Below are 247,191 nucleotides of genomic sequence, written 5' to 3'. Positions count from 1 at the left end.
AACAGAAACAGACTCACAGACATAGTAAACAATCTTATGATTACGGTGGGAGGGGATAAATCTGGGAGTTTGAGATTTGCAAATGTTACTTACTATATATAAAAATAGATTTTAAAAAAGTTTCTTCTGTGTAGCCCAGGGAACTATATTCAATATCTTGTAATAACCTTTAATAAAAAAATATGAAAATGAATATATATATGTTTATGCATGACTGGGACATTGTGCTGTACACCAGCAATTGACACATTGTAACTGACTGTAGTTCAGTTAAAAAAAAAAAAAAAGGAAGTCAGGAAAGGGACCAGAGGAGCAGAAGCCTAAGGAACAGAGGGAGGAGCTGAGCATAACCTGGGACCAGGGTGGGGCGCAGTGAGAGGGAAAGAGAGGGGCCAGGTCCAAAGGGCTCCCACTGTCCAGCTAGGGTGGGCAGGGGGCAAAGGTGATCATGGAAAACTTGTGACCGGTGGAGAGACAGGACCAGATCTGTCCTTTGGAAAGATGTCTCCAGGTGCTGCGGGGAGGGTACGTTGGGGAGGGGGGGGCTGTGGGGACAGGGATGCTAATCTTGTCCTTGGCTCTCATGCCCTCTTGTTACTGCCTTTCCAGTGGCTTGTATTTGTACCCCTTCTCTTGCCCAGCTCAGCTGCTGCCACTCCCTCCTTTGCCTCCACAGCTCACCTCCGTGGCTTCTCTCTGTGAGCTTTGCCAGCTAATATAGATTCTCTTAATGCTTCCCTCCAGTTTCCTTCCAGGAAGCAGTGCAGCCCTGACGGCTCAGCTGTCACTACACATGTCCTGAGCACCCAGTCTGCAGGGACCGGGGCTTCTGAAGTTGCCAAGCTCCCATCCCCGGCTCAGTTTCGCCATCTATACAGTGGGGGTGAAGACAGGCGACTGGGTGTGAGGGGGTGTAGAGGAAACTCTTCCCACGTGTCTCCTCTACTCTCCATACTTCTGACACTTCTGGTCACCACACCAAGCAATTCTGTGACAGCCGCTGGGTGTGCTACAATTTAACCAAATTCTGACATGGTCTCCCTGGTGGTAGCATCAGATCCCACAGGTTAAGGGCTCAGTCCCACGAGACTGCCTCCTTTTCACACACCAATCTCAGGTCCAGGTTGTTACCTGTGCTTCTGACCGACCTCTTATACGACCACTAACGGGTTTGATTAATTTGCTAGAGAGGCTCTTAGGCCTCAGGAAAACCATTTATTCACGAGGTTACCACAAGGGATACAGCTCAGATTCAGGAACAGCCAGGCTTGTGTGGGAAAGGCTGGCACTCCCGTGTTCTTTCTGGGAAAGAGCTTTCCAGCACCTTCACTTGTTCAGCAACCTGGAAGCTTTCTGAACCCCGTCCTCTTTGGGTATTATGGAGGCTTCATTAATAGACGTGATTGATTGGATCATTGGCCATTGGTGATTGATTCAACCTCCAGCCCCTCTTACCAACCCAGAGGTAAGGTGGTGGGGCTGAAAATTCCAACCCTCTAATTACGTGGCTCATTCCCCTGGCAACCAGCCCCTATCCTCTGGGGCGTTCCAAAAGCCACCTATTAACAAACTTAGACGTGGAGTTTGATAGAAATAACAAGACACTGGTTTTACCCTTATGGCTCTGGAGCTATTTCAGAACTAAGGACACGAGAATAAATGTTAGAACAAAAGATGCTCCCGTTGCTCTTCTCTCGGGAAATTCCAAGGATTTTAGGAGTTGTGAGCCAGGAATAGAGGATGGAAATCAAACATCTGTTTCTTATTATAAATCACAATATCACAGCGGGTAAATCTGGAACAACTGAAGGCAACCACCTGCCTGTTGGGTTAACCAGTCAAAATGTGCCAGATGAAGCCCCTCCTGCCTCTTTCTGTTCTTTAACTGAGACAGAACACGGAGTTTCACTAAGGCTGGGCCAGCTTGGGTAGGAGGGAGCCACTTTTGGATCCCCCTTCACCTGCTTTTCATTCACGCATCATTGTCAGCACGTGCCCTGATGGACTGGCACCGAAGTCAAGAGTTGTGGGCCCTCGGAACCCACCTGCCTAGGTGTGAATCCTGGTGCCACTACTTCCTGTCTGTGTGACCTCAGGCAAGTTAACGAGCTTCTCTGTGCCTCACTCTCCTTATCTCTAAAATGGAGTTAAAACAGTACCTCCTCCAGAGTGAGGGATTACACAAATTACTATGTGTGAGCTACTTGAAACTGTGCCCGGCTCATAGTAAGTGCTCAATATTAGTTGCTGTGATGTGTGTGTGTGTGTGTGTGTGTGTGTGTGTGTGTGTGTGTGTGTTCTAAGGATGCAACAGAATGCAAGGTGGGCACAGACTCTGCTGGAGCCAGAAGGTCGTGCATGCTATGCCAGTGCAAAATGCTAAGAAGAAAAATAGAGCAACGTAAGGGGACAGACAGGAATGTAGGTGCTGCTGGTTTGCAAGCGGGATTCAGGAAGGCTTCTCTGAGGAGCTGGCATTTGAGCAGAGGCTTTGAAGGGAGGGGGGACAGACTTGGGACCCCGGGGACAGGACGTGAGGTTGGGAGGGTGGCTTCAGAAGCCAGGGGAGGGATGTTGGGTTTTATTTCCTGCATGAGGGGATGGTCCGAGCCAGGGAGTGTGAGAAGTTCCACAGCATTGTCCGGTTGCTGTTGTTGTTGTTGGGAACCTGAGCTTCGGTTATATTATCTCCATAACTGCCCTGGTAGATAGTCAAGGTACCCATTATCCGTGCTGTGCAGTGGAGGGGCGGGGCTGGCTGGGTTTGATATTTGTCTAAGGATGGACAGTTTACTGTGAGAGGCTCCTGATAACCAGTTCCTTAGAATTTCACACAAGGTCAGTGAAGCCCGGATTTAAAGGGGAAGTGCTCCCCTCCACCCCACCACCCATACCCCTTCCCTCAGCCCACCCCAGACTCCTCTGCCCCACCTGGAGCTTCATTCATATTCAGAAACCAGCCACCAGGGCAGCACCTGGAAAGCTGGGAGTTTGGGCTGAGAGGCTGCCTGGGGACAAACCCAAAGGTTAGGAATCCTGGGATTGCACTCTGACTCCATCCAGAACCTGCTGTGTGAACTTGGAGCAGCCGCTGTCCCTCTCTGGAGCTCAGACTCCCTCTGTGAGATGATGAGGCTGACCCCCTCAACTGTGGTCTATCCTTGGTCCTTTGTCCTTCTTCCCACAGGGTGACAGTACCACCCCTGCTCCAGGTGTCTGCATTTTCACGAGAGACTCTGGACCCATACTGTCAAATACAGAAGCCACTGGGCACTTGAACTATGGCTGGTCCAGACGGAGATGAGTGAAGTGTAACAGGATTCGAACTCCTGAATTCTGAAGACTGAGTACAAAATGAATATAAATTCTGGGTCTTTTGTGATTCTGTATAAATTTTAGGATTATTTGTTCTAGTTCTGTGAAAAATGTCATTGGTAATTTGATAGGGATCACATTAAATCTGTAGATTGCCTTGGGCAGTATGGCCATTTGAACATTATTGATTCTTCCAATCCAAGAGCATATGCAATAGCCAAGACATGGAAGCAAACTAAATGTCCATTGACAGATGACTGGATAAAGAAGCTGTGATATATTTATACAATGGAATACTATTCAGCCATAAAAAAGAATAAAATAATGCCATTTGCAGCAACATGGATGGACCTAGAGATAATCATTCTAACTGAAGTAAGCCAGAAAGAGAAAGAAAAATACCATATGATATCACTCATGTGTGGAATCTAAAAAAAAGAGGACACTAATGAACTCTTCTATAAAACAGAAACAGACTTGCAGACATAGTAAACAAACTTATGGTTACAGGGAAGGGAGGACAGATGGGAAGGGATAAATCTGGGAGTTTGAGATTTGCAAATGTTAACCACTATGTATAAAAACAGATTTTAAAAAACCCCAAATTTCTTCTGCATAGCACAGGGAACTATATTCAATATCTTGTAGTAACCTTTAATGAAAAAGAATATGAAAATGAATATACATATGTATATGCATGACTGGGACATTGTGCTGTACACCAGAAATTGACACATTTTAACTGACTATACTTCAATTAAAAATAATAAAAAATAAAGACAATTAAAAATACATAAAATATCTCAGTAAAAATATTTCTATTGATTACATGTTGAAATGATAATAGTTTGGAGATATTAGGTTAAATAAAATATCAACATTAATTTCACCAGTTTCTTTTCACTCTTCTTAATGAGGCCACTAGAAAATTTAGAATTCTGTATATGGCTTTTATTATATTTCTATAGGACAGCGCTGCTCTGGAAAGCAAAATGCCTTCCAGATCTGATTGAGTTAATTCACATTGAAAATGACAGCTCCCTCTCCCCTGAGAGTCCCTACCTCTCCCATGGGACTCTTAACAGTACTTATCACCTTCTCAAATATTGTGTAATTTACATATTTGTTATATTTATTGCCTGCTGTCTTCTCCTCCTGCTAGAATGCAAACTCCAATAGGGCTTTTTTACAAAAACATGTCTATTTCACTCAGTGATGTAGTCCCAAGTGCTTAGAACAGTGCCAGGCATATAGTAGGTGCTCAGTGGATGGTGAATGAATGAACGAATGTAAGCAAAGGGAGGGTAGGGAGTTTCCCGGTTGCCCAGTCTTCCAGTTTTTTCTAGAGAAGCTCCAAATACAGATTTTCACATGTGATCTCCAACTTCTAAAATGTAACTAATTTTAATTAGTTTAAAGTTTTGTGTGGGCCAAAAGGAACACTTCTCTGCAGTTCTGGCTACCTGTCTAAACCCACTCTAGTCTAGATGATCTGGAGGCCAGGTAGGGAGGGGCCTGATAGCGGGGAGTACTGAGCAGGGGCCCTCAAATCTGCCTGCCCTAGAAAACTTGGCCCCACCTAGGCCAACACGCATTTCAAGGTCTAGTATGGGTGGTAATTAAGGGACGCCCCCATCTCCTGCAGCCCTTCACCTGTTGTGTGCCCAAAACCTGCAGCTTCGGGGACCACAGCCTGAGTGCGGGGACCAAGGGCGGACCTCCCCTGTGGCCAACACAACCCCTTCCCCTCTGTCAGGCCAACTTCTTTGTTCCTTGGTTTCCTCACAACAGTATGTATATGTGTGTGTGTGTGTGTGTGTGTGTGTTTGTGTGTGTGTGTGTGTGTGTGTCTGTGTGTGTGTGTGTGTGTGTGTGTGTGTGTTTAAAGAATGGATTGTTTAATGTGACTAATTTTTTTCTTTTAGTGGAGGTACTGGGGATTGAATCCAGGACCTCATGCACGCTAAGCATGTGCTCTACCACTGAGCTATACCCTCCCCTACAACAGATACATTTTTGCTGTAATAGTTGAAACTCAGGGCAGTGGGCTGGTGCAGGAAGGGCTGATGCTGTATTGGAGAGGGCTCCAGGCTTGTGGCAGAGTCCTGCCTTGTCCTGTGGTCTTTCTGTATGACCTTGAGTGAGTTCCTTCCCCCTCCTAGTCCTCAGTTTCCCCTTCTGTACACTGAGGGCTTTCAACCAGCTCTGCATTTCCGAACCCATCATCTGGGGACCTGGGTCCCCCTGCAGACTCCTTCCATTTGAATCTTTGGGGCCAGGTTTTCCCTAGTGAGGCCTCCATCTAAAATTGTACACCCCTCCTTCCTACCTTGCTTCCCTGCCTTATTTTTTCTCTGTGGCACCTATCACGGCACAGTGCACTCTGTATTTTATACTGACTTTGCTTATTTTCTGTCTCTCCTTCCCTGCTGGTATGGAAGTCCCAGGAGGGCAGGGATTTTTTTTTTAATATCTGCTTTATTGGGGAATAATTTACAGAAAACATAGTTCACCAATTTCAAGTGCATACTTCAATGAATTTTGACAACTGTATACTGCCTCGTGACTTCAACAGTCAAGATATAGAGAAGGGGAAGGGTATAGCTCAGTGGCAGAGTGCGTGTTTAGCATGCACGAGGTCCTGGGTTCAATCCCCAGTACCTCCATTAAACAAACAAACAAACAAACAAACCTAATTACCTCCTCCCCAAAACAAAGAAAAAGATATAGAATGGTTTCCTCACCCCGAAAATTTCCCTCCTGCCCCTCCTGAGTCAATCCCCTCCCTCCAGCCCTCACTCCTGGCCACCACTGATCTGCTTGTGCCATTCTAGTTTGGTTTCTTCTGGAATATCACAGAAATGAAATTATTATAGTACCTGGTCTGGTGTGATCTGGGTATTTTCACAAAGCTAATACTCCTGAGGTGTCTGTATCAGTAGTTTATTCTTTTTTATTGCTGAGTAGTGTTCTGTTGCATGGGTACATTGTAATCTCTTTATCCATTCTTCTGTTGATGGACATTTTTTAACACTTTTATTGTGGTATGATTCCTGTACAGTAAACTACGCATATTTCAGATGTATAATTTGATGAATTTTGGTCGATGTATACACTCAAGAAACCACCACAACAATCAAGATGGCTAACATTTCCATCACTCCCCAAGAGGTACAAATTTCAAATTCCTAATTTATCCCTTCCCAACCCCTTTACCCTGCTGGTAACCATAAGTTTGTTCTCTATGTCTGTGAGTCTGTCTCTATTTCATAGGTAAGTTCATTTGTATCCTTTTTTTAGTTTCCACATATAAGTGATATCATATGGTATTTTTCTTTCTCTTTCTGACTTACTTCAGTTAAAATGATGATCACCAACTCTATGTTGATGAACATTTTGATTATGTCCTGTTTTGGGCTATTATGAATGAAGCTGTAATGAACATTCATGTATAAGACTGTGTGCACATGTGTTTTCACTTCTCTTGGGCAGCTACCTGGGAGTGGGATAGCTATGTGGTAAATGCATGTCTAGATTGATAAGGAACTGAGGCCCAGAGACTCTAAGTGGTTCGGGTTGAAGGAACTGTGTCCTGGCCTCTGCATTTTCAATAAACTCCCCAGGTACGGTCAGGTGCTATGTGCTGGAGGATCTGGACCTCGAGATTCTTCGGCTCTGATGAGCTGCTTTCCTTCTGCCTTCCGTCTGTGGAGTCTGGGGTTTTAAGCCCAAACCTCAGCCTCTGAGGGGACCCAGTGTTGAGATTCTAATGGGTTGATCCTGCCTCGGAGAAACCCAGGCCTTGTTTAGGAGTGAGTCAGCCCACAGCCACCTTTATTAGCTTAGCATCAGGGAGGCTAGTAATTATTAGTATAAATATATACTCTGGCAACCTTGCTGATCTGCAACCTGATCTGACTTTTTATGAGCCTAAGGTGTTCTTCCTGCCCTTCTGGTTATAATCCAAGATGAAGCGTTCACTTGTGAATTTTTTCACAGCACCTTCACTGAGTCTTTTCTTTGTGACACAATGTCTAGGGACTGAAAAAACATTTGTGAAAAAGATAAAATTTCTGCTTTCAGGCTGAGGAAAGATAACATAGGTATAAGTAAATTAATCAGATAATCTCAGCTCAGGTAGCATTAAGTTCTGTGAAGATAATACAACAGGGTAACGGATGAGGGAAGCTTTAGACAGGGCAGCAGGGAAATCTTCTTTGAGGTGGAATAGCCAAAGCAAGAAGTCATCTATATGACTGTCCAGAGCTGTCTCGTAACCATATGCCTTTGGAGCACTTGAAATGTGGTTAGTTTTTACTGAGATGTGCTGTAAGTGTAAAATACACACTGGATTTTAAAAAATTACTATAACCCCCCTAAAATGTCTAATAATTTTTTCGTGTTGGCTACAGGTTGAGATGATAATATTTAGGACATATCCGATTAAATAAAAAATATTAATTTCACCCCTTTATTTCTCCTTTAAAAAAATGTACCAACTAGGTAAATTTAAAATTACTCTGCAACTTGCATTGTGTTTCTTTTGGACAGCAGTGGTTTAGAGGAAAAACATCCTAGGTAGAGAGAAATGCAAATTCAAAGGTCCTGAGGCAGGGACTGGAGAGTGGGCCAGGGTGGGGGCAAGAGTGGCAGAAATAGTAATGGACCAAATCCAGTAGGATCTTGGCGTCAGCTCTCTGAGGAAGTGGGTTTTAATTTAAGTGTAATGGGGAAGCGGTTTTAAGCAGGGAAGTGGCGTGGTCAGCATGATGTTTTAACAGACTCCTGAGGCTGCTAAGTGGAAAACTGACTGTGGACGGACCGTTGCAGAAAGAAGAATTGCAACACTGTCCGAGCCAACATGTCCTAAATATTATCATCTCAACCTGTAGCTTTCCCCTGGGACTTGGTTGCCCCTTCTGTAAAGTGGGGCTTTTGGGGCCTTTCTCCCACTTCAGCCCCAGTATTCCAGAGCCCTGGAGGGGCCGGCAGTCCTGCAGGAGCGGCTGTCGAAGCCAGAGGGCGCCTCCTCGATGATTCGGTGCTCGGCTGGCCAGGCGCCGGCGCGGCGCCCGCTCGATTGGTCGGGTCGGGGCGGGCCTCAGCGCCGGCGGCCAGCGCCATTGAGGAGCGGCGGAGAGGAAGCGCCGCGCAGTGCCGGGCTGGGGCGGGCGGTCCGGGACAGCGACAGGTACAGGCCGAGGCCGGGCGGTGCCGGGCGGCGGGCAGGGCCGGGGGCCGCAGGGCGGGCGTGGGCCCGCGGTCGGCCGCTCCGGCTCCGCTTCTGAACTGAGGGCCCGGGCCCGCCTGCGGGGAGCGCGGCGCTGGGAGCCCGGGGACGCCGGCGTCCGGCCCTTCCCTGGTCCAAGCTCCTCAGGGAAGTCCTACTGCGTCCGAGCCCCCGGCGCCGAGCCCCCGCGGGCATCCCAGCCACAGGCTTGGGCGTCCCGAGCCTCCCGGGGCTCTGGCGTCCGTGTTCTGGGGAGTCCGAGTCCCTGCCGGACCCGGCACCCTTTTCCAGGTTACGGGCAGCCAGGTGCCGTGGAATTGAGGGGGTGTCAGCCCGCGTCTCCCCACCGGAGCCCCGGTCTTACGGCGGGAGCCCGGTGTATGAGCCCCCCGACCTTATGCCCAAGAATGGGGCTTCGGTCAGCGCTCCAGTGTCTTCACCACTCTCTTCTCCAGCTTCTGGGGTCATGTTGTGGGTTGGGGATAGCAGGCCTCAAACTTCTCTTTACCCCTCGCCAGCCGGGGTCAAGCCCTGGCTAAGCCTTTCCTTCCGTGTCTGGGATCTCCCGCTCCGGGGGTCTCCGTCCCCTGAAGCGGGGCGTAGGGTTCTGAGAGCAGAGGGGCGGCGGGCGGGCTGTGGGAGCCTGGGCACTGGGAGTCTCGGCTCCTGGGAGTCTCGTCCCTGCGGGGCTCCGGGCCTGGCCCTTGCCCTTCTCCGGCCTCGGATCTCAGAGTTCTCTGGTTCCCGCAGCCCTCAGCCCCGCAGCCTCCGCGCCCGCGCCCTGTTGCCAGCCCTTCCTACTCAGGGTTCCAGCTGCCGGTCGAGGGTGGGGCCTGGCTCAAGGTCATGCCAGGCTGTCTGCCCCTCTGTGGGCTGAGCACTGATCCCCAGTGTCACCTGTCCCACCGATTAGGGGAGGCCAGGTAGGGGTGAGTGCCAGACAGCTGCCTAGAAGCCCGATGGACCGGAGTGTAAACACTTTGGGATTCTGGCCAGTCTGGCGGCCCTTCCTGACACCGGATTCCTTGAGGGAATCCTTGAAGTGGCCTCAAGCCTGGTCTAGATGCTTAGCAGAGCTAATGGATGCTGTCTGTCTTGGGCCTCAGTGTACCGCCCAGGGCATTTTACACAAGGCTTCTCACCTCATCTTTTAATCTGTGCTTTCAGGAGAAGTAGGGTAGGGTGTGATCTTGTGTACAGACTGACAGTTGTTTCCCTCTCCTGGACGAGCACTTGTAGTTGGCACTTCCGAGAGAGTTTGTTGGCATTTAGGGCCAGAATCAATGGCAGTAACTTAAAAAATTAAGAGTACTCCGATTTTGGTTCTTTGCCTCAGTGTGTTTGGAGTCTATATAATAAGACAAGATTAGCTGGGTTCACGTTTTGTTTTCACGGATTTCCTCGTTTAAAGTTATAATAAAGAAATGTTTCTTTACTCAGGCTGTTAAACCTTTATTATTTTGAGGAATTTGTTATTTCACCTCTTCTTTAAATAAATGTGCCCAATAATCTTTAGCAGATTACACAAAAGGTAGCTTAAAAAAAGATCTTTGGAAAGAAATTTGTATTTGCCAAATGCTACTTATTTACTTACATGTTTTTACTGTCATTGTTGACAAATAAAAATTAATTTTGTTTGGAAATGCAAGACACTGTTGACAAATAAAAGCCAATTTCTCCTGGATGTTAACTTCTGTAGAGTCTTGTGTTTTGGGTTTTTGTTGGGTGGAGGCCTTTCAGTTGGGATACGAGTATCTACTGGCACTAAAATGAATCACTGGAGGTGGGGCAGAGTGCTTGGAAAAGATCCTGAAAGGGCTGGTTCCAAGTGGGATGCCTGCCATAGCAAACCCGAAGTGTCAGGCTTGGTGGGCTGGTGTCCGACATGCCTGGCTCAGAGCAAGATTTGGAGCCCCCAGTTCTAAGTAGGGTCTACTGGCTGAGCAATCTTAGAACCCATTTAAACTTTTGCGTTTCAAGTTCCCTCATGTTAACTTTTTGTAATAAAAATAATCTCTGCATTTTTTATAATACTAATAAACACCAGTTAAAACGGGTAATAGTAATTCAGTAGTCAGTGTAATTACTGTGGCTGGAACCAGATGATTTCTGGTGTTTGTAATCACTGACTAAGGTAGTTTATTGTATCAGCATCATCTGGTGTCCAGGTACCAGTTCTGGGACATTTAAAAACAGTGATAAACCACTGCTGTCTCCCTTCCATTTATATTATTTTATGAATGATCCTGATGAACAAATTTGCAAAATTGACTTCAGGAAGGCTTAAAGGATTGGTGCAGAATATGAAATTGATACATATTCTGGTATGATACAGTTTCTTAGGCTGTTTTTGCCTTAATCTAGGACAGCATTTCTCAGCCTTGGCACTGTTGGCATATTGGGCTGGATAACTCTGCTGTGGGGGACTGTCTTGTGCAGGGTAGGAACTTTAGCAGCTTCTGTAGTCTACTCACAAGATACCAGTAGCACCCCCCTCCCAGTCATGATAATCAAAATGTCTCTGGACATTGCCAAATCACATCTGGATGAGAACATCTGATCAGGACAGTCTAGTCCCCAGATGAATCACCAAAAGCAAGCAGTTTAATGATCAGTTACATCGAAAAGATACATAACTTTGAATTGTATGCAACTTTTGGTAAATTTATAAGTGGCTCTTACTTGCAGCTTCTTTAAAATACAGGTGTATTTGTTGGGCCCTCCCTTTACTAGCCGGGGCGTCTTACCCCATCTTTTCTTAAATCTGTGCTTCACATCCATCCACCTGGAGGGGAGGTAGAGTGGGAAATCAGCTTGGAAAAATCTGGTTTTCCTGTTCATTTTCTTTTTTTTCTCTTTCATAGATTTTTCTGTGACCATGAGAGAGAGGAACAAAGAATGATCCATGATTTTTAAACACCTTGTCTTGAGGATATAGTCATGTTGGAAGGGCTTGTAGCCTGGGTTCTCAATACCTATCTGGGGAAATACGTCAACAACCTGAACACCGACCAGCTTTCTGTTGCACTTCTGAAAGGTGAGTACGTGTCTCTCTTTTTGGTGAAGCAGGATTTGCAGATGGCATTTCTGTTTTTTATATTCTTTTTGTCGTATTGAGAATCATAAACCCTAACGGCCAGATGGCTTTGTACTAAATATGTGTAAAATGTTCTCCCATATGACACCATTTATTATTACAGGGTGACTGAAGTAAGCAGCTGTATTGTTGTAGATTTTAGGGAACTGTTAAATATTAAAAGGAAAAAAAGACCATACTATTGGTGACTGTGCTTTGCTCCAGTTTTTTTTTTTTTTTTTTTTTTTTTGGTTTTATGAAGCTTTATGGAAGCAGCCAGGGTCTAGTGACAATGGCACTGGCTTTGGCTTCAAATCCTTCTGTGTTACTTGTAAGCTGTATGAACAAGTCATTGGAATTCTGAACCTCAGTTTCTTTAGAAAACTGAGAGGTATATTACCCTCTACAGGATTGCTGTAAGGTTAGGTGGAGTGTCTGTTAAAACTCCTATCCTGCTGGCGTACAGGAGACACCCAGTAGGAGTTTTTAAATATGTTATTGTGAGGTCTTCCAACAGAATTTCTGAGGTCTTGTCTTGCTGAGTAGAAAAGAACCTAAAGCTCAAGACAGTTTAGCTTTTCTAGGCCTGTACTTGGTAAATGCGGCCCAGTGGTTTGATGGGCTGATTGGAAAACCGCTTTCTTCTCCTTGTTTTCACTTAAGGTCTCTTTGCCCAGCTCAAAATAGAATCCTTTCACAAATCTAGAGAAAGATGATGAAGTCAATTTGCAAACATGTAAAATCATAGAAAGTGGAAAGGAGACCTCAAAATAGCGGGAACCTCATGGGCTTCCCAGGAGTGTGGATTTCGGCAGGTGGACCAGGGCAAGCTAGCGGGGCTGGCAGTGCGGCAGATGTTTGTGCAGTCTGAGCGCAGGGTGCCGGTGACTTACTTGCTCCAGCAGTGGCATTCTCCAGGTTGTTCTGACCCTTCGAAACCAGTGAAATGATTGTGGCAGCGACAGGCCGTGGGGAGCTCTGGCTATCATACCTCCCGGCTTCCTTCGTTGTGCTGGGAACAGAAGTGGGTTCTTTCGTGTTCTTCTCCTGCTTTTCCTCCTGCCCTTTCCTGGAAGGGAGCTGCTTATCAGAGAGAAAGTGGCCGGCTCTCAGGGAAGGGGTGTGTTAAAAGTACAATAGTAGTTTCAAGCTCATCTCTTTGGTCACTTACTGAAGTCCTCAGACACACTGTGAAGCTAACCAGGTTATACAGGGCAGGTAACAGGGCCTAGAAAGAGAGCTGCACACCGCAGCGTTGCTAATAACAGAGCTGGCTTTCTCGAGAGTGCTACAGTAAGAGGAAGGATATTTGCTAAAGAAATGAATAAATAGAAATTTGTAGTGTCTGATAAGTTATGGAGTCTATACTAACAATAGATTTCTAATCTCAGCAATTTTAGACAATATACCTTTGTAATGACAACTGTGTTTGTCTCTGAAGCTTTCTACCGCTTTTTTGTGATTATTTCTTTTTAAAATGTATTCTCTATGGCTTTTAATGAACCTGTGGAATTTGAGGAATGTTTCTCTGCAGAATAGAAAAATACTTTCTCTAAGCCTTATTTTTCTTATTGTAAAAATGGAGAAAATAATAGTATTTCCTCTTATTTTTGTGAGGATCAAATGAAGAAATGCATATGAAGTGCTTGGCACGTAGTAAGTTCTCATTAAATGCTATTATTATTAGTATTAGTATTTATTAGTGTTAGTTTTATTATTAGTGTTACCATCACCATCGTCATCCCAGATCCACCTCTGTAGTCCCTGCCCTCAGAGAGCCATTAGCCTGTCCGGGAGACAGAAATAAGTGTACAGTCATACAAGGCAGTGTGTATATTGCATTGTTAAACTGGAGGTGCACGCATAATGCAGTGGGAGGGGAACCATTCATCTGTCTCTAGGACTCTGGCAAAACTGTTCTGGAGGTGGTTTTTAAGTGCGTCTTAGCCGGGTTTTGGTCGGTGTCCCCGGGGTGAGTGACCACATTCCAGGCCAAACTAAGTGTGTGAGCAGAGGCAGAAGGCTGAGGACCCGCAGGGCGTGTTTGGGGTAGTTTGAGGCCAGAAGGTAGCGGCTGCCGGTGCCGTGTCAAGGAGTCTGGACTTTGGGCATTTAGATTCCCCCTCCTTTTTCTTTTTATAAGCTCTGAACCTAGATTTGGCCCTTTAAATGACCTGAAGCCTAGGGCGGAGAGTGAAGTAATTATTAGCTATTACTTAAAGTGACCAACCTCTGAAGTCACCCCAGTTCTAGTGACTAGATTTCTTGTTACTCCGAGGTGAGGAATTTCTGTATGAGAGAAAGACATCCACACATTAAGCCTGCAAATTATCTGCCTAGTAATCAGTGAACATTATTGCTCACCTGTGCTGAGGCTTTGTGACTTGGTCCCTTGGAGGGACCTTTCCCAGCAGGGCCGGCTGTGGGTGCATGTGAGGGGGTAGAGAGGTAGGAAGGAAGCCTTTGGTCTTGAACCATGACTGCTGCTGTTCTGCCTGACCCCCTTGTTTTTCACTTGTGTAGGCTGCCGCTTCTCATTCTTTCCTTCGTTCTTTCCTCCGGGGCCTCCTCTCCTTTCTAGACCTTTCTAGACCACCTCCTTTGCTCTCTGTGCTTCAGCTTCTTTAATTTTTCATTGCCTGGATTGCCTCCCATTCTTTCCACTTCTCCATGCCAAACAGCAACCCAGGAAACCTAGGGCCATCCTACTTTGTGACAGATTCGGGTATTGGAAAATAGGGCAAATGATTCAAATTGCAAATGTTGTTCTTCAAAAGAAGAGAATCTGTATACTTTCCTCCCTTTAAGTCAGTTTCAGCTGATTAGGAACATGTCTCGTGTTTTTTTCAGTGATCGTTTTGTCCCCAGACATGGATACAGGGTTGCTTCTGGGTTCTCTGGGATTATGAACTTCTCCTTTTGGTTGGTCTTAAGGTATATGGAGTCCCATGTGGACAGATGTTCCTGCAAAAGTCTGAAAAATAAGTTGGGTGCATTTGCTCAAAAGCTGCCAAAATGCTAGCTTTGAATACTTCTTTAGAAGCCAGTGGCGCACAAGTCTTAAACAGTCATTCAAAGGGAAAATAGTCAAGTTTCTTGTATTAGTTTGTCTTTGGAGGAAGACTTGCTTTCCTTTCTTCTGGGTTCTCTTACAAGCTAATAGTTGCTGGGTGGTTACTATCTGTGCTCCCTGTTCCTGAAAATATATTTCAGAAAGGTTTAAGTGACTCAGAAATTGACTTGTGTTATACAGTTTTATAAAATGATGGCTGTCTCCCCAGCTCTTTGAGGATGGTGACCCTGCCTGCCTCTTTTTTTTTTTTTTTAATATTCCCAGTGGGCAGCACAGTGCCTAAAACCGAGTAGGGATCAGTATCTGTGTGTGAAGGAATGAGTCCATAGCTGGGAGAGCTGGAGATCTAGCTGCACCTTCTTGACTGTTCCTTCAAACTGCCGTGGAGACATCTTGCTCTTTTAGGTTTAAGTGATTGTAAAAGCTGGGTCTGAAAAAGACCTTCAGTGATGGTCCTCTTCACGCCTCTGCTCTCTGACTGGTATTACACCTGCCAGTGGAGGTGCACAGGAGAACATGGGGTGATCTCTCCAGAAGAAAGAGTAGAATTCTTTTTGATGTTCAACTTTATTGAACTCTCATGGGCTCTCAGATGTTGTGTGGAAGACACCCATTTTGTGTGTGTGTGGTGGGGATAGGCAGTGGGTAAGGAGAGCTTGTTAAAAATCTCAAATTTCTGTGTTTCAATCCCAGAGATGTCTGGAAAGGGGCCCCAGGAACTGGCATTTCAGCCCAGGTGATTCAGATAGTAATGGTGACTATTAGCCTAAACTAGGGGTCTGTAAATGGGCCAGCTTGACCAGATCCTCCTGCAAGCTGAGAATAGCTTTTTCATTTCTATTTCTTTCTTTATTTTTATTTTTATTTTTTGAAATAGAGGTCCCGGGGATGGAACCCAGGACCTTGTGCATGCTAAGCACGTGCTCTACCACTGCTCTACCCTCTACCTGGCTTTTCCATTTTTATAGGCTCATAAGAAAAAGAAAACAAAACAAGAAGTGAATATACAACAGACACTCTAAGGCCTGAAATTCTTACTATCTGGCTCATTAGGGGCCCAAATTAGATCCCTGCCTAAATCCTTTATCTGCTTGTAAGCTTCAGCAGCCGTTACTTACCTGTCAGAGTGGGCTGGTCAGGAAATTAGTTCAGAGAAAGCACGTTGGTGTAGCCTGGGCCTAGATGTGAAATTCTCCATTTAACCTTCACTGATTTGCACACGGTAGGCACCCCCCTCATTTGTTGGATAAACATGTCATGGTGTCTTTATTTTTTTAGGTGCTGTTGAATTAGAAAATTTGCCTTTAAAGAAGGATGCCTTGAAAGAACTGGAATTACCATTTGAAGTCAAAGCTGGTATGTGGAACAAGGGAAAGGGAGGCAGTTTCGAGTCTTTCATTATTTGGGACATGAAAACTGAGAGCCCTTGTGTTTGGCTCTGTTTGACCAGGAGAAGGCAGGCTAGGAAGGGGAGAGTTTAGATCAGTCTTCAAGTGTGGTCTCCAGGCCGCTAGTATCAGGATGATGGGAGTCGGGGGGCATGGTGGTGGGGAGGCCAGGTGACCCCCACACCTACTGAATCAGAATCTCTGAGGGAGTGTCGTTGAACCTGCATCCCTTTTTTTTTTTTTGAACCTGTAGCTTTAATAAGCACCCCAGACAATTCTTATGTTTACTAAAATCTGAGAACTTCTGTTCTAGATATAGGAGGTTCTTATTTTCAGAGAATTCACTATAAATGTCACCAAGAGACAGTTTATTCTGTTGAATGAAAGGTAGGCTCTGGAACAGTGTGTTTGTGTTTCTGTTCCATATCTGCCATTTTTTGGTTGTGTGACCTTGGGGAAGTTCCCTAACCACTCTGTGTGTGCTTATCTTTAAGATGGGATAATAATAATATCTACATCGTAGGGTTATTGAGAGGAGCACATGAGTTAATGCATTAAAATTACTCAGAACAGTGCTCAACACACTCGGTAGATATTTACAGGCTTTATAGGAGCCTTGCAATTACTAGATTTGGTAAGGAAACAAGAATATCCTGGATAGACTGGGATTTCAAAACTGTAGAATAGATAAACAAGATTATACTGTATAGCATAGGGAAATTTACACAAAACGTTATGGTAACTAACAGAGAAAAAAATGTGACAATGAGGGTGTATATGTCCATGTATGACTGAAAAATTGTGCTGAACACTGGAATTTGACACAACATTGTAAAATGATTATAAATCAATAAAAAATGTTAAAAAAAAGAATATCCCAGAGTAAAAATATTCTCTATCAAGTGATCACTTATAAAATTAGTCCCTCTTTAGACACCCCTCATCCTTCAACAATAGCCTGTTGATGTCAGTCAGTCTTTCCCTTATTTTGAGGGTACTTAACAGTAAAATTCAAGTACAATACAAATCAGTTGCTAGGTGAAATAAAGTCGAAACCTTGTGAGGGATCTAGGCTTTCTGGAAGTCAGTTCAGGTGATGGATGAACTGCCAGAAACACAAGCAAAGGCACCGACAAATCAGAACCTTGAAGAGACTCAAGGATGATGACACTGGACACTTCCAAAAGGGTCGTACTTGAGTATCAAAGGATTAAGAGAGGCTCTTGGGGAAAATGGATATTTTCTAATATTTTTGCAAAAATGAACCTTTTTCTGTGTTCTGCAAAAATTAAATGAAATATAACAAGTTATATTTTGCTGTCATATAAATTTACCCCCAATTAATTTAGGTGAGAATTGCAACTGTGCCCTGATTATTGTGTTGTGAAAGCTGGTGTGTGGTTTCATTTGTAATGTAAATTTTATTAGATATAGAAAATGTACTTTCATTTTTCTAGAAAAAGTAACAATTAAAATGTTTTTTCATTATTTGTTGTAAGGTTTCTTCATTTATTGTTGGATTACACAGTCGATCACTTGGTGTTAATGATACTCTGTTGTCTTAAACATAACAGATGGATCCTGTTCGAATTCTAGATCTCAGATGGTAATGATCACATTCTGATAAGATGTGATGCTTTCAGAGGTAGACTGCTGCTTGGGCTGTGTGGATCTTTGAGAGGTCCATTAGGACAGTTCACATATTTTATGCATTATTCCCTAGAGGTGACTTGCCTCTTACTAATTGAATTTAAAGAATGCTTGTGTTCTAGAAGGCTTGGCTGCAAGTGGTAGAACTTGGAAAGTAAATATCACAGTCCTACCAGGCCATTTAGCTTTTCCATCAGCCCGCAAAGACTCGGAGTTCTTTCTCAGTGGAGTGCCACCACAGCGTCACCTGTGTTTCAGTTGCTGTGTTCAAGACTGGACATATTCTAAGTCTGGTAACTCCTAATAAAGATCTATCAGCCAGCTAATTAATAATGAACAAGAAATGAGTTTTGCTCCCACAGGCTCGTGTTGGTGTCATGGGAAGAAAGACAGCCCTGGGAAGTTGAAGATGTGGTCCTGTTGGGAAGGAGGTAGTTTCCAGAGGGGAGAGGTTGCATTTGATGTGGTAAAGTCACACTGAACTTTTTCCAGCTTCTAATTTATTATGCCTCATTCTTACAGATCTCAGCCTACTAACATTTGTTTCACATATAGGAAAACCTGCTGATTGTTTTCTTAAATTAAAAAATAAATGGTAAAAATAGTAATACTCCTTAAAGAAAACAAGAATAATACAGGAAGACAGAAAGAATTAAAAATGTGTTTGGGGATTTAATAAGACTTTCCTTTTTCCAGGCTTAATTGGGAAAGTAACCCTTCAGATTCCCTTTTATCGCCCCCATGTGGACCCTTGGGTGATCTCCATCTCCAGCCTTCACTTAATTGGAGCCCCCGAAAAAATACAGGATTTCAATGATGAAAAGGAGAAGCTGTTGGAAAGGGAACGCAAGAAAGCTCTCCTTCAAGCCCTGGAGGAAAAATGGAAGGCAAGGCAGAAATCCTTTGGGCCATAAGAAGTGGTGGTGAGACTCCTGAGAGCGGAGCACTAGATTCTGATAACAGCGGCTCTTTCCTTTGTAGAACGAACGCCAGCAGAAAGGGGAGTCCTACTGGTATTCGGTCACTGCCTCAGTCGTTACGAGAATTGTGGAGAATATTGAAGTAAGTCCTACTGACTTTTGTACAGTATGAACACAGAAGGGATTGCTCAGGCTGAAGTGCATTTTTGCATCTTAGTTGCTTGTTACTTGTGGGTTTAATGATCACAAGGTGTCTGCACGTTGTGCCTTTTCCTAGGTGGTGCCAGAGGGGAAACTGGAAAAGCCAGTCCAGCTCTGGGCAGACACAGGTTTCTCTTGCTTCAGTTAGCATGAGTAGGAGTTTTCGTTCCACTTATATTTGGCTTCATTTTCCTTTTGAATATGGGAATCCTACCTGCTGAAGGATTTGCCTCCTAAGGAGCCAGGTCACCTGAGTCCTCATGCCTGTATTGTTTCAGGGCAAATCACTTAATCTCTGAGGTCTCAGTTTCTTTGTCCGTAAAACAAGAGAGGTTGGATGTATGGTTTCTAGTTGGTTCCATACGGCATTGTGAACAGCCCGCTAAGATATTTAATCTCACACTGATATATCCAGGGACAGTTTGATGAGTTACAGTGCCAGGGCAGTTGGTCATATTTTCTGCTTTAATTACTGTTTTGTTTTGTCCTCAAAAGTTAGATCAGGGTTGACACTAATTTCCATGACTGTCATAAGAGTTAAGCTGTACTTAACTACCTCCAGGGTTTTCTTGCAGTGCCAATGTGATACGGACCCCATGTTTTTAAGGTATCCCACTTCCTCAAAAAAATACGATCTGAGGTTGGTGGTTTCAGAACTTTCATAAGGTTATTAAAAACGTCAGCACATTTGAGGTGACTGCTTTGAATTCTTTTTCAGGCAGTTACTTATATTCGCTGTCATCAATTTTTAAAAAAAATTCCTCATTATTTTAATTTTATTTTTAATAATAGCATTACTGAGAGTTAGTTCACATACCATAAAGTTCACACTTTAAAGTGTACAATCTAGTGTTTCTTGGTGTATTTACAGAGTTAGGCATGGATCACCGCATCTAATTCGAGAACTTTTTCATCACCCTGAAAAGAAGATCCATGTCCAATTAGTCGCCACTTCCCTTTCCCCTGTCCTTCCAGCCCCTGCAGCCACTAACCTATTTTCTCTATGCATCTGCCTGTTCTGGACATTTCATATCAACAGGGTTGTATGCTATGTGGCCTCTTGTGTCTGGCCTCTTAGCATAATGCTTTTAAGTTTCATTTATGTTGTAGCATGTATCAATACTTATTCCTTTTTATTTCTGAATAATATATTGCATTGTATGAACTGCCAAAGATAAACAAAGCTGGAGTGAAGTTTAAGTGGTGAAAACAAATTTTATTCAGTGACCGCTGACAGTAGGGGAAAGAGCAGAGCTCCCTTCCAATTTGTACAGAAGTGACCAGGCCTTTTAAAGGGAAAGTGAGAGTGTGTATGGGTAGGGAGGGCTCAGGTGAAAAATTACAAAGGGTTGGCACATGGGGACCGAGAAAGGATTCACAGTTGTAGGTCCTTTTGTTAACTGCTTTAAGAAAGGGAAGTTGTTGGGGGAGAGGGAGTGGCTACCGTCCGGTGTTGGCTATAACAAACCACCTTGAGCTTTTCCAGACAGGAACTCTGGAAGGGGATGGAATGTTCCAGGGACACAGCCTTAGGCTGCTGGGAGCCCCATTTAAGTCTAGTCAGGTCCTTAGTGTAGGGGTTTGAATGGAGTTTTCATACCTAGAGTTTTTGCAGTTCCCAGGATATACCACATTTTGTTTATCCATTTATCAGTTGATGGGCATTTGGGTTGCTTTTACTTTTTGGCTATTAGGAATATTGCTGCAATAAACATTCATTTTGTATGAACATGTTTTCAGTTCTCATGAGTACATACCTAAGAGTGGAATTGTTGAGTCATGTGATAACTGTGCGTAATGTTTTGAGGAACTGTCAGACTTTTCTAGAGAGGCTGTACTGTTTTACAGTTTCACCAGCGATGGGTGAACATTTCAGTTTTTCCACATCCTCATCAGCACTTGTCATTGTCTCTCTTTTAGTAATAGCCACCCTAGTGGGTATGAGGTTCAATCTCAGTGTGGTTTTGATTTGCATTTCCTTAATGGTTAATCTTGAGCATCTTTTCACAGGCTTGTTGGTTATTTGTTTTTTTTTTGTTTTTTTTTTTTTTTTTGGAGAAATGTCTATCCAAACACCTTTTCCCTTTAAAGATTTATTTATTTATTTATTTTAACTGTTGCATTGTAAGAGTTCTTTATGTATTCTGGATTCTAGTCCTTTATCAGATATATGATTCCCAAACATTTTCTCCCATTCTATGGGTTGTCTTTTCACTTTCTGTTATTATATTTTAATTCAGTGAAGCAGAATGCCTTTTCTGAGCCTACTACCAGGGCAAGGGGAAATAAATAAGTACAGAGTGGAAATGCCCCAGTGGTGTTCCTCTGTCCAGGTTTGGGGACCCAGGCGACATTAGGATATCATCAGAGGTGGGGGCAGTTGTCTAGATACAATAGTACTACTTTCTTTCAGTGTTTAAAATGTGTTTCGAAATGATTTAATGTTAAGTATCATAACTCTCTTCTTGAGATAGCACTAATCACAAAGAAAAGTCATTCATATCCAGTTGGCGATTATAACTTTTTAGTGTTGGATATGTATATGATGTAAGCATTTGCGTAAACTGCTTGCTGTGTTTTACTTAAGTGGCTCAAGGGTAGTGTGACCCCTGCCTATAATATTCTATCTGTGGCAGTGTTCTAAATGTGGTTTTTTTCCCCTCTGCAGTTAAAAATTCAAGATGTCCATTTGCGCTTTGAAGATGGTGTCACCAATCCTTCCCATCCTTTTGCATTTGGCATCTGCATTAAGAATGTGTCCGTGCAAAATGCTGTAAATGAGCCTGTGAGTATGAACTATGACTGCAAACCGGCAAGAAGGTGCTGGGCCTGGGGCATCTGGAGCTCTGCCTTTTGTCCTTTTGTGTTATGTAAATGAGATCACGTTCTTTTCCACCTGTTCTTTGGCGAACGTGAATGTCTCTTGTCTCATTTGCTGTAATAGAGAAACAGTTAATTTCCTCTGACCTGTCATCATTTCACTCATCCGCTAAATGCTGGTGCGTTTTATACACAAAGATACTGACATACAGAAAGGATTTCATCTTTGATTTTCTTCCCACGCCGTGTGCACTCTCGGGCTCTGCTGTTTCATAGTTTCAGCTGCCACCTAGGAAGATTTTCCGATGGCGTCCACGTCTTGAACTTCATTCTCCACCCCTCTTCTGACCTCATATTCAAGGTCTCTAACCCCCTATGGGACGCCTCAGTGGTATTTTAGGCTTGTCATAACCATTATATTCGATCTGCTCATGTTGCTCCCCTGAAACCAACCTTTTTCCTTTATTCTCTAACATGTTACTAAATGTTAAAAAGAACACATGAAAACTGACATCTTAGAACCCTTTTATGTACCAGGCACTGTTCTTAGTGCTTGACGTGATCTACCTCATTGAATTGTTACTTTTCACCACCACTGTTATCCTTGTACCGCAGCCGAGGATGCTGAGGAGCGGAAGGATGAAGCGAGTGGTGGAGCGGGGGGACCACTTGAACCCAGGTGGACCAGCTCTAGATCAGGGGTTGGCAAATTGGCCTGTGGGCCAAATTTGGCCCCATCTGTTTTTGTAAAGCTTTACATGCCCATCCATTCAAATACTGTTGAGACTACTTTTGTGCTACAGTGGCATGGTTGAGAAGCTACAACAGAAACCATATGACCCACAAAACCTAAAAATTTGCTGTCTGGCCCTTCACAGAGCAAGTTTGCCATCACTGCAGATTTTTGGCTGTCAGGAGGGTTGGTGCCCCTAACCTACAATTTGTTCAAGGGTCACTGTATTCCCAAAATGTAACTCAGTCCTATAAACATGCTCTCTGTTTTGACACACTCATGACTCCATGGGGAGAAGCTCTACCTTGGTCTGTTGCCAGAGTTCCATTTCTAAAACACATACTTGATCCTGGTGCCTCCCTCTACCAAAACCCTCAGCGCCTCCGTGTCCCTTGGAGTGTGACATCCAGCCTTCTTAGTATGACAGCCTTCTTAGTGTATTACTTTCCTAGGGCTATGATAACAAATTACCACAAACTAGATGGCTTAAAACCACAGAAATTTATTTTCTTTAATTCTGGAGGCCAGAGTCCAAAATCAAGGTGTTGGCAGGGTTGGTTCCTCCTGGAGGCTGTGAGGGTGACACTGTCCCATGTCCCATCCTTCCTTCTGGTGGCTGCCTTGGCCATCCTTGTCTTGTGGACATATCACTCCAGTCTCTGCCTCCATCTTCACGTGGCCTTCTGCCCTGTGTGTCTGTTATCTCGTCTTACAAGGATACTAGTGATTAGATTAGGGCCCACCCTAATCCAGTGTAACCTCATTTTAATTTTATTACATCGCAAAGACCCTTTTTCTGGTTAATGTCTCATTCGCAGTTTCTGGGATGACATGAATTTGGGGGCGCAGGGAACTGTTCCACCCAATATACCTAGTAACGTTTCAAGCTACTTTTCTTAACACTTAACTAACTCCCTACCCCAAATTCGTGTTCATACGCGTGTCCCAGTGCTGCCCCTGCACCGTGAGTAAGTGCTCCAGTTTCACAGGGGTATTCGCCTTCTCAGGGCTTTGGTATCATTGGCCCCACTCTCTACAATGTGTCCCAGTCTTTCCCTCCTATCCTGCCCTTTGCCTGAAACATACACAGCTTTTGAAACTCATCTGCACAGTGACATTTTCTCTGTTTGCTTATAGCATCTATATAGTCTTCCTCTGCTTAATTAAAATTGTTTGCATGTTTGTATTTCCAGCTAGCTAGATTCTGAACTCTATAAGAACACAACCATATCTTAATTCAATTTTATGTCCTCAGCACCTTGCAAAATGCCCGATGCATGATTCTTCAATGGCCTGTTGAATGGATGAATAATTTTGTGAATAGAGAATCATTTTCTTTTCTTCTCTATCTTCCCTCAGGTACAGAAATTAATGCGGAAAAAGCAATTAGATGTGGCAGAGTTTAGCGTCTATTGGGATGTCGACTGCACTTTATTGGGGGATTTGCCTCAGGCAGAGTTACAGGTATGATTCTCACAGGGCTTCGTTACCACAGTGCGGCAGTACAGTGAGGTGGCATCCCTGCCACGTCTGGCTTTGTTCTCTGCATGTCTCTTCCCATCCCCAGCCCCCCAGTCCCCTACTCCTCACCCCTCATGCATCCACACTTGCGTATGTTTGCTTGAGGTGCTCACAAGGTGTATAACTCCTGAACAATGTCCAGGGTTTTGAGTGGGTTTTACACTTATAGTGTGTTATAGGTTTCTTTGTTTTCTTTTTTCCACTTAAAGCAATTTTTTTAGAGCCTGATGAGTGTTGCTGTTTATACTTCTAGTTCACTGACTGCTGCGTGGTATTCCACTGTCTGCATTGAACATATTAGAATTCTTCATTCTCTTAGCTGCCTTTGTACTAGACACCCAGATTTTCCACGAACAAAGTACCAGATCTTATTCTTAAGGAAGAGCTTTCTCATCATGTTTATGTTGAAATTTCACCTTTGGTGGCATTCCTTTAAGAAATACTTAGAAGTCATTATAAATCACTGGATATAAAGTATTACTGTTTGTGAAAGATAGATAACAAAAAATCTGTTTAATCTTTTTGTAAAGAAATTTTAGGTGGTTTAAGTGAAATGGAGAAAAAGGACTCATTTTTCCTCCCGGACACAATTTTCTTTGGCTTGCATGCTCTTGTACAGAATGGTTTTTGTTCTGCTAATTTGATTAAATAAATACTGTATATCCATACAGTAGAACAGTATGCAGCTATCAAAAATAAAGGCAAAGATCTTTATGATGAATACATAATGTCTCTAAGATATAGTATTAAGTTTAAAAAAACCAAGGCAAAATAGAATATATACCATATGTGTAAGAATTGTTAAAAAACCAGAACATTGTGGATTTACCTGAATATATACAGAATGCTTCTGGTGGAACACTTAAGAAACTCTGGTGTCATTGGTTGCCTCTGAGTAGGGTTAATGGTGGCTGGAGGATGGGAGTAGGAAGGAGAGATTTCAGCCTTTTGCCTTTTAAATTTTAAACCGTGTGAATGTATTGCTTAATAAGAAATATAAATAAAAATGTTAAAATGCTGTAGAGAGCTTTAGATTCCTAATTTTATCCTGCTTTTGAATTCTGGTGTAATACGCTACAGATTAGATAGTATTCCCACTCGTGACTTGATCCTAAAAACATTTGCTGTAATGACAGACGTTCTTGTGACTCTCAGGAGGCCATGGACCAGAGCATGGAGAGCCGCGATCATCACTACATCTTGGAGCCTGTGTGTGCGTCTGCTCTTTTGAAGAGAAACTGCTCCAAAGAGCCTCTGCGGTCTCGGCACACTCCCCGTATCGAATGTGATATTCATCTGGAGACCATTCCCTTAAAGCTCTCTCAGGTACCCTCTTTCTCCCGGTGGTTTCTGCTCCGTTGGACTGTGACTGGGGTGAAGGAGGCATGTTGATGGAAGCATCTGGACACTTCCCAGTGCCCCTCAGTGGGAAAGTGCATGTGAGACCAAGCTGTGGTGGGTGCAGGACCCACTGTCTTTCTACGGTCTGATTGGGTGGGTGTCAGGTTACTTTTGACTTGATGTTTTAAGTGCTGAGCAAAGAGTACAAGAGAGGCAGTAAATGTTAATACTTAACTGACAGTGGTCGGAGAGAAATGCCACTCGGGGCTGGAATTTGGTCTTTCAGTTTGCACTGGATTTTAGCTCCATGGGTTGACCGATATGAATTATTCCTGTGAGGTGGATGTCTTAACTGAGCAAAAGGAACAAACCAGTTCTAACCTAGTATCTCTTAACCTCTAATAAAAAGCTGCAATACCGGCAAATCATGGAATTCCTCAAGGAGCTGGAACGAAAGGAGAGGCAGGTGAAGTTCCGAAAATGGAAACCCAAAGTGGCCGTATCAAAGAAGTAAGGCTTGTCAGTTACGAGCTGTGTGTGAAATGCATTTATAGCATATTCTTTTTTTGTGCTTAGATCAGAAGTATGTCTCACTGTCTTTTACACATGGTTGGAGATAAAAATACAGTTGATTTTTCTGGTCTTAAAACGCCATTTCTGTTGTCATGATTGGCTTTCTTGCTATATATTTATTTGGTGCCACAGGTTTACTCTTAGGTTGAGTGTAGGGGAATTCAGAAGGTCCTCTAGGTCTCAGTTAGGAGACTGGTGTTGCTCTGCTGGAATCTGATTGTGTAGTAAATATTTCCTGCCCTCTTGAACCTACTTCCCTGTGTCTTTTCTCCCAAGTTGTTCGATCAGCATTTGTATTGTATGCTTTATAATATCTATAGCAAAAATGAATCTTTTCATGTTGATGTGATAAACTTGATCAGTCAATACATTCAAACTTCTTTTAGATGCTGTGTATTTCCATGTCTTTCTTGAAATATTCCATTTAAAATCTTTAATAGTCAGATCCTCGCTAATTATCTTATGATGGTATTTATGGTATAGTCACCACTTGATTTTCTGTCATTGGGAGGGGCTCGTGTTATGGGTAGTTCAAACCAACTGAGTAATGTATTATTATTGGTATATTAATTAAGGATCTATTATTTTATAGATAGTGCTTTGCCGGTAGATTAACTTTCCCACATGTTGAGGTTAGCCTAGTATTATTTTAGTTTGAGGCATAGACTGATAGCTGACAGGAGAAGAGATGTCTCAGAAGAGGAGTGGTGTGTTGTGGATTGCCCTGGATTGATAGCATTTTTGTTACTTTTATTGTGAGAAGTAATTACGTTGTTATGAAATGTTTCAGCTGCCGAGAATGGTGGTGTTTTGCTTTGAACGCCAACCTGCACGAGATCCGAGAGCAGAGGAAGCGCTGGACGTGGGCCTTCTTGTTGCAGCGGGCCCGCGATGCTGTGTCTTACACTGACAAGTACTTCACCAAGTTAAAAGGAGGCTTGCTGTCTGCAGACGACAAGGTGAGGGGACTGTTGTCTTGCATTTCTTGCCTCCATTCAGAGCATAAAAATGTCTCTCAAAGGCTAAATAAAGAAAATGGAATCTGTGAAGAAATAAAGTCTTTGTTAGGGATCATTATGTTACAGGACAGAGTTGGTCTTACTCAAGTGAGAGCTTCTTGGAAGGCTTGGCTTTGCCTTGGCAGGAAGCATCCTTCACCTTCTGTTGCTTGAGAGGAGCCAAGCCATGGGGTGGGAGGAAGAAAAGAGGGCCGTGGTCCTGCCAGGCCTTTGTGCTCACTCCCTGTCCCCAGCTCTCTGTGCTGGGCCTGGAGAGACTTTTCATCTAGTCACTGTGTCTCTTCAAAGCCTCCTCCAAAGTTTGGAACTAATCTCTATGGCCTTTGGCCTACATTTTCCCTAATCCCAATTGACTTGATTGACCTTGGGGTTTTGGGGGAAGAGTCTAGGCAGAGGGTGTGAAGTAGAAGGTGAAGGCCAGCTCCTGTTACAGTTCACTGCCCAACTAGAGACCCTTAGAACCACCAGTCCTGGGGTCTTGGCGTGGAACTCCGCCCCACCTCTAGTCTCTGCCTCTGTCTCCCAGGGGAAGGCAGTGGGGAGTGCTTCCTCCTTGATTTGTTTCAGCTTTTTCTTTTTCTTTTCTTTTCTTTTTAGTGAAGGTACTGGGAACTGAACCCAGGACCTCGTGCATGCTAAGCATGTGCTCTGCCACTGAGCTATTCCCACCACCCTTGTTTAGGTTTTATGAGCATCAGTTTTTGCAATAGCAGTTTAGACTATTTCACATATTTTGGCTTGGGTACTATCAATGAGTTATTTCTTTAGTAAACTCTTCTAAGCTTCCCTTTAGCACTTGCCTTAGTCACTTGGGCTACTGTAGTAAAATTCCACAGACTGGGGGCTTAAACAATAGACATTTATTTCTCACAGATCTGGAGGCTGAAAAGTATGATCAAGGTGCCAGCAGATTCGGTTCTTGGGGAAGACCGTCTTCCTGGCTTGTGACAATTGCCTTCTCACTGTGCGCTTGTGTGGCCTTTCCTGGGTCGAGAGATCGGCCTTCCTCTTCTTCTAAGGGATCTAATCCCACCATGATGGTTCCATTCTCCTCACCACATCTAAACCTGTCCCCCTCCCAGAGCCCCACCTTCAAATCCTGTCACACTGGGAGTTAGGGCTTAACATAACGAATTTTGGGGAACACATTCAGCCATGAGAGCACCCTGCTGTGGTAACCACTGGCGGTGCTGAGTCCCTCGGTGTTCTCACTTCTCCCGCTGGTGCCCTGTAATACGGCCCATTCACTTTGCTAATGCTTTTTTTTACCAGGGTTGGGCATGGTTACTGACGTAGAAACCTTATGAAAAGGATGGGATAAATCGGACCTTTTGTTTTAGATGGTTTTCTTAAAGGCACAGGCAAAGACATAGAGGGAGAGAAAAATCTAAACTTCAGCTGAGGTGAGCAAATAAACACATCTGATCTCCTTTTTCTCAATGGTTTGGTATAGGAAACAGCTTGGGAGAGCTAACGCCGCTTTCTTTTGCATCTTTGCGTGTAGCGGGCCGCCATTGTTCTTTCCTAACTAGCATGAAACATGAAAATGACCACTTCCTTGCTAATGTCACATATGAAATGTAAAGGAGCTGGAGGGCTACACACGGTAAACTTGGTCCTCAGTTTCTTCATCTAAGTGGGGAGAATAGGACCTAGCCACCTACTTGAATCAGGTGAGGTGACGCATGTGAAGGCACTTTGTGAACCGTCGTTGCTATGCAAACACGGGATACTCCCGCGGCATGTGTTCTTCAGTCACCCATTTTCAACGCAGTACTGTTCTCTGCTCCCTCTGTACTTACATTAGTTTCAGAGACCAACTGGAATCTGTTGGGATTAAGTGGAAAAGCTGTCTAAGCCAGAAACACAGCAACATGAAACAAGGAAGATACTCATTGTTTCTTGGCCTTTGAAATGTCAGAAACGTTGGGGGCCAGATAGGTTCCTTCATGGTACTGGAGTGGTTTGTGAAGGTGTCCAGTTTCTCTGGAGCTGTAATACCTGTTTTGTTTGCTTGTTTTTGTTTTCACCCAAACAGGAGGAAATATGTCGGATTGAAGAGGAACAGAGCTTTGAGGAATTGAAGATTTTGCGTGAACTGGTTCATGAACGATTTCACAAACAGGAAGAACTGGCAGAGGTAGGAGATCCTCTGTGAGAAGATGTGTTCAGACCCAGCACACTCTGTGTGCTTACGTGGGGGACAGAGAATAAGCAGCGTATATCACTCCTGCGTCCTCTCTTTGGGAACTCATGTGTGCTCGTTTTGATTGACACAGAGCCTGCGAGAGCCTCAGTTTGATTCTCCAGGAGACTCTCCTGCAGACCCAGACACCGGTGGAGGCAGCGGGATGCTGCAGTATCTTCAGTCCTGGTTTCCTGGCTGGGGTGGCTGGTACGGGCAGCAGAGCCCTGAAGGGAAGCCAGTCGAGGGGCTGACGGCAGAGCAGCAGGAACAGTGGACTCCCAAGGAGATCCTGGGTAAGGAGGAGCTGGCCTTCACTTGCCCTTCTTGGCTGTAGTGAAGGGAGACACTTGGGTCATAATTCATCTCTTATTTGTGAAACAGCCTAGAGTATTTTTCAAAAAAAAAAAAAAGACATTTGTAAAACAGTTTGTCTTATGTTCACAGAGGCTGAGAGAGGAGGTTTTGAGAGATTCTTCATTTGTAACTCCATTACTAAATTTGAATACTGGTACAGCTTCATATAGGTCTGAGTGGCAGCGATCGTAAAAGAACTAAACTTGAGCAAGTTCTAAAGTTTTAAACTCCAAGGCTCAAATACCAGTCCAGAGCTACTCTTTAGACCCAGGTTGTCCAGTATGGTGGCTGTAGTCACAGATGGCTGTTTAAATTTATTAAAATAAAATAGAAAATTCACTTCCTCAGCTGACTAGCTGCATTAGCCACAGTGCTCAAACCCACCTGTGGTTAATGCCTGGGGTACTGGATAGTGCGGTGCAGAATGCCTCACCCCACTGGGTGGTGCTGCCTTATGCTGTACTTTGTCGTGAACTTAACATTGCCCCTCATTTGATGATAAGTTGGTAAGAGCCCTTATAAAACAGTTTGGATCGTTTTATATTAATAAATAGAACAGTTGCCTGTGACTTTGGAGTTTGTCCCTAAAAAAGGGAAAAGGAGTTAAGTAATGTCATCATGACTGTGATTAGTGCTTTTTAAATTTTCTCATGTGTTTTCTTAAAGTCTTTTCTTCCTCACGTTCAGGCTCTGAGGAGTTTTTTGACCCCACTGCAGACGCCTCTTGTATGAACACATACACAAAGCGGGACCATGTCTTTGCCAAACTGAACTTGCAGTTGCAGCGAGGGACCGTGACCCTGTTACACCAGGAGCAGGGAGCGCCTCAGACGAGTCAGAGCGCTTTCATGCAGCTTGAGTTTTCAGGTAACCGCCCTCAAAGAGCTCCCTGATGTTCTAAATCTCTCTGGGTATCTGTCCACTTGAGTTTCCTAGAAAGTTGCCGTGAACACTGGACTGTTGAATTCTGAATCGTGGCCCCTAAGGAAGACACAAGGTTAGGTGCCTGCAAGCCTCTGGTCATCACATTCACTAACAGATGAATACGTAACCTTGTTTTATGTGTTTGTGCTCAAAGACACCTTTTAAAATATATATAGTTGATTGATTAATATTGTTCTCAGGACCAGCGGCACTGTAACTCATGCCTGAGTGAAGCTTATCTACTACACGTATTTTCTCTGTAAGGCACAGCACTTCAGCACAATGGTTGGGGACCATTTTAAACAGCGAAATCACCAATGAAAAGCACAAAAATGCAAAAAACTTGGCACTAAATAAATCACAAAAAAGGCACTTGTGTGAACTGAAACAAGAAGGCAGAGCATTGCCTTGTTCAGCTTCAGCTGGGAATATGCACTCAGATTTCATGCTGCTCTGCTTGCGTCCTCAAAGCTCCCGAGTATTTATTTTGGGCTTACAGATGAATTTTAGCGAGCAGGCGAATTTGCCAATACGGAATCCGCAAGTGATGAAGACTGACTGTATTTTACTTCTTTGTGTGAATTCGAATTAAAACTGTGTAAATACCCAGTTGTTGGTTTTCTCTTCTCACAAATAGTTTTATTGCAGTTCATAAAAGTCACTTATCTGAGGTTTGTCAGTAGTTTAAAGGCAAATAGCCAAAAAAAGCCAGTTTGTTTTTGACTTTATAATCTTGAGTGAGAAATCCTAAACTTAATGTGAACTAGTAGATTGCTTGAACTTAATTGTGAAGTACTCTGTTTAAAATTCATTCTGATCATTTCTCGGCCTTTTGGCTAAGATCAAGTGTAAAATTCATTCTGTTGGAAAGCTTCTAATATTCCTTATGTATTTATATAGATAGATATGTAGATATATAGATAGGGTTATTTGGTTCTAATTTCAAGGAAAATCGTTCGTGATATCTGACAGTCTTCTGTAAAACATTATGTCTGATACTTTAAAAATACTTTGGGCTGTGATGGCATAGTGTCAACTCTTACCATTTATTTTTTGTAGGTGTAAAACTTCTAGCAGAATCTCTTCCTCGAAGAAATTCCTCCTTGCTTTTAGTTCGGTTGGGTGGACTGTTTCTTCGAGACCTGGCCACAGAAGGAACTATGTTTCCTCTTCTGGTCTTCCCTAACCCAGTACGTATAGCAGTGGGATGGCTAATCCATCCAGAGGGTGGGTGAATTGTGATCTGTTTCAGGCAAGCAATAAGTAATGTTAACTTGATTCGTTCTGACAGTTGGTCATTCTGAGACAGTAGGCTGATTAAATCAAGCTGGAGTTAGATGAGTTTTTGGAATTTGTTAGAGAGTGGGTGTGAGTGGGATCTGGGTGGGCAATGCCTTCTTCCCTTCCTGGGTTATAGCCACCTTGGAATAGTTTGCTCTGATTTGGAAGAATATGCCGTAAGCACCACTGTTTTCTGCATTTCAAGGCCAGTGTTTGAATTTCCAATGTATCTGACTGATTTTCATGCTGTCTGGCCCTTAGTCACTGCTAAGTTGTCCCATCTTTCCAGAGTTCTAAAAGAACCACTTCAAATTTTCTATATATGTGTAATTTTTTATATGTAGTATTCTTTTTAAATTAGAAGATCTTTGATCTTAAGTTGACAAAGGTATGGTCAGAAGAGTTGACTTTTTAGTGTCATATTCTTTCCGTAATTTGGGGGGTGTGGGGGATTGTCGAGAGGGTGGGAGGGCAGAGTGAAAGTTTGAAAAGCTGAGCATGTTCAGTACTCATTTAGCAAGTATTCATCAAATGCACTGAGTGTAGAGGTGCACACTGTCCTCACTAGGCTGGGAAAAAGGCACGGCTGGAGGGATCGGCCTGCCAGTCCGCGGTCACCTCATGTCAAACTCGATTGTGCTAAGAAAGGGTGATGCCATAGGGTAAAACGTGAGAGTGTCTGCACAGTAACTTGTCTCCTCTTGCCCTGACCTTTATGTGTTTTGTGTCTGTTTATCAGCATAAAGAAGTTGGCAGAGTCTCACAGTCCTTTGGTCTCCAAACATCTGCAGACGGAAGTGATTGTTACCCTGGTAAATTGTCATATGTTTTTAAACTCATCCTTAAAAACATGATGATTACAGGTCAATAATCTTGGTCAGCAGTCAGAGAGGGAGCATGTCCTGCCTTGTGCCTGGTGGTTTGCTGTGTGGCTCTGGGTCTGACTTGAACACTGCCTTGAGCTCTCCCTTGGCCCGTGTGTGACTGGGTCAGCTCTTCGGGGCTCTGGGTCCTGGGTTCCATAATGGGAGCAAATGTAACAACCCAGTCTTGAGAAGTCCTGTTGAAAATTAGAGCCAATCCTTGTTAGGTTCTCTATTTTATAAAATTTTCGTAAGTGAGAACTATTTGGAAAGTAATTTGGAAAGTGCCTTTTTTCCCCCGGAATTCCTTACAGGTTATCAAGAATAAGATGATTGTTTTGCTGTGTTCCATTTTCTTTCTCCGGTTCTTTCCTTTAGCTGCGGACCCAGATGACCCAGTTTTTGAGATGCTGTATGAGAGAAATCCAGTGCACAGCCATTTTGAGAGGCGGCTGAATGTCAGCACGAGGCCCTTGAACATCATCTATAACCCCCAGGCTATTAAAAAAGTAGCAGACTTTTTCTACAAGGGAAAGGTTCATACCTCAGGTTAACTTTTTTGTTTGTTTGATCTTATGTTACTTTCTAAAGGCATCAGTCTTGTCATTTTTAGTGGATAAGTGTTATTATGTGACCCAAGGGTCAAGAGACCTGGTAGTGGTAGAAGAGGCCTGCAGAGGAGGTGGATAGGGTTTCCTTAGTTACCAAATTGAGGTAGATTTCCTTGGAAGCTTACTCTTCCAAGAGGAATCAATATCCTTAATATTTTCTTTCTTTGCCTTCGTTTAGCATCATTTAAAAATACTTCCCATTCCATTAAGACAGTGGTTTCCTTGGCTACTCAGGATATTTTAGGCCAGTGAATTTAGGAAGAATGCATAAGAATTTCCTTCTAGATGACAGGGTCAGTGGTCTGTTTTACGTGCTTGGTGCAGCATCAAATACTGCAGAGTTCATCACTGCACTCTCCTGTATCATCATTGATTTATTATGCTTTCCTTTGTTCACAAAAAAGATTTGAGACAGTGTGTGCAGAAGAAGCACTTTTGTTGACAGAGAAGTTGATAAAACAGTAGTACTTTCCTAAAAAGTATACCATCTCTCCCTCTTCATAACAATTAAGTTGTTTTAGTTTTTGGTCCAGGTTTTGAGTCTTTTCATGTAAGCAGTGGCCATAAATATCTTGGCTTCATTGCTCTGTCAGTGTGATAGAATATAGAAGGCATATCCTTCTAAATTCCATTTCCTCTTTCAATGTAATGTCGCACTTGTAAGGATTTTGAAATATAATCGTTTAGAATCTTTAAGAAAATGGTTCGAGAAATTCTAGTAACTTAGGTATCCTTCCCTCATGTCCTGCCTGTTTCCCCACGGCTGCCCCTCAGCCACCTTTGCCTCATTCCTGTTCCCTTGTGTAGTGCCAGGTCAGGTTGGAGTTAGGAACTGTTGTACAGATTGTTTTTTAGCTTCGGTGGGAATTCCTGGTGAGAATAGGTGTTGTGGCACTTCCTTCACCCAGCCTTTTGAAAATGCTGACTCTCCTGTGTATTTCCAACCTTGCAGGTTTTGGTTATCAGTCTGAACTTGAGCTGAGAGTGGCTGAAGCTGCCCGAAGACAGTATAACAGACTGAAGATGCAGACCAAGGCGGAAATCCGACAAACTCTCGATCGTTTGCTAGTGGGTGATTTCATTGTAAGTGCACACATAAACGCTCTTTAGGGGGGCGAGGGAAGAGAAAGGCATTCTTTCTGTCCAGTTCTTTACCTACTGTAGATAGACATGCTTGTATCAATTATACTGATTAAGTAAACTGAAGCTATAAAATAGTAGCTAGTGAAAAATGGAATTCCATGTCTTTGACAGTCAGGGTTTAATAAATAAAAACAAATCACTGGGACTAGATCATGTTTCTTATTTGTACCCATTTTGGAACACTCTCAAGACTCATCTTTGTTCCGTTTTCTAGCCCTGACATTTTGTAAATGTTTCATTTAAGAACATCCCTTTTTGCTTACTGTTATCAGAAGACAAACAACTGGAATGATGCTCCAGTTTTGACTTCTGGGAGTGATGGTCACTTTGTGATGCTAAGTGATGAGCTGACAGGATGATACCATAGACAAGAAGAGCCAAGAGACACCTCAGCAGCCCCACAGAACTGGGTCTCTGACAGTGTGGTGTGGAGGTGCGCGGCTGAGGTGCAGTGGCGGGTGGACAGTTAGGGTGTGGCTTCTTTCGAGTGCAGCGCCAGTGGAAGTGTGAGGGATGGCAGAAATGTTCAGAGTGAAATACTTAGGGGGATATAGCATGGGATGGAGAATTAGTCTGTTTTTTTGTTTTTGCGTGTGTGTTTCAACAATTAGTATTGTGTTACTATCTTAGACCAAAAGGTTTCTTTTTCGATAACATTTATATAAATTAGCTTTTACTACATACATATAATTGAGGCTAATTTTATTGCAGGGAACAACCATTAACAACTTCATGACTTGGAGTACTTTTTATATTACAAATACTGGAACTTATGTTTTTCAGTAATGTATTTTGGCATCAAAGTTCATAGTTAGTAATGTCCATGAATAAATAAAGATATTTGGATTTCTACATTTATTCGAATTCCATAATTTCTGCAGTAAAATATTAAATCCTATGAATTTAAAAATAAGACCTTTCTTAAATCACCGATCATCAAAATCAAAGAGCAGACAACCCTCCAAACTAGTAATTTGTGAATTTTTTTCTCTCACTTCAGACATTTGCCTGTGGTAATGTTTCGAATCCTCAAGCATTTGGGTCTACTTTTGTCTTAAAAGTTTTGTTCTAATACCATAGACCATTAGGTCATGCTGTGACCCTCGGTGTGGCTTTCAGAAAGGCTTGAGCCCCAGCTGATAAAGCTGTTCACTCTCAGCAGTTGCAGTTAAAGGTTATTTAATTGTCATTTATTTTATCTTTACAGGAGGAGAGTAAACGGTGGACTGTGCGGCTAGATATTTCTGCCCCTCAAGTGATATTTCCTGATGATTTCAAATTCACGAATCCCGTGTTAGTTGTTATAGATCTAGGAAGAATGCTATTGACAAATACCCAAGGTACAGTGTGAATGTGAAATAGTGACATATTTTGGTAGATTGATCTGCCTTTCTGTGCTGAACCAAGTAAAGCTTAGAAAAAGGTTTATTTAACATTTTTTAAACTCCAAAGTTCACTTGTTACTTGTTTAATAATAACTTGATTGAGATACATCTGAAAATGTACAGTTCAGTTGCTTTTGGTCTATTGATGAAATTGTGCAGTGCTCACTGTTGTCTAATTCCAGAGCACTTTCATCATCCCGAGAAGAGAAGAAATTCTAAAGCCATACGCGGTTACTCTCCATTACCACCTCTCTCAGCCCTTGCCAACCACGAATCTTTCTATCTGTGGATATGCCTATTCTGAGCTGTTCATATGAATGGAATCACACAGTGTGTGGCCTTTTATGTCTGACTTCTTTCACTTAGCATAATATTTTCAAGGTTCATCCATGTTGTAGCATGGTTCAGCGCTGCATTCCTATTTGTGGCTGAATAGTATTCCCTTGTGTGAATATACTGCTGTTTATTTCTCCGTTCATCAGGTGGTGGACATTTGGGTTGTTCCCACTTTTTAGCTGTCATGAATGGTACTGGCATGAACGTTCATGCATAGGCTTTTGTATAGACATATATTTTCAGTCTCTTGGGTTGTTTCAGTGTAGAATTGCTGGATCATATGGTGACTTTATGTTTAACGTTTTCAGGAACTGCCAGATTGTTTTCTAAAATGGCTGCAGCATTTTACTGTCTTACCAGCATTGTATGAAGGTTCCAGCTTCTCTACATCCTTGTCAACACTTGTTTTTGTCCGTCTTCTGGATTATAGCCATTTTTATGACCATGAAGTAGTATCTTACTGTGGTTTTTATTGTGTTTCTTACCATTTTATATTTTAATAAACATTATTTCTCAGTACATGATTTCAGGAATAGACATTTAATCTATTTAGGGATATTAGGGACATATATAAAAGGACTCTTGGAAAGTAATTTCATTACTGTTATAAGATCCAAAAAATATTCATTGTTTACCTTGAAATGGGAGGGTAGCTTGGCTGGAAGCTTATCAAACAGTCTTAGTCTTATCTTATTTCACTGAAAGACCCAGAAGAGAAGAGGGTAGAGGATTTGAGCAGGAGTGGAAAAGTTTGGCCCTAAGGGGAATTGCATCTGAAGAAAAAGATCATGCAAGCACAGAGAGCACCTAATTGAATTTATAAAACACAGACATGGAACAGAGACATAGGTGACCAAACCCAATGATGTATCTTTGTAGTTGTGTTGACATTGCTCAGCTGCAGGAGCGAGGTTAGGAGTATGAACTCTGCGGCTGGAACATGACATTGTGCAGTTACTGCTTGTCAAGCCCTGATCTAGGTACTCGGGGTATTTTGTTGAGGAGGACAGAGGAGACCTCTGTTCTTTTGGAACATTCTAGTTGGGGGAACAAAGTGAACACATAAATGAATACAGGAAAAAGGAAATATGGAGAGTGATGTCAGAAGGGTTGGTAGTAGCAGCTCATGCAGCTCAGATGGTGGGGACGTGGTTTCAGGCAGCAGGTTGCTGGTTTCTGCACCCTGACATGTGTTCTTGTGTTAGCGGGTCTCCATCTTTTCTCATGTTCTTAGACTTTTCCTCTTTGTGTTTTGATTTCCAGACCAGTAGGTAAGTTCAGGCTGAATGAATGGTGAATACTGAATATTATGCTTGAGTTTTCATCCATTTAGTTTTTTAAAGTGGTGTTGGTTGACTCTCTGCTTTTCTAAATTGTTATGTTAAAAGCAGGAGGAAAGAAAGAGCAGACATACATTGAATCTTCTCTTTTTTCATTCTGCAGATGACTCCAAGAGGAAGAATGGGGACGGGCCAGCATCTGAAGAGAATCAGTTTAGTGATGATGAATATAAGACCCCCCTTGCCACACCGCCTAACACGCCGCCCCCCGAGACAAGCAGCAGTAACGGGGAGAAAACACCTCCGTTTTCTGGAGTTGAATTCAGTGAAGAGCAGCTTCAGGCACATTTAATGAGCTCGAAGATGTATGAGAGGTACTCGCTGTCATTCATGGACCTCCAGATCATGGTTGGACGAGTGAAGGACAACTGGAAGCACATCCAGGATATTGATGTGGGGCCGACCCACGTGGTGGAGAAATTCAATGTTCACTTACAGTTAGAAAGGCGATTGATTTATACTTCGGATCCCAAGTACCCTGGGGCTGTGCTCTCAGGCAGCCTACCAGACCTAAAGATCCACATCAATGAAGATAAGATATCTGCTCTAAAGAATTGCTTTGCTCTCCTGACCACCCCAGAAATGAAGACTTTTGACACTAAGATTAAAGAGAAGATTTTTCCCCAAGGGGGACAGCGGGGAAGTTTGCAAGACTCAGTGATGAATTTAACCCAGAGCATCGTGATGTTGGAGCAGCATACCCGGGAGGTTCTGGTGGAGTCACAGCTCCTCCTGGCTGAGTTTAAAGTGAACTGTATGCAGCTGGGTGTTGAGAGCAATGGCCGGTACATTTCTGTGCTCAAGGTATTTGGTACCAACGCTCACTTTGTGAAGAGGCCTTATGATGCTGAAGTCTCCCTCACTGTTCATGGTTTGCTTCTGGTGGACACCATGCAGACGTATGGTGCAGACTTTGACCTTTTGATGGCTTCACATAAGAACTTGAGCTTTGATATCCCAACGGGAAGCCTCCGGGATAGCAGGGCCCAGTCTCCTGTCTCTGGATCCAACGCGGCCCACTTCACTAATGCTGCCACACTGAATAACCGATCCGCTACTGCTGTTTCCCTTGACAGAATTCTCACCAAAGAACAAGAGTCCCTCATTAAACTGGAATATCAGTTTGTGAGCTCAGAGTGCCCATCGATGAATCTGGACAGCACTCTTCAGGTGATTTCCTTACAAGTGAATAATCTGGATATTATCCTAAATCCAGAGACAATTGTGGAGCTGATTGGTTTTCTTCAGAAATCCTTTCCTAAGGAAAAAGATGATTTGAGTCCTCAACCTTTAATGACTGATTTTGAAAGAAGCTTTAGGGAACAAGGAATTTACCAATCTACATATGAACAAAACACGGAGGTCGCCGTTGAAATCCACAGACTTAACCTGCTGCTACTTCGGACAGTGGGAATGGCAAACGGAGAGAAATACGGCAGGAAAATTGCAACTGCAAGTATAGGAGGCACCAAAGTAAACGTCTCAATGGGCACCAGGTTTGACATGAATGGTTCTCTTGGCTGTTTGCAGCTTATGGATTTGACACAGGATAATGCTAAGAACCAGTATGTGGTCAGCATTGGGAATTCCACAGGCTATGAAAACATCATCAGTGATATTGGCTACTTTGAATCTGTGTTTGTCAGAATGGAGGATGCAGCCCTCACCGAAGCGCTGAGTTTCACCTTTGTTGAGAGAGCTAAACAGGAATGTTTCCTCAACCTCAGTATGGCTTCCTTGCATTACAACCACTCTGCTAAATTTTTGAAGGAGTTGACGTTGTCCATGGATGAACTGGAAGAAAATTTTCGAAGTATGCTGAAAAGCGCAGCCACCAAAGTCACCACAGTCTTGGCCACCAAGACGGCCGAGTACAGTGAGATGGTATCACTCTTTGAAACTCCAAGGAAGGCACGGGACTGTTTTATCTTAGAAGAAGATGAAATATACGGGTTTGGCACAGGTGCATCTCATTCCGACACGGTAAAGCTAATCTTGAACATCAACATTGAATCACCCGTTGTTTCTATCCCTCGGAAGCCTGGGAGTCCTGAGTTGTTGGTAGGACACTTGGGACAGATTTTCATCCAGAATTTTGTGGCAGGAGATGATGAATCCAGAAGTGACCGTCTGCAAGTGGAAATCAAAGACATTAAATTATATTCTTTGAACTGCACCCAGTTGGCAGGCAGAGAGGGTCCTGGGCCTGAAGTAAGCCGGGCTTTTTGCCCTCCTTCTGGGTCTGCCAGTGCCAACAGTCAGGAGGAAGCTCATTTCACGCGACATGATTTCTTTGAATCTGTACATAGAGGTCAAGGTGAGGCATGTGTATCTTTTGTCTCATTTTGTTAAAGATTCCAAGCCCAGCCTGTGCAGTACTTTGTTTAAAATAACAACAAAACCTTTCTTTTGGAATTATCCCCAGTTAATATTTAAGAAATCAAAATGGAATTTTAATAGAATGCTTGCTGTTACGTTGGTGTGTTTTCAACTTTTTCCACTGAATACCATGTTTGGCAAAATGAGGTTTTTTTTTTTTAAGTGGCCCCCTTGGGTGAGTGCTGATTTACAGGGATGCTTCAGTGGGTGGATTCTGTTAGAGAATTATTTAATTTGGCCATATACATTAGACTTTCTTCATTCCTAAGCTATAGATCTTCCTAGTTAAATATCATAGTCAGGACAGCTGGAGAGATTAACAAACAGAATGTGAAATTTAGTCTCTGGACGTTATATTCTTCTTTGAGTTTTCTGCCATCTCTATAATGGTTTGGTCCAGGGTTCTGGGAATAAAATGCCTGTATTTATGTACTCAATCTCATCTGCTAAAACCGAACAGTTCAATCTGTTAGTTTTGGCATCTGCAGAAGTCAGGTAAGCCACAGATGGCTTTATTGATTGGTGAGGAAATTAATGCCTTCGAGGACCTCTCCTTGGGTTCTCAGATGTTAATTCACTGATTCATTTCCATACTTAGTAAAAGATTGCTTTCTCTTCTTGGGATAAAAGTTGTTTACTTAGAACCTTGTATCGTCCTTGATTCTGATTTAGGCCCAATAAGAGGGATCAATCTATGTCTGAAAGCTGGGTATGGATGAGCAGTTTGATTTGGAAAGAGCCAGCTTGGGAGCTTAAGAGAAACTTCATGTAGACCCTGGCCTGGATTAATGTTCACCATATATTTGGAAGCCACCAAATGGAGCATGTCATGAAAATAGTTTCTTTTTCTGTATAAATTTATTTTATATCTCTGCTTGCTATGAGTTTTCGTCTTGAGTTTAGTCATCAAAGTTTGTGCTCAATCATAGACCCCAGGTGCCAGGCTAACCTGCTCTCTTGGCCTAAGGTTTTGTTTTATATACCCTTCACTTAATTAGCAGTTACATGGTAAATATGAGTGTTTCCAGTCTGTCATTTCCTCTCTCTTATGCCAGCTTTTCACATCCTGAACAACACGACCATTCAGTTTAAACTAGAGAAGATTCCTATAGAGAGAGAGTCGGAGCTGGCTTTCTCCCTTAGTCCCGATGACCTGGCAACGTCCAGCATCATGAAGATCGAAGGAAAATTTGTCAATCCCGTTCAGGTAAACCCCCTATTGATTTTTATGTCAGGACAGTTGAAATTGTATAATTATTTTATATTTATATATCTATATTTTGTTATATATATATAAAATGTTGGAGGGAAAAATACAGAAATTCAGAGAGAGATCATTCAAGCATATTATTGTTGATCATTTGTTCCAATAAACATAGAATCCTTTTATTGTGTCCTTTTATCACTGGGGACTCAAGCCTTGTTAGCCTTCTTCATGTGGAGGAGGGAGGGGTGAATTATACAGAGGAAGAAGGCAAATCCTTAATTCCATTGCTATTCAGACACGAGGAAAATTATTGGTTAAAAAGTCAGTCTCTCTTTTCCAGGAGAAAATAATTCTTGTCACACTTTTGACATACTTGGCCCAGCCTATAAAACATTCTGACTGTCTGAGCTGTTGACAGATCATTTCAAGGGAGAATTAGTCTTGCCTTCATTGAAATGAAATGGTCCAGGATAGGGATTTGGTGTGTGTGTGTGGTGAGTATGTGAATATGTGTGTATACATGTCATTCTTTTTCCTTCAAAAGTGGCATTTTTCCTGCTTTCACAGGGATGACAGCAAAAAGCATAACATTATAAAACAGCAAGGATAGGCAGGCTCTTGGGACGGTGGGCCCTAGCCCTGGATAGTAGTTGGTCACTGTCTGGCAGCTGCTCTGGAGTGACCCAGGAGCGCTGTTAACAGAATGTGTGCCTTTTGACATCAGTGATTCCTGGATATGGGCCTCTGGGTGAGAGAACTTTCCTGAAAGCTTTCCCTTTTCAGCTTTTAAGCTTTTGCCTCATCAGTAGTGGCTGCTTAGGATGAATTTTTCACCTTAAGTCTAGCACATAGTGTGAATTCTATTGGATTATGTTGACTTATTTTCTTTTGGTTGCCAATGACTTACTGTTGTTTTTGATGATAATCTTTAAAAAATTATTTTAAATAATTCTTTAAATTAGTATGTAATAATTTAATTTGGCAATTTAAATAATTAAAAATATTTTATTAGGAAAAAATTTAAAAATAGTGAAAGTAGAATAGTCTAATAAACCTCATGTACCCATTACTCAGATTCAATAGTTATCAAGATTTTGCTACATTTGTCTCCTCCATCTTTTTTCCCCCTTTTGGTGAAATATTTTAAGCAAATTGCAGACTTCATGTCATTTTAAACCCTGTATATTTAGAATGTATCACTACAAACGACATGAATTTAAAAAAAATAACTACAATGGTATTATCACTCCTTACAAAATTACTGAGGATTTTTTGAGATCACCTAAATTTTAATTCATTTTCAGATTTCAGATTTTTAAAACAATCAAAAATGACTTCTCACTTCTGGTTTGTTTGAATCAGGATCTAAATAAGATCTGTACATTGCATTTGGATGATACAGGCTCTTTTATTTTTTTTTTGGTGGCCAGAGCACTTCAGAGGTGGTGCAGTGTACTTGATGCTGTATTATGTCAGGAGGCACCTAATGTCTGACTCTCTATTAGTGATGCTAAAATTGTTGATTGTGTTCAGGTGGCAAGAACATGATCCCTCCGTAGTAAAACTCCCTGTTAGTCATTCATAGAAGGACTTATTCCACTGAGAGGCTGTGATGGGATACATTATTTGCTTAGGGTTACAAAATGATCACTTTCCAATTCTGTCTTCTATATGTTTGGAATTCCTCTGTTTACAAAATTGTCCTTATGTAAGTAAACTTCCTTGAAAAAATTTTAATAAGAATTGTAATTAAAAACAAAGTTAGGAAGTAACATAAGTAATCATGGATCATCGTTCTTACTGTGAAAAATACTAGCTGTTTGTCTGGCGGTACTGAACTTAGGTTGTTCCACTAGTTGCTGATGGTCAGTGAGAACCCTGCCTTGTTTCTCAGTCCTGTGGTGTAACCACATTAGACTTTCGGCAGTGTTCTCTTCAGTTTCTGTAGTTATTTTTGTGAGGTTAGAAAGAGTGATTTTGCTGATTCAGACCTACAACTAATAGCACTTTATTGAACATTTATTGCGTGGAGATATTCTGTGAGGTACTTGGGGAGGGCCTCGTGAATGGACATGGGTTAGGGAGAGGTAAGGACAGAAAAGAAACAAAAGAGACAGTCTTTGCTGTCAACTAATAATAACCTCTTGGGGAAGCCCGTAAAAAAACTGTGGGCAGTGCATATGAGTGCAATTGACAATAGTAGTGGAGTAACTGAATTTTTCTCTTTGAATGCAGGTGGTGTTAGCAAAGCATGTATACGAGCAGGTTTTACAAACGCTGGACAATCTCGTGTATAGTGAAGATCTGAATAAGTTTCCAGTCAGTGCTACCTCCTCACCTTGCCCTAATTCTCCTCTGCCTTCCCTCAGTACCTGTGGAGAACCTTCCATTGAAAGGAAGGAGAATGGTTTGTTCAGCCACTCCAGCCTTTCTAACTCTTCTCAGAAATCCTTGTCTGTGAAGGAAGTCAAATCCTTTACCCAGGTTCAAGCCACCTTTTGTATATCAGAGCTTCAAGTTCAGCTAAGTGGAGATCTGACTTTGGGGGCCCAGGGTCTTGTGAGCTTAAAGTTTCAGGATTTTGAGGTGGAATTCAGTAAAGACCATCCTCAGACTTTATCCATTCAGATTGCCCTGCACTCTCTGCTGATGGAAGACTTACTGGAAAAAAATCCGGATTCCAAATATAAGAACCTGATGGTGTCTCGGGGAGCCCCTAAGCCATCTAGTTTAGCACAAAAAGAGTATCTTTCTCAGTCCTGCCCTTCAGTGTCCAATGTGGAGTATCCAGATATGCCTCGGTCTCTCCCTTCCCACATGGAAGAAGCCCCTAATGTCTTCCAGCTGTATCAAAGACCCACCTCGGCATCCCGAAAGAAGCAAAAGGAAGTCCAAGACCAGGACTATCCCTTGACCCCGCCTCCTTCCCCAACAGTAGATGAGCCAAAGATACTTGCTGGAAAGAGCAAATTTGATGATTCCTTGGTCCATATCAACATATTCTTGGTGGATAAGAAACATCCAGAATTCTCTTCCAGTTATAGTCAAGTTAACCGGAGCATTGATGTTGATTTTAACTGCTTGGATGTGCTGATCACACTGCAAACCTGGGTCGTGATACTAGATTTTTTTGGAATTGGGTCCACTGCAGACAACCATGCAATGAAGGTACCACCTGAGGACATCCTACAGAATATGAAGTCAGAGTCAAGTGCTTTACTGGAGTCTGAACTTCAGGATCCCATTAACACCAAACTGGATCTCAAGGTATCAGTTCCCTTTGGTTCCTATAAGTTCTAAGAATGGATTTGGTCTTGTTTACTTAAATGCTATCAGTATATATTTACTCTAGAAAATAGATCTTATTGGCAGGGGAGCTGTATAGTCTTCTGAATGTCTGTTATAAAAGGGTAGACATTAATATTTTAGAAAAAAATTTTAACATTAATCCCATCTGGAGGCAGGGGAAATAAATGGTTTCAGTAACTTCTTCTCTTTCCTTTGGGTATATAAATTAATGGAATTATTCAGCTTCTCTAAGCCTCCATTTCTTCATCTTCCATCATGTAGAATGATAGCATTTTGCAAGAGAGAGTTGGGCAAGAACCAGTTTTGCCTTGCTTGCTCAGTGCCTTTGTGGTACCTGAGGCCCCTGGTCCTGTATCTGGCAAAATGCTGGGGAGCTGGAGAGGCTTTCCCCATTCTTAGGGACTGCATGTGTTTGTAACTATATTCTTGTGGTGCCTCAGGAACCCTTTGGTGTTGGATGTGGAGTCCCCCCAGGGGGTTCTGCATAGGTAGATACAGCTGGTTTCACAAGAGATGAGGACTCGATAAATGCTCATCAACAACACCCTTTTTTAAAATAAGAATTTTTGAAAACATTTTTATTGTGAAAAATGTCAAACATACCACAAATAGAATGATATAATGAACTCCTGAATCCCCAACCTGTGAGATTCATCATGTTTAGTTTATCTACTCCTTTTTTTCTTTGCTAAAGCATTTTAAAGCAAATTCCAGATATGTTATTTTATGTAGCCCTCACCAATCTGTAACCAGAGTTCCCTGATTGTCTCAAAAATGCCCTTTTATTGGTGGATTGTAGAGGAACGAATGGTTTAAGAAACTTCATGTCTTTTCGTTGATCTCTACAATTCAGTGGAATACTTGCTTTTCTGAACCATAGTTTCCTCATCTACAAAATGAGCAGAATGAAATAAAATGATGTATGAATCTTTTGATGGGGACCCAAATAGGGTTCACGTGTTAGTTTGCTGTCATCTCTGTTAAATCTCTGTTAATTAAGCCAGACCCCCCCCCCCCCAATCCCTGCCTCTCCTTTTCTCCTCCCATGCAGTTGTCTTGTAGGAACTGAGTTAGTGTCCCCTGGAGCATCTCACTTTCTGGATTTGTCTCTTTGTTTCCTTGTGGTGCCATTTGACTTCTTTTACCTTCTAGTTTAGAGATGGAAGTTAGCTCTAGAAACTTGATCAGATTCAGGTTCGACTTTTTGGTAAGAACGCTTCATAGGTGGTGTTGAGTGCCTCCCGTTGCCTTATACCAGGAGGTGTGCAACATCTGATCATCCCACTTTTAGTGACACTAATAGTGGGCTGAAGGGGTGTCAGCCAGATTCCTCCAAACAAAGCACTTTTAGACCCATTATACATGTTATTTTTGTGATTAAGTGACTAGAGGTTTTTTACTTCCCCCTTCATGATAATGTCATTCCCTTGAGACCCTTCTGTTGTCTGTGTCAGAAATTTACTGCAGGGAACCTCCGTGGCACTGGAATGGACCCCAGGGTCATTGCTCCATCTGTAATAGTCCCCTCCTTTTTCTCTGCCTTCCTCTACAGATGGTTTTTCTCCTTCCTTTCCTCCTATTATTTTCTTTCTTTCTCTTTCCACTTTTTTTCTCCTAAATCCTTCATTCATCTGACGTTTACTGAGCACCTACTTTGTGGTAGGCATTAAAGATAAGGGGCGAGTGTCTCTGGGCTCTGCCCCTCAGGAGCAGAGAATCTGAGCTGGGGTTTGATCTCCTCTGCATCTCCTCTTATCTCCTTCTTCTCTTCAGCTAATGATTTATCCCCAGCAATGGCACTGAAAGAGTACTGCCTCAATAAATCATAGACATAGAGTCCTTTTTGTAGTGAAAATGACGGTATTACCATACATGATTTATTTGTTTCAAAGAATGCCATTCCCAAGGCAGAGGATTTTGGCTTTCTTCTATTTATCGTTGTCTCTGGGAAAGAAAATTTTTGATTGTGGTTCGTAAGTGAAGTCCCAGTTGATCAATAGGGGCTTCTGTTAGATATTTGTCAAAGACATTAAGGATTAAGCATATTTATCATTTTGCTTTGACAGATTTCTTAGGGTTGACTTGACTTAATGAATCTGTATGAGTGATTACAGAATAATACAGTATTAAAGATGGATGCAAAAATGAGAAAAATTGTTTTATAATGTAAAACACTTCAATAACAAAGAGTAGACAAGGCAGCCACAGAGAAGACACCACAGAGCCTGGGTTTTGCTCAGCTGAGTTCCTTTCTTATCACCTCTCTCCTCTTATTATGATTTGGCTGGCTAAGAAGAGCTGAAATGAAATTGGCATCAGTAAAATAAAAGCTTTACTTTCAAATTTCCCGAGACTTCCAGCATCTTACTTGATACTGTTTGCCTGAAAGATACCTTTTTCCCCCAGTAATATTTGCCTTGCTTTACCTCCTGTGTTCTTAGGTTCATTCACTCTCTCTTGTGCTGAATAAGACCACCAGTGAGCTTGCGAAGGCGAACGTGTCCAAACTAGTGGCACATCTGGAAATGATTGGTAAGTGGGGAAAATCAAACTTGCAAAATCTGGCAAGAATTTGAACATCCTGCTCACAAAATCTAATTGTCCTCACTTGCTCGGGAAGGTGTGGATCAGTGGCTTGATGATGGTTATTGGTCTGGCCGTGACTGGTGGTGGTGGTTCCCAAATACTGGTTTATGGATCAGAATCACTTGGATAGCTTCTTAAAAATGCAGATGTCTGACACAACTCCCTTCCCATCCCAACCATCTGATTCTGTAGGTTGGGATGGCGCCCTGGCATCTATCTGTATTTTTAAAAAACTATCTGGGGTGACTATGTAATTTCTCTGTCCAAAATTGGGACATTTTTTGAGAGTGAAAGGGGACATTATTAATAAATACAGCTGGGAAACAGGCATACCACAGGACTATCTCTGGGAAACCAGGGCGTAGGTTTACTTTGTTGCCATAAATAGGGGGAGCCACCAGTAGGTGGCGTGGTTTTAGGCAGGGGGATATTGTAGCAAAGCTGACATTCTCTCTAATCTCTCTAGGTTGAAATTCTCAGTAGAACACAAGTAATGAGCTACATCAAGTCCTAAGTCAGAGAGATTTACAAAGTGTGTGATTTATAGACTTCTATAGATTTTTTATAATACTGTTCCTTCCTTAAGCAACTGGTAATGAAATAAGGAAGATTACAAATGCTCAAATGTTGACTGTGTAGTAAAATAAGAATGTCTTTTGGGGAAGTAATGAATTAAGTTAAGGTTTCATGCCTGATATAAATTAGTTTATAAAAAGGTTCCTAGAAGAGTTGGGTCTTCAGAGTTGGGAGAAGTGTGGGTATTTTTGTTAGAGGACCTTAGGAGTCACAAATAAGCACGTGTCTTCAGTTCACTGGGAGCAGACTAGCCTGCCAAATACACACACCTCAGTCATCGCTGTGTAATGCTAACTATGATGATAAAATGTGTTTTACAGAAGCAACAGTTCAGAATATTTCTTTGTAGTATTCACACCCTGTTGAGAATGATTTATCATAGATTCACATCCCAGGCGTTCATGTTTCAACATTTCTTCTTTGATCTACCCACCTTCTAGGGGCTTCACTTACGTAATACCAGAGTAGTTTCAAATCTACATCTCCAGTCTCTGTCTCATTAATTTTTGTCTTTTAATTAAATCAGACGAAAACCCATTTAATGCTGCTTAACTGACATATCTCTGACACTTTTCCTTTATTCTTTTACCCACAGTACAAAATAGATCTTACGAGATTTTACTAATTCTAATTAGTGGTCTGATCTCAGAAGGGATCACATTTCTATCTGTATCTATAAATGTTTTATCCTTTAAATTGTGTATGCATTTAATTTAATTTCTTTCCCCTTATAAGTGTTAAAGTGTGATGTTGCTGTATTTATTTCAATCCACTTTGGGCTTCTGCACTGACTGTTGGAAATAGTACATAAAGTATTTTTCTGGGTTATTGGATTATGAAAATTTGCTTTTTCCATTTAGTTTTATTAAATAGTGTAAAATCTGAGGCACATGTATAGCAGTTTTTGTTCCAGACAAATTTAAGGTGTGTGACAAAAAAAGATGCATAAGTATGTGTTCTAATTTTTGACATTCCTAGAGGGAGACCTGGCCTTACAGGGAAGCATTGGGAGCCTGTCTCTAAGTGACCTGACGTCCCATGGAGAGTTCTACAGAGAACGGTTCACTACAAGTGGGGAAGAAGCACTCATCTTCCAGACTTTTAAGTAAAAATACCACTCTTTTCTTACTTAACATTTTGTCATAATTGCTTGCTGTTTCAAATACTTGTTGGCTAAACAGTGAAGAAAAGTTTTCAGAAATCTTAACCTCTTATGTAAGATTGATTTGATCTAGTTGTGAGGAATCTTGATTTATATTAAAATGGATCTACATTGAAGTGGGCCACTCAGGCTTTATAAACAAATGGGGTATGATTGAAATAATTCTGATTATCATTGTAGTCCAGTTTCACACCAACTTGTTATGTGACTTTGAGCAAGCCACTTAATATCCATGCATCGGTTTTCCTATCTGAATATTGAAGGGAATAAGGTAGATCAATTTTCATCTAGCTCTAAATGTTCTGAAATGATTTCAGCCTGAGAAAATTGAAGATAGGGTTTTGAGTTACATTGTGCATTTTTTCTTGTATAAACACAATCTGTATTGAATCCCTTCTATTTTTGAATTTAGAAGACATCTTTAGGCCTATGTAGTTATTAAAGAATGGTTTTCTCAGAGGGCAGGAAGTTTAAAATGGTGGTTTTTCAACCTTTCGAGGAACTGTTAGAAAGTGTAGATAGCTACCTCTGCCCCCAAATGTTCTGTGGTAGTGCTTAGTCTTGTTTTTTCAGCTTGCCAAAGTGATTCTAATGTTCAATCAGAGTTGAGAAAAAACAGTCCCTAAAGATGTCTGAGAACTTTTTCTTTCATTCCTGGAGGGTGTATATCATACTCTACTGAGAATTTAGATTGATTTGTTTGTATCATTACCTACCCTAGTGGCATGGTTCTGTAATAAATGAGATAATATAAAACTCTTAACTCTGCCTGGCACAAGGTAGATGCTCAGCTAATGTGAGTTCCTTTCCCCAGTGACTATGTCCTGTATAATAGTTAATTATTATGTCACCATGTTCCATTAAATTTAAAACTATTTCTAAAAGTTTTCTAATTTGTCTGTGAATGTAGATGCTAAAACTCTTTGGCCCACATTTCACTAGTAAAGAGAAGACTTCTTTCTGCTTCCAGAAGATGGATTTCCCCAGAAACATTGGTTCTCTTGCCTAATTTTCTTTACCAATTGTTTCATAGTCTTGTGTTTATTATTTTTCAAGTCCATATTGTTACAGTCTTTGCTGGAACAGAGTGAACAGAAATAATCACTTTTCCTTAAAGACAGGGAAAAAGAGGCCAGGTGGAAGGTCTGACCCACAGTTGGCTTCTGAGTGAGTTCTGGAATCAGGAGTGAGTTCAGTGCCCAGAGCTGTCCCCGTGTACAGCCTTGGCGAACGCACAGACTTTTTTTTTGTTTTTTTGGTTTTTTGCTTTAGAAGAACTTTATGGGTATATGATTAGCAGTACTTTTATTTAACATCCTCAGTACATCATAGAAGCTTAGAAAGGGAGTAGTTACTGGAGTTTGCTTTGTAAAACCGATTGTGGATTTCCATTTTAATAGTTAAAGCTGTTGTTTAGGGAAACCCCTAAGTCAGCCCAAGTTTTCTTCAGATTTTGATTTGCATCTTGCTGCTGTCTGAGTCACATTTTTGCCCTAACTCCTAGATATGGCCGGCCCGACCCTCTGCTCCGGAGAGAGCACGACGTTCGCGTGAGCCTCCAGATGGCCTCCGTGCAGTATGTGCACACTCAGCGCTTCCAGGCGGAGGTGGTGGCCTTCATCCAGCATTTCACTCAGCTGCAAGACGTGTTAGGGCGCCAGCGAGCTGCCATTGAGGGGCAGACGGTAGGTAGTTTTCTTGATCCAAGACACTTTTCCAGTTTGACTGATCAGTAGAACTTCTAAAACTCTAGATAGAAATCTGGAAAATTTCACTGGAGTAAGTTAATTTGGTAATCTTAAGCTTACTGATGTCCTCCATGTAGCTGATCATCTATAGAAATCTTACTATAATCAGAGAGCTTACATTCCTTATTCATCATACCATGTTTTAATTACCTTTAAAGTTTAGTTTAGCTAGCTCTAAAAAAGATAAACAAAATTTATGGATAACACTTAAGAGTTCTGGTCCCTTTTAGGACTTCATTGGGGACACTTCTGAAAAGTAGTCCCAAAGAACATATCTATTATAAAAAGAGGGTTTTTTTCAAACATAGTTCTCAAACTTCTTCGTTCCTGGCTCCCTTAATGTCTTGGAGTTTTTCTGTAATACGTCCTAGGCTAAAGGAAACATCTGATGGTCTTTCTATTTCCAAAGTAATTAAGTCTAAACAACTTAATAAGTACGTGTGTCCTAACAGCTTATCTTGAAAAATAGTTTGAAAATGGTAGCTGTTTGAAAAATAGTAACATATAAGTGAAAGATGATATTTTTATTTCATTCTTAAATAATCATAATTACTTCCTAGTAGGAGGTATGTGTCCCTTGAGCATGGAACAGCTTCTCAAACTTGGTATCAGGTTGGACACCACGACCCTCATTTCCTGTTCCACTTTTATTTTCTCATGGCACTTGCTTTTTATCATAGCAACTGCTTAAGGCCCACCTTCACAAAGATGTGACATCATTGAAAGGAACATAGCATGATCTGACGTTGAATAGAACCCACCTCAAGCTGTTGGTCTGTGCAGTGTCCAACAGATGATGTGTTCCCTGGAAAATGTAAATGTCCTGGCCATGCCCCCGTGAGTGTGAGGCAGCCTCTTGCCGTGTCTTGGCACACGGTTTGGGAACCACAGGAAACAGTTACAGTGTAGTTCTTTGTAAAACTTGTTATTTATTTTTAAGCTTTATTAGGTAAAAGATTATAATTTAAGCTTTATAGTGACAATATTGAAAAATCTTTAATGTTTTAATTTAAATGTAAAAACTTTGAATATGTTATATATTGTTTTAGTACAAAATCAAAAAAAGGACATTTGGAGAAAAGTCTCCTTCTCAGTTACTTTTCCTCAGCCACCCAATTTCTATCCCTAGAAGCAACCAAGGTTACTGGTTTCCTGTGTATCTTATAGAGAATTTTTTTTTTAATATAAAAGCCGTATGATCAAATTATAGGGAATCTGGAAAAAAGAATCAATCTTATCAATCTTCTAGCACCATAGGTATGTTTTAATTTATTGTCAATTGTTTTTTTTTCTATACATGTTTCCATGGTTATAATTATGGAATATATAATCATTTTTTCTCTCTTTAGAAACTTAAAAAGACAGTTTAGTATTTGATACATATAAAAGAATATCTGTAGCATGTATAGAAGGAACATCCATGAACCCACCACCAAAGTAAAAATTAAACCATTACTGAGACTGCTGCATGTGGTCCTTCCCTGTCTCATTCTGTTAATGCCTCAGGTAACCACTCTGCTGATTCTTGGGTCTTCTAGTCCCTTTAAAATTAAAAGAAAATTTTCTATACAGTATGCTTTGTTTTGCCTGTTTGACCTTTATAAAAATGGCATTAAGCTGTATTTCATGTTCTGTAACTTGCTTTTTTTTTTAATCTTAGTGTGTTAATAAGATTCATTCAGGTTGTTAAATGTGATTACATTTCATTTCTTTTCACTGTTATATTTCATTGTGCATTACACAGATGATTTATCCATTTTCCTGTGGAACATTTGAATTGTTTACAGTGCTAGGTCTCACTAATGCAAAGGTGTAAGAGTTTTTCTGAGATACTTAGGGGTGGAATTCCTGGGCCATGGGGTATGCACATATTTCTCTTTAGAAGATAATGCCAGACTTTTCCAGAATGGCTGTCTCAGTTATACATTCCATTGGGACTTTAAATTTCTTTTTAATCTTGATGTTTGAAATGAGAAAAATGTCAGTGTGTACATCTGAAACTCACACATTGTAAATCAACTATACTTCAATAAAAAAATAAACTTAAACATTAAAAAAAAATCAATGTACCTAATTTGGGTGAAATATAAATTATTTCCTTTATCTTTTACCCCAGAAGTACATAGCTTTTAACTTTATGCATAGTCTCTTATATTAAGCTTCTTTATTCACTGAGCAAGTGGGATTTTTGGTGGCTCTAAGATGTGCAATATAGAAATCTTGGGATAAGAGTCTGGGGTCTGAGTGTTGCCACTATAAGCATTGTGACCAGTTGCAAGTTACTTTTCTTGCTGTTCTTTTGACTCATGTAGGAGGAAAATGGAGATAGCAAAAATAAGTATGTTGTGTGTTGGGTTAATACTTACTTAGAGTAGAGATGCTCTGGAGTGTTCAGAGTGCTTTCATGCATACTGTCTCATTTGATCCTTATGAGCAACCTTGTTCATTTTTTCAATTATGTGAACAGTGTGTCACACAGTGTGCTGAGAGCTAGGCACATAACGGCAGAGAAGAAAGACAAGTTCATTGTCCTCATGGAGCTTGTAGACTAGTGGGAAGATAGAAACAAGAAAAAAAGATAGTTACACTGGTGCCCAATGAGATAGTGATGGGCAGGTGTGTTATTGCTATTTTATAGGCTAAGATACACAGGAACTCCTAGTTCTGGTTGTCTGGGACTCAACCCTGGTTAACTCTTGATGCAGTGCTTTCCCTGTCAGCATGTAATTGATAAGGCATGTTAAAAAAGTAAGTGCTTTACAGTATGCCAGTGGTGGCTTATTATTTTTGAGTCTGTAAGTTAATATATTAGACTTTAAAACATTTTTTAAAAGATTTTTTTTCCTATACATGTGCTTTGTGTGCATGCGTATAGGAGAAAAGGTGGAAAGGGTACTGTGCTGATGTGCCAATGATGGCGACTAGACAGTCACTGTAAATGTTTTAGGTGTGTTGTCTCATTTAATTCGTACAGCAGCTCTGTCAGGTAGGGCCTATTATTAGCAGATGAGGAAAGTGAGACACAGAGATGTAATAATTTAACAGATCACCAAACTAATCAGTGGCCAGAGTCGGGGTTCAGACCAGATAGTCAGGACCAGAGTTCCTACTCCTGATTCCTACACTAAACACCAAAATGGTGACAGTGTTTATCACTGGAGGTGAGAGTATGGATGATATCAGTTTTCTTCTGTCTTTCCCTTTGAAGTTTTCTACAGTGACTATGAATTAATTTGTAATTCTGAAATTTACTTAAAAATGAAGCAAACAGGCAGTAGTCATGGGTTGGTAGACAATATCAAATTGTGTAGAGTTAGCAAGTGAAAGCAGTATTGTGTGTAAATTCTCCTGACTTGGGTATTTAACACTGAAAAAAAGAGCCTTTTACATTGTAAAGGCTATATTTTTTTTCTTTTTAAATAGTAATACATGTTTATAGGCAATAGAAAACATATCAATACAAATATGAGTAAGTAGAGAATTGAAACTGTCTTGTTCTCACTGTTTTGTAATCTATATTTTTCACTGATCAATATATAAGAAACATATTAGCACATTATTCTTTTTGTCAGCTTTATTGTGTTACCATAATTTACAATAAAATTAACCATTTTAAAGTGTACAGTTCAAGGAATTTGAACAGTTGCATGGTCTTATAACCACAACCACAGTCAAGGTTTAGAACTTTTCTCTTTTGAAAAACTTGTTTGCATCTCTGTGCTGTAGGCCCCCAGCCCTAATCCCTGCGTCCTGGTAGCCATTGGTCAGCTTCCTTTCACAACAGAATACGGCCATATTCATTCATTTACTTATTGTCTATGGATGCTCTTAACAGTTTTTTTGATTTGCTCCTATTAAGTATGAATTTTTGTATCTATGCTCCTGAGGGATATTAGTTTGTAGTTTTCTTGAAAATAAAAGAATGCCTTTTTCTGGTTTTTGGTAACTGGGCAGAGCTGACCCTGTAGAAGGAATTGGGAAGTGTTTTCAGAATAGTTTGTGTAGAATCGACATTATTTCTTCCTTTGTATATTCTGGATACAAGCCCTTTGATACATGTATTGTGGATATTTTCCCCCAGTCTGTGGCTTCCCCCTTCTCCCCATTTTCTTAATACTGTTTTTTGAAAAGCAGAAGTCTTTCATTTTGATGAAGTAGAATTTTTTTCTTTTATGGTTAGTGCTTTTTGTCTCTTGTCAAAGAAATCTGCTTACCACAAGGTGGTGAAAATTTTCTCCTGTTTCCTCTTTTGGAAGTTTTATAATTTAGATCTCTTCCATTTTGAGTTAATTTTTGTGTATTTTGTGAAGTGAGGGTTAAGATTTTTTTTTTTTACACATACATATCCGGACTATCCTTTTTCCGTTGAATTACCTTGACACCTCTGTTGAGAATCCATTGATCATGTATGTATTTCTTCATTCTCTCTTCTGTTCCATTGATTTATATTTAACTGTATACAATACCACCTTGTCTTGATAGCTGTTCTTTTATAATATGTTCTGAAATCAGATAGTGTTAAGTCCTTTAACTTCTTTTTCAAAGTTGTTTTGACTATTCTAGGTCTTTTGTTTTTCTATATGAATTTTAGAATCAGCTTGTCTGTTTCTACAGCAAAGTCAGCTAGCATTCTGATTGGGACTGCATTGAATCCATGTACCTAGAGAAATGACATCTTAACAAAATCGAGTCTTTGAATCCTTGAGTGTGATATGTCTCCATTTAATTAGGTCTTCAGTTTCTCTCAGCAATGGTTTGGGTGCACCGTTCTTACACATCGTTTAAAACGTCTTGTTAAATTTATCCCTAGGTATTTCCAAATTTTGATGCTATTGTAAATCATATCAAGTAAAAAATTTCAATGTCCACTTGTTTATTGAAAGTTTAAGAAATATAATTGACTCTTGTATAGTGACATGTTGACCTCATGTCCTGCAGTCTTGTGAAACTTGCTTATTCTAGTTCCTTTAGATTCTCTGGAGTTTTCTGCGTAGATGATTATGTTGTCTGTGAATAAGAGAGTGCTTTCCAACCTGCATACTCTTTTGTGTGGACTAAGACTTCCAATACAATGTTAAATAGAAATGGTGAGAGTGGGTATCCATGCCTTGTCTTCATTCTGTCTTCCACAGAGGTGAACTAATACAATATTAGCTGTAGATACTTTGTGTGTTTTTTTTAAGGAATCTGTTTACTTCATCTGAACAGTCAGTTTGTTGGCATGAACTAGTTCATAGGTTCCCATATCTTTTAATATTTTTAAGTTCTGTAACAACGTCTCTGACACCTACCTGATAGTGGTGATTTTTGTTTCCTTATTTTTTTCTTGATTAGTATAGGTAGACGTTTATCACTTTCATTAATCTTTTAAAATAACTGACTTATTGAGGTCTGTATTATGGCCCATGCAAACTCTTAACAGCTATGCCATGTGCACTTGAAAAGAATGTAGAGTGTTTGCTGGGTAGAGTGTTCTATAAATGTTTAATTGATTTTTCTCTTGCTTATCTATTTTCTAAATAACTGGTTTCTGCTCTTTAATATTTCCGTTTCCTTACTTAGGTATATTTTGCTTTTCCTTTCTTAAGCGGGATGCTTTAATTATTCATTTTACATCTTCTTTTATATAAGTAAGCATTTAATGCTAAACATTTTAAAGTACCTTTTTAAATGCATTCCATGAATTTTTTTCTTTTTTCTTTTTTGGTGGGGGAAGGTAATTAGGTTTATTTATTTTTAAAGTTTCATTTATTTATTTTTTTAATGGAAGTGCTAGGGATTGAACCCAGGACCTCTTACATGCTAAGCATGCGCCCTACCACTGAGCTACTCCCTCCCCTCAGTGCATTCCATGAATTTTTAATGTGCTATGGTTTCTTTATCAGTAAGGTCAAAATGTTGTTTATTTCCCTTGTAATTTCTTCTGTAACCCATGGGTTATTTATAAGTGTGTAGTCTAATTTCCAGATATTTGGGGGTTTTCCATTATCTTTGTGTTACTGATTTCTAATTTAACCCCGTGGTGGTCATAAAATATACTCTGTGTGATTTTAGTTGTTTTAGGTTTATAAATTCATGAAACTTTTGGGAAATTGAGGTTATTTGATTGTAAAGTTAGGGAATTAATTCCGTCCCTAATTCAGTTTTCCTTCCTCCTTCAGGTGAGGGATCAAGCCCAGCGCTGTTCACGGGTTCTCCTAGATATTGAGGCTGGTGCTCCTGTCCTTCTTATCCCGGAAAGTTCCAGGTCAAATAACCTGATTGTAGCAAATTTGGGGAAGTTGAAAGTCAAGAACAAGTTTCTCTTTGCCGGTTTTCCTGGGACCTTCACCTTACAAGATAAGGTGAGCAGTCAGCGCCCATTCCCTTCTCAGTTCACCTGGCATCGCAATACCAGTGGAAAAGTTCCTATGTTGCAATAATATGATTCCCAACTGCTGTTGCTTTTGTGGCTTGAAGAATATTTTTTGACATTAACATTTGAATTAACCTTTTACTCTTGAAAATTGGGAAGGAAAAATGCACCAACTTGTTGAAACTGTGTATTGATTTTTTTTTTTTAAGTCAGGAAAAAATCAAATATAATACTCTGGAAACTGCCACCTTAACAAAGGTGGTAAAATAGCAATATAGTATTTTTGCTTTCAGAGACAGTGTAAATTATAACCCTTATTAACTGTATGTAGTGACTTATTTTAGCAAACAAACCAACAGACCCACCTTTGTAATGCTTTCCTCACAGGCTGAACTCATAGTAATTAACTTTTTTACATTATGTGTAAATGTAAGGAAGACATAATTTGGCCCAAGGTATATCTGAAGCTGTTTTAAAATGTCTTAATAATAAAATCTTATAGAATATGTTGCTTTGCAGTTTAAAACTACAGTAGCACTTGTTTCTTACATGATGTTTGGAGGTAATTGGGATGAGAATTGTGTTTTTATCTTACATTTGGAAAAACTGGGAGTCATTGAGAATAAATGATGAAAACGGGAAACCCTGGTAAACCCTAGTAAATCACAGACTTAGCACCGATAGGACCTTGAAGGGGGTCTTGCCCATTTTTGCAGTTGAGGAGATTGAGTAGTATTGCTAAAACGAGAGGTCTTGTGTTCTAGGTGATTGGTTGATTGATTGATTGATTTTACAATTTAAAAAATTGAAGTATAGTTGAAGTATGTTGTGTTTACAATTTTTAAAGGTTACACTCCATTTACAGTTTTTACTAGATTCCCCGGGTTGTACATACATCCTTGTCGCCTGTCTTACACTCAGTGGTTTGTACCTTCCACTCTCCCACCCCTGTATTGCCCCTCCCACCCCTCACCACTGGTAGCCACTAGTTTGTTCTCTACGTCTGTAGTCTGCTTCTTTTTTTGTTATATTCACTAGTTTGTTGTGTTTTTTAGATTCCACATATAAGTGATATCATACAGTGTTTGTCTTTCTCTGTCTGGCTTACTTCACTTAGCATAATGCCCTCCAAGTCCACCTATATTACTACAAATGGCAAGATTTCATTCTTTTTTATGGCTGAATAGTATTCCATTATATATATATATATATATATATATATATATATATATATATATATACACACACACACCACATCTTTATCCATTCATCTATTGGGTGGATACTTAGGTGCTTCTATATCTTGGCATTTGTAATAATATGCTATGATCATTGAGGTGCATGTATCTTTTTGAATTAGTGTTTTTGCATTTTTCGGATATGTAACCAGGAATGGAATTGCTGAGTCATATGATAGTTCTATTTTCCGTTTTTAGAGAACCCTCCATACTGTTTTCCACAGTGGCTGCACCAGTTTACACTCCCAGCAACAGTGTGTGAGGGGAGTTCCCTTGTCTCCACATTCCAGGTGTGTTTTAATGGAGCTTTGCTGGACTCCATGGCAGCCGACAGTAACAGCAATGCAGATAGCTGACATTTGTTGAATGCCTATTATACACCAGCCTGTGCTAAGCTCTTTACATAATTTGTTCATTTTGTTCTCACTAGCAGCCTAAGAGGTACCATTTTCATACCATTCATACCATTATTCATACCATTTTTCCAGGTGAAGAAATTGAGACTTAGGTAGGTTAAGTAATGTGTTCTGAATTAAACATTGAGGGAGGAGTACAATGTGGATCTCAGACTTGGTGTGTCTGCCTTTAGTACTCCATGCGCTTAACCGCAATATACAATTTTACCTCTCAGTGTTAGGATTAGGTTTATGTGCGGAAAATAAACTGCCAAAGGCTATTCCTGTCTTAATTGGCCCTTTCCCAAATAGCTGTAGCTCTTTTGAATTTTCAAATCACTTGGATGGAAGAAATCCAGAGGTTATTACAGAAAAGTTGTAAATTTGAGTAGTTACTGTTCACCTCTCTAAGCGTAGGAAGACAAGAAACTGAAAGAGAGTGACCAGGGTGCTAGTCTTGCCAGGCCTTTGCGAAAGACCTCAGCTCAGGTCAGAAAGTAAAAAATAGGAAGACCGTATTTGTTGGTAATGCCTAAACTCAATGTTATTATTTTCAAATGACTATTTCTTCAGTTTCTTTCATTTGTTTTACTTCTCCCTCATCCATCTACTCACTATTACTAACCTAAACATCCTAAACTGAAAATACTTGATTCATGGAGTGGGAATCGAGGGAGTAAGGGGAAGAGCAAAGGCGAGGCAGTGAGAACCACAGGACCCATGTTCATGTGTCAGCCTTGGGCTCAGGGCCCAGAGTGGAGGTGTTTGGACTAAAGGTTAGAGGGCAGGTTGTCCGTACATCACCTCATGTACAGCCGCTCAAATAAACTAGATTTGGTGATGAGAGCACAGGGTGAAACTGAAGCAGCAGTGTTCAGTGGTGCAGAAGAGGGTCACCAGCTTCACTCATGCCTGGTAGCTGTGTCTTCAGATGGCTGATGCTTGAGAACTTGCTTGTTCACCTTGCTGTGGAATCCGTCCTGTTGGAATAGTAGGCCTTCCTGCCAGAGTGAGAAATAAGCCTCCACTTACATATTGTTTTAGACAGTTAAAAGTAAAATAAATCACCGTTGGTTTTCCACAGTAGGCCTAGTAGAGAACTGGTAACCTTGGTCTTAATGAAGGAAATCTCTTTACATAGTTGAGCGATAAGCATTTTGCTGCTTACTGACTAGAGTCTTAAAGAAAATAGAAGAAAGATCCATTTATAAAGATTGGTAACTGCTTCTAAATTTTTTGACTCACTTTTCCTTACTATGAGGTGTTTATAATTAACATGATTAGACGTTAAACAAATGTGTCAGAGCTTGTGTTTGCACATGAATATTGTCCCCATTGTCACCTCAGGATGCTGCATCCTTGTTCCAACTCTGCTGCCAGGCCGCCCAAGGGGGAGTTCGTTCTTCCTTGGGAACCGTCTCCTGAGCGTATAGTAAGTTCTTTGGAATGTGTTTGTGATAGATCTTTGTTTTGAGGCCTAGATTTTTAGGAAGAGATCAGTTAGAGCCAGAAGGGTGCTCAAGTTCCATAATACCATTTTTGTTTCTCTTCCCTTCCTGAAAAGGTGAAGGACTTATTTTCTTTATCAGATGTATCTGAATATGGGCTTATGAGCTGATTCTGAAGTTAGCTTCTAATTCAGAAAAATTGCCAATATATTTCAAGAAATTTTTACAGAAGGGTTTCTGTTTTGTTAATTAAGCCAAATAACAGCACATAGTTTGTAGCATTGTAATCAAAGTGTTTTCCTGTATTTGTTTTTGAGGATTTGATTTTAAGCACCGGTGCATATAAGGATCCCTTTTCCTTCAAGGTATAATGTGTTTGTTTGCCTCCTGGTTATTCAGAAAAACCTTACGGGATTCAGCAGTCAATTCACATTCATATGCTTAAAAAAGAAAAATCTAAAAACGATCCTTTAAAATATTTTCATTACTTGAGAAAGCCTGCCTATCACTTTTTCCCCCATTTTGGTGAATCACTTTCCTCCTGTGTAGAGAAGTCCTTAAGGATCATCAAAAGTGATTTTTTTTTTTTTTTTTTTTTTTTTTTTTAGCCCTAGGTAGTACTTTCTTGATTATCTTACTTTATTTTCTTAAATCCTAGAAAAACTTGATCTGGTTACATGCCAGTGGTTGTTCTGTAGAATTCCATAAGGGCTGCTTGGAGTGCATCGCTTGTTATGGTATTTGTATTCAGATAAACTTATCCTGTGAAACGTAGCTCTCCACACGTACAGTCAGGTCCCACTGACCTAGGCCTACTTGAAATGAATGATTACTTTCTTGTCCAAAAATCACTTTGCATTTATGTTTGCCCTTTAATGCATTTGCACGTATGAGGTTTGTGTAGTATGCATTCCAGTGGTTAAAGAACAGAAAATAGTCCTGAACTCAAAGCTTGCAAAGGGGTTATTTGCCTTTGAGGTCTACGACTCCTGTGTGTTTGGAATTGACGTAAATCCATGTCTTAATGAGCTCAGGTCTGAATTTTTTACATATGCTTTTCCTTTCATTTTCCTCAACCACAGCTTGTGCTTAGACCATAATTTCTAAGTCTTTCAAAAGCTTTGAGTTAATCTCCTCAAGCCATTGATTTATTGAAACCAACTACAGAGAGGATGGAGAGAGGAATCAAATGAAAGAGCAACAAATTCTCTCTAGAGTTTAAATAAACTAAGCAAGAGGGAAGGTTTTTAATGTCCAAATACTTAAATAACAGCATTTGCCTAGTAATTTGCCTTGCAAGAAAGAATTGCAAAAAATAAGAACTAGTTTCTTTCACCGTTAGCATATAATTACTACTCAAGATAACTGCGAAGGCAGTGTTATCATCTCTGTTTCCAATGCTCAGAGGAACACACATGCTGGAGGGAAATTCCCATTCTTTTCCTCCTTCCAACTTGCTGGTGAGAAGGGATAGATGAGAACAAACCGACGGGGCAGAAGCCATGCAGGAGTAATAGCTCTGGGGCTTGGGTGAAGAAACCATGGGAGGTTTAAATGCCAGTTATTGAACCATTCTGGTGAAAAAGATTTACTCCTATTAGCAATTAACTGAAGGTACTATGTATGTAAGAGAAGCGTATAGTACCTTCAGTAGAATTGCAGAATTAATTTTACTGTTTTTGCCCTTGAACAGAAATGTAATAGGAATGGCTAATCTATGTTTTCCATTTTGTTTTCATCTGTGTTTACTTGAAGAGATGAGAAATGTAAACCCAGGAAGGGAGACTTCTGGAGAGTGCAGCCCCATTACAATGGCTTAATTCCATACTGCTCTTGGGTACATTTTTTTTAGAACAATAAGCCCCTCCTCTCCAGCAAAGCAGCAATACATCATATGGCTGAGAGATTGGCTTTTGTTGTATTTGACCTGGATTAAACCACCAAGCAATTAGTATCTTGACATTTGCTCTGAAGCCAAAAGATAAAATATGTTCCTGCAAAATTACTGTAGTTTTCAATAGGTACTGAATAATTATACGTAACATCTCTGCAAATAATTACATGTGGCAGAAAAGTATCTTGACCCTGTTACCCTTTTGTGTATGCGATCTGGGAGCTGAGAAGTACCAAGTGGTACAGAGTCTTTGAAGAGTCCAGGGACTGGGACGAGACTTCCAGGATAGTAGATATAGTCACCCCCTATTCCTGCCTTCTAGTTTCCTTTTGTTTCTTCCCAGGAGTCTGTGCCTTCAGCTTCCCCAACTGGCACTCCCAAACACAGTATGAGGAAAATGACAAGCTCCGAAGACCTGATAGGGACCCACCTCGAGGGGCTGTTCATGCCGCCTCCTGTTGGGGTGAGTCTAGGCAGCCTGAAGAGTGAGTCTGTGCCGAGGACCTCGACAAAGCAGCAGGGGCCACAAGCCACACCCTCTGTCCGCCAGGCATCCAGTAGTCCAGGTAACAGAGGAGAAAGAGCTGCGTGGTGGAGGTGGGGAAATTCATGGGACCATTGCGGGAACCGAACGGGTGTGCATCCTGTACATGCAGATGCCGACAAAGTGGTAGCACATCTTTAATGGTAATCTGATTTTGATACTGATTTAGAAGGCTTACGAATTTTAGCATATGGATTTAGCATTGGGTGATGTTTAAAGGAGAGTGAAGTTAGCAAGGCACAGAGTAAATAAAGAGATTTATATCGTCTGTTAGGACTTATATATCAAGATAGTTGTCACCAGATGGTGATAATATAATTAGAACAGTTACTGTGTCCTTAGACATCCTTGCAAGTCACTATTTAATTCCAGAGCAGTAAAAAAGAACTCTGAAAAAATATTAGAGTGAATTAGGTAACAACAGAAATACTGTAACAATTTTTAAAAGACATGAACCACCCAATTATTAGTGCTCTTCTCTAGAGAGTAAGAACGAGTCATTCCAGATGAGAGTCTCATTTTGGCCTTTTAGTTTTTAAATGTGTTCTGAATGGGTGGTTCAGGATTGGATAAGTGAGGTGTTGCTCCAAGTAGCTGGGGAAGCAGAATATGGTTTTAGACACAAAAGGCAGCAGATGAGAATCAGCCCAGTGTGGTTGATGTGGGACAGGAGCCGAGGGAGGCTGCTGGATGTCTTTTGTTAGAGAGATGCAAGGAGTGGTTAACTCGCTGTGGTACCTCCAGTCCTGGAGGTGACAGGAAAGTGGTTTATGGTTACATTGATGATGAAAAGAAATTATTGTAATCCTCATCAAAAGACTGATTGCTGAACACTTAACTGTGTGGCAGACATTGTGGCACATTCTTTTGTAAATGTTTGCATTTTATCCTAGTAATACCCATAGAGTTTTATTTTTGTCCCCATTTTATAGATGAAGGGACAGAGGCTTAGAGAGATGAAGTAGCTCGCCCGTAGTAGTGTAGATGTAGACAGTAAGTGGGAGAGTTGGACCATCAGTTTAGGCAGCCTGACTCCAGAACCCGAAGTCTTAACTTACGTGATGTCCTTGCCTACCGCCCTGTATACGTAACGAATGTCTCTGGCACAGGCGGGGTGGGGTGGGCGCGCCCATAGGGTCACTCAGTACCTGTTATCTTCTGCTGCTGCTGCTGCTGTTGTTAGGATAGCAATGATGGTTGGGAATAAGGTCAACTTTATAAATACGTGAAAGCCAATACAAAGTGATTTGGGATGTTTTATAGAACGGTCTCTTTCCTGGCATTGTTTCTCCTCCTGATTTGCTGTTTGTTTCTGGAATTCTTCTTATGTGATTAAGATTGGATTAAAGTAGTGGTTCTCAAACTGCTTCTGTGTATCCCTAGGATTCCCGGAAAACCCTGGGGAATCTCTGAAGCCCTTCATTCCCATCCCTCATCCCCTTCTACTGGATCAGCTCCACTTTTGTCTGCTTCACAAGTTTATCAATATAGTAAAAAGGCAAGAGCTAACTTATTTAGTGCCTGTCTAATCCAGGTGTTACAACATTTTGTTCTCCTGTGGGTTAACATGCTATTAGACATAGTTCCTGCTACCGCGTGAATGACATGAGAAAGCTATTAAATAAGCATCTCAATGTTGACAGATTAAGTTAAATGTTATGGGAAAGACAGAATGGCATAGAAAGAAAGAATAGAGAGGACCCAGTCCCATTTGAGATCGAGAGAGGAGGGTGACGCCATATGTAAGACTGCCACACAGCGAAGAGCTTGGCGTTCCAGGGAAACAAAGGCCAGTGAGCCTGAGGCTCCGTGGGCCGGTGGACGGTGTCGTGAGATGAGCTGGAGGTACAGGCAGTGGGCTTACGCAGGGCCTTAGAGGGATTTAGGGGGGTTTCCCCAGGAGGAGCTTTGGGTTAAACATAGCCGTCGAAGTGTGTAAAGGAAGAGAATGTTTTGGTCTCATTTTTTTTTAAGGATTACTGAGGTATTTTGTGGGCAGAATGGTTTTGTGAGGGCAGACCGGCATGGTACAGGTGTATTGGAGGGGAGTTTGTGGTGGTCTCGGCAAGAATGGAGGTAGTTTAAATTAGATCAGTGGTAGTGGAAATGGTTGTACGTGATGTTTGTTTGGAAAAAGAATTTTGCTTCTGGAAAATTTTGTAAACCTTTGGGTAACATTATCTCTACACGAGACCCTTGTGGGGTATCCTTGGCAGAGATGCACATCAAAGCCTTTTAGCCATAAACGCTTTAGCCTCAGTCAGTGTCTCGGGACAACGGTAAGACACTGAGGGGATGAGGCACAGTATGCACTTGTGTGCAGGGGCTGAGCAGGAGGTGTCTGGCACGTGGAGCACTGTGGAGGGAGGTCTTGGTGCCAAAGTGGGGACTTCCAGTCACTCAGTTCTCTGAAGCAGGTAGCTCTGTAAACATTTTCCAAAGACACGATGAATTTTCTTTTGGCTTTTTAGTTTTGTTCTGGTCCAGCCCTTTCAGGTCCAGCCCAGTTTCTTCATTGTCTCTCTTTCCTTGGGTCCTTGCAGAAGACCATGTCTGCCTGCTGGACTGCATTGTCGTGGATCTACAAGACATGGACATCTTTGCTGCGGAGAGACATCCACGGGAGTATTCAAAGGCCTCGGAGGACAACAGTGGAGACCTGATCTTCCCCTCTTATTTTGTGCGACAGACAGGAGGAAGTCTCTTGACGGAGCCTTGTAGGCTGAAATTGCAGGTGGAAAGGAATTTGGACAAGTGAGTGTTTTATATCCAAATAACTGTCTATTACAAGTAGAATCATAATCAGCTTGGAAATCAATGCTGTTAAGTCTGGAAGGGCATAGGTATTCATAGTATTCATAGTATTTTTTCATCTATGTAACAAATATTTTTTAAGTCCCTACTGTTTGCTATTCATGAGGACTCCTATGATGGAAGAAGAAACTTCTGCCCTCATGGAGCTTGTGTTTTGTTGGCGGATTGAGGAAAGAGAGTAGATGATTGTGATTTAGCGTTTGATTCAGTGTTACAAATTATGTTGTAGGATGGCAACAGGTGCCTTGGAAGCAAAGAGGAAGAGACATGAATTTAACACAGATTGTGGTGGAGGTAGGGACATAGTGACGGCAGGGGAAGTATTTTGGAGGAAGTGACATTTGAATTGTATGTTCCAAGTACACAGATTCTGGACCTACTGTTGCTGTTGACCCTGGAGCTCCGTTTAGAGTAACTAGATGCAGTTTTGCCCATTTCACTCCATTAAGCCATCTGAAAGTACTCCATAAAGACTCATGAACTGACTGTGATTTATCTTTTAATTGGCCTCAAAACACAGGATTCTTAATTTCTGTAGTTTAGAGCATGGCTTCTGTTGTCATTAGTTCCCCATCTGCCTGGGAAACTTACTGAAAACAAACATTCCCAGACCCTGCCTGAGGCTGCCAGAACCTGGCTCCCAGGGCCGAGCCTCAAGTGTATATTAACACGGTGCTGACGCTTACCTGACCCCTGTGCATGGACTGGGAACTGCTGGTTACAGTGAGTGATGCCTTTCAGTTTGGGGCATTAATTTTGGAGAAAGCAGCATTTGCATCTCAACTCCAGGGAAAGATGGGGCGTGGCTGGAAAGTAATAAAAGAGATTTTCATTTGTAGCACTTCAAAAAGCACTGTCACAGCTTGTCCAGAGTGTGATTTTAATCCCTCTTTGGTCACCACTCCCTTTGCAGCTCTTGGGCATGGGCAAGTCATTTAGTGTCACTTTTTTGTTTCTCTCTGGATTAATGGTACAGTTTAGCCGCTCTCACTGGGATTTTTGCGTTTCATTCTGACTTGTTATTCAAGTGCTCCCTGGCAGGCGTTCAGTTATGGTTGGCATGGGCTGTATTTGATTTTGCTGGCTTAGAAGTCTTAAGAGGAGCTTCATTATTTAGAAATCGAACACTTTGTTTTCTTTTCAAGTAATGCTTTCCCAAAAAATGTGCTTTGCTACTCTGCTTATCTAAACTTTGCCCACTTCCATCAGTGTTTATGTGCAGACAATTATACTGTTAGTCCAGATAGAAGGTGATAACTGAACACAAGGTGTCCTGTCAGCTTCTTAAGCTGCAGACACAGGGACCAAAGAGGTTCTTGGTAATCCTTCCCAGCTTTTCTTTGTCAGTTGCATAGCTGGTCTTTTTTCACCTTATTGTATCTTCATAGACAAAGTAGTTTTTTATATTCCTCTTCCACTTCAGATCCTAACCCTCTACTTTATATACTCAGAGCATAGTGTCTGCAGGATCCATGATGCCCACTTTACCCCTGGGAGGGGAGAGAAAAAGCTCTTCAGTGTTGGGATGAGATATATTCCCTTGACCTGGGCATTTTCAACTTACTCCCGCCCATCTCAGCTGAAACGAGTGACTGATTCAGGGTTTATTCTAATGTCCATCTGGACTCATTGTGAACACTGGTTTCTTCCTTTAGTTATCATTAAGTAAATAAAGAGCTTGTCATCTTTTCTTTTCTTTTTTATTGAAATACAGTTGTGGTACAATCTTATGTTACTCTCGGGTGTACGACATAGTGATCTGACACTTGCGTACGTTATGATATGATCACCATGATAAATCTAGTAACAGTCTGTTTCCATCCAAAGTTAACAATATTATCAACCATATTCCTTGTGCTGTGGAGTACATCCTTGTGGCTTATTTATCGTATAACTGGAGGTTTGTGCCTCTTAATCCCCTTCACCTATTTCATCCCACCCACCCCCTCCTCTGGCAACTACCTGTTTGTCTCTGTATCTTTGAGTCTGTTTCCCTTGTGTTTTGTCATTCTTTTTTTTAAAAAATGTATATTTTATTCATTTATTTTATTTCTGGGTGAGAGAGGAAGTTAGGTTTTTTGTTTGCTTGTTGTTTTTATGGAGGGACTGGGGATTGAACCCAGGACCTTGTGCATGCTAAGCATGAGCTCTACCACTGAGCTATAGCCCCCACCCCAGTTTTATTTACTTATTTTATTTATTTATTTTTTTAATGGAGGGACTGGGGATTGAACCCAGGACCTCGTGCATGCTAAGCGTGTGTTCTACCACTGAGCTATACCATCCCCTCTCATCCTTTCTTTATTGCTTTCCCGACTATAATGTTTTAAGCTATTTCTGAGTCTCATGAAATTTTTTTTCCTTATTAATAGATTACTTAGTTAACTCAGATTTGGGGAGTTTCTAAATGTATATTTTTGGAAAAAAGCGGCCTTTTATAGCTGAAACATGATACTCAGTTGTACTAACTTGCTTTATTTGCATGTATGTGAAATTTTTGTAATTGGAAATTGGGAATAAATTGATCGATAATGTAGGTGGGTACATTTTAACACTTATATTTGGATGTGAGCTGTGTTAATGTTAAGTTAGTAATTTGTTTGTGGAAGTGACTTTTTTTCTTTCTTTGTAGAGAAATAAGTCATACTGTGCCAGACATATCTATCCATGGCAACCTCTCCTCAGTCCACTGCTCCCTGGATCTGTACAAATACAAGCTGATCCGGGGTTTGTTAGAGAACAACCTCGGAGAGCCCATAGAGGAGTTCATGCGGCCGTATGACTTACAAGACCCAAGGATTCACGTGAGTGAGGTGTTGGGTTCTCCTGTAACACTCGTAGCCTCAGCGGATGGTCACCCTGTGTATCTGTTCCTCAGAGTCATCTGGGGAAAGAAGATGGGACAACAAGCAAATTAGGTTTCATGACATTAACTCCAGTTTTAGATTGACGTCAGCTCTGGGTTGATCGGCATTTTCCTTTCCAGACTGTTCTGAGTGGAGAAGTATACACGTGCATGTGTTTCCTCATTGATATGGTGAATGTAAGTCTGGAGCTGAAAGATCCAAAAGGGAAAGAAGGTGCTGGGTCCCTAGCCAGGTATGGCTTTAATTATATTGTTTTCCTGTTAGTAACGTAATACAAACAGTACACACATTTTGCTCTAGCATGCAGCAGAGGGTGCAGAGTGGTGGTTCACAGCTAAATGTGGTCTGCCTGCAGAATGCTTTTTGGTTGGTCTGCACAGTGCTTTTTAAAGGTTTAAATCCATCCTCTGTCAGTCCGGTTAGCTGAGTTTATTCTGTAGTAACAGACACTCCAAAATACTGGTGACATAGAACAGCGACGGTTTTGGTCTCATGTTTTGTGTCTGCTATGGGTCTTGGGTTGCTCCGCTCACTACAGTTACCCTGGCTGACAGAGCATCTCTTTGTGCCAGCGAGAAAAATAAGAGCTCTGGAGTGGTCTTGAATGGCAATTAAATTCTCTGGGAAACCCCGTGGGGCTAGAACACCATCCCACATAAGCACAGAGGAAACAGGAAGCAGGCTTGCTGTGTGTCTCCATAGGGCAAGACCCAGAACTATCTAGTGACCAGCAGTGATGACTGCCTCACTGGCCAGCACTTGAAAATTGGGGAATTTCACATAAAAATTTTGGATTTCAGCTTCTTTTGAAAAATCAGAAGCTTTGGCAATATTGGGCCCATGTTCTCAGTTGGAAGCATCTGGAAATTGAGTAGCAACCTGGCAACCTTTAGATAAGGCATGTGCTTACCCAGCAGTTCACTTATGTCATTTTCTTGGTTAACATAGGCCAGGAATTTGTGATTACTGGTATAAAACTCTCAAGAGTGCATTGTATTTTCACACTTGATAACCTTTTTCATTTTCATCTCTTGACAGCCATGCAAAGTTGGGCAGATATTACTCCTGCTTGATAGACAGAATTTTTAACTAGTGTGTAAAATCATATGGCTGGAAAAGTGATTCGGTATTTGAAAACAGGACTTCAAGTCTAGTAGTTTTTCCACTGAAGCACTCTGTCTTCTGTTTTGTCTTTCCCTTGAAAATTCATCTAGGTTTCTGTCTAATTTAGCTGGTGAGAACATGGTATAGTCAGGCTTGGATCCTGGACTGATTATCTTGTGAGCGAGCATTTCTCCCTAATGACTGGTTATGCCCTTAGTGTTTTCCAGGATGAAGTAATTCTGTATGGATTATCATGATTGTACTGAGTAATTAAGAATTACCCATTGCAGCTTTCTCTGTTATTTAAAAACAACAGGCAATCCCAAATACATTTCCTGTTGGTAGATCAACTGCATTATTTGTCTACATGAAAAGTATTATTTATTGTAGTGGTTCCCAGTAAGTGCTAGTCATCTTACATTAAAAATTTGGCAGATTCTGGAGGGAGAGACCTCCAGGAAGGCTGAGAGTTGACAGATGAAGGACTAAAGGGACTCTCAGTATCCCTTGGGGATCATTAAAAATATATAGCCTTTTTAGAGTTAGGTAAGAAATGAGAATGTTAATGAACCAAGGAAATAATAAATATGTGATATTGTTATTCCTCACGAAGTGCCTATGAACAAGGTCATCTCCTTGGAAGTGGCAAGTAAGATGCAAGACACAATGACACTAAACCCATTTCGAGGAGACTTAAAATCAGTGAGTCAAAGTCAGTGAAAGCTCTTAGGAGGAATGTTACTCTCCTTTATAGAACTAAGGCATGTTTATGACTTTGTTCTTTTATCTTAAACATATGTAATTTTGTAAAGTGGAAGAGTTTAACATCCTGTCTGCTTTCTCCCTTAGATTTGACTTCAAGAAATGTAAACTGCTCTATGAGAGCTTTTCCAACCAAACCAAGTCCGTTAACTTGGTTTCCCATTCCATGATGGCTTTTGACACCCGTTCTGCTGGACAGAAGACCAGCCCTGGAATGACAAACGTATTCACCTGTATCTTTCAGCCTTCTAAGAACAGCAGCACTGCCCAAGGATCCATTCAGATTGAACTGCATTTCAGGTAGTAGCTCCAGACCCTGACTTTGCCTTTCTTTATCAATATGTTTCCTTTTGTGGCCAGTGGGCCAAGGCCATATCGGCTTTAGACTGATCAAAGGACCTTGGTCAAAGGACCAACGAATCATTGAAAAGGTAAATAGATAATGGCTTATCAGTGCTGTGTACTGTATGTTAACGTGGTATTCCTGAACCATGCAGTTTCATTTATTGGCCAGAAGATGTCTCTGTTGCCTTAAAAAAAAAAAGTAGCTTAGACTTAAACAAGGTTCTTAACATCAACTTCCCTATCAGCTGGAGAATGTTTTAGTATGTAAAATGACTTGGGGAAGGAAGAAATTATGCTTGTTTAAGGGGAAAAAAAAGTCTTTTGGTCTGCAGAAATGGTAGAAGAGAAGGTGGTTTTGACTTGCATTATCGATTTATCTATGCAGGTTGTAATGAGTGACTTCATGTAAAAAAAGCTTTAGCCTGTTTGAACTATATTATGTTTTTCTTCCTAGTAGTATGGGAGGCAGTGTTGTATGTGACATACGCTTTAGTGTATGTTTTGGAATCATATAGACTTGTACTCAAAACCTTAATCTACCACTTTCTAGTCATGCATCCTAGGGCAAGTTGCTTAATTAATCTCTTTGAGCCACATTTTTATCTTCTACAAAATAGGGAGGAATAACGATGTCCACCACATGGGGTGGAGGTAATAATGATATAAGATGATTCTGGCATACTGTTGGCACAGATGGGAGTTGTTATTATTATTCCCCATGTAGCTTGTGTTATTTTATGATGCACTACTGTAATAAAATTTTATGACTTAAGTGGGCATAGACCTGAAAACTGAAAAATTAGGTCTGATTGAAAGAAATTCAAAAGGAGACATTTGGAACTGACATCAGTTTCTTTCTTTTAGTGCTTAGTGTCATCAGATATGTTGTAGATATAAACCAGTAAGTAAAAAGGCTGGGAAAAACTTGGTTAAGCAAAAAAGGTAAAAAAAAATTATCAAGATTATTCTTGTACTTATATGTTTAAATATGCCTGACATTTCAGTGTGCTGTTCAGTGAATTCCTTAGGTTTGAGATTTTTCTTTTAGGGAGAGGTTGCAGTCTCTATATGCCTTTAGGAAAGTAGTTTAAACTTGTGCATGAACTTTTAAAAAGTTCAGTAATAGGAGTGCCAGCTGCCTCTTGTTGAGCTGTACCAGGGGCTAGGCAGTTTACCAGCCTTTAACGTAATTCTCCCAAGTCTGTACAGTGGGTGGCTTCTTCCCGGTTTTACAGATACAGAAATGGAAGCTGGGAGGCGGTTAAGTACCTCTTCTCACACAGCCAGTAAGTGCAGTAGTCACAGCTCAGCCTTGCCTCTGATTTCAAAGCCCCTGTCTTTTCTGACAGTTGTCAGGCCCACCACATTAGTGATTGGGCTGACTGCAGTCAGATGATAGGCTGGCTGTGATTTGCAGTTCCTTTGTTTGAAGATGATGTTTATTTGAACGGGAGGCTTGCATGTATTTGGTCCATCCGCAGAAACAGTTTCTGGGGGGATTTGCCGTGCTATTGATCTGGCTTCCTAAACATTAGCTAGTTCTCCCACCTGTCATATTTTTTTAATACACAGTAAGCCTTAAAATATTATTATATTTACATGCTAAAGGTGTGTAATTTCTTGGAGTCTAATAATAAAATCCTACACCTTAGCTCTTGCTAACAGAAATGCCATTGTTAGTGAGAGGGTTAAAATGTTCTCTTGATTGGAACTTTTGAAAACTTTCTGTGTCTCAAGAAGAATTGCTCTTCTGTTGGGATTTTGTGTGTCAAATATAAATCACTTCACAGTGTTTAAAGGCTTGAAATATTTTCCAGAAAAGGAATCAGACACACTCTAACTTTCCAGTTAGTTCATAGCTCTGATGATCTGTGTTCAAAATGGGGTGGAAAAATTTTACTGAGGGCAACATTTTTTCTCTATTACAAAAGGGTGAAGTGTTTCTGTGAAAAATGCTGTGTCTGTGTGAAGGAGACATGCGCCGTTGTGCCCTTTTTCTGGAGGCAATGAGCCAGGTTTAGGAGAAACAAGAGACTAGAGAAGCCAGCCTTAAAAATATCTCTGAATCAGCTTTTTCTGAATAGAAGCCCCTTTTCGGGTGGGGAACCTGGTACATGTAGTTAGAGTCCAGAGTTGATCTTGGGCTCATAGAACAAAGTTCAACCCAGAAATCCCTGTAGGAGTGTCCCTTTCCCATCTTTCTTCTGTCTTACCCATCTCCGCCAGCTCATACACTAACAAGGCCTGGATAAGCCCCGAACATATGGTTTGAGGCCCGGCCTGAGAGAGCAATAAAACTAATGTTCCTTCCCCCACTCAACTTCTAGGGTGCTTGGGGTGATACCCTCAGTAAATGTCATCTTATTTGTCCTCCTTCTTAGGCTAAAAGATCTGGGCTCTCAGGTCAGTTCCAGCTAGAGAAGCCATCTAGTACGAGTATGTAAATTTGATGTTTTATAAAGTGATCCTAGACATCAGAGAAAGAGTGCCTCATTGATCTTCTAGTAGAAACAGCCTGTAGGGGAGGGAACTGACGTTTATCAAACCTGTTATGTGCCTGGTGCTTTACCTCTTATGGTGTTAATGTTCCTCATTTTATGGCCAGTCCTGGTGTCTGAGTGATTCCTGCCCCTGACCCCCAAATTTCTCATTTTAAAAGTGAGGAAACAGGCTCAGGGAAGGTAGGCAACTTATCCAAGATAACACAACTTCTAAGTGGCAGGCTTCAAGCCTGTGCTCTTTGTACTACACCGGGATTTCTCAGCCTCAGCACTGCTGACATTTCGGGTCAGATGACTCCGTGCTGTCGGGGCCGTCCTGTACACTGTGGGATGTTTAGCTGCGTCCCTGGTTTCTGCCCGCGAGATGCCTACAGTAACCTCTTCGGTTGTGACAATTAAAAATGTCTCTCCTACGTTGCTAACTGTCTCCTCGGAGACAGAATCACCCCTGGTTGAGAACTGCTGGACACCATACACTCTACTGCTTTCTCATAGCGTCTTCCTTCTTGTTTAAAAGTCTCATTGACTTTTGAAAACATATACTGAATGTTTTATTAAACCAGTGTTCAGTCTTCACTGATACTCAAAGCTGTCCATGTAGAAAATGCTGGAATACCACCTGCCCAAACACAGTAATACGTTTGCAAGTTAATGAAATATCAGATTTCTCCTTTCCTGTTTTATTTTTAGGATCTGCTTTCTTGTAGGTCTACCAAGGATTCCTCCTGTTTCACAGTAGTTCTCAATAATCTCCGAGTGTTTCTCATATTTGACTGGCTGCTGTTAGTCCATGATTTTCTCCACACTCCCAGTGATATTAAGAAGCAAACTAAAGTTACTCCTTCTCGCCACCGTAACTCTGGCAGTGAATCTGCTGTAATTCCCAAAACTGTGAAAAGTGGAGTAGTTACCAAGCGGTCTTCCCTTCCTGTGTCCACTGAAAGGCACCTGGAGGTCAAGGTCAATGTAACAGGTAAGTATATGTAGTTGTGAGTCCCTGAATCTTAGTTTGGATGTTAGGCTCAGTATGTGTCTCGCAGGATGACTTTTCTGTTGCCTCTGTATTTCAACACGAGCAGTTACGCATTTGCATCTTGTGCAGACCGAGTGTCGGAAGTTCTTGACCTCTGTTTTCAGGTATGAATTGCCTAGCCCACACTGAGGGCTCCAGGATCTAGTCCCTTTCCTCTGCCCGCCTGATGCATATGCCCAGCTGGGTACTGCCTGGGCAGTGGTCTTTTTTCCCAGTGTTAAATCTGGCTTCAATTTTCTCTTTGATCTCTAGCGCCCCAACAGATGTGCCTTACTGAGTTTAGGCAAATGTGGTGTGTGAGAATCTCAGTTTAGAAGATAAATGAGTGAGGGGATTGTTACTTTCTTAACAAAAAGAATATTTTCCTTTACAAACAGATTTACTGTGGTTTTTGTTAGCTGCTAGACTCCTTCCTATAGTACATCTGCAGGTGCTTGTGTATTTATCGTTATGTTGGTGATATCCCCTGTGTGCCACTCAGTGGTTTGACAGCAGCTGGATAGCACAGTGCGTTTTAAATGGATTTAGTTCCAGAAGTTCAGTTTATCCATGTTTTTGATGAAAACAAAGAGTAAATTTGCCATGTACAGTTGAGTAGGAAACTGTCTGCATCTACTAATTTCAAAAAAAAATCTACATTAAACTGGTCCGTGCTCTTTGTAAACAACTTGAACTGTTAATGGATGACCTAGTGCTTAATGCTGCCTGACCAACATTAGTATCTGAATTTTCTTCCTGGGGTTTTAGAAACAGGTCAGTGCTTGGAGAAAGGATGATTTCCCGAGGTTCTGAATATCTATTATGCCTCCCAGGAGACCTAGCTTAAAATACACTCTAAAGAGAGAAACTGCATCCCAGTCTCTGCTGCCTGTGCAGTGCTCTGTCGGCTCAGCTGTGCCTGGCCAGATACAGAGAACTTGTTCAGGATGGCAGGGAAGCAGAATGTCAGCAGAGATCCCAGCTGTGACTTAGTTAACAATACTGTCCTTTCCAGGCACGGAGTTTGTGGTCGTTGAAGATGTGTCCTGCTTCGATACCAATGCCATCATTCTCAAAGGCACCACGGTGCTCACCTATAAGCCCCGGTTTGTCGATCGCCCCTTTTCAGGAAGTTTGTTTGGCATTGAGGTAAGCAGTCTGTGTGTTGATTGGAACACTGAATGTTTGGCTCGAGAGAATAGCAGCTGGAAGAGAATCGTACCTCCTGAACTTTCATTCAGGGAAATAACTGATGGGATTGGAGGACCCTTGCCCTCTTCTCTTCATTTTCTCCTCAGATCTACCAGGTTATTCTGGTGTGTGAATTCAGTCCCCCAGTGTCAGGCTGTGAATGTGCAGAGGGACCTACCTCTTTTAGACCCTCCTGTCCTCAAAATGTTCAAGGAAACTCTTTTGGTGCCCGTTACCTGTCAGGCTCTTTGTCGTGTTCTCCAGCAGGTCTAGGCCTCTGAGAATTTGTGAAGGTGAGGAAGGGGTCCTCATTTCTTCTGCATCCCTTCCCCACATGGAGTGCTTGTCCCTGTGAAGACCTTGGGCTTTGTGATCATGGAAACCGTGTATAAAAAGTGTTAAGGATTTTCCATGTTACCCTTCTGGGAATATCTGATCTACGTAAGGGCAGCTCTTAGAGAGTCAGGCCTAACCTAAAGGAGTGACTCTCTGGTAGCGATGCTTGGGGCTCTGACGTAATCTCATGAAGGAAGTAATTTGCACTGGGATGGCTTTTGTGTTTGGAAAATCACATTATACAATATTAAGAAAAAACTTCTCTGCCTCTTTTGAAGCCAGAATATGCGGAGACGGAGAAACGAGGCAGATGAATGTCTCTGTTAAATGTTCTTCATTCACTGGTCTCAGCCAACATTGCTCTTGTTATAATATGAGAATATTTGGTCAGGGTCACTCATCACTTCCTTCTCATTTATGATTAAGCTTTTTCATGCCTTTTCTTTCCAGTGGTATTTCAGAGGTTGAACGAGTAAAACTTATTTTCACTGTCAGCAGCATACGGTACTTTTTTTTTCTCTGGTCAGAAGTAGCTGAATAAAACCTGTAGAGATTTTACTTTGCTACCACTTGTTTCTCTCATGTAAAGAAACCTTAGTGTGAGAGGAAGGATTTGCACGCTGGCGTGATGTGAGTTGGTCATGAAACTGCCATTCAGCCACTTTCCATGCCACCACACTGCCAGGTTTGAATGGAAAAGTTTGGTGATTGATTAATGAACTGTCAGGTACGGTTGGGTTTTGTGTGGCAGAAGCCCCTGAAGGAAAAAGGAAAATGAAACTTTCCTGCTCCAGAGTCTTAGAAAAACTAAACAGCAAAATATTTGAGATTCCTAGAAACTCCTTTTAGTCTTACTCCTTAGGCAGCACAATTGGATCTGAATTTTAAGACAACTCTCATACATCGTTGGGGAGAATGTATAGAGAAACAACATGAGTTTATTTTGAATATAGCAGAGGACCTTGGTGTCATGTGTTTTTCAATAGCACTAGAAAATAACCAAAAAAAAAAAAAAGGAGGTGGGGTGGGAAAGGAGCAAAGCAAATGCTCTCTTCCTTGTCCTGTACCCTTCCTATGCATGCAACATAATCTGGTCCTAGCCTGGCGGTCTTCCCTCCCTTCTCTCTCCCCATAAACATATTTACTTGTAAACTTTTTATTACAGAACATTTCAAACATATACAAAGTAAACAGTGGTATAATAAACCCCTGTGTACTTTTCACCTAGCTTCAATGATTAATGTATTTATTTTCAATTATGAAAGTAACAACTATCTTACATAAAATTAGGGGAGGGAAAAAATCACCTGTCACACCTTCTGTCATCTCTCTTGGCATTTTGATGTGTTTCTTTCTTTAAGGTTACAGTGTAATATTATTTTGGTTGTGCTGCTCTTTCGTATAACCTATGTTGTAACTATCTTCCTACATTCCATATGGTCCATTAAACTTTTACTTTTAAATGGTTGCAAAATATTCCATTGAGTAAATGTGGTAAAACTTTGGTTGTTCTTAATTTTTTAAAGTAACTGTTAAGTAAAATGGTTCAGTGAATTTTTCTGTATTTTGCATTATTTCCTTAGGCTAGTTTCCAGCAAGAAGTAGGATTAGTGGATCAAAAGACACGAGCTTTTTAAGCCTCTTGTTATGTGTTGCAGAACTGCCTCTCCCACAGATGAACCACCGCGCTCTGGGCAGCGGGTGAGCGCACCAGCCTCACTCTTCGCAGTGTTGATGTTAGCAATTGTGATGGCTCTTTTGATATTACAGGGCTGATTGCTTCTGAGGTGGTCTCTTTTTCTCCTATTGGTCAGACTCCTCCTAAGTCACACCTTAATCCGTGCCGTGTTGCATTTCATCCTCTAGGTGTTTTCATGCCGACTAGGGAATGAACAAGATACAGCTCTTTCAATTGTTGATCCAGTACAAATTCAAGTGGAGCTGGTGGGAAATTCTTCTTACCAGAATAGTTCAGGATTGATGGATGCATTCAATAGTGAAGATTTTCCACCTATCCTAGAGGTAATGTTGACAAATCTGTATAACACATTGATACTCTCTCAGCACTTTCCTGAACTACTTATTTACTCTGCCAGCCTCAACAACATTTTAGTTACTTCAGCAAATATAAAATAAATATGACATTGTCTCTGCCCTAGAACTTTCAGTCTTATGGAGGAGAAAAGACTTTTTAATTGTCTGGTATAGTCTTGGAGTTCTGTAAAACTTTACAGAAGGCAGAACTCAACGCAGGTAGGAATGTTGATTGTGAGTGAAACTCAAGGTGAGTCTAAGCAGAGGGGCGGGATGTAGAAGAGTAGAGAAGGAGAGCATTCCAGTTGGGAAGCAGCAAAGTCGGGGCCGAAATGGCTCAGCAGACCTGAGACCGAGGAGGTCTCCCTAGGAGAAAGAGTTGTAAAGAGAAGCGAAGAGGAGGGAAGGAGAGGCGGGGAAGCCAGGACAGGAAAGCCCAAGACTAAGGCGCTGTATTTCTTTGGTCGCGGCGAAGCTGTTAATTAGTTATCCGTTTGAACTGTAGGAGATTTGAAACAGAGAGAAAAGTGATTCTAATTTTCAGGCTTAAAAAAAATGTAATAAATAAGGCACCACAGCCAGACATTCAGACAGACATCTCATTTTCGGGTGGTCTTGTGTTAGTGTCTGCTTTTCCCAGTGGTAGTGGTAGCTGAGTTGCTATTATCTGAAGAGGACCAGATTTTCAGAAATATTAGTGGAGAACTTGACTCATTTAAGGTTATACATGAATAAAGAGATAAATTTTGCTGGGTGGTCAGTTTGCGTCAGAGATTTAAAAAATTAAATAGATCAAAGAGTAGTGGATTAACAGTGTTGCTGATAGGCGATCCTGTCTCCTCCAGAGCCGTTCTCCCGTCCTCCTGATGACTAATACACTTGTGTGAAAATCGCTCTACTGAAGTATTAATTGCTCTAGTAATTTTCCCTAGCTTAATGTTTTTTATTTGGTACTGCTTTGTGACATTTGACCTCGTAACTCAGACATCTTACCTCATGGCTATTAGTGTTTCATTTTCAAGATCTTCCCAGTCTTCAAAATGAGAAATTTAGTGTAACGTCTGTTGGCCTTCTAGAACTTGAAGAAGAATGATACCTGTGAGAGGTTTGGACACAAAAGCAAATGCAACTTTAAAAACTGCCACCTTTTAAATTTTGTTAGATTCAGTTACAAGCCCTGGATATCAGACTCTCCTATAATGATGTTCGGCTGTTTCTTGCCATCGCAAAATCCATCCCAGAGCAAGCTAACGCTGCAGTGCCAGACGCGGCGGCCCTGCAGGCCACTTCCTCCAGCAGCTGCCTTCCCGATGCATCCCGAGCTGGAGGGGAAGTCAGAGAAGGGGCGAGACATACCTTAGACCCTGTCTTGGGTAGGTATTTAACTATAAAACCCACTCAGTCTTCCAATAACTCCCCTTCTTTTTAACTTTTAAGATTTTCTTTTGCATAATTACATTGTTCAGCGTGTAATTGTAAGTCATTAAGTAAGTCATCAGTATGACTGTCTAATTTTTTTAAGTTTAAAAATAAACACCCCAAACCAACTGTTCTAGCCTACACTTTTTTTTCCTTTTACAGTTTCTTCCAGAGATAAGGATAATGCTAAGGTTTAGTTTTAACTTTGAGTTTTTCTCCAAAGTTATATGGATAATACTAAGTTTTAAGCTTTTAAGCTTTTAAAAACATGGCCGATACAGAGAAAAGACTTAAAAATTTCAGGGTACACTTGATAACAGGTTTCTAATTAGGAGCTTATTTTCGCCTGTAGAAATGAAATGCTTTTCTTTTTTTTTTTTTTTAACATTTTTTATTGAGTTATAGTCATTTTACAATGTTGTGTAGAGCACAATTTTTCAGTTATACATGAACATACATATTTTCATTGTCACATTTTTTATCGCTGTGAACAGAAATGAAATGTTTGAGTCACTAGTTTCCAAATTTCTTTTTTTTCTCCTTAAGTTAGTCTATGGGTTAGTTTACATTAGATTATTTATAAAAAATAGATACCATTTTTTCCCCTAGAGTTGCAGCTGGCTAGACTGCAAGAGCTGGGGTTCAGCATGGATGACTGCCGCAAAGCTCTTTTGGTGTGTCAAGGTAATTTGAATAAGGCTTTTCATTTTCTGTTGTTAATCTTGATAATATGCTTCCTTTCCATTTCCTCCGCAACTTCTGCAGGGAGACTTCGTGAGCTGGAAAACCCTCTATGGTTCTCTGTGGGCTGGATTTAATCTTGGGCAAGTAGTAATGAGGAATAGTGCTTGATAGTGGATGTGAATTCGGGCTCTGCACCAGACTGCATGGCATCAGATCCTCACTCTGCCGCCTTCTGGCTGCTTGTTAGTGACTTGGGCAGGTCTGACCTCACTGTACCAGTGCTCCCTTATCTGTACAATGAGAAGAGGACTTCCCTCGGAGGTTTGATGTGAAGAAGTCACTGTATGCAGAGCACCTAAGCAGGTGCCTGGTACACAGCACGTGCCCTGCAGATGTTAGCACCATTTCTAGTGGGAGTGGTAATAGTGGTGATACTGAGGGTCATGGCCATTTATTGAGCTCCTGTGTGCCTAGTCCTGTGTTTCCTTGTTCCGTCCTCATAGCCCTTGGAGGTAGGCATTATGATCCTCACTTCAGATGGGGAAACTGGCTCAGATAGGTTAAGTAAACTTGTCTCAGCTCACCTGTTAGTGAGGGGCTAGGATGGATTTAAAGCCAGGTGTGCCTGTGTTCTTTATACTGTGCACACTACCTCTCCACCTCCCTCTGTGTTCCCCTTCCTCTTAAAAAACAGAGATACAGCAAAAGCTGTATTTTTTCCCAGTCTTGATACTTGTGTGTATATTCTCTCTTTTTATTTCTCCATGTACTGTATACAGGCACACCTTGGAGACACTGGGGGTTCGTTCCAGAGCACCACAATAAAGGAAATACTGTAATAGAGCGAGTCACACGAATTTGTTTCCTAGTGCATATAAAAGTTATGTTTACACTGTAGTCTGTTGAGTGTGCAATAGCATTATGCCTAAAAAAGCAATGTACATATCTTAATTAAATGATGGTATTAGAAAAATGGTGCCAGTAGACCTGCTCAACACAGGGTTGCCACAGATTTTTTTTTAAACATTTTTTTATTGAGTTACAGTCATTTTACAATCACAAATCTTCAGTTTATGAAAACACAATATCAGCAAAGAGAAATAAAATGATATGTGCCCTTGTATCCAGTATATATATATGTATGTAATATTTTACATATTGGTAGATTGTATTGCAAATACAATTTTATAGAATTACAATTATTGTATTATAATATACTTAATATCAGCAACATCTTTCCATGTCATTAAAGTTATTTGTAAACATTGATTTTTTTTTTTTACATTGACCTGGGGATATATTACAATTTATTTAATCATTCTTCAGTATTTTTTCGTTCATTCATTATTATACACAATTCTGTAATAAATATTTTTGTGTATGAACTTTTGTCGTCATCTTTTAAGTACTTCTTTGGTAGAGAGACTTAGTATTGTAAAAACTGAATGAGAAGATACAGATACATTTTTGAGGCTCTTCACTTGACAAATCTTTTTCTAAAAAGATTGTACCAGGCTAAATTCTGACCATATGTGTGGTCTCATCACATAGTTGTTTGCATTACCTGTCTTTTTCCTCTGAAAAAAATGAAGGTAGACCAAGTTATCGTGTGTTCTTTAGCTTTGTTTTTCGCTAGCCATTGTTGCTTTTTGGTTTAATTAACTTTATACTCCTTAATGTTTACATTTCCTTTTTTTTTTTTTTACTCTTTAACAATTCAAACACGTTAAAATTTTTTCTAAAAGTTTTTAGATTTTTGTAATTTTTTTTTTTTGGTAACTAAGGTTTAGTTCTATCAGTAATAAAGATAATAATACCAACTAATGTTGATAAATTCTTTGTTGTATGCCAGGTTCTGGTCTGAGAACTTCCCACATATGCATCTGTTTCCCCCTCATGTCAGTCCTGTACGTGGTGCGTTGGGCACAGAGAGATCAGGTCCCTTCCCCAGGATTCAGCCTCTAGTAAGTGCCAGGATCAGAAGCCCGGCTGCTCCAGAGCCCTTCACGACTGACCACTGTCACACGCAGTGGCCTCTAATAATTTATTAAGTATGGGGTTGCTTTGCTTTGCTTTGCTTTGCTTTGCTTTGCTTTGCTTTTCTTTTCTTTTCTTTTCTTTTCTTTTCTTTTCTTTTCTTTTCTTTTCTTTTCTTTTCTTTTCTGCTGTAGTCTTTTCTTTTATAGCTTTAGCAGTCTGGTTGCGTTCAGGGAGCTGTTACCTAACAGTTTCATATTACACACGTGGTTGAGAAGACAAAGAATGTACAAAGTAAGACATTTGAGAGCAGTCACAAAACAGCACATCAGCATATGCAAAACTGCTTAGTGATGAAGTGCTTTAGTACCGAGGGGCGCCTAGGATTTGGATCCTCTTCTTCCCTCTTCTCTCGTCTCCTTCAACAGATGTCACAGTAGAGGAAGGGTGGCTTCCTGGAGGCCTTTTGAGCCAGATCTTGAAAGGTGTGGTAGACTTGAGTGGAGGTGTGCAACAAAGAGGGCCTTGTTCTAGTTGCTTAAAAGCAGAATTCCTGTTATTGTGCTTTTTTTTCCCCTTTTTATGTTTGAGACTACATCTGGCACCAAGGTTCTCTTGGGCTGTCCAGTAGGTCCTCATCAAGTGTGTTTCTCTGTTTCCTCTGTGAGTTGCTTAAGTAGCTGTGGGAACTGGTTGAACCGATCACCTTTTAATTTCTTTGAAGGTCAACTGAAAAAGGCAGCAAGTTGGTTGTTCAAGAATGCTGAACCTCTGAGGTCCCTTTCCCCGGCCTCTAGCAGCCGCGACAGCCAGGGGGCTGCACCGGCGCAGTGGGTCTCAGGCGTGGAGCTTAGAGCCGAGAGCGTGTGCATCTGCTTCATCGATGACTGCATGGACTGCGACGTGCCCCTGGCCGAGCTCACCTTCTCCCGTGAGTGCCCCTGATTCCTGGTGGCAGCGCGGAGGTCTTCAGTGACTGCTGTCCTTTGTGTTATTCGTGCTCTCCCGTACTTAGTAGTGTGGGTGAAATTTAGATAATGGTTTTACATATGTTTTCCATTATTTGTATTTTAAAGAAATGTGTATTCATTTGCCATATGTGGCCTTCAGACTATGGCTTGGGAATAATAAAAATTGTCACTGATGAAATTTCTGTTCTATTATCAGCTCTAGTTAAATAATTCCTGATCTCTCTATTTTGTTTATCTTTTCTTATATCTAAAGATTGTAGGGAGGACTGTTATTAAAGGAATATAAAAGATAAACTTAGAAAATAATATTTCCACGCTATGTATCTTTTGAAAATTAAAAAACACAGAGACTTATCAGAAAGCTCCCCCCAGAGTCTCCTCTGTAGGGCTGGCTAAGAGGTGAAACACTGTTCATCTGAGAGCTGTCCTTCAGCAGAGTGGAGACCAGGGTAGAAGTACTTGATCCTAAATCGTGTTATTGCAAGCAGTGTCGATGAGGCTTCTGAGGAGAGTAAATGAAAGTTTCACTGCTGTGTTTACTTTTAATTTCCCATGGTTTTGATCTTTCTAGCCTTCTCCCCTTCAAGGGAAATTCAGTTCTGGGGATTTAATTCGACCTTTTACACGTTGTAGAGGTTTTCCTTTTCCCTGTGCTTCTGGCACCACAAAGGCCACTTGATTAAAACTAACATCTGGAATTTTGACTGTTTCTATGAGTATCTTTTCTGCAGAGAATTATTTCTTATTTTGCTATGGTAATCTTGAAATTTCGAGCTAATATTTATTAGGACATGTTCTCATCACTCTACCTTCTTTTTAGATATTGGGGTAGAAGTGTGTTTTTTATGTTCTTACAGGCTTCAGATACACCTGGATCTGGGCCTGGGACTACAGGGAGGCAAATGAGGCAGTTACCTCATTCACACCCTTTAAAGGGGTGCCAAAAAACTCCATAATTAAGATAAATGATATTTTAATGCTGTGTTTTTAAAAATCAGAATTTATGCCAAAAAAGCCCACGATGAACAAAACATCAAATTTTTTCGTATGCTCTCCTATAAGATCATCAATATTAGCTATAACTAGCATCTCTCTATTTTATTTTTACTAAGGTAACATCAGTTTATAATACTATGTAAATTTCACGTGTGCGACATTGTATTTCTGGTTCTGTGTACACTGCAGCATGCTTGCTCACCACCAAAAATTTAGTTTCTATCCATTACTGTACAGTTGGTCCCTCCTGCGCCCACTCTCATCCCTTCCCCTCTGGTAACCACTGCTCTGTTCTCTGTATCTATGTGTTCATTTTTCTAACATCTCTTTAATACGATTTGTCAGCAAAAGAAGGTTTTGGTTGGTCCTGCCCCACCACTGCAGTAAGATTTACTTTCATTGCAGGCCTGAATTTTCTGCAGCGTGTAAGAACTAGCCCTGAAGGCTACGCCCACTTCACCCTTTCTGGAGATTATTATAACCGTGCTCTGTCAGGTCAGTATAATTATCACGTGATTTAAAAAATACACTTCGACATTTGCCTGGGCCTATTTCTACATAAATTTTATATGAGGGAAAGTGAGTGGGACAGGACAGGAAAAGATGAAAAATAAATGATAGCAAAAACACAAAACACAAAGATTTTTCTTTTTTCTAAAAATATATTTGATGTGTTGCAACTGAATTATTTAAAAGGTTTCTTAGTCAATTCTTTTTGATCCTGGAGTTTGACCCATTTCAGAACATGAAATTCCTCAATAGTGAAGGATCATTTGGCCCTGAGGGTAGTTAAATTTCCATGTGAGGTTTTAGCCCATAAGCATTTTAAACTTGAAGCCTTACCACTCCTTACTGGACGTGTGTGTTTCACTAGAAGAGCACTGAGTCAGTGACACTGTATGATCTGCCCTACCTGCTCCCCAAAGCAGAACATGGTTGATCAGGGCAAGCTGTTCTTCCAAAGACATAAAGCCCGGGGATACCGCGAGGCACATTCCGGCTTCTTTTCTTCCATTGGAAAGACCACGGTAAGGGCCTGTGCAGATGGACAGTCAGGAACCATCCTATACCAGGGCCGAGCCGGCTAAGAGAATTTTTCTTAGGTGTGGACAAAGTAAGCCCAGTAGTGCTGTGTAATCTCAGGCTTAGGCCAAAGAGTGACTCCTCCCTTTGATGTTAATGGAAAATTAAGCTTCAGTGTGTTGTGCTGCTGCTGCTGATTGTTCTAGAGTACACGTCACATTCAATTTTATTTGTTAGTTAACGTTTTCCCCTCCCTGTTCTGGATTCACTTAAAGGTAACACTCTTATTTCCTAATTGGTCAAAATGTTTAACTTTAGAATAATGGTCCAAGTCTTGCTAGTTGAGAGAAACTTTTACAGGGCATATGGTAGCTATTTTTTTGAAACTCATTTATTTTCCCAGAGCAAATATTGCTTACTTTAAAGTTGTGTGAACACGTCCAGGTCACTAAGTACTAAAAGGTATGAGAAGATGAATGTTCCTACATTATGTTACATGTTAGATTGGACTTGTATTGGTAAATCTCCTCATCGATGGCTGATTGAGTATATTTAGAAAACTGTTAAAAATTAACTGCCCTTGAAAAGTTGAGTCTTTAAAACCACAGTGAGGTACCATTTTTCTCACTTAACAAATGGGCAAAGTGGAAGCATGACCCTACTACGTATGTGAAGATATGAGCTGTAGAACGCTTACTTCCTTCTGTCAGAATTGTAAACTGAGGCAGCCACTTGGGGAAACAAGTGACAGGACCTGTAAGCTTACTCAGCCACTCCAGCAATATGCTTCTTCTAGGTCTGTACCCTAGAGAAGCTCTTGTCTGTGTGTACGAGGACACAAGTGTGAGACCGCTGATAGTAGTGGTCTTCCAAATAGCTGGAATCGCGTGAAGTGTCTCTTAGCAGTAGAATGGGTGAATAAAGTGTGGTCTGTTCATGGCTAGATCACAGTTCAGTGGGGGAAAGAAAGTACCGCAGCTGTATGTCATCAGTATGAGTGAATCTCAAAGACATGTCATTGAGCTGAAATAAAACCTGCAAAAGAGTACATCCAGTTGGATTCTGTTTGTGTAAAGATTCTTAGTAGGACAAACTAATCTACATATTCTTAAGAAATGCATACGTGTGTGGTAAAGCTATAATAAAGAGGGAGGAAATGATTAACAACTCAAGCTCATGGTTACTTGGAGTTGGGTGGGAGAGGTTGGTGGGGAGTGGTGTACTTCAAAGGCACGTATACTTTTTCTTAAGCTGAATAGTGGGTGCATGAGTGCCTATAGCAGTTTATTCTTTAAACCATACATATATGTTGTTTATATCTTTTGTACATACGACATTTTAAGATAAATTTGGAAAACTTAAGTTAATGGATTTCCAAGAATACCTGTTTATTCAACCACTGGCTTCTTGATGTAAGCAGGATAGTCAAATTTAATAGTTACTTCAGCCACTGACATGACTTCTTCAACATGAGTCTGAGATGCTCTTTTCCCATCTTGAGTATATCAAAAACAGATCCTGCCTGCTCTTTAATAGAAGAGGGCACATACTCCCTACCTTCCTTCCTCCCATCTTTGGACGACCGTGGTTGGGGTACACATGTGCTCTTCTACGTATGTCCCTTAGACCTTACAGACGCCTGGAGGGGGACCTGCAGCTAAAGGTGGTGCTTTTATTATGAAGTCACGTTGGCAGTACAAAGCTATTAGCCATAGCATGTCCTTGCTGAGCATTTGTGAATGGTGTTCCCCTATAAACTCTTGGTATCTGCTGAACAGATGTCTTATTTCCTGTGTTCTTTTAGGCTGGGAGCCATTTATTGAGCCATGGCCATGCTCTGTATCCTGGCAACAACAGGCAGCTAGTCGTCTCCATCCTCCTCGACTGAAGCTGGAAGCCAAGGCCAAACACCGTTTGGATATCAATATCACTTCTGTATTAATTGGTGAGTGGAAAGTTGTCTTTAGAACATTGGTACCTTTCTGTGCATAAGACTCTTGTCTGGAAGACCATTAATCCTGGTTTAGCAAATACTTGGGCCCATAGCAGATGTCACTTACTCATCATGGCTGCTTTCCTGATTAACCCTAACCTGGCCTCATGATGCTTCTTAACCTGCTGCTCCAGAGGTGGCATCCGGCAGTAATGCTGTCAGTGAGCAAGTAAGAGCTTAGACCACATGGGGAACATCAGTGTCCATGATGAACTTTCTCCCTGTGATGCTTGGTCACTGGGATTTATTAAATGTCCTCAAAGTGAGTTTAGATTCACTTCTCTCAGGCTAGTCATAGAATAATTCTTAAACGGTGTAATTTTAACTGTCTTTATAGCAGGATAAGTCGCCTATGCTGTTTCCCATCAAAGATCATGTGACCTGACTCTGAAAATCACTGGGCTAAAGAGTTGCCAAGCTAATAGCGTGTGTTCTGATAGTTTTTTTTGACAACACTGAAATGTACATTCCTGGATTCAATGTAGTGTGTCAGAATCACTCTATGCTTGTTTTTATATCAAAAGAAGAGTTACATCATCCAGTCAGGTAGTGCCTACTTTGACTATGAAAACTGCACTCACCCTTTAAGTTACTGATCTACACGATCTGATTTTTGGTACCACTGTAGTTACCTCTGAGTGATAGGTAACACGTACTACAGTTGTGCCTTGGTATCCAAAGGGATTGTTTCTAGCACTGCACTCCCACCTCCACCCCACCAGAGGCACCAGAATCTGTGGATGCTCAAGACCCTTACATAAAATGACCTAGTACAGTGACCACGGTTGGCTCTCGGTATCTGTGGGTTTTACATCCCACTTGCAGACCCCACAGATACGGAGGGCAGATTGTAGTGCAAATCTATGAATTTCCTTGAGTGTATGTGTTGGATTGAGGCTCATAAGCTATCTATTGGTTTATTCCATGTCAGAGTAGGATGGAGAATATATAGTGAAATAAGACTCTTAAGTTTATTGATCTCCAAATTTTAAAACCGGTGTTTTACATTTGCAGATTTCATTCACTAATTTGCCTGGATATTCACAGGATATCACTTACATGTGGAATCTAAAGTATGATAAAATGAACTTATTTACAAAACAGAAACAGACCCACACAGACATAGAAAACAAACTTGTGGTTACCAAAGGGGAAAGGAAAGCGGGGAGGGATTAACTGGGAGTTTGGGATTAGGAGATACAAACTACTATATATAAAATAGATAAACAGTTAGATCCTACTATATAGCACAAGGAGCTGTATTTAATAGCTTGTAGTAAACTATAATGGAAAAGAATATAAAAAAGAATATGTGTTTGTATACATAAAACCGAATCACTTTGCTGTACACCAGAAACTAGCACAACATTGTAAATCAACTATACTTCAATTAAAAAAATTTGCCTGGATATTAAATATCATCTGTGGAATAGTAAATTGATCTCATGATTCTTCTCTGTTATTTTGACTCCTATATTCTTGTGTAATCTGTTCATCTGGAAGTTTAGATAAAGTTTGGGGCAGAGCTTTGAAAAGCTACAATAAACAGGAACTTACCTCAAACAGAAGAGTTCTGTTGGTATTTCTGATGAGTATCTGTCTATTAAAAATATCTTCCAAGAGGCATTCTTGTTAGGGGGATAGATGTAGCTCAGTGGTAGAGCGCATGCTTAGCATGCACAGGGTCTTGAGTTCAATCTGCAGTACCTCCATTTAAAAGGAAAGAAAAGAACAAAAGGTAGGTATTCTTGTCGGTCATAAAGTGGGTTTTTTTGACCTTTAATTCCTTATTCCGAATATTGTGCTGAAACCCAGAAACATTGCTGTGACTTGGTAGTGTTTAAATATTCTTTTTGTAGCCAAATATTGGAGTTGAAAACCAGAAACTAATAGTTCTTGTTTTAAAATAAGATAATACTTTAATTAGAATAAAAAGTCTTTATCCAGGTGTGGTGCATCATGATTACTTTGTTAATCTGCTCTCCCCATAATAATTCTCCTCTTAAAAAAGTAAAAGCACTCCTAGAGAATTGTCAGCTGGATTTCAGTCTCCTGAGTTTGGTGGTTTTTTAGAAGCCTTGTGACTGGTCTTTCTGTCCGTACCCTGGGCCTTAGCTTGGCATGCCATGCTCTTCACAGAGCAAGCTGTTCTCTTTTCTAGACTTCTTCGCCACGTCCCTGTGCTCTAGGATGCCGTGCCGGAGTCACACCGATCCCTCAGTGTGTCGTGCACTTCCATGTCCTGAAGTCTTTGTATGTGCTCTTCTCTCTGTCTGGAATGGTTGTGTGCCTCTAATCCCATCGGGCACCTTACCTATTCTTCAAGACCCAGAGCAAAGGTCCTCACCTCTCTGTAGACTCCCATGGGCTTTCGTGTGTATTCCTCCACTTCTGCCAAAGCATAGTAAATCTCCCCCTGTCACGGGCTCCCGTACCATTTTATTTGGGTCTTTGTTTTAGCTCCTTTCACACTGTTGGATAGTTTTGTGGTGACGGTTTTTTGTTAAACGTTAATTTCTTCCAGTGGAGTATGAGGTTCTCCAGGGGACAGACTTTCTCAGAATCTAGCATAGTGTCGAGCATTTAGTGAGGCATTCAATAAAAGCTTGTTTTGCTGAATTGAAATTATCTGTTTTAAACCCTCAATCTTTTCTACTTCTATTCTTAATATCTTTGGGTAATTTTTTCTAGACCAATATGTAAGTACTAAGGAATCATGGATGGCAGATTACTGTAAACAGGACAAGGAAATAGTTTCAACTACATCAGAAGACTGGATGGGCTCTTCGGTGGATCCTCCATGCTTTGGACAAAGTAAGATTTTTTTCCTACAAATGTTTGACTAAATCACATTTGATCCACAGAGCCATGTTTCATTGAGAAATTCAAATAGAATCATCCTTTCTATGGAGAAACGTACAGGAAATTCTATCTTCTATAGCTGTTTTAGTCTTTGCCGGGGACATTTTTCTGGCAAAAGATGCTGATCTTTTAATATGAGCTCTAATTTCACTGTTGTGGGAGAGGAAGAAAGTGCAATGTACTATTCCTACATTCTGGTCACATTGCAGGTGAACTGGTGCATCTGAAAATGCATCAGGATCAGCCATCCGTCAGTTTGTGTTACTCAGCTGAACATTCCAGTTGGTTGGACTTTTGGACCGGATTTTAAAGAACGTCTTTTCAGTTTCCTATATCTAGAGACAGAGAGTTTGGTTATATTCTTGAAGAGAGGGAGGGCAGGCACCCATGTGGAAATAATTGTTTAAAGGGAGGCCCTGTGCTGTTTGTAAAGTATAAATGCATTGAATACCCAGCCTCTTGAAGAAAGAGGAGTCAGTTTGTTCTGTTAACAATGTTTTCTTTCCTTATTTAACGCTTCACCATGGAGCTCTGATTTCCTCAGAGCTGGGGAGATTGTGATGGCCAACTACACGGTCCTTAGTTGTTCCACAAGCCATTGTCATCCAAATTCAACTCAGCCCCAGCTCTTTCAGTGTGGTTTCTTTGGGGAGTCTTGGCTGGACTTTACATAGCTCATGAATACTTAACTATTCCATCTGGTCTGCAAACGTGTCCTGGGAAGATGGATTTTCTTAGTGTATGAAGCATTTGAACTGGTTCGTCTCTCCTCAGGGTGTATAAATGGACTTTCTGTCTGCCTTGTACTTCAGGAAGGAGGGACGAGGACTTGTCAGCTCTGCTTGCTCTCTGTGTCCCAGGCTGCTGCTTCTCAGTCTCAAGGCCATTGCTTAGGAGCCAGGGCCTTTCAGATATCATCAGCTTCAATCCTGGCTCCTCCTCTAACCTGCCCAGTTTGTGTGTCCAGAGACTGTAATGCAGTCTACCCAGAAGACTCTAAATCATCTCTGTAATATGTAATGTGTCCTAGAGAGTGTGTTTCTAAAGACATTATTCATGCAGAGGGATCTTAAATCCAGACTCAGTGCAAACACTAGGAAGGCCTAATCTTCAGGGTTCTGATGAAGGACTTTTCTTTTGTCCCTCTCCCCCTGCTCCCCTCCCCCTTTATTTTTGTGTTCTCCTCTTTCTCTGTAGTTAATAAGCTACCTTATCTGTGTTAAATGCCTGTGCTAAATTAAAGCTGGATTTTTATTTACTTACAGATTTTTGTGGTTGCTTAGGCTTATAAAAGTGTGTATCTTTTTAATTAGACATAAACAAATATACCTCAATTTCCAAACCTCTTTTCTTACTGGAAATTCCTAGATAGTAGAATAGCAGATGGGATTGTATTCTCTTACTAGACCTACCGATACAATTGCTGGGCATTCCTTTTGACAGTCGGGTTTGAATCTTGTTCAACTGATCACAAACTTTCAGCTCTTACTCAAGAATATTTAGTCACATTCTCCCCCCACATTTGTGCATTTTATTCAGGCCAGCTTCAAAATGAGCCCTTAAAAGGGGAGGTTTTTAATATGAAATTCAGCCTAAGGGAGCTGCTGATTTTTCACTGTTTCTTTAACAGGGAAAAGAAAATAATGGCCTCATTTTTGACATAATTGTTGGCTTTGTAAGGGCTGAGATTCTGCAGGTGAACCTGGATGGCATGGCTCCTTATTCAGTTCATTAGTTTTATATTCAAAGACAATTTATGGAAACACAAAAAAAAATATTCTAAAAACGTCCATGTTTAAGATAGAAATAAAATCAGGAGGTAACTCCTTACTAGAGATTGTTTTAACTTGGGACACAGACTGACTCTTTCCCTTGAATTTTTGAGACCCGTGGGGGATTAGCATTCTACTGCTACTGCCTTTTCCAGTTGGAACGAACGACTCCCACTAAAATCTGTGCTGATTGTTCTTGGTAACTTTTCTATGCCATTTAAGAACATACATGCTTTAAATTAAAAATCCTCAAAAGACTTACCATTCTGTTCAAGTGAACGTGAGTACATTTTCTTTCCCCAGTTGAGAAAAAAAGGAGCATGCTATGTTAACACAGCCTCCACGATAGAGGCCAGTGTAAAAACTGTCTCGCTCACCTTGTCAAGTACCCTCTTAGCTCTTAGTAATCACTGGAGGAATGATCCTATAATTGCATGATGCTTGCTCTGTTTGTAATGTACTCTGTTTGTGCTTATGTTTTGGAGATGAGTCTTCTTTTTCACTGTATTTATTCTTACCCTCTAACTTTGTCTCTCCTGTCTACCAGGCCTCCCCCTTGTCTACCTTAGAACTAGGAGTACAGCCAGTCTGACTAACCTAGAGCACCAGATCTATGCTAGAGGTACAGTATAGCCAAGCGAGGGCTTGCTTTATTTTCCTGTTTTAAGAACTGCCTTGTACACCGGTTTTCTGTGACTGTGGGAGCTGAATGGGGGTATACCCAGTTTTGAGAACTTTGCTTTAGTAGCAGGAAAGATCATTTCCAGCTAATGGACAGAGCGGCATCTTGTATCAGAAGGAAGTGATGTGCTGATTCTTATTCTGTGTCTTCCACTTGCTTTAACCCTTAGTGGAAATGGAATCAACTCCACAATGTATGATGCAGAAACATCCAGTGTCAGTTAGAGGTGATGTCTCATATTGAAAAGCAAATAAATGGAAGAAAACCATCCTCCATCAGGCAGTCCTGCAAGTCCTTGTTTACAGAATGCTCGGAGAGTATTTAGTCCTGTGGTAATGCAGGGGGCTCTGTCGGAGCTGTGACGATCAGGAATAGAGCTAAGAGAAATGTTTCCGGTAAATAATTGCTTAGATACAAATCTTACTTTCTTAAGAAGCGAAGTGCTTAGGAAGTAGAAAAGGGGATGTTATTTCTGTCTCTGACCCTTTAAGTTTCCTTGAGAATTTAAGTGGTAAGTAAATATGAAAGGAAAACATCATAGCATCAAGGAATTAGAATCCCAAGATGTCCAGTCCTTCATTTGTTTGAAGGAGTGCAATTTAATCTGAATGATTTATGTTTACTTGGCTAACACCACCAGATCATGGGTCATGATATATTTTATAAAAATGGCCTTTTGAGCTGCTTCTGCTAGGAGTTCAGAACAGAGATATTAATGTGTGGGGATAGTACTGTTGTTTTTCCTGGAAGGTTTTACCGGGATGGATGTTTGTGGGGAGGGCTCATGAAGCCTATGATTGAATCTTCACTTATTCGTGGATTTATACTTATAAGCTTTTCTCTGTTATTTAATCTTTTGGGCTGAGCAGAGTGTTAGTCCTCCCTGCCCCCTTAATGGAGGTACTAGGGATTGAGCCCAGGACCTTGTGCACACTAAGCACTTGCCCTGCCAATGAGCTATACCACCACCCTCCTCAGTACAGCATTATCCTTGTTTAGCTGGTGAGGACAGAGACTCAGAGAGACTAAGTAATTTGCCTTTATTCACATGACTAGCTAGTAGCAGACCTGGGACTTTATTTCTTATGGTTAATAAACCAGGTTCTTTCTGATAGACTGAGCTGTTCATACAGCATGAAACCCCACACTGTTCATAAGGGCCAGGTTACCCTGGGTAGCGAGTCCACAGGGGTAGCCATTTCCTCAGCTGGAGCCATTTAAGCTAAACTTGGACGTGAGGAACTTTGGGTTCTTTCAGCCTATGAATCAATTAGGTCTGGTCACTAGAGGAGGTTTTCTGAGGCCACCAGGGAGTACTGTTCCTTTGATGGACTTGGGAATTTCCTTCTCAGGCAAGTACACAGTTGATTTGGACCCCAGTGTGGAAGATGTCAAGTCTGTCCCCTGGAGCTGGGTTTAGATTTGTGGGCATTCCATGTATTTTTATCCTCAGAGAGGTAGGTTGCTGAAGTCTGCGCTGGTTTGTGTAATCAGGACAAGAAGCTTGGGGACCTTAGCAGTGTGCCTATGGAGGTGATTTAATTACAAAGCAATATACTCGTGAATGTCTTTATATGGATTCCTAGCACTTTATTCTGTGTTACAACGTGATCAAAGCCATTTGCCACCTGTTCTTTTTAAATCTAATTTGCAAATGGAAACTCAGAGTCTGGCGCACAGTGGGATATGAAAGCACATCTGGCTTCTTTTCCTCCTGGGTCCTTTATCTGCTGTAATAAAGCAGCTCTCTCACTCATGGAGAGGGAGGTGCCTTTCAAGGTGCCACAGTGAGTGCTGTTTACCCTGCAGACAGCTCTTAAATTTTTTACTCCCCCTCTGCTCTTGTCAGCAGCCTCACAGCTACTCCTTAATTTTCAACTTAATGAACACTGGTTTTTTAAGCAAACCTTGGGAACTAAGTGAGGCCATTAGGATGAGAAATGGGCATAGTCTAGCCTGAGATTATCTTAAGAAGTATTTGGAGTATCTGAAAACCAACCACGAAATTGTAGGAACACGCTGGAGACTACTCATGTATTTAGACTCCCCTGAGCCGTTGTCCTCACCAAAAAGAAGAACTTGCCTTATCCTGAAATGGCTTGTTTTGCAGTGTTTAGAGCACTAACTTGTGAAAACTTTAGAAGCTACAAAGGGAAAACAAAAAAAGCAATGACTCTTGAAGAGGCCTGGCACTGTCAGGACGCTTCCCTGTGCCGGACTCGAGAGGCCGGAGAGGCGGGCCCTGGTGCAGTTCGCCTTCTCGGCTGTGCTGGCAGGAAACACGTGCTCCTGGGGAGTGAACTGAATTTTGAATGTGGCGTTCTCAATGGGCAGTTGCAGTCACTTCTAGATGTCATTTTCTCCACAGCTGCAGACCATGCGGGTCCTGGGCTTTCTTAGGCTGACTCTGTGCTGTAAAGCTGGACACATAGTGAGACTGGGCCGCGCCCTTTTTTCTTGGTGGAGCGTGTGTGGTTGTGACCTGTGAGCACATCAGCCAGGAGGCTCTGGCCACCGGGTGGCCGCTGCCTTTGTGGTCCCAGTGCCACCTCCCCCTTTGTGTGTGTGGCTGGTAGAGGAAGTGCAAGCCCTGGGAGGAGCCGGAGCGAGCAGCAGGCTGCGAGACGGGCACGTGGGTCCCCAGGCAGCCCGGGCCCGGGAGACTGTTCCTCAGTCTGATTTCTGACAGGGTCTGGAGTCAGGTCAGACTCTCCCTGGAATCTGATTACTTATATTGATCACTGTTTCTTTCCAGTTTCCTCGATTAGAAGCTATTTTGTGAAAGAAGTTATATTTTGTCCTCCTTCTGTAGTCTCCATAGTGGTCCCTGCCTTACAGCAGAGGGTGGTGATATCTGTGCAAAAAAAAATGAGCTAAAAGTTTCATTTAAAAAGCTTTGGGATAGTGTATTTCTGATCTTCCAGGGAGGAAAAAAACCACAGCTATTCCTATAAGAGATAGGGAAGAATGTTTTTATTTTGTTATAATATGCATAATATGATTCCAACGTAGCTCATATAAAGGGAGACTTCCTTAAAGTACAGGTATTTCAGACAAAGTGTAAGCAAGTGCCTGCGATACGTTTGTGTTGTTACAATTTGGGTTATCTGTTTAGAATGTATTTCTTGGGAGTAGTGGGGATTCATTACTCTTTCTTGTCTAATGCCAGCCGTATGAGGTCTGGCGCCTCCTTCTAAGATGAGGCCTGTGGAGTTGTGGGACAGCTGCTGGGTGGGAGTGGTCACACGGCACAGCCCATTGTCAGGGGACTAAGTCACCTAAGGCACTGGAATACACAGTGATACCCCACTCCTGTCAACACACCTGTGGTGGTTCCTCTTTCTCTCCACCTTCAGCCCCTTTGCACAAGAGGCAGTTTGGGGCACTGTCTCCAGGTTTGGGGAGGCTGTCTGCCACACAGGTAGAGGCACATGCTAACGGCCTTGTGTTTGCTCACAGCAGAGGTGAAGGCCCCCAAACGCCGGCAGCCTTTTGTCCCTTTCGCTCTGAGGAATCACACAGGCTGCACTTTGTGGTTTGCCACGCTGACCACCACGCCCACCAGGTAAGGAGCACTGAGTCTGCCACCAGGGGCTCCTGTGTTCCAGCCCAGCACAGCAAGGCGGGCCCTTCTTGAGGCTCTTGAGGTTGATTCTGTTTGAATCAATAACTTGCTGTCTTGCTGAGATTTATGATGGGAATTCTGGTTCTGTGTAGAGTCTGCAGTCAGAGAAACAAGTCTTGAGTCTGAAATATCCAAATTGTGATTTTGATCTTGGTGTCCATTGTTTTTAAAGTAAAAGTTGAGCAAATTAAGGATGTGAAAGAAAACTCACTCCATCCTTTCTTCTTGGTCCCCATTCCATTCCCCCTTTTAAAATAAGCTTTGTGTGGTTATTAAACCAAATGTTTTTCCCATTTTTCTTCCAAAACTGCTTTGAAAACACCTCTCAAATCCTTCCTCTACCCCCCCCCCACCATATAAGAATTATCTTCCAAACCTTAAACATACTTAAGTCCAGATGGAATTGGGTGGAGTTAGGGGAACAAATGAGAATTTACCTAAGCCAAGTGAGAACATTCTCTAACAGCTTTCTGCCTGTTCAGACCTTGGCTCAACTTTCCAAATGCAGGCTGACCTTTCCAATTTAGGTAATGAAGTGTATGAAATGAGTAACAGGATCAACTGATTTGAGACCGTATTTCTCCTGCCTCCACCAAGTATGTATGATAACACTCTAGAGGAGACATTTTTGCTTTTTTGAAAACAATTCACATCTGTTAAATTCTAAATAGTCACGTAAATACTACTGTTAAAAGCCATGACTTAGTTTATGTAGCCCCCTGTGTGCCAGACTCTGCTGCTGGAGGCACGTGACCATGTGGCGATAGCTTTGAGCTGTTTCTAAAGTTTCAAGTAAGTTGTGATTGATCACAAAGATAACTTGTGTTATTGACCTTTCAGGTCATCTTTGACAGCCAGGTTACGTGGCCTGTTGCTATGAATTGAGTTCTGTGTGAGAGGGAGGTAGAGAGAAAGAGAGCCTAGCTGGTGTCGTCTGATTTGGTTCCAGGGCTGCGCTGTCTCACAGTGGGAGTCCAGGCGTAGTCCCAGAAGGGACCGGAACATTTCTTGATGATGCTCACAATGTTAGCGAGTGGCGGGAAGTCCTTACAGGTGAAGAGATTCCCTTTGAATTTGAAGCAAGAGGAAAGTTAAGACACAGGTAAAACATGGTTCATTGTTTGCCTCAATATGTATATATACATTAGAGGCAAAACCCTAGGAACAATTATTCTTATGGTATAAATAATTGTCCCTAGTGTCTTGCCTTTCCACTTTTCCTTTGTTAATGATTTTAATGTTTTATTATTAAAAGGTATTTGGAAAATCAGTGTTTCCTTTAAAAAAATATGACTGTCCTGCTATCTTGGAAATACATTTCTTTCCATTTTAATTATCCCTTTGTTAGACAGGTGAGGTGATAACCTGTGTGTTCCATAGAAGTAATTTGGTTGAAGCGTAGACAGATCATAACACTCCAGTTCACTGCATCCTAGCCTGGCTTTCGTGATGTTGTGGTGCCATGGCATTCTTAAAAGCTATCAAAGCATGTTGGTTTCAGTTTTAAGATATGTGCCACATAGCAGTTTCAGCAAGCAGAGCCAGTAGTGAGAAGATATTCTGATTCTAAGTACGAATAACTCATCTGGGCAGACCGCTAGCTGCTGGCACTCTTAAAGTAGCCAGCCGAAGGACGGGAATAAATGTGAAAGAACGCTGTGTCTGGTTACTGAGATATCTTAAAATGTGTAATAAAATGTTCTTTTATTTGCAAACATTTTGAAGTGGAAGGGCTGTCCAGTGGATAGTGAATGGGTTAAGATTTTAGTGTTTGAGCCTTATGATCTGAAATTCAAGAGATTGGCTTCAGCCTTCTGTGGTCATACATGCTCATGGTGCTTTAAGTCTGTGTGTGTGCAAACCTGCTCCTGAGTCAGACACTTCTCCCTTCTGCCTTGCTCCGCATCAGTGCACATACTCCCTAGCACCAAGAATTCTGAACTTGTGGACCTCCAGTGATTTTTCAGGAGAAAAATAGTTTAAAGAACTGCAGTACTGGGCACATGTGCCTGGAAGCCACATTAGAATTTCCAAGGATGAGTGGTGAGTGGTGTTCCACAAAGTTCCCCGAGAAGCTCATTATAGAGCTGTGACTGGATTTCTTAGTAAGCACTGCTTCTTGTATCAGAAGGGGTTTGGCCTTTTTGTGTCGTTTCCATTTTAGTTTCTGTGTTCTGTAACCCATTTCAAGTCCCACTGTTCTGCTTGAATTTCTCAAAATAAATGCCTTCTCTGGCTTTTCCCCCTCTGGCATACTGTACCCCACTCCCTGCCTCCCTCCTCCCTTCCCCGTTCCTGTCAGCCTCAAATCCAGTTCCCCATTTCAGGCTTCTGGCTTGAATTAGGCAAAATCTAAAATAGAATTAAATGTGCAATTTCCTCCTGTTCCTCCTGGTCTGCCCGCTGCCTTCTACTGTGGTGTCAGCTGAGCGTTTCAGCCCCGGGACTGAGGGCTCTGTCTCTCATTAACCTGCCTGTGTTCTTATAGGACTGAAGCTGAGTGACTGAGTGTGTCCTGAGAGAAGTAGGAGATTCCACAAAAGAACCAAGGAGAAAGTGCTGTTTTATGCATTTCCAAGAGTATGGTTACGTTATTAAATTGCCAGTATAGCCTTTTTACTACCCCACTGAAACACTGTTAGCTGACGTCATCATTTCATAAAGGTTGAGGTAGAGGTTAGTGGGGGAGAGACCTGAGCTAGTTCTCAAGATTCACTTGGTTTGCACCAAAGGAGGGCTGATGCCACTCTTGCTTGGGCTTTATAGATCTTGCAGTTTTGTTTTAAGTATAAGACTCAGTTAAAATGTTCTCTTGATTTCCCTTGCATTAGGTAACCACCAAAAGGCTTATTAGCCAGCCGGGTTTTTAATGTCATTATACAGTAAATCCGATTCCAGTCTTTGCGTCTGCTTCCCCTCTCTTGCTTGGATTGTGCTTAAGGTCTTTTTCTGTGTTCTGCCTGACAGACACACCCATGACCTCCGGATTCATCAACTGCAAGTTAGAGTGAATGGCTGGGAGCAAGTGAGCCCAGTTTCTGTGGACAAAGTCGGGACCTTTTTCCGATATGCGGCGCCAGATAAGAATTCATCTTCCTCTATGGTGTGTGGCTGTGGAAAGGGTGTTCGGTGGCCGCGCCCCCTTAAAGAAACCAGGCAGGCAGACAGGCCTGTAATAGCCTTGCTCTAGTGAAATTTTCTTGTTCTTTATTTCTCCTAGCACTGGGAAGAATACCTAAGATTATTTTGGGTTATCAATGCCTACAACTATATAGACAAGCCAGCCAATGGTTAGTTTTAGTAGAAAAATAAGATGTAAAATTAGCATTAACACATAATACCCTCCCCATACAGATTGGTTTTATACTCACCTGGACCACCCAGCAGGTTATGAGTCTGCCAAACACGTATTGGCTGTATTTTTACCCTTTCTTTATATAGCGTCTTCTTTATACTCCTTATGATGCTGCTCCTTGATCCTTCTAGCTCTGTGTCTCCAAATCCTCCTCTCTGGCATAGAGACAGATGTCCATTGTTGTTTATTTTCTGATCACACGTCCTTTCACCCGATTTTACGCAGCCTGTGGTTCTAGGGGCTGGAGGGCCAGCCTGGGGAGTGCTAGCAGGTGGCATGCCTGACTAGACTGTGCAGGTGGGGGCTAGCGTGCCAGCCGCTGTATCAGCCACTGTGGATGCTCTCGCCTGGGTCTCAGCCGTACTTCATAGGTAACCACTCATTTGTGGGTAGCCAGTGATGAGTGGGAAAACACAGATCTGCAGAGATAATGTAGCTTTCCTCATGCTTGCTTGCTTCAAGAAAAATATTTTTGGAGAGCACTGTTCTTTCCGCTTTTCCTCTGTTGTGCCCAGGTTTCTTAGAAAAATAACTTTTCTTTCAAGATTACTTTTCTGCCTAAGTTCATGTCCAGTAATAAAAGGACTAAGCCCCTGAGAGATACCTTTTTATTGTGTTGATGCATTCTGGAGAAAATCTGTATATATTAAATGGTTGTGAGATGAATATTGCTTTTCCCTTACCTTCTAAGATATTTTCTCTTCATAGTAGACCACACTTTACCTAAGATTATTTATAAACACCTTTCAAGCAAATTACATTGTCACTGAATTTAATGATGCCTGTAATGTTAGGACTGTACTGACTCTCTGACTTTTGGAATTTTTCTTAGATTGGCAGCCCAAGCAGCAGAACAAATATTATTCATCCCCAGGTTTATGTGAGTATGACTTTCCCGTGTCACTGTGTTTATTGAGTTTACACACTGTGCCTGAACCATACATGGATGTATAGTTCTTGACAATCACTGGACTCTGTGTTTGGAATTATTGTTTTCTTTTTCTATGAATGATTACCTTCCGTTTATAAGAACCTGCAAGAAAATGTTTTCCCCTAACTTGGTATGTGAGACTGAATATTATAGGGAAGGAAGAGAAAAGGCAATTGTTTTGGTCCAAGGCCTCCTTTTCTTTCTAAGTTAAATATAAATTAACCTTTGTATGGCTATAAATATTTCATAGGTTTTGGTCCAAAGGTTATGAAAGTAAATAAGAATGAAAAACTAGTCAGATTTTTTCCCCCCATTTGGCTTTTGAAACATCACTACAAGATGACATTAAAAAGCTATTTTCAGGTTTTTGCTTATAATTTCTTATCGCTGAGGATAGCAAGTTTTAAAATGTGAAATTCAGTTGAGCTTGGAGACGACAAGATCAAGATTTAAAACAATTGTTATTGGGCCTCGGCTCTTCTGGGGCTTTGCTGAGCTGGGTCTGTGGAAGCTTTGGTGATGAGTGTGTCCCTCTAAAAAAACTCTAGAAGACTGTAGTGTGCCTTTTCACTGAGACTTCTAGAAGCTTTGGTTCAAAACATGGAGCTCTTCATTTGATTGTTTATAGGTTGGTTTTTGCATACTGTTAGTTTTAATTAAAAAGTTGGCAGTGTGGAAAGCTTGGGTTGTTGTGTCATTTGTTTTTCCAATAAAAAAGCATTAGGGTTAGGACACATTGTAATTGTACTTCAACTTGAAAAAAAACAAAAACTGAGAATTCTAATTAAAAAAAAAAGCGAAAAGAAGCATCATCAGTATGTTCTGGATACTTGTTCTAAGAACAGTATTTTTGGAAATCTTCTCTTTAGTATACCTAAGGTGGAATTTTTTTACTTAAAAAAAGAAAATTCCTGTCCCATGGTAGTAGTTCAAAATGTGTTGAATGTGTGAATGAACATATGGTGATAAAGACAGTAGTGGCTGCACCCAAGACCAGAAATAAATGATTTCCCTCCATATCTTGAGTTTCTGAACTTTGGTGTTCTCTTCATTAAAAAAAAAAAAAAAGGATTATTTAACAGAACAGAAGAAGAAGAGGTTTGTTTTTAAAGCTCTTAGAGATACAATGTTTCTTATAGGCAGTCAAACAATAGTGTATGGGCATATTGACTACGTTTTATGACGTTTAGAAAAAAAGTTGTCCTTCCTGTGAAACGCCGACCGATACAAGCAACTCTTTAGAACTGGCTGTTACAATAGTGTGTACTTACAGGATATTCACTCCTGTTAAAGTGGAGTGGTTTTAGGGCTTAATGACTCCTTTCACTGAGGAGCTATGGCAGTAATAAGATGCTTTTGATTTAGGCCTTCCAGTCGGCAGTGTTGTATTTTGCGTGTGTTTCAAAAGCACAGTTACTCTCTTTTCACTTCTCTCTTTCACAGTTCTCTTCGCTCCCGCCCGTCCGAGTCGTCTTCGCGGTGACTATGGAAGGCAGCGCTCGGAAAGTGATCACTGTCCGATCGGCCCTCATTGTGAAGAACAGGCTTGAGACTCCCATGGAGCTAAGACTGGACAGCCCATCAGCTCCAGACAGTAAGTTTGGACGTCATCTTCCTTTTACCCTGAGACGGACTTTGGGGCGGGGACCACGCCTGAAAGCACTAACACTGATTTCTGTGGCAGAGCCCGTGGTGCTTCCCGCTGTCATGCCAGGCGACTCATTCGCTGTGCCTTTACACCTCACTTCTTGGCGGCTGCAGGCCAGGCCTAAAGGGTTGGGTGTGTTTTTCTGTAAGGCTCCTATTCATTGGACCAATGTGGTGAAGACTGCAGAGGTTAGTAGCAGCAAACGAGAGTGCCACTCCATGGACACGGAGAAAAGCCGATTCTTCAGGTATGCGTGGTGCAGCAGTGGCATGTAAATTTTGCCATTTTTGTTCTTCATTCTTTCCCTAAGGACCCTGAGTAATTCAATTGTGCTTGTTTAAAACCCTAAATTTCTTATTCCTTACGTTCTTGTGTTAGAGTTCGTAAGAATTCAAGGGGTAACCCTTGGTGGGAGTGTGGTTGTTGCTTGTCATCTAATGTTGATGGGAGGAACAACCACAAACCCACTACTCACACTGTACGATTAGAAACATGTCTGCCTGCATCAGCATAAAGAGGAGACATGCAGGGAGGGGAGAAAAAAATATTACCAGTTCCCATTCCTAAATTGGGAAGCAGGAAAATCCTGGGGTTGGGAGTTTTTCAAATGACAGATTGCAAAGGACTTTGGATGAAGGGTCATGCACCTGGTTCTGACTTCTCCTGGGGACTTTGACAAAATTAATCATTTAGACTCCTGTTTTCCCCTTCTGAAGAGTGTAAGTAATATGTTACTAGATTCAATGTTAGGAAAATTACTGGATTGCACTTGTCAGATCCTTCTAAACTTAGACTTTAAACTTTTGAGATTCGAGATGATCAGCTTTAGTTTCCTTTATAGCAAAGGCAGGCATTCATTTAGTTTACACTTATAGAGGAGGTACACGAAGAACTTAAATTCCAGGATACCCTTTATCCAGATTCGCCAGTTGTTAACAGACTAGAGGGAGAAATAGACAAAAATACACAGACATAATTAGTGACGTTAACACTTCCCTCTCAGTAGTTTATAAAACAAACAAATGAAAACAATAAAGATATAAAAAGGATTTGAACAGTGTTATTATTATTAATCCAGCTTATCACAATTGGTGTTTATAAAGCACTTTAACTAACAACTCCAGGTTGCACATTTATTTCAAGTGTTTGTGAAACATTCATCAAGAGAGACCATCTACTGGGCCATAAAAGAAAGTTCAGTAAATGTTAAAGAATTGAAACCCCACACAGTGTATTTTATGATTACAATAGAATTAAACCAGAAACCAGTAACAATAAGATGCTTACAAAACCCAAATATTTGGAAATTAAATGATACATTTCTAAATAACCCATGGGTCAAAAAAGAAATCACAAAGGAAATAATATTTCAAAATGATTAATAATAAAAACCAGACATATTAAAATGTGGGGGATGCAGTAAAAGCCATTCTAAAAGGAAATAGATAGCTTTTAATGCTCATGTTAGAGAATAAGGAAGATGTAAAATCACTGATCTAAAATTCTATGTTAAGGTAGAAGAACAAGCTAAATACAGAGAAATGGGGAAGGATAAATAAATATGGAAATCAAGGAAGTAGAAAATAAATAATAGGAAAAAATTAATAATGTCAAAATGGGCTTTTTGAAAAGATTCATAATTTTAATAAACCTCTAATAAGACCAGTCATGGTGAAAAGAGAGAAAAAGCAAACGACCATTATAAGGAATGAAAAAGGGAGACATTATTATAGATCCTACAGATTTATTCAAAGGCGTGGAAGATGTCATGAGCAGTTTTATGCAAATAAATTCCACACTGGAATGGCAAATTTCTTGAAAAACGCTGCCAAAACTAACACAAAGAATAGAAAATCCAAATAACCCAATATCTATAAAAGAAATTTAATTTGTAATAGAAAGTCTTTACAAAGAACATTCTAGGACCATATAACTTCACTAGTGAATTCTACCAGGCATTTTAAGGAAGAAATACCAGCTCAATGCACACTCAGAAAGTAGAGGAGAATAGAACAGTTCTGACTTATTTTATGAGTTCAGCATATCCCTGATGCCAAAACTGATATACTTATTATGAAAAAAAGAAAGTCAAAAAAGAATAAAGATACATGTGTGTGTATAACTGAATCACTTTGCTGTACACCTGAAGCACAACATTGAAAATCATATACCTCAATTAAAAAATAAATAAATTTAATACTAAATAAAAAAGCTATAAGCCAACATTCCTCCATGAAGATATGCAAAAATTCTTAACGAAATATTACCAAATAAACTCCAGCACGTGAGGTTTATTCCAGTAATATAAGATTAGCTTAACATTTGAAGATCGATGAATGTGTCTAATTCATCATATTAACAAACTGAAGATAAAAGGCATCAGATCAGCTTCATAAATGCAAAAAAAAAAATTGTGAGACCTAATAAATTTATCCAGATTTCAGGATTCAAGGTCAACCTATAGAAATCAGTTATATGCTTATATTCTAGCTGTGAAAAATTAGAGAATATGATTTAAAATATCACTTACAAGAGCATCAGGAAAAAAAATTCAGGAATCAGTCTAAGGAATGATGTACCAGTCTTCTACCCTAGAAATTACAAAACCTTGCTGAAAGATACTAAAGAAAACGTGATTACTAAGTGGAAAGATATAAGCAAGTTCGTGGATTGGAAGACTCAGTATTGTTAGGATTTCCGTTCTCACGAAATTGATCTGGAGATACAACCCGATGCAATTGATTATCAGCAGGACCATGAATTTTTAAAAAATGGTATATTCACACCATTGCATATGAATCAAATACTGATGCATACAATAACATGGCTGAGTCTTGTTTAAACTTAATGCTATGCAAAAAAAACCCAAACACAGAGAGTAGTACATACTGTATCATTCTGTTTACAAGCAGTTCAAGAACAGGTACAATTAATTACCTTATGATGATAAATGTCGGAAAGTGGTTGCTTGAATGATGGGAGAGGATACTGATTGGAAAGGGATATGAGAGAACTTTCTGGAGTGAGAGAAATATTCTATAATTGGCTTTGGGTGGTATTTATAAAGGCGTATATAATTGTCAAGATTCATCAAACTAAACGTTTAAAATCTGTACATTTTATTGTGATTTGATTATGTGTTAGTAAATGCGTTTGGATTGAAAACTGCAGATCTCTTAGTAAATTATTGAACCATTTTAATGTTATGCTATCTCCTACTTAGCTAAGAAGAAAAAGTTCAGGGTCTTCATTCAGGCTGATTACACCATTTTGTCTTCATAGGTTTTGTGTGGCCATAAAGAAAGAGAATTATCCAGATTACATGCCTTCAAACATATTTTCTGACAGTGCAAAACAGATTTTCAGACAGCCTGGGCATACCATATATCTCCTGCCAACGGTGGTAATCTGCAACTTGCTACCTTGTGAACTTGATTTTTATGTGAAAGGCATGCCAATTAATGGGACACTAAAACCTGGCAAGGAAGTGGCTCTCCACACAGCTGATACATCCCAGAACATTGAACTGGGTAAGGATTTAGTCAAATAATTATCTATAATAATTCTGTGAAAGTGTCAGTGGATATTTTGTGATTATTTGGCGAACATTTTTGAGTAGTTGTAGCACATATAACATCTCAGTAAGCCAGCTCAAGGGATTTATGCAGTTAAAGGAAAAAGCAAAACTTACAATTTGGAAAATCATCGAAACAAAAAAACTGAACAAAACCAAAAGATTTACACAGCAAGCACTCAACATAGCCTTTTCTCTTATGTTGCTCACTTGGTGTGTAACTAAAGGAAGTCATTTCATCTCTTCAAATGACGCTTTTTACCAGCTGTAAAATGAGTGGAATCATGTGTCTCTCTTCTTTTCAGGGAAGGGAAAAATGTTTGCTAAGCACACGCTGTACTCCAGGCGTTATGTCAAATACTTTCACACACGTGATCTCATGTAATCCTTACAGCAGTTGTTATTTGTCCCACTTTACTGATGAAGAAGTTGAGGGGTGGGACAGATAATGCATCAAGTAATTTTCAGTTGCAGGGATGAGTGAAGTCAAGGTAGAGAGTCATTATCCTGTTTAAGGCTGTTGCAGTCATGTTGAAATAATAAGGACTTAGATATTTACCTTTTTACAGTTTGTAAGTGATTTCACTACATCATCTCATTCAGTTTTCACAACAATGGATGTTTGAGGCAGAGACACAGCATTATCCCCATTTTATAGATGAGGAACCTGAAACTCACTGAACTTCAGTAATGTGTCCCACAGTGATAAGCTTACGTTTTTGAATATGTAAACCCTTGAGCTTAATTTAGAAAAGAAAAATAGTGCAGTCCTAGTTGTCTGTTTTAAAGAAAATAGGTCTTTGCTCTGACGTTTAATTAGTTCTTCAACAAATATTTACTGAGCCCCTGTGTATAATGGAAGTGTCCTCTCACCCCCCATCACTGTGTGCACACCGAGGACTCCTCATCTTCACATTCATGCTTTACGCGGATCATCACTTTTAACAGGAAGCCCACGAAGTAGATTCTGTGGTTACACCCATTTGGCAGATGAGACAGCGAGGTTAAATAGCTTGCCCCATATCACTCAGCTGTGAGGACAGACTGGGAATCTGAAGCCAGGCAGTGAGGCTGCAGAAAACCTTCACCCTTACCCTATACTTGCCTTTACTGGGTTTCTGGGACCCAGCTGAGGACGTGATGTATAGTAAACTCTTAATACTATTAAGAGCTATCATCGATAACTTTTTGGTACTTTCATTCTTCTAATTATTATGCAGTTCAGACTCCCTAGTGTGACTTCCAGACCATCTGGTTTGCTTCATATTTATTCTCACTCCTGCTAAAGGAAGATGGCCATTCTAATGAGATTTTTGCCAGTTGAATACATAGATACTGATTTTTCCGGAAGGAATCCAATTTAGTTTGGCTGTGGGCTGTTTTGACAAACTGAAGCGAGAACCTCAAAAGACAATAGCTTGTGTCTTCCTTAGGGGTATCCCTGGAGAATTTTCCACTCTGTAAAGAATTGCTCATTCCACCTGGAACCCAGAACTACATGGTGAGAATGAGACTCTATGACATCAACCGGCGGCAGCTGAACCTCACCATCCGGATTGTGTGTCGAGCAGAGGGATCTTTAAAGATCTTCATTTCTGCTCCGTATTGGTTAATTAACAAAACAGGTATGTATACAGGCCTCCAGTAGGCCTTTGGAGTTGGTCATGGGAATTCGGATTTGTTTGCTCAGCCAACTAAATGGAGCCAATGCAAACAGATTACCTCAGCAGTATACGCTGCTGAAACTTCCCTGCTTCCATAAGAAGTGCTTAATCATGGTCAAGAGTGTCCTTTCGGACAACAACTGAGCCCACCAAATAAATTCAGTTTTCCCTGCTTACCCCTTGATGAGTTACTTTTCCTTTCTTTACTTGCATCTGTCTTGGACAGACTGGGTAGGACTGATGTGAACTTTCCCCTCCTTCATGAAGGGCTACCACTGATCTTCAGACAGGACAATGCAAAGACAGACGCTGCAGGCCAGTTTGAGGAGCATGAGCTGGCCCGGAGCCTGAGCCCACTCTTGTTCTGCTACGCCGACAAAGAGCAGCCAAACCTGTGAGTACAGTTATTTATGGGAAGGGGAAGTAAGCTCCTCGGGAAGGGAAGAATTAGCAAAGGCTATAGTATATCCGTGTAAGTAGAAATATACTGCAGATAACATCCTGACTTGGCAGGGGAATAGGACCGTGACTTAATGGGATTTTTTCGGATCTAATTTCTGTGTTATTTGATATTGAAAATAAACCATTTGGTTGGTTTATAACGAAAGCTAGTTTTATTTTACGTGCATTGAAGTAGTTCTATTCGTAACTCTGCCTATGAAGAGAGACCCTAATGTTCTCTTCTCTGCATGGCTTCTATCCCCCTGGAAGCTCTCAGCGCAGGCAGAGGAGCTGGTGTCAGAGGGGAGATAGGCTGGCCCTTTGGTAAAGCCTCCACCTCATTAATCCGGTCCAGCTCATTTTGTGTAAGGTTTTGAAATCCATCCCTTTTTTTCCCATCGAAATCAAATGTGCCATTTCAAGATCTCAGAGCGCTCATTGCACGTTTAAAGGCAGGAAGAGCAGCAGTTGTGAGGATTAGATGGCATATCCTTTTAACGTATGGTCGGGGCTTTCATTCATGTTTGTTCTTGGTTTTTACATTCTGCTTTTCACAGGCATCTTCTAGTTTATAGCCTTAATGCCGAAGTACGTAGGCATATCTGACTCTGCTAAAATGCCATGCCCCGTTATCTGCAGAACTATGCTACAGACTTCCCGGAGGGTGTAGGGGACCTTACACGCCAGTGGATGCAGATGTGTCTACCAGGGAGGGCTGGACTTTTGGTTGGTGCTGGAATCAGGAGAGGGTTGACTAGGGTGCTGGCCACGTGGGAGATACACAGCCACTTGACGTGGTCAGCAAGCCCAGACTCACTATTTTTCTGAAAGGATTTTGACAGTTTTAGATTTAGGACTTGATATTTGTTAACACAGTTTATTTTATCCAGGGAATTCATAGTTCCCAAAGCATTTCCACATAGATTCTCCCAATGTCCCAATGGATTAGACAGGGCAGGAAATCTTGTTTTGTTTTCAGATGAGGAAACTGAGGCTCAGAGAGAGTTACCTGCCCAAGGCTACATTGCTTGTTAGTGGTAGAGCTGAAACACACAAGCATGAGTTAACGATTCCAGGATCCGTGACAGGACACTGGCCAGCTAGATGGTGCTTTGCCTTTATAGTGGTACCAGGTCTTTGAAAGAATGGGCCATTAGCTGCATCTTCTGTACATACTTTTCTCATATGTTCAGGGTATTTCACGAACTCTTGAAGCACCTGAGTCAGGAAAGTATCAGTTTGCTCTGGATCCTTGTTTTTCAGAGGAATGATAGATACTATACATTTTCCTCATGTCTTATGTTCATAGAATCATAATGTTTTCTCCTAAAGTGGTTAGTTGTAGAAGTCAGTACATTTCACACAGTGCTGAACGTGGCTACCTCTAAGATAGAGTTTTGACCACCGACTAATTGCCTTGCTGGGTTTGGGGATCACATGCAAGTGAGGAAGAGTCACTATTAGAGTTCTAATTCTGGGTGCTAGCCGCAGCAGTGATTCCTGATTAGACAGGGAGAGAAGACTTTCTTATGGATGAATGTGTTCATTTTTGCTTTTCTGCCCACAGCTGCACGATGAGAGTCGGAAGGGGGATTCATCCAGAAGGCATGCCGGGCTGGTGTCAGGGCTTCTCACTGGATGGTGGTAGTGGTGTCCGAGCTTTGAGAGTCATCCAGCAAGGAAACCGACCAGGGCTGATCTATAACATTGGTGGGTTATATCTGGGGCAACGGGAGAACCAGAACCATTGGTCAATGACTTCAGGCTTGGAGGGATAAGCTGGCCATACATTTTGGCCTCACTGCAGGCGCTGATTTTCTTGTTTGGCGTTCAGTCAGGTGTCTGTTCTTTGACTGCTAGACTGATATCAACACAGACCTATTCTCCTGGGGATCTAAGGAGCCACCTAAACACCGCCCCTTTGAGGTCTGGGGCTCTGTTTCATTTCAGACTCACCTGTGTCAGAGAAGGATCAGTTTGGCTTGAATCCTTGCTTTTCATGGGAATAATAGGAACACTTAGAATGCTTTTCATCCTCCATGCATTTCCCACGCATTCATTAAAACTTGCAAACCCCAAGAGGGTAAGAAGCATTGTTCTCCTTGAAACCGAAGCAGAGAGGTTAAGTGACTGGTCCAGATATAAGGGGGAAATCTGGGTTAGAATTAGAATTATGACTTGAGTGTCCACATTTGAGGCAAAAAATATAATAAAATGCACAGGGTGTTTTTCGTCATTAGAAGCCCCTAAGCCAGCTTAGCTTATGGAGGTGGTGGGTGGTGAGTGAAAGGGAAGATGCTGTGCCTGGAACACTGGAAAGATTGTCCGAAGGGTTAAGACAAATTTCATTTAAATATGTCTCAGGTTTGAAATGTTAGCAATGTATCCTTCCTTTAGTATATAATTTGCAAGGATCTCAAAGCACTGTTTAGGACTGAATGTTGGGAAGCCACCTGGAACCATTCATTTTCACTCTACGATGATAGGAATGTTCTGTCCTGTACCGTCCAGTATGGTTAACACTGGCCGCAAGTGGCTGCCGTGCGCTCCACAGTACATTACTAAGAAATGTGAATGTGACAAGGGAATTGAAGTTTTCATTTTATTTCATTTTAGTGAAGATAAGTCGTGCTGTATGACTAATGGCTACTGTTTTGGGCAGTGTAGGTATAGAGAGTCATGTTCTAGAAGGAAAAATCGAGGTGGTATCATTAAGCTGTTTTCCCTGAATCCTGTGGAGTCAGTGATATGTTTAAGCGTTTGAGGGCTTATTAGTAAAAGAGTCTCTTCCAAGTACAGTTTGCTTTTTATGTTTTTTAAAATATGAATTTGCATGTATTCTCCCTTGACATGAAGGTGTCTCCTTTAAAGTTGACATTAAGTTTTTTTAATAGAAAAAATAAACTTTATCTGATCCTCCAGCTGAGGACCATTTTTGTTACTTTTTCTCACATTTGTTTGCTCCACCCCTTGAGTAGGCAAAGTTCTGCTTCGTACTGAATTTGGTTTTCTGCTGGAGTATCTGTCCTTGATAAACTATGAAAGCAAGACGCTGCAGGTTGTCTGGGAGCTGTGGTTGGTACGGATTGGAGGGAAAATGGTACTTGTGCTTTTTAAAGCAGCTGGCACTAAGGAACCGCACAATTCTTGCAGGGAGGCAAATTGAGCTGTCCAGTGGAAATATACAGTGAGTGCACATGTAAGCTTAGGTGCTAGGTGCATTCATTAAAACTTACTACTTTTGTGTTTAGAGATAAGAGTGTGACTTGAATTTTGTTGTTAAACCAAAGAAAGGAATAGAGAGAGTGGGCTCGGGTAGGATTTTATAATTCTTAAGGATCATGAGATCTTGGCATGTATAATCAAGGGAATTTGTGGGATCTCTTACATGAATATTTTTGAAGAATTGGATGGATAACTAGCTCCCTATCGGGAAAGTTTCAAGCATCGTCCCAAGCAGAAAATCCAGGCAGGGCCTTGCCAGTTAACGTCACATGTAACTCCAACAAGAAGGATTTTGTACATTTTGATCTTATCAAGCTATTCATTTATTAGGGGTTTGCCAGGGCAATCTAAAATGAAAAAGGAAATTAAAAAACCTACTTTTTTCCCAAAAATTGAGTCTTGATACTGTAGACTCTTTTTATAGTATCAAACATATCTTTTATAGGTGGACTTTGATTAGTTGAGATCAGCTAGCTATGATAATGTTCATTTCTGACAATCGATGCTTTTCTGTATGGTACAGAAAAGTGTAGGGTTTATCTTCCTAGTCCAGCATTACTTTGCATTTCTGAAGCACAGAATTTCAGTGATTTTTGTTTTTTTGATTTGCTCAGTCTTTTAGCTGTTTTAAGACATGTGAAGTCTTATATTAAGTAACACCCTAAGTGTTTTGTTTGCTTTTTTTCCCAGTACATGTTTTGGTGCTGAAAATATTTATCGTATGAAGGAATAAATTCTATGGTATTTCTATAATATTTATAAACATATTTAGCATTATGTTTGAGCTGGATTCTTAGACAGTGGGCTGAAAGAAATACTGGAAGAGTTAATTGAGTTTAGGGAAGTTGCAGAGTCCAACTAAGTAATATGAAATTTCTGTTACATGCTATAAGAGGAGGAAATTTTGTGTCCCATATGTAAGCAGAAATGTATCACATAAACTCGTAGTAGTCAGTTTCATAAATGGAAACCAAAGGTATCTTGTGACCAAACATCTGTGTGTTTTAGTTGCTATTCTGATTGTACGCACTTGGTGAAGAAGCTAGGAATTATGGGGATACTGATGTTGCCATGGAGACTTGTAAAGGCCTAAAGGGGAATAAAGAATAATACAAAGGTGCAATTGCTGTTTTCATTCCATTTTTGGTAAGGCTTGACAGCCTCTCTCTGTGCTACAGTTGTTTTCTCATAGAAACTAAGCAATTGTGAAGTCTGTTTAATTTATTTAAACCACGCATTTTTTTCCCTCCTGATTTATTTACGGAAGTGGTTCTTGTTATTTGTAGGTATTGATGTCAAGAAAGGCCGAGGTCGATATATTGACACCTGTATGGTCATCTTTGCCCCCCGTTACCTGTTAGATAATAAGTCATCTCACAAACTTGCATTTGCACAGAGGGAATTTGCCAGGGGACAGGTAAGCAGTTTGCTTTTGGAGAATGGCTAGTGCTTCTCTAACAGCACAGTGAATTTTAATGTCAGGGCTTATCTCCCCCCATCAACACTAAGTTTTTTGGTGTGAGTAACCATTTTATGCCTTTGGTACCGTAAATAGCTCCTGGTAGAGAGCAAGATTCAGAGTAGATCCTCAGTAAACATTTGCTGTCTTTACTTGACTTGTTGACTAAAGCCAGTGATCCTGTGTGTTTTAGGGAACAGCTAATCCTGAAGGTTACATTTCCACCCTTCCTGGTTCCAGTGTGGTGTTCCACTGGCCCCGGAATGACTATGATCAGCTCTTATGTGTCAGATTGATGGATGTTCCCAATTGTATTTGGTCTGGAGGCTTTGAAGTTAACAAGAATAATTCCTTCCATATCAACATGAGGTAAGTTCAGAGACAATATTTAGACAAAAAGTAGCCTTGTTTGAGGTATGGTAACGTAAATAGTAAGCTGTAAATACCATATAAATTTCAGATATTTATAAAACTATAAATAGTAAGTAGTAGATAGTAAGACTCTTCATGAAATGAGAACATATGTTTCTGGCTCAGACAAAGGTCTTCAAACTGCAAAGACCAGGTGAACATTTTGATGGAATGAGTTAAAGGGAACGTTGACACTTTTGACCACTGTGCATTTTGCTGTCGTCCGAGGTCACATGTTCAGGGGGTAGCAGGGAGCTCGTGATTGCCCACAGCTCTGAATTCTGTCAGCATTTAGAAGGTAGCATTGATTGTAAATGTTTTGGTCTATTCTTGCATCTATACGAACTGTTCTCTCAGTGACTGCCGTTTCAGTGAATCACCTGGCCTTCTTTGCCCAACTCAGTGACCCTCTGGTCCTCAGAGAAATCAGCAAAATTCCACCTCAGCTAGCCAGGGTGACTGCTTTCATCAACGCTTTTTTTTTTTTAAGTATTAAACTTTAAAAGATTGTGGTAAAATACACATGTCATATGGGAATGATAACATAAGGGCCCAGAGATTATTTCGTGGGCCTCAGGCACATAACGGAATTTACTGTCTTAACCATTTTTAATTTCAGTAGTGTTAAGTACATTCATGTTGTGCAAACAATATCCTAAACTCCTTTCACCTTGCAAAACCGACCCCTCTGTACCCAGTAAACAATAACCCCTTAGTTTCCCCTTCTCTAACCCCTCGCAACCACTATTCTCCTTTCTCTATGAATTTGACAACTCTTGCCACCCCAGATAAGTGAAATCATACATTTGTGTTTTTGTGACTGGCTTGTTTCACATAGCAAATGTAGCAAAATGTCCTCAAGGTTGATCCATGTTGTAACGTGTCAAAACTTTCTTCCTTTTTAAGGCTAAATAATACTGCATTATATGTTCATCCTACATTTTACTTATCTGTTCATTCATTGATGGACACTTGAGTTGCTTCTACCTTTTAGCTATTATGACAGACTCTTTTTGGTGGGGGGAGGTAATTAGGTTGGTTTGTTTATTTGTTTTAATGGAGGTACTGGGGATTGAACCCAGTACCTCGTGCATGCTGAGCATGTGCACTACCACTGAGCTGTACCCTCTGTCCCTCCCATAAGAGCTAAAGCTATTATGAATAGTGCTGCTGTGTTTTTGGATGTACAGATATCTCTTTGAGTCCCTGCTTTCAATTCTTTTAGGTATATATTCAGAAGTAGAATTGTTGGATCATATGGTCATTTTATTTTTAATTCTTTAAGTAACTGCCGTACTATTTTTCATAGTACCTGCACCATTTTACATTCCTGTCAACACAACACAAGGGTTCCAGTTTCTCCACATCCTCACCAACATTTGTGGGTTTTTTTGTTTTTTGTTTTTTTGATAGTAGCCATCCTGACGGGTGTGAGGTGGTATCTCATGGTTTTGATTCACAATGACTTGTGATGTTGACCTTCTTTTCATGTGCTTTTTGGCCATTTGTGCATCTTCTTTGGAGAGATATCTATTCAAGTCCCTTGCCCATTTTTGAATTGGTTTTTTTTTTTGGTTGTTGTTGTTGAGTTGTTGGAGTCTTTTATATATTGTAGATATTAACCCCTTATGAGATAATTAATTTGCATATATTTTCTTTCATTCCACACATTGCCTTTTCACTCTGTTGATTGTGTTTTTAATTTTGGTGTAATCCGGCTTACCTTTTTTAACTTTCATTGACTGTGCTCCTGGTGTCTTATCTGAGAAATCATTTCCAAATCCAATGTCATAAAGCTTTTCCCCTGTTTTCTTTTGATAATTTTATAGTTTTACCTCTTACATGTAGGTCTTTGATCCATTTTGAATTAATATTTGTATGTGGTACAGGATAAGGGTCCAACTCCATTCTTTTGTTTGTAGATTTCTAGTTTTCCTAACATCATTTGTTGGAAAGACTTTCCCCATGGAATGTCTTGGCACTCTTGTCAAAAATTATTTGACCCTACATGTGAGGGTTTACTTCTGGGCTGTGTGTTCTGTTCATCCATATTCTGTCTTTAATGGCAGGATTACACTGTTTTGATTAGTGTATCTTTGTAATAAGTTTTGAAATTAGGAAGTTGACACCTCCGTCTTTGTTCTTTTTCAAGGTTATTTTGGCTATTTGGACTCCCTTGAGATTCCAGCTGAATTTCATGGTGAATCTTTCTTTTTCTGGGAAAAAAAAAAACACTTGGAATTTTGATGGGGATTGCATTAGGTCTGTATATCCACTTTGGATAGCATTGATATCTTGACAATATCAAGTCTTCCAATCCATGAACCTGGGATGCCTTTCCATTTATTTCTGTCCTCTTTAGTTTCTTTCATCAAATGATTCTGAAGCTAAGGACACTGAAATCAGTGCTATTTCAACACATTTAGAAGCAAAATTTAGTCGTTTATACCTTATAGTTAGTTCTCCATGGAGAACACTATTGTAAGGTAACAGAAAAATGGCTAGTTTAATAGATGAGCCAAAATAGTATTTATATGTGACTTTTAAAGAAATGCATTATCTTAAAAGAATGCATTATCTGAGGTTTTTCTTTTTTTTGGTCAGTGATGTGCCTTTCTTAATTATCCTTTGCCCTGGCCCCTATTAGAGTTAACTGCATCTGGTATAGTGGTTTTCAAATTGTGTTCCTAGGAGTAGTTGGGGTCCAAGGAGGTAACTTTATATACAGGCCAAGGAAGCAGAGTTGGCAGGGCTCTAATGCCCTCATCCCTACTTCAGCCAGAACACCCATTAGCATTGTGTGTTTCCCACAAGGTTTCATTTAGCAGGGGGAAAAAGGTGAGGAATTCTGCAGCTAAAACCACTACTGGTTTGCATACTGCCTTGATGGAGTCAGCCCAGATCTATTGTGTGAGAAGGGGAAGCCAATTTGGAATTTTAAAAGTTACTCATGGTTACTTAAAAAAGAAAGAAAAAAGAAAGAAAGAGAGGTTTGGAGGTGGGGGAAGAAGGTGACTCGTCTACCTTTATTAATCCTTTTGAAATAACTTCAGTGTGTGGCCCTAAACTACTGAGCAGAAAACTGTGTCAGCTCTTTCTTTTACTTCCCCCAGTTTTCGTTTTGAAACAGTTTAAACCCACAGAAAACTTATGACTAGTACAGTGACACCCCCTCATCTTTTACCTAGATTTCCTGCATTTCAACATTTTCTGTGTTACTCTCTCTCTACACGTGCACGCATACATACTTTTTTTCCAAACCACTTGAAAGTGAATTGAAGTCATCATGATACTTCGGCCATAACAAACTTTATTTATCACCTATTATCACACACCGAGGAAATTTAATATATAATATTGATATGTTTTAAAATGAATAGTCCTTTGAAATGTCCTTCATAGCAACCCTCCTCCCTTGGTCTAGGTTAGGATCTGGTATATCTTGTCTGCTTTCGTCTCGAATAGTCATAGTCTCCTTTTCCTTTTTTGTCTTTATTGACATTGACATTTCTTTTTTTTACCTTTTTTTTATTGAGTTATAGTCATTTTACAGTGTTGTGTCAAATTCCAGTGTAGAGCACAATTTTTCAGTTATACATGCACATACACATACTCATTGTCACATTTTTTTTCTCTGTGAGCTACCGCGAGATCTTGTATATATTTCTCTGTGCTATACAGTATAATCTTGTTTATCTATTCTACATTTTGAAATCCCAGTCTGTCCCTTCCCACCCGCACCCCTTTGGCAACCACAAGTTTGTATTCTATGTCTATGAGTCTGTTTCTATTTTGTATTTCTGTTTTTGTTTTTTGTTTTTTGTGTTTTTTTAGATTCCACCTATGAGCGATCTCATATGGTATTTTTCTTTCTCTTTCTGGCTTACTACACTTAAAATGACATTTTCCAGGAACATCCGTGTTGCTGCAAATGGCATTATGTTGTCAGTTTTTATGGCTGAATAGTATTCCATTGTATAATATACCACATCTTCTTTGTCCAGTCATCTGCTGATGGACATTTAGGCTGTTTCCATGTCTTGGCTATTGTAAATAGTGCTGCTATGAACATTGGGGTGCAGGTGTCTTTTTGAAGTAGGGTTCCTTCTGGATATATGCCCAGGAGCAGGATTCCTGGGTCATATGGTAAGTCTATTCCTAATCTTTTGAGGAATCTCCATACTGTTTTCCACAGTGGCTGCACCAATCTGCATTCCCACCAGCAGTGTAGGAGGGTTCCCTTTTCTCCACAGCCTCTCCAGGATTTGTCATTTGTGGACTTTTGACTGATTGCCATTCTGACTGGTGTGAGGTGATACCTCATTGTAGTTTTGATTTGCATTTCTCTGATAATTAGTGATATTGATCTCGACATTGACATTTTTAAAGAGTCCAAGCCAGTTTCTTGTAAAATGTCCTATTTTCTGGATTTTTCTGACAGTTTTCTATGTATAAATTTGGACCAAACATTTTTGGTAAGAATACTACCTCTGCAGTGGTGTGTGTTTCCCATTGCGTCATATCAGGAGGCCTGTGACATCCGTAGGTCCCATTACTGCTGTTGCTGATAAATTCGATCATCACTTGGTTAAAGTGGTGTCCACCAGGTCTCTGTATTGTACTGTTACCTTTTCTTCTTTGTAATCGAGAGCAGTCCATTTAGGAGATAATTTGAGACTGTGTGTGTTCTCTTTCCCCAAAACCTTTAACTCAGTATTTTGATGGATCTTACCTGAATCCGTTGTTACATTGGTGGTTGCAAAATGGTGATTTTTCTGATTCTCTCATTTCTTCTACATTTGTTAACTGATATTCTTCTGTAAAGAAGAGCCTTCCATTCTCTCCAGTGATTTATCTATATTTGAATACACACACAAGCACATACAAATTATGATCACGTACTGGTACCTCCATGCCACAGGATTCTTCCTTTCCTGCTCTCATCCTACAGAACAAACCCTGTTTATCAGTAACATCAATACATTAGTTTGAACCCTATGAAGTTTCTCTTTTTTAGGTCAAAAGTAGTCTAATATCAACAATTTTAGTAGTTCAACCAGTATTTACTCATTTGCTGTACTGACACTATGACCAAAACAAACCCACTAAGTAAAATGCGTAGATCCCATACAGTCACAGTGTGTTGTTCAAAAGTTGCTTGAATGAATTCTTTTTTTACTGGGTGATTATACTGTCGATTTCTACTTTTTAAAAAAAAATGTGATCAAGGAACACATAGTGGTGATTATGAGAAATATGGGAAGAAAGTGAACTGGAACTTGTTTCATCCCTTTTATGCAGCCTCTTCTGTTTCCTTTTTCTGCAGAGATACTCTGGGAAAATGCTTCTTCCTGCGTGTGGAAATTACTCTTCGAGGAGCTACCTATAGAATCTCATTTAGTGACACAGATCAGTTACCCCCTCCTTTCCGAATTGACAACTATTCCAAGGTATCAAAAGGAGCTGAGAGACAGTTTGGCTGTTTCATATGTGGGAAAGTGGAGTATGTACTGCCCTTAAGATAATGATGAAATATATTTTAAACTTGGGTTTAAAAGAAGCTATACAGGAATCTTAGAAATCCTTGCTACTGAGAGGTGGTTTCTGCTGGTTATTTTGATTGCTAGGCAGCCTTGTGCAGAAGTGACTTCTCAGCCCCCAAAACTTACTTTGACTAGACAGTTCGGTTGGCATGGTGCCCTCTGTAGACATTCCATTTAAACAGAGAGAGGAATCAGAATCAGACTGATAAATGTCCAGTAGAATGGGCATTTCTACTGTTGCTTAGTTACAGTGAGCTTCTTTATGAATCTTCCAAATAAAGCTAAGATGGAAATCATTCGATTCTATTTTAAATTATGCCTTTGAATAGCAGTGTCTTACAATATGTGACTTTCCATAGCTGAATTCCAAAATTTTTATACCTTTCTCTGTTCAGAGTGTGTCCTGGGGGGTAAGGGTGGACTAGGTGCCATTGAAAGGATAGAATTGCTTCTCAGAACCCTTTACGCAGCAGCGGGGGCCTGTGTCCTTTCATCGGTGGGCTTTTTTGCAGTGTTGAAGATGATTAGAAAGGCACTTGAGGAGGCGAGATGCTGAGCCTCACTTGTGGTTATACGCTGTGTAGAAGTCATTTGGGAAGGATCTAGGACTTAAACCCAGGAGGCACTGAATCACTTTCCAGTAACACCAGTCTGAGCCAAAGTCCTCTTCCTCTCTGCTGTTACCATAGGTCCCGGTTGTCTTCACTCAGCATGGCGTAGCTGAACCCAGGCTCCGAACTGAAGTGAAGCCCATGACTTCGTTGGATTATGCCTGGGACGAACCCACCCTGCCACCCTTTATCACTCTGACTGTTAAAGGGGCGGGCTCCTCTGAGATCAGCTGCAGCATGAATGACTTCCAGGACAACCAACAGCTTTACTATGAAAATTTCATATACATTGCTGCTACGTATACATTCTCTGGGTAATTCTGGGTTAGACTCCTGTTCTTGCGAAGCAGAAAGCTCTAATTATTAACTGGTTTTAATTTTAAGCAGTTCTCAGGAGGCCGAGGGAAGAAGGAGGATTCCTTTCATTCTTTACCAAATCCCGGGCTCAGGGTCTATCTTGAGAGGTCTTTAGTCATAAACCCTTGTCTTCTGGCTAGATTAAAATTTACCCAAAGAGGCAAGATTCTTCTCTTTTTGAAGACCTCCCCCATAATCCATTGTGGCTCTTGCTTTACGGTGATATTTCTTATGTATTTTTTAAACTTCTTACCGCCAGTTTTGTTTGTTTTACCACTTTCCTCATTTGAAACTGAACTAATCTTCATCTATAAGTATTCAAATCACCATTCTGATGCACCTCTCCCATTGCGAATACTGATCCAGCAGACACTTAAGGGTCTATCTTATTCACCGAAAGCAAGCAGAGTAGTTTAACTTGACAGTAACTCCAGTTGCCCTGGAATGATAATCTTCACTGTTGTCTGACTAATTAGTATGTAGACAAGTCAGAGGAGGAGTAGTGAGCTTGTTCTGATTCTGTTTTATTGGTACATAGATAGATACATAGAGATTCAAAACCCTGGGCTTTCAAAAAGTAGTCATTCCCCCAACGTGTGTAATAAATACAGTTTATTGTTTTCTGTGCTGGTTACAGGGCCAATTTTAAGATTTATCCATGAAGAAACTGGGAAAATAGCTGAATCTTTAGCATTCCAGATACAAGGCACCTGATGAACAGGACATTTAAAGTCATATTCCTTTCCAAAATGTTCTGAATAATTTTGCTTATGAAATTGTTTTGTATGTGCCTGAGGTCCAGGGAATAATCTGAGTCTGTGCAATCTCTCCTCTACCTGGACTCCAGATTTCATGAGTAATGAGTTGAACGGGCGTCTTTGCATAGAATACCCCTCTTTTCTTTGTCTGTTGCAGTGCTCTTTTGATAGTGATGGTGCTAGGTTTTATCTTGTCTAAGTCAGTTGTCCTTGTTTCTTTTTAGAGATTACAGCACTCAACAATATGACTGGCTTTAGGTTTTAGTGCCTGAAAAACCAGTTCTTAATCTGGTTGCTAATCATGTTTCTCTCTGTACTTTCTTATGTTAAATTCTAGTAGTCATTAAGCTCTTTAACTGAAGAATCCTAATGAAGAATTATGAGTTTTATAAGGGACGTGGATAGATAAAAAGAAAATTTCCTGGGAATCTTAGTGTGTGAAGAGGTTGAACCGTATTTTGGAATGTGGTAGATCCTATTTCTTTGCCTTTTTGGAGAGAACTAATGATGAGATAGAAGCCTAGTTTTGTTTTTTTATATTAAATTGAGGTGAAATTCTTTTAACATAAAATTAACCATTTTAAAGCGATCAGCTCAGTGACATTTAGTGTCTTCAGGATGCTGTACAGCCACCACAGCTATCGAGTTCCAGAAGGTTTTCATCACCCCAAGCCCATTAAATGGTTACTCTCGGCCCCTGGCAACCGGCAACCACCAATCTGCTTTCTGTCTCTAAGGATTTACCTATTCCAGATACTTCACATAAATTATCATAAATATGTGATCTTTTGCGTCTGGCATCTTTCACTTAACATAACGTTGTCAGGGTTTATCCACATTGTAGCATGTCAATACTTCATTCCTGTTAAACGGCTGAGTAATATTTCACAGTATGTCTCTACCACATTTTGTCCATTCACTCTTTCATGGACATTTGTCTTGTCTCTACTTTTTGGATGTTGTAAACAGTGCTGCTGTCAACATGCCTGCACATATACTTGTTTATGTACTTTAAAAAATTCTTCTGTGTGTATACCTAGGAGTGGAATTGCTGGGTTCTACAGCAGTTCTCTTTACCTTTGTGAGGATCTGCTGTACTATTCTTCGCAGCGGCTGAATCATTTCATCTTCCCACCAGCGATGTGTCAGGGTTCCAGTGTCTGCGTTCTCAGCAGTGCTTGTTATTGTCCTTTTTTTTTTTTTTTTGAGTGTAACTAGTCTACTGGGTATATAGTGATATTTTCATTGTGGTTTTGACTTGCATTTCCATAATAACTAATGATATTGAAGATCTTGTCATGTGCTTATTGGCCACTTGTATATCTTTGGAGAAATATCTATTCAAGTCCTTTGCCCATTTTTAAATGATTTTTTTTGTCTTTTTATTGTTGAATGTTAAAGCTCCTTATGTAATGAGGATACAAATGCCATATCAGATACATGCTTTGCAAATATCTTCTCCCATTCTATGGTTGGTTTTTTTACTTTCTTAATAATGACTTCTGAAAGGACAAAATTTTACAATTTTGTTGAAAAAAAATTTTTTGTTAGTCATTTGTGCTTTTGGTGTCATGAAAACTAGTTTTTAACTCTGAATTTATGAAGAGATTAGTAGAATCAGAATAACCTAAATAAAATTTCATTGAAATACCCTGAAGTCTAACTAGGCTGCAACATTCCATAAAGCTTAAGATTCTGAAGCAACAGAGAAACACAACAGTGTTGAATTGGACAAAGGTGATTTTGTTTTCTTTTCATCCTGAAAGGACTTCTAATTTCTTGCTAAGATGTGGAGACACAATAATGCTGATCATCTTCCTGGCAGAGTAGAGCTAATTCTTGGACCCTTGGAGTATCTGGCTTAGTTTTTGTTTTCTTTCGTTTCTTTTTGTTTTCATCTAAAGATATACAATAATCCTTTTATGCCTGAATGTTAAACCACTTAAAATATCAGGAGAGAGGAAATGTCAGAGTATGTCTCCTGATAAATGACTCTTTGAACTGCGCAGGAAAACAGCACAACCTTGATCTTTCTGCAACTTGAGTCAGACCTCTTCTTCTATGATTAAAAAAATTTTCTTCTTTATAGTGGAGGTTTAGGCATTTGCTTAGAATGCTTGAATACACATGTGAGTGCATGTGTATATGTGTGTGTGCATGTGTCTGTGCGCACACAATTATGATTGTTCCTGTTTTCTCAATCCTAGTTTGCAGGAAGGGACAGGGCGGCCTGTGGCTTCCAACAAAGCCATGACCTGTGCAGAGCTTGTCTTGGATGTCTCACCGAAGACACAGAGAGTCATTTTAAAAAAGAAGGTAAGAGAGATTAGAACTTGGAGTTTAGAATAAAAGATTTTTAGCCCTGGAAGGGACGCAAGCCATCTGGTCCAGCCCCTCATTTTGCAGATGAGCAAATGGAGGCTGAGGTCCAGGCTGAGGAGGAATCTGGGCGTCTTGACCATGCTGATCTGTATTGTTCCCACTACCCCATGACACCTGCTCCAGGAATGCCAAGCCCTGCTCATCTTTGATACCTTTTTTGGAAAACTTAATCCTTGAATTTATTTTTTTTCAAATTTGTGATTTGTCATTTTCATTACTCTTTTTCTGTTGTAATTTATCCTTCCCTAATCTCAACAGAAAAATTGTCAAACTGACAGTTTTTTCGATTTTTATGCCAGCATTCTTTTCAGGTCAGTTTAGGGAAATTTTTATGTTAATAGACCTAGATATTGAGAGAAAGAGTAAACCTCGACCAGAAATATAATAAATGATAGGAAGACTGGTAGTAAATAGTTCGGACTTCAAAATGAAAGATATTTGAGAACACAGGTGCAGAAATCACTGAAAGAGACAGGAGATCACCAACTGTAATTATTTGAAATACATTTACCTGAGGGTTATAGTCTGGAAAATTTTGCATGATATAAATCACATAATCCAAAAATAACCCTGACAGAGGGTATGTGTTTACAACCTGAGTGGCCCTAATGATGATGAAGTCGTGTCACCTGTGGCAGTAATAAATGTAGATCCTTTTGGCTTTGAGGTCATCCAACTCTTACCACATTTTTAATGGGGGATAGATTCAAATTATTTAAAAATTTGCATGTCAAATGCAACTTTAATACACATGTTTTTAATTCAGTTTTATATTTTTAACGGCTTTATTGAGATATAATTCATATACCATGCAAATCACCCAGTTAAAATATACAATTCAGTGGTTTTTAGTATATCCGCAGTATGTACAACCATAACCACACTTAATTTTAGAACATTTCCATCACCTCAAGGAAGAACCCTGTATCCTTTAGCTATCGCCCCGCATTCCCCTTACTTCCCAGCCCTAAGCAATCATTAATCTGCTTTCTGTTACTGTAGATGCCCCTATTCTGGGCTTCTGTATAAGTGGTCTTTAATCAGTGGCTTCTTTCACTTATCCTTATGTGTTCAAGGTTTATCCATCTATCAATCTACAAATACTTCTACATGTATTTTTATATGATACCAGTTGAAAGTCACATAATTCAAATTTGCTTAAAATGTTATCACATTCTGTTATAGAAGGCTGTGCTTACATGTTAGATGCATTTTAGAAATAAGATTTGAGGAAAAGAAGAAATAAGATTTGGGAATGGTGGTGAGTAAAGAGACCATGAGGCGTAGTAATTAAAAGTGAACAACTTTCTAGACTTTCATTGAACATTTTGAAAAAGAAAATTTTGAAAGGCAATAATCTTAAAGAGTCTGACAAATTAAATCAATTGGGGGAAAAAATGGAAGCGCCCTTGGAAACAACGTTGCAGATGACTGTAAAAGAATGTTCAAGTTGTAAGGATGTTAGGGTGAATGAAAACCAACTCGAGAGTAAGATGGTTTATCAGGTGGATATGATCACCAGGTGTGATCAGCAAAACACAAATAATAAATATACATGTGATTTCCAAGGGCTGGGTGACTCTTAAGCAGACAAAAACAGATTTTTTTTAATTAAATAGCAAAAAACATTTTAAATAAAATTTTATATTTTACACATTTTCACAGTTGTTAAAAACTAGTAAATGGAAGGGTAGATGATAAGTGAGTTACACTGACATCTAAACTAGGCAAGTTTCTCTGAATTGGCCTTAGGAAATGGACCTGTGTGCTTGAATGAGGAACCACGAGTAGAAGTTTGACATCTCAGGTTTTTGTTTTTTGTGTTTTTACTTTTTATTTTGAAAGAATCTCAAATTTACAGAGAAGTTGGCAGAAATTCTATGGAGGTGGTGCTGTGGTTTTAATGTGCCCTGTTGCTGGTGACGTTAACTTTAGCACTTGCTTAAGGTAGTGTCCACTAGCCTTCTCCTGTGGAGTGAAGTTTTTCTTTTCCCTTGTATTTAGTTAATATTTTGTGGAGAGGTACTTTGAGACTATGTAAAACTTCCTCAGTAGACTTTCTATGTATGTATGCAAGCATATATATATTAACTTGGACTCCAGAACAAAACACTACAGACTGAACAATGGGAATTTATTTCTCATAGTTCTGGAGGCTGGGAGCTCCAAGATTAGGGTGCTGACCAGTTCAGTTCTGGTGAAGGCCCCTTTCCTGGTTTGTAGACTGCTGCCTTCTTACTATGTCTTCAAAAAGCAGAGAAAGAGGGTGGGGCAAGGGTGAAGGGAGAGGAGAAAGCAAGGCCTTTGACACCTAAGGGCCCTAACCCCATCAGGAGAGCCCCATCCTCATGACCTCATCTCAACCTAATTATCACCCAGAGGCCCCATTTCCAGAGACCATCACAAGTCTGGTGAGGTCTTCAGCAGAAGAATTTTGCAGAGTCACAGTTCAGTCTGCAGCTTTATGTGTGTCAATGTGGCTTCCTGTTTTATTCAGTGTGTTACCTGTTACTATCAGGATGGTACCAAAAAATATTTTGCTTTTATGCTCTATTCTCATATTTGGCCAGTGGGAGCGCCTTTAACCTTCTGTGTCCTTTTAACATATGACCCCTCATTCCTTGAGCACTTTTCTTACTGTCTGACACAGCAAGTTATTCAGGGCTCATTTTGTACTCTTCCTGCAGCATTCCTGGGATTTGCCACTTCTTTAAGGAGCCCTGATCCCTCTTATCAGAGAGTGGAATTTAGAAACTTAAGATATGTATACTAGGTACCCTTGTTGCTATTGTGGTGTTGCTGTTCCCAGGCTCTCCTGAGGGATTTTACGTACACATGACATATGTATACACACACACACACACACACACAGGCACGCACGTGCTATGATATATCTGCATGTGTACATAATATATATGCATATGCATACATATATCTTATATGTGTATTTACATATTAGACATATTTATCTCTGTGTATTAAAAACCAGCAGTTTGCACTAATAGTTCTAATTCCAGTCTAACACCACAAAGTTCATTCTGATTTTTTCCCTTTTCATATTTATAACTCCCTTGTTAGCACAAAGAATATATTTATTATTTTGATCTGCTCCCCAGAATGTAACCTGTCTTCTGTCACCGCAGTTGTGCCCCTGCCCCCCGTGTAGATACACTCTGTTACATGGCAGGGGTTCTGGTCTCCATGTGTTGGACAGCTCCCCTTTCAACCCCCAGCCCTTGCAGGAATACCCTTCTCACCTCTCTTTGACAGCCCACACTAGGCTTGCCTCCCCAACCCCATGATATGGATTGGGTTTCAACATCCTACTCTGGGCTGGGCCACCACAGTACACCCACCCACCCTCACACAGACCCCATGGCCTTCTGCCTTCCTCAGTCTCATCTGAAGGTTTTAGGACTAAATTGTGAGGGAAGAGGGCCAGGGAAGGGAGCTGGAAGGAGAATGGTAGATCTCAGATTTTTAAATGGAGGCTTGGGTAGTTTCCAACTCTGATGAGCCTGTGCATATATGGGCAGGCAATAGAGAAATCCATGTATGAAAACTTGACTTCAGCTGGGCATCTGTGCTGTGATTCCCAACCTGGAACATCTCCAGGAAAATTGAGGTGCTTTCCCATGTGGTTTTGGTGCCATGGGTAGATGTATTCTACTGTGCATAGAGAAGTAAGCATGTGGGGATTGCAGGTGGAGGAGTGCGGCTCGGTCTCTCCTTTTACAGATGTAGGAGGCAGTAGCACACAGGAGAAAGAGCATCATATCTTCGAGGTTTGAGTTCTGGCTTTGCTGCTTAAAGATCATGATATCTGGTGTTTCACTTTCCTACCTGAGCGGCATTTCCCCACTGATCTCCCAGGTTTCTGAGAGGGATCAGCTAAGACAATGTACATAATGTGTGGTGTAAAGAGATGTCATCATAATAACATAGCAAACATTTATTGAGGCATTCTGCTGTGCCAAGCATGTGCCCAAATTACCTTGTATTTATTGCACTTATCATAAGAACCCTAAGAGGTAGCTTTAATTTTCTCCTTTGACAGATCAGGAAACAGAGGCTATGAGAGATTTAGTAACTTACCCAGGGTCACTTAGATAGTAAATGATGCAGCTGGCTTTCCAAGCCTGGGATTTGACTCCAGCCTTCATATTACTTTATTAGTTTTTACTTTATAGAATGTAATGGAGAAGCTGTCTTTCCAATGCAGGGCAGCATGTGGATGCGTTTGTGGTACCCAGAAGGGTCTGCTGCTCTAGAGGAGCTTGCATCTGGTGAGAGTGGATGTGATCCTGACAGGTCTGGATACATTCCCATAGAAAGAGTATTCTAAATGCTTAGGTGTTACTGACATGGAATTATATGGATTGTGTTAAAAAGGTAGTATAGCACAGTGGTTAAGCAGTCAGCTCTGAAATCATGCTGTGGGGATTCAAATCTTCAGTCCACCACCTGCTAGTTTTGTGACCGTGGTGAAGTTTCTTGATCCACTGAGACTTAATTTCTAAATGTTAAGTAAGGGTAATAATAGCATATGCCTCACTGGATTGTTTTGAGGATTAAATGAATTACTACATGTAAATCACACTGATCAGTGGCTGGCACATAGTAAATAATCAATAAGCATTATTACTATTATGATTACTTCTTGTATGTAATTGTATAGACTTTCATGGATTGATCTGAAAGTCCAAGTGCTGTTTACAGAATATTCCTAGGGAGAAAATATATTTAGAATTAATAGCAATCATTTTAGTATAACCTTTGAGTAGAGTCCACTTGATATTGAACAGTCAACTTACAAATTGGAAACCATCAATATAGTATGCTTCCGTTATGAACATAGGACAAGAGGAGAACTCTAGTAAATTCTGGTTGTCTGCCAGTTATGAGGCTAACCAATGATCAAATACTGAGACTATCATATATACTTTATATAATTGGATCACTCCCTAAGGTAAGGGCACTGGAGGGTCACCATCTGGAACAGCAGTTATCATAGCGGTATAGCTAGTGGAGATTAGATTGAACCTCAGCTAACTAGTTTGCTCAGAAAGTATTCAGTGTATGAAAAAAATTAATTTTTAAAATTTATATCATTTGTAATTTCTGGTTGTTTGATTCAAGAGTTTAGCATATTTCATCCTAAGTTAACTAGGTCGATGAACAACAATGAAAGTTTGAATTAAGCACAGTTCCTACCTGAGAACTCATTCAGCCCTTATACAACGCTCTTGAAGCCCTGTTTTGAAGCCGTGGCCTCATGTGATGGCGCTTTCTGTCTCTGCCCACCAGGAACCAGGGAAGCGTTCTCAGCTGTGGAGGATGACTGGAACAGGCATGCTGGCCCACGAGGGCTCTTCCGTGCCTCACAACCCCAGTAAGCCCTCAGCTGCCCGCTCCACCGAGGGGTCGCCCATCCTGGATATTGCTGGCCTTGCTGCAGTCACTGACAACAGGTAATTTTCTAGGCAACTTTTGATTCAAGTTCACTGCTTTCAAATTCAGATTCAGGAAATTTGCACCAAGAAGCAAGAGTCTGTGAAGGAAATAAGAATTTGTATTTTTCTTCAATGATGGAAACCTGCCATATTTCTAAATATATAAGTATCAGGCTTCTGTTTTATTTTTTAAAGTTATTATGGAAATGCTTATGGAGATGTTAAAAAACATCAGTCAGTGAGAAGGATATGTTACGAAAATGAAGGTCTTTTCATCCAAACTTCTGTCCACCACTACTCACTACAAGTGAACAGTTTGTTTTTTTAAATCCAAGAATTTTGTGAATTCTTTTAAAGCAGAGTAAATTATTAAGAGAATAATCAAACGTGTTTTTACGACTAACTCCTTGGGTTCAGATCAACTCTTTTTAAGTTATTTTATTTGCCTGTGCCTCAATGTCTCCCTAAAATCAGTGTATTTGTTTTCAAAACAAATACGCTATACCTTGTTGACTTCCAAAATGACTTTAGATGACTTGCAAGTTGAAACCCAGCATAAAATAAAACTTGTCACTGTGAGAAAGCAAGAACCCATAGTACATGTATTAAGTTGTGAATCTTTAGAGTGTTAATACTTGTGTCCTTATTGCTTTCCATTTTGTTTTATTCCTTTTTTCTCATTGAGAGATAATGTAGCTGCCCTAGGATTCAAGCTAACTGCCCTTTAGATTTTAAGGGTAGAGAATATTGGGAGGAAGAAGAGTAGAACTGTGATCCTGATTGCTCTTCAGGCCTGAAATATTTGACTCAGCGGACTCGTTGCATTTTCCTTTCTTCCAGATATGAGCCGCTGATGCTAAGAAAGCCTGATCGTAGGCGAAGTACGACTCAGACATGGAGTTTCCGAGAAGGCAGGCTGACGTGCGGGTTACACGGGTTGGTTGTCCAGGTCAGTAGTGTTTGACAGCCCCAGTTGCAGCAAGCGGCGGTTGAGCTTTTTTTCAAACAGATTTCAGTTAGGATATACATGATGTGTTGTTGAATGGGAAAAAATAATTACAGAGCAAATAAGCCTTCTTTCATTTCAGTCAAGAAAGTCAAGAAACTTTGGTTGTGCATCTGTGCATACTTACATGGGAAATATTCTAGAAGGTGGTACATAAGGAGTGTGTTAGGAATGGGTGCCTGTGAGTGATGGTTTTTCCCAACCCCCCTTGGCTTATCTGGATTTTTTTTCTTTGATGAGATAAATTACCTATGTAATTTTTAAGAGCAAGAAACAAAGAAAAATGTCAGCTAAAAGCCCACCACTAAGTTAGGTGGATCAATTTTAGATCTATGGAGTTAAAGCAGTCTTGTATAAAGTGTTCCGTCAGATGGTGAGTAATCATCATGGGCTCTGCATGCTCTAGGTTCTGCTCACATCTGCATTCTTAGTGGTGCACCAAACATTTAATTGTTCTAGCAAATGTCAGAGTGAAGATTGCTGGTCAATTTCCTCTACCCTCGACTCAGTCAGTCCACCCCATAATAAACTCCCAGGTACTTTATAAGCAAATGTGTGTTTGGAAAATTACCAGAAGTTTGGACTTTCTGTCCTTCTGGCTTCAGGCCAGGAGTGAGACCATGGATCTGAGATGAACAGGTGGGCAGGTGTCTCAGAGGTTTGGGCATACAGCAGAACAACACATGTGACTGTGTGTGCACTTCTTCCTCGGCGTGGTGTTTTATCCAAAAAGTAAACACTGGAACATCAGGCCCAGGCTAGAGAGCTCTCGGTGTGTTTGTCCCTGGTGGAAACCAGGCCATCCTTCCTTAATGGGAGATTGTTCTCCAGGGCAGTGAGCAAATCTATAAGTAGCCTCTGACTGGTGTTTGGTGAGATTTATTTTCTTTATCTCTATTGCCCTGAGCTTTTTCATCAAAGACAAGCTGCTTACTTATATGAAGCACACATCTGGAATGGATCTGTGATTTTCAATTAGCAATACCATTCAGACTTCTAGAGGCAAAAGAGGGCTTATTATAATTGTTGGGTTCTGTGTCTGACCCTGACTTTACTTCTGGTTTGTTTCTAAAACCCTTGTAATTCCAATTCTCTTAGAGCAGCTCCCCACCACCCCCAAAAAAGAAAAGAAAAGAAAAGAAAAATCCCTTTCTGGCTGTTTGTTGTTTCTTGAATCTATTTCATCGTTTCTCTGGTTGTGAGTGACCTATAATAACAGTATTCAGCAGAGCAAAATGTGTTTTGGTTAGGATAATAAGCTTGCTTCAATCTTATTATTCTGAATAAAGTAATTGAAGGCATTAAAAACATTTTCTGACACTGCCCTTATAAGGCTGTGTATGCACTTCCTTTCTAAACTTAAAAAACAGTCATAAAAGCTTTCTCCATGTTGAAATCTGTCCTAGAAACCCAGCTCAGAGTTTCCTTTTCATTACTCAGTATTTAAAAACTAACAAAGGGGATAAAGACACTCTAGCCATTGTCTTCTCTAGCCCTGTATTCACTCTCCCAGAGGCATCATTCTGCAGACTTCCAGTGCACTCGGTGTATATAGTGAGAAGGTGCTTGTCTCCAAAGGCCTGAATACTGGTTATCAGGTGACGTTCACAGTTCCCTGTTTCATTTTAGAAGAGGTACCAACTTTTGAATATTTGAGTTGATTGTCCAGCCATATGTCTATTTGGGAAGATTTTCAACTCTAGAATTTGTTTTTTATTGGAAAGCTGAGTGATAGTGATAATTGCTTTATTTTCAGAATGTTTCAGACTTTTAAGCAAACACTAATGAGAGTACTCAGAGAAACAGGGCTTTTGGTACTTTTTTTTTTTTTTTTTTTTTTTTGGAAAAAAGCCTATCTTAATGACTAGAAGTTATTACTAAACCAATATACTGTATTCATGGAATTATCTTACCCAGAGTTTCCTAAATTCATGTAGCGTAGCTTTCCATCTTGCCCAAGCAATCATATATGAAGCTGGAAAAATAGCAAACACTTTACTATACGTTGACCGTGACCCTTCAGAAGAGAGTTTAAATTTGGTAACTTGTTTCAGATGACATGTTAAATTGTCAAAGTCAGTGCCTTTGCCTTTTCTTATACATTTTTACTCTTTTAGGCCAAAGGAGGACTTTCTGGTTTGTTTGATGGAGCTGAAGTTGTTCTTGGACCTGACACCTCCATGGAGCTTCTGGGGCCAGTTCCACCTGAACAACAATTTACTAACCAAAAAATGAGGCCTGGTTCTGGAATGTTATCCATCAGAGTCATCCCAGATGGACCCACTAGAGCCCTCCAGGTGATAATTTATCGTAAGAACTGACCTGAATCTCAGTGTGCTTCCCCTCCCATGGTTAGTCGTTCAACAAAGATTAATTGAAATATTTATGCTGGCTATGAGGATATGGTGTCTTTATTTATAAAATGGGGATAAGACCTACCTCACCAAGTTGTTATAAGAATTAAAGTATAGGTAAAATAAAAGATGACAAAAGAGAAAAGTGTTAAGAATTAAAGACGATAATGCCAAGAACAGTACATATTATTATTATTAGTCATTATATATACACACTTACATGTTTAAACAATTGATGTATTAATAGCATTAACCACAATAAGATACATGAGGTGTCTCATCAGACAATTAAAGTGTGTTATTAAAGTAGGAGTGGAGGGTGGTGTGAGGAATATGGAGAAAGAATTTGTATTCCCAGATTTGGAGACTGGCAGAGGCCTTTTAAGAGAAGTAATACTTGAGCTGGGATCTAAAGGTTAACTGAAAATAATTAGCAAAACCAAGATGGTAAGGTGGAGGGGCTCTGCCCTAGAAATGAGGGTGTCCACTCGACAGTTATTTACTGAGCTTCGGTTAGAGCCAGGCACGGTTCTGGATACTGAACCAAGTCTAGTAAACAAACGGACGAACTTCCCTGATGAGAGATTATGATGACCCAAACTAGAATAAATGGCAGGGGGTGGGCATGAGGAGGATGGAGGGAAACAAATAGAAATGAAAGCTTATTAAGGAGTAGAGTCAATCAGATTTACTGACTGATTAAAAATGTGGGGATGAGAGAAAGGAAGGAGTCAAGAGTGGCCTTCATGATTTTGATTTGGGCAACTTGGAGGACGAGAAGCTACCTCCCTGAGAGAGGTACACAGAGCAGACTGCTGGAGGAAATGAGGAGGTATGTTTTGGTCGTATTGAGTGTATGGTATCTACACGAAGATGTCCAGAAGTCAGTGTAAATATGGGTCTGTAGCTCAGAGAGAGATATGTGCTGGAGATAAGGATTTATCAGGTCATGGTGAATTAGAGAGTTAAGGAAGAAGAAAAGACTTTGGTGTGTAACAGTGAACTTTCTAAGATAGTACATCATAATCCATAAAACCTCTTTAAAAACCACCCTTCTCTTAAGGCAAAAAATGAACGCCAGGATCCTGAGGTTTGCACATCTTGATTCGAGCTCTAATTCTAGATCACCTGCAGATGCATAACCCCCACTATGTGAAGCTCAAGGTCTACAGCTTGGTGTTTGTCACATAGACTCAAAACCAAGTTTGCTTCATTATTACATAAATCTTACCTTGGCGGTGCTGTGGAGACCATTTACTGCCATGGGATTATTGAGCATATAATGACTTTCGATTTACACAGTAGGTATTGCTTGGGTTTCACCATGAAAGTATGAACCCTCTCACTAAGGACAGTGTTTTGACTTCAGATAACAGATTTCTCGCAGCGGAAAAGTGACCGTTCATCATATGAAGTGGATGAACTTCCTGTTACTGAGCAAGAGCTGCAGAAATTAAAGAATCCAGACACAGAGCAGGAACTGGAAGTAAGTTTTAACTATTGCAAGATCATTTCTTTATTGTAAATTTGTTTAGAAGTTTGCTCCCTGATTTTCTCAGTTTAGACCTTCTCTTTTCTTTCTGCCCTCTGTGACTTCTAAATATACATGTCACTTCACAGTACTTAATGTTATCACGTGAGTGTGTGAATATGTTAGTTAAATGACAGCTAAAATCAGATCAGAATGTAATAAATGTTGCTAAAACAGGGTGAAAATAAAGAAAGATAAACTATTTGAATTTAAACAGGACTGAAGATTGAGAATAAGCAAATTGGATTTTTAGGGGGTCCCAACTGACTCTGACACCTTCCTTCTTCTCTCCCCGTTTGGGCATTGGAAAAAAAGTGAAAAGTTTGAAAAGGAACATGGAATGAATGTGAAAAAGCACACTTACTCCATATTTACTCAGTGATCTTAAAAAAGAAAATCAAGGGAGATGGGTTTAGCGCAGTGGTAGAGTGATTCTAGCTTGTGCAGGTCCTAGGTACAATCCCTGGTACCACCATTAAAATCAATCAATCAATCTAATTACCTCCCATCCAAAACTTTTTTTTCCAAAAATCAAACACCTATATGTAAAGCACTATGTTGGATGTTATAGAAATTTGGTGAATAACTTATTAAGAGCTGGCCCCTGGACCGGGAGAAAGATTCTCCTGTAATGAAAGGCAGAATGTCATCAGTGCTCTGGTGGAGGTATGATCCTGTGACCCTGGGGTTCTGTTTGGGGTGGGGAGTGTGCCTAGAGAGGAAGGCTTCTAGTGAAATGGGGGAATTTGAGCTATCATGGTGACCTGTACAGCTCTCCTAAGTGATTTTCACCTGCTCAGAGACAAAGTAGAAGGATTTAAAGCCATTTATTTACTTGTACTCTCCTGGCTACCTTGAGGTCTGTTTTAAACTGCCAGTCTGCCATATTTTGGTTTCCTTTCAGGTGCTTGTGAAGTTAGAAGGTGGAATTGGGTTGTCTTTAATTAATAAAGTCCCAGAAGAACTGGTATTTGCAAGTCTCACAGGAATCAATGTGCACTACACACAGTTGGCAACCAGTCACATGCTTGAACTCAGCATACAGGATGTTCAGGTGAGTGGGGGAGGCTCAGAGCTTGCTCATCTCCTTGTGTTCCTGCTGAATACGCGACCAGATCCAGTGTTTGATATTCTAAAAACTTTAATGCTTTGGCACAAATACCTTGTGGCCTTCAGAAAATCATCCTATGAAAATTCCTATTTTGACCTCTATTTGTCTAATTTTTCTATATAGCAGAATTCTGAATATAGTAACTAGCACATCAGTAACTTAGATAATTCAGGCAAGATGGCCCAGAGGAAGGGGACCCATGGTTCCCTGTCTTGCCAATAGAAAAAACAGCAGGAAATCATCTAACCATCCTTTGGAGAAACTGAAGTTCACCACAGGGAGAAAAACAAGGGAACTGGACATGTGCTTCTGACCAAGATGGAGTAATAGGGACCAGACCTACTCTCCTACCTGAAACAACCCCAAAATCCAGATAAAAAAGGAGACAACAGGTTCAAGACACTAGACATCAGGCAGCAAAGGATAGTGACCCTGAGTGCTGGGAAACAAAAGAGGTGAGCCCTGCAGTCATCCCAGCTTACTGCCTTGAAAATGTTTCCAGGCTGTGGCACCAGGAAGAAAGACTGAGACAGAGCCCAGGAGGGTGGATGAGCTGAACAAACAGAGCTGAGAATCCTAGGACCAGGGAAGCCACAGTTCATAGGACAGCAGACCTGGGAGAAGTGTGCTGCACAGAACAAAACCTTGGGAGGTCTACAGAGGGTCCCTGCGAGGATTCAGCAGAGGACAGATCAGTGATGTGTGTGAGGAAACTGCCACCTGAGAGGGTCACAGGGACAGCGCCTGCTGCTCACCTACACCTGGAGATGGTGCTTGTTCCCCCAGCCACACTGGGAAAACTAATAATGTGTGGGACGTTGGGAAGAGTCTTCCAGAAACTCTTGGGCCTCAGTGGTGAGCTGTTAACCCTAGGCTGAACACTGCTCCAGACCTACCTAACATATCAGTCATATAAAAGGAAGCTCAGAAAGGATGGATCTGTTTCCAAGTGAATAAACTATATCCCTGAACAAAGCTCAAGATTTAATGGAATACAGAAAACATTCAGCACCCAACAAAGTAAAAATCGCAGTATCTGGCATCCTATCAAAAAATACCAGGTGTGCAAAGGGCAGAAAAGTGCTATAATGAAGAGAATAATCAGTCTAAACCAACCCAGAGCTAACACAGATGTTAGAATTTTCAGAGAAGAACATTAAAATTTATTATAACTGTGCTCTTTTCTGCATGTTCAGAAAGTTAGGTAGAGACATGAAAGTTACAAAAATCTCAAATCAAACTTCAAAGATTAAAATGAAATGAAAAATTACTGGGTTTGATCCGTAGCAGATGACACAGTGCAGAGAAAAAGAGTAATGAACTTGAAGTCTTAACAATAGAAATTGTCCCAGTTGAAATACTGAGAGAAAAATAATCCCCCCACCAAAAAAAACCAACAAACCACCCCCCAGAACCCACCAGCATCAGTGACCTATGAGAAAACTTCAAGCAACCTGATATACGGATAACTAGAGTTCTCAGAGGAGAGAGAGAGGAGGGGACAGAAAAAAAATATTTGAGGAAATTTTGGCCATAAATTTTCCAAACTTAGTGAAAACTATAAACTCACAGAAGCTGAAACACAAAACCACACCCACACCCTCCGCTACCTCGCCACACACGTAACATGAAGGAAACGACACCAAAGTGCATCATAATTAGATTATTCAAAACCAATGATAAAGTGTCCAGATTAAAAGAGCCATGCTACTTGCAAGGAACAAAGGTGAGAATGACAGCTGATTTCTTATGCAGCAATGCAAGTGAAAAGACAGTAAGCAGCATCTCAATGCTAAAAGGGAAAAAAAACTGCCAACCTATCATTCTGTGTCCAGCAAGCGTTATCTTTGAAGAACAGGGGTGACTTAATGATGTTTTTAGACATTCAGAAACTAAAAGAACTCATTTCCCGCAGATCCACACTACAAAAAAAAGTGTTAAAGGGCATCATTCAGGCAGAAGGAAATGGTGCTTCCATCCATGCCAAAACCTCTTTTCAGAAGAATTTTTTACTTTTATCATATATCACAAATAGCAAAGAGTTCAGGCTAATCACTTCCCATTTGTTTGAAGGCAGAAAGTTAAATAATATCCTATACCTCTATTTCTTTTTCTCTTTTGACCTTACAGAGAAGATCCAAGGAGCCATCTGCTGTTCATTAATTTCATTAACTTCTTACTGTAATTAAAAAGATTTCTTCCTGTGATACCTCTTGATTTAATGTGTGCTGTAAAGTATAGAAAATAAACAGATTTGAGAGTTTATTATGGTTACTGTGCTATGAGGAAGAATTTTTAAAAACAGAAAGTATAGCCCTATCCTTAGGGAGTGTCTAATCTAATTGGGAGAGTAAAATAAGAATTAGAAATTCTCAGTTAGTTCACTTGTATCAAATGCGTTTGGGGAAGGAACAAAGAAAAGGTCAGAATAAGGTGAGACTTTACTGTCATTTCACCTGTTGGATGTGACAGGTGATTCATTCACTTGGTGAATTCTTACTGGGTATCAGCTGTGTGCCGGGCATGGTACCGGGCTCTGAAGATACTGCTGTGACTCAAAAGAAGAGATTTCTGCTCTCTGAGCAGTCAGCCTAGGGAAGAAGTTGGCCAGTAAATGAGCACACAGGCAAACAGATCATTACAAGCTGGGATAACTGCTATGAAGGAGTAAAGGGGGCTGGTGCTGCTTTAGGTCCAGTGGCCTGGGAGGATCTTCCTGAGGAAGTGACAGCTGAGCTGACCTTGGAGGAAGAGAATGAGCACAGTCAAGAGAAGGATACCAGGGGAAAATGTTCTGGAAAATCCAAAGACTGAGGGAGGAGAGACTTGCCCACCTTTGAGAAACAATTAGGAGGCTTGTGTGTCAGGATGGCAGGGACCCTGGCGGAGAGTGGGCTGTGGTGAGGTTGGAGAAGGGGGCAAGCAGGCCTGGGAGGCTGAGCTAGGAAGTGCGGTCCCGTCCTCAGAGAAAGCCAAGCCACTGCACATGTCAAGGAAGGAGGGACAGGACTTGTACTCTTGAAAGCTCACGTTGGCTGCTGGGTGGAGAGCACGTGGTAGGAAGCAGAACGGAAGTCGGAAGACGTGCTCTTAGTCTCTCGCCCTTCTTCGTGTCTTGAGAGCAACAAGAGGACCATGCGCAGCGATTGTACAGTGAGGTCGTGTGGAGACCCCTGTGACATAATGGAAAGGTCAAGGCTTGGTGCTGGAAATACCTGCATTTGAATCCCAGCTCCTCCACTTACTAGCTTATGAATGTGGGCAAGTAATTTAACTTCTAAGCTTCTCTAAGCTTCTATTTTCTTGCTTGTAAAATGGGGAGGAGTAAGACTTACCTAACCTTCAGAGCTGTGGTAAGGAACATGTCAGGGGACGTGTGGAAAGTACACTTCGGGGTTCCCAACACACGTTCTCTCCTCTTTCCTCTTCCCAGTGTGGGCCTTTAGTGTAAGACAGAGATGGAAGATGGGTGTTTCCTGCCACGAGCCTCCAGCCGCCCCTAAGCTTGCAGGAGAGTAGGGAGTGTGTGCTTGGTTATGGTGCTGATGGGGGCGGGTGGGGTGGGGCAGGGTGAGCAGAGGGGTCCTGATGCCGCTGATGTCATCATCTCATTCCTAGAAGGCAGCTGACTTTAGGACAGGCCCTCTTGGTAGCCGTTTGCTACTGATTCTCTATTTTGGTTGTCTTACTTCAGGGAATTTGGAGTAAAAGAGAAGCATCAGTAGTGTAGTGGTTCAGACGGACTTGGATTCAAGTTCTTGTTCTGTCACTGACTAGGAACCACCCTAAACAAGGGCCTCTCTCCTTCACTCCTCCATCTGTGACATGAGGACAGTGGTAGTCCTCGGGGCGGCGGCGAGGATTGCAGCAGAGCCCTGAGTTTAAGGTCTTGGATCCCCGGGCTGCTGTGTGACTTGACAAGCTAACGCACAGGAGGTGACTAGCTTGGTGCTTGGCGTGTAGTACTCACCAAAGAAAGTCTAGCCCGTTATTATTACTACCACTATTGTTATTGCTGGGTTTAGTGAGAGTGTGTTTTCCCAAAGGAACCTTCTGAGTGACCTTCATATTGCGAGATCCCAGAGGTAAAAATGAAAACTAAGCAACTTGTCTGTCTCTGTTTTGCTGCTTTTTCATGTCCCAGGTGGACAATCAGCTCATTGGCACCACTCAGCCCTTCATGCTCTATGTGACTCCCCTGAGCAACGAGAATGAGGTCATTGAGACCGGCCCTGCCGTGCAGGTGAACGCAGTGAAGTTCCCCAGTAAGAGCGCACTGACCAACATCTACAAGGTAGGCTGGTGGGCTGGATACCACCCCGGAAGGTTGATTTCTTCTCTCACAGCCAGGTCTCAGCACAGCAGTGCAGGCTTGGGGGGTAAGGCACGCGTGACTCAGTACATTATGAAGTGAGATTGACAAGAACCCCTCTTAGCACTTTATATTCTCCTCTTGTGTTTTCGATGACCCCACAGGTGATAGTACTAAATCCACAGGGGCCAGAGTCCATATTCATCAGCATGAAGTCTCTGCAGGAAAGTGTAGCATCTTCTAGATCAGTCGTGACCAGGCATGATCTGATGTATTGTTAAAATAATAATCCAAGACTGGAAAAGGGGTAAAGGGTGCCTGACCTTGGGACAGACATCCTTCTCTGTAAGCTGCCACACTGTTTACTAAAAGCGGATCATTCAGAAGCGATAAGCTTGCTTTCTTGGGGAAGTCTTCACGTGTAAGCTACCTGTTACAGCACCAGGTTCTGGAAAAGTGGGAGCTAAGAGGTTGCTTCTCATATTTCTGGTCTTTGTCACCAGTGCCAGCAGGGGCCAAGCCTGCATGTGGCCCTCAAATTCACAAGCCCAGTTCTGCTGCTCCTTAAACTAGCTGCCATCTGTGTGAGCTCAGTGCCATAAATCTCATCCACCACAGTGCATTTGAAAGTATAATCCTGATTAACCAGACCCAGATGCCCTGGGAACCAAACAATAGGACAGTGAATCGTCTACTAAACATTTTCTGGAATTTGGGGTTAATTATAACAATGTAGAGAGAGATGAGCCAGAAAAATTTGGCAATAAGATTACGAAATCATGTAAGTGAAGAGACCATGTCGTGGCACTGGGACCTTCTTAATGGTGCAGATGAAAGTTCCTCCGGCGTTCACACTGTAAATCAGAATTTCTTTCTCTCTAGCATCTGATGGTCACAGCTCAGAGATTCACGGTGCAAATTGAGGAGAAACTGCTCCTCAAGCTGCTGAGTTTCTTCGGCTACGATCAAGCAGAATCAGGTAATATCAAATGTTCTAGGTTTGAATCTGGGCATTGGCCTCAGGATGGCATTTTTTAGACTGCTTGTGAACCTAGCAATCTCCCTTTCCACTTCGTAGTCTGAGCTGGGAGACTAAGGTGTGTGGTTCAGTGGTTCTCTTCCCAAGTCTTGCTTGTGGGCAGGTTCTGGAGTGTGTGTCTGTAGAAGGAAGCTGCTCCGAGGGTCTGCTGGTACCCCAGAATATACCCAGGACGAGCCTTCAGGAAGCAGCGTGGATTCCTCTTTGTTTCCTGTTTTTTTGACTCATCTGCTTTAGCATAGCAAAAATGATGTTAGTCATTTAGCAAACCACTTTGTTTCTTAACCTTTGTTTATTAAACAGATTCAGAGCCAAGAATCAGAAATCCCTTTGGCGGTTCCTTTGGTTTAGTTTAGGAAAAAAAATTGGCTAGCCTCAACCCCTTAACTTTTTTTTCACATCCATACCCTTATGCCTTAATGTAATTACAAAGGTTTCTAGTTACTTTATTCTTCTTTGGAGAGGGGAGTAAGATAAGCTATTGAAAAACTTAAATTTTCTAGCCGTGCTACAGAAATAATTTAGCTGTTGTCTCTTTATTTTACATTCCTCATTGTGGCCTTTGCGAGCTTAGAAAGAAGTCAGCAATGCTTAGTCTTTTGAACACTAAGCTAAATATTAAGCCTGAAGAAATGATAAGATAGAAATTTTTTTAATGTTATCGGCCTGTGTTGGCTAGAGTGAGGGAAAAAAAAATCCTGGGGGACATGTGTACATATGCACATACATACACACAATGCAAGAAAAATATTTTGGCGTTTTATCCCAGACTTAGAATTTAAGCTTTAACTGTATTTGGGATCAAGAGCAAGACCCTGTCTGCGAGTGCTGCGTTCCCCGCTTTGGGCTGGAGCGCCAGTGTGTGTGTGCTCAGGCAGCCACTTGAGCCTGCCTGCCAGGTGGCTGTTCTCTTTTGATACCTTCCTGGGAAGCTTTACTTTAAATTTGACTGGACATGCATTTTCTTCTAAGTTGCTCTGAAGAAATTTCTCCCAAGCACTGTCTCGTGGACAGTGAAATCCTCGCCTGCCTTTCACTGAGGGACTCTCCTCTGCTTTCTCTAGCTATTCCTGCTCTCTGAATGCAGATAAGCTGGTCTGTGCTGCAGGTGCATTTTTTAAAAACCTATTCCCTTTTTTCTATAAGTAGAACTATAAAAGCTTTACATTATAAATGTGTTTTATATGTAGGTATGCACGGTCTCTTTGGTTTCATTTCTAAAGCACATGAATCCAAATGAAAATAAGCCGCCCACGCGGGTGTGGGCGCAGCGTCACGGTGAAGAGCGCACTGCTGTGCTTTGGCCCGCATCATCCTTTTTGCTTCATGGGATAACGTGTGAGGCGTCTGCCTCCACTGTGCTGTTTAAGCAGTGTCCACCGCGTGGGAGAGGGTGCCGCTTGTCATGATGTTGGTTCTTCCTAGCCGGCAGCATGTTTCTTTTTAAGGCATTATGTTTTGCTCAGATTCAACATTTAATCATTGTGTTGTTGGTTATGATTCAGTTAAACTATACTCCAAGTACTTATCTGGATATCATTTTATGAAATAAATACAGGTAATCTGGGTCACTTAAAATAATAATATTAATAATGAACACACAGTTTCTAGAAAACACTTTGCCAGCAAACACACCCATGACCTCTGGCTTTTCCACCTGGATTATTTTTTCCAGAGATGATATCTGCCAGATGGTATAGAGTTGCAAATCAAAAGATCAAGCTATTGTACTTTTTTGATAACAGGAACCAGATCTGCTTTTACAAAGAAATATGTATCAGTATGCTGTACATATTACTGAACCCTGGAAAACTAAACTTAGAGAGATAGATGTTTACATTTTTCTATGAATTTTTTTCAATGTGAATGAAAGTGTTTGAATCATGAGACTTCAAGAGATTTAGTTTTCAAAAAAAAAATTCTACCTTTGTACCAGAGGTGGAAAAATACGATGAAAGCCTCCATGAAAAGACAGTTGAGCAAGGCGGGACACCTATTCGATACTACTTTGAAAATCTCAAAATCAGCATCCCCCAGATCAAGCTGAGTGTGTTTACCTCCAACAAACTGCCACTGGATCTCAAGGTGAGCTGACAGCTGGGTAAGTTTTAAAAATGACTTTTCCTTGGAAAAGAATGAATACATTTACTGTTTGCTCTTTCTGCCCAGCATCATTTGTGGCAGATATTTTTACAGGGTTTTGTTTTTTGGTTTTTTTTTTGTTTTGTTTTGTTTTGTTTTTTTGAGAAAGTTTATCAACTCATACATGTATATGTGTATGTACGTGTATACGGTTGATCCTTGAATGGCCCTGGGGTTGGTAGCATCAACCCTCCTTGCAGTCAAATCTGCATATAAATTATAATCAGTCTTCCATATGTGTGGTTCTGCGTCCAAGGATCACATAGTACTAAGTAGTATTTAATATTAAAATAAATCCACATGTAAGTGGATCATGACGTTCAGACCTGTGTTGTTTAAGGGTTAATTGTCTATTTCTCTCTCTCTCTCTCTTTTAATGTTTAAGTATGACTTTGTTGAAGATTAAAGAGTAATAAAAGAGAGTAAACACAGAATTACATAAAACCCCATCTGCCTTCTGCTTAGCTCTTGGCTTATCTCAATGAAGTAAAAGCCTCCTTTCCTAGGGTCGCTCCCAAGACTCGAGAAAAGCTACAGCCAAGACAGTATCTTCCCTTTTGTGCCAAGACCTGCCTGTCCTTGTCTCCTCCTTTCTAAGTGGTCACCTCTTCTTCAATGGTTGGCACTAGAAGTGTCTGCCACCTTCAAGGAGGACATGACCGCATACCCACTGAGATGTGGCCTCCCCTACCACCACATCAGGATGTAACACTCCCATGGAGCATCTTGATATGCACTTGACAGATCCAGTCTGAATACCATCTTTATTTCCTGCAATAAAATCTATTAAAATTAAGGGATGGGACTAGAATTCAAATCTAAGTCTATCTGACTCTGAAGTCCATATGTATATATATATATTTTTCCCCCTATACTGTGCACCCCTTAGCATATAAGGAATCAGAGAATTTTAGAGCTCTAAGAGCCCTTAACGACCCCCTTGCTGGGTAAACAAGGATTTTGGAGTTCAGAGTGTTTTGTCCCTGAAGCCTGTATGGATAGGTAATGATGGGAGCGGGAGCAGAGCCCGGGAGCCTGTTGGACAGTCCTTCCTTAGGTGGAGTCTGTATCTGCCTCCCGGCAGCTGGCACCCATTTCTTCTGGCTCTTTTCTCTGTTGCACTTGAAGATGGTTGTCAAGGCGTCTTATCTCCCCACTAACGACCAGTCTAAGACTTTCCCACTGCTGTATCCTGCCTCCTTTAAGATGCTTCAAGGTGGTCTCTCTTTCTGAACAAGAATAGCTAGAGACGTGAACAAATAAGTAGTAAACCTGGAGTCATAAATTCAGATGCCTCCCAGGACTGCGCTAGCAGCACGAGCAAGTGAAGCAGCCCAGTGGGGACCGTGGCCCACGGAGTGTGCGCGCTTCATCTGAAGGGGGCAGCACAGCGCAGCGCCAGCCAGTTGTCGCGGGGTAGTGTGAACCCAGTGTTGCTAAATCTTCAGATTTTTAAAGTGAAGCCGGAAATCTGGATTTTTATGTGGAATCTCCTGGTTTTTAAATGTTGGCAAGCCAATTTGAGTTTTTTTGTTGTTGTTGATTTTTAAAACCTTGTGGGCCTAACAAAACACATGTGTGGGCCTGATGGAGCCCATGGTTTGCCAGCTCACAACTTCTAAAATAGACTTTCAGGTAACAAGACAGTAGTCTGGTCAGCATCAGATCATATTTGGGTAAGGGCAGGGTGAGGGTGACTACTTCATTAAGGCAGCAGATGGGATGAGCTGGTCAGGACCAGGGAGCAGTAGTTGCTCCTCCAGCCGTCCTGAGAACAGTGCTTCCTCCGTGGGCTATCCTGTCTGCTTAATTTGCTTTAATTTCATGTTTCCCAGGAGACTGAAGATACTTAAAATTAGCATGGGAGTGGGGGGAAAACCATGGGAAAACCACTATCTTGCTAATATCCACAAGTATCCACTTGACTTGTGTGACCCTTTGGAATGGGTTTGTTTGATAAAGTATATATTCCCCCAGAACACTTGGCACTCACCCAACAGACCAATGTTAAGCATTTCCTGAGAGTTAAGGACTTCTTGTTTTTTAAATCATCTTACTAAGAAACACAGACACCTAACTATTCCTTTGAAATTGCTCCCAGTAGAGAACTTCCCCCCAGACTGACAAATGCACTATGATTTTCTACAGTTGAAGTACCTCCAGATCCTCAGTTACGTGGTATTCATGCTTGTGTGTATGCTCTGCATGCAATAAACTGGAAATTGTTTAAGTTGAATGTTTCATTTGGCACTATATTGAAGGAACATTTTCAGGGTGTTCATCAAATGATTATTAAATCTGATGGAGCTGCCATGTGATGTGGTGTGGGATGGGGGCACCCTGAATGTGGAACGTTAACGTTTCAAACAGGGTGCTGGGAATTGGGGCATCAGAGTTAACATCTCAGCTTGTGGAAGTCACCATTTTATTGTGCCTTGAGTTCTCCTAGTGGAGTCTGGGACTCATGAAATAATGTCATTTATTCAAAGAGTTTTCTAACAGAGTAATATCCCTTTATTAGTAGCTCTTAGGAAGAGCAAGGTGCTCTTTGAGATGAATATGCAATGGCTAAAAGTATGTGCTTAGGAAATGGAGTCCTGTCCCAGAACAGGAATCACAAGAGTCTGACTAAAAGGTAACCATGTCTTCTGTATTGAAGGAATAATTATCTTGATTCTCTTGACTCCAGGCCAGAAGTGAGGCTGTCAGAAATCTCAGAGGGAAATCTCTTCAGGTTTACACTGAGGGTACGTTATTGCCAGATAGAGTGTCTGTTCAGAGGGACTCAAAGCAGTTTCACATCTGCTATCTCAATTGGATTCCTTACTCTGTGATGGAAGAAGGGGAGATAATAGTTCCATCTCACAAGTGCAGAGACGAAAGCATAGCAGTCCCCCCACCACCCCCATTCTCCATTATCCTCCCAAGTTTGCGTGTTAGAAAGCAGGAGAGCAATATCGAAAATGCCAGGTAGTTTATATGTCCTTTGGGGTTCTTTTCTTTTCTTTTCTTTTCTTTTCTTTTCTTTTCTTTTCTTTTCTTTTCTTTTTTTTTTTTTTTTTTTTTTTTTTTGAGATCAAAAGAGTCCAGGAGCCTTTAAAAGGTTTCACAAGGTGGCCTACAGCAGTCCTTTTCCCATTTAGAACATTGGGGTATTACAAAAGAAGGGCTTTAATTGAGCAATCTAGTTTGGAAGAAAACCCACATTTTAATGGTCAGAGAGCAAGAGGGTGGGGGTGAGGGGGAATTTCAAACAAAGACACTATTTAAAAAGCCTAAAACTGTCTTCTCAAAGGCTTGAAATAATTTGTTGGGAAACTTCAGACCCTTTACTTCTTTCCTCCCCTCCCTAAATAAAAACCAGATTTGTTAAAAGGAAAAAAGATCCAGTATTGTTAATTGTATTTCAGAAAGTGCCAGAGAGGGAAATATCCCTGTAGTTTTAAACACTGTCCCAAGAGGGAAATGGGCAAATACCCTGCTTCACATAAACAGTCTCTATACACCATAAATAAACCTTTAAAGAATGAATTCCAGACAGTTTTGTTTAGTGCAGTATAAACTCAGAAAGGAAAGGACAGGGCCCAGGGACTAGCTTTGATCTGAGACCTTAGGGCACATGGACAGGTATTTCTTCTTTCAGCTCTGTAAAGTTTCTGGAAGACTGCAGCAGTTTTTGTCTGGTGGAGGTAGAAATAGACGGTTTCCTATTTTTATTAGGAACTTAGGAGCACAGATTGCTTTCTCCAGAATCAATTTTATAACAGGAAACCGTCGGCTACTTGAGTAAATAAGCATCAGCTTTGTATACTACTGTACTTGACTAGTCACTAGTGACTACAAGGAAAGGCCCCCTTGGCTCTTTCCCTCTCACCTCTTCTGCTTTGACTCACCAGGACAACCTGAAGGGGGCAGAGCAATCCATACCCATACGCTGTATCTCAGCTTTTTCAAATGTGGGAGGCCCAAATGCAGTCCCAGGTAAAGATAATGTTTACTGAAGGGCCAGGATATTTCCTTGGTTCAGACAAAGCACGTGAGCCACTCAGAAAGGGGAGAGTGTCTCTCATGAAGGTTTTGACACCTTAGTAGAGGTTTTAGAAGTCTTTGTATTATGTGTGGTTCCCCTTCAGTGTTTGGTGGCAGTGAGGAAGTTGGGGTAAAAAGCTTTTGCCTGAGGCCTTTGTTTTGATCTCACTTCCTCTTCTCTGAGAAGAAAGTAATGCTCAGAGTTGTATTGACAAAACAAACTGCCGAACTGATGTCAGTACCTGGCCTTCCCAGCATATTCATTGTGTGGCTCTGAGCAAAGTGGTTAGGCCTCCTGGGCCTGTTTCTCTGTCAGTGACATGAGGGAATAGTGCCTGCTCACCCCATCGTCACTCACCACTCACGTGGATGGGTGAGGCAGGCAAGAGTGCAGAGCAGAAGGTTTTTCAGGGGAAACAAATTGTCCTCTATTCTGGTCCTCATGCCTTCCGCCTCATAGGTAGTTGCTGTTATGAAAATGAGCACATTCAAGTCTAAGGTAACCAGCTGTGGGAGTTTAGGCCATCCACTTCACATTTCTTTGGTTTTATTTATTTAAAGAAATGAGAGTGTTAGGCTGAATTAGCATTTAGGCTAAATTAACTTGAGGATGCTCTTAATCTCTGAAATGTTTTGTTCTGAAATTATTTAGTTGGCGTTTACTAGTGACTTCCTAGTGCGCTAGATCCAGTGGCCTTTTCCTGTCCTCAGCTTTGTAGGGCCCTCCGCCATATTTGATATTGCTGCCTCCTTGTTCTTGATGTCTGTCCTTTCTGATTCTCCTCTTTCAGTGTTCTTCTCTTTTCCTAACCCATATGTTTATTTTAAAAGGGACTTTTTTTTTCCCTCTGTGGACTAAATAGTCTGATCATGCCATTTGCCCGTTAAAAAAAACCATTTTATTGGTCTTTTACCTCCTCTAATTTTAGAAACTCTATATGTAAGTTTTGTCTTTGATATAAGTCACAAGTATTTGTTCTTTGGTTTTTCATTTGTCTTTTTACTTTGCTTTTGTTGTGTGTATGTTTTTTAAAAATTATACAAAAACTTTTATTTTATATTGTCAAATTTATCAGTCTTTTGCCTTTTTGAGTCTGGACCTTGAGTCACGAAAAAGTTTTCCCACTCTCTGGTTTTAGAAAATTTCACCTAGCTTTTCTTTAATTATATGATTTCATTTCAGTTAAACATACTCTTGTTCCAAAAGAACTTAAGGCAGACTCTGAAGACTGCTGAAGGACTAGAGCAAACCTTAGAAAGACTGATATAGACCAAGATTTACTAAGACTGAAATCCAGCCCTGAAAACACTGACTGGATTAGCCCCTTTAACTGCCTTCCAGAAACTAAAAACTCATTTAAAGTCTATAAGGTTTTATACGAAATGTAGCATTCAGTCACAAATTACCAGGCCTACCAAGAGAAAAAACAGATACTAGAAACAGACTCACAGATAAACCAGATAACATTATCAGATACAGAATTTAAAATAACTTGTAAGTGTGTTCAAGAAGTTTACCAGAAAACTTTAATTTATATTTTGAACATAATCAAATAATAAAGGAATATTGTAGACTAGAATTTTTTTCACAAACATAGAAGAAAGAAATTTGGACAAAATGCTATCAAATCGAGTATAGCAATGTATAAAAAGGAAAATGCAGTTCACCCTTGAACACTTATACACCAATTTTTTTCAAAATACTTGTCCACTTATACATGGATATTTTTCAATACATTCTGCAGCAATGCATGTTCGTGGTTGATCAAATCTGTGGATGAGGAACCATCGATATGGAGGGTTGACTGTAAAGTTATGTAAGGACTTTTGACTGTGTGGGGTTGGCACTCCTAACCCCCACGTTGCCCAAGGGTTAACTGTATATCATAACCAAATTGGGTTTATTCCAGGAGTGTAAATTTACATTCCAAGTAAATCATGTCATTCACTATATATCGATGAAATGAAAGAATTAAAAAAAAAACATGATTATCTCAATAGTTGCACCAAAGTCTTTTGACAAAATTCAGCATCCATTTATGGTAAGAACTCAGCAAACAAAAAATAGAAAGGAGCTTAATGCTATTTGCAGCAACATGGATGGACCAGGAGATTGTCGTTCTAAGTGAAGTAAGCCAGAAAGAGAAAGGAAAATACCACGTAATATCACTTATACGTGGAATCTAAAAAAAATAAAGGACACAAATGAACTTATCTATAAAACAGGGTGCAAATGAACTTATCTACAAAACAGAAACAGACTCACAGACATAGTGAACAAACTTATGGTTACCAGGGGCTAAAGGGGGTGGGAAGGGATAAATCGAGAGTTTGAAATTTGCACTTCTTGGGGAGTGATGGAAATACTAGCTATCTTGATTGTGGTGGTGGTTTCATAGCTGTATACATCTATCAAATTCATCAAATTGTACATCTGAAATATGTATAGTTTACTGTATAGGAATTATACCACAATACAGGTATTAAAAAAATAGAAAGGAATTACCTTAAACTGATGGAGCGTCTCCATAAAAAAGCGACTCCAAATATCATACTCAGTGATGATGCATTGAAAGAGGGAAGGATGGCCATCATCACCACTTCTGTTCGCTGTTATGCTGGAGGTCCTAGCCAGTGCAATAAATAAAAGAAAAAAATGGTATAAAAACTGGACAGGAAAATTAAAACTCTATTATTTGCAGAGAACATGATTACCTAGAAAGTCTAAAAGAATGTACAGCTAAGTTATTAGAATGAATAAGTAAATTTAACAAGGTCACCAGAGACATTGTACAGAAATCAATTGCATCTCTACGTGTCAGCAACAATTACAGAGAAAAGGAAATTTGAAGGATATCATTTACAATAGCATTAAGGAAACATCAGATGCAGTATCATTATCTATTACTGTGTAATGAATCACCCCAAAACTTAGCAGTTTAAAACAACCATTTTATTTGTTCACAAATCTTTGGGTCAGCAATTTGGACTGGACTTAGCTGGGTGCTTTTTCAGCTGGACTCACCTGTGGTTATTCATGTAGCTGCAGTCATCTGGAGTCCACTGAGACTGAATGGTGTAAGATGACCTTAGCACATGTCAGGCACTTGCTGGCAGTCAACAGAACCCTCTTCCACATGGTTTTTCATCTTCAGGCAGGGTACTCTCAGCTGCTTCTCATGGTGGAAACATCAAAAAGGGCAGAGCAGAAGCTCCAAGATCTCTGGAGCTTTGGACTCAGAGGTCTCACAGTGTTACTTCTGCTGCATTTTATTGGTTGAAACAAATTACCAGGTTAGTACAGATTCAGGTGGAGGGGAAGTAGACTCCACTGGTGGCAGAAGATGCAAAGAAGTCATGGCCATTTTTAACGTACTGGAGATACCTAGGAATGAGTCCAACAAAGTGTGTATGAGCCCTCTACACAGAAAGCAATCAAACATTATTGAGAGAAAAATTTAAAGGCCTAAACAGTTAAAGGGACATGCCATATTAATACATTGGAAAATTCAGTATTGTAAAGTTGTTTCTCCTTGAATTGATCTGTAGATTCAATGCACTCTTGTTGAAAATTCTAGCTTTTTTTTTTTTTGCGGCAGTTTGACAGGCTGATTCTAATATTTATTTGAAAATGAAAAGTACAAAGAATAACCAAGGTAATCTTGAAGAAAAAGAACAAAGTTGGAGCACCTATACTGTTTGACTTGAAAATTATTACAGAACTAAAGTAATTAAGACAGTGTGGTATTGGCAGAAGGCAGGACAAAATGAAACACAAAAGAGAATCCAGAAACAGTCACATAAGTACAGTCACTTGAATTACAACAAAGTTTGCACTGTAGTACTCTAATATTGTACTGCAATAAGATAAAGGATGATCTTTTCAGTAACTATTATTTAGTCTATTAGATATTCATCTGGAAAAGATGCTTCTTGATCTCTGCTTCACACCATACATGATAATCATGTCTAGGCAGATTGTAGATTTAAACGTCAAGAGTAAAACAATAAAGATTCCATAAGTAAACATAATGAAATATCTTTATGACCTTAACGTAGATAATTTCTTAACTGCAACACAGAAAGTTCTTACCATAAAGGGAAAGATTAAGTTCAATTTTATTAAAACTAAGAATATCTGATATCAAAGAACACCAGAGAATGATAAGACAAGTCACAGAATGGGAAAAGATACTTGCAATACATTCATTCAACAGAAGGCTTGTGTACAGAATGTATAAGAAAAACTCCTACAAAACAATAAGGAAAAAACAGATAATCCACTACAAAAATGAGCAAAAGACTTGAGTAGGCACTTCACAGAAAAGTATATCCACAAGGCTGATGTGTGTATTATCAGGTGCTTAATCTCATCTTTCAACAGGAAAATGGAAATTAAAACCACACTCAGTTACCATTACACACTCATCAGAATATTTGTCTTTTAAAAATTTTACCAGGTGTTGTGAGGAGGTAGAATAACAGGAAATTTCATAGACCGCTGAAGGGAGCGTAAACCAGTTCAACTGCTTTGGAAGACTGTTTGGCAGCATAGACTGCAGTTGAACACGTACATTCTTTATGACCCAGCAGTTCCACTCCCAGGTAGATATTCAAGAAAAATGCATACAAATGTGCCCCAAAGACACGTCCAAGAATGTTCATAGCAGCGTTACTCATAAGAGCAAAAATTTTGAAACAGCACAACTGTTCATCAACAGCAGTGGTTAAATACATTGTTTTATTCGTGTGTTGGATTACTACGTAGCCCTGACAGTTAATAAATAAATTGCAGCTGTGTGCAACAACCTGGTGACTCTCCCAGACCTAATGTTCACTGTAAGAAGCCACACACAACCAAGTACATACCGATGGTTGCGTTTAGGTACGGTCCAAAGCAGGGAAAAATAATCAGTGGAGATAGAAGTCAAGTTAGTGGTTGCCTTAGGGGGAGAGGGAGTGGTGACGGGGAGTTCGCAAGTGGGAGGGGGTGCTTGCAAGATGGGGATAGAAACCGACTTTTGGGACTGGGTGATGTTATGTGATTGTGTTTACTTTGGGAAAAATCATTGAACTGTACATTTGATTAGTATACTTTTCCATATGGGTGGTATGCTTTAGTCAAAAAATAAAACATGACAAGCATACAGATAGAAAACAGATCAGAAAGAATTATGCTGTGAAGCTAATAGTGTTTTTTTTTCTGTGTGATATATGTTATGTTGAGTAATATATATTCCTAATATCTTACTTTTATAATTACCAGGAAAATCCTTGTTTTTAAATATTGTAAACCTTGACTCTCATTGGAAAGTTGGCATGACTTGTAGCTTTCATGGAATCCAGAATTAAGGTACCTTGGAAGGCCATCGTATAAGCTAAAGTCTATCATTTCCTTTCTTCCCTGACGAGGCCCTAAAAAGCACCTTGGGATTTCCATTGATTCGGTTTGAAGACGCTGTGATTAATCTGGACCCGTTCACTCGGGTGCATCCCTATGAGACCAAGGAGTTCATTATCAACGATGTCCTCAAGCACTTCCAGGAGGTGAGCCGTGGAGCGGTCCTTAGTGGCTGGAGCAGAAGCAAAGTGTTTGTTTTAGTTGTTGGGAATTCTGGTTCCTCAGACATCACTGTTGAGAACCCAGGTGAACATCTCAGCTCAGATTATTGTGCTCTGGGTCAGGTCAGAGCCCGTGAAGCCCCTGCACATCATGAAACTCCTGTATGGAACAGTGCATTTGATTCATGAGCTGTTGGGCTTGTCTCTCAGGACTAGTCTCAGGGACTTCCACTAGATTAGTCACAACTGTTAAGGGTTTCATTGATGCCTTAACGATAACACAGAAGCCTGTGAACTCTTATTTACCAGGCATGGGCCTACTTTCAGCAGCCACACCAGTGTTCTTAGAGTCTATGAGATTCTGCTGTAGAGTTGAACTTAAAAAAAATTTTTTTATGAAGTTGGACGCTTTCCATTTTGTATTTATTATTCAAACTGCAAAGACCAAAATGTAAAGCCAGGCCATACTTTTCCATGAATAAATAGGTCTAGACCATATCCTATTAAAGTTAAAACATATCCTATTCTTGTTCCCTTCTCTCCGTCCTCCCTCCCATCTCCCTCCTTTCTTTGCTTCCTTCCTTGACTTTCCTCATTGGTGATATTCACACTGAACTGTAAGGAGAGTGATATAGTGGGTATCCCTGGACTCAGACAGTGGAGGGACACAGGGAGTGGAGGGTTGCTTGGAACGTCTGAACGTGCCCTCCCTATGCACCGGCCCCTCCCCAGGTAGACTCTGGGGAACTCCAAATCTTCCTCCCTCCTTCCCTTCCCTTGTAAACATCTCCCTGCTGCTGATTAATCCCCTAGTTACAGAACGATGGAAAGGAAAGTGTGATGTATACACTGATAAATATTTGTAAAGAACCTTTTCTGTTCCATTGCATTTTCTCCTTCTAAGTGGCTTTAAAGAGTGTAAGAGTATTGAAAGTCATCTCTGGGATGCGCGTATTGGGAGAGAAGTTCAGGGTGGGCTCATGAAAGGGCAGTAGCCTGCAGTTGATGACGATTAAGAGGTAGCGTTGGCATTGGTGGGGATGGAGGACAAGCCTGATGTCAAACCTGTTTGCTGGGACACTGTGTCCGTGAATATAAACAGGTACTGGTCTTCTTCTCTCCCCACTCCGTGTGACAGGAGCTCCTCAGCCAGGCAGCTCGGATCCTGGGATCGGTGGACTTTCTTGGCAATCCCATGGGGCTTCTGAATGATGTTTCCGAAGGAGTTACTGGACTGATAAAGTATGGAAATGTTGGGGGCCTTATCAGAAATGTTACACACGGAGTATCAAACTCTGCCGCCAAGGTAAGGAGATAGAGGTGAGATTCCATTGTAATTAGCCTCAAGAGTCTATACTTACTATAATTTCTTTTATAGTTAATAGGTTGTGAGAAGTCACATACATGGCCTTTGCTTCATTGCCCACATGCCCTGCCTTTCCCTCACCTCCGATACCTGGCACCCAGTCCACCAAGTGCACCTCTGAAATACCTTCTTCCTTCCCTGCGTTACGCCACTGCCTTGTCCGGGCTCTGGTTTGCTCTTCCCTGGGCCAGTGCCATAGCCTCCTACACCTGGACTTCCTTGCATCGTTCAGTGTCACCAGAATGAACTCGCGTTTTTAGATAAAGAATTTGTGCCATTCTCCTGCCTAAAATCTACCGGTTATTATGCACAGCTTACAGGATAAAGTCCAAACAGAAATACAGCCTTCTAAGAATGAAGCAGCCCTTTAAGTCATCTGAGTCCAGCTGTGGAAGGACAGCAGTGTAATTCTCCTGTGTCTTGCTGTCTAGTTGGCTTTTTTGTTCATTGGCCACTTGTTTGGTGGGTGTTTTGGTATTCCACAATTTAATTTTTGGCAGGAGCTGATTTTGTGTGTGAAGCTGGAAAAGGTGCAGGGTAGTTGAAGGGGGATTTCTACCTGACAACATAACGAAAGTTCTCTAAAGACTGTTTTCCTCCCCTTCCTGTCAGCTCAACAAAGTTTTCCTCTAGAGACTGACCTTTTTGTGAATGAACCAGGACTGGGGGAGCGCCTGTGCCCCCCGCTTGCTTACCGTAGAGCGTCTGCTTAGTGAGGTCACAGGTGCACTTGTGCCACAGGCGCCGCTAGGATGTCAAGTGGCCTTACTGTAGGGTCTTCCATGGTGCCACGTAGGAATTTATCTTGAAGATCAGGTAAGAAAATGGAGCTGAGTAATAACATGTCTGTATTGCATGGCATTCTTGGTAATAACGTGTGAAAGATGGGAATTTATTCCTATTTTCCAAACTGTTTTCTGGAGATGACGGTTCTTTAGTCGGGCTAGTTTTTTCAGACACCTCATTCTGTTGTGCTTCATAAATGCTGTGGTTTTTTTACAAATTGAATGTTTGTGGCAACTCTGTGTGTTGAACAAGTCTATTAGTGCCATTTTTCGAGCAACATTTGTTCACTTCATGTCTCTGTGTCACATTTTGGTAATTCTTGAAATATTTCAGTCTTTTTCATCATGATTATATTTGTTATGGTGATATGTGATAAGTGATCTTTGATGTTTCTGTTGCAAAAAGATTATGATTCACTGAAGACTCAGATAATGGTTAGCATATTTTAGCAATAAGATTTAAAAATTAAGGTGTACATTATTTGTTTAGACATAATGCTATTGTGATTGAGTCCACACATACTGCTTGCCACACAACAGACCAGTAAATCAAGAGACGAATTGTTGGGTTAATGGAATGGCGACTTTATTCGGAAAGCCAGTAGGCCAAGAAGATGGTGGACTAGTGTCCCAAAGAACTGTCTTACCCGAGTTAGAATTGAGACTTCTTTTATACTAAAAGGGAAGGGGATATGATTGGTTGCTGCAAACTTCTTGGTGTCGGAATCCTTTGTTCTTGTCCACGCAGGTCCTGTCACAGTGTTCCTATAAACCTCCAACAAGACAAATGTTATTCTGTGTTCTGCAACTTTTTATCTCTGTATGAATAGAAAAGTATTATACCTTTAAGGATCAGAGCCTTGAGAATGGGCTGTCCTGTATGTTTCAGGCTGTAGGCAACATTCTTAACTTGTATAAAAAGCAACAGAACATAAAGATTAAAGTAAAAGAGACAGATCCAGTATGGAGCTACTTGTTTTTCCCTGTTACACTAATGCACACTTAATCAGCTACGGTATAGTGTAAACATAACTTTATGTGTACTGGGAAACCAAAAATGTGACTCCCATTATTGCGGTATTCACTTTATTATGGTGGTCTGGAGTGGAACGCACTGTCTCTCTGAGGTACACCTGTGCTGGACTTACAGCAGACCAAGGGTGTATTTGGCTTGTGGTTCAAAATAGGCAGCACTCTTACTTTTAGAGAAAAGGTAATGGTAGAGAGGTGAGAGAGACTTTCTAAATCATAATTTGTAAACAGAATCAGGGTCAAGGTCTGAATGAGTGTGCACATTTCTGCCTTGAATCATTTCTCATTTTGCCCTTTGGACCTTTACCCTGACGGCAGCATAAAACATCACGGTAGTGGCACAGATTCCTCAGTGTTCTTTTAGCTACTAAACTTAATGTAAACAGATGCACTTAAAATATCTAGTTGTAAATGCCCAGTTTAAAGGTTTTACTTAATTTCGTTAAATTCTAAATAACATATAACAGTCTCCTTGGTTTTATAATTCCTTTTTTTATTTTTGTACCCCTGGGCTTTGGTTTTAATTTGAAAAATAAAAATAATTATTGTTTATTGAGAGGCCTTCCTCAATCTGGAATCAAAAGGCACTGACTTGATAGCTCACTGTGAGAATAAAATCAGATATGACATTATGAAAACTTTGAAAAATATATACTGAACAAAAGAAATGAGTTTTCACTTTGACTCTTATAGTTGCACCAGTATAAAATGTTCAGACTTTGGCCACCAGGAAACCATTAATTCCCTTGAAATGAAAGCCAATTTAGTTCAGTCTACAGAGGAGGAAGATCTCAGACCTGGAGAGTGGGAAATTCAAACTGGCCTGGGCCAGTTTGGCTGTTAGGACCCTCTGGTTAACCTTGTGGATGAGAATGAAGAAGCTGGGAGCTCACCTGTGACCTCTCCACAGGTGAGACCTTGTGTGGGTCTCTCTAAGTTTCTCCGCAATGTCCTGGTGAAAGGATTGGCCCTTTCTTTATTCTCCCTTGTTTGTGAAAGTCTCATTTGTCTCTTGGTTCTTGTTTCCCCTGGAAAACTGTTTTTGAAGCTTGAGGGTCAGCATGAGATTATAACTTAAGCAGAAAGAAAGGGCAGAATACTCCTTAACTCCACCTGCACCCCCAAAATCTATGTGAAGGCTTGGGTGGCAGTAATCATGTGTTTTGTTGGATATCATGCTTTATACTGTCAGATTTGCATAAAGGTACTGTTTTCCAGGACCCAAGGTCTCTTGAGTAGGAACCCTGCCTGCCATGTGCATCTCTCTTGCCTTTTGTAAGCTAATCAGTACTGGCGCCACAGACTGCTACTCAAATGAATTGCTATGTAATCTATTTTGATACCAGGAACCCTGGATATGTTACAACAATTAGTCTATATAGCTATCATGAGAAAGCAAAGAAACTTAAAATTACCACTTCATATTGGAAATGGTCACTCCAAAAGCCAGGTCTGTCTACTAAATACCCATTCAGGTCATCTGTGATACTGCATGTATGTAGTTTGGCTAAAGATCTCCATTTTCTTGTAGTTTCATGGGTTGAAATCAGACCTTTAATGTAGCTTTGGGGTAATGTTTTGTTTGCTTTTCTGTATACACAAGAAGAGTTTAAGGAAGTGCAAATGACCACAATAATCAACTGTTGGCCTGTGGGAAGTGTTCCTTTAAAGAGTGCCTGAGTTCCAGTGATTAAAGAAAGGGGTCAAACAAGACAGAAGTGCACCTCGCCGAGCCCCAGCCAGCCAGCCCCATTTGGCTGCAAAGACCATAGGGCTTTGATCTTGGTTCAGTAGGCTTTGAATGGAGTGGAGAAGCTCCATAAACCTCTTAAAATTAATTATAAATATTGTATACATGTGTATTTTCTTGGAGCAAGGATCTAAAGTTTTTATTAGATTGACAGAGAGGTTCATGCCTCCCAAAAGATCATAAATCATTATTGTAGACATAGGTTATGCGTTGAGGGCTGGTAGACAGGGTATCTGGGTTCTAATCTCATTCCTGCCTTTAAATAATCTTTTTCTCTGTTGATCTTGAGAGGGACTTTGGCTGGTTTTATTTATTTTTTTTTTAACCTATGAGAAGGTGATAGTCATTTTCCCCATCCCACTGACCTGAGGAACAAAAGATGAAGATCTGAAAACTCAGTGAGAAGTTTAAAGGGAATTCATTCTGTCACATAAGAAGGTAACAGACATACATGTCTTACTTGTCTCTGGGTAAATGTTGTGGATCATTCACAGCAGATTTTTAATTTCAGGTCTGTCAAATCAACTTCTGGAATTTCTCATTACATTTTTTCACTGTTTCTTAACTTATTTAATATTAGCATCAGGAAATATAACTAGAAGGTAATTTATGCCCTTTATTCCCTGTATTTCTCTTAGCCTTTCGTTCTGATCCCCCAACCCCCAGAAATCAGCTTACGGAGTCCAGATCTAAAGTGAGGAGAATGAGGGGTTGGCCACCAAGCTGTGAGCATCTATCCCATGACTCCCTTGCCTGGATCTTGGCAAAATGACTCTTACCCTTTGAGTGGAACCTTAAAGATCTGATTCCATTCCTAAGGCCATGGCAAGATGATTGTTCCTCGAATCTTTTCTAGGAATATGATTTTTTTAAGAAAAGTGCATAGCATTTCAAATTCCAAAGCCATGTTGAAGGAACAGATTTTTCTCTGCAGCATGAATCAGAAAAAAACATTCTTTTCCCTAGTTGGGTATTACTTGAATATCTACAAGATCCTGTCACCTCTTTGAAAGCCAGAGAATTGGAGAGATGCCCATTGAACAAATTCCCTCTCTTACAAAGAGTTCTCATTTCCCTTCTATCTGTGATTATTATGTAATATTTTCATATAGTTATAGGAAAAAAAAGAAGAGTTCTCAAAAAAAAAGTTCTTTTCAAACTAAGAACATCTCAGATATTAACAGTAGAACAAATGATTCCATTTTCTTCTCTGTAGAAGCTCAACGTTTGCTCTGTACAGCTGTCATCTCATCTTCCTAAAGGAAGAAAGCCGATAACATACTTAATTTCTTCAGCAAAGAAGAGAAGCACTTTTGCTCATCACTAATGGAACCTCTGCTCTGTTCTGTCCTACTTTCCATCCCTCTCTTTGTGTCTTTGTCAAGGCAATATAGGATGCTTTTGATCTTGGGTACTCTTTTGATCCCACATATGTTTTGATGCTATACTTATGACTGCAAATATTTTAATAATTTCCCTGTTTTTAAATAAAAGTTTTTTCGTCAAAGTCAGTTGTTGTTCATGGGATTAGAATTCATGGTTCATTGTTAGCTAAATGCTGATTTTTACTGATAACTTTTGCAGTTGTGTGGTAGGTTTCTTTCTTTCTCTTTGGCTTTAGAGCATTTATTTCTAGCAAGCCCACATTTCCCAGCTCAAATTCTACAGACCTAAATTTTTGTCAAGGAGATAGGAATTTTCTGTTGGTTTTTAGTGAGTACATTTTATCTTTTGTAGTTTTAGCCATCGTTTCATTGTTTTAAATCAGTCTTGTTTGTTATGAATTGGATAAAGACCTTATATTATTTCTTGATGCAAATGGTATTAGTAGGAAAAAGATTTAGGAACAGGGTTGAAATACCCTCCTTCATTATGGAAAACATACTAACTTATAAACTTTCCTTGAGCACCTTCTCTTTGTCAGGCCTTGTGTTATAAACCCTTTACATACATTGTCTTCTGTATGTTAATCTCTGTTCTTCAAATCAGGAAACTGAGAATTCGAGAAGTTAAATAATTTTTTCAGGATCATACAACTAGAAATGACAGGGATGATATGAAACCGAGTCCTGCTAATTCTAAAGGCCTTATTTTTCTCCCTATATGATGCTTGTCCTTTGTGTGCATAACGCTTTCTTCCAGGCGCTAAAGAGAATATGAAAAATTAATTACTACTAACTTTCCATCAGAAGCTTATCATTTGACATCACTCTGTTAGATTGTAAGGTGACTGCCGTCATATCAGCTATGTCACAAAGCAGGATCTCAGGAAGTGGTGCTGGTTGTGGTCATTCTTGTGATGGAATGGTCGTGACCATCACCATCTTCTTTACCGACAGTAAGAACCTTGGTGCTTGTAAACGTGGTTTTACTCATTGATACCATTTGATCTAGTCAGTCAGTAGGACAGATGGTATCAGCCCCAATATGTAAATGAAGAAACCGAGGCCCAGGGAAGTAAGGTGACTTGCCCAAGGTCCCAGGCAACTGCAGAGCCAGGACCTGATCTTCTGCACTAGCATCTCAATTTTTACTTTAGTTAACACTTTTGAGATATTGCTAACTGCTTGATTTGTTCTAGACATGCCTCTGTATGTTAAAAAATAAAAACAACACTGAGAAAGGCAAAATGTATAAACAAAAAGCCCTACCTCAACTCAGAATGCATTTTAGTAGCTCTGAGGAAAACCATCTGAAGATGAATACAGTCAAGTTAAATGATGACGAGAAAGAGAGAGGGAAATTGAGATTGTTTTTTGGATAGTTCGGTGGAAAACCTAGCTAGCACTTTAGATAATTTTGTTCTTTGGGGTAAAGTGTACAGAGGAGCCACTTCCCTTCCAAGAGAACCTTCACTGGCCCTTTGTGCCCAGGAAAGCAGACCTGGGGCACAGCAGTGATCCAGTGGACACTGACTTTGTGTCCCTGCACCCAGAGTCTCAGCCAGCCCTTGCCCCTAGCCAACCTACTGTCATGTCTACTGTGACCTGATTGAGGGCAGAGGGGTCCATTTGCCTTTTGTTTAAGATAAACAGCATTTGTTTGTATTTGTTTTGTAGGCAGTATATTTATAAGGCTCAAATGAGACTAAGACACTGTTTATTCAAGGCAAAAGTTTTATCTTTGCACAAAAGAGCATACCGAGTGCCTGCCTGCATGGATTCTGTGGGGGAAAAGGCAATTTATGACTTGTTTCTGTTTTTGTCATTATGTATGACTACTCCATTTTATAGTTGAGCTGATTATCCCCATAATAGCTTTTCCATGTACCTATAAGCAAAGAAGAGGGGAATGCCTCCTTATAAGCATTGGAGTTTTAGTGTATTTAAGTTGGCACAAAACTTTAGGTTAAATGAAATTCGCTTCAGACAGTGATCTATCCCTTAGAGAATGTGGAGTTTTCTATTTTCAAAAAGACTTTGATCCAAAATAAGTCACCCCAGGGATTTATTTTCCAGCCAAGAGGAGGTGCCTTCAAGTTGTTGTATATAGAGAAATGACTCAAATTCTTGGCAACAGAGTTTTTGTTTTATTTTCCTCTGATAACCTTGAACACTAAAATGATTCCCTTAGTCTGAGCTCTTTTTGGTTAGAAGCAAATTTTAGATGCTGAATGACCCAGCAGTGACCTATCCTAACTCGGTCAAACCTCAGATGTTTATGGGAATTGGAAGTGTGTTGGGGGAGGGGGGCGGGGGTGCAGCGGATGCATGAGAATCCCATGAGTGACCAGAATTCCCGGGCAGTCCCCACCTGCCCATCGGGTGGCCTTGCTTGTGAAGGAGCTTGGTGAATGGGGCTTAGCTGTTCTCTCCGCCATCCCGCTCCCCATCAGGCAGCTCGGTAGCCAGAAGTAGCAGGAATGACACCACTGTTGAAGCTCTGTTTTTGAAACAGAAAGATTGGGAAAAGTTTAAAACTTGCCTTCATTTCCTAGTAGTAGTTCAGCTAAGAGTCAGGCCCTTAGTTACCTTCTTAGACTGAACATCTCATATTTCAGAGGAATCCGCTCTGTCTTCCAAAACTGCAGTGTATGGTGGTGGAAAAGTGTGTTCAGTTGCTAAATTGAAAAGACAGGAAATATTTGTGTCCCCCAAAGAGTAGTGGTTTTCTACCCTAGGATAAACATGGTGAATAAAAGAATAACACGTTCAAGCTTTTCTTTGGTTGACTGGTTACCCCAGAGATGTGGTCGTTCGTCTCTTTTCTGCATTTCAGTATTGTTCGTATCAGTATTTTGGCCTTTCTTGAAAAATTGTGACAACCTTAAGGTGAGGCCAACTATAACCCGTTTTTATAAACACATGAAGGACAAATCAAATTCTGATCCTTGGCAGTAAAGGATCAGAACACTCACGCTGTTTGGAAGGGCCCTTTCTGTTTTCTCGACCTCTTGCTCCTCTGTGATTATTGTAAGTCTCTCTCCATTTTGAAGAAAAGCTAAATCAAAAGTGTTTTATTAGGAGGAAGAGGGGATTTCTTGGATTCTCATCCTTAAAAATCGGAAAAGGCTGTGGATACTATAGCCATCGTTGACTGCGTAGCTTCTGTAAGTCGGTGAGGAAGGGCGTGGGAGCTTTACAAATGCTAGCTCATTTAATTTTCACATGGACCCTAAAATGAAGGAAGGCTTATCTCCATTTTACAGATGAGAAAAATGGGACCACATGGTTGGTTACCTTGATTAAAGTCTAATAATGGATGAGTGTTGGAGCCAGAAGTTTTAGGAAAAAATGATTCGGGAGTCTGCCTGTGTATTTTTCCTCCACATAATGCGCCTTCTCAGATACGATCATCTACCAAAGCCAAACCATTGTAGAAACTAAAACACAGGTAGTTGGAAACAACAGTCTTTTAAGGTAAAGCTCAGTTTCCTATTCATTCCTAACTTTCTTTTCCCCTCTGTGTTGGACCTCAGGATTTTCCAGCTGTAATTTCTAAAGCTTTCTGAATTAATCCTTATTATCTGGGAATCCCTAATCTCATGTAAAAGGATTGAAATAGGGCAAAAATATTGAAACAGTTTTCTTTATCCAAACAGAAAATGACTTAAAAGCGTCTGAGGAAGCTGGCTGTACTTTCTCCCACACCAGACGTGCTTGACCCAAGATTTATTCAGATTCAAATAATTTGAGTTGCACAGTCAGTTGGCTCTTTCCTCCTGCTTTGTCCGTCAAGGTAGGGAGGCTTGTGCTTTCTCACTATCAGCTGATGGCAGAAAATAAGCTCATTCTCTCCAGTAGCCCTTTTCTTTCCTTGCTCACCTCCCTTACTCTGTAGTACAGCCTTCCCAGTTTTGTAGAGGTGTTCATGTCTCTACATTCTGCTAGCACGTTGGCTTTCAGATGCTTAGTGGTACCAGTGCTGCAGTTAAGAAGATGGAGAATGCTGGGGACAGTGTGCTGTTTCTGAGGGTTTTATGGTAGTTCTATTAACCTCATCTGTGGTTTGCTTTCTGGAGGAAAGGAGACAATTAACTTACTAACACTGTCATTCCTTGTTGTAATATTCCTTTGTATTTGTCTTGATTTTTAGTTATTGATGAAGCATATATTCGTCTCTAATCCCTTCTGTAAGTCTGAAAGCAGGCAGGTGGTTATTACCACCACCACCACCATCATAAAGAAACCAAGGCCCAATGGAAGTAAATCACTTGTGCAAGACGGCCAGAGAGTGGTAAAGCTTTGGGCTTCTTCCCTGGTCTCTGAATTCTAGAACATTGCTGGACAGTACTTCTTGAATCTTACCTGAGACTCTAGAAACTGACATCTCTACAGAAGACTTGGGTTTTCCATCGTTGGTGTTGTGTGAGCTGTGTTAATGTGCCTTCCAGGCAGAGTGGGTTTCAGAGAACACAGGTGGAGAAAAAATGTATCTTTCCCTTTTAGAGATGTATTGAATCATTCATTCACCATGGTGCGGTTTATGTGAAATATTTGGGATATTCTCACAAACAGGAAGTGTGAGAATAGTTCTTAGAGCAGTTTTTTTGTGGAGTGGAGGTGGTAGGAGAAAAATGTAAGCTTCTATCAGGGCTTTACATAAAGTAATTTCTACATTGTTGGAGGTGAGTGGAAATAAGAGAGACCGTGGAAGGAAAAAGGAAGGCCCTTCCAGAAGGGATGAGAGTCTGGCTTTGCCTGGGCTTTCCTCGTGGCCCGATGACGGCGTGTCCTGGCCTGACTCTTCAGGGAGGCTCAGTGGGGACTTGGAGGCCCAGTTGGTCAGTGAATAGTGGCAGAGACACTGCACATTTAGGTCAAACAGGCAAATAAATGGGAGCGATAGCTTCTCGTTTCTTTTCTGTTAAATACCAGTAGGGAAGCCCTCCTGTGCTATTTGTAAGAACAAGAAAATTTCCTACTTAGGCACATGAGGAGGGTGGAAATGAGCTTAAAAACTAGGAGCCAAATGAGGAAAGTCAAGAAAAGGGACGAGAAGGTGGCAGAAAGCTGGCCGTCGGGCCATTTTCTGTTTCCCCAGTGGTGCTCGTTCTCTCCTTGCCTTTGTACTTCCCCTCATAGCTTTGCTTCTGTTGGGAACGCCCTTCTCCCCATCTCTGGCCTAATGGCTCCGGGTGTGTGAGGTCCAGTCCAGTGCACTATAAGATTCTCCCCGCTCGGAATTCCCAGGGCACTTTGCGCTTTCTTTAAGACGGTGACCATAGTTTTCCTTGGAAAGTAACAACCATTTGTACACGTCTCTCAAACATCCATTTAGCATTGTCAGTTAGGTGCTAGGTCCTGTGGCAAATAGGAAAGTAAGACTTAAAAAACCCCCTTTTTTTTTTTTTCAGGGATATGGAACCAGGTAAGGCAGATGAGAAGTAAGCAAGTGTATTACAGAGAGAGTGAGTCTTGCGGCTGGGATCTGTGCAAAGTATTTGCAGTTTGGTGAGATAAGTGCTGTGAGGGCCAAGGGGAAAGAACACTTTATTCTGTCCCTCAAGTATAAGATCGACTTGAGACGAAATGTGTGATGGATTTGTCTGTTTATCCCTTTGCATCTTGGAGTAGACCTAAAGCTCCTGGAAGGCAGAGATCTTATCTGTTGTCAATTGTTGCCTCGTCGTAAATGTTAGTTGTAAGAGTGGAGGTGGTCCCGGTGGTGCCCTTGTGGGCTCTTCCCTTATCGGGCATAGCATTTTCACATGGTGTACATTTGACTAATAGTCATTAAATGTGAAATACCTCCTGGATTTTTAAATGATCTATTTTATGGTTTTTATGTGGAATAAACAAACTTTGGAAACATTTCTTTATGACTTTCCTCTCAGACATATCTGTAAGCTGACTGAGATGCACAGTCATGCTCTATGTATAGAAATGCAGAGAGGAAAATGCTGCTGACTTTCAGGATCCTGTTTCTTCCCCTCTGCTCCCCATCACTCAGGTCTCAGTTACTGACCTGGATGGAAGGAGGCCAGGTGGGCATTATTGGATCAGGCCCAGGCTCTGCAAGGTGGCAGGAAGCCTTGGGAAACTGTCACAGCGGAAACCCCAGTCCCTCTTAATCAAATGAATTAAAATAATATTTATGGGCAATATCTGTTTGCTTTATTAAAGGAAAATGTCTAAGTAAACATTTCCTGCAGGCTATTGAATGTATCTAACAACACATTGGTTCGGAAGCAATGACTTTCAGTGCTTTCACTGCAATGAAAATTAAGCAGAGCGTGCTTCCAAAAACAGCCCATTGTTTCAGCTTTGTTGCCTTTGTTATGTTTCAAAGCAGGGTATTTTGGCCAGATGGATTATTTTCTCTTTATTGGTAACTTGGAAACTGGCAAGGATGATGCCAAAGTTGGTTGTAAAAGGGCTGCTAATAGCTCCTTGTAGTTTTATAGAAATTTAACCTTTGTAATCCTGTTATTGTTTGATCTTCACAAACACATGGTAAAGAGTACAAGTATTATCATTGCCACTTGACAGAAGAAGAAATTGAGTCACAGCAGAGGTCATTGACTCGTGGAGGGTCAACAGGGAGTGTGCAGAAGAGGATGAGGACTCGGGGCTCCTTTCTGGCCCCAGACTCTTTCTCATAGACCACATTGCTGCTCTAGAAAGCACCCTTTCCCCCTCGGGAATTAAAGCACTTTCGCGTCTGTGAGATGACTTAACCTTGCGACATCCCTATGGGGCCAGCAGAGCAGGTGATGGGAAATTCAGTCACACAGGTTGAATGGCTTTTGCCAGAATCATGCAGCCAGTGTTGGCACCAGTGGTTGGTGTCCAGGCCTCACAGCTCTAAGCCCTCTTCTCCTCCTGCCAGACTAAGTCTCCTCAGCTGAGGGCTGGAGGAGCTTTCCGATGTGGGGAGACAGCTATGGAAAAATCTTACTTCCAAGAGAGAGGGCCTCACTTTGCTGGCCTCCATGCTCAGGAGTGTGAATGATCCGTTTTAAGCATCTCAATCGGATGTGCAGATTTCTCGTCATAGGATCACTGAGAAACAAAGCAAAAGGGGCAAAGCCAGGTCGATCTTATCAGCCTGCTTCTGGGCACACTCCCCACCTGTTTGGATTTTATGTTCAGTGGCGTCAGCCAGTGAAGTTGGTGGGATTGCTGCGGTGCGGTTATTTACAAATCAGATGGCAAGACAACTTGAGATGCCTCAGTGAGTAAGTTAAAGAGAGAGAGAAATTCTTAGGACTAAACACAACAAAGAATTCGCCACTTGTTTCTCTAAAACATTTATAACAGAGCAGTGAACGATGTCTAGCCTCAGTTTTTTTAAAAAAATGAATTCTAGGAAAAGCCTCGTTTGAATAATGTTTCATATGGTAACTTAACTCTCTCACCTCTCCCCTTCCATCAAAGCCCATTGTGAATTCTTCCGGAGAAAGATCTCAAACTAAAACTCTTCTCACTCTTTCCATATGAACATGGCAGAGCCAGCTCTTCCCAGGTTTGGGCCCTCAACACAGCCTCTGATACTCTCGTAGAAACTCGTAGGACGCAGATCTGGGAAGGAATTTGAAGATCAGCTTTTGACCCTTTCAAGTTACAGATGCAGAAATTGAGACCAGTAAGGTTCTCACAGCTCTTTAGCCGCAGGGCCTGCTCTAAAACTCCGGCCTTCTGGCTACAAATCTGGTATTGTCTGTGAGACAGGGTCAGCAACTGAGCACCTGCTTCCTGTCCTTTTTGGAGGGAGAGAAAGGTAGTGGGGCCAGAGCCCTGATGCTGTGTCCATTTTCTCAGCATTCTTTCTGTTGATTTTATCTGTTTATCCGTCTGTCTCCACACTAGACTGAGCTCCTGGAGGACCAGGGACTAAGTCACAGTCATCTTGGTATTTTTAGCCCCAAGCACTGTGCAGGGTATGGAGAAGGCCCTCGAGGGGTTATTGAACCAAAACCGATTTTTTTTGTCTAAAGGTCAGCTCACCTGAATGGGAGGGAAATTAGGCTCCTTTGAAGGACCTCACCTCACTAGTCCTTCACCTATGCCTCATCCAACCAGTAAACCCCTGCAAAACTGCCCCTCACCTGAAAACAAAACAAGACCCCCCCGTCCCCCCCAAATAAATAGGGAACCCCTCCATAATTAGATTTAGAGGGCAATTGTTGAGATGAGATAGAGATAAAACTTTGATAGACACATCTTTGTAATGCCAAAATGAGTGTGACTCTGTTGGTTAAATGAATTTTTAAAGTTTCTCCGTATGCTTCTGTGTTTATCTGCATTATTAATTATGATCATTGTCATTGGGTTCCCTCTAAAGTTCTGAGTTAAGAGAGAGAGAAAAGGGAGCCTCCAGGACTACTAAGTCTACCCTAGGGAGGGAACGGCCGCTTGCCATCCCCCACGGTGAGCCCCACGGCCGCCAGGTTCTGGGTCTACAGCTGGCCAGCCCGGAAGAACTTGCTTATAAGAACACTTTGGCTTGAACTTGTGCCTCTTCTGAATCCTCCTTCAGAAAGGCACTCACTGTGCGGCCCCTGGCTGCTGTGAGCACGATGACCTGCACGCTGACCCTGCGGGTGACGCAGTTCCCCAGCCAGCCCCCTTCCTCTCCTGCATGTCTGAGCGGGATGTGGGCGAGTGGCGAGCTGGGGGTGGGGGGCAGGCTCCCCCTCTCCTAGCAGGGGTGGCGGGTCAGCCTGGGTCGGGGCTGCGTCCTCTGCACTAGAGGAGAGGCCTGAAACCTTCGCTTTTTGCCTTTTTACTTTAATCTGGAATACTCTTAACAAGACAGCCGACCAAATGGTGCCTGAGTCCTGACCCTTTGTCGGGCCAGCTGCAGTCCCTGTCTTTCCGACTGAAAGTCTTCATTGGGGTCCAAGCCCTCAGTCGTACTGTGGAGCCCTTCCACTTGCTGGTTGGAGCAAGATTGCAAAGAGTTAACGCTTTTGCTTTTTCGGAAAGTTATCTGTGAAGAGTATTAGTTGTTTAATAAAGCGTGCCTGCCCTCCCGATGAACCCGCCAGTGACTCTGCAGCTGGGGTCATTCCAAGTTCACGCGGTGGACTTTTGACTGCCTTCTGTGTCTGTGAAAACAGTCGGCAGCTCCTGCGGGGATCATTCATTCAGGCCTGTAACACAAAACTATTGCCAATGGGCACCTGCTGGGGCGGCTTCCCAGGAGGGCTGGGGGGGAAGAGACCAAACTTCAGGCATCTGCGGAGATAAGGGCAGCAGGGGGGCCGCTCGGAGCCTGCTAATCGCGCTGCACTTAGACCCCACTGCCCGGCCCGCGGGCTGGTGTCAGGATGTATTAGGGATCCCCGGTCCCGATAGGATGTGAGCTAATTAAAGGCCTTTTACAAAGAGGAGGGGAGTGGGAGAGTGTGTGAGGAGAAGAGGAGGAGGAAGGCGGTTTTGGAGCACATTCCCCAAATTTCTACCACATTCTTTATTCCTGTCTCTTATCCCTCAGAGCAGAAGAGAACAAATTAAAAAGTCTGAACATTTGGTTACTTCTAATCTTAAATCTTAATCCATTCTGCCTGATACTGTAATGCTTTTAGCTGCTGTTTCTATGGGATTACATATACCATCAAAGATCTTTTGCCACATTTCCCCTGGAGACATCCTACTCTTGAAATACTGTAGGTCGACTGCTTGAATCCTGCCCTTTCCCCCAAGTCTGGCTCGTCTGGGCAGTGAGTACCTGCTGTGGCATGTTCCAGGTCTTCCCCTTTTCCTTGGGAAGTCCGCTTGCCAGCTGTAGGGAGTACTGCTGGGAAGATTACGCAAATTAATTAACTATAAATTATATAAAGTAGTAAGAGCAGCAAATGCTCTCATTAAATTTTAGGTGGGGGGTTGGTGTTATGGTTTGAAATGTCAGGGCATCCACCATCTTGAAAATGTTGCTGGGTACTAGCATAATAATTCATTTTGTAGTCACACTCACTTCAGAAAAAAGTCACCTGAAAATGTTCAGTTTACCTGCTGTTTTGTTTATCTGGCTTATATATCCCTCCCTCCGGCAACAAGCAGTAGATTAATGTATTTATAGACCTAGGGTCCTTTTAAGTCTGTTATTTTCTTAATCTGCCTGGTAATGATACATTTCTTGAAAGCAGTATTGTTCACACGCAGACCCAAGCCTTTATTATATCGCTTCTGATACATTTCACACAAACTTGACTGTGTGCAGAGAGGCATTTAGATTAGTCTTGTACTACATGGTAACAATCTGAGGAAATTCCAATCAGAAGCCAGCAACCTGTTTCCTTGGTTGAGGACTGCTGGTGTATCTGGCTTTGTCTGTGTTCTGATAAGCAGTAACCACAATGTTAATTTTGTATTTCCTTGCCTTTTGTCTCACATAATCTGTTCTCAGAACTGGCCAGGAGCTTGTTCAATGTCATGCAACTCTTGAAATAGTGGGGTAATTAAATTGACCGTGTGGAATATGTTAGTGTATTCTTACCGTAAGTGTTAAAACTTTAATTCCATCAACCTCGATTCCTCAGTGTTGCTGTAAATATGAGGTAGACGCAATGCAGATTGCACAGGTGAGGGGAGTTTTAAATTTGAGCTAGTAGTTGAATGGGTATCTTTAAAATTGCTGCTAGCTAATATTTACTGACTGCTTCACCGTGTACCAGGTACTGTTCAGAGTCTTCACACGAATGGACTTGTTTACACATGAGGACATCGAAGCTCAGAGAAATTGCATAACTTGCCCAAGGCTGTGAAGAGAGCTGGGCTGGGAACCAGGTTCTCTGACTCAGAACCTACCCTCCTGGCCCCGCCCAGTGCAAAAGTCGCACCCTGTTCAGTGGGCTTCGTTCATGGGCACGTCTACAGTGTCGTATTTGCAGGAATTAACCACATACAGCTACTTTCTCAAGGTGGTGCTGAGATTTTGAATCACCACTTAAAGTCCTTTCCTGTAGGACCCTCTGTTGTGTGGTTAGTTCTTTTGTAGGTGTTACACCATCCAGCCACAGTGTGGCTGAGAACCAGAAAATACTCTAACCCCATCGGAGACACTTATTGAAGGCATTTTAACATTGTTCCAAGCCCCACACCCAGAGCTGGCTAAATATAGACCTACACAACCAAAAGCATACCCTCATATGAGCAAATCTATTATTTGTTATGCCTACACAGTAAGTTCACAACTGTCTGAACAACTGAAAATGCCAGGCTCTTGTGTGAAACACAGGGGAGAGAAACATGAATAAAACAAAGTCTTCCCCCTTCTGGGTCATGGCCCAGCACAGGAGAAGGTCCCATAAATAAATATGTGCGTGGAAGTCTTCAGGTGCCAGGACGGACGTCTGTGCGGGGCCGGGGCGGAGGGTGGGGAGGGGTGGGGATAACGGTGGGGCGGACCTTTGTACCTGGGAAGGAAGGCCCTCGCCCAATTCTTGATGTCAAGGAGATGTTTACCATGTGGCCAGGAAATGGTGGGCACAGGAGGGCACGCAGGGGCAGCCCAAGCAGGAGGGGCTAAGGGAGGTGGAGCAGCGGCCTTGGGGAGGTGGCTCAGTGGCACCAGTGCTGAGGCTACAGGCTACTAGGACCAGAAAGCACGCCACTCCATCAACCAGTTTATTCGGGAAAAGACTGGTCTGCCATTTTACATCCCTTTGTTTCCCCTTCCTCTTCCCTTACTGATTATAAGTGAATTTCAAGGGGTAGAGTCCTCACTGAATTTGTCACTTTTGAAGCCTAGTATCGTTGTCATGATAGGACCATAATCTGCATACATATAATGTTAACTGTTAATGTTTTGCAAGTATTATTATGTACGTGGGTAGAGTATTTGCACCTTTGAGGCAGGGGTGGGTCAAAACAAAATCAACAGGCCCTACCCCATCTGGAAAAAGAATGCAAACTTGACTTGCTTTTTATATAATCAGAGCTAAAACCAAATCATAGCCCGTTCGTTCACAGCAGGTAGATTGCAAATCCAGCCAAGCCATTCTTTCTGGTCAGAGTGACTCTGTCCAGTGCTAAGTCATGGACTGCCTCCGGCATTTCCAGTTAATCTAGTATCTCCATTTAGACGTAGCAGAAAAGCAACCTCCCCGAAGCCCAGACAAACAAACTCAGGGTCCTTGTTAAAGGAAGAAGGCGTTTAGACCTCAGTTAAAACAGCTGGGCTAGAGAGGCAGGAAGAGGGGAGGTCATGGGCACTTTTCTTCAATCATGCTTTTCTGCATAATTTAGAGCGCGACAGATGGAATGTTTGTCATTGACCCCAAACCATGTTTTGGGAAGTTAACTTATCTGACCCCGTTTGATCAGTCCTTTAAGCTGTTTCGCCATTTTCTTTAGACAAAGCTGCACAGACATGGCCTCAGTTTGAGAGGGAAGAGCGCAGTATATACAGGAATGTATTCCCCCAACTTTGCCCTGCTCCCAGCCACTCCAATCAGTAGGTTTTTCCTCTGAGAATCCCTCCTTTCCTGTTTCCACTCAAGGCAAATAACCGTGACTAAATTTTGATTTGGAATTTTAGTTTTTCATGTGGGATTCAAAGGGGACTTTTATCTTGAGGTAGGAATGGCTACTGTTTCTCCACTGGTGTTCAGATTAAGGCTACATAGGTCCCCTGTTGACGCCTTGGAACTCTGTGCCTTAGTGTTTTCCCTACGCTCAAAGTTATGGTGCTGGATGGAGTCTGCCCCAGCTCTTGGGGTGGGAGAAGGATTGGGTCCCTTGACTCTCAAGATTGAACTTAGGTTGGGCTGCTTGGCAAATATGGTAAAGAAGAGATTCCTTGAGTAAAACCTGATAAAATGTCCATCATGAATGGAATCTCCTGTCCCTCTCCCAGCTCACCTTGGGGCCTGCTCTGTGGTGGTTTGACCACCCAGAGCTTGAGCATTTGTGAGTTGCCACTTGTGTCCTGGTGGACTCAGTGGACTGAGTCACGGTCATAGGACTTGGAGAAATTTATATGTGACATGGAATACTGTTTCTTTAAAATTTCCCTGTGTTCTTACCACATAGTCTATTGCCCTTTTCCATGGAGCCTTTATGTTTGATGGGGAAACATGGTTCTGCATCCATCACTCACTGACCATGTGAAGTCCATGTTGGCATCTCACCCCCTCATCTCAAACAGGTAAATAATTAGTGGATGAGAAGTGTTCCATCTTTTGGTGGAAGTTAACCAGTGTTGGGGTGTTAGCACCATAGAGCCAGCTGCTGAATATATTCTCATCAGACATTTTTCTCTGCAAATATCTCCTAGCTCTAGCATAGCCTACTCACCCCATTTTGGATGCCTGTGTTCTGAATCGGCACCGAAAGTTTTAAATGTAAAGTGTTAATGTTTTGATTATTTCCTGTGTGCCCGACACAATGCTAGGCACTTTATACCTTTTTAACCCGTCTTCCAGCTGCTCAGATACCTTGGAGTCATCCTTGACTCAGCACATCCTGTCAGCTGTACCATCTGGGAACATCCCCCTCCTGCCCGCCCGCTGCTTCCCCACCATCCCAGTGCTCATCCCCACCCCGTTTATTGTAGCGACTTCTGCGTCCACCCTTCCCTCCCCACATCTCACAGCGGCGCTCAGTACAGCAAATGTCACTTCTTCTACTCAGCCCCCTCCTGTGGCTTCCCACTTCACTCTGCATAGAAAATTTAAGTCTGTGCAGTGATTTATAAGGGGCACGTGGTCTGGCCCCTCCCCGTACCTTTCTGACCCCGTCTCTTACCCATGTGGCACTCCCCACCTCACTCAGCTCCATCACTCCAGCCTGCTTGCTGTTGCTCAGCCCTCTGCCTCAAAACTGCCGCCTCAGTGCCTCTGCACCCGCAGTTCTCTGCCTAGAGTGGTCTGTAACCACGTGGTTTTCGCCTGCATTTTCTGTATCCAAACATCACTTTGTCATGAGGCTCTTCCTGGTGCCCCTCCCCATCTAAAATCGCACCCCCCTCTAGCAGCACCTCTTATCCTCCCTCCTTGCTTTGTTTCTCACTTAACATTTACTACTGCTTTCATTTTATGTGTGTGTATTATTTATGGTCTGTGCAACTAGAATATAAATCCCAAGAGGGCCACAAGGTTGGTCTGTTTTTTCACTGCTGCATCCCCAGTCCTTAGAACAGTGCTTGGCACATAGTTGATCCAAAGTAAGCTTTTGTTGATAGGAAGGGAGAAATGAAAGGAGGAAGGAACAGACTGACCCCAGGAGTTAGGCATGATCTCAGTTTACAGATAGGACTCTGAGAAGCTGCCTAGAATCACAGAGGCAGTAAATGAAGCCAGAATTTGAACCCAAATGTGTGACTCCAGAACTCCTCTGGTTTCCTCTCCTGTTTTCCTCTGGGTGTCTCTGCCTGACTTGTGGCTGTCATAAATATAGACTCTGTGAATTGCGTGCACAGATACAGCAATATGCACACATTAAAATGTCTGAAAGAGAATGCTTAGCCAGAATCTCTTGGTCTCCTTGATACCCTCTGGCACTTAATATATAGAACAGATAAAAAATGATCAGCACAGTTCTTAACCAGATGCAACATGAGATTCAACATGAGAAAAGTTACTAGCACACAGAGCTGCGGGGGTGAAAAAGAGCACATTTTTGGAAACACAGACTTTCTAGTCAAACTGGTGAGCGGTCTTTGTGGTCATTTATCCCCAGAGCTCCTGTGGGTTCAGTCTGGGTTCATGCGGGGGAGCAGCACCTGTCAGTCCCCGAGGTGGCACTGTCACGTGCCCATCCATACCCTGTGCCAGGCCCTGTCCCTGCCCCACGGATACAAAGGACAAGACAGTCACAGAACTGAGTGTGCCTTCAGCAAGCTTCTCTCTGCTTTGAACTTAAAGGGCTCCTTTCAGTGAATTCCTAGAATGTTTATTTTTTTTCCTCCAAAGGAGCAGTCTCCTAATTTTATTTTCTCATCTTGTTCTGTGAAGTTCTGAAGTTCATTTGGCACTCTTCTTTTGCCAGCATAGGAAGTTGAAGGCACTTATCTGAAGACTAAGAAACATCCAAGGCAGTGAATCCCTGTTTTCTTGTCTCTCTGACCCTTGCGTAGACTTAAAAGCCGCCGTTAAGGTTCAGGAGCCTCTGGAAGACTCCGTTCTTGTCCATCTGTAAAGCCACAGGCACGATGTGAAAAGACATGGTAATGGTTCCATCCATCTCAGGGAGTTCTTTCTGTCTTGTTTCTCATCTTTTGCCTTGGACTTCAGATGGTTTTTATTTTCTTCTCTAGATGCTGCCTCTTAAGGATACAGCCTTAAGCTCGTGTTAACACCTGCGGCCCAGGAACATACCTGAACTCCTGCTGATCTGGGAGAGGTGCTAAGAAATTAGTCCTCAACTGCTGCTAAATATGTTCCCCTGTGGTTCCAGTTATGTCCAAACTTAAGGGTATTGAGGGACACCATTAGATCTGTGTTATTTGTTATAGGTACATGCCTTCAGAACCTTTGTTTAACAGAAAAAGAGACAGTGGTGGCAACAAGTGTACAGCACTCTTTTAGAAGATAGGACCACAGAGGGAGGAAAATGGATGAATAATAACTTGAAGGGACGGGAAAGTTAAAGGAAGACATTTTTAAGATTGAACAGATTCAATTGTATTTGTCAGGCTGAAAGAAGAGGCAAGAAAGAGCGAAGATACAAGAGAAGAGATGCTTGATTTAGTGATACCCATGACAGGGTCATTTTTATCTACCTACCTACCTACCTATCTATCTATCTATCTGTCTGTCTATCTGTCTGTCTCAGACGTGCTAGGGGTTGAACCCAGGACCTCGTGTAAGCATGTGCTCTACCACTGAGCTATACCCTCACCCCAAGACAGGGTCTTATGAGAGCACAGAGGAAGGGTCTAGATTTAGGAAATGGTCAGCCCACTTACTCAATTTAAGGTGAAGGAGGAGAAAAGAGGGGGTTTTCTCCTTAGTTAAGTAGAATCTGTTGTTTCTGTATAGTGGGAATGGGGTTAGGTGTTAATGAGTTGAAAAGGAATGCAAAGCAGATCTTTCGCTCTAACAGTGTTCCAGGCACTGTCTAGGTGGCAGTGGTGCAAAGATGACCAGACTTCAGTGGCTCCGTGTCCCGGGAGCATGCAGTCTGAGCCTTTTAGCATTGCCTGCTGCAGCCCGTCTAGCCTCATGAGGAAACCGGATACAGCTTGCTTACCTGACAATCAGATACCCATACTAATAAAGCTCCACTCAGAAGGGGAACAGGAGAGGTCACCCTGCAGGTTGTATGCGGGGACAGGCAAGGGCGCATACGCGCTGCCGACCTGGAGCTGAACCCTCGTGGACTTGGAGCCACTCCTGATGGGTGGGGGGCGATAAGAGTAGCAGGGATGGGGGTGTGTCCTCGTAGTCAGCTTTCTCCCCACCTTCCTACTGGGTATTTCCATCTTGAGTAACAGAGGCCTTTCTTCTTAAATCTATTATTCTGTGCTCAAGTGAATAGCAATCATTTGCGAGATATTATTTATTATCTAAGAATTAACTGAAGTCTAGGACTTGGGTACCTTTTGAGTTTAATCTCATAAGCTGTGTCCTTAAACATTTTATTTTAGAGTCAGACTTCTAAACCACCACTATCCAAGTGAGATACAATGTGAACCACAATTATAATTTTAAAATAGTCTGGTAGTCACATTAAAAGAATAAAAACAAATAGATGAAATTATTTTTAATATTTTTATTTAGCCCATTGTGTCCGAAATATTATCCTTTCAATTTGTAATCAGTATGTAAAAATAATTGAGGTGTTTTACATTCTTTTCACCTTAAATCTTTGAATTCCAGTATGTATTTCATATTTATACCACATAACTTGTACTGATCATATTTTAAATGCACATTTTAGCTTCCTGTGGCATGTGGTCACCTTATTGGACAGTTCAACTCTAGACTAGAAATGAAATGAAAGTCACATGTTACCAACTTGTAGCGTGTATTTGAAGAGAAGAGGTTCAAGTCTCTGTGGCTGACTCGACTCATTTCTCTCCACTACTTTTTAGTCAGCTTCTCGTCCTTTTGCTGAGTGGTTCATTTCTAAGATTTTCCTTGCTTTTCATGGAAGAAGGAAGGTATTGAATGGAGAAAGGATCTTTCCATGTTTGCTTTTGTCTCCATCATTGCAATGAGAAGTTTTATACAAGATTCTAATAAATGGCTATTCAAATTACTTTTTCCCTTAGATCGTACTTTCTGTTTTTTCTCTTTCGCTGCCTGCTTGGCAAATTTAGAAAACATTCTGGTTTTGATGTTTTTGAATATAATATGGTGGTATTTCAAATACAGGCATAATTTTTAAGAAGTTAATTTTTATTTTTAAAAATGAATTCTGACTTTGGTGGCATGTTTAGAAAACAAATTCCATAAAAAATTTTAAATTATGAAATAATGGAATATTATGTAGTGTGTGTATACTTTAAAGGACAATCAAATGAATAGCTTAAATGACATCATATACTAATAGACTATCCTAGAATGTTACATTAATGCAATAGAATATATTACTATTTTTGAAGCCTCCATGGTTACATTTCTTTCCTTCACTTCACATCCTGAGGTAATCTTTGCCCTGAAATTTGTGTTAATCACGTCTTTCTTTTCTGTATATACTTTTATCATATTTGTATGTGCCCCCAAATAATGTATTTATAATTCTGCCTGTTTTAAATTTATCTACAAAAGCAGACTAAATATACCTCTTGTGACCTTTTTTAAAACTCAGCAGTACATTTTGGAGGTCCATCCATGTTGGTATATGTATCTGTAGCTCATTCATCTTCACAGCTATATAGTATTCCACTGTATGAATGTGTCACAGTTTATCTATGTTACTGTTAGACGTTTGGATTGTTCCAGTGTTTTGCTATTGTGACCAATGTCGCTGTTAACATTCTTGTTCATGTTATCTGGTGCACGTGTATAGCCTCTCCGTTATACACTGAGGAGCAGAGTTACTGGGTCACAGAGTATTTATTTGTCCCATCTTTACTTTGTTTCTTTGCAGATAATGCAAGGTCCTAATAACACTTTGCCTCCATTAACCACCCTGCCCTTTTATCCCCTGAAAACATCTTTATTTCACCTATATCTCTGAAAGATATTTTACTGAACCCTGGCACTGTCCCATTTGTCTTTTATGCTCTTGTTTTTCTTCATGCTTTGATCTGGATATTTTCTGCTGACCTATTTTCTAGTTCATTAATTCTTTTTGGTGCTCTATCTACTCTACTGTTTTCATCTATCTTTTAACATCTTAATTTGAGTTCTCTGATAAAATTCTGTCTTTCTATAAATTTTTTTGAAGGTTACTATCATTCTATTTTAAACTCTGTGTGTAATAACTCTAATGTCTGGATCACTGGTGACTGATCTTGTCTGGGTTCTATTTCTTAGTTTTCAGTCATTTTGTTTGACTTCCATATCTGGCAATTTTTACTGAATGCTCAGCATTGTGTAAGAAAAGTTTCAGAGACTCTGCCTGATAGTATTTTTCTCCAGAAAGGATTTACATTTCTTCTTCCTTCTACTTTCAAATCCTCGGGGCTTTGATTTCCCCTCATGTGTACCTCCCTGCAGAACATATACTCTGAGCTTTTCATTTGCAGTGAAGGGTATATAACAGCAAGAGTTTCCCAGAGGGACTTCTGTTTCAGTAAAGATCAAAGCCTGGTGCTTAAAGAGAAGAATCTTGAGGAAGGATGGACAGTGGAAGGGAATGTGTGTGGGAGGTAGAAACTGTATCAGCTTTAACTCCTGAGATTATAACAGAGCTCCTAAGAAAGCTTAGTCCTGAAGAATCAGTTCTAAACCGTTTAGGCAAGAAAATGGCTGATTTTTTTTTTTTTTTTTTTTTACAAATAAGGGTTAATTAGCTCTAAGTAGAAAGTACAATGAACCAGAGCCCCTATTTTTCCATCTTTCTAGTAATTGAGGGTTTTCTATTAAAAGCAACACAGAACATCAGAATAGGCCCATTAAGTCACCTTTGCAGGGGCAGCTTTTGAGTCACATGGATTGTGTTTTCTTCCTCATTCCAGGACTTGTTTTTTAGGCCTGAAGTCTGTTAACCTGGGAATGGCTAATTCAGCAGGCTTCACAAACACCAGACCTGCAGGAAGCAGACAGGTGTGAATTCTAAATGTCCTCTCCCAGGTCATCTTTTGTGAGGGGGAAGGATAGTAGAGGTAAGAATGCCCTCTGAAAGGCCACAGAGAAATCCAAGGGACATTCCAGGCAAAGATAGCTAAATTGCAGTTTTCAAATTTTAGTCCATCTAAAAAGTGAGAACATTTGGGTTTGTTTTAGGCGGAAGGTACTTTTTTTTTTTTTCACTTACTTATTTTTAATGGAGGTGCTGGGATTTGAACCCAGGACCTTGTGCGTGCCAGGCAAGCACTCTACCACTGAGCTATACCCTCCCCCCATTTCAGTCTGTTTTAGAAACAACCTTCCTATGGCCTTTCATTCGCCTGGGATCAAACCAGGTCTCAGGAGATATGAGACAGGACTTAAGTACCTTGGAGCTGAGTGACTTCCACATCCCAACCCCCCAGGAGAGGCTCAGCCTCCCTTGCTCTGCCAGATGCTGAAGGCCAGTACCCCGTCTGCGGTCTTACTTAGCATTCATCACACTTGCTGCTGCCCAACAAGTGAGGTGTGGGCCTTGTACATCTAGCTCTATCCCGCCACCCCCATAAAACATTACTTAGTTGGAAGAAACAGCACCTTACTTTCTACTGAGTGCTGTACTCCTCTTAGATTTGGGGGTGGGGATAGCAGGGGAGCAGCAAAGATGGAGAGAAAAGGTATGAAGACCGAGCTGGATGAATTCATCTTACCCCAGCGGCACAGCATGGTTTCTGCATATTCTTTCCCCATAATCCTCTTTGCTTTCACCCCCCCCCCATCGCCCACCCCTCTTATATCTCTATCTGCACGTGTCCTTTACGGATACATAACACAGCCCTTGCCTGAGCAGCAGCTTCTTTCTGCAGTGAGATTTGTGTGACCAGACCAGCTCTGATGAAGTGAATCTTGTAGTTTTGGTGTTCCACCTCCTTCAGAAATCCTTCCGTGAGAAGCTGGGTGGAGGAGCAGACCTCTTCTCGGCAGGCAGGAGCTCTTGAATCACTGGTCCCAGTCCCCACCTCAGCTTGGCTTCCATCTTCATTCCCAGCTGTAAATGGTCCACTAGCACCGTGATCTGATGTGCTGTAATGTGATCTGTGTCATGGACATTCACAGACCCTCCTCTTTATCTGGGACCCTTTCAGATGTGAGAGTGATAGCTTTGGGGAAAGGAGGAGGTGGGTGTTAGGCAGCATGGCCTAGGGCAAAGTGTGGGTGATGGAAAGGGCCAGGGTGTCTGAGCTGGGGTATTGATCAAGAAAGGGGATTGGAGCCTGACCTTTCTTATCCAGAGATTTCCATGTCATTTTTTCAGAAACCTTTACACTTCTCTCAGCTTCCTTCCTTTGTCATCACCACTGCTTGGGAAAAGAAAGACATCTACCTGGTGTGTCTATAAGATTTTCTCTGGCATTTAGGAAGGAATTGTCCGCAGAGTTGACAGCAAACAGCGCAGTTGGGCTCTCCCCCTAGACTACCCAGTATCAAATGAAAGTAGACGCTTAGCAGCTAAGCAGACTTCTGTTGGAGATGATCATGGTCTTTCCAATTTCTTTCTTTTTTTTTCTTCTAGTTTTACCGAGATATAATTGACATATAACACCATCAGTGTAAGGTGTACAGCCTAGTGATTTGACTGACATATTACACACATGAAATGATGACCACCGCACATTTACTGAAGATCCATCATCTCATATGGATACAAAGTAAAAGAGAGAAAAAATACTTTTCCTTGTGATGAGAACCCCTAGGCTTTACCCTCTTAACAACTCTCGTATACAACATGCAGCAGTGGTAACTGTATTAATCACGCTGTACCTTATAGCTCAGGTGCTTATTTATGTTATAACTGGAATTTCATTCACCCAGTTCCCCCTTTCCCCGCCCTCTGCCTCTGGTAACCACAAATCTGATCTCTTTTCCTTCAGGTTTATTTGTTTGCTTGTTTGTTTGTTGAAGTGTAATTGATTTACATTTCTTGGTGCACAGCTTAGTGATTTGATATTTCTATGCATTTAAAAATGAGCACATTCCAGTCTAGCTGTCACCTGTCACCATACAAAAACATTACATTATTATTGACTGTATTCCCCACGCTGAACATTTTATCCCCGTGACTTATTTACTTTGTAGCTCGAAGCTTGTGTCTCTTAACTTCCCTATCCTGTTTCATTCATCCCCCCACCCATGGTCTTTCCAGTTTCTTCTGTACAACTGGATAATAATAGGGTCCCCTTCACAGGGTTGTTGTGGGGATTAAACTAATAAATGACTTCATAGATGTCAGACCGTTAGAACAACGCCTGATAGGCAGTAAACATGGTTGGCCTGTGTTTATAGTTCTAGAAGTTACACTATGGTCTTCAGTGGTTGGAAGCTCTCCTTTGCCTATTCTGCTACATACTCACTTAAAATTTCATTTATTTGAAGACACTAGTTGGGCACAGATTTCTTTCTAAAAAACGTCATCAAGATATTTCAAAGCCTGGGAGCACACCTGACTTGTGCAGCAAGCAGCCCCACTGGGACTGGCGCCTGGCACCCGTGATCGTACTCCATGATGTCGCCCTTCTCCCTTCTTCCCAGGCATTTGGCATTAAAGAGAATATATCTATTTGTGTGAAATACAAAGTACTTTACAAGAATGGAGCCTCGTGAGAATGAGATAAGCTTGAGCTTTTTTCCTATTGTGAAATGTTTTGTTTCATTTCTAAATTCCTGCATTTTGAGATTTCAGTCTATGATTGACTTCTTTATGCTTTCCTTTGTTCCAGAACAGGTATAAGGTAACTCCTATATTACAGGATGAGACATGCAGGATGCAATTGGGGAGGAAAGGGGGTGGAGCACTCATTAGAAAAAAGAATAGGATTTGCAGTAATAACCCTTGGCATTGACACATTGCTCTGTGTTTTTTCCCCAAGTACTTTTAAAACCAAGGTGTCATGGATTAACCCAGCAACTCTGTGGGTAGCATCCTCCCTGTTTTATGGATGAAGGCCCTGATCCCTAAAGACTGTGTGCTTTGCTCATGTTCACCCAGCTGACACTAGTGACAGAGTTGGGATCAGGGCTCCTTGCTATTTAAGCCTTTGTGCTTTTCTAGTGTTGAAATAATTCATCTGCCAAATCAGGCACTATGGTGTGACCACCTCAGAGAGGACTCTTCCCCCATCACAGTCTCTCGCATGGTTCATACTGAGGCACGCGCCATTTATGCATATTGAGAAACCTTGTTAGCATGGCTGATGGGGGTCTTGTGGGTGGGAATGCTTATTCCCCTTGACTAGCACTGATTGTCTGCAAACCCAACACTGCCTTCTCTGCACAGGCCTCAAGGGGTTTTCAGCGGTAGACAAGCGATGCCTGGCTCCCCAGCACGGTCCCCTACCGCTCCTGGGGAAAAGCCTACCGGAGGCCTCGCTGATGCAGAGCTGAAGCTAGGACACCACCCCGTCACAGCTGGGTTTAGAGTCGTCCTGCCCACAGGATCCTTTTAATTGGTGTAGGGAAAAAAACAGGGAAAATTGGACTTGACTAAACCGTGACACTCATCTGTTGAAAATCGGTCTTCCTGATGCGACGCGTGTGTATTCTGTTTGTGTCTCTGCTTTAGCCTTAGAGCAAACTCTCCCAACCCTTTTTAAAGAAAAAGTAAAATCCTATTACGAGAGTGCTTCAAACCACTCTGAGCTAGATTAATCTGAAACAACATCTGAGTTCACAGTGGGGTCAGAGTTGCAGAAGAGCAGGAGAGACTTGCCAGTTCAGCAGGCGTGCGTCTTGGGCCGGTTAAGAACCAGGACAGTCTTGAGGTCTGGCTTTGGTGCTTGGATTTAGACCTTGTGTGCTGAGAAACTCTGGGTGGCTTCAGATAACTTTGTTTCTTAACTGAAAAGGAGTGCCTGTTGCCTGATGCGTGTTTACCCGTGAAATAGCAACATGGTGTATTTCTTGGGGTAGGAGGGCTTTTAGGTCTCCAGAGGCCAAAAACCTCCCCGCCCCTCCCACCCCCGCAAAAAAGCAAGGTCACGGGCTGGGGCACGTTGGCCGGAGTAGAATGCCAGTCTTAGGTTTTTTTGGTTTTTTTTTTTTCCCCAGCGCTAGCTTTAAAATGTCTTTATTATTCTCATTCAGAGTCTCTCTTCTAGATTCTTTCCCCGTTCTCTTTCTGCCTTAAAGGCCATACATAATCAGAACCAAGTAGAACTGAAAGCAGACCAACCTGCTCCATGTCTAGCGGATAGAGATCGGGGGTCCAGAAGTGCCTCTTTCTTGCCAAACCTCAGCTTGTTCCATGCTTTTTTCTAATACCTGTCCCCAGCCCCAGCCCGCGCCCTCCGCCATCTGGCTGAGTGAGGACTAGCTGTTCGGTCTGCCTCGTGTCGGGGACAGAGACCCGCTGCTTGTCAGGCCCATTCTCTTTTAACTCTGCCCTGGTCACAAGTATCACAGAAGGGTTTTCCAACATCCGGGCAGAATTCACACTCAGAATCATCCTTAACTGTGGGTATTTAACAATACGAAACAGAGTGAAGTGGTGAAGACCTTAATTTTGAAGTGACTTAGGCCTTACATGACTTGAAGGAGGTTTTCGTACTAGTGGACTGGCAGGGTTGAAAATGACCCTGAAGTTTAAGCCTTCTGACTGCTCGTGAGAAACTTGTAGAAGCTGGTGGCCTCCTGTGTGCCAGACGCCATGCCCCTATGTTTTGCATTATCTCTTTAACCCTTCAGAGCAGCCCTTGAGCGTGGTTTTCTGTAGAACCAAACTGAAGTTCTGGAAAGTTAAGCAGCTTTCACCAGATGCATATTTAGTAAGTGGCAGAGGAAGAATCTGACTCCTTTGCCCTGCCTTTTAACTGTACCGTGGCAGCTCCCACAGAGTTCCTGGGGACCCGCTCCAGACACGGTAGAGCCAGGGTTTCTGAGTTTACACATTCCAGCAGAGCCTGGTGCCAGCACTGCCGATCAGAATGGGACCTGTGCTGGTGGCTGAGACTGGCAGCCCTACCGTCTTGCATTGGAAGAAGGCAGGACTGTCCCTCACACTGCAGATGCCGTGGCTTCTCTCCCCCTTGCTGTTACGTGCGGTCCCATCCGCCCTGGTGACAAGAATGATACTGTCACCAGCAATTACTCAGTGGAGCAGGGATACAAAAGAGGAAATTTCCATTAGGTAAATAACTGTGAAAGAAGAACCCCAGAGAAGGGGGAGAAATTCAAGCCCAGGATCCTGTTACACCGGCCAAATATCTTTGGCATCCTGTGCTTGCTAAATATCCTAAAAGGGTCAGGAAAACTGATAGGATGGAACAGAGGGACACAGTGTGAATTTTTTTCTCTTGCATCATTCCAACATGTACTTGAATTTCAGTTTCATAAAATCAACTGTTCTGAGCCCGGCCCCAAACCCAGGCTAATTTGTAGTGGCTCCATTTCTGTAGACGGTGGGGTTATTTTTGGAAGACGGGGTATTGACACGCAGTGTGTGTCAGCCACGTGGTAGTAGAACTGGCATCTTCAAGTACTTCTGAGATTTTCTACCCTCTTGCTGAAAATATGGCTTTATAATGGGGGGAGAGTACAGCTCAGTGGTAGAATGTGTGCTGAGCATGCATGAGGCCCTGGGTTCAATCCCCAGTACCTCGATTAAAAAAAATAATAAACAAACAAACCTAATTACCACCCGCAAACAAACAAATATGGCTCTATAGAAATGAATGACTTCGGGCTGTGGCCAGAATTCACAAGTGTGGCGTGTGCTGAAACATCTGACCTTCAGTGAAAGAAGGGGGAAGTCAGTGTTGTCTTTGCAAGGGTAATAGCAGGTCTTCTGAAGGACATTCTGTTCCTTGGAGCTTTCATTTTAGCTAAGACAGTATTCACTTGCAAGCCTTAAGTGTTTTGTGGACTTGAAATTCCTGCCAAATGAGCCCTAATGACTAAGTCTCTGCAAACGCTCCTTCTGGTGTGGAGGTATAGTTTATACCGAGCGGAGATGCAAATGGTCTGCAGAGTACCCTCCAGCTGCTAGTTCCTGCGCCCTGCTCCGGGGCCTTTACGCCCCCTCCACCGACAGCTTCCACTTAGTGGGGATGCCCCTGCCAGACGCTTTGCATGCGCACCATCTCATTTAATCCTTCCAAGCAGCCCTGTGGAATCTGATTATCCCCATCTTGCATATGAAGAAATTGAAGTTCAGATAACTCAGTGTCAGGCTCTGGGCTAAAGCACTTCACGTGCATTATCTATTCGTTACAGCCTCCTTGTGGATGGCTATTCTTATTCCCGCTTGAAGATGAGGAAGCAGAGGCTCCCAGAGGTGAAGTTACTTGTCCATGATCTCGCAGCTATTAAGTGTCAGTCAGAATTCGAACTCAGGGGTGATGTCTTTCCGTTATGCCACACACGGACCTCCTGACTGAGGCCCTTGAAGGCAGGAGGCAGACCCCACTTCTGATTCATGCCCCTCGTTCACGAGCCTGGCACACAGCAGGGGTTCCTTACACGTTTGATTGAGTAGTTGATCGACTGGGTGCAGAGCTGGATTGTACCTGCTCATATCCTGATGATTTTCAGCTTTTCCCCCAGTGCCTCTGGGATTAGTTTTCCTTTGTCTGAATAATCTGAATCTCGCCTCCAGGCTTCATTTCCCATTTGGAACATCTGCTATGAAAAAGTTTCAATGTGAATTTGACTTTCAACGCATTTGGCATTTCTTTGTAAAATGCAGAGGCAGAACTGGAGCGGGGCAATCCTGCCTGCATCAGTCACTCCCACACCATGTTGTAGCTCTCTTGGGTATCTGCTCTGTTTTGATGATCATTTTCAAAGTCAAGGACATGGGCGAAACAACACTTCCCAGCCTCAGAGAAGACCGATTCCAGAGGGCATCCCTTAAGAGTGCTTACTGGAACCATCTCCCTCTCCAGCCTGTGTGTTCCCACCCTGTCTTTGAGGGAGAAACAAGATACAGGGTGTGATTTACTTTCCCACCTCGGTGGGGAATGAGGGATGAAATTAAAGATGACTAAGTGCTCCCACAGTGAGAGAAGGCCACAAGCTTTGGGATGCCCTGGATTCAGTACTCAGAAGCCCAGTGGACTGGCCTAAAGCCCAGCCTTGGACCCTTCATCTGGCTGGCTTCGGTTTAGTTCCTATAAAACGTCTCAGCCTGTAAAATCTTAGTAACCTCTCCTCAGTACGGGTTTGATTGGATCATAGATTTCCACATCGTCCCAAGTCTTGTGAGTTCTCAAAGTCACATTTCTAGGGATGAAGACTTTTGCAGTCGTTTCCTGTTAATGCAATATCTTTGTATCCTTTACTTTCACTCAAAGTGACAAAGGACAAGTCCAGTTGGTTTGCACAGTAATTTTTTAATAGACAGGTGGGAACTCAGATGGCAGTCCTAGAGTCAGTTGAGTAGGTGTTGGCACCTTTCCACACAATGGCAAGGCCCCTGAGAGGCATGTGGAAGAATCCAGCATTTAGAGGGAAGAGCAGTCCTCTCCTCCTGAGGTCGACATGGTGTTTTTGTACAGAGAACACCCAGGACCAGTTGGTGCTGGCGGTGCCAAGGCTGCTGCCACACAGTCAGTTGGCAGTGAAGCTTTAACGTAGGGGTGCTCATAAACCTTAGATACCAAACTTATTTTATTGATGGATGAGGGGCAGTTCAGGGAGAGGGGTTGGTATTGGGCAGTGTGCCTAGATTATTCTCCCATTTTCTCTAAGTGGGGAAAAGTACTATGAGCTTTTTAACTTCTCCCAAGTCAGCTGCCGGAAATAGGTAGTCAGGACCTTAACTTAATATCTCCTCCAAGAAAATCTCTCTTCTCCATGGAAGTAAGAGCGAACCACCTCCTCACCTCTTTTGTGACATCAGGGGGAGGCAGTTTTGTCCAGACCCTGAAAGAAGACCACTGGCAACCCACGTAATTCCAGAACACGGTGGGGAATCTCTCCAAAACAAGGGTTGCATTTTTCTCTCCTCTCTTGATTCCCAAGTGTGTACGATTTGTGTTCCGGGTTCTCGTTGCTCGCCATTCGTGTATGGATTGTTACCTTCCTAATGAGACTGTCCTCCTTGAGAACAGGCCCAGGGCTGCTTTGTGTGTGTGCTCAGCAGCACCTAGATCTGTGCTGGACCCAGAGTAAGTGCTTAATAAAGACATTCTAACTTGGATCGTAGATCACAAGCTGTCAGAGCTGGAAAGGATTTTGGAAACCATCAAGTCCAACAGTCTAATTTTACAGATGGTACCACTCCAAAAACTTACTTTGGAGGCTGGTGTTTATCTGCTGGAAAGAGGGTTTTTTGTTTGTTTGTTTGTTTTTTATGTGAAAGCCGAGTGCAAATGATCGTAGTTCTGAACTTGAAAGGCTTTCTTCAGATGGTGTGGGATCCGTTCCTCCTTGGACTAGTAGCTGACTAATAACAACAGTAAAAATGCTAGCTAGATCCCATACCCTGAGCCAGTGTCACTAATCCTTTTAGCCACGTGACAGTGTCAGGACTGTCTCCACTCTCCATATGCCGGGGGCTGGGGGAGTGGCAGCAGGAGGGCACCTGGCTCAGGGTCACGCAGCTTCTGGAATGACTGAGACTAGAATCTGGTTTGGTCAGACACCTGAGCTCATGGCCCGCAGTGGCTTTCAAGTGGGGCCCCTGACGAAAGCCCCCTCTCAATACAAAAGCCCATGCGCATGGGGCTCCATCCTGAAGGAAAGTGTACGATTAATTTTCATTAACTTTAGTTCTCTAATTAGACAGGGAGTGACAGGGGAGGTTATGCAAAAAGCACAAAATGGTAGGGATTGCCTCTCCCGAAAGGCCAGGATCAACCACTGCCCTCAATCCTAGAAGCATTTGGTCGGAGTGAAAGGAATGAGGGCTCCCATATCTTGCTCCGGGAGCCGTTGCTTTACGTGAAATGGCTGTTTCTTCCTCTAGACTCTCTTCTGCGCCCAGAACCCACCTTCTCTTGTCTTTAGTGTTAGAAGCCTCAGGATTGATGGCTTCCAGGGCAGATCTGTGTACCTCTCCTTGCCAAACCAGAACGAAATAGCCTTCTGGTGGCCAGGCTGCCCAGTGCACTGGGGCTTCCAAGGCAGGCTGTTTGCCTTGAATCTTTCCACTGAGCTTTATATCCAAATAACATTCCTGTGAGTTTTCTGAAAGGTTAGTCCTGGGTCATTGGCACTTAAACCACTTGTTTTGGTAAATCCTTCCCGAGAAGGTTAATTATATATTTGATATCCTTCCCTTTTTATGCCTGAATGATGAGGATAAGTACCCTGTGGTTTATTAACTGTCACTTTAAACCTTTTCAAATTGTCTTGTGACAAAACAGAGTTTTATGTCCTTTTATCCAGCTTTGATGGATGAGACAGCGTCTCTGGTTAAAGTATGCCAGGATAAATAAAAGCTCTCTGATTTGTGGGGGAGGATTTTGCATTTGAAGTCTTGAGTTCAAGTCTGCCACTTCATAACCTGTTAACCTTTCCATGTACTTCACTGTTACTTTTCACAAATGGGGCTGGGCAGCGAGGCACTTGGTAACTTCAATAAGTAAAAGAAAAGGCATTACTTTTGGGCAGTTGATATGTCTAAAACTTTTCATAGCAAATCCTAAGGCAACAATTTACCATATTCCCTATTTTGAGCCCACTGATTCTTAGAGCAGAGAGCCTCTGTCCTTACCTTTATAGAATCCCAAAGCTCCCCTCCCCTCCCCTAGGCCATAGGCCATTTTGTTATACCTTTTTCATTAAGTTAGCAATAGGACTGTGGAAGGCAAATGTCATTATGGATTTTTAGTTGTTGTTTGCATGCCTTGTGTCCACCGGTGTATAAGTCCCACAATTCGTTATGGGTCCAGTGTTTAAAAACCACTCTCCTGGGACGTGTGGTGTATATAATTCAGCAGCTGATCTCTCTCTCAGTCAGTATTTATTGAATCCCAGCTAGGAGCAAGGGAGGGTATTTATTTTAAATAATTAAAATAGTAAGAAAGAGTGCTGAGGCTTTAAAACTCTTTTCCTTCTGTTTCTCTTCATTCCAGTTCGCAGGGACATTATCAGATGGCCTAGGGAAAACCATGGACACTCGCCATCAGTCGGAGCGGGAGTACATCAGATACCACGCAGCCACGAGTGGGGAACACCTTGTAGCTGGCATCCACGGCCTGGCTCATGGTAAGGCATGTGATACCAGGCTCTTCTGCCACAGTTCCTAAGAGATACCTTTCCGCCCATCCAACTGTAAGCGGAAATCCTAGCTTGGTATCTGGGTGCGCCTGATAGCCTTCTGTCCTCCTAGCAGTGGAAATGTTACAACCTCTGAGAAATCCTCATTCACGTTCAGAACGTTGTGCGCATCGCCGTTCCTTCCCGTTCTCTGGCTTCTGTTCCCAAAGTGTCAGAAAGCGTAACCATCTGAACTCCTTCTTAGAATTTAGGACTGCTGCTTCACGACTTGCCTTCTGCTTACTGCTTGCTCCTTCCATAGAACGTGAAGTGTGAAACTGGCAGCCAGGTTTGTGGCCCAGATGTTTTTGAGTCTTGTATAAATGCACATTCACAGGGATTGTAAATCCATGTGCCCAAGAGACGTAGGTGATGGCGTGAATGTGTTAAGTCTCTAAATTTGTTTGAATTCTGGTTTTTAAGGCTTTAATTCTGACTCATTTGCGTTTTGTTGTCAACAACTTCTTAGCGTGGTATTAAAAGCCCTTAGAAAAGTCACCCAGCCAGCTCTTCCAACCACTGTCCCCTAGCCACACTGTTTGTCTGTCACCCAGAGCAACGTCCTGCTCCCCAGACATGCCTCCGAGTCCTTGCTGACTCGCGTTTCTTCTGCGCTCCCTCCTCTGCCTCACTTCCTTGCCTGTCAAAATCCTACTCCACCTGCAAGTCCCAACTCAGATGCCGTTTGCCCAGCTCCACGGTCCCCACTTAGACAGTCAGACTGTCTCCTGAGGGCCAGGGGACTGTTTTGTATTCACCTTTATACATGGTAACCTGGCATATAGCTCTTGCTTAGTAATGGTTGTAAATTGGGCTGTTTGTACCAGATTCTTAGGAGTAGTCTAAAGCTGTCAGAGGTTTTATCAAGATTCATTAAGTTTTGATTATCTGCATTTGGAGGAAGAAGAAGGAATATACATTATAAAAATCATATTTGTCTTCATGCTTAGGGCAGAATTTTTATCAAGTTTCCTAATGGTGAGGTTTGGATCTATATGCCTCTGCTTTTCCTAAGCCTGCCCAGCTGGAAAGTGAGCAGCCCCCAAGGAAACATCCATCCAGAAGTAAAAATTGTCTGAAATTAATCTGTTTATGGACTTTAAAAGTTGATTGTTGGGCAATCATCTGGGGTTAAACATTTAATCATTCTTTCTAGTAACTGTAATGATAGTGCATTGGACCATCAGAGGCCTGTTTTTTAGTGAATATGGAGTGCTTTGCTGTGTGTATTGATGCCTGTGTCTGTCCAGCATCCTTAAATGCAGAGAGAAAGCATGGCTGTCCTCACTTTTTAGATGGACATACCAGTGTGCTGAGAAAATGGGTGACTGGTTCAAGACTGCAAAATCCTTTCCAACCAGAGATCCTTCAGATAATATGTACAACACCTCCAGGAGCCAGCTAGGCCTGTCTAAGACCCACAACCAGGGGCCTTATCCAAAGAGGACCCATTAAGCTCTGGGTTATATGAAAGCAGTAGCCTAGCATGAGAGCCTTCCTTCAGGATGGGAAAACAAAACAAAACAAAAAACCTTAAAAGATAACAAGAACCAGAATGAATTCAATCTTCTTGGTTTAAAAACTGGGAGTCAGTCTCAGTTCTCTCCGTGGGCTCTGCTTGACCCAGGTTCAGTGATGTTCTGTCTCTGCCATGAACTTTGTTCAAAAGCTTAGGAAAGGCGTACTGCCTCGCTGGAGCAAACGGACCCAGAATCCAGAAGAAATGTTGTGAATTGTTAGTACATTCTCACCCAAGGAATTTCCTTTACCAATTTGTCTCACTAGAGCTGAAGGGTCTAGAGAGCATCCTCAGACCCCCACCGTCAAAGGGTAAACATCCTGTGAGTGTCCCTGGCACAAATCCTGGGACTGCTCCCCGGACAGGGCCCTGCTTCTTCCCTGCAAAGCCTGTGGCCTCTCCAGCCTTTGCCAACTTCTGGCCACTTTTGAGGCTCTTTAAGGCCATTGCTGTCAACTTGGCAAAATGTTTGGAATGTCTTTTTGACCTAGGTTGGTCCTTTGAACTGACTCCACTGAGGGTCCTGGCTGGCTCTGGCAGCTTTGGGGGTGCCGTTCATCAAGTCTTCCTCGTTTACTCTGATTGCCTGTACGTGTTTTAGCAAAGTGCCCATTAGCTTTTACCCCATTTCAGACTTTGGGTGGTGTTGGCCAGCCACACGGTGTTCTTTGAAAACTGAGGTTTTATATTTAGTAATCTCTCTGCCTTATAGTTTATGAGATCCCAACTTTCCCCAAGAGCCCTATTTGCTAGCCTGTTGATTGAATCCTACATCTGCATCGTCTCCTTATTGCCCATATGCTATTCAAGCTCTGGAATTAAAAAGTAGCCACTCTTAACCTCTTAGCTTTTCCTTGATTTGTTTTTAAACTGCAACGCACTTTACTTCTGACCAATATGTAATGTGTATTCTCTGACTCTAAAACATAGTGGCCAAATCTGCTGGCCCCCCATCTTGAGTTGGCCTGCCCGTGGCCTGTCAAGAGATTGGCATTCTGCCCCTGAGTTTACCTTGCCAGGTGCATGGAATCGAGGGGTTTGGCTTTAAATGCTTTTGCTCTTGTCGTTGGCCAGGTTACAAAAGCCCTTGTCTTTTTTGCTAGGTATCATTGGTGGACTGACCAGTGTTATAACCTCAACAGTGGAAGGTGTGAAAACAGAAGGGGGTGTCAGCGGTTTCATATCTGGCCTTGGGAAGGGGCTTGTTGGCACTGTAACCAAGCCAGTGGCAGGCGCCCTGGATTTTGCATCAGAAACAGCCCAGGCGGTGAGAGACACAGCCACACTTAGTGGCCCCAGGTCAGTGGTCGTGGGGGGAGTGGCTTCTGCAATTTCCAGCCCAGTTCTGCTGCCTCTCCTAATCCATACTGATAAGTTAATCATATGCTTTCTGCCTTAATGATGTCATTTTAAAAAATTTGAATACATGGAACTAAAATTTCTGACCTGCCTAATATATGAAAATGAGGCACAAAAATCTGGCAAAAATTTCACCAGATCTGTATCTATATCTGTGTCTGTCTGTCTGTATCTTCATCTGCATATACTGGGTCTCTGTGTGTATAATGTTGTTTTTCTTTATAAGAGGGGTCAGAAATACAACTGCATCCTTATAGACCTCCCCTGTTCACCAAACTACTGAGACCCCCACATGCCCATTAAGAAAATTCTCACGCAACATGCTGTGTCTTGCTCCGAGGCTCCATGGCAGGGTTCTAGAAGCCCTGCAGTTGTGGTTCATCATGTGAGTCTGTCCCTTCTTAGTTCTCCTTCCACTTGAAAGTGCCAGCCAATCTCCCAGTCTTCTAAGGAAACTCCCCAAGGAAACTGGCAGTCTTCAGGGGGATGTCTTGCCTTGATACCAGCTGAGACAGGAAATCAGTGACAGCCCATATGGTTCTAAATCCCTCAGCGTCCAACTACTTTAACTTAGCTATTCGTGTTAGTGGCCTATTTTAGCCTCCCCTTTTCAGAGTGACTAATTGGGGATCTTATCAACAAAGGATATAATGAATGTACAGTTCCCAGCCAAGCTGGACTCCACTTAAGCCCAGAAGGATTTTGCTGCTGCCTGGCTAATAGATATTCCCTGAGTGAATTAGTGTGCCCTTTCAGAATGCCGAGAGCCTGGGCCATGTCCACACCCTACGCCTCCCTCAGATAGGATTTGAAGTAAAATCATCCCCAATTAAAATGAATCCATTTTCTGTCACCAGGAACCCTTACTGATGACACATTACTGCAGCAGGGGAAATGCTTAAGATTGTAGACCGGGACCGTGTGGTGTGTTCTGCCAGAATGTCTTCCATCTGGAAGCAGCTGCCTTTTTTAAAAAAAAAAAAGAAGGATCTGTAGAGTTTACTTTAGTTAAGTTACATTCTATTCTCAGATATAGAGCTGAAACAATCCTTGAGTATATTTTGAAGCATTTATGAAGTCAGGGGGAGGGGCAGTAGGGAGGCTTCAAAAGTATTTCCAGTTAGTTTTTCCATGTCTGCTCAAAGCCCAAGAAGCCTGCCTCCAGTATTTCGTTAGGACGGTTAACGCCTAATGAAGCACAAGTAAAGCAGAAGACCCCAAGAATTCCAAAAGGAACCATCCTTATCCTTAAAATCCCAAAGTGGTCAAGGGATTAAGTGATCTGTTCCAAAAAGGGACCGAAGGGGGTGTGTGTGTGTGTGTGTGTGTGTATGTTTATACACAGACAGATATAGGTTAAACTTTAAGAATATTATTATTTTGTGCTGCAAATTTTAATGATGTTGACCAGAAAGAAATCACTTGTACTTTATACAGTGTCCATTTAGAAGTCTTGATAAAGTTTTGCATCCTTTTTAGGAGCATAAGAAAAGCACAAAATGGTTGCTACAGAAGGAAAAGTGTTGTTGTCATCTTTACCAGTTGTCCAGTGATGCCACAGAAGGTTCTGTTTAGTGTCAGCCAGGGTCTGTCTGTGACTCATTCATTTTCAGTAAGTAAATATTGATTGAAAATTGCCTAAGAACTCAGGGCCGGGACTATAGCAGAAAGCAAGTTTCTCCCTGGTCTCAAAGGACTTACAGTCAGGCGGGACAGCAAACGTAAAACAAATAAGCATGTAGGTAATTATTTGCTAAAACTGATAAACGACCTAGGAGATGTACAGAGTGCTGTGGGACTGGATAATTCGAGAAGGCAAGGAGTAGAAGGATGTTTGCTGACATACGGTCAGTGAGGTCAAGAAAGGCCTTTCTAGGGAAGCGATGTTTGAGATGAAGCCTGCGATGTAAGTGGGAGTCATCCAGATGAAGAGAAGAAGGAATCATGTTCCAGGTGAAGGAGGACAGAGAAGTTATGCTGCTGTGTCTCCTCTCTGTCCCTGGAGGAGCCCGTAGTGGGAGAGCCAGGGCCACGCTGCCAGCGTTGAGTAGGGCATGCACGTGCTAGACTCATGCTAACTGGGGGCCTCAAAGAAATTTGGCCCTTTACCCTTTCTTGCACTGAAAAGGCACTACAGAGTCTTGTGAAACTCTTTGGCCTATTTCCCTTAGTAAGGTCCCTTAGCCTAGGTCCAAAAGTTGGGTTATTGGTGAGCAGCCATGCAAAGTAGAAAAGAACACTTGAACTGAAAAACAGGACTGGGTCCCAACTCCTTACTCATTGGCTTTGGGCCCTTGGTCAGACCTCCTTGCCTCCTGAAGTCTGTCTTTTCCTCTGTGAACTAGGGATAAATATACTTGTTGTGTTATTCTCTCTCTCAGAGGTTTGAAGCCCAACCAGAGTTATTTTTATGTGGAAACTATAAAGAACTATAAAATGCTGGGTGATATTAATTTTGAAAGTCACATTAAAGGAGCACCGAGGTTTTTGCAGGTGGAGAAATGTTTCAGTGCCTTCAGGGTTTGTTCTGATGACACTGTGATCTCTTAGGAACGTACTAGTTCTACCAAGGGATAAATCACCGTGGTTTCTTGGAAGTGAGTTATAACCATCACCAACCATCCCAGTTGATTGAACAGGATCCAGGGGTGTTACTCAGGGTTTTTCCCCACTGTTTAGACAACAGGGACTAACAAATGATTTGAAGGGATTAGAAGTGAGATTCTGACCGAGGGCTGACCTGAGCCCAGGGACTGAGCCAGGGACAGAACCCAGGAGTCCAGGGGCTCTGCCTCTGAGTCTACTCTCGGAATGAGGCATTCTGCTTCCTTCGTAATATTTCATCCAAGTGAAGGCTTAGATCTTAGCATCTATGTTTTAAATGACCCAAATTTTAAGCAGATGATAGCAAAGTAAGCCATAAAACTGTGAAAGAATACTCCTTCCAGTAATCCATCTAAAAAGTGGCCTTACAGGAAATATTGGCTCCTTCTTGTGTTTATTTGAGCATGATTTTATTTATAGGGACCCCCCCTCCTTGAGTTCTTTAAGATTAAAATACTTCCAAGTTCCTCTCCTTGTTGGAGCGTGCAGCCACCTAACTGTTCTCTGAAATGTCCGTGCAGTCTGACAGTCGTTGAGAAGGCAGGTGGGGGTCGGGGAGTGGAGAGGGCGGAGGACAGCAGAGCCTTGGCCTCAACATGAATGCTGTGGACCAGTATCCCCTGCTGCATTTGTTAACTGTACAAGTATGTGTGGTTTGGAACTGAACTAAGAAGCCTTTTCCAAGGCAGCGTTCTGCTGGCTCGGCTTGCATCTTCTAGTCTACGTGTATTGGGCCGCATTTGTCTGTTCCTGAGTAAAGTTCATGGAAGTGACACAGATGCAGCCACACTTGTGGTGCCATTGAAGCCATGTAGAAAAGCCCGCCCACCCTTCAAGAGAGCAGGGCACCAGCCGGGCTGCATGTCCAGTTCTCTGCATGTTGCACGGCTTGGGGGGTACTTGGTGGTAGTATCTGGAAAGATACGTGGGCAGAAAGCTGCAGAGACCCAGGAGCAGCCGTTTCACACTAGAAGGCAAAAACATCATGGGAAAGGGAGGAGTGGCCGGCTCTGAACTATTTATTTGCTTGTTTATTTCCCGAAATACCATATGTTGTAGACTTTGGGTCTCATGACATTTCAGGAAAGTAGCAGATGAAGATTTATGAAGCTTGGCCCTGAGGTTTCCTCCAAAATATTTCTTCACCTTTTTAGTCAAGACCCAAAACGGGAGAAGTGGGAGTTGGCAGAACTTGAAATATTTAAGCCAATTTAGCAAAGCTCAGGAGTGTTGGAGCTTATCTCATTATTTAAGTTAGATAAGGAGGAAGGGGAAATCTGAAGGATGATGATAGATCAGTGTGTAAGAATATAGCCATCAGGTCTCTGATAGTGTTCTGGAATCCCAGGACCCTTGTGTTGTGCACGCAGATGTAAATTCCAGTTGCTCTGAGAGTTTTTGAGTAGCCTTTTGGTTGACTTCACAGAAAAGATTTATGGTGGGCATACTTGACTTCTGTGAAAACGCTCCCGAGGCACCACCCAAAATTCGTTAGAGAGACTTTCCGTTAATGACCTCTTAGATGTAAAGCTGAAGTGGAAATTTTTTTTAAGGAAAAGCCCTTTTTGTTAACAGTGTTTGCATCTTACCTATGACTTTCCAGGATAAAAGGGTTAAGATCCTCTTGAGTCCGCAGAGCCTGAATGCCATCAGGTTAGAAGAAAGTCAGCAAAGGGGACTTAGGAGCTGCTTCCCCTGCTCCTCGCTTTAGTCTGGCAGCATTCTCTCAGTGTCCTACCCCGACCAGCAGTCTGCAGTCCTCGGTGTTTCACATTACATGTCAAGCAGAGCTGGCATGAATTAATAAGCCTTTAGGGATCTTCCAAAGGTGAAAATCTAATAAAAATTAAAATGTTTGTCAGAATATACCAGTGCTCTCAGTTTTTCCCACCAACGTTCTGTCGAAGGCAGCACAGAGCAGACTGTACCCGGACGGTACCCCATGTATCTGGAGGCAGAGCAAGTCCAGCATTTCTTGGAAAGTTTCTGTTTTATCTTAAAACTGTAAATGAATTGTACAACTATCGTGTGTTTGTTTTAATAAGATAATTTTAAAAATTGCTCCTCAGTAAAATTAACCATTCAGGAAGAAATACCAAGTCATCCGGCAGCAACCGCCTCTTACTTGTTTAAAAAGTACCAGACAGCCCTTCCAGATGAGTTCCACAGACCCTGGTGGCATCAATATAAAGATACAGTTATTGATGAAACGCGAGAGTGGTGCAGCTTGGACCCTGGGGCTCTGTTTCTCGTCTTTGGGCAGATCTGTCTGTTGGCTTGGTGACCATCTGCTGCCTGGGGCAGCCAGTGCGTTAGATAGCATGTCAGTTTTACCATGAGAAGGAATGAGACTTCAGTGAAACTGAGAACTACTGTTGCTTCCGGCTGAAGGGAAAAGACTGTCCATACCTCTCCTGTTGTCCAGAAGTGGCGCCGTGGATGCGGGGCTGCCACTTTGTCCATCTTCTGCTCACCCGTGCGGGTGTGCGAGGCGAGAGCCCTGCGTTCCCGCCTGCAGGTCTGGCCGCCCCAGGCCTTCCCCGAGGGTGCTTGAGGGCAGATGGATTGCTCTCAGCCTTCCTGCACAGACCTGGAAGCAGAAACAGCGTTCAGAGCTGTGTTCGTGACGTGCACTGTCTCACTCGGGTCTGAAATTAAACTGATGAAGTTACAGGATAAGGTATTTTTAAGAAACATCTTAACAGTCCTTCTTGCCTTATAAGTTAAAATTCCTGTCACAGGAACACAAGCAGAGAAATCTTACTTTCTGATACAGACTTCTTCCCTCTTGCTGAACTCGAAACACTGTACTCCCCTTTCACGCAAAGACTCCAGGCAGTGCCATTCTCATAACACAACTTATGGAAAGCTCAAATCTGTTCATGGAAGAAAAGATAAAAGTGTGTGTGTGTTCCTGCACACACATATTTGAGAAAAGCCTTTCCATTTCTGAAATCCTATGACTCATTTTTATGCAAGATTATCTGTTAGGGAAAAAACCCACTTTTTTGGTCATGGTACATTATAATCGTTTCTAGAAAGGAGAGCGTCTATTTTTTGCCATTTTTGGCTTGCAGAGATGACTGACTTCATGGAAACTGCACTATCCTGCTTCCAAAAGTAAAAGTAAATTGAATTCAGGCATGTACATCTTTGATGTACAATCCTGGTATCTCAACCAGCAGCACCTAGATAAGAAAATAGAATGGAAAGTGTGACTGCTTCCTGATTTTGGTTTCTTCCATTTAAAAATTAAATCATCAGTCTAGCCCTTGTACATGAGTCCCTTCCTTGTTCGGTGACTTGATTTTTAAAACTCTGGAATGACACGTGATCTTACATATTTAAGATACGCATTTGAGGTTTTTGGTTTGAACTTCAAGAGAAACAGAAGTGTATTTCTTCTTGAGAAAAACGTGTATTCCCTGCATTAGAAAAGAATGAGAAGCCGTTTACTGTTGGTAGAGTTCCTCTGCAGAGACATTAAGTTTATTTACTTTTAGATTTGGATGGCAATCCTATGTCTTTCACTGTGTTCCCTTACAGAATCATCCCTCTTTGCCCAGGATGAAATTGGAATCTCCCTTAAAGAGAGGATCCAGGTTTGAGTTCATATCCCCTGGTCCCAGAGACCTTTAGACAGATAAGAGAATTCTGAGATACCTAGAGGACATACAGGCTGGCAAAGAATTGAAGACTGTAGTATTACAACTAAAGGCTTGTCATCTGTGCGGGGAGAAAAAGTGGGTTTGGACGCTATGATTAACCCTGAGTTTCCTTGCCCCGATACCTTTATTTGGTACTCTTTTGCCAGACTTTTGCTAAGTTTCTCATTTATTTGTCAAATAGGGGGGAAAGTGAGATTGAATTAGTAAAACATTTTAATCACAGTACACCCTAAAAGAAACAAGTTTATTATACTGGGCTTCTATAACTCAAATCAGGTTAACAGTGTTACTAATCTATATTCTTAGTGGATCTGCTTTAGTATGTAGAGGAAACTGATTTTTAGTTAGCACAAATTTTATACATATGGGTCCTTTTAGAACAAAGATTCTCAAAATATGGTCTAAGGACCCCTGGGGAACCCCCAAACCTTTCAGGGATCTGTTAGGTCAAACTTATTTTTATATACTTATATATTCATACATATATAGATATATAGATAAACAAACAACTATTTTTGTAATAATGTTGTCTAGTGAATACAGCAGAATCTTCCAGAAGCTACACAGTGTGTGATATTGTAACAGGTTGGCTGGAGACGCAGATAGGAGAATGCAGCTGTTTTCTGTTAAGCAGGTCTTGAGGAAATTTGCAAAAATGTAAAACAATGCCACTCTTTGCACCTTCTGTGACTTCACGAATGTGCCACCAGCCAACAAATACCTGTACCTGGTTAATTTCCTTGACAAGCTCTTCTACTGGGAAATATGGTGACGATCATCATCCCGCTGATAAATAGCATGTATCGGCAGTGGTGGATTAGCGTGGATTAAACTGTAGCCGCTGTGATGGGATGCTTCGCTTTGGCACCCTGCCAACAGTTGTCAGCCCTCCTAGTTTGCTCCTGACTTTTACTGGGTTTCTTAAAGTAACAATTGGAAGGATTTTATCACATATCAGAAAGACCTCTCACAATAATTTACCTAATTTAGTCCTTCACCTTAACCTACCGTCCTAATAAATTTTAACTTCAGCAGCATGGTAAGTGCACAGCAGATGACTTCAAAGTGCAAGGTCCACCTTCTCAAAAGGCCACGTGGTTGTGTTAGCAGTGCCCTGAGCTCTTTCGGGAAATCAAGAAGGTGTATCTCTGTTGGAGCTGACTTGGCAAAACCTCAGTTTTCCACCCTAGCAAAGTTGGTGGAGCAGGGTAAGCCCACAATATTTGGCTAAGCTCCTTTGAACTCCTTGTGGAAAGCAGTTTTTATGAGGCAGTTGTTCTGTGCTAACACCAGAGACAGCTCCTGGTAGATTTTCCCAAACATACTTCAAGCATAGATAATGGCAGGGGTGACCCAGGCTGTATCATAAACTCCAGGGACTGCTGAAAACTTCAAAGGAGAGGCAGAGCAAAACTTCACGTCTCATTATGAGGAGGATGGGCCACAGGGATCCTGGCTAACCCTGGCAGGTTGGGGCTGGTTGAATCCAGTGTAACCTCACTGAGAACTACTCCCAGGATGGATGGAGCTTACCGTCCGCTAGGCTCTGCTGATCTACCCCAGCAGCACAGTTAGGGTCGGGGTACCGCCACCTGCCCGCCTTCCAAGGCGTCAGAGGCCAAATTACCATGTGTGAGTGCTTTCATACCCCTGTTGAAAATATGTGAACCTCAGAGAGTCTTTATGTTTTTGTTTAAACTATGAGGGGCTCCATCAGTTCAGCTGAGCCAATTCTGAACTTGTGATATTCAGACCCGATTAGTCTTAGTTAGCTCACTGGTTCATGTACAGGCGAATTGACAGTAGAAATTCAAGTGATTAAGTATTGATCTCCTGCTATATTCCAGGTATATAATAGGTATTAAATACTGTCTGCTTTGAAGAATCTTCCAGATTCTTGAGAATCATCAAGCTGTTTGTGTGTTAATATTCTCAAATTAGTCTTATATGTTAATTAAAGTAAGTTTCCTATAGCTTTCTTTAAGTACCCCTTTGCTAGTCATTTGACTTGCTATTTGTTCTTGAAAAACAACAAAACTGTATTTGTGGTGGTGATGTTTATTGGAGGGTGTGTATTGGTGTATATTTGGTAGCAATGAGCATTTTTCCCACATTATTGGGTCCGTCACAACCCTTTTAAAACAAATCATTAACATTTTACTAATTGTTTACAGTTGGCTAATGATCTCATGATTTTTAAATTCTAGCTTACACATATTTACTAAGTATTCTTCAGTTTTTACAGTTAATAAGAACAATGTTTTAAAAAAAATCTATCATTTTGACCTTATCTCATTATAACAATATTTCTAGCTTTTCAAATTAAATTTTATTTTATCAAAGTAAATATACATCCACACTTGTAGAAGTCAAAGATATCTACACATTTGAAATCAAAAACCAGCTGTCAACTGCCCCATTTTTCCCTGCCTCTTGATTCCTGCTCCCCTAGAGACAGACCACCTTCAGCACTTTTGTCTGGTTCTTCAATTTTGAGGTATTTACCTCCATGTTTCTAAAAGAAAAGAAAAAAGGAATATAGTGCTATTTCTTAATATTACTTAACTTCCTATTGCTGTACATACATCCCCCACTCATTTTTCAATATACTGTAGTTAGATCATCCTTTTCGGGTAAATCAGTATTTTGTTTCTGCATTATGACTATGTAAATAGTATTCCCAGCGAAGCCACGTAGGTTACTGTGATTATGTTTCCTTTTTGGTTTAACTTTTTAGTTTGTTTTCTCTCCCTGGAGTCAGTAAATGCTTTTATTACTGTTTGCTTAGTTTTCTATATGCATATTTCCAGTTTATCCTCAAACTTACCTACTTTCAACTTCTTTTTACTCTGAGGTTAGTAACAACTTTTTAAAAGATTTGTCCTATCTGCCTATTGCTAACACATCGACACACTCTCCTGAACATGGTAAAACATGCATTTAGTAATTTCTCGTTGCCCTTTTCTTGGCCGTTCTCCTCCAGGATGCCCCGGGTGCAGTCTGGACAGCCTGCTCTCGGGCTCCTCTGTGCAGCTGGTGCCCTTGCCCTCTCCTGAGGCTCCTTCTCCCATTTGTTTGTCTTTTTCTTTCATGAATAGGGGCAGTTTCCGGATGTTTGGTGATTCTTGACTGTCTGTTCTACTCCCATTTAAGGATGAGGCACTAATCTGCGGGTGAGGGCTCTCTGTGTGGGGCCCAGGGGCCTTGCCGTGAAAGGATCGGGCGGGACCTGTTGCTGCCGGTCTTCTCCTGAGGAGGAGCAGGCGGACTGGGGGTGAAGGAGGGACCTGCAGGTCTTGCTGCTGCTTCTGCAGGCTTTTAGGCAGTCTTCCTGTTTTCACCACCTCGCAGACAGGCCTCCCTGTTCCTCCCTGATGCCCCAGGCCTTCAGAGCTGCTTGGTGCCTCCATCTTCGAGAAATTCAGCGGGTTAGCGGACTAATTAGCGTACTGCTTTGTGGCTTCCACTCCCTCAGGCTTACATCTCAGCACCACTGTTCCATCTGCTTTTCAGCTTCTAAAATATTGTTGACACCTTCTCTTTATCCTTCTGGACCCGTGCCATTTGTATCCCTTTGCTTTCACTTTAGAGGGGTCTCTGGACTCAATCTGTCACATTTAATCAGAAATCCTATAATTTAGACTTTTCACTAGTTCATTCATCCTTTCTTGAGGTCTCTTCTCCTCCACATTCAACTAGTAGCTCTGAATTAATGTGGTTTTACTGAAATCCATATACATTGTTTCTGCTAAAACATTCTTTAAGTTTGGTGATATTAATAAATAATATTATTGCTGACATGGTTGAACATTTACTACGAACATTTACTGTGTTCTCTGTCGTTTACGTGTATTATCTCATTTAATCATCATGACAATTTTTGAACAGCATCTGCTTAAGCAGTCAGTGACCCTTCTTTCCCAGGAAGATTTAGAATGCATCTGGAGAGAGGTCGTTGCTAGTCCCAACCCCAGCTTTCAGTCTGGTATTGGTCTTTAATCTCTCATTCTGAGTGTTGTAAAGAAACACGTTGTGGAAGGCTCTTGTCAGATCCCAGGAACATGAAAGAAATAGCGCACCCCACGGCAGTGACATGGCCCTGTCACCACCCCTCGTTGAACCATAAAAGCTATTCAGAGGGGCCGGCAGCTGGTGAGCGACTGTACTTAGATCCTGGGTGCTGATGGGTGTTTTGTAGTTTCCAAGGGAAGTTGCTGAAAGTTTTCTTATCTTGACACTCCAAGGGCAAGAGGTCTCTCTTCAAAGGGAAGCGCTTGTTTCAGAAAGAGATGTGGAAAGAACATAAAATCGCAGGTCTCCCCAGCTCTGAAGGAGAAGAGCACTGTGGTTGCCAGTGTGAAAAGAAACCGAGCCCTTGCAGGGACGATGGGGGCTCCGGCAGTGCTGCCTGGCTCCCACGTCTGTGGTACGAGGGCAGAGGGCCCCCTGTGGAGTCAGACAGCCCTGAATCTGAGTCATCTCCCTGCTGCAAGGTTCTCCCCCGTAGTATCTCCGAGGTGAGATTCCTTTGACTCATGTGGAATAGGAATAATGACGCCTGCCTCAGTGGGTGGTTACGGGGATTAGATGACATAATGTATACAAAGCACTTAGCCTGACATGTGGCATGTAATTAGGGCTCAAGAAATGGCATTTGTGTCAGTATTCTCTCCGAAGAGGGGATGCTGAGTGTATGTGAAACCGGGATTACGTGTTTACCTCTTACTTAACGCTCTGTGCCTGAAAACTTGCTGACCGCTTGCTCTAGTGCAAGACGAGGAGTTCATATGCTTTGCTGGGTTCTTGTCTGTCCCATTCTCTTTCTTCACACGAAACAGACAGTTAAATTCAGGCCTACAGACCTGTGATGGTTACATGGTTGGAATTCCGGGTGGAGAAGCTCACCTGGGCACTGAGCCTTTGTGTACGAGAACCCCAGTGGAAAAGGTGTGCAGAGGCCACGAACTTGCTCTGAACCCGCTTGTGAAGAGCAGGTGATCCCAAACTATTGTTAGTGTCTGCTGTAAATGATATGCCTCTGGGTTCGAGCAGAGTTCAGCCAAAAGCCCCACATGACATGGAAATCTGTCCTGGAGCCAGGTTTGTCGGGTAAAAGTTATGTAGCGAATGTCTCCAAACATTGGCATCTGTTGTCCGCCAAGGGTAGGACAGCCGAGAATGATGAAGTGCTTACGGAAATTAGGATGGGGCATGCGACCCTACAACAGCTGACACACTGTTTCAGGCCACTGTTGCTCATCCAGCTCTTCTGATAAACAGCTTTAAAAGCATTACGTGGTTTGGAAAGCATTCTTCAAAAACGGTTATATTTTCCAGACGCATGACAGTCCACTGTTTAGCATTGTTAAAGGGTTTTAAGTTGGAGAATCAGATCCCCCTTCAGTGGGGCTGTTGAAACTATCGAGGGCTTATCTGTCTGTCTCTTGCCAGGACAGTCTCACAACAACATTATCACATAGGTTGGGGTCCCCTATGTCTGTTTAAAAAAAAAAAAAAGTGCTCTTAGGTTCAGGGCTAAGGTTTAAAAGGAATGACTCTCATTTCTAGCTAAGTGTGATGGGCTCTTTAAAACATTACTCTCATTGTACACTCATTATTTCATGGTTTCTACGTAATGAAAGTAGGAAATAACTTTGATATTATAAAGCTTTGAGCCTTTGAAAATGAGCTTTGTCTGGATTATAAATGTTCATTTCATGATCCACTTCAAAACTCATCTTCCCATTTGTCCTATTTGCAGAAATTTAGCTCCTTTAGGAAATTCTGGGTGTCACTGGGCAAGGGAGGTGGCTCATGGGGGGGTGACATGCCAGCTGGGCAGTGCATTTAAGACTTAGGTTGACCGGATGATAAATACAGAGTGCTCTAGTGACAGATTTTTAAGGCACTGCTGTTGACGTCTAATGTACCACAGATTTTTTTTAAGTTTGGGATAGAGTTCATGGGATGTTATTCTTATTCCCAGAATGCGGTGGTGGAGCTGACAGAATCACCCAGAACATCATCTGATTTATTGTGTTGAAGTGACAGCAGCTCACAGTCTTTTACTGCGTCACTGGAGGATCAGTTCCTCCTTGATTCATGTCTCTATGATCAAAATAACCTATCTGGATGTTCCCTTTGTGTATTGGCGGCAGCGTGGCCTTCTGGCAAGAGAACCAGATTGCAAATCATGAGACCAGAACCCTGATTCCAGCCCGGACACTACTTTGTTTTGTGGCCTCGTGCAGACAGCTCTTCATCCTGTCCTCGGGTCAGTCTTCACACCCCAAAGTGGGCAAGGACCGTCTTTGCCCCGGTCACATCTGTGTGCCTGGGTACAGTGTAACCCCTGGAGGAACAGCACAGATGGGGCTCCCTTAGGGCTGGCTCTGCTGTCAGGAGGAAGCTTGGGCGCAGGGACAAAGAGAGTCCAGGGAGGACAGATGAAAACCTGATTGCCTTCTCTAAAAATAAAGTGGCCATGGGTGAGTCTGAGGCAGCCTGTACCGAACGTCTCCCTGGGCAGCCCTCGGCCCAGCCTGAGCCGTTACATCTCCTGCCCTGAGGCATGGAATCTGTGGCCAAGCCTGCCCTGTCTCTGCTTCCACCCTCCCTCCGATGTCACCTCTGGGGAGACTGAGGTGCCCCCAGACGTGACAAGCTGGGTCACACGGGGAGTATGTGAGGATGGCCCACGTAAAAACCCGTGTAAATGGACCACTTCCCACATGCTCAGTCACATGGAGGTCCCTGAAGGTTGGCAGATTTTTAACTGATGGCCAAGAAATCAGTGTTTAACAAAAAACAAAACCCTTGACAGAGGCCATTTTGCACCAAAAATGGATCTGTGTGGTGTGAAAAGGCAAATTTCAAAACATATTTCCTTTTCAGTTCCCCAGCTGGTATCAGATTAGCCCTTCGCAGCCCTGTCCGCAGTGCTGGAGGAGCTGGCAAGGGCGAGGAGCCCGGGGAGGAGGCGGGCCGGAAAGCGTGCTGGGGAGACGCCGGGCCGCTGCGAGTCCGTCGCCCGTGGCTCTGGGCACGTGGACTGGCCGGTGCCGCTGCATCCTTTCTGCAAGCAGCTTGTGCTCCTGCATTTTTGGAGCCTGCCTTGTTGTTCGCTTAGGATTTGTCTGTCCCTGGAATGTGGGCATCAGAGGGACCCCGAGATGGAGAAAGCCCTGCAGGAAGTAGGGGCACCCAGGTCACTGTTCGTAAGTTCTCGAAGTCTGTCCCGGCCCACAGCGGAGTCTCATTCTCAGAGGTGGGTCCGGTTTTCCAAAGTTTAATGTATCAGAGAATCTTGACGCGTCTGGGTTCACAATGGGCCAGAACTGAGCCTTCAGGAGCCCTTCTGTTGTGCAGCCTGATGGAGACTGGCTTCATTTCTGAGTATTCGTGTAACCTGTGATAACGTGTGTGCACGTGCTTTGTACTGCAGACTGTCCTGGGAGGAGTGAGGTAGTGTTATGACGAAAGCCTTGATTGAAGCCTGCAACTCTGTGTGAATAACTGGAGATAGATTCGATGGGTTGCACATTTTTCTTGAGGATTTCCAGGATGGATCTGCCTAGCTTTTTCCTGCCTCTTCTTTCCTGACGTAAGTGGTTCTCTATAACCTGTGTTTTTAACAAACCAAAACAGATAGTACAGAGTAGAAGAATTACCATAGAGAAGAGGGTTCTCAATAGCAAGAGACAGTTTTCTGTGACCCCATTCATTTCGTGGCACCTCTTATCGACCCCCAAAAAAGGTGCTTGAGGCTTTGGAATGACAAATTCAGCAGCTCATCTCTGAACATCAGCACAGTAGATAAGGAAACTTTGGGAGAAAAATGCAAGAATGTCTGTACAGTTTCCATTCAGAAATAAGTGTGCTCTGAATCTGAATCAGATTGAACCGCATCTGATTTGAAACAGGCCACTGGCTTCACGAGACTCCATCAGAGAAGCCTACCTCCACCCAGAATGGGAAAATGCCTCAGTGCGTGTTGTTGCTGGTGTGAGATTTCTGGTTTTATTTTTAAACAAGCTTGGGCCTAGACTAGGGCTGCCTCACAATGGCCGGAACAACACAAGGGGCAGGAAAGCACCAGGTCAGCAGCAGAGACTCCCCTCAAGGGCTTTCCTGCCTGGCCCTCTCATCATGTCTCTGGTCTGGATTGGGTTTGGGTTTCTTTTCTCTCTGTTCCTCTTAGTCCTTCCTCTGTTATACTTGGACCTTGGTTAGAAGAGTCCTAGTAACCCTCCCAGACTTCCACAAGTCAACCCAGCAGCCTCGTTTTATAGGTGGGCCCGCTGAGACACAGCAGACAGACGTGGTGAACTGTGGGCTCACGACTTGCCCCTGGGAGAGCCTGGGTTCAGCTGTGCGATGTACCAGCTTTCCAGCCATGAGGTGCATCCTCTGGAGTGAGCTGCAGGCGCACGCCTCGGGAGCCACTGCAGGAGTGCTCTTCTCTTGGGTTAAACTCTAAAACTAAAGTCAACTCCCGTCCATCGGGCTGCTTGTTTAACCCTTTGTACACTAGTCAGAGATACTGAAGATCACGGGTGAGAGCAGGCCCCGCGGGGCCTTCTCCTGTCTGACTCCAGGAGACCGAGTCCCCTAGGGATGCCGCCCCTCCAGGGCACGTGTGCACAAAGCACCAGGAGTTCACCCTTGTAGTCAAGGCCTGAAAAACACGCTTACTTTTTTCAGTATTAATGTTAAAAATAAGACAGCTACTAGCAGCGTTTCCATTCCCATCCCCCATGGGAACTGGCAGGTCTAAAGGATGCTGTAGAACTGTGGCTCCTTTAACGTCTTAGCTGTACCGGGGAAGCCTGCCTCCCGAGGTGCCCAGGGCCCACAGCCTCACAGGAGGTGCCTGCGGGAGGACTCGGCCGCCGCTTCATAGAAGGTTTATTAGAGATTGGACCGAAGAGTTTGCTTTTGTGAGAACAAAGTGCAGTCGTCCATTCAGGAGCAGCTCGGGGCCTGTACGTAGGGGCCCAGGGCCTGCCGGGATGGGGTTTTACACTTGGGCTGTCCTTTTGCCCTTCCCCTGAACTCTTTTCATTTCAGTCATGAGCAAACAGTCAGTGCCTGAACTAACAACCCTGCTGTCCTCCGGAGCACGGCTCGCTTACAGTACCGAACAAAGGGAGGGAGGGCCGCGTGGGCCGGCCCAGGCCGAGGAATGCAGCTTCAGGGTTCTGCTCCATAAATTTAACCAGCACGACGAAAAGGAGATAATATGAGCCTTCGTGATGATCTGAAGGGGGAGGTTCTGTGTCCCATTGATTGCGGTCTGGCCCAGTGCCAGGCCCAGGCCTGACCGACAGTTGAACCATATCGTTAAGGCGTGTAATACAGCTCGAGTCTTGTACTGCCGCCAGTGAGCGCATATCCACAGGGCAAAAGTTTATAAAGAGTTGAGGCTGTCCTGTTTAACCCTCTCACACTGCATGTAATAGACCCAGCTGCCATTTAGAACTTGCCCATCTGAGGTCATAAAGGAGAGCCAGCACGTTTCTTGTCCTCAAACCGGGCTTTTCAGGACTGGGGAGAGGGGAGAGGTGCTGTCTAGAGAGGGTCAAGGCGCGGTAATGCTTCCCTCTGGAGAACAAGGCCGTCTGCCTCCTCCCCTCCTCCCCAGCCAGAAACGGGACACCTTGGTGCTTTATTCAGAGTAGCTCTCTGTTTGCAGTATAATGTTGCTGAAGGAAACGGGGCTGACACAACAGGAAACCTACCCGTCTCCGAGGAGGCAGAGGTGGTTGGATGCCGACAGTGGTGTGTTCTCGTCCAGTTGCTGAGACCCAGCATGGCTCTGTTTCCTCCTCGGAGGCGAGTAATAGCCTCATGTTCTGGCTTTCCACTGCCCAGCCTAAAGGCTAGACCAGAGCAGGTGGGAGGCCGCCTGAGAAAAGCCGTGACGGTCCGCGGCAGGCCTCCCTGTGGAGCCGCTGCCCCTTCGTCGGCGGAGGCTGGGGGCAAGGCCTGGGAAGCCGGGTTCTTGCAGTAATGCTGTGTTGCGTGCATGGACAGATAGACAAGGCTTTGGCATTAATATAGTCAGAAGGAAAGGGCTGTCTGTCTTCAGAGGACCCCAGGAGAGAAAAGCGGGTTAAGGGAGTAGTTTAGTCCTATTCCTCGGCTAGCTGGGCCACACTGTGGGCCTACCTGTCCTTTGTCCGTACCATCCAGCAAGGCATATATTTCTGTCCTTCCAAAGAGCACTTGTCTACAACGGACAAGGCGTCTTAAGCGGGTATCCATGCTCTGGATGGTGCTGCGCCAGATTTTGAGTGCTTACACATGCCGCACACTATGTTAAGCATCTTATATGTATTACTGTGTAATCCTCCAACAACCCAATGAGGCAGGGGCTGTATTTTCCCCCATTTTGCAGATGGGAAAGTTGAGGCATAGAGAGGTTCATAACTTGTCTGAGTACTCAAAAGTAATGAAAAAGGGAACCAGAATGTGAATCCTGGCCATCTGAAAGCAGAGCACACACTGCTAACTTCTACACTACTTCTGGATCACCTCTTGGCCTCTCTCTTCAAAAGAGCCCATGATTTAAACCTGAGGCCTCTTACCAGGTCTCACTTCCTTTTGATTCTTGGATGTGGAAGGTGGGAATCGGCTATCTGGCTATGACCTAGAAGATTTAGGGAAAGACTCTTAATGCAGTAAGTTGGGGAGAGGTACTGTCAGCTCTGGACCTCACAGCCTGAAGGGTGCTTATCACACCTTCTCACCCATACGGACTTAATGCAGCAGCGGCAGGTGGCAGGTCTGGAGAACCAGGCCACCAAGCGGTGTGTCCAGGGGCTGTGCTGTCCCGGGCCCTCTGCTGTATCCTACCCCCTAGCCCCCACCCCAACCCCTCCCCAAGTGATGAACCACTGTATCCTTCTAAGTTCAAAATTTTCTACTTTCACAAAATAGCAGTCACACGCATGCAGGTTCCAGCTTGTCTTTGCTCTGCCATCCAGCCAAGGCCATCTTCACCAGCTGCTGTCCTGGGAACGCCTACTGGGACACAGTACAGGAAGCCTTGGAAGAGGGAGAGAATGTCCAAGTGTGTGCTTAGCATGCTGTAACCTTCTTTTGATGGCCAAGGATAGCTTCTGTTTATTTTGATGCTGTGGGGCCTGAAAGAAGGGCCCTAGAGGTAGGAGACGAGACTAAAGGGCTGGCCACCTCTGAGATAGTCGGATTCTATTTAGTCAGCCTTCCACGGTCCAGGTGCTTTCAAAGCCTAAAATAGATTCTAGTAGTCCCTGGATGATTTGGGCACTGAAATGATTACTACACCCAAAGTTTAGCAGACCTTGGTCCTGGGTATCTTTTAGTGTGCCACCTGTTTGGGGGTCTCTTTTGTCATGTACTTGAGCTCATTTGGCATCCAGGAGTTATGCTGGGGCTAGTCTTTTGGGATGTGAAGAGAGAAACCCTAGCGGGGAGTGAGTGGTTAAATTGTAGGAAGAAGTTCTGCTGCTCTTCTGAGTTACTTCTGTTCTGTTCCACAGTGATTACAGATGCCATGAGGTAGCCAGATGATCCCCAAACCGGATTTATAGAGATTCTTATCTGCAAAGATCTTAAGACAGAAAGCACTAGAAAGTTCCAGTGCTTTATGTAATATGCAGAAGGGGGTCTGGTCTGAGCTGCTTGCGTCTACGCGGTTGGTCCCTGGGGAAGAGAGCAGTGACGAGCATTAGCTCCCAAGTCACCTCTTGCCTTATGTGTGACTCACCCTCCTTTGTCAGCATCAGGGGTGTCCCAGGCCTCCCTGCTTCTCTCCACCCCAAGGAACTTGTTCTTTGGAATGCCACAGGCTCGTCCTGCCTAACTGCCGCAGCCTCCAGGCCCAGAGGGAGGAGCAGTCCGTCGACTGACAGGAGAGGCTAGAGCAGAGGTTTCGTGTTCACTGTCTGCATGGCAGGAAGCGGTGCTGTGGCCTCTTCACCTGACAGACTCCCAGATGCACCTGCTTTTCCCATAGGCACAGTGAGGCCCAGGTAGAAGGGCCAGTGCCGACTGCTGGGCGGTCTGTGCTGATTGCAAGCTAGGGTCCCGTTGCCTGGGGAAGCCAGTTGCCAAAAGCACAAGGTAGAGAGTGAGCAGTGGCTGGCGCCGGGTCTGCAGGGGCTTCATTCTGCTGCCCTCTCTGCCTGACAGGGTCTAGCATCCTTCCCTGCGGCCTCCTTGCCTCTCAGCAAGTTCTAACACATTTTGAGTCCACATGATTTTCTACTCCTGTAGAGGAAAGCCCCAGGCCAACGACTCACACGGATTCAGTCTCACTGGTTCTCGTTTCCTAGGAGAACACATGCTCTGAAGGTTTGGTGCGGGCTCTGACCCAGGGGATGAGTCTGGTTTTTATGAAGGCACAGAAATGCACCTGAGATGACCCCAAGTCCTTTTCTTTCATTTTTTGATTTCTCGCCACCTGGACCATTAATTCTACTTTCAAAAGGGGCTGGAGAGGAGGACATTTCAAAGCAAAGCTGATTTGGTCTGTGAACCAGCTTGTCTTCTAGGTTGTACTTCACGCTGATGAGAATCAGAAAGGACAGTCTATAAGCCCCTGAAATGCAATTTCCAGTGAAACACGAACTTCACTCTAGTGGCTCTGCAGCTGGAGAGCCTCAAAACCAGGTCCAGATGTTCCCTCTCCCTGGGTTACAGGAAGGGGGTTTTGGGCAAGTTGGGAGGCAGAGGGCTTGTGCTTTTACCCGTTCTTGGAGTAGCCCTTCTGCAATTTGTGTCTTGCCTCCCAGGGCTCTTGAGGGTATGTGCTGTGAGCACCTGGGTCCATTTTGGCCCTGCCTGGCACCTCCCACTCGTCAGTCATGATGTGTCGCTCCAAGTGGCCAGTTACCACCGGTAAGAGAGGACCTCTCCTGCTGTTCAGATTCAGAGAGCAAGACAGTGCTGGTGTTGCAGCAAAGTGTGTTACAGCTCAGTGTTACAGCTCAGTTGTGACAGCAACCTGGATCCGGGTGAGAGACCAGGCAGCACACGGAAGGTTGGAGACTCAGGTTTATTACACCAGCAGGCCCAGAGGAGTTAACATTCCAAGCTCTGGACCCCGTCTGTAGGTTCACACAGGCTTTTATAGGCTACCAGTCTAGACTTTGCAACATTTTGTAACATCATATGTAAATAAGGTATAACAAAGGTGACTAATTAGGAACAAGCTTTGTAGAAATGGGCCAATCAGGAGTGAGGGAAATGGACCAATCAGGAATTAGCTCAGGGAACCAATAGAATCTTAGGTATAAGTTCCACTTTCCTAGAAGTAAGCCATTTCAGAGTTTAAAAAGCGAGATAATGTCACAGGGCCAGGGAACCGGATGGTGCTGGCAGGAGGGTAGTAGCCTGCCTGGGGGTCCTGCCATCTTTTTCATGGGGCTTCCCACCTCACTGGAAAAACAACGGGCTGGGGGCAGGCCTCCTACACAGGGCCCTCAGGTTAACAAAGCAGCGTCCATGGTCCCCACTGCCATCCAGCGTAGCATGTGGCCGTGCCTCCCGGTCTTGGGAGAAGTAACAGTAATGGTCAATTCATGGTCCTTTCCTCTGGAGAAGTCGTCACTCAGACTACCTCTTGGAAGAAAGCCATTCCAGACAAAGCCTGGCCATTCTCACTCCTCCTTTCCTGGTGTGCACTCAACCTGTGCTTGTATACAGTATGGAATCATAGAAATTTGCCCTCAGTCATGCTTTGTGTCTTAAGTGTGCCTTAGACATTTTGGCGTTTGTGCTTGACTGCTCCCTGAATCATCTTTTTAAAAAGTAGTTCTATTGTATGAGCTTAAAGATATGTACAGATGTGGACCGCTCTGAAAATTCAAACAATATATGAGCACGCACAGTGTATAGACCTTGTTCCAAGAACCTTGCACAAGTCGTCTCTTTAATTCTTACAGCAGGCCAGTGAGGTAGTTACTATTATTCCTATTTTTAAAAAGAAAGTAAACAGAACTCAATCCCACTGGCCGTTAATAATCACCAAAAGGTCAATAATGGTAACTCAGCCAGATACCTCTGTTTGTACGTACACATGTGCACACACACACCCCCCAATACGTGCAGATACATGATTTTACGTGAATCATAGAGGCACGACTATTGATGCCTAAAAGTAAATCACTTTTAACATTATATTACATTAACAAATCATTTTTAACATTATACTAGTAAATCATTTTAACATTTATAAATACTAAATTGCACATACACAGCAATACACTTAACTAGTCCTTTATCGATAGACGTTTCCATTTTTTTTGCCATCATAAGCGTCTTTCCACATGTGCATAATTCTCTCTTTAGGGTAAATTTCTAAAAATAGAATTGCTGGGTAAAGGATAAATGCATTCATTTACTCAATTCAGTCCAGAGTTATGAAATAGGTACTGTACTGGGAACAAGGCTTTGTCCTTCTTCTGAGCCCCTGCCAGTCTGAGAGTAGAGGTTTCAGTGCCCCTCCTGGCATGTCCTCCACACCTAGGAGTGTTGCGTCATCTTCATATTTCGTTTGGCCACTTGGGGCTCTTCTTTTGTGAATTATCTTTGCATATTCTTCACCCCAATCCTTTGTAAACCCTTGAGGGCAGAACTTGTCTTCTTTTTTTAGTGTGTTTGTTTTTGTTTGTTTGCATCCTGTGTTGGTCCTCCCCTTCCAATAGGTGTGTCCTTTTATCAGTTTCTCATCCACATTAGTACGCCTCTTTCTTCCAAATATTAATAAAACTTAGATTAGCCACCTGTTGGGTTCCATTCATGAAGTTAAAGTCTGCATCATGACTGTTGAAGAGAGCTGACGCTGCTTACAGGTGCCCAGTCAACTGCTTTAGCATCAAGAATGAGGCTTCAGTCAGATGTTCTTAGATCGTATGTGGTGTGGTCTGTTACCTGTCTTTTATCTTACTTGTTTCCTCCTATTTGTTAGTATTTGTTTACCACTAGTTCCTGTGGTAAAACCTGGCAGATTCGTACTGATGCTATACATTGTTGTACTAGTAAAAATCTTGCTCTGCCTTTAGGCAGAGCCCTGCTGAAGCCAGGCCTCCCAGGCAGCCCATTCTGCCCTCTGCAGTGTGTGGTGCCCGACCTCCTTAGAGCTTCCATCACCGACATGTGGTCTGGGTGAGAACACCCTGTCTTCCCAGTTGGACTGTAAGCTTCTTGAGGTCATGTTATGCCTTCTTTACTAACCCTCCAGAAACTTCAGAATGCTTAACTCAGAGTATGTAGTAAAGAGATTTTCATCACAGTCATGCTGATAAATCTACTGAGTCCAAGAGAATCGGAAAGACCCAAGATCAAGTTTGGTTTTGCCACTTACCAGCCGGGTGGCCTTGAACAAACTTTATAATCTCTCTAAGGCGTGGTTTCCTCTTCCATGAAATGGAGTGCTAATAAAACACATCCTTAGAAGAATGTTGTGAAGCTTAGGGTGCCCGGTGTTTAGTCCACACTCAGTAAACGCACCTACAGAGACATACAGGGGACCCTGGTGACCCAGAACTCTTAGTCCTGGTGTCTTCTTACCTAAGGCTGATGGGGAAATACAATGTAAGAGAGCTGGCTGAGGTGGCCACATGCTGTTTTTCCAAAGAGTATCCTTAGGGGTTCACATGCTCCTGCGCTTAAAGACTGTGTTGAGCCTGAATCTGGTTTTTTCCAACACGGAGCCTTATAATCATTCAGGGACTCAGCATGATGCCACAAGTTTAAAACATGCCAATTTCTCTCTCATGCTCTGCCAATTTTTCTTAAATGGTAATATGAGTGCCTGCACGCATGCTTACAAAAATGTGCGTGTATGTGTGTGCGTGTAAAACGCTTGGAAGAAATAAAGATGGGATAAAATTTTGCCTGGCACAGCAACTCCCATCTCTAGTAGCCTCTTAGGCATTTTGCCAAATGGACCTTAATTGGTTTCCTTCTGTTCTATTTTTATTTTGTAGTCATTTTAATGTACAGGGAGCCAGCTCCTTCAAATGAGACATTTTACCATTGAAACATGTTATTTAGTTTAACTGCGTGGGCCCAGCTTCACCAGCATTGAGGTGGTTCTCCCATGACCTAACCACAGCTGTGACCCGCCAGTCCACGATGCACATGTCCCCAGACTGAAGCAGACTGGCAGCCGAGTGTCCTCTGCATTGTGGGCTCAGCCTCTCCATCTCGTGAGGCCAGCTCTGCCCCTCCCCGCCTGCCTCTGGTGGCGCTCAGCCCTGCTGTGGCGTGTGGCATGAGAGCCCTTCTGGCCCACGTCACCCTTGTGTGCTGATTAGACAGGAATCAGCAAATCTGTTGAGTGCGTGTTTAATGTGACACAGATGTAGGACATACTGCAGATCTCTCTGCTTTACAAATTTTCAGCTTTTTGCATCTCATCAGTGTTGCTTATTATTTACAGGATGTAACTTGAGACAGCAGAACAGATTGTAATTTTTTTAAAAAAAGGTTTGAGGGGTGATGGGGCCGCAGGGGATCTGGGAGGAAAAAAAAGAAAATCCAGTAGTGTGGAATGTTGTTTGCTGTCCAGACCAAACAAACCAGTTTGCCAAGGGTTGATAGACTATGGCAATCAGTCCCATTCATGTTCACACGGGCGGCACTTAATTATAAGGCAGCTTGACCTTTTTACCACCAAATAAAGAAGAATCTTTTGTCACCAGGTTGAATGTCATGGCACCAAGCAAAAAGGTACCCTGTGTCAAGGCACCAAACGGTATCACTTAGCTGCCAGTCCGTGTTCTGCTTCCTTCCTGTCCAAAGAGAAAGGACACCATTGAACCCAGTCCCCATTCAGACACATGGATGTTCTCTTTGCCTTATTCCTGCTTGGCTTTACACGCAGGCACCATGGCAAGAGCCAGAACAAAGAGGAGTCTCTTCTTTTGCCTGAAAAATCCAGGTTACTCTTGAGGGCATTGGAACGATGGACCAGAGCCAGTATGACCCAAGTTGAAAGGGAAGGTATTGTCTCTTGTTTGCAGAGGGCAGATTTGCCTAGAGGTGGCCTTTGCTTCTGAGAAAGCTGTGGCCATAGGTTAAATTTGAGGAAAAACACTTAAAAACCACCAACTTGTCAGAAGGAGGCAGGGGAGGAGGAGGCAATTGGTTGATTCCTTTATATTTCTAAGTCAAAAGAACCTAAAACTTGGGGCTGGAATAACGAAAGCCAGACAGTAAAAATCCTTTGGAGAAGTTCTCCTGGGATTTGAGCGGGTTCAGAGAGCTGATCACCTTGGTCGGAAGATTCTGAGCTGCTTAAGTGCTGAGTGTCAACACCGGAGTGGACTATCTGGAGGGAGCCAGACCCCTGAGCTGTTTCCAGGGTTCCTGGAAAAGTGCAGATGGTGCGTGTTCCCCCAAGGCTACCAGGCAGCTCTCCAATTGCCCCCTGGGAGAACATGACTCAGGTCGGTGACTTTCTAGTGTCCCTCCACCATGGAATGATCAGCATTCCTGTGCCCCAGGGGTTCCTGGGTTGTTACCAAGTCCAAGCCCTTCCCGGCTCCGTTTCGGAGGAGGAGCCTGGCGACAACTGCCCCGTCTCCACAACCGTGGCTTCAGAGGCAGCCTGTGGGCTGTGGCCAGTATCTTCCTTCATCATCTGTGTACTGAGCACCTTCTGTGTGCCAGGCCCTGTCCTAGGTGCTGGGGGACAGCGACCCTAGAGGAGACAGAGGGCTCTGGCTCCTCTGAACTGCCATTCACCTCCCCCTACGCTCTCCAGGCCATGAGCCGCCCCCACCCCACCCACCTCCCAGGAAAAGGTTGGTGGCTGGAAGGAGGATGTGTCCCTGGCTGGCTCTGCTGCCTTCCAGGGTCACAGTGGCTGCCACTAACCTCGGGGCCTGAGACGGATGCTGCTTATCCCTGTGAGGGTGGCAGCTGTGCACGAGTTTCGTTCTCAGGGCAGTTGCTCACTTTCAGTGTCCTTGTCCATTGTTGAAGCATCTTTCTCCTTTCCCCTCACCTCTACCATGCTCTCTGTTTGATAGTAAAAGCTTGCCTTGCATAGATCTTCCAGCCTGAGAGGACAAGTGATCTTGGGAAAGCAAACAAGTTGCACAGCAGGCCCTTGAGAGCTGCGGTACCCCTGCCAGCTTCGGCCGCAAGGGAGGCCCCGCGCACGGCAGAGTGTGGAGAACCGGGGCTGGGGGTGCCGGGGACGCGCCCCCGCCCCCCACCTTCAGTCAGCGCAGCCCCGCTTTCAGGGTTGGTATATTCAGTGATCGTACAGACTTCATTTAGAGAAAGTGTTCTACCACCGAAAACCTATATTATGGTGAATTTCATTAATGGCAGCATTCTAAAACTCTGCTTGTTCCAATTCTAAGAATCTGACGCTTGGTGTAATATACTGGGCTGCTAGGTTCATTAGCTCTAGCAAGTAAGATGCGGATGGAGTAGGTCCGGTGAGTAAACACTTAGGCTCTGGTTCCTCTAGAAAACACCTCTGTATCCAGACATTTGATGTGCTCCCCATGAATCAGCCTTACATACTCACTAAACCATGTTTCCCACAGGGTTCTGTCAGGCTAAAATGTTAAATCTGAGCTTTAAAAGTTTTGCGTTCTGGTATTTCACATTGACTTGACACCCAGTAATTCTGAATAAGAGTAGGAGAGAGGGAGACAGCTTCTATGAGTACCTACTATGTGCCAGGCGCTGTGCTGGGCGCCTCTCATACATTCTCTCAACATTATCAACCAACTAAGCAGTATATTCCCATTTATTGATAAGGAAACAGGCTGATAGCAATCCAGTAACTTCTTCAAAGTCAGTCAGCTAATAAGTGACTGGACTGGGATTTAAGTCTTTTTCCAAATTTCTGTGCTCTTCCCTGTACCCTGTAACCATGCTCCTAAATTTCATCTCTCTCTCAAAAGAGATCAACTTGTGGGAGGAAGTAGATAATGTAAAGATTGGGGAAAAAGAAATGATGTAATTATTTGCCAGAGATCAATCCGAAAATAATATAGTGTATTTAATTTAATCAGCTCATTAGCATTTGTACTTCATGGCTACAAAATAAGTTTACCAGGAATTGTATATTTTAGCCCATGTGAAATGTCTTGGGACTGGCATTAGAGGTGACAAGTTAGCAAGGACACTGACCATGGCTTGAGAGATTCCTATAAACACTACACTCTCTGAGTCAGAATGTTGTATTTAGGACATAAATGAAGCTTGCATTTGTAAATGCCTTGTTTTTCTAGCGGTGTTGAAAGCTACAAACCTCTTTAAGTTGTCAAGTATTTTTTTTTAAAAGCAGAGAACCCCAGAATGCGTGCAAAAGTTAGGCATTTTAGGAAATCCAAGGTTATCAGGCTCTAATCTCAATATAACATTATCCACTTGATTAGAATTCTTTGTGAAGCGAGTCTGCTTTACCCCTCCCCCCAGCTTCGTGAACAGGTAGTCACACCCCTGAGGCAGTTAGCTGACTAGGGAAAAAAGCTCTGAATTAGTTTGGTTCTTAGAGTTTAAATCCCAGTAGGCATATCTGTTGGCATTAGTCCTACCAGCTGTCACAGTTGCAGTGTCGTGGGGTCCCCCAAACATGTGTTAGGTTATAGGAAGCCTTGACCCCTATAAACAAGTCAGGTGTGAATCCCACCGATGGGAGAAAGCCCAGCCCAGGAAATGTCGTCCGCGCGGCAAGATGTCAAATTACTGAAAACTTAACAGCGATAGTAATGTAATTTCTAACGATTTCATGAATCAACATCTTTCCCACATTTTCCATTGCAGCAGTACAGTATGGGATTTTATGTGTTGTTACACACATGACTTGAGAACTCTAGGGAGAGGTAAGTAGAATGTTAACAAGAAAGCAAAAGGGAAAGGAGAATATTGCAGTTTGAAGCAGTTTCCCCAACAAGAAAACTAAGTGAGAAAGATTGGATGTTGGCTCCTAGCCCGCCTTGGGTCTCAGCCACCTAGGCCGGGCTAAGTTAGGGCCCCTCTGCACCGTGGCACCCTCTGCAGATACGCCGTCGTCAGCATCCTCGGTAGCATTTTACTGAGTGCTTGCTATGGACCAGGCACCGTTATAAGCACTGTACACGTACTGACCCGTTTGTAGATGAGGATACCAAGGCTTCAGGAGGCTACACAACTTGCCATAGGTCGCAGTTTGGAAATGGTGGAAATGGGATTCAGACCCAGCAGCCCAGCTGAGCCGTGACGTTACACTGCCCCCACCTAGCGCTCCCCCGCTGCATCATAATTGCCTGTTTCTGTTTATCCTCCATCAGACTCCAGGAAGCTCCCTGGAAACTCGATTCATCTCTGTCTTCCTAAAGTCCTAGCGTGGCCTGTGCTCGGGAGAGTTCATTACATGGAGTGGGGGTGGGGGTGGGCAGAGGCAGGCACAAGTGATTCTCTAGGCTCTCCGTGTGGGTCCTCAGTAACTGCATTTAGGAGCCAGCCTCTCTACTGACAGAGGGTTTCTTTCTGCCCAGCCTTTTTTTTTTTTTTTTTCCCATGTGTTCAAAATCCAAATTGTAGTAGATATTTGGTATAATTTTCTTGGTTCAAGATTTATCGCAGCCAGAGCTCAGTGGTTATTATTAAACCTGTGGATGGAACACTGTCTCGTGAGTAGGTTCTAGAAAGTGGAATTCTGTTTGTCATGGAACTATAGGGAAGAATGTCTCATGCGAACTGAGCCAAGCTTTAGAGGTCTCCATCCTCCAGTAGAGTCTCCTCTGATCACAGTTTGCGCCGAAAGGGGTAAAATCTGTGGAAAAGAAGTGCTTTTCCACTTGGTCTTTGAAAGTGGAAACAGTAGTGGAGTGGGGGGCTGCAGGTCAGAGGTCAGGTGTTGCCCGGAGCCCAGCAGGCTTCGTGAACATCCACACACTGCACTGCAAACGAAGTTTTAACCAATTCATACACCCTAGTGCAGGAGGTACTGTTTAGATAGACTGTTGAGTTCCTTTTAGAGAACTGACAAATGTTTGCCTGGACCATTCAGTCAAGAATTCTGGTATCTCCTAGCTGTCATCCATTACCAAGTAGTATTTGAAGAGAGAGTCCGGGTTGACCTTCTGTTCTCAGCCTAATTGCCTGTGCTCAGTTGAGCACAGTAGATATTGGTAAAATATTTAATTAAAACAAAAGTCTGCAACACTCACATAAAGTAAATGCAAGCACAGCCCATCGCTTTGTTGGGGTCAGTACACGCAGCCTCTACGGAAGATGGCAGTCATCAGTTGAGTAAACATTCCGTTACCCTAGGAAGTCACACGTTTGACACACACACTTTCTCCTCATTTACCGATTGTTTTGGAACCTCTCTTGGTTGATAGACACTGGCCATGACAGATTCCTCCACCGACGAATATCTGAACTCACTCTGGACAGGGGTGTGTGTCTGTGTACAACATCTGTCTTCAACTAATAGAGCTATGACATAGTTACTCATCATATAAGCGGAGAACAAATAGTGGCTGGCCATCCGTTGACCCTCAGGCTGAAAGGCAGGATCAGCCGAGTGGATGGAATTGGTTAGATCTCCTGTGTCACCTTGTTTGGATTTATTGTTGCTTAAAGAAAATGACAGAGATTGTTTTCATTACCCCGGCCTCTGGTTTGGGCCTCCAGCACACGTCAGACGGCAGCGGCCAGATGCAGGCTCATTCTGAGCGGCTCTCGCGAGGTGGATGGGTATCTGCAGTGTATCAGCCACTGTATCAGCAGCCCCGTCCCCGGGGGGAGCCGTCCGCGCTGCACAGCCGGCTCCCTGACATTTTCCTGGAGTTCAAAGCTCAAGTTCGCTTGGTGCTGACATTTTGGATTAGCTGGTTGACTGGAAGGCCTGCTTCTTTCTATACACTGTGAAATTCATAAACCGCAGCAGCCGAGGGCTTAAAATGGCCGACGAGCCCCCAGCTGGCAGCAATTAAGTCCACCACAGACCTCTGGCTAAACAAAGGTTTGTGGAGGCAGAGTTGCTGCATATGCACTAAACAGACTCATGCTGTAAACTCCCCTTTGTGTTGAGTGTTAGTGAAGGTTGCTGTCAGCTAATGAGAGGTGAGTGGGCGTGGTTTCGCCACCTCTTGTTTAATGATCTGCTGTCCCCAGGATTGTGGTACCAAGACCCTGCCCAAGAAGCAGCACATCTTGACAGTGAAGGTGATCATGAGAAAAGGAGCCAAAGGCAGCCTGGGGAAGCCAGAGGATGGTCCGACGACGGTCTGCAGCGATGGGTGGGGGTAGTGTGGAAGTTGATCTTTCTGCTCTGGCGCCTGTGGGCAGGCTCCACGTCTTCCCCACTTTTTTTGACAGACTCCTTTATGCTTTGGGTTGAAAGGACAAGGGAAGCATGAAGAGAGAACAGGATGCTGTTTTATACCCCTTCAAGCAGCAAAAATTTAAGAGGCTGGGCCAGTGCTATGTAATACCCGATTTAAATCAAAGTTAATTTAAATTAAAATTTTAAAATTCAGTTCCTTAGGCACACTGGCCACATTTCATATGCTCAAGAGCCACACATGGCCAGTGGCTGTGTCCTGGACAATACCAGGTGCTGGAAAGTATATAGATTACTAGGCTCTCTGAAATGCATTATTGGTGGGAGCATAAATTGGCTCAGCCACTCTGAAGACAATTGGAATTATCTCGTTAGGTGAATACTCATGCCCTGTGATCCAGCAGACACCTAGATATGTACCCAAAGAAACTCTTTCCCAGGGTCACTGGGAGACAGGTACAGGGATGTACACAGCATCGTTTGTAGTAGAAAGACCTGGAAACAACCCACGTGCCAGCAACAGAAGATGAGTGAATGATGGTATATTCATACCCTGGAATAATTTTAAGCCAGTACAATAAATGAATTACAGCAGCACACAAAAGAATGGCTGAATCTTAGCAATATGACTTCAAGGAGGAAGAAGCAAGTCCCAAAACGTAAAAAGGCAGTGCCATCCTTTTTCAAAAGCTCCAAACAGTGAAAACCAAAGAATGTAACAGGACCATACCAGAGCATACTTAGAAATGTGATAAGACTACGTGCAGAAGAAAAGTAAGGAGATGATAAATACGAGATTCAGAAGTGGCTATCTCAGAAGAGGGACGAGGGGAGGGGGGAGCGGCAGAGGACCACACAGAGAGATTCAAGTTATGGTCAAACAATGGGGTTTTCGTGCTAGGGATAGTGGTTTCACAGATGTTTATTATATCATTTAAAATAAATAGAAGGCCAGTGATGATAGTGGGCCCTGAACTGAGGATAATGATGAGTCTAGCCCTAAAGTCCAGTTTAGAACAGAAAGGAAGAGCCCTTTCCTCCCTGAGGCGCACAGGCTCGCTGGAACACACGTGACAGTGCTTCAGGACAGTCACTTAAAAGGGGTCACACTCTGTTACTGAACCACAGAGTGACAAAGGTAGGGTTGCTGTCACATACAGTCACACTGGTTTCAAAGGGCTGTTTGAATTTTTAGTGCCGCCATCAGTATGTGAAGAAAACAGTTCCATCACACAGGCCTGCAATGAAGAATATCACTTTAGACTTTTTACTGGCTTAAGTTTGGGTCTAAATTTGTTCACATCAATGGCTTTCACCCCCATGCTCCCCAACCTCCAACTTGGACCTCAGAAGTTAACATTTTAGTTGAGTTTTGGAGAAGGAAAAGCAGCTTTCGGGTACCAACAGTGCTGAAGTAGTACAGGATTGTGGGGAGAATTCCTTCAACCCAGCTTTCTGTTTCTAATAAGAGTATGTCTAAATCACCCCTTCTGGAAGTAGTCCCTGTAAGCACAAGACTACAAGAGAGACGACGTTTCCTTTTATGGCAGAGTTGAGCTGTCTGCTGTGTCTGTGTGAACGGTGAGCCTTGAATGCCACAGTGAATGCCTCCAGGCAGCAGTATCTGAACACTGTGCCCAGGCTTCCTGTGGCGTGTGTTTGATCACAGAGTGAGGACCTTGGAAATAGGAAGATAGTTTGCAGTCTATTGGGAAGACAGACAAGAAAAGAAACTTAACAAATAGGCAGGGCATACCCACGAGGGAGCATCTCTGCTCCGGTATGCCCTGGTGTTTGGGTGGGCTTGTAGTCCGTAAGTTAGAAGATGATGCGTTGGGAGGGGAGATTGGATCTCTGAACTTCAGGGAAGGTCTTGAGGGAGGCCTCTGAGTCAAGAAATGGCTGTGTGCACCAGAGAGCTATTGGACGATGTGACAGCGTGGGGTACGCTTACTTACACTCGCAGCTGTTCCGTGGTGGTTACCGGACGTGGCTCCCCAGAGCTCGGGTCCAGAGGCAAGCCGCCCCCCTCGGCTGCTCTGGCTTCCCTGGATTGCCCCAGAGGAGGTTAGGGCTCTTAAGAAGTTTTCTCTTACTTGGGAGCATGTTTCTCCCGCATTGGGTGCTGATGGAAAGATTGCTACTACTTCTCAGGAAAATACATGTCAACAGAGACGTGAATGTCACGTCTTTGCCTCCGTGACCCTTCCTTTGTTTTGATCGGTGGCATACCCCTGACCTTTCCGCCAGGAAGCTGGGATGCTGGCTGGTTCACGTGTTAGTTCGACTTTGTTGACTTTCAGATCTGTAGTCTATTATCTCTCCACCAAAGTTTGCATATCACCTTTCCTTTTTAGCTCCATAGTCAAAATGGCCTTTATATCGCCTCCCTCCCTGCCCCAAATGCATCCAGTCATGTATTCAACTAATATTTATTCTCTCTACCACGAACCCAGGATAGCAGCAAAATTCCTCTTCTCATGGAGCTGACATTACAGATGGGGAGCCAAGCAATAAGCAGAGGTTTTATCTAAGTGGGATGTGAAGCAAATGTATTTTGAGCATGTGACCAACTTTATCTAACTTGTTTTTGAAAGGGTCATTCTCGTTGCTGTGAGAATGAATAAGAGTGCAAACAGAAAGAACTAGAAGACTTGTAACAATCCATTACAAATCACTCACAGTTAAGGGAGATGGAGAAATAGTTGGACTGGGGTAAATGTGGGAGCCAAGCCTACAGACACTCCCCTCCCCCGCAGTAGACTGTGGACGATGTCAGGAATGAACCTGACATTGAAAGACAAGGAGGAGCAGGCCTGGCCCAACCTCGGAGGGGCCCCTGAGCTTCGGCCGCATTGCCCGAGCCTCTTCCAGGGGCTTCATGGGTGACACAATAGTACCTTGAGGAAAAGATACCCTTTTGGTCTGTCCTGGACAGTGTTTGGAATGAGAGTAGATGTTTCACTGGACGAGGAGATAAGAACAGGGCTCAGCTGCCTGGAAAAAGTACACCGAGCTGCTTCCCCTTCGTTTGTCTCCCAGCATCCTTAAAACAGCAGTTGTTCAGCTTCTCCGCTGATGGGTTAACAGCGGCATCCAGGCCTGCCCTCCCTACTGTCAGTCAGTTGTTGGGATCCAAATAGCCAGCAGTGGACCGAAGTCCTGAAGAAAGAATCAAGGCATACTGAACTTTGTAAAAATTATCCCTGGATTTCTGGGTTTTCTAGCCTTATCAAACATTGCCCACGTCTGGGGCTCGAGACAACACGGCCCGATGGGCTGAGCACCGACGTGGGTCCGGGAGGGCTTTGCAGTCGTGCCAGTTATGCAGCTAACCCATGGCGTGGCCCGTGGCACATTTCTGACAGTTTCTGTCTGTATTTCCACCCTGATTTGCCCAGCAGGCACTTTCTGCCCTTGTAAGTAAGTCTCTCACTACTGTGAGCACGTGATTCCGGAGTGCTGATTCAGTATGTGAGCCTCGTTCTCTCCTTTAGATATGTCTAGAGAGGGGTGTTTTCCTTCAATGGAATCCAGGAACAAATAATGAAAAGTACACCAAGTCCAAGGCCGAGGACAGAGCAGGCACACTCTTATCAGTCATCTGAAATATGCACAGCCTTTCCAAAACAAATATGGACTCCTGTTTCTAGGAAAACACCAAAAAGTACTTATCAACTACCCTGTATATGGTTTGTGGAAAAAGACAACATCAGCCTACCCTGAAAGCCACAGCAAAGCAGATTCCTCTGGGCAGCCGACAGCCGGGGGCCATGAGTGAGAGCCGCTGCAGAATCCCAGGCTGCGGCCTGGGACCAGTCCACGGAGTCTTTCTTCTGCCTCCTCCGGTTACTGTGTCCCTCACTCTGTACCCAGGCAGCTGAGCTCATCCTAGAAGAAGCTGAGAATCTCGGTGTGTTCTGACTAATGCCCAAAATCCCTCACTCTTCCTCCTGACCCTTTACAAACCCAGACGTGCCCATCCCCAGGACATTCCTAGAAAAACAGGGTGTGGCCACGTGGAAGTCTGGTGTTAACACACTGACAAGAGCCACCATTGGGGGCCAGCCTGTCTGTCAAGCACAGGCTTGATGGGCACGATTTTATTTGATTTTCACAGCAGTCCTGTGAAGTAGGTGTCATCGTCCTCTTTTACAGAGAAAACTGGAACCGAGGGGTTGAGGAAATTAACTGACTTATCCATGATCCATAGCTAGAAAATGGGAAAGACAAGGCTTATGTTCAAAATTGAAGTCTTCAACCACTGTCTTCTAGTGTGTTCACAGATAACACTGCAGGTTTCATTCTGATCATTGGATTTAGAGCATGTTCTGTGTCAAGTGGTGCTTTCGTCTTGGATGAAGAAGGAAGGGAAATCATTTTAATGTTTACACTTAACCTCTGCTTTTTGTCCGCGTGCCCCCAGGACTCAAGCACAGAGGGTACGGAAGCCACGTTGCTGCGCAGGGCCCCAGGGCCTGCTCCCCCGCTATTCTGAGAGCCAGGCAGAGGGGCAGGAGCAGCTCTTCAAGCTCACAGACGACATACAGGACGAGTTGTAAGTTGGAGTCGTGGGAAACCAGCCCTTCCGATTCACCACGTTGTCTTTTCTGTCTTTGAGAAGTTTCTGTCTGATCCGAGTATCACCCTGATTCTCAGACCCTGGAACTGGTCAAGATCCCTTGGCCCAAATGTTTCATAGGTTAGATATAACAGTGGTTCTCAAACTGAGTTCCGTAGCAGGACCTTCATGTTGATAATCTCTTTCTAATCAGTTCAAAGAGAGTAGATGAAATGTATTCAATTGAAAGGGTTTTTTTTCCTGTAAATTTTCCCTAACCTTTGGCGCTGTATTGTTTGCTGCAGAATGCTAGTGACACAGAACAGATAAACGACAAATGACGAGGAGCTGAAAATTTTGGAAGCGCAAGTTTCTTAAGGTTGTTTTGCTACTCATTTGAATGTGGAGCCTTATCCACCTGGGCTCTTGTTACATTCTCAGCTAGTGAAGCCCTTCCTAGTTGATCTGGCAGAATTCAGTGTATCACTATTTCGGGTTATTCTACAGAGACTCTTAGCATAGAATGCTCTGTAGCCTAAATAGATGTTAGAGCCACCGGTCCACATAAAGCACTTGGTCGCACCTGGTAAGTAGCAAAATGCTAGTTTAATTTCTTTCAGTGCTTATTTATCTTTGTTGAGATGAAGCAAGCTAGGGCGGGCTCAGAGGGCCGTGAATGTGTTTTGGTCAGTGGAGGAGTGTCTGAGTGGAGGGTGGATCCCAGGTTAGCCTTCGGTGTGACTGTTGGAGGGCGTGCTAAGCTGCCCTCGTCTCACAGTTCTGTAGCAATATGTGAATGGGGTATCAGAAGGCACATCCGGAATTCATTTGTTGCTTGCCGCATAGGATGACATCTTCCTGAGTGTATTTTTTGCAACCCAAACTCCCTGCCATGTTATTGGAAGGTCTCTCAGTGGCGGAGGTGGATTACATGGTCGAGTCAGCTCAGGCTGCCATAACAAAACACCATAGACTGAGTGGCTTAAATGACGAAAAATTATTTCTCGTAGTCTTGAGGCTGGGATGTCCGAGATCAAGGTGCCAGCTGATTTGGCTGCTGGTGAAGGCGCTCTTCCTGGCTTGCAGGTGGCCGCCTTCTGACTGTGCCCCAACATGGCAGAGAGAGAGAGAAAGGGAGCAAGATCTCTGGTGTCTCCTGTAAGGACACTAATCCTATAGAACCAGGCCCCACTCTCACGACCTTGTTTAACCTTAATTACTTCCTTTCCCCAGATAGCCACATTGGGGTGAGGGCTTCAGCATAGGAATTTGGTGGGGACATAACTCTGTCCACAGCATACGTCTGTCTGCTCTTTTAGTCCAGCCTCAGCTGTGGCCATCATTCCAATACCCAGAATCCCAGCACTTCACTCCAGGGAGGACTTCATATTCCTGCCGGCCATGGGGTGAAGATTTGGTGCCATGACTGCCCTTTATATCACTTTGGTGATGAAACTTTTAACCTTTGGATCAGAGGCCCAGAGTCATTCCTCAGGTCTAGCAGGGCATGGTGAGGGGTCTACTCAGATGGCAGCTCCACGAGGGCCAGTTTTGTCGGTTCCGTTCACTGGAGAGCCTTCAGTACGTGAAACGGTGCCTGGCACACACTAGGCACTCAACAAATACTTGTTGAATGAATGGTGGTTAGATAGTTACTGTATATTGTGCGTTTAATTTTATTACACACTCACCCTATTCAAGTTGAACCATCTCTGGTCCTTGTGAAATTCATTTTCAACAGCATGACACATGCCAGAAACACAGGGAGAAATTGTGTAGCACAGCTAAACATAGGGTTGCTCCCAATGAAACACTTGCCCTGAAAACAGAGCCAGAAGGCTAAAAACCAGAATCAAAGAGAAGTCAGTGAAATAGATTTCATGAAACTTGAAATTCACATGAACTAGGAAAAGATATTGGCATGAATGACTTTTGACTCTGAAGATGAAAACCATGTGTCTCTACCCAGGTTTGTGGGCTAAATCTTGTCAGTGAATGTTGCAGGGGGCACATGAACGTGGCCTTCCTCAGTGTACAACAAAGAAGTGATGGGGGAACTGGCAAGTGTTCCTCTGAAGTATCCTCAGTTGTCAGGCTGGGTCTTCACGGTGACGTGAACGTTCGAGGTATCACTTTGCAAGAAAGGGGTTTTCAGGAAAAGCACAGGAGTGCCATGTTATACCCCTGACTTTTATCCTGGAGTTGTAATTAAAAGCATGTTTAAAGACCTAATTATTTGCATATTTTCCTCCAGAGTTAACCCCTTAAAAGGGTCTTTAATACCTTGCTCTACTGTTCTAACTAAATGTTTCCACATTTTTTTCCAGTTAGACTCACTGTTTCACTTCTGGAAAATATTGTGTAATTGCTTCCTGATGTAGCGAAAACCCCACAAAGTCCCAGTGCCGTGGTTACTTCAACTTTGTTCTCCGAAATCAAGTTTCATTTTTTAACATTGTACTTAATTAATTAGTATTAAAAAGATAGTTACTGACATATGATTAAAGGTCTGGGCAGCTGAAACGGCTTCAGTTTCAAATGAATCAAATATTTCTCGGATATGTTGCAGAATTACCACCGCTTTCCATTTTTCTTCATTTCGGTTCTGATATGGATCCTGGGTTAAGATGATGTTGAAGTGAAATTTGTTCTAGCCATTAAATTAACTTTTCTCCGTAACTAATATCTAATCTGTAGCCGGGAATGTCATTTTTCATTAAAAAAAAAAAAGAAAAATACCTATTTTATTTTCAGTGCACCATCACAGACCAAGCACGAGGGCGGCTCTTGCTTTACCTTTTCAAAAGAGGTGCTTATGAGCCAGGCGTGTTATCCAGCTAGCCACCCTGACATACTGTTCTCTGGAGTTTATTTGACAATTGGATTGTATTTTTAAAATATTACATTTATGGGCTGGGTTTTTTTAGATGTTATTTAATGCTTTAATAAAGAAGCTCTATCACAATTTTAAGTAATACTTTAAATGCATTTAATAAATGTATTTAAATACGATTGATTTCCTTTGAAATCCTAAACATTTTATTTTATGCGTTTAAAGTTGGCGTTCTTAGAAAGGGATTTGGGCCTCCCAAGAATGTCAAAGTGGGGGTCCACGATCGAAAAACAGCCCGGAACTCCTGTTGTAAGTGGAAATTGGAAGCCTTTCTAGATGTTTGAAATTTTAAAATATTCATTATTGTTAATTAGTTTTTAGTATTGTGACAGTGCTCACACAAGAAGAGTCCTTTTCCTTTAGAGAAATATGCTGGTATATTTACAAATGAAAGGAAAAGGAATGAATTAACAGCAACAATTAAAAACCCTTGAGGGGCAGCAGGACCTGGGAAGTGGCTGCAAACAACAGGGTTCCTTATACAAGACTTTGAAGGTGATGCTTGCCTTTCGGGGAATGTTGAAAGTCACCACTGTGAAGCCACCTGAGTCTAGTCAGCATCTTGGAAGCTCTCACTGGGTCCCTGGGCCACTTGATCTGAGCCGAGCCTGGCGGCTCCCTGGTCCCTTTGGGTTGTGTTCTCATCTCCATCTGTTCTAATGTGCTCCCTCCACTTTCTTTTCTTTATTGAGGTTTTTTTTTTTTTTTTTTTTTTTTTTTAAATACAGAAAAGTCTAAAAGGGAAAACAAAATAGACTATAAACCCACCAGCCAGATTAGTCCTTTCTCTTTTGGATGAAATAAACTCATGTCCGTAGTTAGCAAATTCAAAGAATGCAGAAAGAAATAAAATCAAAAGTAAAATTCTTCTTTCTTGCCCCCTTTGTAAACAGCTGTTTATGCTATTTTATATCTTGTCTATCCTTCTTGAGAAATTGCAGATAGAGATAGAAATCAGAAAAATTTTTGAGCACAGGTTATAGTGTTGATTCTAATAGCATATAATTATAAATAAAAACCTATGGTAATATACAGTCTCAAAACAGAAACAAAAGATCAGGCCTTTGAAGGAGTGAGATAGAATTTATTGGCTTCCATTTTCTAAACCAGGAAATAATTTGTCAATAACTATTGACACATAGGAAATTGGACATTCTTTGATATGACACTAAATTAAAACTTTCATTTGGTAGACTATCTGACTACTCTGATAAAAGTTAATGGCTTGCTAAATCTTTAGTAAGTTGAATCAAGACTTCTGAGAGAATTCTCTAACTTCACCACTGGGCAGAACACATCCAACACCCAGAGGTGCTTGTGTGCTGGCAAATCCCATTGGACCCTGCAGTGTTAAATTCATTGTTATTTTCTGAGACTCCCTAATACAGGAATTTATTGAATCCTACTATGCGCCAGGACAAGTAAGAAATTTGCTCTTTGTTCAACAAGTTCACAGTCTAGCAGGGCAAGCAGACAATACATGTGATTACTTTTAAAATAGAAGCGTGAGCCGTATGTTAGGGGGACCACGAGGGGAAGTGATTAATGTGTGCCTAGAAAGCCCAGGAAGGCTGTGGGCCATTGACCTGGTCCTGCAGGACGAGGAGAAGAGAGAAAGGCTCGTCCGTGGGGAGAGCGCTGGGCAGAGGCTCCAGTGGGGTCAGGAGAGGAGGCGGCGTTTCAGGAGGAGTCAAGTCAGTCACGTGTGGTGGTGGCACATGTGGGAGGGAAGGAACGAGTCAGAGAACTGGAAAGGTGGGTTCCAGGGCCCGACTCTGAGAGCCTCAACGACCACACTGGGTTTGCTTCTCCTGTAGGCAGTGGTGAGATTCTGAAGAGGATCCCATTCTAAATGACGTGCTAAAAATGTGATTTTGACAACAACAGAGAATTGGATCAGAGCTGGGGAGACTGGAGGCAGGAGACCACTTAGGAGGCCCTGGGAGTGATCCAGGTACAGGGAGGGAGGCCCGAGCACAGACAGGTGCAGAGGAAGAGCAGAGAGGTGTCAGGATGTGGCATCCGTGCAGTCACTAGACTGACCAGAATCTGAGTGAAAGGAGGGTTGAGGAGGACTCTCGGGCTGCTTGCCTGTTTGGTTGCATGGAGACACCGTCAACCCTTGCCCAGCTAAACAGGTTCTCCCTGCTTGACCCGCATTTCCTCCTCCGTGCAGAGCATTTTCCAGTAGAGCATCTCGGCTTGGAGCCCCGCTTCCCCGCTCCCACCACCCTTCCGCCTGGATTGGAAGTTGTTCTGGCCCAGTTGAGGACTTGCCCCATCTGTGGCATCTTGGAAGGGAGTCTATTTTAAAGCCTATAAAGGAGATCCAGTATGGAAAGGACATGAATGATGTCAGACACTCGGCCAGGGTGTGAACGCAGTGGCCTGGGTGGAAGGGCCTTGGCCCTTTTAGAGGCTGTGCGTAAGCGGGTGCCCACAGGGCGAGAGCTGGGTCGTGGGGGTTAGAAGTGCCCCTCCTGTGCTGGACCGGAGGGAAGAAAGCAGCCTCAACTGGATTTTTAATGCACATCCTGCCCTCGCCCTCATTTCAGTGGCCAGCTTTGGTGATCTCCCTCGAGAGCCCATCACAGCCTCCGTGACCACGTGCCTCGTCCACCTGTGCTCAGAAGGCATAGGATATTTTCAGCTTTTAAGCTGGTTTCCCAGCAAGTGCTAGCTGGCCCTGGGATGCTTCCTCCCTGCCAGGAAGCTTTTTTCATCTCTGTCTGTCTTTCTGTCTCTCTGTCACCTCTTCTTCCCCTGGACCAGCTATTTTGGATTCCATTCAGTTTCCTCAAGTGACACTGTCAGAGCCCGGGATGTGGGAAAGTCTGTGCTAAGTGGCCTGAGCACCAAAAGCTGCTGGGGATTTCTAATTTCGGCATTGAGGCTTTACAAGTCTGCATTCTTGGCATTGCCAACCAGTTAGAATAGAACAATAAACCCCAATTTTTGTCATGTGAGGCTGTAATTAAAATAGCAGCTGGAACCAGGCAGATTTTTACTGAGTACTGAGGGGGTGGCCGACTCAGCGGTGGGTGCTCAGGGAGACCTGGGGGTGTAGGGTGTGGACCCCACCCTTACATCAACTTAGTCAGCTGAATACCTATCCAGGAAACAAAAAGAGAACAAATAAGAGCTTGGCAGTGCTCTGGAAGGTAAGCAATTAAGCATTCAAAAGCAGGGACAGGGTTTCCGGGCCGTTTTGTAGAGAATTTGGAACCAGTGGCTCCTCGGGCTGGGGAGGATTTAGACTGGGCGAGAGACAGGGTGTGTTCTGAACAGGGGCTGGCTAAGCCCGGAGGTGAGCAGGCCTGCTCCATCCCATCGGAATCTTGCGACCGCTGACCCTGGGTTCCTCTCAGGATGTCAAGTCCCAGGGGCCGGAGCCGGACCGCCAGCCTGTCATCAGCTCTTAGTATTCTCGCCGGCCCAACGTGGCCGCCCCATTGTGGGAGGCTGTCACAAGATGCGGTGGAGGCAGCCAGGCCCCGGGGAGCCGCCACCGCGGTTTCCAAGGGTCACTGCTCTTCATTCAGTAGCCCAGCAGAGAGGTTTGACGTGCATAAATTTCCACTTTAAATTGGGAGCTCTGGGAAGAAGAGGAGAGTGTTTTCGGAGTGGCCCTAAAGCCCCTAGAAGTAATGACTGAGAGTTATGAAAATCAAGATTACAGCTTTCTCTCACAAGGCACCTTCTAGCTGTTGGAGTTCTGAAAATACAGGGTGGCCTCACGCGTCTGTTCCCTGTCCCTGGAGGTGTTGAGCAGACTGAGCTGGAAAGGAGGAGACTTAGGTGTGTGCGTCGAGAACGCACGCCACCCTCTCCCATGGTCCAGTTTGGTGACCCCTTTCTTCCCACTGTCCCCCTCCCCCGCTGTCACCCCAGTGTCTGCTCTCCCCCATCCACCTTCCCACTGAACCTTCTCGCCCCTACTTCAGTCAGCATTTAAAGTGTTGTATTTTCTTCCTCTGTTCTGCCCAACAAGGCGTTGTTACACTTTTCCCTGAACCTCAGGCTGTGGAAGGAACACCATAAAATGCCTTCTCTAGTGACTGCAGGGGGTGGCATTTACGGAACCCCACTGACCTCACAGCAGCCCTGGGAGGCCAGCGTCACTTTGATTCCCGATTTACTAACGAGGTGGCAGAGGCTCAGAGCGCGTGAGCCTCCTGCCCACGGCCTAGTAAGTGAGGGAGCCCGGGCCCGAGGTTAGGCCTCTGGTCGGGCCCCGGGTGCCAGTCTCATCGCCCTCTCCCTCGCAGCTTCATCGCCGTGGAGAACACCGACAGCTACTGCGTGCTCATCTCCTCCAAGGCCGTGTACTTCCTGAAGAGCGGGGACTACGTGGACCGAGAGGCCATTTTCCTCGAGGTCAAGTACGACGACCTCTACCACTGCCTGGTTTCCAAAGACCACGGGAAGGTGTACGTGCAGGTGACCAAGAAGGCGGTGAACACAAGCAGCGGCGTGTCCATCCCCGGCCCGGCCCACCAGAAGCCCATGGTGAGTCCCGCGCGGCCCGCCTCTAGCTGCTTCGCTCCTCTGCAGGAAGAGGTTTCAGCATTTTAGGCTTAGGCTGGGCTGTGATTAACCCCCAGGGCCCTGCCGCTCAGTCCCACATGCAGAGGAGCTCCAGAGGAGCTCTGTGTGTGTCACAGGGGTGATGCCGCCCCCAGCGCTCCTCGTTCAGCCCTCGTGCCCCAGTTGCCCGTCCACATGGTGCGGGGCAGTAGTGCTTGCTCCGGGTTGGTTGTGAGGACCAGCTGACACGATGCACGGGGGGCTTGGTCCTACAGTGGAGGGGACTGACTCTTCGGCTCGACAACTCTTTGGCACGTCTAATCTAAGAAGGTGTCAGAGCGCGCGTCGGCCTGTTCGTTGTTCCCCTGCGTAACACTTGAAGCTGACTTGTTTTCTGTACAAAGAAGCAATTTCGGGTAGGCCCCACCCAGGGTAAAAGCTCAATAAATACTTGAAAATAAATTTATGGTTTTCCTCCAAAGGATGCAAGATATTGTCATGGCAGGACTTCTAAATAGCAACGTTCCTATTAATAACCAACATTCCTTAAGGGTGTACTACGTGCCAGGCTGGATGCTGAGGGCTTCTTATGCGTTGTTTGGTGTGGTACTGTCTTGGTCCCCACTTGACTGGTAAGGAGTTTTGGCGGGAACAGGTGACTTGCTCAAGGCTGTATGGTCAAGGAAGGGGCTGGAGTTCAAAGCCACGTGCCGTGCGACCCCAGAGCAGGTCAGAGGGACTGCTGACTCGGCAGAAGTGGGTGTGAGGAAACCCCGACTCCAGCCGTAGTCTAACTTGGTATTTTTTCATGAAACCCAGGGGTTAGTGTTGCTCATGTTCACCTGGTTCGTGAGGATTTCCAAGCCCACATCTGAGAGTGATGGGCCTGCTTGTCTGTGAGTCTTTCTACCGATCAGAAACAGCAACCAGACCGCTGGGCCTCTCTCCCTTGACCTTCTCCCTGCCCAGGAATGCGTTTGGGTTTGGTTTGGCTTGTGCAGCCTCCCCTGGGGTCATCGGCTTACGTGAGGGCTGTAGACTAATCGAGTTAACACCCGAAAGTCTGAGTATTTCCACAAGTTCCTTTCCGAGGTGGGGAGCCTGCCCAGCGGCACTCCCGCCCTTTCAAGGCGAGTGAGTGCTCTTGATAAGAAAGGCCTCAAGGCGTTTGTGTGATCCTTCCTCCCACTTTGACCCTTGCCAGACCTTAGACTGAATCCCCAGAGCACCGTCTTTGTTTTTGCTGTTTGTCTCGCCTCAGCTGATGTCGCCCCCTTGGAGCTGAAGCCCGTTCTCAGTTACAAGGAGTCCTAAAGCCAGGTGATTGTGGGTTGGCTGCAGTCACCTGGGGAGTAAGTTTAAAGGTACAGATTCCAGGGATCCACGCCAGACCTCGAATCGGCACAACTAGGAGTAGGGCCTGGGAGTCCCGTTTCTTAAAAGTGCATCTGTACGGTCTGGTCCACAGCCAGGCTGGGAGCTGCCGCCTGGATGAACATCAGCGGCCCGTGTCCTGGGATTCTGTTTGGTTCCGCACCTTGGGGGCAGGTTCCTCATTCTGTTCTGCTCTTCAGGTCCACGTGAAATCAGAGGTCCTCGCCGTCAAGTTATCACAAGAGATAAACTATGCAAAGAGCCTTTACTATGAACAGCAACTTATGTTAAGACTCAGTGAAAACCAAGACCAGTTGGAGCTGGACTCCTGAGAACCCCCAGCTGCTGGAGAGATGCTCCCTGACGCAGACCCCGAACCAATCTGGAGGAGAGGCCCGAGGGCTTGGCCTAAATTAGAGGAAACCGGAAGGTCTGGAGGATGATATCAAGGAATGAGGGAAAGGAAATACTGATGAGGGAGCACAGGTGGAATCATATTCATTTGTGGGGCAGGGGTTACTTTAGATTATGGGGAGGTAATTTTTAAAAGGTATTGGGTGAATAACGTTAAAAAAAAGTGTACTGAGATTAATCTAATTTTTAGATTGCCCTGTATTTTGTTAACATGTATATATGTACAACTGTGTGTTTGTAAATATATAGGAGCGTTGCTGAGCAGGGCCTGTGATGTGTGTAAAGGTATGTTAACTGTAAAGTAATACAAAACTATATTGGATCTTCTATTGCACTAAATCTACACGTCTAATTCAGGGTACTATCTGTCAAAAAAGGGATGTTTGAAAGTTGCAGAATGTTACGTCCTAATTTTGGAAAGGAGAGTGTTCCTAGGCAGGTGGACTGAGGCGAGATCCCAGGTACGTCAGCAGTGGTGCCGTTGAGCCCTGCGTTTGTCCAGGCTGGAGCAGCGCACAGAGGCTTCCAGAACCAGAGCCGGCCCTTAGAGAGGTCCAGAGCAGTGGCTCAGACGTATCTTTCATTTCTCACCCCCATTTTCAAGATCGCTCTTAGAGTGTCACAGATTATTTTCTGTCTGTCTATCTAGCTTTCACCTGCCCAGTCTTTCCAGACTTGGAGGTAAAACTCTGAGGTGTGTCCTGTTAATCTCATGCACACACACCAGCATTGTATGTTTTTCTGGGGTTATCATCACAGACGTCAGTTTGAAACATTTGTAGACTCTGGTAATTTAGAAGTGAAAAAAAAAAAAAAGAATCCCATAGAAGAACTGTTTAACAAATCAAAAATCCACAAATTTATCCAAAATCCACGGTAAGAACGTTCTCCCTCCTGAGCAGTGGCAAAGGAGAAGCTCCCAGGACTTTCTCCTTTTTAATAAAGCCACCGGCAGACACCCAGCTCCACGGCCCTGAGGACACAGTGATAGTAACACCGGCACGAGAAGGGAGAGAGTCTTAGAAAAGGGAATGAAATCTGAGTATTAAAAAGCGGTTTTTGTAAGTTTTTCATGGAACCAAGATTCGGCCAAAACATCTCTTGTCCTTGGTTTTAAATTCCAGCCAGTAGCAAGGCCTGGAGTGAACGCCCTCTCCTCTCTGGGTCTTGTTTTGTTGTTTCTCTTCTCTGTAAGGAAGAACCAAGCTCGGGGAGGGTGGGGGGAGCCTCACTCTAGAATGAATGACTAGCCTTGTGATTTTTAAATTCTTATTCGATAAAGCTAATCAGTTTCTACAACCACGTCACACACAGCTGAGATCTGAAAGGACTCAGTGGGTCAGTGCACATGTGGAAGGTCGTGGTGTTTCTAACTCATAACCCAAATCCTTCCAAGACACAAATGAAGCTAATCTGCCTTTCTCTCCTGCTCCACGTGTGTCCACACGTGTGCAAAGGAGCAGGAAGGGAGCTTTAACACAAGTGCTTAGTGCTTTGGCTAAACAGTGTTTTCAAGGAGCATCTTGAACTCCAGAGTTTATGTCTGGTCTCCACTGAACTCTGAGTTCATGGATTGCAAGATTGAAACCTGGGCTTCAAAGGGTTGGGATGGATTTCTGGTGGGTCATCTTGCTGCCAGGTGCTGCCTCCCTGCCTCCTCCTCGTCGTCCTCACCAGCCCCCCGCCCTGCACCCCACAAGTTTGGCTCGTGGTTTTTGTCATCAGTAGCCCACTGCCTGAGATCATGATCTCCTAAAGATGGGACTCTCAGAAGGGTTGAATGCATCAGTGAGCCTTCCGTCACTTTCCGGAATGAAGTCACGTGGAATTGCCGTTGTGGACGGAGGAGCAGGGTGTGACTATAGAAGTCTGCCCTCGACCCAGCAGCACCGGCATCTCTGCAGCTCTGCCCGTGGGAGGTGGGCAGGGGACCGCGCTGTGGACAGTGCTCCAGCCAGGCGTTCAGGTGCCCGCCTCCGGCTCCTGAGGTTGATCCGCTCTCGAAGTGGTTGCTCATCTCCCGATGGCACAACCCCTCTCTGACACTTGCGCCTTAGAAGAGGCAGATGGTAATATGGGATCCAAAGACCCGTGGGGTGGGGTTGGGGGTGGGGACCAGCTAGGAGCTTCTCTGGCCCCCTCTGTGCTAGCAGCCCTCGTGCCGCGCCTGGTGATACGGTTTCAGGGGCTTTGGACATGGCTTTCTGGTTTGCCAGGAAAAAAGCCAAAGCTCTGGAGGAAGCAGGCCCGGCCCTAGCTCCTCGGAGGCCTCGTTTCCTTTTCGGTTGGTGTTTAGCCGGTGAGGCTTGAGACTCTGTGACGATCATTTCTTCCGATTTTCTTGCTGCCTCAAGTACACAGTTCCTCTCTGAGGAAACTAAAACAAATTGAACAAGGAGAAGCTGGGCGAGCAGAAAGCAAGCCATCTCGATCCCCTGGCCCAGCATAGCTGGCCCTGTCGCTGCCTCGCCGCACATCGGGGACCCGCCTCGGTGTGCAGACGGTTCCTGGGCCACCCTGTTTTTAGGCATCCTTTGTGCCTCAAAATACCACAGTAGCTGCTTGATAAAATTCTGAAAATGAAATGTCTGGGTCTCCACTCCGTTTACACTGCTCCCACCGCTGATCTGTTGAGACTCCTGAATCTGTTTCTCATATCAGAGTCGTTATTTTTCTTCCTGTGGAATAAAATGCTCTGTTGACTTCCAGACATGTTGTTTCCTTCTGGTTTCTTGCTGTTCCATAGATTCTAGAACCACCGCCAATGACAGATGCCAGACGTATTACCTCATTCGCAGTCGCACGCCGCCGTCCCCCTCACGCCAGGGAGGCGCCCCTGCCAGCCCTGCACCCGGGGCCCGGCTGCCCTTCCCGCGCATCCGCCAGGGCCAGGCTTTGTGCTGCTGCGCTCACCCCGCCGCTCTGAGGTGACCGGCCCAGGCCCTGGCCAGAGGGCCCACCTGGCAGGTTGTCACTTCTAAGAAGGGGACTTCAGGAGCAGCAGGTTTGGCAGTCACTTTGGACACATTAAGTTCAAGGTGCCTATTTGATATCACTGGACAGGCCAAGCAGGCAGGCGGGCCTTCGAGTCTGGAGTCCCAGAGATGAGTCCTGACCAAAGATGCAAGCCTGAGAGTCAGCCACAAGTGACAGCTGGAGCCTGCGTGAAATCCCCACAGCAGTGAGTGGGGGCAGCAAAGAAAAGAGGTCCCAGATCCGAGTCCTGGAGGTCCCCGAAGCTTAAGAGTTGAGGCAGACAGAGAGGAACAGCAAAGGAGACAAAGTGGCACCATCCAGAGACGGCTGTGACACCAGGAGGACGTGGGTCCTGGACGCCGGGTCCAGAAAGGTTTCTGAGAGGAGGGAGAGTAACTCTCAGATGCCGCTGGTGAGTGGGGTGTGGATCAGCAGTTACATTGTTAGATTCATAACATCAAGGTCCCTGGAGAACTTTCTAAGAGCAGTTTTGGGGTGCTGAGCGTAAAGGCTGGATTGAAGTAGATTCAAGAGAAAAATGGAGAGAAGTTGGAAAAATGAATGTGGACAACTCTCTGCAGTAACCTGGCCGTAAACGGAAGGAAGGAAGCGATGAGCGCTCCGAGAGAGGCGGCGTGATAATACTGCTGGCCAAGAAGGTGGGCGGATGTGGTGGAAGCTGCAGGAGATTCTCTGTGTCTTCTGTTTTCCCAGGGAGCTCAGCAGAGAGGGAGTCCAGGGCAGGAGGGGATGGAGATTTGGAGAGAAGGGAGAAGGCATAAGACAGTCATTTAGCATAATAGGGAAGTGAACAGACCAGAGGGGGACAGGATGTCTGCCAGGCAACACGTGGGCCCATTTGAGGTTGGTGATCATGAACTTAAAGCGAGACCAGGCGTCCGGTGGTCGTTTTCTCCAGCCAGATTCAGCTGCACGGTTCACCGTGGAATAGGCCGAGAATTAGATTTAATCAGGAAATGCTCCCCCTGCCCCATTCAAATACTCCATCCACCATTGCCCATTTGCCCCCAACAAGTGCTAGTCAGAACAAAGTGTCAAACAGGAATCCAACCGCTTAGAAAAGGGAGGGGCTGCATCTTCCAAACCGAAGCGCAGCATCTGAAGATCGTGCCTCTTGTGAGTGGGCGAGGCCCGCGAGGTGAGGCGTACACCCCTAAATGAGGGCACAGCTAGAATATTTCCGGGGCCCCTGGGACAGGGGGACATGTCTGAGGACAAGCCATCCCAGCACTGCAGGATGTGAATCTGACCATCTTTTCGTTCGTTTGGAGGAGTTTAAGTCAGGAGCAGCTGCTGAATTACAGCGAAGGCCCTTCCGGCATCCGCTGTTATAACCATACTGTTCCCTCTCCTTTAACACGTTGATCACCCCCTGTGGATCGGGTGCCCCTGAGGAAACACAACTGGTACCCAGATTTGGGTGCCCTGGTGACCAAGGCGTTAATGTTTTTAAAGTGTAATCCGTTGTGTTGATAGATTTCCCCGTTAGCACCACCCCTCGGTCCCTGGAGAAAACCCTATTTGCTCATCATCTGTTAATTACTCTTTTGCTACATTTCCTAGTTCTCAGTGTTTTGAGTCTTTGCACCTTTAATAGTGAGAGGGGTCTCTAATTTTCCCTTTTCATAGTATCTAAATCAAATTTTAGAATTAAAATTACGCTGCCTTCATACAATGGATTGGGGAACTTTCCACCATTTGCTGTGGCTTGCAGTACTTAAATTACATTAGAATTTCCTGCACTAGTTTTTAAAAGTTAGATGAAAGTAGGCTGCAAACGCATCGGGTTCTAGAATCCTTTTCTGTGTTTCCCTTTAACCATCTCCCTGCCTCGTCCTCTGCTAACTGAACTAGCTAGTCACGTCTCCCTGCGCGTCACAGGTCGGTTTCGGTAGCATATTTAGTTTTTCAAAATCCTCCAGTTCTCTTAGGTTTCTAAAATTCGTTGCTACACATCTGCATGTATTCTCTTAAAGATTATTTTAATACCTCCTGTATCTGGTTATTTCTCCTTCCTCATTCCTAATCTTGCATAGTTTTACTTTTCTTTTTTTTCCATAACTAAGTTTTTGAGGAAGTTATTGTTCTTTTCAAAGGAACAGTTTGGGGTTTGTTTCTCTTTGCTCCTGGTTTTTATTATTCGGTTGACTACACCTTTAATCTTTTGTTCCCCCTACCTGGCTTGTTCTATCTTTACTGTTCTTTTCTTGCTTTCTAAGAAAAGTATTTATGTTTTTGGTGTTTTGGGGTTTTTTTTTTTCCACCTTTCCTCTTGAATAATGATGACATTTTAGGGTTATTTTTTTCCTAAATACAGCGTTGTCCCATAGATTCTGGTATTAAGTATTCTTTAATTGCCTCTTGTGCAGTCTTTACTTTTGATTTCTTCTTTCATCTAAGAGCTACCTAGGAATCTGTTTGTAATTTCTAAATATTAAGAAACACTTATCCTCCCTAAATTAGCTATTTTGAATTTTATTGGATTATAATCAGCAAATGTAACCTGAAGTTTGTCTACATTTAAAAAAAAAGTCTGTTGTGGTTTTCTTTTTGTCCAAGTACTTGATTAGTTTTTATAAATGTTCCATGAGCTTATGAAACAAAAATGTATTCCCTTTCAGGCACATAAAGAAAGATGGATAGGTGGGTAGGTAGAAAGATGGACAGACGGACAGACAGACAGACTCATAGATAGAAGCTTATAGACTGTGTTAATCCAATCCTGTATGAGTTTACTTATTTTCTGTGAGAGAGCCCTGACCTGCATCTTCAAGTGGCCAGAGCAGCGATTTCTCCGTCCTCCGGAGCATCAGTAAGTGCTTAAAGTAAACGAAGTGAGGACAGAGGAGAGAGAAGAAAACACAGCGCCGTAATTAAGCGGCCTCCAGGTAATCCAGTTGGAACTTTAGAAGGACTTGGTGCTGGAGCAATGGCCCCACAGAGCTGCGCCCCTTCGCCCGCCCACTTCGTGCTCCTAAGACGAGCCAGGCCGTGTTCTCCCACAGTCCTCACCCAGGCAGCACGCCCAGTGTCAACAGTGCCCGGGGGGTCGTGAAACTTCACACCTCATGCTTATTCTGGTCCAACTCAAAAGCACAAAAAAGTCACGGGTGCGTCTTACTTTGGAGGAAATGTGCGGATCTAGACCAACTGGACGCTTGGAAACCCTGGACAAGGGAGCCCCAGGAAGAGTTGGGGAGAGGCCAGGGTGGAGGTGCTGACATGACTCCCAGGGCAGCTTTCGGGGTGGGGGGGGGCGGGGAGGCCTGCCTGTGGGGCATTTCTTCCTAAGGCACTTAACTTCAGGGGGACATGGAGACTTCTGGGGAGTTGGGCCACGCCTGCAGAAAGACAGCTCTCCACTCTGCTCCATGGTTTGTCCACAGAGACCCCCCCATCCCTGGGTGTTCCTAGAAAACACGGGTGACTCTGGTTCCAGAGTCATTAGGCCTCTGTCCCTCCGACAACAGGGAGGCGTAGCCAGCCTTGCCGTGAGCATCCCCGGGGGCCAGCCAGGCTCAGTACTGGGTGCCAAGGATGCGCAGTGAGTAGGGTGGCAACTGTCACTGCCCTCAATGGGCTACTGGACGTTCGGTGGGGCAGGAAAGCTTCACTGGGGAAGGGGCAGGTAGTCTATTCTAGAAGGGCTGAGAGGATGAGTGAGGCAAAGAGGGAGGGGCCGTGCACATGTGACACCCGGAGGCGAGGTGCCGCTCCGCAGACTGGGGACCAGAATCCCCAGACCGGCCGCAGTGCATGGAGGTGAGGCTGCAGAGCCAGGGCCGGGGCTGGTCGTGTCGGACTTTGCAAACTATGTAGGAAGAGTTTTAAGCCGAGAATTTCACTGTAAGATGGGCATCTCCACAAACATCTCTCTGGCTGCAAATTGGAGGAGGGGAAGAATGAGTGACGGGAGGAGGCTGCCGCAGTCGTCCAGGTAAGAAGTGATGGCAGCGTGGACCAGGGGCGGGCAGCGGCGATGCAGAGGCATGTAGACCGGGGTATGTTTTCACGGAAAGGTCGGTGAGACAGGAGGACTGGTCTAATGTAGAGGGGTTAGGGGAAAAGGCGCTGTTAAGGGCCGTTCCCAGGTTTCCGGCTTAAACAGCCGGGTGACCTGTGATGTGATTACATGATGGGAGAACACTGGAGGAAGAGCCGGGTGTGTATGGCTGGTGTCCATTTACTGACAGTTGCATATTTGTTGAAGGTCAGATGAATCAATGATTGTCTTAGGTTACGGGCACTCAGTTTGCGATGTCAGTGACCTGTTAAGCGGAGGTGGTAACTAGGCACTTCAGAACCGGACAAAGCGGCTTGCGGGCGTGCAGTGTTTGGCATGATGGGAGCCCATTCGATTCTAGTGAGAGGAGAAGGAGGCTGGACCAGGTTCTGGGACCACCAGCATTTAGTAGGTGCCTGTGGGAGTGCAAGCTGGTGGGGGAGACTGGAAAGAAAGACTTGTGGACACATGGGTGGGAAAGTAGACCATTTTCAAGAAAGAGGACGTAGTCAGCTGGGTTGGGTGATGCTGAAAAGTCAAGTAAGGTATACACGCTGGGTTCAGCAGCCTGGGGAACATTGCCTGTAAGAAAGTATTGTTAGGACTGTGGAAGCGGAGGCTGGAGGAGAGGGTGAGGTGTGGGTGGCCAGCCGAGTGGAGATAGTGGGTGTCCTTCCCTGTGACGGAGGGGCCGAGACTGTGCCCGTGACCGTAATACACTAAGGGTGGGAGTGGTTGCCTGGCTGCCTGCAGACAATTAAAAAAATCCATCAGGAAACTAGGACTAAAAACCAGTCTGCTTTTTATCACCGTGCACTTGGCAATTCTAAACAAGATCTGTGATAAAATTCTCCTCCACTTACAAATCTTTGGTGGGTTTAAATTCTGTTGAGTTTTAATAATACATATGTACGCTTCAAATTAGTACAGTTAATATTACTTATCCCTTAGCAAAGCTTATATTCCACGTGGAAGTTAATTCGTCCAGTGCCCGCCGCCGCCACGCACATGGAACTTCACACCTTCATTTGGAGATGAAGTTCTAAGGGTTTGGAATCGCTCGAGCCTACTTGGGGCACAGGACAAGTTTCCAGCCCCTGTGTGACGACCTATCCCTGCATTTAAATGATGTATTTGAGGTAAATGATAATAGACAGCGATTGTGAAAATGAAACAGTAGAACTGAATTGCTCCGTTTCTGTCATCTGGTGTAACCACTGGCAGTTTCTGCTGGTCCTTAAAATTTTAAACGGTGAGACAGACCGCAGACTATGAAGTGTAATATTTTTGTTTGGAAAGTGCAGATTTTAGTTCACCAGTGCAACATGAAGAAAATTGAGCATTAGATCAGTGGTACGATTTATTAGCTGCTCAAATTGTACCTTTTGCGGGTGTATTGATTTTATTAAAATTTACTTACTAGTTACGGGGCAATTATATAAATGCACATTTTTATATAGGCCTATAACCAAAGTGATCAAAATTGACACCATTAAGTAAATATATAAATATTATGTACATATAAAAAGATGAAGTAGTTGTGCCCTATTTTGTACTGTAATACTTACTTAATTTCTACTGGCATAATATGTATTTCAAAAGTTCAATAAATTTTTTTTCACTGCTGCATTTCTTTTTTTGTTACTACTATTTCATTCATGGTTGTTACTGAAGATGATTTTGTTACAGTGAGGAGGGAAGTGTTAAAAAAAAAGTGATCCTCTGCGTTTCAAGTACACTAGGTACACCGCTGGTCCAAGGGGAGGGTCCTCGGGGATGTTCAGGTCTGTGGTCTCTGAAAATGGCCTGGGAGTTGGGTCTGACAACCAGGGAAACCAGACAGCCAAGGCCCTTAATGCTGCTCGTAAGGGGAGTTCACAGAAGGACTGAAACATGGAGCACATCTCCAGTGCAGCCTGCGCTGGGGGAGGGAAAGGCAGATGAGAGAGGCAAGATCTAGAATGAAGGAACCCTGAACTTGAACTTTGCACTAGTTTCGAATGAACTGGTTTCCATCCTTTGCCCCACCATGCCCCACTCCACACTAATCCTGTCCACAGAGGCAACTACTTTCAACTCTTCTCGCCTTTCTTCTTATGTTTACCTCCATTTTTCCAAATGCCATGTTTCTACCATCTATTCTTGATTTCCTTCCATCAGAGGTGTTACCTACTGATCTCCTACTGTGCAAGATTAGGATTTGGCTCTTCTTACCCCACTGCCAGCCTCAGATACTCCAGTGAAAAAGAGAAAAAGGGACATCATTACAGAGCCTGTAGACATTTAAAGGATAACAAAGAGATTGTGCATAACTTTTTGCTTTTAAATCTGACAACTTAGATAAAATGGACACATTTCTTTCTTTTCTTTTTTCTTTTTTTTGGTGGGGGTAGGTAAGTAGGTTTATTTGTTTGATTTTTCAGTGGAGGTGCTGGGGATTGAACCCAGGGCCTCAGGCATGTGCTCTACCACTTGAGCTATACCCTCCCCCCAAAATGGACATATTTCTTGAAAAGCACAAATTGCCAACATTGACAGAGGTAACAGAAATCTGAGTAGCCTTATATCTATTAAAGAAACTAAATTTGTCATTAAAAACCTCCCCACAAAGAAAACTCCAGGCCCAGACGGCTTCACCTATGAATCCCATCAAACACTTAACGAAAAATTAGTATCAATCCTATACAAAGCCTTTCAGAAAATGGAGGAGAATTCATCCTATGAGGTTAGCAATACTCTGACACCAAAAATAAACAGGTTTTATAAGAAAAGAAAACTGAAAACCAATATCCTTCACGGACATAAATGCAAAATTTCTTAATTTTTTAGCAAATTAACACAGTGAATTTCACACAGAAACATACAAAGGGCCATAGAGCACACACAGAAACGTGCGATGTCACACTCTCAGGGAAACGCAAATAAAGCCGCAACGCAGTACCACTACACACCTGCAGAATAATTACATTTAAAAAGCATGGTGACAGCAAGTGTGGGCCAGGATGCGGGGCACAGGGAATTCTCATACATTGCCGGTGGGAATGTAAAATAGAGCAAGTAGTTAGGAAAACAGCTTCGCCATTTCCTCCAAGGGGTAAACACAAACTTACTATGTGACCCATCAGTTCTGCTCCTAGGTAGCTACTCAAGGGAAATGGAAACAAGTCTGTCAGCAGGTGAATGGATAAATAAACAAACTGGAGTGTACCAAGGAGGGGCCTCTATTCAGCAAGAGACATGAAGAAACTACTGCACGAAACCACAGGGATGAATCTTGACACCGTGCTGAGCATAAGGGTGATATCCAATCCAAGCTTTAGAAAGACAACTATGTCACTGATGGGGAGGATGGATGGAATGGGAGTGACCAGAGGGAGACGTTCTCCCTAGAGAGCTATAGAAATACTCCAGGCAAGAGAAGATAAGGAGGGATCAAACTAAAGAAACGGAGAGAAAAGAAGACACGGAAATAGAAGCCACCTACTACACTGATGGGGGTATGTGACTGGGAGGGCAGAGGACAAAGACAACAGCTGCTCTTAGACTAGACTGTGGACATTCGCCACTGTTGCCTGTCCAGAATCGGCTCTCCCTGGATTATATATAATCCAACCGCCAATCAGTGCAGTCCTATCCCTGGATACAGGGATGGGTTGGTTCTAGAATGGATACGTGGTCCAGTCAGGGAATCGAGGGACTTGGGCAGAAGTTACCAGGAAGAGATGCTTTCTTTCCATTGGACTTGAATCTGGAAGCCGTGAGTCTGGAGCTGCCAGGAACCAACATGGAAGAACAGCCTGCCCCAGGGGGAAGCAAAATGGAGAGAGGCCAGGTCTTGAGGACATCACTTGAGGCCCCAGGCTTTGCTTAAGTCTGTTCAAAGGTCCATTTACTCGTGGAAGTGACTTGTAACAGGAAGGGTCTTGGCAACACTACTGGAAGAGGGAGAACAGGGAAAGGATGGGCAGGGGGTGAGTTTCACTCTGGACACATTGAACAGGGGACCCTGTGGGACCACCAGTGAGCAGTGTTGGAAAGGCAGAGACTTGGCAGTCCCTCCTGTGGGGATGATAGTTTAAATATTCCTCGGAGTAAATGACGGCGCCCAGAGAGGGCGTGAAGCGAGGAGAGACGTGGGCTAAGGTCAGAACCTGGGGCGACCTGACGGAGGGACAGGGAGAGGAGGAGGAGCTGGGGAAGGTCAGTGAGGAGGTGAGGATGGCAGAGTGAATGTTCTGGAAGGAGAAGCCAGGCCATGGTGTCCAGCTCTGCTCTGAGGTCAGGTTGGCCAAGAGTGAAAAGAAGCCGCTGGATTTGGAAACTAGGCCGCTGCTGACCTGCGGCGCGGTGGGTGTTGACATAGGATCCAAAGGTGAAGCAGCGGGTGTAGCGCTCTTGTTAAAATTTGTCTGTAGGAGAGACGGTGTGAGGCTGTTTTTTTGTTTTGTTTTGTTTCCTTTTAGGTGCTTTAAAAACAGCAGGGAGGTGGGCGTGCTTGTGGACGGGAGAGGAGCAGCCAGGGGAAAGGAGGGCGGCGAAGGCGGGGTGGGGAGCCTGAGTGAGGGGGCGCGGAGGGAGAGGAAACGGAATCCTGGAGGCCTGGGCGGAAGGCCTGATGGCCAGGACGGGACCCTTGCTTCTGAGACGTGTCCAATGATGTCTTGATACATTAACCAAGATGTTTTATGTTCTCAGTTTCCTGTTTTGAGTTTTTTTCACTCCCAATCCAACCAGGCTACTGGAAGATGGAGAACAGGGGCAGGATGGACAGGGGGTGGGTTTCACCATGGACACATTGAACAGGGGACCCTGTGGAACCTCCAGTGAGCAGAGATGGAAAGGTAGCGATTTGGGAGTCCCTCCTGTGGGGATGATAGTTTAAATATACCTCTGAGTAATGACAGCGCCCAGAGAGGGCGTGAAGTGAGGAGAGACGTGGGCTCCGAGGCCTTGGTGCCTCCACAGGGGTGGGTGTCAGTCGGGGAAGCGGACCCTTGGGGGTTATTAGGGAGCCAGCTTGCGTTACAGGGATCAGACCCGACTTGCTGGTGGGAGGAGGCGGAGGGCTGAGGAGGGGACAGAGGTGGACATCTTTGGAAGGGCCGTGGCTCTTTGTGGCTGCCCTCCCTGGGTTTGCAGCAAAGGGTCTGGGTCAGTGCTGGTCTGCGAGGCCGGCCGTCAGGGCTGAGAGCAGCCTGTGGGACTGAAGCAAGAACTAACTGGACCCGAGCGGCTCCCCGATGTCTGTCTGTCACCACCTCAACCTAACGATAACCTTGAAGGCATAGTGGCTGCTGCTCACCTTTGCCTCCCGAATCTCATGCACCTTCCCTTCTGTGACTCTAACTTGGAACCACATCGGAGGGGGATTCTGAGACCCAGAGCTCCTGGTGTTACCGAGTAGACCAGTGCCATCCCTTAGAAACACAGTACAAGTCATATGCACAACCTAAAATTTCTAGGAGTCACATTTCGCAGAAAGGAAAAAGAAATTAAAAATTAATTATATGAAATTAGTGATATATTTAACCCAGATGTCTGAAATAGCATCATTTCATGTGTAATCAGTGCACACAATTATTTTTTCCCTGTTAACAGAGGCACTGGGGATTGAAGCCAGGACCTTGTGCACGCTGAGCACATGCTATCCCGCTGAGCTGTACCCGCCCACCCAGTATACACAGTAATGAGACATTTTGTAATATATTAAAAATAAGATATTCTTACTTTGCACTGCGTCTTCAAAACCTGGTGTGGATTGTACACCCAGCATCTCAGTTCAGACTGGGCACCGTTCCGTAGGCACGTGGAGCTGGCGGCTGCCACGTGGGACAGAACAGAAGTAGATGGAGGGCCACCCCATGCTGACTGTCACACAGAAATGCAAAGGCGCTGCTTTGGGACTGTCTGGACCCTGGGCCCTCAGGGAACACAGGCCTGGGACTTGATGCGAAGAGCGGGTTCCCGGACCCTGCCCCTGGCCCAGGCTGAGGAGCTGCCTTCAGCCTTCTTGGCCAGCACATCACCTGCTCCCTGTCCAGTCAGAGAGAAGCCAGCTGTGGCCCCAGCCGGCAACCCCACCTGACTCCTCCCTTGGACTTCGCCCTTGGGAACAGATAAGGATACTCACAAGCCCCTCAGGATGGAGGCTGCACTGTCCTGCGGCCGGGCGGCCGGAGGTGGTACCAAAGGGCGCAGCTGCCCACCCCTGTGCTGGGTGGCGCTGAACGGTGCCGGGCACCAGACCTCGGTCACAGCCTCATGGGAAGACTTCCTGTGTCCCCGGTCCCCTGGATGGTCAGCTGTGACCGTAAAGGCCCCCTGAAGGTTCACATTTCTGAGTCAAAGCCTTGGCATTTGGGTCGGAGCGTGGTTCTTGGTGGACGAAGGGCAGGTTGCTTTCAGATATTCAACCTTGGTTTGCGCGGGTCATGGATCTGTTTTGTTTGGGGGTGCTGTGGGGACACACATCTGGGCAGAAGCAGGGTGAGAAACAGTCCAGAAGAGAAGCAAGGCTGCCACGGGGAGACCAGAGGCCACGGGCTCCTCGTGGCCGGGGAAGCAGACGGCACCGGGGAAGGAGGGTGTGGAGGCGACATGAGCAGCCAGGCCCCAGCCCACAGTTTGGCGAGGCCCGAGTGACCCGTTGTCTCATAGCTGGGTGCCCCGTGTGGGTTGGCCTGGCCCTGTAACTTCCCCTCTGATGACTCCCTGTCTGCCCCAGGGAAGGTCAGTTCAAGCCTATTTGGTCATGAAATTTGGGCAGCATCTCAAGCTGCTTCTTGGGTCCCCTGGGGGCCCGTGGGGGTCAGAGGAGGCCAGAGGGCCTCTGTTCCTCCCTTGTTTGGACTCCAGGAGCCTGGCTTTGTCTCCAAACACCAACAGCAGATTAGGCAACTCTGCAAACAGAACCAAGGCCCCTGGCCAGCTGCCCAGGGTGTGCAAGGTCCCAGGCACAGAGGCAGGAGGTGTGTGTGCACGTGGACATGCCACACGTGAAACAGGGCCAAAGGCCCCTGGCCGCCTCTGACCCAAAGGCTCTCCTGGGCCCCTCTGTCCCAGGGCACCACAGCACCAGACTCAGTGGGTCCAAAACTTAGCCAGTTCGTCTCGGGAGATGACACCAATTACTTTAATAAAAGCAGAGGTGCCGGGGGAGGGCAGTACCCCATCAGCTTGCAGCTCTGCTCCTTTAATCTAGTTCTGGCCTCCAGACAGGCCTCCCAAATGACTAACGAGAATGCCCGTGACTATTAGTGTCTGAAGTCAGTAATTTACAATATGTCAAGTACGTCCACAGACTGAGCGCAGGAATGGAGAGGCCCTGGTTGTAATCCGCCTTTACTCGTGGGAGGGCGTGACCTTTCCGTCTCAAGCACAGAGTAGGCACTGAGCAGGTGTGACTGGCAGGCCATCCACAGCGCACCTCTTGTCTACTTAGCCTAGTTTATGGTCCAGTTGTTGGGTTTAAATGTTTTCCAGATTTTCTCAATGGGGCTCCTGAAACGAATCTGTCTAGAAGATGAAGTGTAGTCCTATTTAGAAAGGGAACAAGAAGTAGAGGGGACTGTCTTGAGTGTTGTTTGTTGAACATTGTCTCCTGCCTTCTGTGTTTGTTTGTATTTATGGTTTCTTTATTTTTTTCCTCCCTCTCACTCTTCCCATCCAGGATCCAGTTCCCCGCCCTGGTTTCTTGTGTATTTTTCCAGGGAGATACACACACAAACTTTATCTCTCTCTCAATCTGTTTATCATCTATCTTTTTATCTATCCAGGCAAGTACATATATATCTGTATATCCTCTTCGCTCTTTTTTTTTTTTTTACAAAAACATTAGCCTACTATTTCCTTGCTTTTTCATTTTTGTTTTTTATTTCATTTTTTAAAAATTTTTATACAACTTTCAAAGGTTACACTCCAATTACTGTTATTACAAAATATTGGCTCTGTCCCGTGTTGTACAATACATCCTTGTAGTCTGTCTTACACCCAACAGTTTGTACCTCCTACCCCCATCCCAATACGTCCTTTCCCCTTGGACACCTCTCCACAGAACCACATGAAGAGCGTTCTGGTTTTCTTGGACAGCAGCATGATTTCCATGGTACAGACATCCCATAATTTATTTAACCAATCCCTCACTGATGGTCATTTAAGTTGTTTTCAGTCTTCTTGCCATCACAAGCAAAGCTACAATGACCACCTTGTACAGACCTGATTTTTGGACATCTAAGTCCAAGTCCAAAAGAGGAACTCCTGGACATTTGCACAACTGTAATTTTGAAAAATATTGCCAAATTACCTTTTTTTTTTTTTAAGTTGAAGTGTATTTGACATACAACAGTATGTTAGTTTCACCTGCACAACATAGTGATTCAATATTTGTATCCAAGCAGACCTGGGAGATATTGCAGATTTGCTTCCAGACCACCACAAGAAAGCAAATATTGGAATAAGGCAAGTTACACAAATTTTTTGGTTTCCCAGTGCATATAAAAGTCATGTTTACACTATGCTGTAATCTATTAAGGGTGCAAAAGCATGATGTCTAAAAAGACAATGCACACCCCTTAATTAAAAAGTTATTTACTGTTAAAAAATGCTAACCCTCATCTGAGCCTTCAGCAAGTCTTAGTCTTTTTGCAGCGGTAACACCAAAGATCACTGACCACAGATCACCATCACAAGGATAATAATAATAATATTAAAAAGTTTGAAATGTTGGGAGATATACCAAAATGTGACACAGAGACATGAAGTGAGCAAAGGCTGTTGGAAAGATGACACCAAAAGACTTGCACAGTGCAGGGCTGCCACAAAGCTTCAATTTGTGAAAAACACAGTATCTCTGAAGCACAATAAAAATGAGGTACGCTTGTACATTGCAAAATCATCACCACAATAAGTCTAATTCCTTTGTGTGTCATCATGCAAAGTTAACACAATATTATTATTGACTTTTTTCCCCTATGTCGTATGTTACATCCCCATGACTTATTTATTTTATAACTGGAAGTTTGTACCTCTTAATCCCATTCACCCATTTCCCCCAACCCCTCAACAACCCCCTTCCTCTCTGGCAACCACCAGTCTGTTCTCTGTACTGTTTATAACAGCCAAGATATAGAAACAACCTAAGTGTCCATAGATGGATGAATGGATAAAAAAGATGTGAGATACACACACACACACATACACACACAAACACACACACACACACACACACACACACAATGGAATACTACTCAG

The 247,191-nt window shown here is 42.8% G+C and overlaps 1 protein-coding gene across 13 annotated transcripts; it reads left to right on the top strand.

Moving 5' to 3' along the window:
• The first annotated feature begins 8,369 nt into the window (after positions 1–8,369).
• On the top strand, positions 8,370–233,650 carry VPS13D (vacuolar protein sorting 13 homolog D). 13 transcript variants are annotated; one of them, XM_074377398.1, is made up of 69 exons: positions 8,370–8,506; positions 11,410–11,582; positions 15,973–16,050; positions 18,429–18,619; positions 18,714–18,794; positions 21,522–21,638; positions 23,766–23,870; positions 25,083–25,253; positions 25,678–25,778; positions 26,632–26,800; positions 28,899–29,000; positions 29,140–29,341; positions 30,090–30,269; positions 31,386–31,516; positions 32,347–32,419; positions 32,849–33,019; positions 34,034–34,164; positions 35,432–35,564; positions 37,389–39,602; positions 40,720–40,871; positions 43,107–44,138; positions 46,622–46,712; positions 48,321–48,447; positions 50,009–50,189; positions 56,414–56,596; positions 61,926–62,148; positions 64,670–64,880; positions 67,573–67,744; positions 67,927–68,039; positions 69,761–69,973; positions 73,227–73,492; positions 74,547–74,680; positions 76,925–77,080; positions 78,255–78,465; positions 79,121–79,195; positions 81,897–82,103; positions 83,545–83,634; positions 85,967–86,107; positions 88,847–88,969; positions 94,934–95,036; positions 96,046–96,198; positions 98,064–98,199; positions 99,284–99,331; positions 100,826–100,976; positions 101,067–101,277; positions 104,313–104,560; positions 106,038–106,229; positions 106,536–106,662; positions 108,277–108,419; positions 111,221–111,351; positions 111,587–111,762; positions 117,131–117,254; positions 118,037–118,272; positions 121,281–121,389; positions 126,763–126,926; positions 127,749–127,857; positions 130,032–130,211; positions 131,638–131,754; positions 132,704–132,853; positions 137,055–137,204; positions 138,105–138,201; positions 140,198–140,346; positions 149,845–149,979; positions 151,133–151,300; positions 185,549–185,681; positions 188,355–188,550; positions 221,600–221,731; positions 228,896–229,136; positions 230,729–233,650. In XM_074377398.1, the coding sequence occupies exons 2-69, from the start codon at positions 11,486–11,488 to the stop codon at positions 230,858–230,860; spliced, it is 13,089 nt and encodes a 4,362-aa protein (XP_074233499.1). In that variant the 5' UTR covers positions 8,370–8,506; positions 11,410–11,485; the 3' UTR covers positions 230,861–233,650. The 13 variants fall into 13 exon arrangements, 10 of the variants coding, with proteins under 10 accessions (XP_074233499.1, XP_074233497.1, XP_074233500.1 ...); XM_074377396.1 differs by having other exon boundaries at positions 94,931–95,036; XM_074377399.1 differs by lacking the exon at positions 221,600–221,731 and having other exon boundaries at positions 94,931–95,036.
• Positions 233,651–247,191: the final 13,541 nt, after the last annotated feature.

Source organism: Camelus bactrianus, chromosome 13, assembly GCF_048773025.1.
Source record: "Camelus bactrianus isolate YW-2024 breed Bactrian camel chromosome 13, ASM4877302v1, whole genome shotgun sequence".
Taxonomy (NCBI): Eukaryota; Metazoa; Chordata; class Mammalia; order Artiodactyla; family Camelidae; genus Camelus; species Camelus bactrianus.
This window is presented reverse-complemented; position numbering and strand designations above follow the sequence as displayed.

What these genes read in the sequence shown, in the direction of transcription:
- VPS13D (XM_074377396.1), top strand. Translation starts at nt 11,486, where the DNA reads ATGTTGGAAGGGCTTGTAGCCTGGGTTCTCAATACCTATCTGGGGAAA. An exon ending in CTCATCTTCCAGACTTTTAA is followed by an intron (nt 48,448 to 50,008) that starts GTAAAAATACCA and finishes CCTAACTCCTAG; the next exon opens with ATATGGCCGGCCCGACCCTC. An exon ending in ATTTTCCACCTATCCTAGAG is followed by an intron (nt 77,081 to 78,254) that starts GTAATGTTGACA and finishes AAATTTTGTTAG; the next exon opens with ATTCAGTTACAAGCCCTGGA.